Source organism: Pezoporus flaviventris, unplaced genomic scaffold, assembly GCF_033815535.1.
Source record: "Pezoporus flaviventris isolate CSIRO_AGI_PZ_B2104156 unplaced genomic scaffold, CSIRO_AGI_Pfla_v1 ptg000031l, whole genome shotgun sequence".
Taxonomy (NCBI): Eukaryota; Metazoa; Chordata; class Aves; order Psittaciformes; family Psittacidae; genus Pezoporus; species Pezoporus flaviventris.
In genome coordinates, this window is record NW_026892579.1 from 69167501 (window position 1) to 69445614 (window position 278114).

General features: G+C 47.1%; 3 protein-coding genes across 10 annotated transcripts; all 3 read left to right on the forward strand.

Annotated features, from left to right (window-relative positions):
- The first annotated feature begins 1214 nt into the window (after positions 1–1214).
- On the forward strand, positions 1215–169094 carry SLC24A3 (solute carrier family 24 member 3). Of its 5 annotated transcripts, none has more exons than XM_061461777.1 (17): positions 1215–1309; positions 31388–31525; positions 99318–99394; positions 109354–109428; positions 113540–113624; positions 115597–115700; positions 134460–134534; positions 138763–138788; positions 140393–140446; positions 142839–142984; positions 145612–145772; positions 146259–146535; positions 148089–148255; positions 150205–150319; positions 151241–151353; positions 164934–164999; positions 166392–169094. In XM_061461777.1, the coding sequence occupies exons 4-17, from the start codon at positions 109363–109365 to the stop codon at positions 166539–166541; spliced, it is 1605 nt and encodes a 534-aa protein (XP_061317761.1). In that variant the 5' UTR covers positions 1215–1309; positions 31388–31525; positions 99318–99394; positions 109354–109362; the 3' UTR covers positions 166542–169094. The 5 variants fall into 5 exon arrangements, with proteins under 5 accessions (XP_061317761.1, XP_061317762.1, XP_061317758.1 ...); XM_061461778.1 differs by having other exon boundaries at positions 142839–142972; XM_061461774.1 differs by lacking the exon at positions 1215–1309 and adding an exon at positions 23108–23332.
- Positions 169095–188897: 19803 nt separating this feature from the next.
- RIN2 (Ras and Rab interactor 2) lies at positions 188898–270088 on the forward strand. 4 transcript variants are annotated; one of them, XM_061461771.1, is made up of 12 exons: positions 188898–188919; positions 219110–219202; positions 232908–233002; positions 240202–240391; positions 241916–242027; positions 244401–244473; positions 247942–248033; positions 250353–251480; positions 260545–260850; positions 262931–263062; positions 264984–265147; positions 268226–270088. In XM_061461771.1, the coding sequence occupies exons 2-12, from the start codon at positions 219146–219148 to the stop codon at positions 268541–268543; spliced, it is 2667 nt and encodes an 888-aa protein (XP_061317755.1). In that variant the 5' UTR covers positions 188898–188919; positions 219110–219145; the 3' UTR covers positions 268544–270088. The 4 variants fall into 4 exon arrangements, with proteins under 4 accessions (XP_061317755.1, XP_061317754.1, XP_061317756.1 ...); XM_061461770.1 differs by lacking the exon at positions 188898–188919 and adding an exon at positions 189552–189732; XM_061461772.1 differs by lacking the exon at positions 188898–188919 and adding an exon at positions 189825–189885.
- Positions 270089–270997: 909 nt separating this feature from the next.
- NAA20 (N-alpha-acetyltransferase 20, NatB catalytic subunit) lies at positions 270998–274905 on the forward strand. Its single transcript, XM_061461798.1, is given in 6 exon segments — positions 270998–271315; positions 271500–271590; positions 273215–273267; positions 273269–273351; positions 274352–274444; positions 274446–274905. Coding segments are annotated over 6 exon segments (777 nt in total). The 3' UTR covers positions 274585–274905.
- The last annotated feature ends 3209 nt before the right edge of the window (positions 274906–278114 follow it).

Here is a 278114-nt window from a genome sequence, read left to right on the forward strand (position 1 = left end):
ATGGATCGATGGGTGGGTGGATGGATGGATCGATGGGTGGGTGGATGGATGGATGGATGGATGGGTGGATGGATGGATGGGTGGGTGGATGGATGGATGCATGGATGGGTGGATGGATCGATGGGTGGGTGGATGGATGGATTTGATGGGTGGATGGACGGATGGATCGATGGGTGGATGGATGCATGGATGGGTGGATGGATGCATGGATGGGTGGATGGATGGATTTGATGGGTGGATGGATGGATGGATCGATGGGTGGATGGATGCATGGATGGGTGGATGGATGCATGGATGGGTGGATGGATGGATGGATGGATCGATGGGTGGGTGGATGGATGGATGGATGGATGGATCGATGGGTGGATGGATGGATGGATCGATGGGTGGATGGATGGATGGATGGGTGGGTGGATGGATGGATGGATCGATGGATGGATGCATGGATGGGTGGATGGATCGATGGGTGGGTGGATGGATGGATTCAATGGGTGGATGGACGGATGGATCGATGGGTGGATGGATGCATGGATGGGTAGATGGATCGATGGGTGGGTGGATGGATGGATTCGATGGGTGGATGGACAGATGGATCGATGGGTGGGTGGATGGATGGATGGGTGGATGGATGGATCGATGGGTGGGTGGATGGATGGATCGATGGGTGGGTGGATGGATGGATGGATGGATGGGTGGATGGATGGATGGGTGGGTGGATGGATGGATCGATGGGTGGGTGGGTCAGCGATGCCCGCGGCCGCAGGAGGTCATGTGCAGGCCGCGCCTGCACCACTGTCCGGGGGGGCTGCACGTGGGAGGGCTCCGTGCGGCGGCAGCTCGGGAGGTGCCGCCTCCTCGGGGGCTGCCGCCGGATTGGGCAGGGGCAACCCCGGGAGCGGCGGCTCAGGCTCCCGCCGCGGGGCTGTGCGGAGAAGGAGGGAGGGGGCCGCCGGCGGCCGAAACGTGCCCGCCGGCCGCGGCCCACCCCCTCCCCCGTCCGTCCCCTCCGCCCCGCTCCCTCCCTCCTCCCCCGGCCCGGCCCGCCCCGCCCGCCCGCGCAGGGGCGGTGGGCCGGCGGCCGGCGCGCAGGCGGCGGGGGGCGGGTAGGGGCGGCGCTGCGGGCCCCGGCTGGGCTCGGCTCGGCGCGGCTCGGGTCGGGTCGGTGCGGTGCGGAGGAGCGGAGGGAGCGTGGCCGCGATGGGCGCCTCGGCGGCGGCGCGGCGGCGGCGCGGGGCGCGGCGGCGGGGGCAGCTGTGCGCGCTGGCCGCACTGGCCCTGCTCCTGGCCGGCTGCGCGGCCGGGCGCGGCGGTGAGTCTGCGCCGGGGGCCGCTGCGAGGGGCGGCGGGGCGGGCGCGGGGCCGCGGCGGGCGGGTCACCTGCGCTGAGGTGAGCCGGGACCGGGGCCGCCTCCACGCCCCGCTCTGGGGGTACGGGCCGGAGCCGGCGCGGGGGACGCCGGTGGGGACGGTGGCCCCCGAGAGAGGAGAGAAACTTTGCGGAGCGCGGTGCCCCGGGGCCAGCGGAGCCGAGCGGGATCCCCGGGCCAGGGTCTCGGGGGGTTGCCCGCGATGCAGCCTCCCGGTCCGTGCCCGCGGCTGCCGGTACCGCGGGGCGGGGGCCGTCACGCTGCCGCTGCGGGGGGTGCCGGGGCCGTTTGAATGGGCTCCCGGTGCCGGTCTGGGAGGAAGAGGTGCTCTGTGAGAGTGGCCGCGGAGCGTCCCTGCCCCGTGTGGCCCCGGCTGCACGGAGGGTGAGAGCGGGAGGGCTGAGCTCTGCACTGCGAGTGTGGGAGTGGAAGCAGGGTTTAGGCAAGGCTTATTTTCCTTTCAGTGAAGGGGAGCGTTCCCCTCCGTGACTTCAATTTGCTTTTTAAATAAACAGACGTGTCTGAAGGGTTTGCGGTGTCCAGCATGGTGTGAGGAATGCTCTGATGTTTAGGAAAGAGCACAAACGCCAGCTAGGACTTGAGCGTAGTTTTCTCTTGTGTTGTATAGCAGCGTTTGGATGGAGCTTCGAGATTTGGGACTTTAGTGCCCTTAAATTGATCGTATTATTATTTTTCTTTAAATACATGTATTGTAAAAGCTGTGCTTTTATTCCCTGAATGTGGTGGTTGCTTCTGGGAAGTAAGGCCGGGGAAGACACATGAGCATCACTGTAAGTAAACAGGGGTGTATGTGTGTATTTAAGTATGTTTAAGCCTGCCCACACGGTATATGTGGCTGTGTGACACTAACACCAGCCCTTACTTCCATAACTTCAAAGGCTGTTGGTGGGAAGGTGCTTCCTCTGGGCCCGCTGCCTCTAGTGCCGGTGGGGTCAGACCCAGACTCTCTTCCCGTTTCCCGTTGGTGGGAAGCAGAGCTATTGCCAGCCCATTCGCCACCAGAGCAGGCTGGCTTCTTGGTGCTTGCCTTCGCCATGTGAGAAACTGTAGGTTACAGAGCAAATCAAGTTTCAGACCTGTATTAAACAGTGCTCAGCTCGCTCTGAGGGGTAGTGTGGATCTCCATCCCGTGTTTTGCTCTCCTGCAGCATGGTTTTCCCGCTGGTGCGGAGAGAGCTGAGTGAAGGCGGCACAGGCAGTGGCGGTCGGTGCGCAGGTGGATTTGGCTGTGTTTTGCTCCGGTTGCGCAGCCTCTCCTTGGGGCTCTCACCGTTCTGCTTTGTTTTGGGGGAGTGTCTCACACTGCACTGTCTCACACTAGCTTTGAATTTATCCAGGAGATGAGTAATAGCATCTGGGGTGACAGACATGGCACCCTGTGTATCGGCTGCCACATGGAGTGGGAGCGGCCATGGGAAGAAGGGATTTACAGGTGGGAATTTTCCACAGCACCCGTTGCGCCCGCTGCCTCTCCGTGGGACCTCAGTGGGTGGGCTTTCCTGGGAACCCCACTTACAGCCTGATGGCTTTGCAGTTTGTGTTCCTGTTGTGATTGGAGAGGAGGTGGATGTGTTTCAGTTTAGTGATTGGAATATTTCTCCCATGTAAAAGTGTGTGGTTTAAGGTCAAACACGAGTTATTGAATAGCCTGTAGTGCGTTGGTATCAAGTGGCATCTCCTTCCCGCTGCCTGGTGGAGGCAGCAGCTTTACCTCATGCTTCCCAGGCAGTTTTGGCTGCAAGAGGGGGTGGTATCCAGAGCATACATAGTGTACATGGCTGGTGCACAGCTCACTCGCATCTTTGATGCCGGAGTCTGGTGGTGACATGAAGCTTGGGATCAGTGGAGATGTGGGGGCAATTGTTGCTCCTGCAAAGCCCTTGCATGGAAGTGCCGGTGCAGTGCAGCAGCCCCAGGCTTCAATCATGGTTTTAGATGATAAGTTCTTACTTTTAATGCTGCTGTTTTTCTTAGTCCCCTTTCCTGCAGCCACTGCCTCTGCCACAGCCTGGAGCCAGAGGAGCATGACTTTTCCAGGTGTGGGTGACCTCTGTTTGCAGAGGGCTGTGAGGTGCCAAAGCCTCATTCAGAAAGCATACATGCTTGCATCTACCCAAAAGAAATAGGCTAGAGCTCTTGCTGAAGAAGAAGGTAACAATAGGATTTTAGATGATAAACCAGCTGCAGTGGGTGACTCTGTGGATAGGGCATAAAACATGTGTTCCTGTTCTGGTGGCTGCCGCTGCTTCTCTGGATGACTTAATGGCTCCATGTCTCTTTGACTGGGTCTCTGAAAGAAGCCATCCTTCTCAAGTCACCTGGAGATCTCTTGATGCTAAATGATGTGTAATAACAAAGTGTTATATTACAATGTTTATATAAAGGTCATTCCAAAGATCTTTATATTCCACAATGCTCAGGCTTTCAGAAATAGATGCAGTGCTAATTAAGAAGAAACCCAAGTTCACAAAGTTAATCTGTATAGCTGGAGTGCCTCTTTCTCTCTTCCAGGCAGTGTAAGTCCAAGGTTATGCCCTGACATCCTGGAAGTGACGCTGGCAAATAAGAGGTGTTGCTGAGATCAGATGCAGGCCTGCAGACCCAAAATACAGCTGCCAGCCACTGGACTGCCATATTCTTCTTGGTCTGCTGAAGTGGGCTGGAGATCAAGGAAAGTTATAGAAACATGAACTTGAATGGTGTGGGTCGCTTCCAAAACTCTCCCTGAGTCTGCCACTCTTGCAGAAGGAGCCAGATAAAGCATGAAGCTCTCCCGCCATCAGTCTAACTCAAATTCTGTTGTGAAGAGAGGGAGGAGTGGGGGAGAGAGACTTCATTATATGAGACCATCTTTCAATTGTGACGATGCAGGCTTTTCAGGGGAGGCCTCTGAGTCAGGCCTTTTACCAGTTTGCTGTCACAGAGAGCAGGGATAGCAGTCAGTGGGATTTTTCTTTTCCTCCTTCTGTGTGCCAGTGGCGCACATCTTTTGGCAAGATGGTAAGGAAAAGCTGGGTCTGATTCTGCAGCCCTTACTCATGGGAATGGGCATGTCCAAGGAAATGGAGTTGACTGCGTGATTCAAGCGTGGAAGATTTGGGTTGCTTTTAAGTCTTGTTTTAACTTGACGGGACAGAAGTACTCAGAATGGTGGAGCAGGGCCTGCCAGGGGCACTGTGACTGCATCTGAGGTTTACTCCAAATCCAAAGCTTGGACTGTTTTTAAAAGGCTGATAGTTGCCTGGTCCTTCCTGTGGGCTGAGAGCATCCATGTGTGCCCAATGTGCTGGGCTGCACCCCCAGAGTGTGAGCAGCAGGTCTGGGGTGTCCAGCAGTCCAGACTGACTCCTGCAGTCCTGTATCCAGCTCTGGGGCAGCAGCACAAGAGGGACTTGGAGCTGTTGGAGCGAGGCCAGAGGAGGCCACAGAGATGCTGCGAGGGCTGGAGCAGCTCTGCTCTGGAGCCAGGCTGAGAGAGCTGGGCTGGGGCAGCCTGGAGAAGAGAAGGCTCCTGAAGGGGAGACCTGAGAGCAGCTCCAGTGCCTGAAGGGGCTGCAGGAAAGCTGGAGAGGGGCTTGGGACAAGGGATGGAGGGACAGGCCAAGGGGAATGGCTTGAACCTGCCCGAGGGGAGACTGAGATGAGCTCTTAGGCAGAAGCTCTTCCCTGTGAGGGTGCTGAGGCGCTGGCACAGGGTGCCCAGAGAAGCTGTGGCTGCCCCATCCCTGGCAGTGTTCAAGGGCAGGTTGGACACAGGGGCTTGGAGCAAGCTGCTCCAGTGGAAGGTGTCCCTGCCCGTGGGAGCAGGGGTTGGAGCTGGAGGAGCTTTAAGGTCCCTTCAACCCAAACTACTCTGGGATTCTATGATTCATGTCATGATAACACGTGTACGGAAAGCCCGTAAGCAATGCTGGATGACATGATAGGAGATGCAAAGATCCCAGCATGACTGCCTTCCACCCTATGCTGGCTGGAGGACCTCACAGGACTGGAATGAACTGTACAGGCTGTTTCCTCCTGCCCATTTTGTCACGGGCCCTTCCTCAAAGGGCTTTTCCTTACAGATCTCCTTACTGCCAAAATAGCATTGATGAACCTTGGTGTGACAGATGCTGGTCCTCTAGCTGGGAATTAAGTGAAAACTCCCTGATTTCGTTTGAATGTTTTGGTTTGTGCAAACCAAGAAACCCAAACTGAACTTCAGAGGTCATGCAATGAAAGCACAAAAGCAGTTGTTTTCCTCACCTCTTCAGTGAAGCGTAATCCTAGCTTCAGTGGGAGTAATCCTAGCCCAGATGTAATGCTGTAATCGTTGGACCCCTGGATGTGGGAATTTACCCTCATAAACTAGGGAGAGGCATCAGGCCAGAGCGTGGTATGTGACCTCTTTGGCAGGGAGCTTGTTTGGCCTTGCAGGAAATGACTTGTTCATTTATCTAGTACTTGTTCAAGGTCCTGCACTGACAGAGGCTGAGGTCTTCTGTTGAGCAGCCTGTGGCTTGGGGAGCGGCAGGGATGAGGCTTTGCAGCCCGGTGTGGAAGGAGCATGGGGGAACGTGCTTTAAGATGTGCTTCACTTTCAGCACATGCTCATGGTACTGACAGAGCAGGGTCTGTGCCCTGGCTGTGAATCTGTGCTTGCTGCAGGGTCTTCCTGAAGAGCTGCCTTAAGAATATCCACATCTCTGTACCTGAATTCAACCTCATTAAAGTATCATGGAAGCGCAGAGACATGTGCTGGGCTGGTCAGCTTGCCAGAGCTGGGTGCCCAAGGTAAACCCCAGCACAACACCTGAAACCACAGGGCCTTGGTCCTCAGGATGTGGATGCCAGATGCTTGGGAGTTCCAGATTCAGTGGGGCACGAAGGCAAATGTTGCTGGCCACCCTCACTTTTCATAACCGGAGCGAAGGCAACGCTGTGAGATGGTGGATAGCAGAAAAACCCAATAGTTGTTATTCTTTTAGTGCCTGCTAAGGGAAGGTAGGCTTGTGGTTGCACATCTGCCTCTGCTGATCCAGCCGTGAACGCTCAGTCTTGCCCTGGCCTCTGCATGTGGCTGCTCCTGCCCCCTTTGCCTCTTGCGTGGCCCTTAGCTGCGTCTTCTCAGTGAGCTGACCCAGCAGAAGACAGCCCAGGAGAAGTAAAGGAGGTTTTCTGCCAAATTAGCCAACTAAGATGACTTGGGGAGGGGTCTTAACAAGCCGTGGCTGAACAGAGAGCCCTTGGGTAGTGACCGTGCTCAGAATGGCACTGCCTGTGATAAGCTGGGCATGGCTCGTTGGTTTTGCCTGAGCCCTTTTTCAGTAGTTCCTTCCTGCTGCTAGTCTTAAATGGTCCTTCCCATTGAGAAGGCTGTCTGGTCACACCACCCGGGTTTGGCTATAGATTCTCAAAAGGAAAGGCTGGGTTGGGCCTGTCACACATTCACATGGCAGGTATGGCTGCAGCTTCCGGGGAGTGAGACACTGGAAGAAAACCTCTCCTGGGATGGGAGAGGATCATCCAGGGGATCAGCAGCCAGCCCTGGAGCTGACCCAGCTTCTAAGCATTAGCCTGCTCCAGGGCTTTTTCTCTCTGTTTTGTGTCTGTTGTTGTCTCTAAGTGGATGGTGATCCTTTGGTAGCTAGCAAAATAATTTCTTTTTCTTTTCCTTTCTCTTTTCTTCTGGTTTCTGTGCCTTTGGAGTGGTTTAAGTTACCTTTTGGAGCTTTTCTGTCCACAAGGAAGCACAGAAAATCTAGTTTTCATAGAGCCTTCCTAAGAGAAGACTTGAGGAAGAGAGCCACGTCTCATGCAACCTGTCATGGAAAACTTGGGTGTTTTGTTTTTTCTGATGAAAAGCACATGGAGCACAGAGCCGGAGGGATGCAGCTTGTTACTGCCATTGCTTGGAAGCCAGTGCAGCAGCTTCATGCAGTTTCTGCAGAAGGGCAGGTTTCTTCTGCAGGCACAGGGATCGAATGCTGCTCTGTGGCTGGAGCTGCACCTTGCTGTCACCAGGTCAGTCTGTAAGCATGGGATTTTGGCAAGCATGCGTGGGAATTTTCAGCAGCTTTGTTCTGCTCTAGGTTTTGCCCTTAGTATCTCCATGAGTCAGGTAAGACCAATGCCAAGAGCCACTGGGAACCTCATCCTGATGTTTTTCCGCTGCTGTGGCTTTATGGGAAGAAACAGTGGGTATGTCCAGGTGTGAGCAGGCTGTTTGTAAGTCCCACCACTTCAGTCATCATGTCCTGTAGACATGCTCTCAGAAGAGTAAATCTTTGTGGCTGGTCTGCAGCAGACCTGTGTTACTCACAGCATCAAAGGGGAATCCTGGGAAAATGGAAACCGTAAATGTGTGTAATTTGCAGCTCGTGAATGTGTTCCTGCCTGACCCTAAAGGGATGAAGATGTTTTACCTCTGCCTCCCCATGGAATCATTGCTGGACTGTCAGGCTCTCCTCCAGGTCTGATCAGCCTGTCCTTGTGTTATTTACTGCCAAGGGCATCCTGACTTGAAGCTTGCAGTTAGCTACTCAAAGCCCCTAAGGGGCAGTTCCATCTCCCTTTATCATGTCTACCAGCAAAGCTTCTGCTGTCTTTCCTAGTGTTGTCTTCCACAGAAGGTTAAATCTCCATAGCAGTCAGAAAAGTGCCGGTTCCACCAAGACTTAGATCCAATTTTGTCAGCTTGGAAATTGACAGCAACGGAGTTGCCTTGGTATGGAGATGGCCATGGGATGAACCCACTGTATCTGGGGGTTTGGTGGGTGTTGAGGCCTGCATCGCTTCAGTGGTGGAGCCAACTACATCAAAGGAGCATCTGTACCTCTGTAAGACATTAACTACATGCAGTCAACGTGTTTGTACTGTATCATGTCTGGATTTCAGCTAAACAGAGATTAAATCACAAACTGGTACAGTCTCTAGATGCTAAGCTTTTCTTTGGGAGCAGCCTGAGAAAACTCTGGAAATGAGGGAATTTCTCATTTCCAGTGTGTTTTGTTGTTGGTGGGTAAAGAAGGACAAGGAAGGAAAGGAAGCAGGATGGGATATAGCATTCAGCAGCAAGGGCTGATGAGTAGAAGCACACAATAACTGGAGACAACTTCAGGCTGGGTGAAAAGCTGAAACTTGATGTGGACTGAAGATGTTCAAGCTGGATCTTTTTGGCAGTATCCCTGAAGGAGCACTGCACCAAGGGCTCCAGGGAGGAGTCCTAGGTCTTGTTCTTCTCAAAAAGGGGGGTAGTGAAGAGGAGTCCAGATGTGGTGTCCAGGGGGAAGGCTGCGTGGGACAGTACTTGCTGGGACTGTGTTTGCCTTTTATGGGCTTTTTTGGTGAGCAGGGATTGCTGAAGAGGTAGGATTAATGTCATCTGCCTGAAAGCCGTGCCTGTGGGAAGCAGATGGTCCCCAGGTCCTGCCTGGGACCTGGAAGCTGCCTGCAGGCCCAGAGGAGAGCGTGCGTGTCTCCTGTCATACCTCCTGTTCCACACTGTCCTCTGTCTGTTGGCAGGCCAGGTCAGGGATGCTGTGGGAGGCCAGGGATACACCTTTCATGAGGGAGAATAGGGAGTGCCAGGGTGGGTTTGGAGGCAGGATCTCGTTGCTTGGCAGCATTCCTGTGCTGAGGTGTGAGTGAGCAGCTGTGCGGGGGAGCTCTGCTTCACAGCCTGGTCTGACCCTCCTGCACCTCCAGTAGTGTGTGTGGTACTTGGGCCAGCAGCTGTGTTTGTGTGTCCATAGGCACCTAGGCTATGCTCCAGGGGCGAGTGCTGAACGTGCAGTGTGTGAAGTGCTGCGCTTGGTTCAGGTGGGCTCGTGTGTGTACACGGTTAACCAGCTCCTTCCCAGCTCGAGCATTCCTCGGTGCACAGCCTCTTCAGAGGAAATGAGGTGAGTGAGCACGTCCTCAAATTGTGAAGTAGGGAAACTGAGATACGAGAGGAGCGTGTGGGACTCTGCTGGCACAGGGATGGTGGAGACCAGATGGAGTGTAGATCTGCAGACGGATTTATGCATCAATCATAGCGTTCTGACATGTCCTTGCAGATCAGCCCCGGGAAGTCTCTTGTGGCCCTGCAGTGGCTGAGGGATAAAAGGCAGGGCGTTGTGTGTGAGCACTGTGTATCTCATCTGTTGCAGTGGTGGAAGAGGAGAAAGACGTGTTTGGGTAGTGCTGAGCGTGCTCTTCTAAGGAAAACTTGGGTATGCCAAGGCTCATCCTTGGTATTTGCTCCTGCAGCAGGCATCACTTATCAAACAGGAGCTGCAAGCAAATAATAGCTCGATTAGGAATGAGCCTGCTAAAGTCCAGGGAAAGAATCTTTTTACTATGCAAGCCAAAACCATGCTAACTGAACTGCAAACAACTGAAGGGTCTGCTATAATTCTCACTGAGAGAGAGACTCAGCTGTTTTTATTCCCTAAGATGGCCAGAACATCCTGTAACATAAAGCAGGAGGAGAAACGAGCCTTACATGGACTCGTTTCTCCTCTTGAGGGGATCTGCCCTCCAATTCTCAGTGCACCTCGTCGTGATAGTTGATTTGTGTTTTGTTGCCAGCTCACAGGGAGAACAGAACAGAAACAGACTCTTTCAGATGAACATTGCACGCTCTGATGCAGCACAATAGTTCATTTTAGGGGAAACAGGCACATAAGCCTTGTCAGTTGATGTTACACACAATAGCGTGTACTAAAAGGCTCATAGCATTTGATCTGCATTGTTAAAAACAAGTAGGTACGTACGATGTGCAACTCCACAGGGTGGTGGCAAGTAGGAAAGAACTGTTAAATGCCTTGCTTTCATGCTCAGTAAGTGCCATGCTGTACAGGAGCTGGTGAGGATTCTGGCCATGATCTTGTATACTTGAGGTGTACTTTCTGCTCCCTCCTCTGCAGCAAGGTACTGTGGAGCTGCCGCAGGGCTCAGGACAGAGGATGCTGTAGAACCCTGTGGACAAGTGTTGTAAACTGTGCAGCAAGAGGCGATCTTGTCAGTGGGGTGGTGTAAAGTCCTCTTGAGGGTGTAGGCTGCTGGGCAGCGGTGTGGACCAGTCCCTTGGCATCACCACTGTACAGTGCCACAGTTAAGATCTTTTGGCAGAGCACAGGTTTTGTATTTCAGGTTTAGGTGAGCACAGACCATCCTGCCACAGTATGGAGTGTACTGGCTGGTGCTGGAGTTCTCATGAGCTCCATTGTGAAAACTGAGCTAAAAAGACCCTTGTCCGAGGAAGCTTCCCTCCAACCCAGTGGACTGTCGCATACAGCTTGCTTGTTCATGAGACGCTGCTTCAACAGATTACATCAGTTATGCCCATGTCAGGGTGTTCCTTGCTGGGGACTCCTCAGAGAGCAGTGTGTTGGAGGAGAGGGAGGAGGAGAAGGGGCGATACTTAAAAAAAACCCTTAAGTTAATTTTACTGCTGACAAAGTAAAATGAGTTATGAGTTTCACATTCTTTGGATTTATTCTTGCGCTGAATCAGAGGCGGCATCGAATCAGGCTTGATCAGAAGTGAAGTTTCCCGAGAGCGTAACTGGGTAATGTGGAAGCCTCTTGAGTCAAGCAGTGATCCAAGGAGGGGCGGCGGGAGGGCTGCCTTGGTGCTGCTGGCAGGCAGGCAGTGTGCTTCAGGGGGAGCGAATGGAGCTGGTGCACCTCAGGAGCTGGTGTCCCATGGACTGGCCGGTGTCACCTTCCTGCTGGGGCTGGCTGTGCACGCAGGGCTCTAAGAGGGCTTTCTGGAGAGGTGCTTCCCGGGTGAGTTATCCTGGGAATGAGCGGCTGCCTGCGTCACCAGTGACCTGCCCCCAGTGCACCTTTCCTGCATGGCCTCCTGGTCTCCTTCCCCTTGGACTTCCAGGGCTTTGGTCATATAGAGCCCACGGAGCAGCCGGTGTCAGAGGAGGCCAGGGAGGAGCCACGAGGCTCCGCGTGTCCTGAGGGACAGGAGCTGTGGCTGCATGGCGGCACGAAGGCGCCGGGTTGTGGTGGGGAGGGCGGCTAGAGGTGGATGAGGACCTGCTGTGGCGGTGGTGAGCAGGGCCAGGGGTGGCCAGGGCAGGCCTGAGGGTGTCCTGGTGGGTGTCCCGTGGAGGTGAATCAGCCTTAATGTGGAAACTGCCTCGGTGCTGCTGCACAACAGTCTGTCACAGGCGAGGGGGTTTCTTGCTAGGATAGATCTTGATGAAGGAATTGGTCTTTTTTTCACCTTTATTTAGATCCCATCTACAGGGGATCAACCTGAAGGGGCTGCAGGAAACCTGGAGAGGGGCTTTGGACAAGGGCATGCAGGGACAGGCCAAGGGGAATGGCTTGAACCTGCCCGAGGGGAGACTGAGCTGAGCTCTTAGGCAGAAGCTCTTCCCTGTGAGGGTGCTGAGGCGCTGGCACAGGGTGCCCAGAGAAGCTGTGGCTGCCCCATCCCTGGCAGTGTTCAAGGGCAGGTTGGACACAGGGGCTTGGAGCAAGCTGCTCCAGTGGAAGGTGTCCCTGCCCGTGGCAGGGGTTGGAGCTGGAGGAGCTTTAAGGTCCCTTCAACACAAACCAGGCTGGGGTTCTGGGATAGTTCCCCAGTGTTAGGAGCTTCCTGCGATGAACAGCACAAGACCTGGTTGCTGCTGAGCCCTCCTGAAGCCCCTGTCCTTCCTGCAGGGGGTTATCAGGTGTCCGGCCTCGCCGTGTGGTGAAGGAGCACTGCTGGAGATCAGAGAAATGTGAGAAGATTATGGAAAGATAATGAAACAGAAGAGGAGAAGGATGAAAAAAGCATCAGTTGCCACCCATGACTGTGTGCTAAAGTTAAGATGTCCAGGGATTTTGCACCAGCTAATGCATAACAGCCTGTAAACTGGAGCAGTGGTATCGGTGCCTTTGTTTTCACAGCCTCCATCATAGGGCTGTTTTGTAAAAAGGAGCACAGGATTTTTGTTCCGTTTTGGTGGAAAGCCCGTGTTTTCCAGGGGAAGCACGAGTTACCTGTCCCTGGCACGCACCTGACAGAGCTCCTGGTGAGCGGGCGGCGTGCCGGCACCGGAGGCTGAGGAGCCGAGCGCTGGAGTCTCCAGGTGTTTGGGTTGGCTGTGGTGGCCCAGGGCCAGCCGGCACCAGCTGGGGATTGGACAGAACAGCTTGTCCAAGGTCACCGCAGGCGCCACGAGCAGAGCAGGGACTTAAACCCGGGTCTGCGGAGTCTGTCCGGGTAAATAAAGAATGTGTGGTGCTGCGTGGAGGGTCCTGCTCTTCTTACAGCCTCACAGTGTCAGCCAAGCGCTTGTTCGGGTGGGCTGTGGAGTACCACCCTTTTGTGCCAGGGTCTGTGGTTAAAACAGAAACAGGTTTTTGGTGCCATAGTGTTGCTGATTCCCTTAAAATGCCTCGGGAAATTCTAGTTTGGAATTTTACTGGACTGGTGCCCTCCCTGCCAGTGAGTGAGGGGCTGAGCTGAGCTGCACCGTGCTCATTTCGCAGGAGGAAGGCTGAGGTGCTGGTACCTGTTTGGGCTTGCATCTGCCTTTATGTCTGCCCTTTTCAGCAGGTAGGGAAACATTCCCCAGTGGAAGGAGTGAGCGTGTAGTGAGTGCTTGGGATGGGGAGTGCCTTCACATCCTCTGCTTGTAGGGACAGGCTGCCTTGTCAGTGAGCTGCAAAGGAGTCTACGCAGTTCAGTCAAGGCTTAGTACAGACCTTCCCCTTCAGCATGTTTCAGAAGGTTCATATCCTAATGTCACCCCGACCCTCCATTTAAGGGCTAGTGTAAATCCAGTGATAGTGTTCTCTGTTGTTTTTGAGAATGACAAATGTCCTCTTCTTTGAGTCCTTGCTGGTTTGGGGGATTTTTGTTAAATTCTTTTCAGGAATGGGCATGACGAGTTGTTTCTTCTCTGCTCTCTGTGTTTCTGAATATTGACATGGCATCATAGACCACTGTCCTCCTTGTTCCTGTTTTCCCTTTCCTGCTTGTTCGGGCAGAAGGGGAAAGATCAGGACTGACAGGGCTCTTCAGCTGTAGTTATTCCTTAAGGTCAGGCTTTCATCGATGGTTTAGAATCATAGAATAGTTTGGGTTGGAAGGGACTTTCAAAGCTCATCTAGTTCAACCCTTTGCAATGAGCAGGGACATCTCCAACTAGATCAGGTTTCTCAGAACCACATGTAGCTTAATGTTTCCAGGGATGGGGCATCCACCACCTCTGTGGGCATCCTGTTCCAGTGTTTCACCATGCTTATAGAATCGTAGAATAGTCAGGGTTGGAAAGGACCTTAAGATCATTCATTTCCAACCCCCCTGTCGTAGGCAGGGACACCTCACACTAAACCATCTCACCCAAGATTCTGTCCAACCTGGCCTTGAACACTGCCAGGGATGGAGCATTCACAACCTCCCTGGGCAACCCATTCCAGTGCCTCAGCACCCTCACAGGAAAGAATTTCCTCCTTATATCCAATCTAAACTTCCCCCGTTTAAGTTTGAACCCGTTACCCCTTGTCCTATCACTACAGTCTCTAATGAAGAGTCCCTCCCCAGCATCCCCATAGCCCCCCATCAGATACTGGAAGGCTGCTATGAGGTCTCCACGCAGCTTTTCTTCTCCAGGCTGAACAGCCTCACCTTTCTCAGCCTATCTTCACACAGGAGGTGCTCCAGCCCCTGATCATCCTCGTGGCCTCCTCTGGACTTGTTCCAACAGTTCCATGTCCTTTTTATGTTGAGGACACCAGAACTGCACACAATGCTCCAGGTGAGGTCTCACAAGAGCAGAGCAGAGGGGCAGGATCACCTCCATGACCTGCTGGTCGTGCTCCTTTTGATGCAGCCCAGGATACGGTTGCTTTCTGGGCTGCAAGCGCACACTGAAGCCGGCTCATGTTCATTTTCTCATCAACCAACACTCCCAAGTCCTTCTCTGCAGGGCTGCTCTGAATCTCTTCTCTGCCCAACCTGTAGCTGTGCCTGGGATTGCTCCCCCCCAGGTGTAGGACCTTGCACTTGGCATGGTTAAACTCCATGAGGTTGGCATCAGCCCACCTCACAAGCGTGTTGAAGTCCCTCTGGGTGGCATTCCTTCCCTCCAGGGTATCAACTGAACCACACAGCTTGGTGTCATTGGCAAACTTGCTGAGGGCGCACTCAATCCCACTGTCCATGGCAGCGACAAAGATGTTGATACACATTGTCATAAAAGATTTCCTCCTTATAACTAGACTAAATCTCCCCCCTTTTAGTTTAAACCCATTGCCCCTTGTCCTGTTGCAATAGGATGCTGTGTGTGTTTGCAGCACACCTCTGCCACTGCACCCTTTCCCTCTCCCCCCTTGCTCAGAGGCTCCCTATGGGGAGCAGTTAAATCGGGTCCATGCTCTCCAGCCCCTTACAGCAGCTGACTTGGGGCACCTTCTGAGCCCCTGAGTCAGAACAGAGCCTGTTTCCTGCTCAGGCACTGCATCCTTGGGGCATTAGGGAAGTGTTCTGTTGAGCTGTGTGCCTTGGTTCAAGAGCTGACCCATGTGCTCAGCTGTGTTTGACCAGGTGACAAACTCCTGTGTAGTGTGCGAGCTCCTGGTGTGGATGCTGAGCATACAGGTTAGTTCTGGTGAGGCAGTGAAGTTGCACAGAATGTGACTATTAATGGTGATTGTAATTTTGTTCCTGTACATTAGCAGGGCTCTTCCTAGAAGAGCTGAGATTGTGTTTCCAAAATCATGGACTGTGTTTCCTCCACAAGCTGAAATGTGGGAATTTCCGAGCTGCTTCCTTCTTGTGTCTGGAGATTCTTTTATTTTTCCTTTCCCCCTTTCCTCAACCCCCCTGCAACCCTTGAAAGGTTTCTTCCGTAGCCTCACATTGGTATGGATGTGGAGGGAGAGCAGGAGGGGCCGCGTTAGATGCCGGGGCTGCCAGCAGCCATCCCCAAGGCTGCAGAGCCGGGCTCTTGCTGGGGGAGCCCCACAGCTCATTGCTTCAGTCACTCTGGTGGTACAAAGCAGCATCAAACAAGCAGGAAGGCAGCTGTGCTCTCCCTGCCCCGTTCCATGGGTGCTACAGTGCATGTGCCCTCCTCAGGGCAGCTGGGGCTCGCACCCATCCGCTAAGGCGAGCTCGGGCTGCGCAGCCCCATCTGCGCCCAGTAATGGACTGGGGCGCTGAGCTGGAGGGGAGGAGCGGGGCAGGCTGAGGCAGCTCGGGGGTGACACCTGTTGACTGGGAAGATGCTGTGGCAGCGGTCCGCGGGGCAGGAAAAGCGAGGTGTTCTGCGGGGTGACCTTGGCTCCTACCGCAGCGTGAGCCAGAATAGGGGAGGCAGTGTCTGGTGCTGCGGTTGCGTTAGAGGAGCCTGGCGTGGGAGGGGAGCTGCAGTAGGACACATCTTACTTTTTCCAGACAGACAAACGTGGCAATTCTACTGTGGCAGTTTAAAATGTGCCTCCAGTTGTGGGATTCCCAGGGCTGGTGGGCTTTGTCCTGTTTGTCCTCATTACCAGGTTTAGTTCTAGGTGTGTTTACTGGCTTCTAATAAATATAAGAAAGAGGTGTCCTGGGGCTTCCATACATATTTGTCTGTAATTAAGGTAGGATTAATTGCTCAAAATTGTTTTTGAGGGCCTGTTATGAGATCAGCAGATAGGAGCATGGGATAAAGTGCATAATGAATACATTGTGTTATAAATAATGGACACAGACAGTGCAAAGGCATCCGTGAAAGGTAATAGCTCTTTCAATATTTAATTAAGCAGGTTCCGTGGGGAAAAGACTCGATGCCACTAAGGTAATTTTCAGCCTGGCTTAGTGACGCATGGATCAGTCAGAATGAGGGCAGAAGCCTGCACACAGCTGGGACTCTTGGTAGGCACAGTTCGTGGTAATCACAGGGATGTTTTGTTGGCTGGAGAGCTAGTGAGGAGGGATGATGTTGAGGGTTGATAAAGAGGATAGCACCTGGAAGATTGGCTGGAACTAGTGCTTTGCTTCTTTCCTTGAGCTGGAGCTGCTGGTCTAGCAGCATATGAGCCTTGTGCTTCTGCCTGCTTTGTAGAAGAAGCAGGTTTCCCATGAGGAGGATGATGGATGGTTCTCTCCTGCTCTTACAGCCTATTTGCCTGTGGCTAGCTGGTTGTGGCAGCCCCAGACCAGCTGGCTAGTGGCAGAGAACAAGGTTGAGTGAAGGAGGTAAGACCTCTAAGAGGCTGTATGAGTTGTGAGCCTTCATAGCCTCTTGAGCTCCTTGTGGTGGTTCCTTCTGTGGCTCTTGCTACCCAGTGTTAATGTGAGCCTCACACAGGAATGAGGGGGATGTGTTAGTGCAGGTAGGTCAGATTTGTAGGGAAAATGGCGCAGCATCAGTTACGAGGCCAACAGCTGCCATCAGCATAGAGTCACAGAGTCACAGACTGGTTTGGGTTGGAAGGGACCTCAAAGCTCCTCCAGCTCCAACCCCTGCCACGGGCAGGGACCCCTTCCACTAGAGCAGCTTGCTCCAAGCCCCTGTGTCCAACCTGGCCTTGAACACTGCCAGGGATGGGGCAGCCACAGCTTCTCTGGGCACCCTGTGCCAGTGCCTCAGCACCCTCACAGGGAAGAGCTTCTGCCTAAGAGCTCAGCTCAGTCTCCCCTCTGGCAGTTCTTGTCTGTGATGGAACTTGAGTCTCACGGGTTTTCTGAATGGAAAAAGGACAAGTATTGCCCATCTGCAAGGCCTAACTTCCCACCCATGTCCCCAGCTGCTCATTTGTCATTTCCCATCTCCATGCTCTCATTTCATTATGTTTTATGCCCCATTCTCACAGCAGCTCCACTGCAATTTCACCCGTGCCAGTGTAGTATATGGCTAAATGAGATGCTTTAGTGCAAGGTGGGGAGATGTGGGAAGGTTGCAAAACCCAGGCTGCCCTCTGGCATGTCTCCTAAGTCTTTTGGTGAGGTTCCCTGCTTTGTATTTCCCTGTTGGCTGTCAGGGAGCTTTCCTGAATTTCATAGCACATGAAGGGTGCTTTTAGGGCAGCAAAATCCAGCTTCAGCGTTGTGCAGTGGAGTTGAATACCAGAGCAGATGTATCCTCTGGGGCCGAGACCTTGTCTCTATGCTGCGAAGTGCCTGTGTATGTTTCCAGAACTATGGAACCAGTAAATAATAACCATTAAACAAATATCAGTTACAGATTTATGTAGTGTTGTTGCATGGAAACACAAGAGGAAAAGAGTTGTAGGGCAAAGGGAAGGGGGAAATAGTCTTTTTAACTTGAAAACCATGTTTGTATTGAAACTGGACACAAAAAAAAGCTCCCTTTTCCCTCTTGCTTGTTTATTTTTTTGCAAGATTCATTTCTTGTCCTTTATCTTTGTGGAGAAGAGCATAAAAAAACCCCTCCTCTGTTCTTTTGTGGTAGCCCCCCCATGATCAGAGTGTTCTGGTGTTCAGGCACCAGACTGGGAGCCAGGGCTTGTAACAGTCTCTTTTTCTCCTTCCTTTCTTTCTTTCTTTCTTGAAAGGGGTGGCTTATTTTTAGTGCTTTCAAGACCCAGCTCGCTGGAGGGCCACAGCAGGCCTGTTCCATCCACCAGCCATGGGAGCGTCATGTTCACTGAGGGAGCAGGATCTGCTCGTGCTCCTCCTGCCTTTCTCTGCTCTGTTTCTGTTTGTTCCGTCTCTTTTGGCAGCCCCAGGACTGCATCCTTCAGGAGTCAGCTCCAGGCTTTCCGCAGAGCTGGAGGAGCAATGGGGAGCCCCCTGCCTAGGCTGCTTCCCTCCGGTACCTCCCCGGAGATGCTGCTTTGGGATGCAGGGTCCTCTCTGCTGGGGCTCCCCTCCAGACACAGACATAGCCCTTGGCTTGCAGGGTGGGCTCACTGCCGAGTGCGCAGCAGAGCTGCAAGGGTGACATTTCTTGTAGACTGTAGGGCTCTGTAAAGGATTTGTAAAGATTTCCTGGAGAATTTTCCTGGTGAAAAGTCATGGTTTCTTTTCTCTTTTTGAGGGGTGGGGGAGGAAGAGCTGCTCTGCTTCTTTTCCCAGCATGTCTCTATGGTATTTTGAGACTACGTTTAATTCTGCAGAATTATATTCAGCTACAAGTGCAAAAGAGGACAAACTAAACCAAAATAAAATACTTTATTCCAGGTCGACTAAAACATTTACTCTGACTCCAACCATCCTTCTTCCCGCTGTGTCAGCTCCAAGTTACGAGAGAAATATGTAACTGGGAGGGAAGGGGCAGTGCCAAAACAAAAATACTCCCATCAAACCAGGTATTTGCCTCTGTCACGTGGGTTTGGAAACAGCTCATTTCTCACTGCTCTTTCAAAGGTAAGTATCTCCATCAGAGAGTTGTGCTACTGCAGCGCATCACCCAAGCCTTCCAAGAGCCAGGGGGCTGTCTGGTGACAATGAGGATCTCAATTACTGCTTTTTCAGCCACGTGAAGTCTTGTTTTCCAGGTTGAAGCAGCCACAGGATCTCGGAACTGTGTAGAAATGTTCTGATTTAAGCGCAGCTGGCAGCCCAGAGCCACGCAGCCGCTTGCTCACTCCTCCCCCCTTCTTCCCCCAGCTCCCGGAGGGATGGGGAGGAGAATCGAAAGAATGTAACTCCCACGGGTTGAGACAGGAACAGTTCAGTAACTAAGGTATAACATAAACCACTGCTGCTACCACCAATAATAACAATAACGATAAGGGAAATAACCAGGGGAGATAATACAACCGCTCACCACCTGCTGACCGATACCCAGCCTGACCGAGCAGTGATCTAACCCTTCCGGGTAACTGCCCGCAGTTTATATACTGGGCATGACGTGCTGTGGTATGGAATTGGTTTGGGTTGCTGAGGGAAGCTGTGAATGCTCCATCCCTGGCAGTGTTCAAGGCCAGGTTGCACAGAGCCTTGGGTGACCTGGCTTAGTGTGAGGTGTCCCTGGCCATGGCAGGGGGGTTGGAACTGGATGATCTTAAGGTCCTTTCCAACCCTGACTGTTCTGTGATTCTGTGAATACCTCTTTGGTCAGTTTGGGTCAGGTGTCCTGTGTCTGCTTCCTCCCAGCTTCCCCTCCTCCCTGGCAGAGCATGAGACTTACAAAGTCCTTGGTCAGAGTAAACATTACTGAGCAGCAGCTAAAACCATCGGTGTTATCAGCTGCTGTTCCCAGGCTGAAAGTCAAAACCACAGCACTGCACCAGCTACTAAGAAGGAGAAAAATGACTGCTACTGCTGAAGCCAGGACAAGAAAGTAGCACTGTTACTGATGGGAAATCAGCTTTAGGTTATTCTTGGTTCAGAGTTGATAATTTTTTCCTTGCTGTCTGCCATGAGAAAAGATGTGTGAGTTTGATGCAGCAGCCTGGGCTGATCAGGGCAGCAACCCATAGCCCACTCTTACTGCTGCAATTCTTGCCCTTTTTGCCTTCCCTTTCCCCTTCCCTCCCCTCTGAAGTCAGAGGGACCTTTCCTGTTGACTTCACTGCTCCATCCGAAGCCCATGTTCTGGACAGTGGCTCAGGGAGATTTTTGACCAGCATTTTGGATAGCTGGCAGCTGGGAGGGTTGGTGAATTGAGTTGAGGAGGTTGCTGACAGCAGAAAAGGGAGCTCAGAGAGAGTTTCGGTGAGATGCAGAACAGGGAAAGAGCAGGGAACTTTGGAGTTCTGAATCCACTTTGGGATTGCCCAGCCGCCATGGCAGGGAGCGTGGCTGGAAGGAGCTTGGGTCAGGGAGACGAGCTGCCCTGAGGACACACTAGGGAGGGGTATTTATTGCCCATCTTCTTTTTGTGCCTCTGAAAACTTCCAGTTTATTAGGGAAGAGAAAAAAAGCGCTGACATCTGCTGCAGGGCAGTGCAAAGGAAGCTGCATTGTTATGTCCCTGAAATTCACCTCTGTAGCAGCCACAGATGCAATGGGAGACAAACCCAGACTTAGCTGGGCAGTATTAGGAGATTGTCCCATTCCTGGAATATCACAGGGCAGAAGAAGCGGGCACCAGCTCTGTCAGGAGAGGTGCATGGTGCAGGGCACAGTGGAAATTGTACCTGGCAGGCAGCAGAGAAGACATTGACAGCATCCGGACCTTCCATTTGTAACTGGTGACATGTTACTGGTGTGAGAGGGCCAGTGGAGAGACCCCTGAGAAACTGGGGTAGGGAATCAGGTTAAAAATACCGAGTGCTGTTATGTAGATCAGTGGGAAACCATCACCTTGAGTATCGTGTGTGTTGTAAGCAGGGGAATAGGGGAATGACCAAGGAAAAACGAGGAAAATTCCTAGAGGCATGTGAAGATTATAAGAAGAAAAGTACTGTTTAGTTTAGAGCTGGATCCCAGGAGGCATGTTAGGGAGATCTAAAAATGGTATTTTTACCAGGTGCTAAGCAGTTTCTTTGCACTTCTGTGTAGAGCATGAAGTGAATGCACAGCGTAATGGTCAAGCTGAGAGGAACAATTAAGAAAACATGAATTTCTGCACAACCGGGTAGTGAACAGTCCGGGAAGCTGGCAGCAATCACATCTCCAGTGACGAGTTTTGGCATAAGACAGCTGACCGGAAATCTTATCTTCACTTAACAAACCTAACCCCAGCACTGTTCATGATGGTGGAGAAGCGTACACAGAAATCCATGGCTCCCATGGAGTCTGAGCATTAGAGATGAGTTACACCTTCTGCCGGGTCTGAGGTGGAGGTGTTTTACTGACCTGGAGAGCTAGCAGACCTGAAGAGCTAGCTTTTGAGTGATCAGGTGGTTCCTAACCCCCCCTCTTGTTTATCTGTAAATAAAAGCCTCTATCAAAATGCCTGTTCTGTAAGAATATAGGACGTCACAGAGCTCATAAATTTAGAGAAATCAATGTTCTTCCATGCTTTCATGTTCTTGAAAGAGACTGTTTCATCTCATTCCTGCTCTGCTTTCCTGGAGGAAAAAATGCTGTTGCTTTTGGCTTTACCCCTACCCTTTGGGAAGGTAAAATGGGATGCATGCCATCTGTGTAAAGTTACTTAAAATCTGTTTTGGGAAGACTTCTGGGGTTTTGAAGCGAGTGAAAGAGGTGAAGCGTGCTCCTGGTTAAGGCATCTTCCCAGTGCCTGGCTGAGCTGCTGATACTCAGCACCCTTGGTAACGGGGTGTGTGATCACTGTGGTGTGGTCCAGGGTTGGCACAGAGATGAAGTGCTGCAGCACATTGTTCCCTCACCCCTTAAGGCCCTTCTTGCGCAGTGAGCCCAAGTCCTCACTGTTCTGCAGCAGGAGTGAGGCTACTGCTGCTTAGGGGAGAAAAAGGGAAGCACTCTGTTGGCATTTAGCTGCTGTGCACGAGGGATGCCCTAAGTACCTTAAACAGAAAAATTCAGTTTGCATCATGCAGCGTCTAGATTTCAGCCTGTCCTCCCCATTAGGGCACTGCTGTGGTGTGTTTAGTTACTGCATCTGCCTCCTGCTAAGAATCATACAAACATGTAGGGAGAAGCAGGTCTTGTGCAGAGCTGAGACAGATGGAGAGTGAAATCCGTGACAGAGACATGGAGCATGTGGTTGAGGTCACAGTGAGTTTGTGGCAGAGTGGGGATTAAACTTCCATCTCTTAAGTCATTACCTCATGTTCTGGCTGCAGGCTGCGGTTTGTGTGTGGCTTATCTTTGACTTGTGCAGCCAGGAGTGGAGTTTTCAAAGTGTTTATGTTCTGGGCCCCCCACTCCAAGAGAGGAGACATTGAGGTCCTGGAGCAGGGCCTGAGAAGGGCAACGGAGCTGGTGCAGGGCCTGGAGCGCAAGTGTGATGGGGAAGGGCTGAGGGACCTGGGGGGTTCAGTCTGGGGAAGAGAAGGCTCAGGGGGGACCTGATGGCTCCCTACAGCTGCCTGACAGGAGGATGGAGCCAGGAGGGGCTGGGCTCTGCTCCCAAGGAACAAGGGATGGGACAAGAGGAAACGGCCTCAAGCTGCACCAGGGCAGGTTTAGATGGAGCTGAGGAACAATTCCTGCCCCAGAGGGTGCTCAGGCATTGGAACAGGCTGCCCAGGGCAGGGCTGCAGTCACCGTCCCTGCAAGTGTTCACACCGCGTGGAGACGAGGCCTCAGTGCCATGGGTTAGTGGTGGCCTTGGCAGTGCTGGGGTAAGGGTTGGACTGGATGAGCTTAAAGGGCTTTTTCATCCTGGTGGATTCTGTGATTCTGTGATCTCTTGCAAAGATGCTTTTCCATCCCCCAAGCTTTGCTGCACAAAGTGCCGCAGGTGATGAAGGTCAGAGCTGTGGGTGCTGCCCAGCAACCCCAAATGCAAAGGTTCATGCGGTGCCCATGGATGCCAGCGCTGCAAGGGGTACTCTGGGCAGGGGGAATGGCTTGAACCTGCCCAAACAGGGGAGACTGAGATGAGCTCTTAGGCAGAAGCTCTTCCCTGTGAGGGTACTGAGGCGCTGGCACAGGGTGCCCAGAGAAGCTGTGGCTGCCCCATCCCTGGCAGTGTTCAAGGCCAGGTTGGACACAGGGGCTTGGAGCAAGCTGCTCCAGTGGAAGGGGTCCCTGCCCGTGGCAGGGACTGGAGCTGGAGGAGTTTTCAGGTCCCTTCCAACCCAAACCACTGTGATTCTAGGAAAGCTCTTCCTGACCTTAAAGTTTTCTTTGCCTTCAGGCTGGGAGCAGGGGAAGACTGAAGCAGAACACGTGGGAATGGCACTTTCAGGTGGTTGGTAGCTTTTCAGAGTTAAAATAACCCCCAAATCACCTGTTTTGCTGCTCTCCATGTGGTGCTGTTGTTGACCTGCAGAGCGTGCTCTGCCAGGGCTGAGTTTGCAGTGCTGCTCCCAGGTGTTGCTCATGAGGGCTCGTGATGACCGGGAGGGGCAGAAGCTTCTTGAGGTCCTTGGTGGGCTTCTGTGCTCTTTGCTGGGGAGAGCTGGTGACTGTCTGTCTGTCTGGAGGTGTGTGGTACCCATGTCGGGCTCGGTGGGAGCACTGGAACTGAGAAGGTGAGTGCATGGGAGCACAGAGGCTGCGTTGTTCCAGAGGTGTACCTGGTCTTTCGCCTTGCTCCTCTGAGAGTGCCTGTGAGGGAAGAGGGGTACAGAGGCAGTGCTTTCAGAGAATCACTGATTTGGAAGGGACCTTAAAGCTCATCCAGTTCCAGCCCCCTGCCATAGGCAGGGACACCTTCCACTGCACAGGGTTGGAACTGGATGAGCTTTAAGGTCCCTTTCAGTCCAAGCCATTCTGTGATTTGCAGAAGTGGCGAGGAGGGGAGGTCTGTGAGCAGGGGATGAGGTGCTGCTCAGCAGCAGGGAATGCACCGGGATGTCCTGGTGCTCTGGTGCCTTGAGCAATGCTGCAGTTAGTTCAGGTGAGTCACGCTCACCATTAAGACACTCCTGCAGTGCCTGCTTACACCGGGACCCTGAGGTCTCCTCTGTCATTCCCGTTTGCAGGCTGCAGGTCTTCCTTAGCTGTGCCTTTGCCTTGTGAGCGGCTCTCGGCGCTGGCAGCTCTCGGAGGCAGGGCTGGCGCTGTGCAGTGAAAGGTGTGCTCCCTGGTTCTGGAGCACATCCCGTGATGCTGCTCTCAGACATCCTGTGTTCTTCCCAAGCAAGCTGTGCGTCTGCCCTGCGCCTACAGCTCCTGCTCTGTGCCTAGTTAGGTTTGGAGGCCTTTGGTGCAGGGACCATCTCCTGTTTGTTAAGTGCCTGGCTCTGGCCTCTGTGCCCTACTCATGTTATACAAGTATTAACAGCAGTGGTGGGTCTTCTTCCCAGCCCTTCGGCAGGTTGGCATATGTGGAAATAACAGCTTTGAAATCAGCTGTGAAGAACAGGCTGCTCTTCAAAGCCGGGTGCTGGGTTGCTGGGTTTTTTGTTTGATTTTTTTTAATTCCCCCCCCCTGAGGATGCTCTATTTATGGTCTTTGCTGCTGATGATTTTGAAAGGAAAGCATCTCCCAAACCACTCTACAAAGAAAGATAATCAGTTATGAACTGCTTATGCAGTCCTGAGCTCAGATTGTGCTGTGACAACCTGCAGGAGATGTGATAAACCCGTGAGCAGGGCCTGCCTGGGCACTTACTTGCAGGGCAGGGGTGAGAAGGGCAACTTGAGCAATGCTGTGGTGAATTCAGCTGAGTCCTGCTCTGCGGAGAGGATTCCCCTGGTCTGTCTCGAGGTAACCACACTGCTGCTCCCCCCCTGCTGCTCTCTTAACAGGGTGACTGTGCTTGGCTCTTCCAGCTTTTTTCTTCTCCAGAAATACTTCCCTTTTGTATACAGTGGAGGAGAGTTTCAGGGAGAGGCAGATGATTCAGTGAGCTCAAAGGGGAGTGTGTAAAACTGGCCTCCAGAACTGCTACCATCAGAACAATGGATAGAAGGGACAGACGAGAGGAAGGAGGGCAGGCGTGTTCCAGGAGAGCTGTGCTGGCTTTGGTGTTGGCCAGCAGGATCCAGCAGTCTGCATGGAAAGTCCTTCGCTGTCCGTGAGAGCCGAGGGCTCGGCCAGCTCTGCGCAGTCCCTGGCAGCCGTGCATCGTGCTTGTGGGAGGCCATGGTGATAGATCTGGCCCTTTGGCTGGCTCTGTCAGCTCTGCACTGCTCCAGCTTGCTGCTCACCAGCACATGGCATCTTCACTGCTCCTCAGCATTATGGGGCCACATCCTCCACTGCTGTAAATCAGTTCCTGCACCAGAGCTCAAGGAGTTATCCCAGTTTCCCCCAGCTGAGCATCATGCCAGTGTAGTTTTTAGTGCCCTCCCCATTAATTTAAACTTGTCCAATGACTCGGCCCCATCCTGGATGAGAAGGGCTGCAATACACTCGTGTCACAGTACCACCATACACCAGCCCGATGCAGGAGAGCTTTCCATGACCTTTCCTTAGCAAACCTCGAGACCCTGATTCACACACTTGTCTTCCTCTTAATGTTTTGCTGTTGTTGCTATTTTCCACTAATTACGGGGTAATGGATGGTTTTGGAGACGTTAATGAAATGACCTTATTGCTTCATGGCCAGGCCCATGGCAAGGGGTGTGGAACTAGAGGATCTTAAGGTCCTTTCCAACCCAAACCATTCTATGATTCTATGAAATGACCTGATTTCAGTGATGGGGACATGGGGGGTATTTGGTTTTTAATCAGCAGCCTGGAGAGAAAGATGCTGCTAAGTTTCTCTCCCTCACATGGGGGGATACACTTGGAGGAGAGGCTGTGTGTATGCATTACATGCTCAGCCTCATGATTAGTGTGAGCTTGCTGTATTGCTTGTTGTATTGCTTGGATAGTGCAGCATGTAGGGCAGGGGCTGCTTGTGTGTGGTGTCATGCATTGTGGTGTCTCCTCTGGTCTACAGCCACTCAGTGCTGCTGGACCAGAAGTAAGGACCAGTCCGAACATGCAGTTGTGCTCCTTTATAGCACAATAAAAAGATTTAAAAGGGTCTTCATCTGTGTAGCTCTGTTAAGGAAACCTGTGTGGGAAATAGTCTTTGATGGGAAGCCATGTGGCTGAGGGCAAGGCAGGTAAAATCACAGAGTGGTTTGGGTTGAAGGGACCTTAAAGCTCCTCCAGCTCCAACCCCTGCCACGGGCAGGGACCCCTTCCACTGGAGCAGCTTGCTCCAAGCCCCTGTGTCCAACCTGGCCTTGAACACTGCCAGGGATGGGGCAGCCACAGCTTCTCTGGGCACCCTGTGCCAGGGCCTCAGCACCCTCACAGGGAAGAGCTTCAATCTGCCCTCTGTCAGCTTATCTCACCTAACTTCTGTCACATCTTACGGAGGTGAATTGGGGTGGTTTTGTTGCATTCAGCTATCAAAGTCATGCCGGACCCTGAGCTCTGCACCAGGTTTCTTTGTCTCCTGTTAGAAACTGGATGTCTGCTCTGAGGCCCTGCCGTGTTTTGGGCTTGTTGGGATTCCTGTGCCTTGATGCTGGAAATAAATATGCTTGTCTGCAATTGGTGTGCTGTCGGGGCGCACAGGGGTGTCGTGTCCCATCATAAAGCAGGAATCTTCATGCTGAGAAGTGCCGATAGGATGTGTTGAGCTGTGCTTCTGCAGGGCTGGAAGTCGTAAACTCCAGACAGAGCCTTCTGGAATAGCGTAAGGAGCTCTTGAGCTCAGCCTGGGGATCTGAGTCGCACGCAGTGTGCAGAAGTCCTGAGCAGCGCGGTCAGTTCTTCGTTCCACTCGGCTTCGTTTTCATGAGTGTGAGCAGAAGAGCTCAGCTCTCTCTGGAGAGCCTGTTCCCAGCAGGCTGCCGGGCAGGAGCACACCACTGATGTGCTCCCTGTCACCTTCAGAGGCACAGCCCGTGGAAGCGCACCGCCTGCATTGCCTTGTTGCACTGTGAGCTGCAGTGCGGTCACGGCGACAGGGAAAAATGACTCGTGTGCTCATTGTCCGTGGGAACGTCTCTGGGAAGAGGCACAAATAAGCTCTCCGTAACCTGGGTTCTCAGTGTGTAATGCAAAACTGGTGCTGGGTAACTGGAGTTGTGGAAAGTACCTTGTGGTGATGTTTAGTGCTTGAAAAGCATAATTCATCCGCTTTGAAATATGCCATGCTCCAGAACTGTGGAAAAACTGTCTATTGTAGCAAAGTTTTTAAAGATGTCATGGTATTACTTTATTTTAACGCCAGCAGCTAAGACATTAATAAGAAAAATGTCCAATTTGTCCGCTGGCCTGAACCAAACGACAGTGTAGCTAATGCAAGATGTTCAATAGTCTTTGCCTCTGCTGAGAAAATGACAGAAATGTCTTTGCCGTGCTTCCCATTAAAAATCGTCCAGTTCTGAATTAACTGCAAGAAGAAAGAAAGCCATTTGCTTTCTTCTTGCAACCTTTCCTATTTCTCTGTGGAAAGAAGAGTTTTGCTCATTCCTTGCTGTTCTTGTAGCCTCTCTGCAGGATATTGGAATTTTGCTCTACATTTTTCTGGCTGTGATTTTAGTGTATATTGAAATCAAGGGATGGGGCCCTCATTTAGTGACATCAGGGCCTAGGCCCTGCAGCCTTTGGCAGCTGATGTGGAGCTTCAAGTCAGCGTAAGCTCTGCCTTGGAACAGGTGAATGAAGGGTTGCACAGTCAGAACTGAGGAGCCAAAAGCACATGTTGCAAAAAATCTGTTCTCAAAGAGAACTTGTGCTCTTGGCATCTGCCTTTTTGAAGCTGGCCCGAGGAGGTGATTGTGTAATATTTGTAGGTCAGAGTATACTTGTGTGTTTTCCACATGAGAGCCTGAGGTGCTGATGCTCCTGCTGTGGTTTTGTGGCAGCCCAAGGAGGGCCCTCACCAGTGCAGGTGGGAATCACAGAATGGTTTGGGTTGGAAAGGACCTCAAGGTTCATCCATCTCCATCCCCCTGCCATGGGCAGGGACACCTTCCACTAGAGCAGCTTGCTCCAAGTCCCGTCCAGCCTGGTCTTGAGCACTGCCAGGAACGGGGCAGCCACAGCTTCCTTGGGCACTGCTGGCATGGGAAGGTGCTGTGGAAGCTGGGTCTGGCCATGGTGTTGGGGTCATGCTGTCGTCCCGGTCGTGGTGGGGTGCTATGGCCGAGGTGATGTCGCTGGTGCTGCAGCACTCCTTGGTGGTGGTGATTCTGCCTTGTGCCAGCAGCTGAAGCAGGGAGAGATGCTGCCAGCTCAGAAGGGTGGTGCCTGCTGCACCCACCAGATGGTGAGGTCTGTGCTGTATGCACGTGTGAAGGGTTAAACCACAGCTGGCACCAGTTCCTCTGTCACTGAATCTGTCAGCACACAGATCCAGGTTCCTGGGAGGGTGATGGGTGTGCAGGCTATGCCCCGGGGCCAGGCTTTGAGCTGCCTGTGGCCCCCTGGTACTCGTCATAAAGTGTCCTTGTTAGCAAGGTTAGGATCTTGATGTGTCCCTGTTTTCACAGGGAAATCCTTGGAAGGTCAGACCTTTGCAAAAGCATCTCCCTGTTTTTGTAACTTCTGTTTTCTATAGCTCTGTCAAGCCAAGTGTGTTTCAGAGAGGAGATACCAAAGGCAGGATTTGGGGGTCAGCAGATTGCGAGTCCTGCTGTGGAACAACCAACCCTGCTTGAACCTGGAAGTACCAGAGGAGAGCTTTTAACGGTGCAAGTCAGAGCCACATCCCAACAAGTTCACCCATGGACCAGCTCTGCTGCTATTTACGCTGATTTGTGTGAATGCCGAGTGTAGCCTTTATAAACATTTTTAATGCCAAATTAAGCTTTTCCCCTTCCAAAGTCACCTCAGATGACTTTCTTCTTCTTTACCTCTCGCTTGGAGAGGTTTGCCCTCTGGGAGGGAGAGGTGTTATTGGTTGGGGCAGCAGGAGGGTCTGTGCAGAACCTATGGGTGCTGTAGCCCTTGCAGGTTCTCCTCCTGCCTTCTCTCTGTGCCGTGGTGCAGCAGTGGTGCTTGGGGACGGATCTCTGCTTTGGAAAGGGCTCGTGTGAGGAGCTGAACTGCTCAGCTCGGGTTACCGGCGTGTTTATTATTATGGGAGATGCCTGATGTTGCACTATTACACGTGCTCCTCCTGAGAAAGTGCTGTTTGTGTATGTTTAGCTTGCAGTGTAAGCTCTTGCCCCTGCTCACAGACTAAACAAACAGCATTCTCTAAAGTTTGTAAAGCGTCACAAGTGCAAAGTCCTTGAAGCTTCAAATACCCCTGCTTAGTTTACTGAGTTAAACACTTCTTGCTTAGAAAAGAGGGGTGCTTGAGGCTGCTGGTGCAGCTGTGGATGTTCCTCAGACAGGCACACACCTGCCTGCCTTGGGAGCATTGGAGCATTGCTGTGCTTGCCGTGGGATGCAAGTTTCCAGGCATTGCCTCTCCACTGGTGGAGCGACAGGAGAGCTGCCACGGGCAAGACAAAGAGGTCTCAGGCTGGGCACCTCTCTCAATGGAATCTGTCAGAAAATGTAACAAAAGGGTTTGGAGCTGCAAAGAGCCTTTTCCTTTATCCGAGACATTGCCTCTAGAGCTGAATTTTCCACTGCTCTTTGCTTGTGATCCGTCTCCAAAGTGCTGGTCAAAATGGGGAATAGCTCAGATTTCAAGGTGGTTTTGAAGCTTCAGGCATTGGGTGCAGACTCCAGCTTCCATGGACCCCTGGTGCTGTGAATGAATTCCCTGCATGGAGTAGAGCCGGCTGTTTCCCATTGTCCCAAGGTTCCGTAGATGTTGGACAGACAATTGCATGTTCTCAGTGGACAGGACAGCCAGGCCCTGCCACAACACAGGAGACAGTCCATGGGCAGTACCGGTGATAGGCACGTGAAGAGTAGCTTCAGTAGCAAAGCGCTTGTGAGAAAGCCCATGTTCTGCTTGGTGGAAAGATGGATGGGTATATGGAAGTCTCTCTCAAGTGCTGTTTGTTATTGGGTGTGCTCAAGGTCTCTGCTGTGAGATAGCTGATTTGGGCTGCGTGCCTGCCTCAGGCGGATGCAGGAGAAGGTTTTTTTTTCCTCCTTGGATCTCAACCTACATAGGATGCAGAGGACTGACACATGAGCACACGCATCCAGCTTGTGAGGCAGACATGGCATATCCAAGGCTGACCAGCCTTGTGCCAAGAACATCATGCAAACGAGCCAGCTGCTTTTGTTGACATTGCTAAAATAGTTTCACTTCACAGCACCAAGGCAAAGCTGAAGTGGGGAGTAAAGCAAAGAGCCAGGAGTGATGAGGCAAAGTGGTGCGTTACCTTTTGTGGGGTTACTTGCTGTGTGCTTGTACCTGAAACCAGCCTGGGCACTGAGCCTGGGTCGTGAAGCAGCTCCGGTGTGATGGTGTGATGTGCTGAGCTGCTGCTGAGCGCGGGTGGTTGGTGTGGTGTGGTGTGTCTTCACATTTGTCTTGTACAAACTGGGTTTGGTGCCCAGCGAGTTGACTTCCTGGTGTGTTTCTTGCCCAGCTATCGCTGCCTGCACTCGCTTCTCAATATTCACTTTTAAGTTCCTTGTGCCTTCTCAGCAGCCAAGTCCTGGTGCTAGCCGCTTTCATCCTTCACTGGAGCCCAAGATGTGCTGTGTCAGGCTCCTTATTTGGCTGCTCTTTGCTCCATCCTTGCCTTCCAGATGGTGGTTCTTGTTTCACTGGGTTGATGGCCTGGGAATAGAGTTTTGGGGGTGTTCTCGGTATTCTTGATCAACCGTGTGTAGCCCTGAAGCTTCAATAGTGTACAGCTGGTTTGCAGCCAGGTCTGGGGCTTGCTGGCAAAGAAACCGGTGAGCAAAAGTCACATGGCTGGTGTTGGGAAGCCGAGAGGTCAGTCAGTGTGCAGACACGCTTGTTAGGAGGACAGGGCATGGTGAAGAGCACTTAACCCCCTGGGTCTGAAACGGCTGACTCCTGGTTTATCCCTTTTCAGTGTTATATGAAGTACTTGCCCCTGAGGTTTACAGATGTTTCTTAATGGTTGGGAGCAGGGGGAGCTCCTGCAGTGACTTGGAGGCACTCTCTGACCTCGTTGGGTTTGCGTTGGGTGGGGATAATGGTGTGGTTGGGCTTAGGAAGAGCCATTTTGAGAGTGCCAAACGTTTGTGTCCAGCGCTGTGTTTCTGAGGCCTCCTTCAGCAGCAGGTTCGATTGCAAGCCTAAACAGAAACGGCTTAAATGTTGTATAAGCCTGTGCAAAATTCAGCAGCATTTTGCAGATGCTTAAGAGCAGGGCAGTGCTACACAAGTGCTAAGTTGAGGTGGTTTTGCTGTGTGTGGTGGTTTGTAGGGTTTTTGTTTTGTTCTGTTTTATTTTGGGTTTTATCCAAAACAACAGTGATTCTCCATTGTTAAACTGACTGAAGCTTACAACTTCTTGTGAAACCCCAGATGATCTTCTAGTATGAAACTGTGAAGTTGTGGTAGAATGAACCTGACTCCTAATGTTTCTGGGGCTAACTGGGATGTGGAGCTAATGGCAGCGTGCCTTTCCAGAGGGATTAGAAACAGTGCTGGTTTTAACCCAAGGGATATGGGGTTTGAAATGCAAATGTTTTGGCTGCCTTCCCTGTGCAGTCTCATGTATCTACTGCTCTTTCACTTTAGGTTATGATGCTCTGAGCTCTTCTGTGGAAAGTAAAGACAAATGGAGCGGGAGACAGCTACTGCAAACGAATGAGGAGAACACGACTGATGTCCCAGAGGAAGGAGGGCAGCCGTATGTCAGAAATTGCACTGAACCAGGTAGGAATGAAAGTTGCTTCTGGCTCCTCGGTCTTACAGTTGACTTTCTCAGCTCCAGGTGTCTGTGTTGGCATCACCTTTACTGCCACAAACCTGTACTTACTAATTTTTAAGTCAGTAAACACGGATGTTGTTTCGTGCATGCATTGTATGGGTACTGCAAATTCCCTGAGCAGCCAGGGCTCAGAGGAGGACTTGCTGTCAGCTGGAATACAGGACAATGTTTAATACATACTAATAGCCAAGTGCTGAGATCATAAGCAGCATGTCTTCTGTGGTTCTTGCATAAACACTGTGTGTGGTTCTAGCAGTGGGATTTGCATAGTGACGATGTCTGTTAGTAGAATTATTACCTGAGAAATCAGTAGGTAGTCACATATTTAGTGCAAGTACCTCCATCAGCAGTGGGCCCAAAGAAACCCTGTCTTCTGTAGCTTGAGTTTGGGTTGATCTGCTGATGAGAAATAGGGCTTAGTTTGAAATGTGGCTTTTTCTTCAGGGAGGCACCTTAGCAGGGTCCTCTTCATCTCCTTGCCTCCTTGTCCTGGGTTTGGCTTAAACCACGACACTCCTGTTTTCATGAAACTCGTGTCCCAGTTCCTCAGGGATCTGCCTGCAGCTGGGGTTAAGGCACACTGGTATTTAACTGCAGGAGAGGAGCTGATGTGCTTTTGAACTTGCCTTCCCTGAGCCATGTGGGGTTCTTTGTCAATGTTTTGTACTTGTTCTGAAAGAGCCCCCTCTGTTTAGAGGGGTGTTTCCTGTCCCTTAGTTAAACGGAAAAATCACTGCCAATCCTGTTCAAAAAACTTTCTGTGGATGATGGAACAAAAGAGTAAGATAGGGAGTCTTCAGTTTGCATCCAGTCAATTGCATTATTTTTATTTCTACCCAAATAGATGTCATCTTAATAGATCACTATTAAAAGAGAAATCTTTATAAGGACTTCTCAGTCCTTTCTTTTCAAAGCAGAGCTCGGATGTTATTTCCTCACAGTTCAGGGAGGGAAGGGAAAGGTGTTCCTCTGCTCTTCAGGACTTATGTAGGTTACGTGTCCCAAGAGAAATTGCAACAAATACAGCTCTTGCTATGCTTCTCTGCCTATAATTTTTCCTCCAGTATAATCCTTAATAACAGTTCTGGACAGATGGATGATTATAATCTTTTTAGAGACAAAAAAAACAGTACAGAAATTCTTCTTATTCCATTTTTCTTTTGTTTGCATATCTCACATATAGCGCAGATCCAGTCTTACAGTCTCACGTCAGCATCTATAGTAATCTTGGTACATCAACACCTGCTATCTCACCATCCTCATCAGCTCTTTCTGCTGCGTTCCCCAAATGAAGTGGCCTATAGGAAACGTTTGGGATTTTACCTGTGGTGTGGGGGAGTGTTTTTCTCCCCCTTTTCCAGAAGAGAAAATGGTAATTACTGAGCACGTTGTGTAGTGTTCGGGAGAGAAGAAGCAAGAACACATTGGTGAATTTCTGTTTGTAACCTGAATTGTTACATTATTACAGCAGAATACATTCTGGAACAGCAAACTGACTGAAAGTACTGTAGCAAAGAAAACAAAAGCAGCAAAGTTCAGGTCCCATGTGTTGTTTTGTGGGTTTCCTTTTGGACTGTCAGTCATTAACGCTGCAATGGGTGGCAGGCAGAAATGTTTGAGTTGTCTTGGTTGGAAGGGCCGTGGGGTGCTGTCTGTGGAAGCTACCTGTTGACTTCAGTGAATTGCATGTCATTGCAGAACATTTCAGTCCTGCTTTTCAGCAAGTGAAATGAGTAAAAGAGCTGGTAGAAGCAATGCTGTAAATAGCCTTGCCACGTTGTCTTGTTCTGAAGGGGGTTGTGCTGTATATGGTAACTGCATGAGAAAGCAAAGTGAGTTTTGCTTTAGGAAGAGTTTCAGAATTTCCCATTTTCGCTGCAGCTCAGAATGGTGCCAGGTTTCTGAATCCAGCACAAAATGCATCGTGAGCCCATACAGCTTCATCCTGCTGCTCTCTTTCCTAATGCTAAGAGTGAAACAGCCATTCAGGAGATGAAATATGATGGTGATGGAGCTGAGGTCAGTCTAAGCTAACACAAGGTTAACCACTGCCACAGCAGGTTATAATCATGGTCTTTTTTGTCTTGGAGGGGACCTTAAAACTCATGCAGTTCCAACCCCCTGCCATGGGCAGGGACACCTTTCCCTAGAGCAGGTTAGGATGAGGAGACCTTTGGCATGGCTCCTAGCAGCAGCTTTTGTGTTTAGAAGCGTAGAAAGGAGTAGTGTGGTTCAAATCGGTGTATGGCTCTGACACTAATGATAGTTGCTGTTGATCAGAGCTGGTGGAGAGGTTGATCCACAGGCTTTCAGGGCAGCGCAGTCTTTCCATGGCCAGGTTAGTGCTGGATGAGGCCCCTGAATGGTGTTCAGCTCTGCAGTGCCTGTTGAAAGAGGCCTGAATGAGTGCAGCAGTGGAGAGGCACAAGAGCTCCCCAGGCATGTCTGCGTTTGCCTTCTCCAAGTGCTGGCCTGTACAGTGCTGCTCAGGGAAATTGGGTCAGTTTGGCTAAAATTGTGATGTTGCTGAGCACAGCCCGCCTGTGGTGTGTCACACAGCCCTCGGGTGCCTGTTGTTACTTGGGAATCAGCAGAGCTTAAACCTCCTCAGCATCCCCACAGGACGTGCACTCATGTGCATTTGACCTTCAGGTGCTTCTCCTCCCCTTTGATGAGTATTGGTAGGAAAATGCTGCCTGAAAAGATGGGGTAATTTTCCTGCTTAGTTCCAAAATTAAGTTGCATAAACACCTGCAGCTCAGCAAAAATGAGTGTTTAAGAAAGCAGTTTCACCTCCCCTCTTGGGGAGGAAATGAAATGCATCATTTTGAAGTGTTCTGTGGGGTTTTGCAGCCCTTGGCTTTTGCTGTCTGTTGGCAGTAAACATGTTTTTACATGCTAAAGGGAAGATGCTTTTTCTGTAAATGCACGTGGATTGTCAGGAAGCCTGGCATCTCATTTCTGAACTGCTGGGTTTGGTTTCTAATGGTTTAGCCAGTGGGCTGTCTAGTGGCATGTAATCATCAGAACTACTCCAAATGGCTTTGCCTGCTTTTCCTCTGAAACATACATTGTAGAAATAATCAGAGAGGTAAAATGGACTGAATGCAGCCTGAAGATTATTTTGGTTTTTTGTTGTTGTTTTGGTTTTTTTTTTATTCTTTTTTTAGTTTTCCACTCTGATACTGTTGCTGTTGGAGTTGACAGTATGGTCCTCTGGAGCAGGTGCCTTCAAAGCACTCTGCTCACTGTGTGCTGCGTAGCCCCAGTTCACTGACCCCTGGGGAGTTTGAGCTCTGCAGCAGGGCTCTGGGAAATGAATCTGGCAAGGCTCAGTCTGGAGGATGGCTGCTCCTGTCTTGGGATAGCAAATAAGAGGGGACTATGTTTGCTTTCAGAAAGCTGTTGAACTTGACTGGTGCAGTGATGATGTGGTAACCTTTCTGCTCGCACCCTTGCCCTCTCAGTGCTGATGGAGTTGGTGTTGTACATCTGGCTTGGTTAAGGTCCAGCTCTGAGTGCCTGGCTCCAGAAGCAGTTACAACCTGTTGCTCGGCTATGGATGATGTGGGCAGGAAAGAGCACTCCCCAAACAGGGATGTAGCAAGGCATGGCAAATGGATTAGATGAAATCCCAGCCTCAAAGGACCCCTGTCTTTGCAAGTGTACTAGATGCTGTGGGATCTGAGTACCTGCCAGAGTGCTTTGAAACATCAGTTTAAGCCTCACTGCTCTGTGCCCTGTTAGCAGAAAGACGCTGAGGAATACTCATTGTGTGCTCTGCCCCGCCCCTGTGGCTGTATTTGGTTGTGTTGAGCACTTGTGGATGCAGAATGACAAAGAGCCCCCTCTCTTTTCCAAAGAGCCTCTGGGTTCTCTCCTCTGTTGCCTTGTTTTCCAGCCCTGTGCTCATATCTACTTGTTATTTGGGTGTTGAGGGTGGTGGAGACTTCTCCATGTCCGTAGGTAACACAGACTTCTTGCCTCTTGGCCTTTGTACCTGGAGGTAAGGTGCCAGGCTTGGACTCTTTTCTAATCATCCTTCTGCTTGTTGCCTCTGTAAGATACAAGGAGTGATATCTTTACAAACCTGGGTTTTGCTTTAGTGGGGTGCAGGTAGGATCCCGTTTCTTTGGGATGGGAAATAGGGAGACACAGAAGACAAAATTCCTCTGGAATTTCCCTGGAAAGATGCTGGAGGTAGCTGCTGGCAGAGTGAGCAAGACTGCTCCTGCTCCAGTGCTGCCGAGGTCAGGAAGGCCTTCTTCACCAGCAGATTACAGTATGCTCTGTGAAGAGTGATTCCTCCTCCCTTCTTTTTTACCTCCTGGCTGAACCAAAATGCAGTTAACCCCCCCAAAGCCAAAATCCAACAGAACACTCACTTTCCCTCAAGCACAATTAATTTTTCTAAGCAAGATGAAAACGGATAACTTGTTTCTGTTTGGGCAGTCACAAACCCTTGCTCCCACTTGTTGAAACACTGCAGAAGCCAACTGCTGTGAGTTTAGTGACAAACTGTGCTCACGGAATATCATAGGGATGTTCTTCCCTCCCTCTGCTGTGACAGCTTTGTGAATTTGGCAGGAATTTGTTCAAGCTGCTGCTCCCACACTCTGCTCCTGTCTGTTGGTTGCTGCCTTCCATTCTCCACACTACAAGGGGAGACTGGGCTGGGCTCAGGGTGTGATTCCTGTGGAACGAGGGCTGAGAAGGCTCCTGCCCACCATCATCCACTTTTGTTGTGTTTGCCCCCCTTGGTGCTTTGCAGACAAGGTTGTCGCTTGTCCCAGGAGTCCTGTTCCTGGGCCTTGGGGTCGGCAGCGTGTTCTCCTGTGGTAACAGTGCAACCATGAGGTCTGGTGCTCTGCGAGCAGGGGTTGGTCGCAGCGATGCATTGTCGCTCTGGGAGGCTGCTGTGCCCCTCCTCCTGCCAAGCAGTGCAGAAGGGCTTCATCAGCTCCAAACCTAAAGCATTCAAAAAGCTTGATGTTGGGTTGGAAGCTCAGAAATAAAACCAAACTCCGTGCCTGCTGCTTCTAGGTTTGTGTGCTGGCACAGAGATGGGTTATCTTTTTGTGCCATCAGGAAGGAGAGATGTCCTGCTGCCTGGAGCAGGGGCTGAAGTGGTGATGCTGTCACCTGCCCCGAGGGCTGGGCTAGGGGACAAACGCCAGCGCTGGCCAAGCTCCTTGGCTGACATCAGCTTTGGAACTAAGCGTTGTCTTTGTGCAGGCTGCGTGTCCCTGCGGCGGGTATCGGCTGTGGGGAGCCCATGGGGCAGCTGCTGGCTGGGACAGAGCTCTTCCCAGCTGAGCCTGCCTGCTCTGTTGGTGGAAGCATTGGGAATGGTTTTCCTGTTCACACGTGTTGGCCGTGGGCTGCGCACAAAGGCAGCAAGCGCAGGCAGTTAGAGCGCTGGGCTGGAGAGCGTGTGCCCGGCTCCCCTCTCCTTAGCTCTGTGGGTGGTTGGTTGGGTTTTGGCAGCTGGAGCATGTTTCTGGAGCCAAGTTCAGACCCAGGTGCAACTGGGGCAGCAGAGACATGCACACACCGTGTCCCTGCTATTTACACCCCATGTCCAAGGTAGGACAGGTCTTGTTGGACACGGGGGAGAGTGTGACTTGATTTTGATGACAGATGCTCTGATCAGCCTGTGCCTGAGCAGTTGACCTGTCAAGAGCTGCAAGGGATACATAAAAATAACTTGAGCTGCTGGAAACTGCTCTGCTGCTTGGTTATTCATGCAGTGGGTTTCTTGGAGGGTATTTCCCACGTCTCTGACCCTTGGAATGGTTTCTCAGGCACCAGGAACTCTCTGTACCTGTTGGAGCAATGTCTCCTCTCTCTGCTCTCTGTACACGTCGGAACAATGTCTCTGCTCTCGATGCTCTCTGTACACGTTGGAGCAATGTCTCTGCTCTTGGTGCTCTCTGCACACATTGGAGCAATGTCTCTCGCTCTCGATGCTCTCTGTACATGTCAGAACAATGTCTCTTCTCTCGATGCTCTCTGCACACGTTGGAGCAATGTCTCTGCTCTTGGTGCTCTCTGCACACGTTGGAGCAATGTCTCTGCTCTCGATGCTCTCTGCACACGTTGGAGCAATGTCTCTGCTCTTGGTGCTCTCTGCACACGTTGGAGCAATGTCTCTGCTCTCGATGCTCTCTGCACACGTTGGAGCAATATCTCTGCTCTCGATGCTCTCTGCACACGTTGGAGCAATATCTCTGCTCTCGATGCTGTCTGCACACATTGGAGCAATGTCTCTGCTCTTTGTGCTGTCTGCACACATTGGAGCAATGTCTCTGCTCTTGGTGCTCTCTGCACACGTTGGAGCAATATCTCTGCTCTCGATGCTCTCTGCACACGTTGGAGCAATGTCTCTGCTCTCGATGCTCTCTGCACACGTTGGAGCAATGTCTCTGCTCTTGGTGCTCTCTGCACCCATTGGAGCAATGTCTCTGCTCTTGGTGCTCTCTGCACACGTTGGAGCAATGTCTCTGCTCTTGGTGCTCTCTGCACACGTTGGAGCAATGTCTCTGCTCTCGATGCTCTCTGCACACGTTGGAGCAATATCTCTGCTCTCGATGCTCTCTGCACACGTTGGAGCAATATCTCTGCTCTCGATGCTCTCTGCACACATTGGAGCAATGTCTCTGCTCTTTGTGCTGTCTGCACACATTGGAGCAATGTCTCTGCTCTTGGTGCTCTCTGCACACGTTGGAGCAATATCTCTGCTCTCGATGCTCTCTGCACACGTTGGAGCAATGTCTCTGCTCTCGATGCTCTCTGCACACGTTGGAGCAATGTCTCTGCTCTTGGTGCTCTCTGCACCCATTGGAGCAATGTCTCTGCTCTTGGTGCTCTCTGCACACGTTGGAGCAATGTCTCTGCTCTTGGTGCTCTCTGCACACATTGGAGCAATGTCTCTTGCTCTCGATGCTCTCTGTACACGTCAGAACAATGTCTCTGCTCTCGATGCACTTAGAGGTTTTCTTTTTTTTTAATTTATTTTTTTCTTGCAATGAAATAGAATGAGAATTGATTTTCCTGCCTGGAGAAAGGTTTAATCCGGCTGGTGTCAGTGCCAGGGTCATTGTGCCACCAAATGGGTGCCACTGGTGAGAACTTCAGTGACCAGCAGATCCTTGGACATAGCAGGGAAGGATTATGCCAAGAAATGTTTTTAACAGGGAGAAGCCATTTACCATTGCAGAAGCTGGCCAGGGGAGTGGAAAATCCAGCATCTCTTTCCCATTCAGAACAAGGAGGGTGTCTTTCTCAATAACACTGTGTCACGTGGAGGACGCTAGCAGGCAGAAAAAGAACAAATAAAGGAGGATAAGAAAGGATGACTCTTCCTGCCTTTGCCAAGGAACGTCCTCAAAAGCAATTTGTCTTATTTCAGCTTCTAGGACTAAGGTGATGTTTTAATGAGGTGTGGTGGTGGTTTAACAGAGTGGACATCAGGTCATGGAGGGAATCCTGCCCCTCTGCTGCCTTTTGAGGAGACCCCTTCCCCTGCAGCCCTGATCCAGCTCTGGGGCAGCAGCACAAGAGAGATGTGGGGCTGTTGGAGCGAGTTCAGAGGAGGCCATGGAGCTGCTGTGAGGGCTGGAGCAGCTCTGCTCTGGAGCCAGGCTGAGAGAGCTGGGCTGGGGCAGCCTGGAGAAGAGAAGGCTCCTGAAGGGGAGACCTGAGAGCAGCTCCAGTGCCTGAAGGGGCTGCAGGAAAGCTGGAGAGGGGCTTGGGACAAGGGATGGAGGGACAGGCCAAGGAGAATGGCTTGAACCTGCCCGAGGGGAGACTGAGCTGAGCTCTTAGGCAGAAGCTCTTCCCTGTGAGGGTGCTGAGGCACTGGCACAGGGTGCCCAGAGAAGCTGTGGCTGCCCCATCCCTGGCAGTGTTCAAGGCCAGGTTGGACACAGGGGCTTGGAGCAAGCTGCTCTAGTGGAAGGGGTCCCTGCCCGTGGGAGCAGGGGTTGGAGCTGGAGGAGCTTTGAGGTCCCTTCCAACCCAAACCAGGCTGGGGTTCTGTGACACCAGCTGGGTGATGTTGGTTGGTAAGTGGCAAGCAGGAGCCCTGGGAAGCTGGATGTTCTCACACGTTGTGCCGATGCAGCGATGTGCATGAGTGGGCTGAGAGCTGCGGTCTTGCCCTTCCTGCCTCTGCGAGGAGCTGCATGCTGCAGTGCAGTAGTGGAATGATCACCCACAGGAGCCTCACAGTGCCCCTGGCGTCTGGGCGGCTGTGCACACGTGTACACATGTGCACACATGGTGCTCCTTGGCTGCAGTGTCAGAACATCAGCCCCAGGCTCATTGGCATTGCAGAGCTCCTTGCTTTGGGCTTGCTTTGTGACTTGGACTTGCTGCTGTATTTGTAGCCATGCTTGGCTGCTCTGGTGGTGACGCTGAGCGAGGCACGTGGTTGAGTCAGCCTCGGTGCTGGCTTGTGGCTGTGCCATGGGTTTGCTGGGGTTTGCTTTTGGGCTGTGTCTGTGGGGGTGCTGGATTGTAGGGCCTCTTTGGAAGGAGAGGCGGTCACAGGTACTTTCTTGTGAGGCTTTAGTCATCTGAGGCGGCAGCAGCCCAAGCATCACTCAGTGACACTGGTGTGTAGGTGAGCATGCGATGGGACTGTACCTTGAATGTTAAAGGGGAAGGTTGGAGCAATTGCCTTTTTCTGGGTATTTGAAGTCTCTGAACTGATCTCCAAATCGTGCAGTTCCCTGGAAAATGGAGCTCCCTGTGCACATGCAGGAGGCCAATAGCATTCTTTTTGCTGAAATTTTGCCAATATTCCCATGTGGTTATGTGTGTGACTTCAGGAGCTGAAGATCATAGAATTATAGAATGGTTTGGGTTAGAAAGGACCTTAAGATCATCCGGTTCCACACCCCTGCCATGGGCAGGAATGCCTCACACTAAACCGTGTCACCAAGGCTCTGTCCAGCCTGCCCTTGAACACTGTCAGGGATGGGGCAGCCACAGCTTCTCTGGGCACCCTGTGCCAGTGCCTCAGCACCCTCACAAGGAAGAGCTTCTGCCTTATCTCCAACCTGAACTTGCCCTGTTTCAGTTTGAACCCATCACCCCTTGTCCTATCACTACAGTCCCTGACGAAGAGTCCCTCTCCAGCATCCTTATAGCCCCCTTTAGGCACTAGAAGCTGCTCTGAGGTCTCCACACAGCTTCTCTTCTCCAGGCTGAACAGCCCCAATGTTCTCAGCCAGTCTTTGCATGGAGAAAAGTAATGCAAGCTCTGTGATTAAAATCAAGTGGTGGCAGTGCTCTTTCCCAGTTCATCCTCACTGTGTTCTCCTGCATTGATGAAACAAAAGAATTGGAGAAGAGAGGAGAGCCGAGTTGAAAAACACCAAAGTAAAACCCAGATCCCAAACCCAGCATCACTTCTATGGTCTGTAGGCAGAGGAAGGGTGGTCAGCTCCTGTGAGCCCATAGTGCCCTCGTCAGAAAGCTCCTGTTTGGTTTTGCAGAATACATCATTGCATGGGTATCAAACCACTGTAATTAAACTACTGCTTACTCAAATAAAAAAGAAACTCATTAGATCCATTGGCTCCTGGGTTATGAGTACTCGGCCTCCAGCCCTTGGCATCGCAACGTGGTCAAGATGTGCACTGGTAGTCTGCAAAATCTCACCTACTGGGACTCATTTACTTAACTGGTGATACTTGTGACTAGTGTGTTCCCATTGTAATTGTTTCTGTTGGAAATCACTGTTGTCATATGCTGCTATGCAGTAGAAGCATTGCAGAGTGTTTATGGAAGATTCGTATGTCATGCTGGGTGTTCAGTGAAGTACACCAAGGGATAATTGAGTGTTGCTACCCAAGAAGAATGTTAATAGTCTTGAGAAATAATGACAAGACAAAAAAGTAATAATCCTGTAGAGAACAAGGAGCAGATCTTACCCTGCACACCTGCTGCCATCAAAGACACAGGAGGACAGCACTGGAGAGCCAGTCAGAAGCACAACCCAGTTTGCATGGTAGCTCTTCCTAGCATCCCATTTATCTAGCCGGTGTTCTGCTGTAGGCTGCTAATGAGCTTTACTGACAAAACCTGAACCAGGGAGTGCTGGACCAGCCAGGGGAATTTAGCAGTAACACTGGTGGGAGCACACAGGTGCAGTACCCTCATAGTTCAGGTTCACATCTGATACCTTGAATCATAGAATAGAATCATAGAATAGTTAGGGTTGGAAAGGACCTCATCCAGTTCCAACCCCCCTGCCATGGGCAGGGACACCTCACGCTAAACCATCTCACCTAAGGCTTCGTCCAACCTGGCCTTGAACACTGCCAGGGATGGAGCATTCACAACCTCCCTGGGCAACCCATTCCAGTGCCTCAGCACCCTCACAGGAAAGAATTTCCTCCTTATATCCAATCTAAACTTCCCCTGTTTAAGTTTTAACCCATTACCCCTTGTCCTGTCACTACAGTAGAAGAGATTGTTTAGTGCAGATCATTTCTTACTGCTTCAACCCTTTGTTCCTCTTTTCATCCCTGTCCCTCCAGCTCCACAGCCAAGTGCATTTGCCAAAACCCAAACCTTAGCCTCTTGTCTCTCAGTGTTTTATAACATTAGGCTGCTTAGTTATTTAGTGTTTGAAGTACTATGGGAGGGCTTTAGGAGAGAGGTACTCAGCTGTGGACCATGCAAGATAGGCATAGATAGGGCTATGGCTTCTGATCTCTTCTCTCTTTCTAGCCTTTATTAGGCTGTAATGAAGTGACCCACCTCCAAGCTGCTAGTAGCCATTTAATGACCTGTCCTCTAGGGATGGCTGATCTGGCAGCCTTTGGCTGGTGCTAACTGTTGTCTACATGTGAAATACTGACTCTGGTGCTACTGCCCGTGGTGAGAAAGCTTTGCCTTATACATGCTTATACTAAAGATCTATGAGACTGGCAACTTGAGCATGGCAGTGCAGGCGCTGGGCTGCATCCCTGCTGGGAGGGGAGGGATGCACAGCCGCAGCGGGAGGATCCGGGCATGGAGGAGGGGATGTGTCACTGAGCACACATGGTGGTTCTGCATGGAGAGCGATGGCAGGAGGGCACCATGCTGGCATGCTCTTTCCTCTGCTGAAGGGACATGGAGCCCATGGAGCTGTGCCTGCAGGAGCAGCTTCTCATCCCTCTGAAAGATCAAAACACCCTCGTGGCCATCCTTGGAGTGAAGCCTCTGGTGCCAGAGGACCTGCACACTGAAGCGTGCTGCCTGTGGGTATCCTGGTCATGGACTGCTCTGGAATGTGCTGAGAGCTTGGAATTGGTTTTGCTGTTTTATGGACTTGCCAAACACGTATAAAATAGACATGGAGAGCGCTTACCTGATGTAAAGCTGCTTTCTTTTATCCCCGTCTTAAGTTCTTTTCAGAAACAGTGATCAGTCTGGATAAAACGCAGGTTTCGAGCTGTGAGCTTGTGGGGTTCCAGTCTTATTTGATGGCATGGCCACAGTAAAAATAAATGTAGTTTTAAGAAGAAAGGAAAAATGAGGTAGAGCACAGCCCTTTTGCATTGGAACTCAAATATTCCCTGAACCAGTTGATGGATCATGTTTGCACACATACTTCATGGAGGACAAACAATTTTTCAGCTACATCATCTCTCAAGAAGCTGCCTACTTTATCTCTGGAAAAAGTGCAGGTAGAAAATATCAGCATTCTTCAGCACAAAGAAGGGGAAAATACTTTCCTAAGTACATCATCAACCAGTAACTGCATTTACTGTAGCAAGAATTCATGCTGAGAGTAATGGCAGCGGATGGAGGGCCCTTGTGTCCCTTTATTTTTTCTCCTCTGAGGTAACTTTAAAATGCCCAGAAATTTTCTCAGTTTTGGTTTCTTGGTTGTGTTTTTTTTGTTGTTTGTTTGGTAGGTTGTAGGTGTTTTGTTCTTTCCACCTAGAGAAGTGAGACTTGAACTGCCTTGAACTAGCAAGCTTGGGCTGCTCCCTTGGTTATGTTGTGTTGTGGAAAAGGCGGAGGAGAGGTTTATGCCACTGAAGAGGAACAATTGCTTCTAAATACTTGCATTTAAAAGTTGTTAAGAAGCAACACAGGACTTGAGACATGAATAGATAACTTTCTGAATGGGGTTTTACTTCTGACACCTGAGGATGCCAGGCAGATGGAGTGCATCGCATCGCACTAGTAGTTTGAGAAGTTTTCTGTGAAGCCCAGGAGCTGAATCTCTGAGGAGGTGGACAAGTTGTTGAGTCAGACTTTGTTCTTTGGAAGGGAATGCTGAGTATGGGAAGCAGGACTGTTGTAGCTTTTTGGGTTGGCAGCTGGGAAGAACCACTGTGGGCCTCCGGTGACACAGGTCCATGCCAGTGGTGGCCTCTTGTCCTGCCCGTATGCCGCAGGCTCCCTTGGTCCTCTGTGCCGTGGTGGCAGAATGGCACAGCTCATGCTGGCCAGCAGCATGGGCCATGGTTGGGCTGTGCTGATGAAGAGCACACTCTAAGGAGTTAGTACCAGGTAAAACCTGTAAATGTCAAGTGATTGTGTTCCTATGTTCTGGACTGTCTGAGGGTGCTGAGGCGCTGGCACAGGGTGCCCAGAGAAGCTGTGGCTGCCCCATCCCTGGCAGTGTTCAAGGGCAGGTTGGACGCAGGGGCTTGGAGCAAGCTGCTCCAGTAGAAGGGGTCCCTGCCTGTGGGAGCAGGGGTTGGAGCTGGAGGAGCTTTAAGGTCCCTTCAGCCCAAACTGGGATTCGGTGATCTTCCTGATCAAATCAGTGACTGATGCTTACTTGGCAGATGTGAGCTGCTCAACACAGTGTGGCCTCAGGACATTACTGAGGTACAAATAACGGCTCACAGCTGTAGTAAAAGTAAATGTGTACCAGATGTAGATGTTCTAGATGGCCAGATACCAGCATCATTGAGTTTTTTACACACCTGAATTACTATTCTGTCATGGTAAACTCAAATTGTTCACTTAAGCATTTACAAAGATATTGCTCTGTTTTTGTGAAATGTCACAATTCTCCCCAGCATCCTTTTCCCACCAAGGCTCTATTCTGTGAACAGGCTTCCTGCAGGGTTTTGTTGTGCTGCTCATTTTCCCCAGTGAGTGACACTGGCTTTTAAACTGTTTTGGAGCTCAGAACAGATGGAAGCTCTCCCAGGGCTGCAGAAGCCTGCAAGCCATGGCTGTGCTGGAGCACGAGCATGGAGCTGGGGACTGGGTGTCTGAATCTCTTCTGTTTCCTGACAGTATGAAGAGATCAAGTTGTCCACCCGGGGGCAGACTCTGGGCAGCTCTTTAGGTGGTGTAGGTGTGATAGGCTCTGCTGGCTTACATCAAGTGATGGTTTAGCCCTTGATGACACAAAGTGTTCAACATCCATTTGTGCAGGTAGGACAGTCCTTTGTGCGGAACTGGAGCAAGGAGGGTTTTCTGTGGGACCACAACCAGTATGCTGTGCCACTGCATTGTTTCCTCCTTCCTAAAGCAGGGGTGGGATGTGGCAGCAGCATCTGCAGCTCCAGCCCTTGGTGATGCCTTTGGGCTTTGCTGGTGTGGCGGTTTTGTGTGTATCCAGCCAATCCTGCTTTGTGTGTCACGAGCCCAAAGCACCGAGGGGAGGTGGCTGGGCCTCGGTGCTCTTTGGCATCTTGCAGGTGTATTTTGCTCCTAGTCTGGCTTTCAGTGGTCTGCTTAAGCTGTGTACCTTCCAGCAGCTCACAGAATCACAGAGTCAGTAAAGGTTGGAAAAGACCTTTAAGCTCATCCGGTCCAACTGTTCCCCAGCACTGCCGAGGCACTGCCCATGGCACAGAGAGCCTTGTGTGTGAATGCTTCCAGGGACGGTGATTCCACCGCTTACTCCAGCCTATTGCGAAGTTCCTTCAGTTTGGATCCCTGTGGCGGTTCGGGATGATGTGTGACTTGCAGGACTGTGCTGGCTTTCACTTTCACCCTTGTCGAAACAAACTTGTAGCTGTGCAGTACCCTAAAACCAGGCCAGATGTCGAGGCAGAGGCAGACATTGCCGGTGCGAGGTTAGAGGCCGAAGCGTAAGATCGGTTTCCAACATCACCTGCTGTCAGTGCAGCCTGCGGTGGTGTGGCCATCCTGACATTGCCTCTAGGGAACCCTGCACTGATCGGGGTGGCTTTAAAAATGAAAGGAAAATGTTTGGTTGTTAAAAAACAAGTTTTGCAGTTGCGATCCCAAGGGATTTGGGAATGGGGTCATTGGTTTGTGCCTGTAACATCCACCGTCCCTGGGACGGGCGAGGGGCTTCCTCTTCCCATTAAAAATGTTACATATGGTTATGTATCTTGAATTACGATCTTCAGGTGATATTGGTTTGTCAATGGTTTAAGCCCTGTAATTCTGGTTCAGGTAATACAGGGTTAGACACTCCAGCTCCAGCAAACCTCCCAGAGTCTGCTTTGATGTTTCCTGTTCCAGTGACTTGGTTTTGTTCAAAGTTTCTGATTAAAGCACATGGAGGAAGGTTTCTTTTCTAACCAGACTAATGGGTCATGGGGTTTTGCTTGGAGTCCAGAGAAGAAAGGAAGTTGATAGGGACAGGGTGAAAAAGGGCTGTTGGAGAAGCGTTTGATGGTTTATAAACCATGGAAAAGGGAAGTCTGGGATTGAAACGGAAATTGAGTGCTAGCTGTAGGAGGTTCTCTAGCTCAGGTGATTTTGTGAGGGCTTATGCTATTTTAAAGGGTGACTTCAGCGAGCATGTGTTGAAATAGAAAATGCTTTAAAGGATTCTCAGGTTTTGTAAGGTTCTGCATAGCTTGGAGAATTATCCATTGGATTTGGAGGGTGTTGGCTGTGGGAGGCACTGCTTTTTACTTGTGCTTTAAACTTGAGAATAGAAAACCTCAGTGGTCTATGATGCAGGCTGTGCTGTGGCTGCAGTTAACATCTCCTGGGCCAGGCTCTGCGTTTACCTCCACTGTGCCCCTTCCCTGTGCCTGCAGCACACCTGTGTTACACCTGCGGGCGAATGGACACCTTCCCCATCCCTGGCAGTGTTCAAGGCCAGGTTGGACACAGGGCCTTGGAGCAAGCTGCTCTAGTGGAAGGGGTCCCTGCCCGTGACAGGGGTTGGAGATGAGTGAGCTTTAAGGTCCCTTCAACCCAAACCAGGCTGGGGTATGATATGATTAAAGACTTGTCAGTGCTGAGTGGGCTCTTGTTTAATGCACAACCACTGCCAAGGTGCAGGAGGTGGTGTTGGAGGGGCTGCTCTTTTGCATGGCCAACACAGCCAGGCTTCCATGAAAGGGACCTTGCTGTCAGGTGCCAAGCCCAGGCTGGCGGTGGGCAGGCGCAGGAGCAGTTCTCCTGCCATGACCCCTTCTGCTACTCCAGGCCTTTCAAGGAGCCTTCACAGCATGAGTTTGGTTTATTTTAAAGCCTCTTTGTGCTGCCAGAAGGGTAGAAGGAATAAGCCTGATAATGAAGGAAATCGGGCAAATGGTTGTAGGCACGCGCTTTATGGTTTGGTGTGTCTGTGGTACTTTGCAGGTTGAAGATGGATGTGGAAACAGGGGCCTCAAGCCTTGATTTAAATTTCAGTGCCTTCAGGGGTGAAAGCTGATGTAACTCCAAGATCTGTCCCAGGACAAGTCTTTATATTAGAGTTTAAGTTTGTTATTTTTGAGCTAATACTGTTAAAGAAGAAAAATAACATCTGGCCCTGTGTTACAAATGGGATTTTTGTTGCTTGTTTTTCAGCTCTTGCCAGTAGTAAGAATTTAAAAATCAAAGGTCCAGATTTTCCACTGATGTAAATTATTTCTGGCTCCATTGACTTAACTGAGCTTACACTAGTTTTAAATGACCAAGGATCTCATACAACATCCTGAGTCAAGATTTAATGCAGTCAGGATGGAGTCTTTATCATCTGTCATTTGCATTTTAAGTAGTGCTTAATTGTATAGCTTTTATACACAGACACGTGCATAAACTCACTTATGCACAGAGTAATGGATTTATATATTAATGCTGAAGCAGTTTAATTGAGTGCGCAGCAGTGGGTAAAATAAAAGTATTTAATGAAAGTGGATTTCTTTTTTTCCATGGACTGCATAAAGAATTTTCCAGATTAGATATTGGTTACCCACATGTGCGAGCTCCTCGTGATTTCCTTGCTGTCCCCATTAGGAGGTGGAAGGGGGGTTATTTATCATCCCTGGCAGTGTTCAAGGCCAGGTTGGACACAGGGGCTTGAAGAAAGCTGCTCCAGTGGAAGGTGTCCCTGCCCGTGGGAGGCATTGGAGCTGGAGGAGCTTTAAGGTGCCTTCAACCCAAACCAGGTTGGGATTCTGTGGTTTTCTTTCTTGGCTCTCTGGCAGAAGGGTGCGTGGCTCTTGTGCTGCCTGGTGCTGGTGGGGGATGAGCAGAGGGTAAGGAAGAGAGCTCCCACTTTGGTCCAGGCTTTCCAGAAAGATTCGCATTCAGGATGGGATCAAGATCTTTTGTGCTAGCTGTGATAAAACCACTCAGGAAGAGAAATCCCCTGTGCAGCTCTCCCTGCATCCATAGTGGCTAAAGGGAGTGGCTGGAGTTTTGGCTGCAGTTTGCAGCATGGGAAGCCTCTCTGTGTTTCATGCTTGCTCAGCCAAAATTCAGGGGAAGTTTTCAGATTTTTATTTTTTTTTTTATTTCTATCCCAAATTTCCATACTTTAGGAGATTGTCAAATACCCTAGAATTTCAGGGTACCGTCTAAAGGCCAAAGATACTGGTACTTCTGTGACAAGAGCAGCACTTCTGAAGTTACCTGTGCAGCAGTGGTTGTGCATCCTGCTGGAGGAAAGAAATGCTTCAGAAACACTTACACACATATACATGTGAATCGCTGAATCCCAGCCTGGTTTGGGATGAAGGGACCTCAAAGCTCCTCCAGCTCCAACCCCTGCCACAGGCAGGGACCCCTTCCACTGGAGCAGCTTGCTCCAAGCCCCTGTGTCCAACCTGGCCTTGAACACTGCCAGGGATGGGGCAGCCACGGCTTCTCTGGGCACCCTGTGCCAGCGCCTCAGCGCCCTCACAGGGAAGAGCTTCTGCCTAAGAGCTCAGCTCAGTCTCCCTTCGGGCAGGTTAAAGCCATTCCTGTCCCTACAGGCCCTTGTCCAAAGCCCCTCTCCAGGTTTTTTTGAGGTCTTCTTTAGGTGTTGGAAGACCCTGACCCTTTATCTGTATGCATAAAAACAGAGATGGGATTAAAAAAGAGCAGTCGTGACCAGTATAACCTGTGTATCCCAGGATAATTCTGAGCCTGCATCCTGATAAATACAAAACCCAGGCTCCTGGTGATGGACAGGCAGGTGCTGACTGGCTGAAGGACAACTTCTTATTACCACTCATTAATAGGCTGACTGGAGAGTTAGCTTCTCTGCTGATGACTGACTTCCAGGGGACCTGAGCACTGTGATGCTCTGTCCTTCCACAGCTGGGCAAGCTCACCGTGTCCTGGCTAAGTGACATTATGTGCTCAAGTCTCTTGTTAATTACCCACCACACCAGCTTCATCTCCTCAAGGGCTGTTATTAGTCAAGAGCAGAGATGCTGTCTTCCCACCACTTAATGGATGGGAGAAGAAAAGGAAAGGAGGAGGTGATAATTGTGTTAAAACAGGGATAATTACTGCTATAGAATTCCCATAGAAAACAAAGCAGCCATTCATTATTCATCCTCACAGCTCAAGTGTGCATGGGCAGAGGGGATTCAGGGCTTCCCTTGGGCTGGGCTGTAGTGGGTCAGGCACTGGAGTCTGCGCTGAGTCCCTTTGGCGAATGGAGGATGCTGTCCTGGGCTCTGTCAGGGCAGATGCCACCAGACCTGCTGCTCCATCATAGCCAGCCTGTATGTGAGCCGTGTGCCTTGTGGGACCCCGCCTGTGTTCCTGACAAACCACTGCGTCAGCACCTCTGAAGAGGGCTCTGTGCTAGGCAGAAGGTCTGTCTGACGCTGTCGTCTGGCTCCATCTCTGTTTAGTGCCATAGGGGAAAATGGTTGGGGGGCGAAATGCCAGGATAGTTTGAGATGTATTTCCCGCTGGGATTTGGGTCGATGGGCTGAGTGCTGTTCCCCTGGCGTACAGGCGTACCCTGTAATTTGCAGTGTGAGAAGTCAGGGGCTGGTTTCTCTGTATGAAGTAGCTCATCGTGCTTTATGTTCTCTGGGAATTTGAGCGTTTTCTGAGCCCTGTGTGAGCCTTTGGCACCTGCAGCCTTGTATGACCAGAGCTCTGCTCCTGACCTGTGCCTGTTGTAAGGATGTCTCTCTGGCAGGGGGATAAGGAAGGAAATAAACCCAGGTTTGCTGTGTGGAGGCATCAGCTCGCAGAGCTGGTCTCACACAGGATGCAGGGGTGTCCTCTAGGGCAGTGGGTTGCTGTGAGGACCCTGGATGAGGCTGGATGTAGGAATGCAGCAGCTTTCCAGTAGCCAAAGTAACCATCAGAGGTGTGGTGGTAACTGCCCTTGACCAACAGGCGTGGAAATGAGTGTGGCTTCAAGGCCAGGCAGTGAACTAACCCGCAGTAATTCAGGTGAACCGGGCAGATGTGAGTAACACCCTGTAGTGCCTGGGGGGATGCCCAGATGCCTGTATTGCCAGGGGCATTTCTGGCACACCGTGGGGTGCCTCCACCGCAGGCACTCGGGTCCAGATCGACGGACACCCATGGATCAATGTCCATGACTGGGGGTGTCCTTTCTTGTTGCCTCTTTCACAGGTCTGTTGAACTGTTCTTGAAACTGCCCTTGTGTGGCTCAGCAGCGCCTGCTCTGCAGGCAAGGCTCTTGGTGCTCATCTTCCCCCATTCAGAGGGGATGAGAGGGCTGGGTTTGTCTCTGCTCCTCCCTAAAGCAAGGTCTGGACGGATGCGTCCCCAGCAGCACTGGGGTCTGCAAACACCCCTCAAAGGTGGGGGGTGGGCAAGGGGTCAGCAACGCTCAGAAGCGCCGTGGGCAAGGGAGTGCAAATAAACAAGTGCCACTGCATAAGCTTTGTCTTAAAGTGAGATTGTGGAAAACCTGCGGACTCTGAGGCTCTGTGGGTAGTGCTGAGCCTGTCCCCTGTCCCCTTCCTCTGTGCCCACGGTTACAGGTTTAACCAGGATGCAGGAGCTGACAAATGCTTGGACTGGGCAATGGAAAGTTCCACTGAGCCACACTGCTCAAATGCTGGGGGAAGCTGCAGTAGGGAGATGGAGCCTCCATGCTTGAGTTAATAGGATGTTATGTTCTGCTTGCACTTAGGTTTCTCCTCTGGATGTGTCTTTCTCCACTCCCTTTTTCTTTTTCCTAAAAAAATTCCAAGTGGAGCTGTTGTTAGAAGCCAGCACATCTCCTGCTCTGCCTCCACTGCATCCATGCAGAAAGCATTGGGATCAAACCACTCTGCTGGAAGACTTTTGGAGGTATTGAACTTAGCTTTGGCATCGGATGAATGAGCGGGTTAGCACGCAGGAGGGTGAGAAGAGGGCCCAGAAACCCACCACTGAGTTATGTGTCTGTTGTTGCTAATCACCTCTGCTGCCAACTACCCTTGAACCTCTTGGGGATTGCTGAAGGGGACCTCGGTGCGCAGCCACCATGCATCCGTCATCCTGAGCGCATGTGCACGCAGTGTGAGGGCATGAGCCTTGAAGAGTAAGCTCAACTGCTTTGCCCAGTGCCAGTAAAGATGGGATTGATGTTTCCCTGGGAAATTTTTCCATGTAGGAAATTCCCTGCTCTTTAGAGTATAAATCAGGATCAGATAGCCTTTTAGGGCAGCGTGCTGTCATTCAGTGTTTCCCACCCTATTTTGGTGTTGCAAACCTTTGACTTATTCCCAGTGGAGATGCAGACTTGCCTGCAGTAAATTCAACCAGAAGACGGGCATTGCTTTCACTGCCTTTCCCAGCCCCACTGAAGCAGGACGTGGCCCCCCAGGCCCTCCCCAGCCAGCAGGTGACAAATTGCTGGGTGCCCAAGCACTACCAGTGAGGCCCTGGTGCAAGCTTTGCCCCAGGGTGTTCCCTCTGTGCACCCTGCCTATGAACCCAGTGCAAATAGGGTGCTGCAAACCTCGCTGGAGCTCGGTCAAGCAGAGGTGTGATAGGGTTAACACAAAGTCTGTTGCTTCATTTCAGAGATATATTTTCAAGCAGATCAGACTTAATTTACTGTCTTATTTTTCTACGCCCACAAGAGTAGTGGAAGAAACACATTCTTGGTTAGTTTTATCTGTAAAACTGAGAAATGTATGCACTGTTAAAATCATGTTGCTGTGATGAGATGTACAGAAAACTAAAATAAATAAGAGGTTTGTGCTTGTGCTTTGAAGGTAATAGGCTGTATTCCTTGTCAGGTTTTTACTCTCCATTGATTACTATGTAGGTGCTGTAAACTGTAGAAGAGGGAGGTTATACAATATGCAGTACTGTGGCATGTATATCCCTTTGGAAGAGATGGGCTGTGGGAGGCTCAGGGGTGGTTTAGGTTTATGTTGGCTGTCTGACGAGCTTTACTGCACAGCAGCGGTGTCTGGGGTGCTCTGGTAGGTAGAAGTGAGGTTGACTGAGATTCAGGGCAAACAGGAGCCAACTGTAGGCTAGAGGCTGCTTCCAGCACAGTGACTGACCTGCAGAGCCCTGGATGTGGTTCTCAGTGTAGGTGCATCCTTATTTCTTGATGTGTTAACCAGCAGGCACAGCGCGGCAGCTCTCCTCATCTAAGTCAGGATGTGACACAGGCAAGCAGCAGCGCATCAGGATGTTGTGTAAATGTCTGTAAACTGTTCCGTAGGGGTGAAAGTGATTCCAGAAAAGTGGAAATTCCTCCCTCAGTTGCCTGATCAGTTGCTTCTTTGTGTAATATCGTTTTGTTATCAAATTTACTTGAATTTTAAACAAAAAAGTCTGGTGCCTGCATAGGCACCTGATGGCTTGGTGTGCTCTTCTACTTTGGTGCTGAGCAGAGGGCTTGGAGAGGGCTCTGCTGCAGCTCGGACACTGGTGTGCTTCCATGTGAAGGTGCCTGTGTGCAGCTACTCCAGGTACAGCATAGCCACTTGCCAGCCACGGAGGCTGGATGTCTGCTTGGTAGCAGGGGAGCAAGGCCTGAGCTCTGATAGAACCCCAGCCTGGTTTGGGTTGGAAGGGACCTCAAAGCTCCTCCAGCTCCAACCCCTGCCACAGGCAGGGACCCCTTCCACTGGAGCAGCTTGCTCCAAGCCCCTGTGTCCAACCTGGCCTTGAACACTGCCAGGGATGGGGCAGCCACAGCTTCTCTGGGCACCCTGTGCCAGCGCCTCAGCACCCTCACAGGGAAGAGCTTCTGCCTAAGAGCTCAGCTCAGTCTCCCCTCGGGCAGGTTCAAGCCATTCCCCTTGGCCTGTCCCTCCATCCCTTGTCCCAAGCCCCTCTCCAGCTTTCCTGCAGCCCCTTCAGATACTTCAGAGCCGCTCATCTGCAGATTCTCCCACGTGCAGGCTGGTGGGTGCCTGCAGAAAAAGCTGTGGTGCCTGAACTCCTCTCAGGGATTGCCAAAGCAGGCACTGGGCAGGCTGTGAGTTCCTGAAGCTGGAGATGAGGACAGCTCCACCATGCTTTTTGGATGGAAGTACTTGGCTTCCAGCACTGGCTGCCGCTAGCAACTTTGGAGACCATTAAATCCTGAAGCAATTAAATGGATCAGCAAAGTGGGATTATTTTTTTTTTTTTCTTTTGTGAGATATTTGCCAGCTGTTGTTTATGGAAAAAAGCATCCAAATGCTGTCTATGAGAACTGGTTTTAGGTTTCTTTGTGTTTGGGGCTGATTTATACATTATGCATTAGCATGGGACAGCAAAATATTTATTTACCAGCATGAATATTTAGAGGAAGAATGACTGGGAAGCAGTGAGAAGTGTAGATGGTTTAGCCAGAGATCCAGCAGGACCTTACCGGTGTTAAACATGGTTCAACAATTAAATTGTTGACACAGGGAATGACACAATAAAATGGCTTTAAAAATCTCTTCAGCTGGATTTTCAGGACTAGCACCAGTTGGGTAATTCCCCTGTTTTGCTGGAGGAACTGGTTTCATAGAGCCCAGAGAAAGAAGGGGCAGATGCTGAGTGGTTCGTAACGGGGTCGGCTGTGTTTGGAAGAAGCTAAGCAGGGGTGGGTTTTTCTTTGGGTAAGTTTGTTGTATGATGTTTTTGAGGTAGTTCTTTTACAAAGCACTGTTCTGAGAATTCCGCGCTGCTTTGTGCCATTCCCTTTTCTTTTTGCTTGCAATGAAAGAATTTTGATTAGAGCTCTCGGCAAGCAGCATGTCCTTGTTTTGTACGAGGCATGTCACAGGAATAATGCTGCTATAGAAGGAGGCCCCAGACTCGGAGAAGTTAATTATATTGCTTGCTGATTGCAAAGAATTACCACCAAATGATAGTTTATGAGCACTGGGCTATCTTGGGAACAAACTCCCTGAGTGGGCTGGAGCACTGCAGAAATAAACAGTGCAGGGAAAACAAGTCCTGGTTCAGAGCATCAGTGTCGGAACACTGCTGTGAGTGAGGAGCCGGGGCGCCATGGGGATGGGCTGCACCCACACCGCAGCATGTGCTGGGGGGAGCTCCTTGGGATGGGGCTCAGCCGTGCCCAGACCCCATTCCCTGTGCGACAGCTCTTGTGTGGCTGCTCATGGGAGCTCTCCTGATGCTGTCATCTGAGCCCTGAGGAGAAGGACTTGAGGTGTTGGGTGAGAAGAAGCTCCCCATGACCCGGCTTCAGTGAGCGCTTGAGCCCAGAACCCCCCCATGTGCTGGGCTGCACTCCCAGAGCGTGAGCAGCAGCTCAGGGTGGGGATCCTGCCCCTCTGCTGTGCTCTGCCCCCCCCCCCCCCCCCCCCCCCCCCGCAGTCCTGATCCAGCTCTGGGGCAGCAGCACAAGAGGGATGTGGAGCTGTTGGAGTGAGCTGGAGTTCCTCGTGCTCCCAAGGCCACGTTTGCATCCTGCATTAATGTTCACAAAGCTTCATGGGTTTTTCAACAATGGTGTTTCTCCACGGATGCCCCAAAAAACCACAACAAACAAAACCAGAACCTCAGACTTGGCTGGAAATAAAAATGCATTTGAATGAAATGAGCTACCAGCCACCAAACCCAGCTGTTGAACCCACACAACAGTTTTCATCATGACATGGATTAAATAGAGGAGTTGCAAACCTTCCTAAACAGAACTGCTGTGAAATGAGGGCTGACCTTTAGCAGCTGCAGAATAACGCAACATCCCATTTGCTGGGAATGCTGCAGGAATGCATACAGGAAATAGTGATAAATAACGGATCGGAGAGGTGCAGGTTTTTGAAGGTGATGTAGCTCTGCTAGAGCACAAACACCGAAACGGTGCTCCAGGTGGCCAGGCTGATATATTTAGGGAGGGGAGGAGGTGAAAGCAAAGGAGCCACACGTGCCCCTTGTCCTGCTCTCACACTGAATAATGATAAAAATACATGCAGACCTGTCCTTGATCTAGCAGAGGACATAGAACCATCATAGAATCTTATAATCAGTAAGGTTGAATGAGACCTTTAATATCATCAAGTCCAACAGTTGCCTCAGGACTGCCATGTCCACCCCAACCCATGTCACTAAGGGCCTTGCCTACGTGGAAGAGAAAGCAAAGCCAAACCACTGTGGGCTTTTTGCCCCAGTGGGGAATGGACAGTGGTTTGCAGTTCTTTTTGGAGGCCTCAGGGGAATTGTGTCTGTTTGGAAGGAAGCACATGGTCACAAGCCTGCAATCCAGAAGGATTCATGATTGTTTCTCCAGAGAGTGCTACTCGACCCACACCATGTCCTCAAATAGTAATGTTTTGGTAATGTTTGGGGGGTAATTAAGCTGGAACATGTGTACAGCTGTTAAAATCCTGAATGCCAAAAAAGGGAAGCTGTGCTAAGCTCAAATACATGGACTCATCACTTAATCTGAATAGATGTTACCATTGTACTTGGAGTTTGTTGCATTGTGCTATAGACTTTTGGCAGGGCTTTCATGGGAGATGAGGAAACAGCAGTCTGTGCAGTAAGATGGTTCCTTCAAGCCTTTTTGAGACTGTTCTCTTAGTTTTACCAAAGTGTATGTGATGCATTCTTCAAAAATCCATTCTGGGCTCTCCAGCCTCCCAGTGGAAACTGCTCTGGAGGGTAAATGCCATGTGGGACAAAGGCCAGATCTGCACATCTCCCTGTAAAGGGTGATTAACCTCTTGTCAAACTGCTGTGGGTCAGCTTGTACCCCCAGTGCTGGTGTATTGTACTGGGATGTTGCTCTTGTGGTCAAGCTGTGGCAGGAGAAGACAGCAGCTGAGCTGGGCAGCCGCTGTCAGGATGTCCCTGTTGGTGCTTGCATGACTGCTACTGCCGAACCCAGGACACCCTGGTCAGCACACCCAGGGCTTTTGACAGTGATGGAGAAGAAATGCCTCTGGAATGCTGGGGCAGATAAAGGCATCAGTGTGGCTGTCAGGGCCACTGGGCAGCGTCCCCAGGCTGGGACACCCCAACCTGTCTCATCATCCCCTAGTCCTGTTCAGTGCCCTTTCTGGGGCTGCCTGGTCACCCCCATTTCTGTCTGTTTTTTCCTGTCTAGTAGGAGCCATTCTCACCCCCACAGCAGGAGCGTTCACAGTCAGGGGTCAAACAACAGAGTGTGGTTAATTGCAAAGTCATTGGTGCATTGGGTGGCCGCGGGTGCCTCTTCACCGGGGTGGTGCGAAGAGCAAGGCTCAGTCACCCCAGTCCCCATCTGTTCAGCAGGGCTGTGGCAAGAGTTGTGCCAGGGTGCTGGAGATCTGCCTCTGAGAGCCAGGGGCAGAGCTGCAGGTTAAAGCCTGTAGGGAAGGAATCAGCTCATCTACTTCCCTAGTCTGTGTTCAAGAGAGAAAAGTAGTTGTGGCCATTGGTGCTTCAGTGGCTGTAGTTTGTGTGATCTCTGTAATGCCACGATAGATGGGGTGGTCCTTGAAATCGGGGCTGAGGTAAATGCTCCCACTGTCTCCTTACTTTTAAAAAGGGATCCCAAGCACAGAATCATTTCATGTCTCTGAGCACACAAAATCGGTTTATAGCCCTTACGTAAGGGGGCCATAAATGCCCTTGATAGAGAGGATGATTAAACCACAGAGCCCTGTAATAGGGGAATTTCTCCATTTCTGTGAGGGAAACAAAACCACCAGGGCATTTCCTTTGCTTGGGTTTCAATTAACCCGAAGTTTAATTTGGTTGCATTCATTTTAGTTCATCTATGAGGTGAGAGTGAATCGGGGTGGAGATACATCAGGAAATTAAGCTTTACTCCTTAGAAAAACATGCAAAGCCTTTTGCAGCTGCTGTTACACAGGAATTACCAGGTTGGTTAAGAGGAGGGAGGGAGGGAAAGAGATTTTTAAAGCCCATAGATTTGTTCTTTGTATTTGCTCTGAGGTTTTGGAAGCATTTTCAAGCTCTTTTCTGTACCTGTGAGGATTCAGGAATCCCAGAATCCCAGCCTGGTTTGGGTTGGAAGGGACCTTAAAGCTCCTCCAGCGCCAACCCCTGCCACGGGCATGGACCCCTTCCACTAGAGCAGCTTGCTCCAAGCCCCTGTGTCCAGCCTGGCCTTGAGCACTGCCAGGGATGTTGCTTCCCTGGGCAATGCTTTTTGCTTGTTTGGTTGGTTTGTGGTTGTGTTGTTTTAACTCCCCTGTGATGAATGTGGGGTTCCTGTGGGATTCCAGTTCGCTGGGGGAGGTCTCCTGGGTGCTAATGGTCCTTATTCCCAACGTGTAGGGCAGGGTGGGGAGCGCTGGGAGCTGCAGGGCACCTGGAGCCCTTGGCCATCTCCTCCCAGTTCTCCCAGGTACCGGTGTTGGTGGGTACCGGGCTGCAGCGCCACAGGGATGTGGTGGTGGTAGAAGTGGTTTCCATGGTAACCGGGCAGCAGTGTGATGTCATCAGCACTGTCACATTTAAGCTTTCCAAGGCTTTTTGGATTTGGGGATTACATAACGTGCGGCAAGGCTGGGCTGGGCTGGGCTGGGCTGGGCTCTGAGCAGGGCAGAGCTGCAGATGGGTTGGATTTGAGCACAACCAATAAACCCAACAGTGCAAACCCACAAATACACCCCCTGCGTGACCCAGGGGTGGCCGGCCTCCTCGGCAGCAGTGCACGCGGTGCTGGTTGCACTGGTGGTTGCTGCAGATGCAGTGGTGGTTGCACTGGCGGTTGCCACAGCAGATGCCATGGCGGTTGCAGCAGGAAATGCAGCTGTGGTTGCACTGGTGGCTGCTGCAGCAGATGCAGTGGTGGTTGCAGCAGCAGATGCCGTAGAAGTTGCAGCAGTTGTAGTGGTGGTTGCAGCAGCTGTTGCCATGGTGGTTGCAGCAGTTGCAGTGGCGGTTGCTGTGGTGGTTGCAGCAGTGGACTCTCCATGGCAGACCCGCTCCTGGTGCCAGCTTCTGGCCGGTTGTCATCTCCCTGCTGCCAGGCACCACTCGGGCTGCTGCTGGGGATGCAGGGACCGCACAGGGGTTGCCGGTGAGAGTCAAGGCAAGGGAGCACATCCTTTGGAGAAAAGGGGTTTGGACAAGCTTGCTGTCCCTGAGGTGGTGAAGATTTGCTATGGAGATCCTTTGAGGTCAGAACACCAGTTCGGCCCTAATTCAGCCGTGCTGGGGATCAGAAACTTGGATTTATGAGTTCACTTGTGTAGGTTTGTACACAGGCATTGCCTGTAGGGCCACGAGACTGATCAGGGCTGGAGCACCTCCAATACAAAGACAGGCTGAGAACATCGGGGCTGTTCAGCCTGGAGAAGAAAAGCTGTGTGGAGACCTCAGAGCAGCTTCGAGTGCCTGAAGGGGGCTACAAGGATGCTGGAGGGGGACTCTTCATCAGGGACTGTAGCAATAGGACAAGGGCCAGTGGGTTCAAACTGAAACAGGAGCGGTTTAGGTCAATATAGGAAGAAATCCTTTCCTGTGATAGTGATGGGGCTGGTCAGCTTGGACAGGATCTGCAGTACGGAGCCTTGCACAAACTGGAGCCGTGCCGGGCTGTGGGGAGCTGCTGAGCTCTGGGGATTGCTCAGCTGGCCCCACAAACCGTGGGAATGTGAGCATCCTTCATAGCTCTCCTGCAAAGAGTTCCATGAACTCACCCTGCTGCCTGCAGGTGCTCTGCAGAGGTTTCTGCACAGCTTTGGGTTGAAGCCTTCCAACAAAGGAAATGTTTCAACAAGAAGAAAAAGCATGAGGTTTGATGTGGTTCCTTTTTGTTCTGATCAGCATCTGTGCCAGCATCCTTAAAGCAAGAGCCCTGAAGGCTGGTACCCAGCTGTGTCTCCTAACGACTTCTGGAACTGAGTGTTCCTGTGTGATTGACTCTTAATTTTTACATTTATCCTGCTGTGCAAGGCACACAGTAGAGTTCAGTGTTTCCTGGTATTTTCCCAGCTTCAATTTGGTTTACTCCTAAGTCTGTTTTGGGAGTCAGTAAAGTGAAAGACATGAGTTAAAAAGTTACTAGCAACAATGTGAGTGTTTTTGGTTTTGTTAAGAAGTTCTTACCTATTCCTGTTTCTGATCAAGCAAAGTAATGAGTCTACAGAAAACTCCTGCCTTATCAATAGTTGTGTGGCCAGGGTGAGGATGCGCTGTCAGTCTGCCCTGTCAGCAGTGGCGTGGCTGATGTGTGCAGTGGTGAGGGGAAAGGCAGGAAGAAGGAGCATTTTCTCCTTGCATCTCACCAAAGATCTGGCCTAGAGGACACTTAAATGTTCAGGGTTTGACCAAGGCTTCGGTGCATGCCCAAGGTTTTGAATTGCTGTCCAAGTCAGAGTGAGAATTTAATGCTTTTGAGGGGAGAGTTGGTGCAGTCGCCTGCTTGCTTTTCAGCCTTGTGTTGCCTTCTGTTACTGATCTGAATACTGTAAGAACCCTTTCTAGCGCGGCTGTCAGAGGGGAAAAGGAGGTGTTCATCCCACCTCTGTCTTCTGGTACAGAAGTGCTTCAGTGTGTGTGACTGCGCACTCCCAGTGCCCTGCCCCTCCTCTCTGCAGACCTCTCCTCTAGTACCTGCTTGGTTGGCACTTACTTCCTTACCCAGTTCTTGCATGAGCAGTCCTATGGTTTGTGTCATCTCAGGGTCTTCCCCAGCACTGACGTGGATTTGCTAAAGCAAGACCTGAAACTTCAGCATCATGAAAAATAGGCCACTTTTCAGGTTCTCCTGCTCGCTCAGCACCAAGGGAACTGTGGTGCCCAACCAGGACTCTAGAAGCCTAATGTTAGGTACCATTTTTAACCATCTGTGTTAAGCTGTGGGCACCCCCGGGTACTCAGCACCACACGTGAAAAGGAGATGTCTTTTTCCCATCCACGTGGAGCAATGGCACCATGTCCAGGCGTGCAGTGATGGTGGCTCTGCTGTCCTGAGAGGTACCAGGTGAAGGCAGGGCAGTGGTTTCACATGTGGTTGGGGGTTCTGGGTGGTGGAGACCTCACTTCTTTCAGAATGAGGAGTTTTGTCCTTCTTATGTTACTTCTCCCACCAGGCTTTCCTGTGGCCCGTACTTCCATGCAAGTCCCTCTGCCCCGGCAGCGGCTGGGAGAGCATGGGGAACATCCGATTTGGATGACAGCTGGCTGCTGAGCCAAGGGGGTTTTATGCTCGGGGCAAAGAAAGAATCTTCATCTTGTTTCTAGCTTTCTGCAGTACTTCCTCAGTCATCATTTGTATTCACTGTTCTGCCAAATCTGTTTTCATAGAGAGAATCATAGAACGGTTAGGGTTGGAAAGGACCTTAAGATACACGTGTACTTAAACATGGTGGTTTTCTATTAAATGCAATTTTTTTTTTTTTTCTGGGACATTGAGGATAAGGGAGATTTTGAAATACTGCAATAACAACTCATGAGGTGATAATCCCTATAGGTAATGCAGAGAAGGTCTTGAAAGATGCTGGATTTGGTTTTAAACACAGAATAAAAGTTCCAGAGTTGGGGTTCATGATTCAGCATTCTTCATGTTAAAGATTTACAGCAACGAATGTCAAGTTAGTGCTGGGTTTCTCTGGCACAAAAGATTGCCTGGGTCTGAAACAGTGACTTATCTTGCAGTCTGACTGAGGGGAGGTGCAGCTTGAGAATGAGGGGAAAAACTGAAATCCAGTCTAAGCCAGAACGTCAGATCCTTGCAGTGGCTGGAAGGTTTTCCTGGGGAGAATACCCGGCTGACAGTGCTCTGGGTGCACGGCTAAAGGCTTCCTGGGGGAAAAGGCAGCAAAATCCAGCCGCAGCCACAATGCAGCCCACATCCTACCTGTGCCTGGCTGCCTGGGAGCTCACTGCTAATGTGTGCTTTTCTGTAAGCAACTTCTAACAGTCTGCTGGCAGTCGGCGCTGCCCCACTCCCGATGGGAGGCATGGCCTTTACCAGCAGAAAGCAAACAGCACGCATCTCTCCTTCCTGCAGTCTGCAGATACGTGTGTGCTTGTACTTCTGCAGCCACGCTCTGGAATCACACGGATAGTGACCGAGACGGTTGTGCCATTTCCTGACCGTGCCTAAGGACAATCAGAGAATCCCGGACTGGTTTGGGTTGGAAGGAACCTTAAAGCTCATCTAGTTGCAAGCCCCTGCCATGGGAGGGACAACTTCCACTAGAGCAGGTGCTTATGCTGGGTGGTTGTTTCCTGCCCACACCCTGGTTCTGATTTCCCTCTTCTCTTGGTTTTCTGTGTGGTGTGTGCTGGACTGTGGCTGTCCAGCAAAACCCGTCACTAAATGTGAAGCCCTGCAGGGATGTCCCTCTTCCTGCAGTGAGAGCTTGGCCAAGCTTCTTGCCTTGCAGATGGGTCCTAGGAGTAAACTGAACACTGCTATTCACTTAACTGGAGCATTTTTGTCTGTGCAAAACGAGCTGGGTATCTCCTTTGCATTTCAAATGTGAGTCAGAAGTGAGCTGAGTGGGATGGACCCTGATGGTTGCTTCTCCCGTTAACATTGATTAATGTGCCATGTCCTCCCACTGACTTCCCGTGATGGACAGGCAGGCTGTCAGCATACCTTGGCTTCCCCCGTCTTCACCAGGGAGGGAAGGGCCTAGAGGTGTGAGGCTGTTGATCTCCGGATGTGTTGTGCCGCGTGCTTCTCCTCCTCCCCATACTGCAGAACCCTGTGGGAAGCCTCTCTGAGCACTCTTGGGATGCAGCTCTTGCTGCCCGCAGCTCTCAGCCCAGCCTGCAGAGCCCTCGTGCTGTCCTTTGCACCCCAGGTCCTCCTCTGTGCCCGGCGCGGCACGTCTGTCCCATCTCTTGCATTGCCATGGGCTGTCCCTGCAGATCTGAGAAAACCTATTCAGAGGCTGTTCTGGGCTGGTCCCTCTGTGTCCTGGGCTGTCGTGTTTGTTGGTGCTTGAACTGTGATTTGTTACGGTGTTACCTTCTGAAGGATAATCATAAACAGCTTGGTTTAAAGAGAATCGTTACCAGAATGATTGGGGTAGTAAGTGCAATAGCATTTGTCCCTTGTCAAAGAGGAATGAAGGGTAGCGTTGCAGTTCTGGGGGTTTATGGAGTGTTACCTGAGGGAAGGCAGCTTTTAAGCAGTAATTTTATTTGGTTTTTCCTTTATTTTTTTTTTTTTAATCAAAGCACAACACAGTTATTTGTGTCAGCACTCAGGGTCTCCTTTGCTTGGTTTCAGGGCTGCTGGGGATGGAGGACTTAGTTGAAAGTCATTTCTTCTGCTGCAGAGAAGCTGGAGTAGAAGGTGGACATGAGCCATGTTTGCAGACCTAGGCCTGAAGCAAAGAACCTCTCTGCAATCTCTGCTGGGGACTGATGGCAAATACCTGCTCATCCTGCCAGGATGGAGCGGGCTGGTGCCACAGTGTTTTGTGGTGTTTCTCCATCAAGCTGCCCTGAGCTTCAGTGGGTGGGTGATGCCAGAAATCTGTGCTTCGGTTGTGCTTCACTTAAAGCTTTTATCTGATCTCTCTTATTCAGGTACTCTGTCTGCTTGTCTTTACTGACGTCAGCAACAGTTTTTCACTCCTGACAGGAACGTGAGGAGGAGTAACTTGGGAAAGAGCCAGATGGATTTTATTGGAGCCTGGACATCCTCAGTAATGCTGTCTGGACTCTGGTGAAATCCCAATCCTCTCAATTTTGTTAGTGATGGAGCAGAGAGAAGAGCACTTGACTTTGAGACATGGTCTGAGCTAGTTCTTCTGGCACGCAGACATCGGTCTTCATTTTACATGGAAGCTGAATGTGTTAGATAGCCAAATAGGAGCAAATGCCCAATGCTCAGTGTTGGCTTTTGGGTCAGTGTCCATGTCACCAAGCTGCGGGTGGTTCCGTAGGGCAATTCAGCTTCTCCGTCCTCTTTCCACTGAATGGAGAGCAGGGTCACCAGGAAATGAATGCCATTGGATAAAATGTAGCTTGAGGTCTTAAGGGCTTATGAAGGAGGTGGCTTTTTACAGGAGGGGGAAAGGAGGAGAGGGCAAAGGCAGAGGAATCACAGTTGAGCAGCCATGGGTAGGTCCCGGTGCCATGACCTCGGAGCTGGCATTCATCCGTGGGCACCGGCCACATGTGCGGTCGGAGCGGCTCCAGCGGGACAGCAGGGCTGGTGTCCCATCTGTTGTCCAGAAAGCAGGGTGAGGGCTGGCAGGCGGCTCCTCGGAATGCACCGGGTGCTTCTGCCTTGCTCTTCCTGAGCTGAGGCTGGGGCTGTGCCCACCGCAGTGCCCATGGTGAGGGGAGCGGGTGAGGGAGCGTGTCCCGGCCAGGCCGGCTGCCTGCTGTCACCGGGGGCGGGTGCACTCAGCGTGTGTTTATGCCATTTCTGAGCCGTGGGGTAAAGCAGGAAAGGAGCGGGTGAATCCTGCTGGCAGGCTCTGCGCTGCCCAGCCGCGTGGCCCTGGTGGTTCAGCCTCCTGCAGAAGCAGGCGGCCTGGGAGCTCTTTCCTGAAGGAGTTCATCAGCCGTTGAGTCTCGGCAGCGCTCTTTTCTCCCGCGTTTTGGAGGGGCTCTTGCTCAGAAGTCGGAATGCGCGCGCTGGGAGGTGTCACAGGCTCGGAGGGCTGGGCTGTTGTAAGAACAGGCACAACAGCCTTCGCTCTAGGTGAGATTCAAAGCGCAGCTTCTGCGTGGAGGGGGCAGGCTCTGGAGCTGTGTCACATGAAGCATTTCCAGCAGAGATCAGAAAGTGCTCCAGCCCACGGCTCCTGTGAGGCCTCGTTAAGAGTGCTCTCCGCGGTGCTGTCATCGCACTCACAAAGAGCAACAGACTGGAGCAGGTAAATGGGAAAATGCTGGGATCCTCAGGGGATTGTGAAGGCTCAAAACAAGAAAACAACAGCTGGGTCTGGTTTGGTTCAGTTGAGCAAAACAAGGGCTATTTTTAAATACATGGGTATTAAATATATATTATATATATTATTATATTTACAACCTAAAGTAGCGGACAGTGGTGGTACAAGGACCACTGAATATAGATTGGCAATGAATAAATACAGTCTGGAAAGCAGGAATTTCTAGCCATGAGATGAGCATTCTGGGAGAACATCCCAGAAAGATTTGCGAGGGAACCAGACCAGTCCTAAACTGGGAGCAGTGAGGTGCCAGCTCAAACCCATCGATGTGCAGGAAGCATCTGCAGGACTGGCCTCATGCAGTATTAAGGGATGGTGTTTGTGTAGGTGCGTGGAGACTAGAGCACCGGTGTGTAACAGCCTGCACGGACGCATGTCTTTAAGAGTCCTTCCCTCAAAAGCTGAGGAGTCTCAAAGACCTCATGGATCTTCTGTCATGTTTTGTATCTGAGCTGCATGGCATTGCTGGGGCAGCCAGAGAGAGCGGTGGGATCTTGGTACTCGGGTGGGAACATGTTTCTCTTCTGTTTAGTGAAGTACCGTGAGGCAACAAAGATGAGTGCAAATGTGTAGGCTGGTCACTTCATCGACTGCTTGTGCTTCACCTCCAAGAAAAAACATTCCTGTTGCTTGCAGTTCAGGGCCAATGTGCTCACCCAGGTGTGGAATAACAGCTTGTAAATCATTATCTGATCAGTATCTTGCCATTAAACTTCCAGTGCCGATAGTTCATGCACTGTGTTCTCCTGACGTATTTCTGTTGAGCATGTTGTATTGGGTTTGGAGTAAATCTGAGGGTAAACAGTAAAAGCTGAAAACAACTGCCAAAGATGGAGGTGAAACATAAACTCTGTGACTGGTGTTGGAAATAGGATCTTTGGTCTGGCTGCCATCTCTGGGAAGGGCAGGCGTGTTTGAGGAGTGCCTTGTGCTGAAACCAAGGGCTGTTGACCATTGCCATCTCTGGGTGCCATCTTAAAAGGTGTGTGCAGAATCCAGCCTTTTTGGTTGCTGCCCCAGGGAGCAAGAGCTGCAGGTTAAGCACCTCAGGCTGTAAAGCCACAGGTCTCCAGCTCTTCCCACTGCATGGTGTTCTCCTGACCTGTCCTACTGCCTCATGAGCACAGACGTCTCCTTTTCTTTCAGGATTAGGACATGAGTCGCAGCAATGGAGTTGACTATGAAGTCTGTGCCATGTTCATCAGTAGTATATTTAGGAGATTTAGAAAACTTCTGCAGTGGGCCAGACCAAAGATTTACTTTGCCTGCTGTCCCAGCTCCTGCACAACCAATAGCCCTTCAGTGGCTGCATCCACGCTGTGGTGTTTAATAGGCGCTGACAGGATCTGTCTTTCACGAATTAGCCTAATCTGCTCTTTAAATGAATTCAAACTTTTTGGTCTCCACAGTCTACTGAAGTTAAACAACAGCATAATCAGTGTTAACAAACTATAAAATGCTGGCTAGCAGGGAGCTTGGGTGGCTTTGTGTGTCACATAGGGCACATTAGCTATAGCTGAAATCGGTGAGCAGAGCATGGATTTTATGGCTTATCATCCCAGCTCTGCCACCATCCCGCTGGGGAAAACTGGGAGAAGAACCCTTTTGCACAACTGTTTTGTTTGCTAAGAAAATACAAGTTGATCTTGCTGTCTGTGCAGGGCCCAGCACAGTGGGTGAAGCCTTGGGATCCTTTCCTGAGGAATGGTCATGGTGACCATGCTGGTTTTCTGTCCTTGTGGACCATGGCCTGTTCTGAAGACACGAAGGTCTACCCTTCAAAATGCAAAGCCTTAAGTGAGCAGCTGTGGCCAGTGCCGAGAGAGTCGAGGGCTGTTAGCAAACAGCTGTAATGGCTGGGAGCTGAAAGAAGGCAGATTGGCACCGCAGTGTATGCGGTCCCGTGGCCGGTGAGCACAGGCATGACACTGTGATATAGAGCTATTGCACATTGGGTAGGAAAGTAGCAGAGACAGGATCTAGGAGTGCTTTTGTATTCCTGGTGTTTTTCTTGTTTTTAAGAGCTGTTGCTTTTTTGCTTTGAGTGACAGAATCTTTGCAAAGAGTTTGGGGATTTCCTCCATGGCCTGGTGTCAGGGAGCTCGTAGAATGTCAGTGTGTGTATCACCTCGTTAGACAGCTTGACAAGCAGTGAAGTGTTGCTTAAAGGCAAATCTCGATGTCAGGGAGTTTGGTTGGGTTTTTCTCCTGTGTCAAATAGATCTGTTGTTAGAGAAGCCTCAGCCAGAGCTCTGCTCACCAAGGTCCCTGATGCAGGAATGGCTAAAACTTCATGGATCCCTTGAAAGTGTTTCCAGTCCCAGTTTAAATGAACTCATTGTGTTTCAGCTTGGCAGCAGCAGAAGGAATGATGGAGAAGAGGGAAAAATCTCAGAGTTAAAAGAGATTTCAAAAGCACCTTAGGAAATGTTCCCAAACAACCACAAACCCTCCCTGGGGATCCTGTCCACATATTAGAGAGCTCCAAGTGCATATATAGAGCAGTTCAGAAAGGAAAGCTTGGCCACTGGAGCTGTAGGGTGGAAAGCCAGCAGCTGTGGTGGGGTGCCAGGAGGTCTCATCCAGCGCAGGCAGAGCCGCGGCTGTGCTGGGCTGACCCAGTCATGAGTCAGGAAGCCTTTCAGGAAACTAATAGGAAAATTCATTAGGGCAGTAATACTTTCCCCATGCATCTCACAGAGGGTTTCTGCTTTACAGATTAATGCTTTCCCTGTGGCTGCTACAAGAATATTCTGCTTTCCTGATCAGTCCAGGCTTGCTATGGGAAAACAGTGTTTTCATGGCCTGGGACGCAGTGTCGTGATGTACTTTGGAAAGAACGCTGGCGTGTGATCCGTGCTGGTGCAAGTTGGCCTTGCTCCATCGCAGCCACCAAAGCAACCTGCACAGTGGGCCAGGAGAAGCAGGTCTGGCATGATAAGGGACAAGAGAAAACATGCTACCCTGCACAAGCAGTGGGGGAGTCGCCTGGTGGCAACTGACGTGGAAGGTGGAGAGATGGACATTCGGAGGGAAGGGCCTGTGCTTTGTGCCATGCTTGGCAGTGTTGGGTTTTATCTCTGAAGGCGAATGGGGTTAGAATGTGACTAAAGCAGCCACGGCTGTCTCGGTGTTGACAGCTCCTTTGGTGGAACTGTAGAGCACCTTCAAAGAGGAAGACCTTGTGAGGAGGCTGGAGTTACAGACACTGTGGAGTCAGTAGTGTTTGAAACACGTGCATTCTTCACTCTAGAGTGGGCTGGCCTTTAATTCGGTGCGGTTTCTGTTCACATCTGTGCTGGTGCTGCAGCTTGCCTTCGCTCCAGCATGCCCAAGAGACCCGCCAGGATGAGCTCCTTGCACCAGGATATGTTCCTGCTCTGGTTTGTTTAAAACATGGCAGGGAGCTTTTTTCAGTGCAGTTAACACGTTCAGCTGGACGTGACTGTCAGCATTTAGAGGGGGCCAAACTTTGCTCTTAGTCTTGACACTAAATTACTGTATTGACAGCAAGCCAAGGTACTGGTCCTGGATTTCCATCGAAGTAACGTGGGACTGGAATGGGGATGTGTCCTCCTTCCTTCAACTGTGTGACTTGGATTCCTTGTCCCAGGTCATGCCAGACCCATACAGAGCTCTGGAGCAGTGATGTTCCCAGCTTGTGCAGTCACCCTGGAGACCAGCCTTGTTTTACCACTCCCCCAACATCCTCATTGCTGTGCCTGGCCCGAGGGAGGGCCCATTCCCAGCTGCTTGGTGCCCTCTTTGTGCTCTCCAGCAGAATCATGAATTACTTTTTTGCTAGATCTTTTCAAAAGCAGGTTGTGTGCTGAGCAGACACTGTGGTGTCAGGACACCGGTGGTGACCTCTGCCAGGGAGGGAATACTGGGAATGGTATCCTGGTCATGGGTGGCTGCATGATGCGTGTTGGGGACTTCAGGCATATTGAATGCTCCCTGTTCGCTGGGAGCTGCTCCCCAGCCCTGTGGGACTTCAGGTCTCCTTTGCCCCGAGCCCCTCCATGGACTCCAGGTCTCATGAGGGTTCCTGGGGTGCCTGGTGCGCCAGACGGCCTGGGTGACTGTGGGAGCAGAGGAGGAGATGGAGGGCAGCCCGGATGGGCTGGTGTGAGCTGCTCAGCTCTGAGGAGCAGAGAGCAGCATCCACAGCCTGTGTGGGGCCTGCTCCAACCCCCCCTGCAGCCAGAGGTAAAACGTGCTTTGGTTTCGGTCAGCTCTGGCCAAGACAAATGACAGGAGAGAATTCAGAGGCAGAGCACTGAATAAATTCAAGGCTCTCAGAGTGGGGAGGGAGGCGTTTAACAAAATAATTTCATTTTCCATGGCGGCAGTGTGGTTTGAGGTTTTGAGGGGTTTTATTGGGGTTTGGGAGGCATGGGGTGGTTTCTGGTGTGACGCTGAGCCCGGTCAAACATGACAAGGTATTTTTGTCCCTGCCCATGGCAGGGGTTGGAACTGGATAACCTTTAAGGTCCCCTCCAGCCCAAACCAATCTGGGATTCTGTGATTTGCTGCCCCTGCGTGCTGCTGGGAGCCAGTGTTTGTGGGCTCCTCATAGCAGCTCAGCAGGCATAACAGGGTATTTGTTTAGTCTTCCCTCAGGTGACTAATGGTTAATTAGCAAATGTTAATTGGGAACTGCAGGCTGAGAGAGGAGTGTTTGTGTAGATGTCGTGGTAAACCCAAGGGAACGGGAAGTCTGGAAACTGTATTTCCAAACCCGCTGTTCCTGCTGCTCTGGTATCTGGTGAGTTACTTGACCTCTCTGCTCCTCGCTGTACTACTCAGTAAAGTGAGAATGATGATGCCCGTTTCATGGGGGTGCTGTGGGGATTAGCCAATCCTTTGCAATCCTTTAGGGAAATCTCAGTGGAAAGGAGCCTTAGAAGCGGAAGAAATTAGTATTTGTGATCCAAACACTTTGTACCATCTCGGGCAGTTCCGATCTCATGTCCTGGCTGGGATTGCTGCGTGCCCCAGTGCACGGCACATCAGTCATTTGGGAATAGGTTTGTTTTGTGGAAGAATGTGGAGGGGCACTGATCCTGGGTAACGCTGCAGCTCCAGGGATGCTCCTCTCAGGGCTTCCTTCGCTCAGACGCCCCCAGGTCTGATGCAGTTGTGTGAGCCCAGGTCTCCTTGCTCTGCTGTACGTCCGGTAGAGACGTGCCGTTCACTCTGCTCGCTGCCGGTACACGGTGGGTTTCTGTTCTGTTGTGTTATTTATGTGACTTTTCTTCCCATGCTTAAATTCATCCTCCGGCTCTGTGATGGGGGCAAGTTATGTACAGCAGTCAATGCTCCTTTCCAGGAAGTATCAGTGATGGTCCTTTTGTCCTTTTCTGTTGTCCCGCCATCACAGTAACATCGTTACTGAGGGCATACTCAATATACTGAAAGTCAAGGATGAAGGCAGGGCTCAACCCTTGCTCCTGTGGCCCAGTACGGTTTCCTACACTAAGGATGGAGTTGCTGGATCTAAAGAAATTGGGTTTCTTACTGCCAAGCACGTTTCTGCTCTAGCGGAAGGTGTCCCTGTCCGTGGCAGGGGTTGGGACTGGATGAGCTTTAAGGTCCCTCCAACCCAAACCAGTCTGAGGTTCTGTGATTTTGAACTTTCTTCTTCTTCAATAACAACATCTGTTCTTCTGGGTGCAGTTAATGGCCCACACTTGGCCTTAGCCGAGTCATAGGCCTTTCTTCAGGTGCAGTAAAGTGTTCCGTATAGTGCCAGCCAGTCACTGACCTTGCTGCCCAGGCTGGTGGGTGACTGGTGACACATGGCACCTGAAAGGTGTGACCTGAAGGGTGCCCAGGATTGGGAGATCAGGAGATGAAGTGCCTTGGCGCGAGGGCAGGGCGATGCATGGCCTCCTCCGGCCATGCTGTGTGCTGAAAGAAGATGTTGCGGTTTGGGACCAAGGAATGCTCGTCTTTTCCTGCTCAGGCGCTGTTCCTCCTTCAGGAAGGGATGGGGGGGTCTATCCAGGTATGGCTGGGGACAGGCAGAGGCAGGGCAGGACCACAGAGCTGGCAGCTCCTCTGTCAAGGACTGCTTTCCTCTCCTGTTTGCTGCTGATAACTGCAAATGCAGATCCATAAGGCAGATACTGTATCTGGCCATATTTATCTTGTTCCGCAGAACAGCCGGCAGGATTTCCTGGGTGAAGACCTGTGACTTTCGGTCTTGTTAATATTCAGCTGCTCTTTGGTGATATTTTGCTTTGTTGAGTCCTGCCTTGGAAATATTGCTGATCTTCCTGGCAGAGTCCGGAGCGGGAGCACTGTAAATCTCTGGTATTAGTGACTGACAATAGCTTTTCAATATTTTACTTCCTGACCAGGCCATAAGAAACTCTTTTACTGCAGCTGATTAGTAGACATTGGTTGGGCACGCATCCCGTGGAAATTGTGGACAAGCAGCAAACATTTGGTGTTAAAATAGACAGCACGTGTATAGCTTCTAGTAGGGTACATTAAGCGTGATTTAGGGTTGTTGTTGATGTTTGTGCGCTGGTAAGGGTATTCCTGCTCTGAAGATGGAATTCCTGATGTTGTGCTGTTTGGTTTTTTTTCTCCAGAAGCTCTTCCTGGAGGAATCCAGAGAGAAGGTGTGAGAGCTTCCATGTGCATTGAAAAACGTGGTCTTGGGTCACCAGAGTAAAGCTTCCCTGCAGATTTTGTCCCTAGCTCACTGCAATAATTAGTTATTTAACAGTCCCTTCTGTAGGTAGTTCTGCATTCGTCCTGGATTATAGCAGCACAAATCCAGTTCACGGTCTCCTCGCTGAGGTTTCCATATTGTGTTTGCCATAAAGAATCCCTCCTTGAAGCAGTGTGGCTGCTGGCAGCAGGAGACACAGAGATGCCAATTTTAATCAGCGCTTTTCATTGCAAATGCAGTTTTCAGTTTATTTGGGATGAGGAGAATTTCTCACCACATGGACTTGCCAGAGGCAGCCCTTAGGAGGGGGGACAGGTCACGGGTGTTTCTGCAGCGGTCCCATACACCATGAACACCTGCAGTGCCTCTGGGGCTGCAGCACAGGGGAGGTGGGAGCCAGGGGAAGGTGATATGGTTTAAATTTCATTTCCTGCCCAGGTTCAGGAAGGATGAGGCTTGTGATGCCCAGAGCACAGCAGGGACACCGTACAACAGACTTCCAGTACCTAAGGGGGCCAGCAAGGAACCTGGAGAGGGGCTTGGGACAAGGGCCTGTAGGGACAGTCCAAGGGGAATGGCTTGAACCTGCCAGAGGGGAGACTGAGATGAGCTCTTAGGCAGAAGCTCTTCCCTGTGAGGGTGCTGAGGCGCTGGCACAGGGTGCCCAGAGAAGCTGTGGCTGCCCCATCCCTGGCAGTGTTCAAGGCCAGGTTGGACACAGGGGCTTGGAGCAAGCTGCTCCAGTGGAAGGGGTCCCTGCCTGTGGCAGGGGTTGGAGCTGGAGGAGCTTTAAAGGTCCCTTCAACCCAACCCAGTCTGGGGTTCTCATTATGGTGTACAGAAACCAGGCTTCCCCTCCCAGCCTATCTCAGCACTGAGATTACACAGACTTCAGTTGAACAGATCCCCCCTCCCAGATGCAGACTCCTGTCTGCAGAAACACAGGAGTGAACCATGCTCTAGTTCATGCAGAGCAATAGGATTAGTTTGCTAGAGCCCTTCTCATCAACTCTGTTCTCAGCCCTATTACCCTGTAATGTTTGTTTCCTTCTGACTGATGTGAAATGATAACCAGGTTGCGTTTTAAATGTGTTGTGTGTCCAGGTTTTGTGCTGTTAGCTGTAAGGGAAAGAGATGCCTTAACTTTCAACCTGCAGGGATCTGACAGAATTAGAAATGGCTCAGAGCTTGCAGGAGGAGGCATTGGAAGATGCTCATGCACGCACTAATTCCAGCCCAGCCTGACTTTGCGCAGGCACCTCGCTCTCTTTACAGCAGGGAAGAGCTGCCACTCGTCATTCACTGCCTCCTCTCCTGCTTGCATCTCCGCTGCTCCCTGCGCGCCCAGTGGCTGGCTGGACACAGCGTGTTCGTTAGCTCACTGCCTTCTTAAGCCATGTTTCTGAGGCACGGCACGAGGCTCTGCCAGGCAGTGTGATGGCATCTTCTCGGTTCCTCTTAAGCATCCCCGTGCCTCACCTGCACGACACTGAACTCTGTTGCCACCCTGTTGTGCTTTGGGAAATCTGGTTTAGCTTCAGGATGCTGACAGCAGCGCTGTGTGTCAGATGTTGTAGATGATGTGTTCCTTCCTTCACCAACAGATCTGTCTGAGCTGGGGCCTGTTTGGTTGCTGCTCCATTCTCATCTTTGGTAACACAGCTGTGCTTGGTGTATTTTGTCCACTGCTTTCTTTGGCAGGGGAGAAAGGGGCACCCTGTCACCTCAGGGTGAGGCTCAAGGAAGAGCCTTGGATCTGAAGCTGTGCATAGGATTGCAAAGCTTACTGCTGTGAGTCATCTAAGCTACTTGTGCCTAGAGGGGTATGGCAGTGCTGCTGTGTGTGCCCACGGGAGGTGTTCAGGGCTGTGTTGCTGAAGCCAATTCCAGTCTCACTGTGGACTCTGGCAAGAGCAGAGCTGGTCCCAGGACTGAGCACCTCCTGTGGGCACCCTGTGCTGGCCCAGCCTCGCTTGCCGCCCCTGCAGGCGTTGCTTCTGGGGTGTGCTGGCTGGTGAGCGAAGTGAGGCTGGCTCCTGGCCACCAGCAGGTCAGTGACAGGAATCTGCTCCAAGCTCCTGAGAAACTCTCTTGCGTTTCAGTAATGCTTTTCCTTTGAAGCCAACCAGGCATTTTGGAGGCTCCTGCCATAAACCAGTTGTTGGCGTGCACAGGAGCGCCTTGCCTGGCTGTGAGTGATCCCCTTTTCCCCGACCATCACGCTTTTCCTCACTGTTTCGTGCCCATTTCCTGGAGATGTCGGTGACAGCTGAGCGCTCAGCACCTTGCCCCGTGAGCCTTGGCAGTGTTTAGTGTTGTGTTGTGCCTTCTGTCCTTTACTGACACCTGGAGTTCCACTGCCAGCAGGACTTGCACATCTCCCAAAGTCCTCCCTGCCTGAATGGCAGCCGCAGGGAAGGCTGCCTTGCCTACCCTGTTCCCGGAGGGGAGGTGATCACTGGTGAGGCACACACAGTGACGGGCAGGCTCCTAATCTCCTCCAGCTCCCTGCCTTGGCTTTGACTGGCAGCCCAGCAGAAGCAGATGCTGTGCTTGGGCTCCTGCGCTGCTAGAATAGAATCATAGAATAGTTTGGGTCGGAAGGACACCTGGAAACGCACCGTCAGAGACTGCCTTGGGGTAGATGGTGTGTCTTAGGGTGAAATGGGAATGTTTGTGCAGGAGAGGGTGGGAGGCCCTTTGTAAGGCTGTTTGCAGATTATTCACAGCAAAGTGTAGCAGTTATGCAAAGGTTATGCCACCAAGGGGTACGTGGTATTTAGCTATGTGATTGCCACTGAAATCCATTCCCTTCTAGCTAAACCTCCCTGAAGCATTCTGGAAGTGCCTAGCACTTTTTCCCTGAGTGTCACATGGAGGCATATGGGTCAGGGGAGGAAATCAGCCTGTGCAGTCACCTCTTTGGTACCAGTATCATTCTGGGCTGAGGAAAACCTCTTTCTCACATGCTGAATCACCAGGAACAACTCAGAGTCTGGTTTGTTTGCTGCAGCCATTTACAGTGTATTACCTTTAAATACCCACTGGCATCTAAGGCCTGTCCTCATAGAATCATCACAGAATCCCTGGTTGATCCAACCCAAAGACTGGTTTGGGTTGGAAGGGACCCTAAAGCTCATCCAGTTCCAACCCCTGCCACGGGCCTTCCACTAGAGCAGCTTGCTCCAAGCCCCTGTGTCCAACCTGGCCTTGAACACTGCCAGGGATGGGGCAGCCACCACTTCTCTGGGCACTCTGTTATGTCCCACTTTGGGCTGCCTCAGCCATTTATCCTCCCTGAGCCCTTGCAAACCAGCATGCTTCAAGGCCTCTCGCTCAGCACCCTTAGTGATACAGCCCGATAAAAGGGAGGGAGATGCTTAGCATCCTTCTTTGCTTTGCTTAAAATGTGTTTTATTTCTGTATAGCCATTGAAACGAAAAGCCACATGTTATGCAAGTGGATTTTTACTGTATTAATGGTTTCAGAAGCCCTAGTCCATTCCTTACTACAGCATGTGCATACATTATGAAGAAATGGAGTTGCACTCGTGGGGCTCAGTGAATTTGCAATATGAAATTCTTGCTGTTTAAACACCTGCATTTTTACCATGAGTCAAGAAGGTCTCAAGGCTCCATTCAGGATGCGAGCTCTTGTCGGTTCATGCATCCCTCCACCAGCTCAGCCCTGCCCAGCAGCAGGCAGGGTCTGTACGAAATGTGTATTTCATGTCTTGTTTCTTCAGGGCTGCAGCCCTTCAAACTAAAGCTTTCCTTGGGGCTGGGAAGGCAGGCAGGAGAAAGGACAAGGCGATGAGGTGTGATGTTTCATGTTAAAGTGGAAGGTATTAAATGAGGCTTTGGCAGGAAAACATCTCTGATGCTGTTGTATCCCGAGCTGTAGCTGTAAGTAATGCCAGCACCACCCTCACAAGTGGACCTTTTGGTGACAGAGGATTCTGCTGTAGAACACAGAGCAAGGAGGGTTGCACAAGTTGAGATCAGTTGGAAGCCCCTTTACAGATTGCTGCATTGTGCCAAGGTCCCTTCCTACCAGCTGGCTTTTCCTTCCTCAGGTGGTGCTAACCCTAAAACCAAGAGCACCCTTCTTCCTCTAATGGCACCTCTGAGCAGCTCCCCCTCGCTCCAGACAGCTGCTCCCTCTCCCTCGGGAAGTGCTGGGGATAACTGTGATGGGCCCATGTCACTGGTGCTGATAGAGCCGTGGTGGACCAAGCACTGGTGCTGCCTTTCTCTGTGCTCAGGGAAAGGGAACCTGGAGGAGACAGATGAGTTCTTTGAACTCATGTGCCGTAGTTCTCATTTGCTGCACCATGAACATGGCCTCTTGCAGAGTGATGAAGCTGTAAGCATATCCTCTGAAACTGATTGGAAGCCTAGTTGGCTGTTGTAAGGTATAATCCCACTTTAAAGACACTCTTATTTGTAAAGATAATCTTATTTTAAGACTCCTGAGTTTACCACAGCAAAGCTTCCATTTAGGGAGGAGGGGGAGGAAAAGAATATAATTGGGATAAAATAAATTAAAAAAAGAAAAAGGAGCCTAGTAGCTTTGTAAAACAGATGGTCCTTTCTCTAGCCACATGTAAAGCAGAGTCCTGCCCATGTGGGGATTTACATGTAATTATAGCTGCCCTTGTAGCTTCCTCTTTTTTCCTTTCCTTTCCTTTTTTATTTTGTCTAAGGAAGGAGGAAGCACATGGTGTGTGCACCACTGCCACTCTTGGGCATTAAAGGCCTGAAGGCCTCACAGCGCACAGAATGTCCCTTCAGGAGCCTTCTCTTCTCCAGGCTGCCCCAGCCCAGCTCTCTCAGCCTGGCTCCAGAGCAGAGCTGCTCCAGCCCTCGCAGCATCTCCATGGCCTCCTCTGCTCTCGCTCCAACAGCTCCACATCCCTCTTGTGCTGCTGCCCCAGAGCTGGATCTGCGGGTGTCTTTCTTTGTTTCTTTTTTCTGTCTTTCTTTCTTTATTTTGGGGTGTCTTTCTGCAGGGGGGTCTTTCTTTCCCTCCTCCTCTTGCTGACTGTGAATCACAGTGGAGGTCTTTCCCTGCTAAGATGTGCAGCCTTTCTTAGACGTGGGGCTTGCAGGGTAGGTGATGGAGGAACTTTTCAAATCCCTGTCTCCAGTTTCACAATCTCAAGTAGGGTTTCGTTGCTGGAAATGAAATTTGAATTACATGGGAGGGGGCACAGAGTTATTGGGCCAGGGCTCTTCTGCACAGCCTCCTTACATCTGTGCCAAGGGACTCATTTATACCAGCTGAGATTCTGCCCTGTGGCTATATCTTGTCTGGAAGGAAGTAGATGCCTGGGGGAATAATGCCCCAAATAAAATACTTCTGTGAATAAGATTATGCCTTTGCTGTCACCAGTTCTGAAAAGGTTTTTCTTGGATGCTTCAAAATACATAGAAGGGGAAAAGATAAAACATTTTAAATAATGTCTGTCAATGACAGCCATAGCTGCAGAACATAAAGCTTCTTAGTAATGTTACAACAATGTTGGTTTGGATTGATATTAAAGATGTGAGCTGCAAAGGATGTAAACATTAAAGGAAAGGGAAGCTGATGCTGAGGGAATGATTATGAGCATGAAAGGAGTTTTCCTCTGTTCCTTTTTCAAACTTGGAAACCTGCAGGAAATCGTGGTTGGCTTTTCCCAGTTTGCTGGGATGGGCTTTGGGAGGCTGAAGCCTGTTCTACCGACGTGATGTCCAGCTCCAGCAAAATGCCTCCGCTGGTGTTTTCCAGGGCAGTTTTGGAGTCTCAGTCCTTGCAGAGATCCAGACCCTCGCTAGACCCAGCCCTGGGCAGCCTGCTTGTGAGACACTGCTTGAGCAGGCGTTGGACTGGTGGGACCAGTCTTGATATAGTAATGCCTTCTCAGGACGGTGGCTTTAGAATAGCAGCTGGTGCCAAACCATTCTTCCCCTCACAATTTCTTCTTTTGCTACAGTAGGGCAATCATGAGTTTTCCTGAATTACACAGATTTCCACAACTTTAAGGCCAGATGGGACCCAGGGGATGTGACCCTACATCATTTTAGTCAAAGCTTCCTGACTTTTGTCCCAAAGGCTTAGTGACAGATACAAGCACATGTACACTTGCAGGGTGTCAGCTGGGGTTAGGTTACCTTCAGAATCCCTTTGGGAATAAAAAACTATCAGGGATCCACTGAAATCAAACCATCCAACCTTTGTGTCCAGTTTTGTCTTGATGCATGAGGGAAGTGAAGGGATTACTTCTTCCTTTCTGCTGCTTCTCTCTGCCATCCCAGCAGAATGCTTCTTCCATGTCAGTGTAGAAGGTATACAAAAGTTTCTGTGTATAAAAGATGTTAAAAATTTAAAACATGACGAAGAGGAACAGTTCTTTCACCTCTCCTATGTGAAAGTGAGACTTCATTCTGATTAAACACTTAAGTCATTGCAATAGGACGCTGCAAGTGGGGGGTAAAAGGAGCTGCCTTTGCTAATGAAGGCCATGGGGCTGTAGCAGCGCTGGTGATGCATCATTACCTGCTGATCTGTCACTGTGCAATTAGCAGGGTGATGCTGCATGTTCACAGTGGCTTCTGCCAAGGAGAAGCTGGAACTCTGCAGCAGTCTTTGCTGTCCTGCAGCATGGCTTTGCTCTGTGTCCTGGGTTCAGCAGTAGCAGTCATTTTTCTCCTTCTTGGTAGCTGGTGCAGTGCTGTGTTTTGACTTTCAGCTCGGGAACAGAGCTGATAACAAGGATGTTTTGGTTTGGCCAAGGACTTTGTGAGCCTCATGCTCTGCCAGGGAGGAGGGGAAGCCAGGAGGAAGCAGAGACAGGACACCTGACCCAAACTGACCAAAGAGCTATTCCATACCACAGCACGTCATGCCCAGGATGTAACTGGGAGTTAGCCGGAAGGGCTGGGGGGACTGCAGGGTTGGAGGAGGTATCGGTCGGAGCTTGGTCGGGCTTGGGGGGCGAGTTATCGGTCAGCGGGTGGTGAGGTGTTGTATTCTGTTCCCTTGTAATTTCCTTTATCATTATTATCATTGGTGGTAGCAGTAGTGATTTGTGTTATACCTTAGTTACTAAACTGTTCTTATCTCAACCCGTGGGAGTTGCATTCTTTTGATTCTCCTCTCCGTCCCTCCGAGAGCAGGGGGAGGGCAAGAAAGGGGGGGAAGTGAGCGAACGAGTTACCTGATTGGGTTTAAACCACGACACTCTGCCCAGTGGTCGGTCAGTTGGAGGAAGGTGTATCTGTCCTAAGTGTGGTCTGGGACAGCGGTAGTGAAGAGGAGCATCAAAGCACCACCCCGTCTCCAGGGAGCAGTACCTGGACCTTCTTAGCATCCTTGCATGGACGTGCTCCGCAAAGCTGGCATCACCATCATCATTTGTGAGCTAATAAGCATGAGGCATCCAGATGGCAGAAATAATGTGTGTATTGTAGCAGAGCCTAATGCTAACTCTAAGTGATAATGCAACGTTCCTTGGGTATCAGTAGCAATGTTCTGTTCTAAAATGGTAATAGAGTGCGCATTTGCTTATTAGGAATGAATGTCAAGCCATTCACCATCATGGAAATATCCTGTTTCCATGACTTTGATAAATAGCTGCTGAAGCTCATGAATTTTTAATAGTAGTCCTATATTTAGGGGCTTTCAGTTTCTGAGAGAGATAAAAGGCTCTTCGGAGATGGAGTTCTGGAAGCGCCTTGTCTTCTGCAAGTGCTGATACCTATTTAAAGCCAGTGTTGTCTTTCTGATGTATGACTATTATGCTGACATTGATTGATATGATTTTTATGCAGGAGATTAGGCTCTAAGCCTGCCTGTCACCGTAAAGCAAACCATGTAACTGCAGAGGAACCTGCTGTGTACTTTGCTTCATCTGTGTGTGATGCTTGTTCACTTTTCCCCAGTAATCATAGTGTAAACCCAACTGCACTGATTCTCCTCTTCTCATGAGGCTCTCCTCCTTCAGACAAATAAATATGCGTAGTATTGTGTATGTGTGGGGGGATGTCTGTACATATGTGTGCATGTAGGTCAGTACATGTCTGTACATAAAAACGTGTGTGTAGCCTCTGTAAGACCTTTTGATAGTGCACATAGGTGGCACTCAGTTTACGTTTCGGTGCCAGGCAGGAAAGCGATGTGCACACCAGCAGCCAGGCCGCGCAGTGTGAGGTGAACACGCTCACGCCAGCACTGTCATCTCTCCTGCCAGCCAGCGGGATTGCTCCTCCAGCTCCATGTAGTTCATCAGGGAATAAGTGCAGTTCACCAGCAGTAAAACCACAGGGACTTTAAGCATCTTTTTTGTGCAGAAACCAGTAAGAACAAAAATCGAAAAGCAAAACTGGAATCCCTAAGTGGAGCTCCAGAGGAGAGGGCAGCCCACAGCCCACCATGAGCCAGCTCTGCTGCACGTTGGTGCATAGTCATTGGTCCTCATCCTGCTGGTGCTACTGGGTGCTCACAGCAAAGCTTCTGAATGGATTTCCTAAGGATTTGGACCCTACGGCTCTTATTTTCCAGCTGAATCCCCTGAACAGCACTGAGCTCCTCCATCAGGGGTGCTCTTTTGGAAAAAATGGGAGCAAGCTGGAAGGATGGCACTATATAGGTAATGGGAGAGGAGACAAAAATCTCTTGAACTTCTCCCTGTGAAATTCAGAAGCTGAGATGCGGGGAACAAGAAGCATGCACTCTGTCTGGGCTGTGCTGGGAAGCCAGAGGTTCAGTTCCACTGCTCCCAGCCCTCAGCATTCGGTTTCAGAGGGGCGTTGTGACAGCCTTTCTGCTTGAGTCAGTTTGTAGCAGATCACTGAGTCAATTAGAGATCCTCATTTAGTGCTAATTGCCAGGGTGCCCTCGATTTAGACAGGGCCGTGGTGGTTTCCATCAGTGGAGGATCCAGCTTGCTGCATCCAGTTCTTTTTACGGTCATCTCCAGTTTTCAGCTGGCTCAGAGTATGGTTTGCAATTGCTGGAGCATCTGAATGTTTTTGTGCTGTAACCCATGACAACGAGCAAGCGATCATGCTCATGTGGTGAGTAGTGTTGATGGGGTGAGCCTCCAGGTTGGGTGCCATGACCTTCCCTTGGTCAGGAGGTGCTGGGAGGACCATGGACACTATGTCCACCTGGCTGGGCAGAGGTGGGTTCTGTGTCAGGATCAGACTGAAATGTCAGTCTGTGGCCCTGAAAGGAGTCTGGTTCAATCTGATCACCAGAAGCAGTGGAAGGGCTCAGTTGGGAGGTCTGGGCATTTACTTCATCTCCACAAATGGGAGCCCTGACTAGTTTTAGAAAGTAAGTGATTTATCAAGTTTCTTGGGACAGCACATGTATCAGTCTTCTCTGAAATGGTCACTGGCAAGTGCATGATTAATGCATATAGCACTAAGAAAAATAGCAAAATCTCAGCCTGAAGTAAGGAAAGAACTAGTGACAGGGTAATTAGCCAGCTGAGAAGCCTCCCAATTGGGCCTGGACATGATGAACTTCATGGTGCAGTAGCTGAAGGATTGGATTAAATAACCCCCAAACCATTAGTAGGTAACACTGAAGAACATGTGCAGGCAGCGGGAAGCACTGAGGGTCCTGGGCATACATTTGGAGGAGCAGACTGGTGTTCAGAAATCCTGATAAACTGAAAAAGGGTCTGGAGAAGATGTGACAATGTTCAAAGGGCACAAGTAAGTGCACTGTGCTGTGGGACACCCCCCCAGAGCGCAGAATGGGGGCTGCCCTGCCTCGCCGACCCAGCTGCTCTCTTCTAGGCTGGTCTGCTGGTAGGAAGGACAGACCACGTGGCCTCATTGTCCAGAATTAATCTCCAAATAATGTAAAACGCTGATTGCATCAAAGTAAGAAAATAGTTAATGGGATGTCTAATGTAAAATAACAAGGAGATTGCGATAGCTTTACGTATTTAGAAATTTGAGGGAGCTTACAGAGTATTATGGTTGCTCCACAGATGAGACTGGGCAGCCTAAATGTTGGATTCATTTGCAGGCAGCAAATCCCTGCAGTGATGCTGTGTGAGCAGCAGGACTGGGGCTGGGGATCTGGAGCAGAGCCTGTGCCCAGGGATGGGGCGGTAGGGCTGGACCCTCCAGATCACCCTGTAGTTACAGCAGCTCCTCACACAGTGTTTTGCCCCAGCTCCCAGCCAGAATAACAGTCCCCCTTGGCCTAGGTCTGTGCTTTGGCCAGGCTTCACTTGGCATCCTCCCCTTGCAGGATCTCACCATCCCCTCACGTTCCCCACCACAGGTACAGGCACCCTCTGTCCTTTTGCTTGCCAAAAGCATTGCCAGCTCCTTACCTGGCAGTACTGGCTTTGGCTGACCCAAGGTGGAGCTGCCTGCTCGGGAGAGGAGAGAGTAAACAAGTGACAAGATAAGAAACATTTCAAAGTCGGCCAGAAACAGTTTTGCTGTAGGGTGTTGCTGACCCCATCCCCTACTCAGGTGCAAAAGAAGGAGGTCAAGGCTGAGACTTCAACACTCAGGGTTTCTTCTAAAGAAGTCCGAACCAGTAGCAAGGAAAGAGTTGAGAACATTTTAATTTCATCCTCGCTTTCTGCCTTTCCTGGTTAAGCAGGAGAGTGTCAGCTTTTGGTGAAGGGTGCGAAAATAAATAGGTAAAGCTGAAGCCTTCGTTCTTGGGAGGTGAAATGACAAATACCAGGGCTCTTTGTTCACTGAAATGCTCAGAGACTAAAGTCTGAACTCCTGCAAACGTTATGGTGCTGCTCTGAAGTGGTACAGATCCCTTGTGCCCATCTCCAGGTGAATTCTCGAGGAGTGAGAAGGTGGGAGGCTGAAGAGCCTGTCTACAAATACCATCCCTCATCCGTGAGGATCTGAATCTGTGGTCTGGTGCTGAGCAGGCAAGTGAGACAGCTCTTCAGTCCATCGCTTCTGCTGTTGACTGGAAGCTGATGACTTCTTGAAAGAGGGGTGAGAAGTAAATCCCAGATGGTCAGCACAGCAGGGGTGAGGTTCATCACTCATACGATGTGGTGCCTTGTGCAGGAAGCATGGGTAATCCTGCCGCGCCAAACAGAGCCAGGGAGCGAGGTTTTGGCTGTGTCATACTCTAAAACATTGGCTTAAACTGGATGTTTTTCCATCGTGCAACCTATTATTGAGCATTATGCCCACTAGCACAGCAGACTGGAAGCACCGAGTGCTTGGGAATTGCTCGTGCACATGCAGACCAGTTGTGCATAAACTGGGATCATTTTACTAAAAGCACTGGAAGCCGCTGTGTGACCCCTTCAAAACATATTCAAAAACACTCTGAGGAAGGGAGCCTTTGTGAAGGTAACTGGACTGATGGCCTTTTAAAAACCACTTTGGGACTGAGCTGGGATTCGTACTTCAGCTAAGCCGAGGGATTGCAGAACTGTGTTACACCAGAAGCAGAATCAGGGGGGTGGTGGTGGTTAGGAAGGACGCCTTGTACTTTGTGCATCTCAGAGCGTAAACCTGAAGTTGTTCCTCTCGGGAGAAGGGGAGGCCTGGGGCAGGGGAGCTGGGGCAGATGTAGCATCCTTCCTTGAGTGTGGGAATATCCAGCAGTCCCAATTGCAGGCTTGAAATGTGGAGAAAGGAAATACTAACCAGGGGCTCCTGAAGGCAGAATCAATACCAAAATAAGCAGTGTTGCTTTTGATGCAAACTAACGTCCCTTTGGCTTCCTCTGCGATTGCTGCCTGTGGAAAGAATAGGCTATTTGAGGCTGATTCTAATAAAAAGTGATTTTTGCTGTTTCATGGGACATAGAGTCACAGAGTGGTTTGTGTTGAAGGGACCTTAAAGCTCACCCAGCTCCAACCCCTGCCACGGGCAGGGACCCCTTCCACTGGAGCAGCTTGCTCCAAGCCCCTGTGTCCAACCTGGCCTTGAACACTGCCAGGGATGGGGCAGCCACAGCTTCTCTGGGCACCCTGTGCCAGCGCCTCAGCACCCTCACAGGATGCTTCTGCCTAAGAGCTCAGCTCAGTCTCCCCTCGGGCAGGTTCAAGCCATTCCCCTTGGCCTGTTCCTACAGGCCCTTGTGGAAGGATGGAGTTGGCATTGTGAGCTGCTGCCCTCCCTCGATAAGGCTCCTCCATCCCTCAACCCGGTGCTGGGGTTTGGATCTCTGCTAGCAACAGTGGTCAGGGTGTTCATGTAGGGATTCTGCTCCACAAGCTGCCACGGCTGTGGGAGAGCCAGGAGGCTGCATTCAGCAAGGGGCTGGTTTGGGGCTCAGAGGAGCTGAGCAGAGGTGTGTGTCTTATCTCTCGCTGCCTTGTGTGGGCAGGTCCCTTGGCAGGGCTCCTGAGTCTCTTGGCAGGTTTCAGAGGTGATCTCTTGTGATGCGCTGCCTGCTTTTCGTGCATCCAGGCCCCAGGAGCCGGCTGGCGCTGGGCATTTGGAAGTCACCAGGAGATGGTTTTGAGCTCATCCCACAGGGGGCGGAAGCTGCAGCCGCCCATGGTGGCGCTGGTGCTGTCCTCACTTGTTTGGCAAAAAGCTGTTCCGTCTGCCTGGTGCCTCAGCTCTGTGCCCAAGCTTCTGCTTGTTCTGTCTCCAGCAGCTCCTGTGTGGATCCATGCTCAGGCAGAGCAGGGCTGCTGGCATTGGGCATGGTAGTGAGTGCGCTGGAGCACGCAAGACAGAGGTGTACTGCATCTGTCCTGCACCCTCATGTGGCTCCTGCTTAGCTGGTGGATTGAAGCGTCAAAACAAGCAGGTAAGGGGAGAGGAAAGCCCTAGTGTCTAACAACATGATCAGCTATGCCTGCCGGTAGCCTGAGCTCTGTGTGGCCACTGCATGAGCAGCATCCTGTGCCTGGAAAAGGTAGTGTCTGGTTTGGAAGAGCGTCTGCAGCAGAAGACATTCCCAGAGCACGTGTTTAAGCTACAACTTTGACATGTTTTGATCCACGTCCCAGAAGCATGTGGTTTTTTGTTTGCAGGACGTTTCTTGGTTTGCACTGATCCAGGTTCCCAGCCATTCCTAAAACAGGAATAAGCATACTGGGGGAATTTGCTCTTCTTCGTTAAACTCATGTCATCCCTCAATCTAGAACTTGGGATCTTGAGAGATTAAAAAACCCTCTCCCTTTTCTCCCCAAGATAAAAAGAGATGTGACAGCAGCATCTGTTCCTTTCCAGGTGGCTTCATAAAACTGCTTCTTGAGAAAAAATGCCTTTTTTTTGTTAACGTGTCCATCAATATGAGCATAATGTAAGTATTTGTTCCCCAAAATAAAGCTATAGAGACTGTATTCTGTTCCCAATCAGAAGTAGTCCAGAAAATCCAGAATTGCTTGTAATTAAGCCAGTAAATTATTAGGAATTTCTGGCAGTTCATGTGAGGACAGGAGCTAGCCAGAGATTTGTTCTTTTCTTGCTGTGGTTTTGCTAAGAACCTTCCTCATGCCAGTTATTTCTATCCAGGATGTGTGGCTGATGATGGATAACTTTGCACAAGTCTTGCATTTGTCAAGGGAAGCATCTTGATCAGAGGCCAGCTGTGCTTAGGTCTGTAGAACTTTTACCTGTGGGCAGTTCTGCTAATGTCTCCGTGCATTTCCTTCTAGAAGCAGTAATTGCTGCTGGTGAAGGAGTATGGGGGGGGGCACAGACAGAAAAGTAAAACCTGCAGCGTGTTCCAAAGAAATGCAGAAATACCAAAGCTGAGATCCTGGAAGACAGTTGCCAGAATCTTGCTGTGACAGAAGTAAGTCTTCTACCGAACAAAAGAAAAGAAAACCTTCTCTTCAAAGGTCATTTGTTGTTGTTATTTGACTTAAACTCTCTCTGAACCATATGCTGTTGCATATTATTTATTAGTTCTGATTTCTTCCCCGTTTGTGTTTAGATATGTTTGCTTATTGTCCTTGGATCTCAGCTGCACCTCTGACCTTGCAAGCTATTCATCTGCATTGAGGCCAAGGCAGAACCTTTTTGATTTCACAAGGGCTCTGCTTATATGTAGAGGTTTGTTCCTTCAAGGCTTTGCTTTCTGCAGCTGGGAAAACATCTGTTTCAGGGAAACCTCTTCTGGGTCTGAGTCTTGTTTTGTGTGTGTACGCTTGGCATAACAGAACAGGCACATAATGGCGCAGGGCTCGAGCCTGGAGGCATGGTGCAATACTACACGCAGCCAGGAAAGGGGGGAATGACAGAATATGGGGTGCTCAGGTTTGAGCCCTTCACAGGTGCCACATTTCAAAGGAAATGCCCTTTGCAATTTCTGTGCAACTCTGAACACCTTAAATGCTGAACAGGTGAAAATCAGATGTGTATGGAATTACAAGCAGCTATGCCATTAGGTGTACCAACAAAGCTATGTATGTTTTAGACGTGTGTGTTTTACAGGTAGATAGAACATCACTACAGTCTAAAAGCATGAGACTGGCCAGAGCTTTTTGTCCTAGAATTGGTGCTACTGGACAGAAATGGGGCTTCCCAGGAGATGTACTGAGGCTGTTTGCATAGGTGGGTGGATGAGAAAGCTTTCTATGCCTGGTGTTTTCAATCAGTGATGTCTCAGGAGTGCTTCCTCCAGAATAGGAAGGAGCAATGTTTGTTCTCACTTCCCATGCAAATGAGCTGCCAGTGTTGAATTCCCCATGGTGCCTGTGGTTCATCATCTCATATTCCCATTCCTCTGTATTCTCCCTCCCTTTCTTTTCTCCAGCCCATACATAACTTACCATGTTTGACAAAAAATGCAGAGCTCTCACAAATCGTACCATGAAATCTCTCCCTGTCATCCATGTCTGCTTTGTCTGGCTCATCCTGCTGTGTAAACAGGTACACGGCAAGGCTCAGCAGCCTCAGTCGTGCTGCTTCTATGGTCTCTGACAGAGGAGCTGATAACAGCTATCTGTAATTGAAACCTGCTTTGACTCGGCTGTTAGACTGTCCTATTTGTAGGGGAAGCTGAAGATCAGTGAGAGGAAAAATACCCATCTGGCATGGCATAAGGTGATAACCCACACTCCGTTTACCCTGCCAGCTGTGGTTAACCACAGCCCCTGAGCCCTGAAGCCTGTCCAGTTCTGGGCCCTTCACTCCAAGAGAGACATTGAGGTGCTGGAGCGGGGCCAGAGAATGGCAGTGGAGCTGGTGCAGGACCTGGAGCACAAGTGTGATGGGGAAGGGCTGAGGGACCTGGGGGGTTCAGTGTGGGGAAGAGAAGGCTCAGGGGCTCCCTACAACTGCCTGAGAGGAGGATGGAGCCAGGAGGGGCTGGGCTCTCCTCCCAAGGAACAAGGGATGGGACAAGAGGAAACGGCCTCAAGCTGCCCCAGGGCAGGTTTAGATGGAGCTGAGGAACAATTCCTGCCCCAGAGGGTGCTCAGGCATTGGAACAGGCTGCCCAGGGCAGGGCTGCAGTCACCGTCCCTGCAAGTGTTCACACCGTGTGGAGAAGAGGCCTCAGTGCCATGGGTTAGTGGTGGCCTTGGCAGTGCTGGCAGTGGTTGGACTGGGTGAGCTTGAAGGGCTTTTCCAACCTGGTGGATTCTGTGACTCCGTGAGCTGTGGCCTCTGAAGGATGTGCCCTTGGAGAGCAGCAGCAGACCCTGCGGGGGGTGAGAATGGAGGGACCTGTGGAGGCAGAGTCCTTTTGTGTTCCTGGTGGTTCCAGTACATAAATCCCTGACCGAACGCTTACTGATTTAGGTATTGGGGAGAGCGATTTTAGACTGATTCGACCACTGGAGAGGGTTCTGTTGTTACGGAGAGCAGAAAAAAGCAGTGGCCTACAGGGCTGAGGATATGGGGTCCTGCGGGCTCACTTGGGGAGGTCTCTTCAGGGGAAGGGAGGCCAGGAATAAGACCCTTGAGTTGGATGGCAAGGCTCCTGCTGTGTGGTGTGTGCCTGGACCAGAGGAGGGTCTGCTTCCCATAGGGAGCTCTGTGTTTTCAGCTGGTGAAGTGGGCAAAGGCTCGTAGGGGTGTCATGGGGAGCACTGGGGCCGTTCCCTCTCCCTGGATTTTGTGCCTTCGGTATGAAGCGTTTTGTGACAGCGGGCAGAAACTGGTGCTGGTGCTGCACGGGGCCAGGCTGGGTGCTGTGTCTGAGCAGGCAGGGACCTCCTGCAGTGATGGGATCCCTGTGCTGGCCAGGATCCCCGGGCCTGCTGCCTGGAGAGCGGGATCCGCTCCGTCCGACACAGCCGCTGGGCTTGTGTTGTGGCGAGCAGCCCAGCAGCTGCCCGCTGCACGGGGGCACAGCATCTCCCAGCCCTGCGGACTGAGGCTGACGTTACCATAGGCTGTATGCCCTGGCAGGACCCCACAGCACTCCCCTCATGCCATATTTATCTGAAGCGGTGCTTTCCGATAAGACAGCATAGCAAATCACCCAGAATGCTTTCAGAGGAGAAGTTCACGGGGTGAGTGGTCTGTGACGGGATGTTCCTGTGTGGTTGGCGTCTGGTTTGAACTCCTCAGGTGGGACTTGGAGTCTTTCTGCAGCTCCTGAGTGCTGCTGCCACCATAACGTGTCCCCTCATGGGCAAGGGCTGCACCTTCCCGGAGGGGCCCCGCGGGGTTCAAGTGGAAATGTTTGCTGATTGCAGACCAAAGCCCTCTGCTCACGTGTTCACATCTCTGGCTGTGGCTGCTCTGTTTCATGGCACGCTCCAGCAGCTCTTCCTTTGTTCCACAAAGCCTAGTTTCCCAAGGCTGCTGGTAATAAAGGGGGCATCAGGGTGGGCATGCAGCACCAGTGTCCAGGGCTGGCCTCTGAGATGGGACCCCCGCTGAGACCCCTGGGACCATGCAGTGCATCTGGAGTCAGGGCAGCTCCATCCCACTCCTGCAGTTTTCCATGTAGGAATCCCCCCACCTGGCCGTGTGAAGCAGCGTCACCTCACCCTGCTTCCCCCTCCAGGAAACCTTGGATGACTGGTCAGAGCTGACCCTGTGAAGCCGTTGCAAGGTCTGGGGCCGTGCCATCGGCCGTGCAGGGGATGCTGCAGGGTTTGGAGCAGCTCTGCCCCACGCTGGCTTGGCTGCTGTGTTCCAGCAGTTAAATGGTGATGTGGGTAACACACCAGCAAAATGATTTATTATCGATACATTAGCATAGATTGGCTCTCTTGAATTTTAGATCATGCCACTGTAATGCAAATACCATTTTAATAATTTTAATTTTGCAGAAAGTAAAGCATTTATATATATTTAAAAAAAAAGTCCTCCACCCTCCTGTCAGAGGGTTTGACCCATCCTGATTGCTTTTGAAGCCAACTAAAGATTTTCACAGTCCCTTGCTCTCCTGCTCTGTGTTTTAAAGCTGTTCCTGTGGAGTTTGACTGCAGGGACTGGTGTGCTGCAGAGCATGGGGCTGCCCATGTCCGAGCTGGTCTCTGGGCAGTGGTAGCTGTGAAGCTGAATGTGCCCAGAAGCTCCTGAGCCCCCTCATCTCCCCATGTCTGCGAGCTCGCCCTGGCGGGTCCCTGCTCTGTGAGAGGGACAGGCTTCGGACACAGAGCAGTTCCTCTCTGGTATATTTGGTAGGGCCCGCAGTGCTGTCAGAGTTGATACCGTTCAGGAGATGCTGTTGGAGAGTGAGGGAATTGGGCTAGACAGGGTGCAGGCAGGTGGTGAATGTAACGTTACTGCTCAATGTGAAACAGTCACAAATCTCAAGCTTGAGTTTAAAACAATGAATTTGAGGTTGGGAGCAGGAAGGTAACTAATTGTTTTAAGGCATATTTTTATTTCCCTGTGTAAAAGGCTGTTGGCATCGATTCAGAAAAGGATGTCTCAGGTCACATCTAATATCTTTCTCTCATAGATGGCAATAGTAGAAGTCAAAGAAACCTGTTGGCCTTTGATAAGGTCCTGCAGGGACAGGCCAAAGGGAATGGCTTGAACCTGCCAGAACAGGGGAGACTGAGATGAGCTCTTAGGCAGAAGCTCTTCCCTGTGAGGGTGCTGAGGTGCTGGCACAGGGTGCCCAGAGAAGCTGTGGCTGCCCCATCCCTGGCAGTGTTCAAGGGCAGGTTGGACACAGGGGCTTGGAGCAAGCTGCTCTAGTGGAAGGGGTCCCTGCCTGTGGCAGGGGTTGGAGCTGGAGGAGCTGTAAGTTCCCTTCCAACACAAATCAGGCTGTGACTGTGTTATGATTCTGTTGAGCAAACACGTGGGGTCACTTCCTGGTGTTCTTTCTCCAGCTGCAGCTGTTTGTGCTCTGGGACTTCCTGAGCCACAGGACCAATCTTTATGTTGCTAGCCTTTGAGGGACTTTTCTTCCACTTGCTTGCTTTATGAAGCTTTGGAAAATTCGGATCTGCAGCACTCTCTGATGCTGAGCGCCCACACGCTGTGTGAAAGGTGCCCATGGCCCTGGACCTGCTTCCCATAGCCCCTCTCAAGCTGTTGGACCCTTTTCTCCTCCTCTTTGCCACTCAGTGTCTGAGGACCCCTACTCCAACGCTTCTTTTTGAGGTCTGTTCCAGAAGTCCGTGTCTGATGACCTGTCCGTCCTCCTGGCTGCTCCCTTTGCTGCTCTGTGCACGTTCGCAGCTGTGTACCTCCCAAGATGGGAGGACCAGCACCACAGAAGCTACAGCAAGGAGTGCGCCTGTGCAGTGGCAGAACGACATTCCCTCGAGTTCTCTGTTCCCGTTGTGGTTGTTGCTAATGATGTGTTTGCTTCCCTGTTGTGAGCTGGCACGCTCCGAGCACCTCAAGCCAGGCACGGGAACAAACATTCTGTCATCTGGGCTCAGACAAGAGCTGGCACCCAGCTGCTTGGAACAGCCACACGTCCCTGTGTTTTTCCAGCTGCAGGAGTGTAGTTGTCCCTGGGACTTTTAATGACAGCTGAAGTAGCATTTATATTTTGAGTAGCAGCAGTCCCTAAATGTTAGAGTTGTGTATCAAAATCCTGGTTTCTAATCCAGCCCACTCATGTCATGGGCTCCTGTCCTGTGATGGGACCTTTCAGCCCACTTTTTTGGAAACAAGGGCAAAACAGGGCCCAAACAGGGGCCACTGAGCAGAGTAAATATCCCGGAAAGCTGTATACAGATACAGGCTGTGCCTCTCCCTCTGGGTATTGGATGCTTTGGGATTGCAGTGCCTGGTGCCGATGTGACTTACCTCTGGCTGTGAAATAATCCTGGGGACGACCTGAGAAAATGAGCTGAGTTTTTAAACTTCTGACAGTTTAATTTGCTGGTAATTCATTGCCGAGGCTGAGCATCCTCACTTCTTCCTTCCATGAAAGTGGTGGCAGATTTCCCAAGGGTTTTCTTGTCCCTACAGTAGGTACACTGCTAGCAATGTAAAGACTTAAAAAATGAGTGTATGTTGCAGCTCTGAGAACTATTGATCCAGTACAGTGTCATTTTGTTGGGTTTTTTTAAAGGATCCGTTTGGAAAGGTGGAAACATTAAATAGGAGAGGGGAAGGAGTGGCAGGGAAAGAGATTTTGAAAGGGTAGCACTCCCTGCTGCTGTCCAGAAGAATGGTACAGCAGCATCTTCTCTGCACATCTGTCCTTGGCACAGTGCACGAACTGCCTGGAGTAGCTTGACAGTGCAGAACAGGGGCAAATTCGTCTTGCGCCAGCAAATCCTCTGAGTAGAGTGGTAACGCAGATCATTCCGTAAGTCAGCTAAAACTAAGGCTGAGCAGGGTTCCAGTTTTAATGAATTGCACACTGATTGAGAATAAAGAGACAAGAATTTATTCCAACTCACTGTATTATGACTGAAATAACTTTTCCCTGTTGAGCACAGATACAGATTCTTCTCCAGATAAGGCACGCAGAGCGTACACTGTGGTGCCGTGTGGATGCTCCCGTGGGAGCCAGCAGCAACAGCTCCACGGCTGCTGTGGGCTGCAGGCAATGCCGTACACCTCGTGCTTGGAAAGGGTGGGCTCCCCTGTCTGTACAGCAGCGATGCTTAGGCTGGAGCTGAGGAACAATTCCTTCCCCAGAGGGTGCTCAGGCATTGGAACAGGCTGCCCAGGGCAGAGCTGCAGTCACCGTCTGCAAGGGTTCACAGCCCGTGGAGACGAGGCCTCAGTGCCATGGGTTAGTGGTGGCCTTGGCAGTGCTGGGAACGGTTGGACTGGATGAGCTTAAAGGGCTTTTCCAACTGGTTGATTCTATGATTCCTGTCTGAACACCTGAGGTCTTGCTGTCAGGTCCTTGGCTAATGCAAAAGAGCACAACTTTTCACACCTATTGTGATTTCCTCCTTTATTTAGCCTCCTTTACATCCATACTTTGCTGATAGTCATTCAGTTCCTGTTACTTCCAAATTCTAATAATATTCACTAATAATTTTACAAGTTGCCAATACAAGATTGAGCTGCACCCAAAACCCCTTACATTGTGTGGAGCTGCACAAACATACCTCGCATCAACTGAAAATTCAGACCGAGTTGTGTCCATCTGAAGGCTGGAATTCCCAGGCCTGCAGTAGGAGCTCTGTCAGTACAGGATGCTGCAGTGCTGATGCAGGGGAACAGCTCTGGTCTTAGCAGCTGGCATTGTACCTCATACCCACACAAGGAATATCTGTGGAGGTGCTGAGTGCATGTGAAGATCCTGCCTTTCTGCAGTTTGCAGACCAAATACCTACAATGTCTGCAGGAGGAGAGTGGATCACTTGGGCAGAAAACTTTTGTTCTTTGAGCTCAGGTTCATTGAGAGGGCGGTGGTTTTTTTCCTGCTGCGATTCAAACTAAGCCTGGCAGAATATGCCCCTGTTTTCTGTACAAAAGCTGTGGACTCTTTTAAGCAAAATAATTGTATGAGCTTTTATACTAGCTAAATAGGGCAGCTGTTGTTGGAGTGGTGTTCTAGCAGCACCCTTTATTTCTTCTTAGAAAGGAGCTCCTGTGTTTTGCAAAGCTCTCCTCTTATCTGCACTCATCTGCACCTGATGCATCCAATAAAAATGCAGCAGATTTCAAATCTGCATACGCTATTTTCTAATTGCACAGATTCAAGTGTAAGCCACCACAAGCATTTGTGTTCAGACGGTGTCGCAGAGGAGGCAGTGCTGGGCAGAGCAAGCCTCAGACACCTGAGATGTTTCTCTAATCTGAAGGTGCATTTCATCACAGAGCGGGGGTGGGAACCTGAACTTGAGGGGGATTCAGCATTTCTGCTTTGCACAGAGTGGATGGAAGGATTCCCCACCTCTGCCAGCAGTGACAAGCTTGTTCAGGTTTTATACTGTGGGGGTTTTCCTGTATGCTTTTAATTATAGAATCACAGGCTTGGTTGGGTTGAAAGAGACCTTAAAGCTCCTCCAGCTCCAACCCCTGCCACGGGCGGGGACACCTTCCACTAGAGCAGCTTGCTCCAAGCCCCTGTGTCCAACCTGGCCTTGGTTTATCACATGTTCAAGGCTGTTGCTGGTGTTACTTCATTACACATTCATCTTAAAGTCTGTAGTGCTCCAGTAGCTCCCACTAGTTTGTTAGGACTTGTTATAAAGTTTACCAGATGGTAGGAATGCAACTCACAGTACTGACCTGAGTCTTCTGCGTGCTCAAAAGACCATTACGTACAAAAGAGCGTTTTCCCCCTCAGGCACAGTGCCTGAGTAGATCTGTTGCTTGCATTAGTTACAAAATTAGTTACGAAATTAAGACGTAGGTACCTTTTGCTCAGTTATTGATTCACAGACAGCAAAGCTGTAAGAGTGAGCTGGGCTGGTTTTCCATGTAATCATCTATGGAATTGCTAATTAAATTCCAATTGATGGCGCTTTATTAATAATAATGATGTGAAAGCCAGGAAGAACATAGTTTGAGGTCTTTCCAACTCAAGGCGGAATGTGCAGAACTGACCATTAGGAGAAATCCATTATTTTAGTTGTTACTGAGCAATTCAAATCTGGAGTTACTAGAAGCACCTGGAATACCAGAACATCATCTTCATGCTTGCTTTTTAGTGTATAACCAAAAGCCATTCCTGCAGCCTAATTGGCAGACCGGCTAAAGCCGGTGCTTTATAATTCAATCAACATCCAGAACAGTAATAAAGCATTTGAGTAAATGGAAGTGAATTGTCTTTAAATGACTTGCAACACCATATTTGCAATAAGAGTTACCCATCTGTATTCATGGTCTTTTCAACTGTTCTGCTGATTACTTGACTTAGGAAAGAAATGCTAATCTGTAAGCCGCGAGGAGAAGCAGACAGGCCAACCCAATATGGGTGATAAGCAACTTCTACTTTATTTGTGACGCAGTTCACACATATATAGGAGTGGTATTCAGCCACTCCTTCTTGGCATAACAGTATTGGTTAGCCCCCACAGCTTCCTCCACATTCTCCTCCCAGGTCCGGTCTCCGGCCACCTGTGGGGGCCACCCCCTGCCTTGCTTGCACAGTCCTCCAGAACTCTATGGTTCTGCTCTTAGAGTCATTCTGCAACAATTCCCCCCTTTTTCTTTGTGCAAGCAAGGCATTATGGGTTATTCTGTTCACCTGTTTTATCACACAACTATAAACAAGTCTGATAGCTACGATGATTAATCTAACAATGATACATAAGTGCAATACTTCAAACAACAGTGTTTGACTCAACCTGTAATGCCCCGTGAAGACAACCATCTAGTTATTAGGATATTGCTCATTTACTATTGCTGGGTAAGCTGAGCCAGGGTTCTCAGCTGTGCGTGCATCGAATTAGCATAATCAGAGAGACTCATACAACACATTCCATCAAACTCTTCACATCCATGTCCCTGTTCCAACAACAAAAGGTTCTGCAGTGTTGCATGTCTCACAGAGTCAACATTAAAACAAATCAGAAATTGCCTTCGATGTAGAATTGTCTGCTTAGCAACTCAGCAACCCAGTCTGCTTAGTTGAGCCAAGGCCCTGGCTGAAGCACTTACAGTGATTTGGCATATTATGATTGGATACATGTTTTGAAGACCCTTAGTGACTAACATATAATTGGTTAAACACAGGTGTGAGAACTCAACCTTGAAAGCTTGCCAACAGTCCACAGTTCTCATTAACGTGGTGAATTCCAGCCTCTTATCTTGCTTGCTTAAGCTTCTTCAGGCCTCTCATGGCCTTGCTGTATCTTTCAGGACTATTCAAAGTTTATGTACCAATTATGCATTCTCCTGTGAGAACACTGTCTCCACATCTCCCCCCTTTTGTTTTATCCAGTAACAAGTTGCTACTACAGCAAGGCACACACAAATTTACATTAGCAGAGTAACTATTACAGGGTGCAGCAGCATGTTGAAGATGCTGATGGCAGTGAAGGACTAGCCAAAGAAATTTCTTACCAGTGGAATTCTCCCCCCCCTCTTAATTTGTTCCATCACCTGCTTTATAACACTACCATTGTATTAAAATTTTTCTAGCTTTTGCCTTAGCATTTTCTAGCAGCTACTGCAAATTTCCATACTCTAACATCTCTTTTACAAGTGACAAATCTATACAATACAAGGTGCAGTTTCTTATTAGCAACTAGCTAGTAAATACAGGTGGTTTTATACACAAAATCACAACCTCTAATATAGCTACTTTACAAGCACACATATTCAGGATGTTACTTTTCAGTTGTCCCCAAGTGATGTTTTGCAGTTATTTGTTCTTTCTCTTCCTCTATCTCATTCTGCTTGGGGTAATCACGGTCAGCTCCTGTAGCTGAGGCATCAGGTTTATCCATTCGTCTGTCCAGCTCATGGCAGGGCTTCACAAACTTTGCAGACAGTCGCCATGGACCTGTAGGCAGGAGGACACAAATATACCCCCTCCCCCAGGTTATCAGTTCTTGAGAAGTAGACAGGTTAAAGTTAAATGTAACATCATTACTCTCTCTCTCCCCCCTTTTTTTTTTTTTTTTTTAGTCCCTGCAAAAGCCATCATTTCTCCCCCTACAGTCCCATGTACAGAACGTGGCAGAAGGACCCTGTGGAGACTAACAGCAAACCAGCTCCGAGAAGCATCATTGCAGTGCGAGGTGGCAGTCTCAACCTTAGCGGGCATCCCCGCAGAGGCTCTGCCTCCCCCACATCGCATGAGGCTTGGGCTTTTATACTGACCAAAATGCACACTCATTCCGACACAGGTGGCCAGCCTGTGCTGGAAGAAGTGGCCAGCAGTATCTACAGAGGTCTCCAAGGGTTGATAGAAACCTGGACATACTTATTTTTACCAACTTCTAATACACGAGTATCACAGAGAAACTGTATGGGCTCCCCCTGTCAATTGCAAGAAAAAATCATAACATATACAGCTTGAGTATAAGAGGATTTTAACGCATACGTGGTCACCGTTTGTCAGGCCTCCTTGACTATTTTGAGATCAAGAGCTTCCCACTCTTTAGCCCCCTGCTGTGTAGTAAACACAGGATATGCAAAGATGCCCATTGCAGAAAATTCCCCAATAATGATCACATCTTTGGTTACCCATTGTTACAACTGAGCGTCTCCAGGGCCAGTAAGTCTGAGCAGACCGACCCGGGAGACAAAGAGTCAGGGTCTGGAAGCAGAGGATACAAATCTGGCTCGGATTCAGGGGATTCGGGGGCTGATCCTGCGCCGAACTCGGGGTCTCCGTTGCTCGCAGCTGTGTCTGTCTTACCAGGTGTATCTCGTTCGGTATGTGGCCATCTGCAGACCTGGCTCCTCCGTGACTGAGTTAAAAATTTTTTCACTCTAGGGCGTAGTGGGTTGGAGAGGCTCGCGGTTCCTTTAAATCTCCCGCTCGCGCATGATCCCTATTTTCTACTGCGTGCTTCACAGTGGCGCCGCAATCGGTCCGGCGCCGAGGCACCGCCTTTTTTCTTTCGGATTTCTCGACATTTATCATGCATATACCTTCTAATATACTTTCTCTGTCCTTTTCAAAGTCCCTGCTTTCGGAACTGGGGTGGTGGGGGAGCAGGGGGTTACACCTCCTCCGCGGCACCTTCTGATGGAGGGGGAGAAAAGGAAGGGGGGGGGGGTGGGAAACCCTGTGCTCCCGCGAGCTGGGGGGGGGGGACACGAGTTGTAATCTTCCCCCGGTTTCAACCGACCGGGGACGTCTGTTCCTAGTTTCTCCGTTGCTACCGCGGCAGTTTTCTTTTCTGCCTTGTATCTTTTTATACAGTTCATTACTTCCCTCCGTGGTTTACCGAGTTTCTTTGCCTTTTTATAATCATTAAGCACTGAGTCAAATAGTTCATCACCAAACTTTCGCCACTCACTCTCCTCAAATATTGTATTAGGATCTGCAAAAAAAATCTCTTAGCCTTCCCTAGCCACTAGACCTGCTAGCTGCTTTAGAGTCTCAGGCGCAATTCCCCGCTTTTATAAAAAGCACTGTAAAAAGTTCAGGGCTCAGTTCCCCGCTTTTATAAGAAGCACTGTAATAAGTCCAGGGCTACCTCTCGGTCCATTTTCATGGCCAGCCTTTTCCGGATCGTCTTCTTCTGGGTCGTCCTGTAACCTCGGTCTCCGGATCGGCCTCCCGACGCAGCAGTGTCTGGTTCGCCCCAGCGGCGGATTCTTTCGGTTAGTCCAAGCACCCGGGTCCATCACGCCACCGCAGCAGCATTGCCCGCGCTTCCCGGCCGCTGCCGCCGGCGCCGCTCACTCGCCGTTCCGGGTCCCCGCTAGTCGGGGCCCTGTATCCCGGGTCCCCGTCGACCGGGGCCCTGTATCCGGGTCCCCGTTAAACCGGGGCCCTGTATTCCGGGTCCCCGTTAAACCGGGGCCCTGTATTCCGGGTCCCCGTTAAACCGGGGCCCTGTATTCCGGGTCCCCGTCGGCCGGGGCCCTGTATCCGGGTCCCTGCTAGTCGGGGCCCTGTATCCTGGGTCCCCGTTGGCCGGGGCCCTGTATCCGGGTCCCCGCTAGTCGGGGCCCTGTAATCCGAGTCCCCGTCGACCGGGGCCCTGTAATCCGGGTCCCCGCTAGTCGGGGCCCTGTAATCCGGGTCCCCAGCGACCAGGGCCCTGTAGTCCGCGTCCCTGTTCGGGCGCCATTTGTAAGCGGCAAGGAGAAGGAGACAGGCCAACCCAATATGGGTGATAAGCAACTTCTACTTTATTTGTGACGCAGTTCACACATATATAGGAGTGGTATTCAGCCACTCCTTCTTGGCATAACAGTATTGGTTAGCCCCCACAGCTTCCTCCACATTCTCCTCCCAGGTCCGGTCTCCGGCCACCTGTGGGGGCCACCCCCTGCCTTGCTTGCACAGTCCTCCAGAACTCTATGGTTCTGCTCTTAGAGTCATTCTGCAGCACTAATCTAAGAAAAATATGATGCTCTTCATGAAAACACATTGAGCAAACTGAATTGCTGAGTTGTTTTCTGGGTTGGTGCAGTGGCCATCATCTGTCCCACATTAGTGTGTCATTTCTAAGGCTTTATGACTCTCTTGGTCTTAAATGATCATGATCTTGCATGGTGAAGCAAAGGTGGAGTGCAAACCTCTTGGTGTGTAAACTCATTGCTCTGGAGCTAGTGCTTTTCTCTGCTGTAAGGAAGAAGGGAGCAGGAGCATGAATGTTTGAGCAACCAGCAGGTCATGGCTCTGCTTCTGTCACCTCTTGCTGCAGATGTCAAAATGTCCCTCTCTTCTCTCCTGATTGTTTAGAAAACTGCCCAAGCGGCCACCTAGCCCAGCATCCTGCTTCTGGAAATGGCTGGTAAGGGATGCTTAGGGAGAAGTGTAAGCTACAGAGCCTGTAATGGTCAGTTCTCCTACCCATGCCCACCCTTGCTGACTGCTGACCACAGGATTTACAAAAAACGCAGTTTGCATTTAGATTGCCGTACTTAATATCTCTGACAGACGAGCCATGGAGGATCTCCTTTTGGGCCTTTCCTGCGTTGCTGCCTGCCACAGCATCCCTGGGGAATGAAATCCAGCCTTTTATAATGTGCTGTGCAGTAGAAGTACTTCTTGTTAGCAAAACCTGCCACCTTGTAATTGCAGATGGTGGAAGGAATTGCAGGGGGTTACCATCTTTAGTGTGTCACCTTCTGACCATCTTTAGTGCGTCACCTTCTGACCATCTTTAGTGCGTCACCTTCTGACCATCTTTAGTGCTTCACCTTCTGACCACATAGAATGCCTTCTGTTGTTCCTTGCATGAGCTGGGCTGCAGCAAGGTGTTGCAGAGCCCTGAGGAGACCATGATCGTGAGATCAGTGAGGTCAGAGATGGGATTTGCTTTTCTACTTTCCCTACCAGTGAGCAGCTTTCCTGAGAGAAACGGCATCTAGTTTGGGTTGCTGGTTTTTTCCTTGCTCTATCATATCATTATTTGACATAGTTATGTTTTGCATGAAGTTTCTTCATAATTCGCTTCTACCAACAGATGCTCTTTCTGAAGCTGATTAGACCATAGACTCTGCCTGTGTCCCACAGCCTCACTGCAGAGTAAAGGTGTTTATCCTTCATCCTGAGCGATAATGACTTTGCCTTTGAGTTTGCTGCAGGTAAAAAGCTGCTGTTGGGGACATGGAACAGGCTGTGCCGAGGGACTCCTCGGGCGCCGTCCTTGAGTTGATGTGGGCAGAAGCTGTGGAGCTCTGGCTGAAGCCGTTTCACACAGACCTGCTGACAGGCCTTGGGGAAGGTGGAATTGTTACCCCTTCCCATGGCACATGTCATGCACCTTCACAGGAAACTTGCTTCAGACACACATCGCCCTCTTGAACCGCTGATGTCAGGAGGACTTCAGCTGGCCTTTACACGTAGGGTTCCAGCTTGTGGGGCTTTGTATTAACACTAACCCTTCCCAATGGAAATCTTTGCAACAACAAAGAGTTGCACCCTTGGGGTTCTTAGTATTTGATGTCTTTGTCAGAACCTTCTTTGCATCACTGGTGCCATACATCAGATGTCTTGTTCATGTTGAGGATGCCTCTGAGGCGGCAGAGAAAAGTCTGGAGGCAGAGAAAGGATTTGTTTTGATCTGGAATTTCCAAACCTGGCCCTGAGCTGGGTTGCGTCCCCTCCACCTGCTGCTGTCTGCCACAGCTGGTGGCCCTCGGGGTGTTTTCTGTACAGGGGAGTCTCGTACCTTGATGCTGTCACAAGTTCAGTGAGAGACACCAGGCAGGGTGAGGAACAAACCCGGCTGAGAGGTGGTTTGCCGCAAGTGCCTGCTGTTAGGAAGGGCGCTTGAGGGAAGTTGTTGTCCGTCTGGACATGGGTACATGTGGTCTGTGCCCTTCTCATGGGCAGGTGGTACTGCCAGCTCAAGGGGTGGCTTGAGCCTGTCCATTTTGGGTACAAAATTGTAAGTCAGAAATGAGTGACCCATCACCACCTACTCTGTACAAGCTGTTTCCTTGAATGTTTTCAGGAGAGAGCAATGCTGTGCTCTTGGGATTTACCTGCCTTCCCCAAAGCATTTGGGTACATAATATTGTGGTTGCTGCAAAAGCAAATTAACTTTTGGGAAAAGGCTGTAGTTGCCAGAGGACAAATTAAGCAGAACTAATAGGGAAACAAAACAGAGCTTTTGCTGTGGTATTCACAGGGCTACTGCTCAGTAGAAGCTCAGGCAATTTTTCATGGTGTTACTTAACAGCATGCGCGGTGCTTTTGAGTAGCTGATTCAACATCTGAGCTTTCCCTTTCCCCCCGCTTTTGCAGCTCTCCATGAATTCCCCAATGACATCTTCACAAACGAGGACAGGAGACACGGAGCTGTGGTCCTGCACGTCCTTTGTGTAAGTTCTGTGCCTTTGCATTTCTTCTCATGTCGGTGTGGCCAGGGCTCACTGCGCTCACTGCAGGCTGGTGCCACTCCTGCCCACGGGGGATTCTGCTCTCAGTTGTGGTTGAGAGCGAGTTTCAGTAGCTACACTGACTATAACATACCTCAGTTTTAGATAAACCCCTTTTGAAAGCTCTGGTGCAGCCTGTGAGCACAACACATGCTATCAAGTGAATAAATTCCTGTGTGTTACTTCAGCCAGACCAGCTTTGCTGAGGCTGGCAGCCAGCTGAGGTCCCCTGCCTTCCACAACCCCAAGCACAAGGGTGCTGCAGGGTTGGAAGGCTGAGGGAGGACATTCATGTAATTGCCTTAAAAAATAAGTCTTATCCCCAGAAATTTTCCCCAGAAATCCATGTGGCAACCCTTATGACACAGCTGTAGAAGAAAGAAATTATCATAGAATCACAGAATTGGGTTGGAAGGGACGTTAAAGCTCCTCCAGCTCCAACCCCCTGCCACGGGCAGGGACATCTTCCACTTGAGCAGGTTGCTCCAAGCCCCTGTGTCCAGCCTGGCCTTGAACATTGCCAGGGATGGGGAATGAGAGAATGTACTCTGTTTAGAAAGATTATTCACTGGACTGATTTAAAAACATAACAATAATTTGGGTCTCCAGAATCCCCCAAAGTGGTGAGATTGCTAAAGTGAGTTTTTCTTCCTGAATATGCGAAAGATCGTAACAGTTAATATGTGTCCTCGATCCTCTTGAGAATTCTGGAAGACATCAGGCAGGCAAAGGATTTGCCTCAAAGTTCAGAAATGTGCCAAGAAGACTTTAATAGCTGCTGTTTTAAAGACCTTACTAATATCAGAAATCTGTGCAATTTTGGACTTGGAGTTTTGTGGTTTCTGCCCCAAACAAGTCAGTGTAAGTGGTGCGCTTGGGCAAGAACAAAATTAAAGACACTCAAGATAAATGTACTTAAATAACCTTTGGTCTGTCAGTCCACAGACACTTGGCCAGTGTTAGTGGACCTTGTGTTCAGCAGCTGCAGTACTCTTGCAGCAGGAAGCACTGTCTCTCCAAATCCATTCGTTGACCTTTGTTAGGCAGATGAAGACAGTTCTTTATTAACATTGTCTTCATTGAAGAACTGCCAAGTTGATGCCTGGGAGGGGGAAGAGGCTTTCTTACGCAGGCAGGAAAATACCTGCTTCTATTGAATGTTTAAAAGCATTTAATAACTTTCAGTCAGCTTAAATGAGCAGTTACCATTAGCAGTGTGCAATGATTCATGGTTTAAGTATAAATGAGATGGTATTGCATGTTGCATTGCTAGTGCTCTGTGTTATGATTTTATTTTGGCTAAACCGCTGCAACAGTTTGTTGAGTAACATCGCAGTTGACTGTGTCTGGCAAGCTGAAGACTCCCAAGTTTCCATGGGAGCATTGAGTGTGGAGATGTTTTGGAAAGGGAGCACTGGGCCCAAGCTGGATCTTTCAGCACTCAGAAGAGTATTCCCCAAAATTCATCTAGACCCTTACTCTCTCCGGGAGCGTCGTGCAGCAGCGCATCACCCAGAGCCTCTCTGCAGGTGGAGAGACCTTCAGAGATCTGAGCAGGGGATCACACCTGCCTTGACGTGCATCTCGTCTGGTGCCTGTTTGCATCCCGAGTGCTGATCGCTTCTTTTCCTGCCTGTCAGTGCTCTCTGCCTCCAGCAGCTTTTGTGTTTCAGCAGCAAAAGGTCGCTGTTGGTCATCGGTTAGCTTGAGAAGCTCTGTGAACTGCTCTTCATCCCTACAGAAAGTGTGTGACCATCATGTAATCTTGACGAATGCTGGTAGCCTGTTCGCACCTGTGCAACTGTACCGCAGCTAATACGAAGAAGTGTCAGGAGAGTTAAGGATGGAATTAACTGTGCGCAGTTAAATACATCTCTCTGCTTGAAAAGCAGCTAGCAGGCCCCTGTGCAGCCACTCCAGGCAAAAGAGGGTGATTATAGCAGCACGTTGCTACCTTGTAATCACACGTTTCTTACATTTTAATGCAAAAATCGTTTTAAAAATGTCTTGACTTAGAGGGATAAGTTTACAATGAGACCATTAGAAATGAGCTGCTAAAATCCCTCTTAAGCTCTGCGTGATCCACACCTCTGAATGTGTTTTTTCAGGGTATTTAAAAGAGACAAGACCTGGGCAGTCATTTTTTATTAGTAGCAACTAATATTCTCATGCAGTTGCCTACATAAAATAGGATTTGGGTTATTTTCCAGTCTACTTTAAAGTAGATTGGGCTTCTTAATTGCTCTCAAGGTAGCTTCTACAGGCTTTCTTTCAGTTCTGAATAAGCTGAGGATACTTTTGACATATCTCAAAATGGGGTTTGGAGGACTGAAGCTTCAAGATGAAATGTCTTCTTAAGAGTAAAAAGAAAAATCTGGTTTTAGTGAGAACTAGATGTAAGCATCTGCTGTCCCAGCAGAAACCTACCTCTGATTTCTTCCCCTCTAGGGAGCAGCAAGATGGACTCCTTGGTCCATCGGTGCTCCGCCATTTTCCATGGCAGTTTTATTGATCAAGAATCTTTACTGACCGTGCTCCAGTCCCCAAGGTGCAGGACCCATCTGGATTCACCCTTTCCAGCACTGTGGCACTTGGGGACAACCCCTCGGCTGTTGGAAGCTGTCACAAGGTGCACAGGTCCAAGGCTGCCGGCATCAGCTGAGAAGTTTCCCAGTCTCTCTGTCCTGAGCTGTCAGCTCTCTGAATCCCAAGGAAAGCTCCCCCAAGCATCACTATCTGTGGCCCTGGTACAGCCCCTTGGCTGGAGTGGGTACCAGAAGCAGCAATGACAAATCCTTTGCCTTTGCTGTAGCAAACTGTAACCCATTGTCAAAGAAAACCCAGATACTTGGAGAAAACAGACAACAGTCATCGTTTAGCAACCTGCCTCTTTAGCCTGGCTTGAAAGCAGTTGTCACTGGGGTGATAAACCTCTAGTTGTGTTTTTTACCTTCCAGCAATGCAGTTACCAAACGTGTGATCGAATCAGAGCACACAGATGCACTTTGGGGGGAGGATACAGGCATTCGCCTGCTGCATTGTCTGCAGCAACATTTATTCTTGGGTTTGAAGAAGCTGGATTGTAAAAGGGGCTTTGTAGTGGCAGGGAGAACAATGGGGTAATGATTAGCAGGTCATCATCGTGCTTCTCTTGTTTATTGACCTCCTCTTCAACTGTGTTTATTCATTTCAGTAAAAACTGGTTCTTTCTCCTCTCCCCCTTTGCCTATACTCCTGTGTTTATTTCTGATAGGGGGCAAATGCTATAAACTGGGGCCTTGGAGATATGCAGTAGATGACCTCTCAGGGGATTCCCAAGGCATCTTCTTATTGTTTAATAAAGTGAAAACACAAGGACCCCAGCAGATCCCATGGTGGAGCAGTGCAGAATTGCTTAACATCATGTGATGCTTCATGAAAATAAGAGTAAATCCCTAAACACTTCAAAATCTAGGAAAAACTGGGCAGAAGCAGTTTAGTAATAGTTTTAGGTTTGAGCTGAAAATAGTTCAGTTTAAAGGAAAAGCTGACTGGTAAAACATATGATAGGTTTGGAGCCGCAGCGTTTCATTTCCCCCTGGATACTTCTTTGGAGCTAATCAACTGATTACTTCACGGCTGTTAATCGTTTCTGTGTCCTCTCTGCGATGAGGGCATGCTGCTGTGGGCAGTAACAGCCCACCAGCCTGCTGGTTTGGGATGTTCAGGTTGGAGGGAGCCTGGGTCTGGGGTTTGAGAGTCTGGTGCTGTTCATTGCTGAGGGCTCCAGAGTACAGCCTGTGACCCGGCAGCTCCCACCCCCCGAGAGCTTCCCTTTGCAGCTTGATGTTGTTCAGAGCACGGTTGTCCTGGGGTTCTCATCCCCACTTCACGGCTCCCAGCAGATGTGTTCCTGGCACCTGTGCAGACCCCCAGCCCTGCCGTGCCCACGGGCACTGGAAGATGGGCTCCGTCACCTCCACGAGGCACGGGAGGGCAATTGCTCTGCTGAGTGATCTGTAAGGTTTTTGCTGACATCAGAGGAAGGAGGGTTTGGGAATCCTGTGTGTCTCCCTGGGAGAGCCTGGTGGATGGGCAGGCCTTCCTCCCTGCCCCGTCACTGCTCTGTTATCCCAGTCCTTGACAGTACAGCGTTGGTTCCTATTTTCCCAGCTTTCTTCAGGCAAAACCACAGTGTGGTGTCCAGGACGCGGCTGAGGTCAAGCTCCTCCCTGGGCAGAGCTAGGCAGCGCATACGGAGCAGGGTGAAGGAGCAGGGTCTGTATGTTGCGATCCCTCTCTCAGCGATCCCTCATGCGCCTCATTTGCCATCACCCTGTGTAGCCATGGGAACAGGATGCTCCAGAGGAGCACCTGCCTCCCTTGTGCGAGCCCCTCGGGAAATGCAGGTTGTTCTGGATGCATCTTGCCTTTGTTACTGCACCAAGTCACGGACCAGCCACATCTCATTTCTGCTGCACAGAGCTGTCTCATTAGGGTGATGCTTTTCCAGTGTTTGCTTTAGTGATGCTGCGCCGTACAGACAGCTTGCTACTGAGCGCATAGCCTGCTGCTCCCCGTGTATTTGGACTCTGTGGGTTCCTTATTGGGTTGTTCGGGGTTTTTTATTTCTTTTCTGTAATGGAGGTGTAGGTGTTTTTGTAATGCAGTTGGAAAGCCCCATGCGTGGTTACAGTGGTGTTGGTGTCGCCCCTTGGCTTGTGTGCCTCTGTGGTGAGAGCAGCCAGGAATGGTCACCTCTTCCTTTCCCAGCTCTCTTGGGAAGAAGGCAAGGCTGTGGCAATTGCTGGCTCCTGCAAGCTTTCTTGTGAAAAGCTTCTTGCTTTCGCTCAGTAAAGCAAGTTTTAATCTGAGGATGAAGATTGGCACAGGAAACTCAAAGAACCACTGGACAAACACGAAAAATTACCATTTATGTTCTGTGCAACAGAACATGTATTTTGACTGAGATACTTAATCCTTTCATGCAGAGATTACAGTTACTTCTCTGATGCTTGTTAGAACCATAATTTTAAAATCAATCCTAATGTAATACTTAATCTGGGATTTGTAATCCTTTTGTTCATGGCCATTATATAATTTTTTAATGTCTTTCTGGGGAAAAAGAGTGTATTTTCAGTGGGTTGCCTCTAAAGAAATCTATACCTTCACTTCGAGCCAAACACAACTAAATGATTCTGGGGCTGTGACTTGTGGTTTGTGTTTGGTCCACGGCGTTGCCCCCTGTTGTGGTTACACACATCCCCAGCTCTGCCCGTAGCACACCCGCATTCCCCAGCTGTTGCCTGCATCCTCGGTGGGTGTTTCATGTGTGCTGCTGAAATGTGCTAAACCTGCTGTTCCTGTGGTCCTGCGAGGACAGACCGGCGTGTGCCAAAGGAGGAGAAGCAGGACTCTGCTGGATTCTCACATTAACTTAGTTGGAAGCAGGTACCACCTAGTCAGAATGTTGGACCCATGCTGTGCCCATTCTCAACATCTGACATACACAAGAGACCTGCTTGCCCTGATCATAGAATCATAGAACAGCTTGGGTTGGAAGGGACGCTGGCTGTCTTCTTTCTTTCCACATAAACCAGCCTGCACTGGGCTTCAACTTTGCAAGTCTGACTTGACATAAAACTGCCTTTCCTGGTTGTGGTCCTGCTGGCCCAGACTCTAAACTTCATCTGGTTTTGTTTGTTTTAAATGAAGGAAGCCCCACCAAAAACCCCCAAACAATATTCAAGGAAGTAACAGTTATTGTCCTCAGGTGTTCGCTTGCCAGGGGAGTTGCCAGTGTTCTAGCTTGTGAACCAAGCTGGTTTCTGGCCAGATACTCCTTAGATTTTGACACTTTATATGGTATTGCACTCAAGCCAGTTAAATAAAACTGGGGGAGACTCATGGCCCAAACCAGATTTGTGGCAACAATGAGGTCATTGAAAATAAATGTCCAGCACATAAGTCAGCTCATAAGCACATAAGTCCAGCCTGCTCTGTTCTGCCAGCCTGGTGTTAACACTTGCTGAAGTGGCCCACCGTGATCTTGCTGCCTGCAGCAGGCTTTGGCTCAGCACCTTCAGCAGATGCAGCAGTGTGTCCTTCCCCGCTGCCTCCAGGAGGGTTAGAGACAGTGTGACAGCAGCCTCTTCACATTCGCTTTTCCACTCCTTACTCCTTCCAGTCCCCTTCGGCCTTTTCTCTCAAACATGATCTTGGGAGGACAAAAGAAAATTCCCTTGTCACCTTTTTGGGCTGTGGTGGTGCCCTGTAAAAATCAGAAGAGAGAAGCAGCTTTAGTTGCTGCCTGTGGGTGCCGGGACCTGGATGTGCCTTGCCATTCTTGTTTTTCGTGGAGACAGTGCAGACCCACCCCTCATATATTTGGATGATCATGTAAAAGCTCTCAGAAGGATTTTCCTAAGCTAAAACTGATGGACGGGATGTCCACCCAGACTGGGGATGTTTCTGGTGAGTGCTGCATGTGGTGCAGAAACTGTGTGATCTGAGAAAACAGGGAGAGCACAGAGGAGACAAAGACCGTGCCCGTGTCACGAGTGGAAGCAGGTGCTGAAGTGACCTGGTTTGGCTTCTGAGCATGTGCTTTTTTTGGGTGGTTGTCTCCTCGCCACCCTCATCGGGCCTTGCCACGCTTCAGGAGGGCTCGTCTGCCACAACAGCAGCAGATTGCAGGAAGCCCAAGCAGCCGTATGATGCCCTGTGCTCTGTGACTGTAGATTATGTCTAATGTAGAAGATGCACTTGATGTATTGGGATGATGATGCACAGATTAGTGTTCTTGAAAGGCATTACTGTGTATTTGGGGAGGGAAAATGATGGCATAACCCACTGCAGATTAATAGGATTAGCAGATCAAAAAATCCAGGCTGAAGTTGGGCACCCACTATCCACTGTATTCAGTGGGATTTGGCCACATAACTCTCTGGTGTTGTTTCTGATCCTTCCTCCTGCGATGAACTATGTCTGTGAGCCATTTGCTTCCTTTGTCTCGGTTCGTACAGTTACTGTTGGTACCACGTCAGCAGGTAGTGCTGCCTTTACAAGATCAAGGTCTTTGCTGCACCCAGCAGAGCTGTAGACCTGGAATTGTGCTGACGTTTGTGATCCTCTGTGCCATTTTGCAATGTAAGAGTTTCATAAAGTGTAAATTATATTTATTCATGTTTATGAGTAGTGATAGAGGAGCACAAAAAGTGTCCTAAGTGGCAAGCTAGCGCCAAGTCTTCAAGATGGTGTCACAATCGTCTATTGTGATAAATTCCTATCTCTAATCCTGAAAAAGAATATGCTTGAATGATTTTTGAGCTTGAAAAGCTTTCACACCTGAGATTGTCACAGAAATCACTGCCTTCTGTGAGTCTGGGAGACTTGGGGGATGTAAACTTGTTGCTGAAAGTTACAGCAAGAACAGGACCCCAGAGGTCATTTTAATTGCTGCTTTCCTGCCAGGAAAAAAATACTCTTGGTCTCCTCCCATCAGCTGAGCTTCATCGGTAAACCACAGAGACAAGCAACACAGGAAACTGCTGCTGATGGGGCAGTAACTGTGCTTCAGTAGGATCATGGCACTGATTTTCTACAAATATTGGCCACTTCATAGAGTCATAGAATCGTTAGGGTTGGAAAGGACCTTAAGATCATCCAGTTCCAACCCCCTGCCGTGCCAGGGACACCTTACGCTAAATCATATCACCCAAGGCCTCGTCCAACCTGGCCTTGAACACTGCCAGGGATGGAGTATTCACAACCTCCCTGGGCAACCCATTCCAGTGCCTCAGCACCCTCACAGGAAAGAATTTCCTCCTTATATCCAACCTAAGCTTCGCCTGTTTAAGTTTTAACCCATTACCCCTTGTCCTATCACTACAGTCTCTAATGAAGAGTCCCTCTCCAGCATCCCCATAGCCCCCCTTCAGATACTGGAAGGCTGCTGTGAGGTCTCCACGCAGCTTCTCTTCTCCAGGCTGAACAGCCCCAACTTCCTCAGCCTGTCTTCATACGGGAGGTGCTCCAGCCCCTGATCATCCTCGTGGCCTCCTCTGGACTTGTTCCAACAGTTCCATGTCCTTTTTATGTTGAGGACACCAGAACTGCACACAATGCTCCAGGTGAGGTCTCACAAGAGCAGAGCAGAGGGGCAGGATCACCTCCATGACCTGCTGGTCGTGCTCCTTTTGATGCAGCCCAGGATATGGTTGCTTTCTGGGCTGCGAGCGCACACTGAAGCCGGCTCATGTTCATTTTCTCATCGACCAGCACCCCCAAGTCCTTCTCCGTAGGCCTGCTCTAGTTCCCAGGGCTTCACTCTAGTTACTAACTTGAGCTGCACTACTTGTAAAAACAGTTCTGTAGTGGTACATGGCACATGTTACATTGATCTTTAAAGTAGTTTTGTCTCACTTTGAGAGTGGAAAGATGAATAACGTAACACCTGTGAGTGACACTGTGAAAACGAAAGGGGTTGATGCATGCTTTCCTGCTGAATGACTTCTTCCTTGGGCTGTTTGCCTTCAGGCACAGTACAGGTAACTCTACAGGTGAGGAGCTCTATCTTTAAAACAAACAAACAACTAAATAGACACAACCAAAGCACTGCAAACCTAGCAAAATATTATGGAGATGCATGTTTCCAGAGCAAGGTGGTTTACATGATCCATGCACCATGGGCAGCCTTCCAGAGCCACTCTTTTTGGACAAGGCTGGCTTGTGCTCAGCTGCCACAGCCCAGTATTACAGGTTGATGTCCTGAGCCTCACCTCTCTTTGCATGCCCCAGACTTAGGGATCTCTCCTCTGCATGCATGCATGCTTTCACAAGTATGTAGCAATGAGTAAACTGTTGCTGATCCTGCTGGGATTTGGACCCAAGGTGGTAACATAGGCTCTCTGTGGCAGCTTTTTGGCAGCACATTCAGACAGGCTGTTTTCTAGTTCTTATGGGGAAGCCAGCTCTAGTAGGTACTGCATACCTGACGCTGGGGAGTGATGCAAGGGATTATATGTCTACACCAGTAAACTAGAGCGGGCAGGGACACGGGCACCAGCCTGGCTATGATGTGAGCTCTGTCAGGGAGCTGACTTGCTTTTCCCCTGTGCCAATGAGCGTTTTCCTATCTGGTGTCAGGGCGTGCATCAAGGCAGGGGATAGAGATTCTTCCCCCTGGACAGTGTGGACCAGTCCCTAGGAAAGACAAGAGTTCAGCTGCATGGATGTAAGCCATGCTGTGCCGTTTGCCTGTTGGGACAGACATCAGGCCTTAGCATCTTCTGTTTGAAAATACGGAAGTGCCTTTCTGTTTAATAATACAGAAATACAGATTAAATGTTTCTTGAATGAAATGGAAGAGTTGATTCGCCAAGTGTCCTTTCAAGTCTTGTGTCCCCCTTGGCTTTCAGTCGTTTGGAAGTTGTTCCTGTGTGGTGCTTAGCAAGAGTTATCACTGGGATCCCAGATGACATGGCAGGGCACTTCAGCTGCAGAAAACAAGCTCCTTTCCCCTTTTTCAAAGCTGTAGCTTTTCAAAAACTACTCCTCCTCGAGGGTTTGGATTTTCACATAATGCAGTCATAAAACAACCCTTGTTCTGTGCAACAGGGGGAAAAGGGAGGCAAAAATATTTAAGTGTGGCTTAGCAATATCCAGAGAATTAAAACAAAAAAAGAATTCCTTATGATGATGGTGATAAAATGTTGGCAGCTTTTGATAGCTTGCAGGAACTTTTGGATAAATACTTCATGATATTCCTATTAAATCCCAGAGTCCCCCATGGATTCTTCTTGCAAGGCCATTTTATTGTTCTGTTAAAGCATGCACCACCACAAGGCAGGAGGAGTTGTGGTGCTGCAGTCCGCTTCTGCTTCACAACCTCCACACTCAAGGTTTTCTCTTCTCTTTTGCAGGCCGTGTATATGTTTTATGCTTTGGCAATAGTCTGCGATGATTTCTTTGTCCCTTCGTTGGAAAAGATTTGCGAGGTAAGTATTAGAAGATCGTAGCAGTTACTTAACCTGAGGGAGCAGCTCTTGTCAAGAGCCTCAGAACGTGATGATGGTGTATTTACTGTTGTCCTAGTGCATTCCCCAGTTCTTGTTTAGTTGCTCAGCACATTGTGTGTGCGCTGGCTCAGCTTCATGTTCTTGCTCACAGGAGATGGGCTAGGAGTCTGCTGGTGGGTAAACTCAGCTGAGACTCTCTCTCAAAAGGTAGCAGTGGCTCTGAAATAGTAATTCCAGTATCTGCATCATAGCACTGCTTTAAAATGGGAGCGATTTGTAACATAGTGAGAAACACGTTCTTTGGAGCAGCGATTCCCAGGCTGAGCCCCATGTGGTGGGCTCCCAGAAGTGCTACCTACAGCTTGGGAGCTTGTCCTGTGCCCTGTGGCTTGCTGCTGGTGTGCTCCTGCCTCTCCAGCTGAGAAACCCTGCCCCTGAGGTCGGATCCAGGCAGCGGAGACTGTGAGAGAGCTGGGTTGTCATTTGTGCATCATGTGGGGAACAGCACTTTGGTTCAGTTACAGCTTTGAGCATGTCACAGTTCTCCTGGGATTTGAGAGATGACAACCTTTTATTTCTTGACTTCTGCATGGAAATACTGATCCACGGGGTGTTTCTAAGTTTCATGTACCATTAACTTGGAACTTAGAGACTCCCAAGGGTCAGACTGGGAAAGCAAAAAATGCACAGAAGAGTTTACAAGTGTTGGTATTTAAAACCAAACCAAAAACACACCCAGGAAGGGGGAGATGCCAGGCTCTCAGCTGGCTGCCTGAGAGCTGAGTCCTGCCCTCATGTGGGTCCTGGCCCTGTGGAACTGGGGGGATACATCAGTCAAGAGGGACATGGAGCTGTTGGAGCAAGTGCAGAGGAGGCCACGAGGATGAGCAGGGGCTGGAGCACCTCCTGTATGGAGACAGGCTGAGAACATTGGGGCTGTTCAGCCTGGAGAAGAGAAGGCTGCGTGGAGACCTCAGAGGAGCTTCCAGTGTCTGAAGGGGGCTATAGGAATGCTGGAGAGGGACTCTTCATCAAGGTTCAAACTTAAACAGGGGAAGTTCAGGTTGGATTTAGGAAGAAATTCTTTACACTCAAACTGGGAGCAGATGGGTCTGTGGAGCATTGGCTCCTGTTACAGCTCTGTCTTGGGCTCTCTGAGTGACCTTAGGGTCCTATATCCAACCTGAACTTCCCCTGTTTAAATTTGAACTCATCGCCCCTTGTCCTGTCACTAAGGTCCCTGATGTAAAAGAGAAAACTTAGCAATAGAAGAACAGTTGAGCATACTTGTATTAAGAAGTTCCTGTCAAGAAGCAAGATACTGTGTCATTAGAGATTATCAGTATGGGTCATATAAATGGATCAGAATTTTACTGTTGATGTTGCTCCTTGATTCTCTCAAGAAAGAGGTTTTTCTCAGCCCCTAGGTGACCATTTGGGGCATTTGAGTCCCTTTATCTATGTATTTTAAGCATAATTAAGCATTTTTGTAATTACATGATGCAAAAGAAATACACATTCCTATTTCCTGCTCCAACTCCATGTGATTTTATCAGTCCCGAATGGCTTGCCTTTCTTTTCATGGTTTTTCATGGTTTGTCCTTGGTGTTAGCACTCAAGAGTGCACAGGAAAAGGCTCAGGTCACTTCACAAAGGCCTCTGCAGCCATTGGGCGTATGAACTCTTGCCTGATTTTCTAGCGAAGGGAAGGTTTTATCACTGCCCGATAGCCACAGATGCTACCATCTGAGTCCTCCTCCGTCACCTGATAAGGCCTGGGATGTTTTCAGGGGTGTTCACTTGTTTGTTCACTCACAAAAAATAGTGGAGAGGGAGGGAGAGGGGAGAGAGCCCTTTGCAGGAATCACATCCAGGAGGTTGTACTGGCTATGGCAGTACCTATGATCGCAGCTTACCTTGCCATCAACCGTAGATGGTAGTGACTTGCTGCACACCTAAGATCTACCACCAACAATCCCACCACCACCAGTCATATCCAGCACAAAAGAAACTGGACCTCTTGCCTGAAGGCTTTTGTGCTCTTGGAGATCAACGAACAGCAGTTCTACAGTGGATCGTAGTTTAGATGCACTAACTCAAAACTAAACACCCTTTTTCTGGCTTAGCTTCTCCTAGTTTGGAAAGTGGTTCTTGAGTTGAACCAACAAGGCATTTGCACTCCCAGGTGTGTGTACTGAGATGAGGATTTCCTCCAGAACACTTGCTATGGTAGACAGTCACACTCTGCCTTAGTTCAGATGTGCTTACATGAATTCCTGATTTTCAGTTATTTTCTAAGCTAACTTGTACTTTCCTGTGCCCAGCCACTCTCTGTTATTGGTGTAGCAGAGTGTTTACATGCCACAGATAACGTCATACATCAATTGGAAACATTTCTCTTCAAATAGCAGAGACGATATCTGCCTCCCGCATAGCGTGCCGCATTTCCTTCTCTACTGTATTAACTTAATCATCATCTGCATTGCAGTAAATTATCTAGGACCTGTCCTCGAGAGAACCTACTATAGGTTTAAATTAACCCATCCCCACAGGTAGTCATAGAATCACAGAATAATTTCGGTTGGAAGGGACCTAAAAGCTCATCCAGTTCCAACCCCCCTGCAGTGAGCAAGGACACCATCAACTAGATCAGATTGCCCAGAACCACATCCAGCCTGGCCTGGGATGTGTCCAGGGATGGCGCATCAGCTGGTTTCCTTGGCTGATGGTCTTGTCTTTCAGAAGACACCATCGAGTTGCAGACCAGCTGTTGTAGGATGATTGTGTCTACGTTTCCATAGAGAATCCTGCAGAAGAAACTGGCTGGGGATCTACTTGTCGTCCTGACTTCTACAGTAGCTTTAATTCTATATAAAATCATTTTCCATAAAATGATTTCCATTTAATCAAGTTCCACAAACTTTTATAGTAGTGCACCGATGCTGTGGTCTCCTGCTTGAAAAGCACTCCTGCTGAGGGCACCTCTTTTCCTTTTCCCTTGTTCCCATAACAAGGGAAAAAGGAAAATGCAGGTTTTCTGATATACATGTACAGTCAGTGGATAGAGTTACATTCTCTTACGGGCCTAGAACATCCTTTAGGGGATTTTCAGTCCAGATAAGGTTGGTGGGAAGATTTCTGCAATCTTGTCTCTGTGCAAATGTGCTTTGGTAACGATAAAAGTTGCACCAGTACGGAGGGAGGAGGGAGGGGGGAGGCTTCCTCCATCCTGCCAGGCTTGGAGTGCTGCCTGGAGCAGTTTTGGTAGGGAAACCTCCCACCACCCTGAGCTGCCTTCCCTCGCTCATACCACAGCAGCCACACACGTGTGAGCAAGACAGCTCTGTGTAGTAACAGCTCAGCACTTTATGGCTGTGTGGTGGGGGATGGCTTTTTATAGCTACTCATTAAACTGTGGAAGGTGCCAGCAAAGCATGTGGGCTGTAACAGCCTCGATGTGTTTGCTGAGCAGTGGCTTGTGCAGATGGAGCAGTGGGAATGCAGAAAACATAAAGGAAGTAATTAACCAAGTAAATCTTTGGAAACAGTGTGTGCCGATGACGATTTCATAGAGTAGTGGGTCTTTTCCCTTCCAGAACCCCCTGGTTTATATAGCCCCTGGGCACTTCGAGGGGAAGGCTGTAGAAGGTAAGCATCCTTAATGGCCATCCAAGTGTAAAGGGGTGGGGAGACGTTAAATGTCGAGGGCTGAAATGATACCAGGGAACGCAGCTGGGGGTGTACCAAGCCTGAGCTCCAGCCCTAATCTTTAGGGCCAAATAAATGAAACAAGGTGTGTATGGTGGGGTCGTGGAGGAGACAAAGGGCCGTGACTGGTGAAACTGCCTGGCTGTTGTCCAGAGTTGTTGCTCTTTCTGTCCTCTGTAAAGGGTATCACTGCCACAACCTGCCCTCTCTACCAGGAGGTGCTCACTTAAGTAGCCAATTCCTGTGATGACTTTTTCCCTTTACTTAAACTCTGTTAATGTAAAGCTTTGCACCCGGGCAGTTTCCCACTCTTTATGTTTCTAGTTGAATTCCTGCAGCCTCCCAGTGTTGTGATGAATGTCTCTGATGTGTTTTTCTGCAGCGCTTGCATCTTAGCGAAGATGTGGCTGGGGCAACTTTTATGGCCGCAGGAAGCTCTGCTCCTGAGTTGTTTACATCTGTCATAGGTAACTAAATGCTGCTGCTTCTTGAAACCTCCACATCTCCGTGCCTGGTTTTGGGGAGTTGAAATGAGATTGCTGAGTGCCTGTACTATTAATTTATAATCCCTGGACCTTCCCTCGTGGGCACACATAGGATTAGTTGCGGGGAATCCTCACTAGATGAAGTGGCTCTGAAAAGGTGACATTATCCCACAGCAGGGCTGCCTTGGAAATGGTTTGATGTGACTGTCAAACCAGGGCCAGCAGGGAGGTTATTGTAACTGTCTGTTAATGTCCCCTCTGTAGCACAACCCACCTGCACGTACAGCCTTGTCCCCTCCTGTCCCTTGTCCTGTGTTATCTGCCACACCATCCCAGGGCATAGCATGAAAGGATGCACTGCCAGCCTCCTGGGCTGGCACCCAGGTGAACTCCTTGTGTTCTCTCATCTCCACTCTGGTTGGTCTTCTAACACTGCTTCCCTCTTGGAAACCCAGAGTGGGGAGGAGGAGAGGGTTTGGGATGCTTTCTCACAGCAACAAGTTAATCAGAGCATCACACTACCAAAGCAGCTGTCTGCTTATGGGAAGTGTTATGGGATTCAGCAGTCCTAAAGTGTGTGAAACCTGGGAAACTCCTGTGGTCCTTCAACAGCCCTGAGCTACAAGGGGCTGCAGTCATCTGTTACGAAGTGATGCTCTATGTATGTATTTATATATGCTACCTGGTGTAAGGGAAGAGTGTTCTTGCAATTTTACTCACCGACATACCTGTTGGCAGGTGATCATCAAAGCAGCAATTGGGAGATTAAGGCAGGCACTGCATCACTGAGGAGAATTACTCAGATAGTTTCTCTAGAAGATAATTCTAGTTCAGTCACAGCTATCAGATGCAGAGCACAAATTAATTCTCACAAAGCTGCATACTCTGCAGAGAGGTCTGATTACACGCAAAGCCTTAAGAGGTAGGAATTTAAACTGGATCAAGTTGGGCTTGTATTCCAGTTAAGGATAGTGCGATTGCAAAGTGAAAATAGAGCCAGCTTCCATCAGACAGCTTAGAGAAGTCTTAATGGTCTGATCATTATCTGGCTGTGCAATCCACCAGATACTGTGGAGTGTCCCCTGGCGAGTGACTGCTTCTGTGGAAGATGTTTCTGAGAAAGGATAAAGTGGAAAAAAATATCTAAACTATGCTGGCACCTTAAAGGCAAGTGGTGAGTTCAGGCAGCCTGACAGACAGTGGGAGATGGAGTGTTATTTTTAGGCTGACTTCTTAAGGAAAGAATTTTGTGCAGCACCATGATGCGTCTGTCGGTATCCCCCACCGTTAACCTCATTGGCCAATTTTAACCAAATTTGACAGAACAGTTCTGAAAGGAGCTTGAAACACAGCACCATAACTCATCCTGAGGGGCAACATTCAACGTGTAAGTAGCTAGTGGCCAGGCATCTCTAAATCAGCTCCAGCTCAAACTTCTGCTTGCCTATTGAAGCCAGGGGGGATGGACAGCAGAATACCACTGAGGGAGTGTTGTATGGGAGATAGCTTCCTGCAGATTTGTGTCCGACCAGCTGCTCCCACGGAGCTTACTGTATCACAGTATCACAGTATGCTAGAGATTGGAAGGGACCTCGAAAGATCATCTAGTCCAATCCCCCTGCCGGAGCAGGAACACCTAGATAATGTCTTCTGTGATCTGTGCTTTCGTAATGTGGGATCACAAGACCAGGAGGTTGGTGACTTGGACATGTCTAAGGTATTTGGTTTCCATTAGACAATCTGTCCAGGTCCCCTCAGAAAGCAAGTTCTGGCACCTTTATTCACCCTAGTACCTTTCTCTGCAAGCTGCCCTGTTCAACATGAGAACAAGCGGCAGAACTGGTATGTGCCTTTAGAATCGTTAATGGGGTGTGAGGGCTGCAATTTTCTGTGCAAATTTTATGGAAAACTGCTCTTCCCCATTCACGCAGTTTGCCTTGAACTTGTTTTTCAGGTGTTTTTATCACGAAAGGAGACGTAGGCGTTGGAACCATCGTAGGCTCGGCTGTGTTCAACATTCTCTGTATTATTGGCGTGTGTGGGCTTTTTGCAGGACAGGTAAGAGCATTTAACAATTCCTGACAGCTCTTGCTTCATCCCGTGCCTCGGATGTACTGTGAATCAGCTGCCTGCTTCACAACCTTGCCACACATTTCTCCGGCTTTGTTCTTTTTAATAGGCCCTACACTATTCCTCTTGCGTTTTCCAAATGAAAAGCAGAACAGCAAATGTCAGCTCAGGCATTTTGAGCTACCCAAGATGTGTGGGTGGTCAAAGGAATAAAAGTTGGTTATTTAACCCCTCCTGTTGGTAGCTATTGAAGAACGTATTGTGACATTTGTATCTGGTTCTTCTAGACCAGAGGAGCCAGGAAATGTCTGTGCCTCTGGCTGGTTAAAGTGAACTTCAGTGAGCCATGCAGGATGCCTCTGGAAGAAAAATGACGCTTCTGGAGCATCACTACAATACTGCCTTTGTGCACGATCATTTCAGATACACGTGCTGAGCTGACACAGTGTTGTTGGTGACTGGCGTGAGTTATGAAGTTGGATGAGAAAGATGTGGTTTATCTCATGAATTATATCCAGAATCACAGAATGCTTTACTTGGGAAGGGACCTCTGGAGGTCTCTGATCCAAAGCCCTCACCACCCTGACCCCCCAGCTCAAAGCAGGGCTGATTTCAGAGTTGGATCAGGTTGCTCAGGGCCTCATCCAGTCAGGTTTTGAATACTTCCAAGGATGCCAAAACTTTTTTCCTTACTAGCAGTAAAGCTATCTGTTCTTAGTATAATTTCTGACTGTTTTCCAGAGTGTCAAACTGCTTATGACAACACAAGCTATTCATCTGAAATTAAAGTAATTAAGCTGTGAGAACTAAGCTGCTGTCTGAATTGTAGACGTGATTGACTGTGTAATTAAATATCTGAATCTGCATTCACCTTAGCACTTGCCAACATGCCCAGTATTCCTACAGTCTGACAGGATGTTCTTTGAAATGTTATTGTGCAGACTTACCTGTAACAAGGAGAAGCAGGATAACATCATGGATAAAGGGCAGCAGGATAATTAGCTCTGGAAGGACTTAAGAGAAGGGGCCTGTATAATCTGGTCAGTATGAGAAAGCATGCAGAGATTGGGCTTTCCTGGGAAAGTTCATAGTCCAATTTGATTTGCAAGAGCAATGGGCTCTGTCAGGATGAAGGTAGGTGAACATTCTCACTATGAGGAAGCTTCAGGAAAAGCCCCCAGCGTACTCTTTAACCACCTAAGCTCCCTTGATTTCTGTGGGAACGTGCAGCTGAAAGCTACACAGGCTCAATGTGCTAGTGGTTCTACTGTAACTCTTACTATGAAAGCCCGGTTGATCCAGGCCAATTTTTAATCACTCAGCTTTCTCAGGGCATGAAGCTGTGTTCCCCAGAGGTGTTCTCCTGTAATGAGTAGGACATTTTGCTGAGGTTGCTTTTTTCAAGCAAATGAAGATGATTAACTGTTTAGCACCATGGCAGAGAAGCTGATTCTTGATTTTCACTCCCTCCAGTATTGATTGCATGCTTCAGACCTGCTAAAAATGTAGCTACAAATCACAGCTTTCAGTGGAAAAGGCTTGCAAAGGTTTAGGGGTTGATGGAGAATGTCAGTCTTCTGGAGGGACCATTTACAGGTGGGAGATGTTTGTTCCTGAGGAGTACAACACAGCTGAGATGCTCTTGTAAATGCCTTCAGCCTTCCAGGTGTGGTAGCTTTCAGAAGTTCAAAGTGGGATTGACTGCTGTAAGTCATCCTAAGCTTGATCTGTGAGTCTGTTGAGCCAAGAACTGAGATTTCAATTGACTTGTCCCAGTTTTGTTTTCCCTGACTCTGCTGGTGATTTGCATGTGGTTCTGTCAAGTCACTCAATGTCTATTCACTGAAGTTTAACCCACAGAGAGTGAATGAAAGCTGGAATGATTGACATGACTGTATGGAATCATCATTTAAATGAGCAAGTAAGAAACCTAAATTTAATTAATTCCAATATTCTAGATAAAGCTTCATTTTGGTTTGTGCTTTTCATTTTTTCCCTCTCTAAATCCTTCACCAAAAAGTCATTCACTTCTACTGATGTGATTCCTCTTCTTGTTTTGTGTTAGCATTAATAGGAATTTGGTTTTATTGTCAATAATATCTCTATAGATGCACTAACATAGGTGCTAAATTTAGTTGGTGTTTGGATACCGGTTCTGCTGGGGCCCTGGCCCTCAGGTTGGAGTTGCCCTGTACTGGGACAGGTGAGCCTGGAGGCAGCCCATCGGTCCAAGGCGCTGGCTCTGCTGCTGCTCTGAGCAGAGTTTTCTGTGGTTTTCTCTTTTGATCTCAGACCTGCAGGGTCAGCAGCTGGGTTTCAGATAAGACCAGTGAGTCAACGAGCAGGGGTTTACAGCCAAGCTTTGCTGTCTTGTGAGGTTCTGCCAAGGCTGCTCAGGACACAGACCTGTTTTCTGCCATGGAAAGCAAGGTTCAGGCATCTCGGTTTGAGGCTGGAAGGCTTTTGGGTTTGTCAGGTGGGAGAAAAGAGGCAGAGAATTAAGCCCATGCCTGTGGCAGTTTAAACCCAATGATGCTCATGTGGAATTTGTGTTCATCAGAACCTGTCGCTAAAAGTGTGGCTGTCAGGAGGTGGCTGCTGCAGATTGCCAGGCTGGACAGGGAGGGTTGGTGCCCTGCTCCCCCTCTGTCTGCTTGTCACACAGGAGGCCTCTGGAAGGGAGGGACAATTTGCAGATGATCACAGCACCCATTTCCACAGGGGGATTTGCAGACGGGGTGCAGGTATTCTCACCCTTGCTTCCCTGTAACATGTGCAGCAGCAGCAGCAGTTTCTGGCAGGAGTGTTCATGTGTGGATGAGGGCAGTCTGCAGCCACAGCTGTGGCCACGTGCTGGGATCCCACCGGCCGGCCAGTTCCCTTTTGGATGCCGGGTTGCTTGGAGGTACCGGCAGTCCGGGAGGTGGGTGGGAGCAGCGCTCAGTAAACCATAACCCTGTGCCAGGGCTGCTCCATTCCCTCCTGGGGTGCTCAGCTCAGACACGGGGGAGGAAATGTCCCTGTGTCAGGGGATTCTGGGGCACTGTGGGGTGCTTGGGAGTGCTGTATTGCTGCTGGGCTGGGAAGCCCACCACTCAGACCCACAGAGCTCTTCTGCAGCCTTGCCACAAGCGTTCTTTATTGTTGCAGAACTGTTCAGTGTCATGAAAAAGCTTTTTTGTTGGAGTTTTCTTTGTTTGGTTGGTTGTTTTTGTTGGGGTTTTGACTGGGGAAGAGGTTGCATTGCAGACCACTGACCAGCTCTGTCCAGTACAAGTTTTATTTTTAAATCAGGCTGTAGTATGTGTGTGCTGTGTTGCATGTGCTGTTCTTTGGCTTAAGAAAATACTGGATTTGGCTACATGCACACAAACCCACAGCCCCCAAAAGCTGGATTGCATTTGTTTGAACACCAACTCAAACTGATTATTTTTCTAAGCCTTTAATGGCTCTTTTGTGCACACTTCTCAGAATAAATCAGAATAGACATCCCGTTGCTGGAACTGGGGAAGGAAAGTGTGATGCCCACACCTCTTTATGACACTACACAGCTAAAAACTGCACTGAAAGAGCGTTATTAAGGTTGAAAGTCAAACGCTGAAAAGTTAGAAAATAACAGAATTAAGGTTCCTTGTGCAACCTAAATTTGCCCCCCTGGTGTGTTCACATTATTATAGAGTCTTTAATTACAGGCTCCCATGCTGGTTTCCCCACAGGGTCCCTGCCACCCTCAGAGCACAGAATGGACTTGGCTCACTTAATGAGCAGCTTTCATTATTTAGTTTCTCTTCATTGTTCAGTGTGTGTCCTTCTGCCTTATTTACCCAGCTCTGATCACACCCTCTTCCAGAGGCAGAGTTATTAATTTCCTCTTGAACTTGTGCCGATCTCTATTGTATCTGAGCAGTTGATGAACAATTAATTAATTTCCCCCAAACCTCAGTGAGATGAAAGGATGTTTTAAAGATGGGGAAACAAAGCGCAGAGATTAAATACAAAAGAATAACTCGTCGTTTTAGAGGCCAATTAGAGCTGGCACGGGCCTGTTTTTCCCCTGAATGCATCGTGTCCTGTGGCATGCTTTTTGTTCAGAGGGCAGCTGCCTCTGGCTCCAGCTGCTGCTCCTGCTGCTCCAGCTCAGCACCGCACAAGGTTTTTCATGCTGGGCTGACTTTGGTTTAAGTGGCCACCTCAGTGTCCGTGCAGCCCAGCCCTCCTTGGGGGCATTCAGCTGCTTTATCCAGACGAGCCCTTCTTCTTCTTAGGTCCCAGCTCATGTTCCACCTTCTGCAAGGGGACACACAAAACGCCTCTGTCATAATGAGCCCTGGCTTCATCCCTGGGACCACTCTTCACTTGAATTAAGCAAGCGACTTAACTACTTCATCTCCTAGCATTTAGTGCTTGCTTTTGCTAGTGTGATGATGTTCCTTCTAAGCACTCAGATGTTCCTGGTTTCTTTCCATTTGATCTATACCCCAGACCTCCCTCATCCGTCCCCCATTTCTTGTGACTAGAGAGAAAAGCTTTCTCTGGACAGATTTTCTCACCAGATCATGAATCCACCCCATAGCTGTCTCTCAAGCATCCAGCTTTCCACCAGTCTAGATCCCATATTTCCACCAGAGGTCTAGACCCTTTCTCCTCTCCCCACCCCTCTGCTCTGTGGCTCCTTGACCCAGCTCTCTCCTAGCTAACTTCATCCATGGCAGAGAGGCACCTTTGGTGGTACAAGATCTTGCTCTAGAGTCAGGGCAGTCGCATTTCCTGCTGCTGTTGTCTCCGACAGCTGCAGACTTGGTGTGCCCCACGGGCAGTGGTGCTGGCGATGCATCTGCCCATACTCTCCCCTTGGCTGGAGGACCTCCCCACCCCTGCTTCGTAATCCCAGCAGAAACACAGCCATTGCAGGAGGTTTCCTTGTGGACACGTCTCTGAAGCTGCTCAAAGGCCTGCCTCACAGCTCCCATACCGAGAATGGCAAGTGTGAAGGGAAGTTCTCCTTGCCCCACACACACATCAGGTCTCAGGCGATGCTGCAACTCGATGCGACACACTCCTGTGCTGCTTGTCACCTCTGCCTTTGGAGTGGGAGGTTTTCTGTCCTCTGGTTGTGCTGGAAATGGGTGTCAGGAGCCCTGGGGGTCTGAGCTGCACTGCCTGCGGGCTCCCACGTGGGGTTTGCTGATCCACAGCTGAGCCCTGCCTGTCTTTGCCCTGGCTCATGTAGGAAGATGCTGCAGGGAGCTGGCACTGTGAGAAGGGGGAAAGTGCTTAGTGCTGAGCAGTCAGCCTGAAGTAGCTCAGGAGCAAGCTGGCAGAAGCTCTCGATCAAGGCAGTAATTAGAAAAGCTTTCACTTCATTTATGTATGTATTTAATTTTGAAAGTTTAAGGAATTCATCACCTTGGTTGCCCCAGTCCTGCAAGTTGCAGCCAAACTCATTTATGCAGACAGAGCTGCTCGCAGGATGGGTGTCTGAAAGCCACACAACTTGTTCATACCATCTGCTGTTAAGCCTCACTTTTTGGGTTTTCAAATCTCCGTGGTAGTGTTGTAATGCTCCTGAAGAGCTGGTCTCATACTAAAAAAAATAACTGATGCAGATGAAAATCAGCTTCAGTGCATCGTTGTGCTCCTTCTTCCTTTGTGGCCCAGCCAGAAAAGAACAAAGTTGGGCTGGAAACTGGATTGGTTTGGATGTCAGCAGACTGGAGAGATTAACCATGTGACTGTCGTGCGCCAGCCCAGAGCTGAAGCTGTGTGTTACAAACTCTGGGGAAGGATTAACAAATGCAAGCAAGCAAAATTGATTTAAACAACCATAAGACATTCTGTTAGTGTTAAGCATTATAACCCCCTTGTGTCCCTTTGTTGTTAAACAGTGCTGAAAATTGGAAGAAGTTTCAGATCCAGTGTAAGTCAGAAGCACCTCTACCCATCAGACCCTTACAAGCTGGTGGGGTTCTTACTGATTTCAAAACCAAGGTGGTTCTAGATTATGTAAAAACTCTGTGCCATGACATGTTACTGCAAAGTAGAAATGTGTGCTTCAGTAGCCTGAAAGAGACTTGATTTTCAATCCAGTCGGTGCTGATGACGCTTTGGGAGTTGCCAGTGGGGATTCTGGGCTGGAAGGACCTTTTAGTCTTTTGTCTTTCTGTCTTTTCTCACTGATGTGAGCAATGAAACCTCCTGAGGTCTTGATCCTTGGCACAGGAGGAGCAGTGTTCTCAAAGTGACGGTCGATGCAGGCTGCCTGCGTTTCTGATGATCAAACCGCCTGTGAAGGCTGGATTTTCTAAACTAGCCCAGGTCTCTTTATCTTAAACTGGGTCTCTGGAAACTGAAGAACTCAGCCTCTGATGGGTTGGGAAATCTCTGACCAAGGCATATTTAGAGAGATGCATAACATTTACCATTCTGAACGGCTGGGTGCAGCCAGCTTGGTTGTGGCACTGAGCCTTAGCATCCTCCTTTCTTCTTGCATCTTGTTGTAGTATTCTGCTGATGTCTTATGGGCACACACACCAAGGAAGATTTGCCTTATTTTATCCAGGCAGTAGGTGCAATTTTTAAGGCACAGATAGTTTTAGTATGGAAATATGCAACGAATGGTCCTGATTTCCCAAATGCTGATGTAGAGCGGGTGGGATGTGTGTTTCATCACTTGTCCATAGGCCTGTGACACTAATGCATGTCCTCTCAATTGTACAGCTAAGTCCTATAACCCAAACATTGTTTATTTAGCTGCTGTGTCTGCTCTGCTTTCTACTGGCAAAGAGAGGATATGAGAAAGGAAGAGAATGTTGCAAGAGATGAAATGGTAGCAGATGCAGCCCTTCAAACCTAAGTTCAGTAGCACTTTCTGGGGCTGCATGCTTGATAGCAGGGATGGGATACAGGCGTGGGGTCTGCAGTCTGTGTTCTGATGGATTGTGTCAGCCTTTTTCCATGACACTGAAACAACAGCGCGTGGGGAGCTCGACCTTAGCCCAGGGTCCCCTCCAAGCCCCAGTCGCTCTGTCCTGGCTTCTCTCACTCTTGTGTTTGTGCTTCAGTTTCTCCCCTCCTTCCACTGCCCTCTCATCGTCCTTGGCAGCGAGGATGTGCGATTCTCGGAAGCAGTCAGCGCTTGCTTAATTCAGCTCTCGTTCAAGCCAGCACAAGCAGAGTTTGTTCAGTTCTGGAAATTCCCCCGTCCAGACTCTCCTCTTTTTTGCAGCTCTGCCGCTCTCTCCTGCATGCCATCCAGTCCTCCTCTGTCCTCAGCCAGCACTAAACTCTGCAGCCTTTTGCCATGGTGCAGAAGAGAGTGATGGATGAGGTTAGTGACAAGTGCTTAAGTGGAAGCAGCATAACCATGAGTTGCAAGTCACTGGCATTAAACAGTGGTTTTTAATCTGCACAGCTTAACTTGCTAGTTCCCATTTGACTGCTGTTTTCCAGTTGAGTTCTACTTTTCCCATTTCACCTTTCCCCAGAACAAGCCAGCCTGCTCAGGGTGGAGCAGGGGACCATGGATGCAGAATTATGCCCCAGATGTTCTTGGTTTTTTTAGAGGCTATTCCAGTTATTTCTTCTGTCAGAGGGTCTCATGAGTGGCCAGGCATCATTTCTTAATACACTGGAGTGAAAAAGGACTACACTGACCATCTGAACTGCCTCATGCTCCAGTGGTATTCTTTTACCTGAGGAAATAAGCTAAATTGAGAAGGCTCTCCTGTGCCGGAGTCATGGTAAACCCTTGTGTAAGCTTGAGAATCCCTCTCAAAATCATCAGCTGGTGTGCACTGAGTTTTATCTCAGTGTGAAAATATACCTGAGAGTTTTATAGGAGCTGCAGTTCCATTTCCTCAGGTGAGGAAACAGAACAGAGATTTAATAACCAGGTAGAACATTGTTTATTGAAGAGACTGGGACATTTGTAATCTATTTTTACTCTAGTTCTGTCATACAGATACCCTGCTTGTATCTTAATCTTTTAAGGCCTAATTTCACTGACAGCTTGGACTGGACTCATGACCGACCTTCGGCTTCATGATTGGTTTCATGGCTTTTTTCTTTCCTTCTCTTGGATTGTTGAGTTTGGGGAAGGGAGAGCTGGGGTTTTTGTTCATGGGTCTGTGGCCATCGGTGGAAAACAGGTAAAACTGCAGCGAAGTAGTTTAAGGAGAACTTAATGTGAAGTGCTGGGGCTGTGTGCTGCTCTCATAGACTGTGGTACAATGGGGTTTTGTGCTGGCAACATGTTTCAGTGACTGCAGGCCTGCTCTTTCACTGGTAGAAGGAAAAGCAAGAAAGGGACACAGTAATAAGCCAGACAAGGATCCCGCACTGAGACTTCCACTGAAGACAGAATTTGTCCAGAAGTCACCGCTGTGGTTCGGATGGGAGCATAGAACCTCTGGCACAGCCACGTGCACGTGAAACCCGGGTGTTGGAAGAGCAGCGGGTGGGTGCTTCCCGCTGTCCCACAGGAAGTCAGGCAGGAAGAAAGCAGCATAGACTGCAGAGAGGGCAGAAAGCTGTCGTGGAGTTTCAGGACAGAGAAGCACCAGTTAATATAGAGGTGCTGGCCAAGGGGCTTCTGAGAGGCTGCAGCCTGTCTGTATGCCAGTATAAAGGCCTTGCACACCCCCGGGATTAGGCGGATGCTCCCTGCTGCAGGAGCAGTGAGTAGAGCTGCAGCCTCGGCTCCCTTCCCTGCTGCTGCTTGGGCAGGCAGCTGAATGGGCTCCTCTGCCTCTTGTATCCTTCTCTGTGTTTTATCAGAGCTATCGAGGAGGATGTTCACCCACTGTAAAAGCAGCAGAGTGCTCCTTTTCCCTGGGGTTTTCCTGCTGGAATGTTTGTCACTGGCAGACAGCAGAGCAACTCTGAGTGACACCACAAGTTAGATTCCTTTCCAGCTGCCCCTTTAACACAAATGTTACCTTTGGAATTGAGGACTTGTGGATTTATAGCAAATTTGTACCCAGTGTGTGAGCAGACATGGTTTGTGTTAACCAGAAAACATTAAAAAGTGACTTTGTCCTGTTCTCTGTGAGTGTCATGTCTTGCCTCCATGATGCTGCTACATAGCAGCATCCTGTGTGTGGTGAATAAGCTCTGTCAGACGTACCTGTTACACCATAAACCTTTTGGTCTCCTTTTGGAGAGGTCTGATGAGCTCTGCAAGCCTTTTGTCTTGTGGTTTGTGGTGCCAGGCACCTGGCATCTGCATCTAAGTCAAACCAGAAAGGTCAGTGGGACAGGACGTACTGATGAGGTTTTTTACCTATAAGGTCCTTGTTGCTGTTGTGGTAGCACCTGCAGCCTCTGTCATGAATTAGGACTCCACAGTACTGTGTGTTATGCAAATACAGAGCCAGAACACAGAGCTCTTGAGCCTGACAGCTTCTGACCAGAGGGTATGGTGAGAGACAGCAGGAGGGACCGAGCGGGCAGAGGGGGAGGCATGAGGACACCGTGATGGGGCAGCGATGTGGACACAGCAAGCCGCATCAGCCTTAACACATGGTGGGTGATTTAAGGGCTGTGCGGGCACAGAGAGGGCTTGGCACTGGTAAAGTGTTTACAGGAAGCTCCTCTCGGGTCGAGGGACAACAGACGGTACTCACGGAAGACTCTTCTTCAGGAAGATGCGATGGGGACTGGTGTGATGGACAGATCAGGTGCCAGGATTGCTGTCTGGATGGGGAATGATCCAGGACTGCTCTGGCCATCACAGACGTTGCTGTGGTGGTTTTATATTAGCATTTCGAAACCTTCACAGAGTTACATTCAGTGGTAGGATACAAACGGGAGAGGCAACCAAAGCTGGAAATGGATTCTTGTCAGCATCAAAATAAGTCTAGTTCCTAATCACCGTTAAACACCATTACTGTTTGAAGTCAGGTTTTCTCTCTCACAGTTCACACACAGATCAACACTATGGACTTACCATTGGTAGGATTATTTCTTAAATAGTTTGTAGTGCAAAAGCAAGAGAAATCACAAAATCCATTTTTATGTCTGGCACGGCCAGTCTGAGGAAACTGGGAAATGTTCACCCTGTGTATACCTTCCTGTACCACTGTCCTTGAATCCTGCTGTGAGTCCTGCCTGGAATTGCAGGCAATGTCTGCAAATGCAGGTCTTTGGGGTCCTGCTGCCTTGGCTCTGCGGGAATCTGAAAAAGACATGCTGATCTGAATAACTCATGGGCAATTATGAGTGCCAGTTGAGCAGGGAAATATTTTTGGCTTTGTCCTGAGGTCTGGAGAATGTCCACTGCTTCCATTCTGAGAATGTCACAGAGACAGATTGCTGCCACAGTAATGAAAATATCAAGAGCTGCTTAAAAAAAGCAAATATTCTTGGGGAAATAATGAGAATAAATTGAGCTGGTCCACAATGTACGAGCTGGGAGCTGGAGCAGCGGCTGAACCCTGGAGAGGATGGCTCGCCAGTGGTAAAATTAGGGGGCTGGTAATTGGAAGGAAGCTTTCCTCTCAGTGAGTCCATTAGATCAGAGCTGCTTAGCAATTACTGGCTTAGAGAGAAATGGATTTTAAGGCCTGGATTTCTTTGAGCCCAACCTGTGTTTGTGTTTTATGTTTTGCTGAACTTGTCGGGAAGGCGTTCAGTGTTGGTCAGAGCCCCGAGCAAGCCTGGTGTCTTTGCCAGGAGGTACTTGGGAAAGGTTGTGCTCAGGGCACTGAGCTGGATGCTGGCAGTGTCCTGGGACACTGGGACAGCCATGACCCTGGCGAGCAGGGAGCCCGCACCGCATGCTGGGTCAGCACCGCGGGGTGCAGGAGGGAGCGCTGCCGTCTGCTCCGGGTGGTTCAGTCCAGGACATCCTGCTGTGCTCTGTCCCGCACAGGAGGCTGTCGCTGACGCTGGCTGCCGGATGGTTTTCCAGGCAGGAGCCCGTCTCCAGTCTCAGCTGTTGCAGCGTGGTTGGGGATGGTGGCAGGGAGCGTGGGACCAGGCGCTCCCGCTGTGCTGTCGTGGGACAGCGCCTTGTGCCTTGGCAGCAGCCTCGCCTGGCCTGCCCCTTGCACTGGGGCTGCCCCAGCCCCAGCAGGAGCTTTCCCTTCCCTGCAGCTCCTGGGCCTCTGCAGCTCTCTGGGCCCAGCTCCTCGCAGAACGGGCAGAGGGGTTTGGGCTTTACTCCCAGTGATGGTTCTGCTCCCGCCACGGACCGGGCAGGAAAGCAGGAATAAGCATGGCTGACTCTCGGGTCCATGGCTGGGTCTGGCAGACAATCGCTGCGGGAGCAGCAGGGCCAGGGGAGGACACCCTGTGATCTCTGCTGTATTTGATTTGCAGCTAATGATTATTAGCTTCTGATTGACCGATTTGCTCATTGCAGGTAGGATTTAATAGTGCATAAAACAAGGGAAGTGTTGTGAAAATGAGCTTGTGGGTCCTGATGGTCAGGCAGTTGCTCTCTTTGCAGAAACTGCTGGGAGATGGCAGCAATTATCTCAGGAAATTCCTTTGTGCCTTATAGCTTCATTGCAGTCGCTATAGGACTGATATGCTGAGCAGTGAGAGAAAGTGCATGCAGAATATTAAACGCAGAGTTGCTATTTCCCACCTTCTGTTTGGTTATGACATTTCAAAACAGCACAAGGGCTGCAGGTGCTGAGTCACAGACACCCCCTTTAGCTCTCCCTTTGCAGTTTTTTGGCTGATTCTGTGTCTGAATTACGGAGAGGGTTGAAGTGCCACCAGAGGCTCACCACCCTCTAAGCCATACCAAGTCCTCGGTATGGGATTTCTAGCCCATGCCTCTTAGCTCAGGCAGAACCCTATGTTTTGCTGTGGGAATGATGCTGGTGAAAATGAGGCCAAGGTCAACCACCAGCTCTAGGGCTGGACCAATTCACAAAGGCTCAGGGACTTGCCTGCCGTAGCCTGACATATGGGGGCATCGCCTTGACCGCACATGTACCCATGCACAGACACACGCAGGGCCTGAGGAGCGGGACCAGGAGTGAGCCAGGCCGTATCATGACACCATCTCTGTGGTGGGCAGCAGCCGGAATGGTTGGTGCTGGTCTCTGTAACGACGAAGGGCTTTGAGGAACTGCCCCAGAGCTTTGCTCACATTCCAAAAAAAGCTCCATGATTTTTAAGTGCCACAATCTGTAGGAAGTGTAAGAATCCCTTTGCGTCTCTAATTCACACACATATCTCTCTAACTGCAGTGACCTTTCAGATTTGCATGAACCTGTATTCAGCCGAAGAAGGGGCAGCGGAACCTGTTAAATTGTACCAGAGCATGGTGAGGTGGGTTTTCTTCTGATTCCTGCCCAGCACTGACACAGATGACAAGCTGCTCAATTCAATAACTGGAATTTTGCAAGTGAAGCCCAGTTCTATAACATAAATAGATATATTTATGTTATATATAATATAAACATAGAAGGATCTGTCCTTGTAGGCAGGGTTTGCTGTATCTGATCAAGTAATTTCCCTCTCTCCCGTGTACCTGGTGGAGAAAATGTCTTGGTCATTTCGTGGGAAATATTTTGATTTTCTGCTTGGCCTGACTGAGCAGCTGTGACGGGAGGATGAGTTGGTTGGATTTGCGTAGGATCATTAAGATCCCATAATGATGTTTATTGCTGAGATAGCTGCCATTTATATTCATGCAAAGCAAGTAAATTAAAGCTCAGATGATATCACTGTTATTACTAATGACAGCAAAGCCCATCAGTAAGTGGAGATTTCGCAGTGGACTGTAGGTAATTCTCTTCCTGAATCTCTGGGCCTGCCAAAGCAGAGGTAGGCTGTGTGAGCCCAGTAGGCTCTCTTCAAAGGAATGCAGATTGGGTTGTTACTGGTGCCATGTTTGGACAGAGGAGGACTGGGAGCCACACAATACAAAGCGGCATCACTACCACATTCTGGGACTGTGTTGCATCCAAATGGGTGAACAGCAAAATACGTGTGTGCTATGAAGCTTCTCCCTCCCTAGATCTCTTCAGGTGTGGCTCAGATACTTCAGCTGATCAGCTCTGCTGTGACCAGTCTCTCTTCAGTGAGTTGAAGCAGTGTTGGGTTTGGGTGGTGGGAGGTAAAACCAGGGCTTTGCTGGGGACTGAATTCTGCAATCCAGGAGGAAGTGAAGTGCTGCTGAGTTTCATTTTCCCACCCTCTTCAGGATGAGATCTGGTACCTGAGGTAGAGCCCTTTTTATTGTTTTTATCATTCCAAATGCATAAGACATGTATTAGCTACAAACTACTGCCAGCCTGATTGCCCTGAGAACCTATCCCCAGGCTCCACCTGAGTTCACTACTTACTGTACCACTGGAAAGCAGTTACTTACCTTACTTTGACATGAGATCCTATTGTATTGTCGCAGGGCTAATGTGGAATAGTGCTTAACAGTAATGTCAGGACAACAGCGCCTTCTGGAGGGGACCCCACCGGGCTTGAAGAGCCATCCCTGGGCTCTGAGGGTCACTCCTGCGAACCGAGAGTGACGTGTGAGGAGGTTCCCAATGCGTGTCTTGCTGCAGCTGACGGGAGAGGCTGATACAACACAGGGCTGGCTGGCTGTGAGGTTACAGGGTGCCTGCAAGGTATCACAGTGAGCAAGAGTTTTGTCAGTCAGCACAGAGGAGCATTCAAAAACCAGATCCCAGCCTCTGTTAAGGTGGTGTAAGAGCTTCCCTAGCTGCGTCTGCATCAGAGAAGGGCAGTGTGAAGACTGACCCAGATCCTCTGCTTCTGGATGCCTTTTGACAAGCCCTTAATGAGAACTTGAATGTATGGAATGAAGACCTGAGGGAGCAGTATCTGCTGTGAAAGCACCCAGCTGCCTGCCTGCTCCTCTTGTCCCCAGCCTAGCAGAGCCTGGCAGTGGTACCTGTTCCCTTGGTTTCTTGTCTCTGAGGAGCAGGAAAGACAGCAGCAGGGAAAAGGATCTTGTGTTTCCTGCCCGCTCTCTCAACCTGTCATTCACCATTGCCAGGTAAGGCTGGCTCAGTTTGCATTCATCTTTCAGGTTGTAGCCAACCATTAAAAGATGCTTCTCCAGAAAAGAGCTTTTTGGCATCAGCACAGCCTCATTCAAACTGTGTGGAGTAAGATTCCAGACTGGTGATTAATTTGGAAACACTCTTGGACCCTAGAGCTGCACAGAAGGCCCACCCAAAATAGTGACCATGGTCAGTCACTAAGGAACACTTGGTTGTGGTGCAGTGCTGTAGGAGATATGTCTGTGTTAAAACTCTAATGAATTAGAGAAGTTCTATCATTTCCCTCTAAAACTCATGAGATACGGTCATCTTTGTCCAAAACCACGTTCTGCTGAATGGCAGCCTCTCTGTAAAGATCTAACATCAGTGAATCAAACTGCTCACGAGGAGCCAGCACTGCACATCAGCTGGGTGGGAGATGCATCAGCTGTGAGGCACTAAGCGGTGGGTTCACTGTCAGTACATTTCTGTTGATCTCCATAGACTCTTAAGGCTAATCACCACAGGGATTGACCTTAATCCTTTGACACCCTTGCCCAAGCATTCCCGTCTCTCCACATTAACAAATTAAGTTATTAGCTCTTAATACCTGAAAATCCAGACCTCTGTGCCAGAGGGTAACAGAGAAACAAGATTAGGAAGACTGCTTCCAAAGCCTAGCATTTCCTGGCAGCATTCATAGCTGATCACAACAGGCCATGAGAGGAGGAAAAGCTCTGGAGCAATTCAGAGTGAGAAAGATCCCTGAAGAACCTGGATGTACTTAGGCAATGTTCAGAATGTTTCCTCTGGAAAGTTGAACAGAGAAAATATCCAGCAGTCCATATCCTGTGGACTGCCCCATGCCTTTGCTAGCAGCAGCAGCACAAACATCTTTATGAGGGCAGCAGCAGCAGCCATGTTCTGCTTCACATGCTTCATCTGAGGCCCATCACCATAATGGGGAGAGCAGGTGAGTATTAGGCTTTAAAACAGCCAGCTCCATGGCCTCTGTCATGAGGCCATGACAGAGGCTTCATGACAGCAGAAGAGTTTCCACACTGCTAAGGAAGATGAAGCATTTGGAAGAGCGGAAGAGAGAAGGGTCAATTTTATAGAGGATAAATGGTGAAACCCTAGGATCGGGCATGGGTATATTGCCACTGAGCTAATTTGGGTACCAAGAGCTGCAGGTGCCAGTGTCTGATTTTCAGTGATTTTCTCCCTGGTGGCTTACCAGCATGTGTGTGTTAGGTGGAGGAGACTGTGTGTGCTGCATGGGGCTGCTGCTGCAGGAGTTGAGAACCACAGGAATCAAGCTGAAACTGATAAAATCTTGATTTCTCTGCTCTCCAGCCCTTTAGAAAGGGAAATAAGCATTCTGAGTAGTAAATGTTCTACATAAGAGTTTGCAGGGCAAAAGTTTACTGATGAGAAACCAAATGTCTAATACGGGTTGTTTTACCCATACGAATGATGCTGTGGCACGCAGATGAGCATGCACTGTGGGTCCTCATCTGTGTTGGACTTGTTGGGGGTTGATGTCATGTAAACCTGGATTAAAGAGCTCTTCCTTTCAGCTCTGGGGAAAGCTGGGTTCGGTCCCTACTGTATTAGTCAGGAGAGGGCTGAAGGCACTTGGTGAGAGTTTGTATTTCAGGTACTTTCTTTGAACAGAAGAAACGTGTAACCTGACAGTCAGTGGTTTTACAGCTGCCTCCTTATGCCTGGCTCCGAAAGGACCAGCTCTTCTGGATCGCAGTGTTGCTGATTTAAAACTCAAATTTGGTCATGTTTTTACCCAGGCTGATTGCATCCCTGATTTCCTTTCTGCCTTAGTCTGCTAAAACGTAATTGAAGTGGTTTCCAGTGCATTAAGATTTTTGTGGAGTCCTTGGTTGCTGCAAAACTATATGTCACAACTTAGGCACTGAAGGTCTTACTAGTCATAACCAGGCTGCACGGTTCTTGTCAGCAGGCTGAAAGTACTGCCATTGCCCTCCGTGCTGATTGCTGCTTTTACCCTTGGTGCGCAGTTACCTTTTGTGCACAGCTTTCCTGTATCAGATTGTTCTTCCCAGTGATCAAATGATTCAAAGACTTCCATTCAGCGACTCGAATCCTAAGAAGGGCCGAGATTTAATTGCCCCATAGTTACTGTGTCGGGGAGACCTACTAGGGCTGTGAAATGTGAGCAGCCTGTACAAGTCCTAGGCACAACCATGTTCCCTGCAATCCCATCTGAAATCAGAATCAGAATCCTTGTGATTCCCACAGCATCTTGGTCTGTGACACTTGTGCATGAGGTTCCTGCTAAATAGATGCGTTTAAGCATCTGGATCTCTTGTGTGTTCATTCAGGTGTCTGAGGAAAATTCCCTTCAAAATCACTGTAGAATATCAGAGAGCAGGAGAGATACTGGTTTGACTCACAGTAACTAGGACATCTTGCTTTCAGAGGTATTCTGTGCTGCATGGTGACACCCCTTATACTCAGGAGAGAGTTTGTTAGGTAGAATAGCAGCAGTTGCCTGTTCATATGGGGTTTGTTATTTGTTTCATAAATGTAATTTTTATTATGCAGAACTCAAGTTTACAGCTATAAAATCCCTGCCAGCATCCATGCTGTGCACATGACCTTAAGCTGCATCATAAAAGCTACGTAAGAGTGGAATAATTTTATAATTTTATAAACTCTCTTACAAATCAATCAAAATGAAGGGCCCAGTATGTATAAGATGTGAAATTTAATTAAGGATCTCTGAATAGAATTATGAACCCAAATCTGGGTTTCTGCATTTGGAAGTTTCTTTCATAAAGCATCTCTATTCATCTGTCCCTACATGCACTGAATGTATTGTCAGTTGGTATGTATCTAATCTGACGCAAGGACTTTAAAGGCCTGTTTTTCTATTTTAGATAGGAGCTTTTTACATGTGAATGGTTGCATAAAGAGCCTTTACACTGGGCATAAATAGCATCCACTTTAAAAAGCCATAGTTTGAAAAAGCTGCAGAGACCTAAGTATAATGGTCAGTATGTTTTTACAGTGTTTGTTTTGCCAGCAGTTCTGAAAAAAAAACACAGTATTGTAAGACGTAATATGCAGAGAAATCCACAAAATTAGTTTTTAAATAGGACCTTTCTTTAGCTATCATAGAAATGAAAATCAGATTACTGTTTGTTTGTCTGGATTCATGCACGAGCATGGCTGGAAGATGTGGTCAGAAAATTCACATATACCTTCAGGGGCCAGATCCAAATGAGTGTAAATGGGCCACCTACCTCCCTGCGGTTTACACCTGTGAAGGATGTGACCCACAGGGTTTGAAATGCACTCTGGAAATGGGAGATAAACATTTGAGGGGAAGCTTCCACTCGGGGGACTTCCTAGGGCTGCAAAAAACCACAATCATACTGAAGATGTTACCACCGCGTTCCTGCTCTTCATCTGCCCTTTTGCATACCACTGATGAAGTTGAAGGCTGGCTTCCTCACTGGTGTTTCTTTTCTCTGAGAGCTGAATTGCAGGCACATTCAGCCTACAGCAGGGATTCCTCCTCGTTTCTGTGGCTGTTGTGGTTTAAGCCCAGCCAGTAACTCAGGATCACAGAGCTGCTCGCTTACTCCCTGCTTTTGTCCCCCCCAGCTTTGGAAGGTGTCAAGTGAGCTGCACAGCAGTCCCATCTTATCTTCAGTTGCATGTAAATACCTGGGGCTTGTTCTTAATGCTTTGCTAGAGTGTTAACTTGAGTATTTGTCCCAGAGCCTGTGCAAATGCACACAAAACCGTAGTGATACCTGTCAGTGCAGTGGGTGAAGCCATGGCTTTGCTGACGTTCTGGTAATACTTAGAGTGTTGGGGATCTGGCTGCTCTGTGCTGTCAGACTGTTTTGCAGTGCAGCTTCTGTTGCTTAAGTAATCCTCTCCTGAATGAGTCAGCATGGGTCAAGTTGACATTTTTAGCAAGGACAAGCCCATCATCCAGCATTCTAAGTATCTTGGAAACCCAGCGCATGGATGCCAGTAGCTGGACTTGGGGTGGACATAGGCATGTGGTGGTAAGGCAGTGATGGGGAGGACCCTGCCTGCTGGGTCACTGCATACCTTGCACTCATGCTCAATGTTTGGGTTGGTTGGGGATAATTAATACAAGAAGCAGATGGGAGCTGACAGGGCTGTTATCTCCTGTGACCGTTACCCACAGGATGCTTGTTGCTGAGTGTCAGCGCTGGCCCAGAACGGGCCTGTGGGTGAGCTGAGCCCTTCCCACTGCCTAGGCAGCAGCAGCTCCCCCAGCCTCCTCTGTGGCAGGTCACCCTGTGCCTGCCTCTGACCAGACCTGTGGCCAGCTCAGCCTGCAGGGACTGCTGCTGCAGGCTCTGTGTGTGTATGGGGGGGGCATTTCAGGGGGAAAAGGACGTCAGGTAGCTGAGCTCCTGGGAGACTCCTCTGTCATCCCTGAATACTTGGGGCTCAATTCCCGCTTCCATGGTTTTGACAGCACTGGTGTGATTTAGCGTGTTGGCAGCTTTGCAGTGGAAGCCACCTGCTGCCCATGACCTTGCACCTCTTACCCCTTGGACTAGGCCATCCCCCCCTCTCCTTGCTGCCCGTTGTTCAAGCCGGTGCGTTTCCGGGCTTGGGGCTGCTCTTCGTGTCCTAGCACGTGTGCGGGCAGCTTACGCGGGATGACACAACAGCGTTGCTTGGGCACACGCTGCCAGCGTGGCGGCCGCGGCTGAGGGCCTGGCTGACACCCTCTCTTTGCCTCTTTTCTCAGGTCGTTGCGCTGTCGTCGTGGAGTCTCTTGAGAGATTCAATCTACTACACACTGTCTGTCGTTGCACTCATTGTGGTAAGTTTCTCAAAGTTATTCTTCTGTGGGAGCCCCCGTGCCTATTGCCACCCGTAAAGGGAACCTGCTAAGAAATGGATCTTGTAACTAAGATCCTAGCCCCAGGACTCATGGAAAAATGTACTCGTGATGTTGACTTCTGTATGTCAGCAGGAAGGGAGCTTTAGGGTCAGGAGACAAACGCTTGCATTTCTGAAGTTTGCACTACTTTCATTAGTCACCGTTTCAACAATGTGTTTTATTTTGCCTTCATCCTGCACGGGCCTGTATGCCATACCTGCTCTGTAGGTGCAAAGGCCTCTAGCTGTCTCAAACAAAGGGTTTGTCTCAACACGTTTATATCTTTATTCCCTTTACTGCAAGATGAACCTTTTTGCATCCGATAAAAAATAACTTTTCTGTGTGCCCTCATACCAACAAGTGTTGCTGAACAGCAAACTTGGGCACACCCACACACCATAATAAACTGCATTGCACAGGTTAAAGACATCTGGCAGGCGTTCTCCTAGTTTGCTCCGCAGGCAGCACAGATGTGGGCAGCTGCCTGGCAGCCCTCTGGGGTTTAGGTCAGGCGTTCCATTTATTGCTTGGTGGCAGACAAGGTGAAGACCTGTTGGCTGTCACTGGGTCTTACATTCTTTAAGCAAGGCAGGTTTTTTCCAGGGCCGGTTCCTCCTCATGGTTGTCAGCTGCTTCAGGATGTTGAGAACCATTCCCAGTTGTTCTCTTCTGTTGGGAGTGTACCCTAAGTCTCAGGTTGGCTTCTCTCCAGATGTTCCCCCACTCTTCTGCTCTTATCAGCTGTGAGGTTCAAGGTCCTTCATGCAGCCAGGGCAGCAGGACTGTGCAACTCCAGGGTTTACTGGAGGCTTGAAGGTGTTGCCAGAACTCCTGTGTTAGAGCACTGATGGGCAGCTGATGTGGCTTGGGAGATGTGGAGTGCATCCCACGTCTCTTCAGCCTTACTCCACAGCAGTCATTGCAAATGACTTCCAAATACCTGCTAGAGAAAAAACAGAGAAAGGCTGGAGCAAGGGAAAGCATGTAAAATGGTTAAAAGTGTAGCTTCCAGCTGATTTACCAACCCTTTTATATGCAATATTGCTCTTCATTTGATAGAAAATGAGGATTTCTCCTTTCAAATAAGGCTTCAGTTTAAGAAGTTTCTCCTCCCCATCACTCACCGGAGGACCCCTGACTTCAGGATCTTTCCTGTCCTTTTAAGGCAGAATCAAATTTAGGTGGCAGCGCATTGTTATTCAAATACTGACTCTCCAGTCCCTGGTGGCTCAGCCTGGAGACAAGCCACCGGCTCCATGTACTGTGTTGCACAACCTGCATCTGTTCCTGCTTTGTTAGGTTTCTGTGCGCCTTAAATTTTAGAAGGTGCTTAAATGCTTTGCCATCTAGGGATGTTTTGCCATATCAGGGCACTGAGACTTCTCTGCAGCTTGAATACAATCATTTCTTGAGGAATGATGCTGCTTGTAGAAGGTTGCTCTCACACTACTTTAAACAGCAGTTTGTGTTGCTGCAGTGTAGAGTGCACTCCACTGGCGTCTTTCCTAATCATAAATACACCTACGGGGAAATAAATACATTCCAGCCAATGTTGAGATTCAGGAACTTTAAAAAGCTTGATATTCCGCTGGGTCAATCACTGTGACTTTGTCACCTTCTGTTTCCCCTGGCAAAGGAATTGCAGGGCTGTAGTAATAAATAGCAGAGCAGTACAAATTCACCAGGCTGTTTGATAAGAATGAGTGAACTCTAAATCACAGAGATGAGAAGTGGCTCAGCTGCACCCTCCACGCTTACCTCACCTTCATTCAGCCCTCTGATATTTTATTTTAACTTTAAAACAATATTGCAGTGCTGCCTTGCCTTGCTGTAGGGCTTGGAGGGCTGCTACTCCTTCTTTCCCTCGAAAGGAAAATGATGCTTATGTATCCTAACATGAAGGGACGTGGTCAGAGTCATTAGGGACAAAAGTGTGATGGATGCTATTTATGGTTACAAAGGTCAACACACACGCTTTCGTGTCCCATCACACCGGCAGAGTGTAACCCAAAACAGGCCTTGTCAGATTAGATCAGACTGACTGGGAGCTGTAACTTACAGTATTTTGTGGTCATGTTTTCTTCCAGTGATCATAGAATCACAGAACAGTCAGGGTTGGAAAGGACCTTAAGATCATCCAGTTCCAACCCCACTGCCATAGGCAGGGACACCTCCCACTAAACCATGTCACCCAAGGCTCCATCCAACCTGGCCTTGAGCACCACCAGGGATGGAGCATTCACAGCTTCCTTGAGCAACCCATTCCAGTGCCTCAGCACCCTCACAGGAAAGAATTTCCTCCTTATATCCAATCTAAACTTCCCCTGTTTAAGTTTTAACCCGTTACCCCATGTCCTATCACTACAGGCCCTCATGAAGAGTCCCTCCCCAGCATCCTTGTAGCCCCCTTCAGATACTGGAAGGCTGCTGTGAGGTCTCCATGCAGCTTCTCTTCTCCAGGCAGTCCTTGATCATCCTCGTGGCCTCCTCTGGACTTGTTCCAACAGTTCCATGTCCTTTTTATGTTGAGGACACCAGAACTGCACACAGTGCCCCCCGTGAGGTCTCACGAGAGCAGAGCAGAGGGGCAGGATCACCTCCTTTGATCAATGTAACGATTGCTTGGTGCTGGCTGCCATGTAGAAGTTGCTACTTGCAGGCTACAGAGCTGAAGGGACGTGTTTCACCGTGCTTTCAGAGGCTCACTCCCTTTCATAGAATCATAGAATCCCAAGACAGGGGAATGGCTTGAACCTGCCTGAGGGGAGACTGAGCTGAGCTCTTAGGCAGAAGCTCTTCCCTGTGAGGGTGCTGAGGCGCTGGCACAGGGTGCCCAGAGAAGCTGTGGCTGCCCCATCCCTGGCAGTGTTCAAGGCCAGGTTGGACACAGGGGCTTGGAGCAAGCTGCTCTAGTGGAAGGGGTCCCTGCCCGTGGCAGGGGTTGGAGCAGGAGGAGCTTTGAGGTCCCTTCAACCGGAACGATTCCGTGATTCTGTTCCGTGATTCTCTGACCGTCTGAAGGGGAAGGAGGCGTGGGGGGAGAGGGGTGCTGCCGGAAGGGGGGTGGCAGCCCCCCTGCTCCCAGCATGGCCGGTGATGGTGATGGTGATGGTGATGGTGATGGAGGGCGGGCTGAGAAGAGACCAGCTGTGGAGCACTGCGGCCACCTGCCGGTCACATCCCAACATCTGGTTCTGGAGCCCCCGGGAGCCAGGCGCGGTGGGGCAGCCCCCTCACCGCGCTGCGCTGGCAGGGCTGTACAGTCCACAGTGTGGGTCCAGCGGTCAGTCAGTGTGCGTGAGGAGTGTGGGTCCAGCGGTCAGTCAGTGTGAGTGAGGAGTGTGGGGCAGGGGTCAGTCAGTGTGAGTGAGGAGTGTGGGGCAGGGGTCAGTCAGTGTGAGTGAGGAGTGTGGGGCAGGGGTCAGTCAGTGTGAGTGAGGAGTGTGGGGCAGGGGTCAGTCAGTGTGAGTGAGGGGTGTGGGGCAGGGGTCAGTCAGTGTGAGTGAGGGGTGTGGGGCAGGGGTCAGTCAGTGTGCGTGAGGAGTGTGGGGCAGGGGTCAGTCAGTGTGAGTGAGGAGTGTGGGGCAGGGGTCAGTCAGTGTGAGTGAGGGGTGTGGGGCAGGGGTCAGTCAGTGTGCGTGAGGAGTGTGGGGCAGGGGTCAGTCAGTGTGAGTGAGGGGTGTGGGGCAGGGGTCAGTCAGTGTGAGTGAGGGGTGTGGGGCAGGGGTCAGTCAGTGTCAGGAAGAGCCGTGCGGGGCCGTTTGAGGCAGGGATGTGTCAGAGCAGCTCTGGAGCCGCTGGTACGTTTGTGTGCTGAGTGCCCGGTCACCACCGGGAGCAGGTCTGGGAAGGAGCCCGTGTCAGTGAGACCAGCCCGTGGGTCAGAGGTGCCGTCCTTCCCTCACTCACTTCTGCATCCCTGCTGCAGTAGCCCCAGATCCACAGGGACCTCCTGGGGTTTGGGAGGGAGAACCTGCCTGCCTTTGGTGGGTGAGAGGAGCTAAGGGCTGGGCAGGAGGGCTGTACCAAACTAGACCAGAGCATGATCCCATTGCCCTGAGCCCTTGGTTGCTCTGCCTGCTCTGTCCCCTGCTCGGGTGATGAAGGGCTGGTAAATCAGCTGTGATTTTGTATATAACATGCCTGTTCTTAAACCTTTTCTCCACAGTTTATTTATGACGAAAAGGTTTCCTGGTAAGTGAATCCCTTTTCTTGTCTTATTTCTGGTTGTGCCACAAAACCCTGCAGTAAGGAGGGCTCAGGGTTAACCCTGCAATAAGGAGGGGGAAGCTGAAAAGCTCTGCAGGGTGATTCAGGGAGCAGTTTCCTGCTGCATGAGAAACCTCAGCACAGGATGGGCCAGAATGATTCATTTTCTGAGCCAGAGAGGAAAGCCTGGGTGCACGTCACTCAGGATTCCCGGTGCAGTGGCGGCAGTTGGTGCCCTCTGCCCTCAGCCCAGGAATGCAGAGGCGGAGGCTGATGCTTAGGCGCAGTGTGCCATGGATGTCAGGCACCTGGGAATATACAGAGCTGCCCGAGCAGTCAGTGAATGTGTTCCAGGAGTTGGATTTTTAATAATAACTCCAAAGGCAATATTAATGAGCAAATGACCAGTTTAAATAAAGAAATGCATATATGTTAATATCCCCATGAATGTGCTTAAATGTTCTGCAGTAGGTATGGTAGGCTTGGAGGGCTTCAAACACTTTCAGAAGTGTGCTTCCGGTTGTTTTGCTTTCATGGTTTTGTTTGCAGCACCTCTAAGGGCTTGTACAGTAACAGTGGCAGCTTTGATTCCACTCTTGGCCAGTATAACTTAGATTGCAAGCACTAGAGGGAGTCAGGCTTTTGGGGTTGCGTGTTTTCTTAAACGTGGTCTCGCCAGGGATTGTTTCCTTTCAGAGGAGCGTTTCTGAAGCAGAGTTTTGCAACTGCCTGTTTTCCTTTGCTTTGTTTTTGTTTCTTAACTAAAACTGACTTGAGGTCCAATTGTAGTTGACTGTGCCCTTCAACTAAAACACATCAATGTGAAAGCTGAAAGTTTAGTGCAATGTCTCAAAATCCTTAAAGAGAAAATGGCCCATGAGTTTTAGTATATAGCAGTCTGATAGCGGATGATTTCCACCAGGACTAGCAGTTAGCCCTAAGGAACTGTACAGAATACAGCATTTTGATCAATGAAAAAGATTACCTAGAAACAAGTTCTAAAAGTCATACTGTATTTTTTTTTCATATACATTTCATTAGTTTGACACAGAAACAGTGGAGGAAAACCCACCAGTATCTAATCAGCAGCTTAAACTGCTGCCTGCTGCGTTCTCAGTGGGTACACAGCAGCAGTAGTGAAAGAGCAGCCAGCACTTGTTCACTTTGTCTCAGCATGAGCAGTGTGCTTAAGCATGCCCCAAAAACCCGACAACCTGCTTTACACCAATGCAGGCAGGGCAGGATGACTTCTCCCCTCTTCTGCCACAGCGCCCACAGGTATTGCCCTTACAGAAATGTTTGTGTTCCTGAGGTGTGTGATTTGTTCACTGAACTTCTGGGTTGGGTCACTTGTTCTTAGCTGACAGGTTAACTTGGCCAAGTAAAACTGGAGCAGAAGTCAAGAAGACAAAGGAGGCGTCACACAGGTGTGTGTGAGCTATCTCCTTATACATCCCCTTTTCTAGTGGTGTGTTAAGACAGCCCCAGAGGGTCAAGCCTTGGTGTGACAGATGGGGGAATGGGTGAACTTGGGCAGCTGAGTGATGTGCCCTGCGCTGATGTGTTTTCTGTGTCGCTCTTGTTTGCAGGTGGGAGTCCTTAGTCTTGGTGCTGATGTATATCATCTACATCGTTATCATGAAGTAAGTCAGATGCACCCTCCGCTTGTTTAGGTTGTGAGGCTCCATGCTCCAGAGCTTTTCCAAAGGTTCCAGAGGTAATTAAAGAGAGCCGCAGGCTTTGGGCAGGACATTCATTGGCTCACGCAGCTTGCACACCAGCAGCACCTCCAATAGCAGAGGTTAAAGCACTTTGCCCTGCCATGTAGTTATCTCTAATTTGTCCTGGTGAGGAAGGAAGGGGCTGTTTGTCCCCATAGTACAGCTCCAAGGATTGGGCATCTGAAGGCCTACACCAGTGCATGCAGCTCTGGCAACAGACAGGAGCTGGAAGCTACTGTACAGCAGGAAAACTATGACATAGTTGGGCACTGGTCAGTGACCTGCTATATCTGTTAAACACACACAAGTCTATGGGGCTAGGTGGGATTCACCCAGGGGTGCTGAGGGAGCTGGTGGAAGTGCTCCCCAAGCCAGTTCCCGTCATTTATCAGCAATGCTTCAGGCAGAGCGACTGGAAAGCTGCTTGTGGAAAAGGACCTGGGGTGGTAGTCAACGGGCAGCTGAACATGAGCAGCTTGTTCCCAGGCAGCCAAGAAGCCCCCAGCATCCTAGCCTGTATCAGCCCCAGTGCGGCAGCAGGGCCAGGGCAGTGTTCGTCCCCATGTGCTGGGCACTGGTGAGGCTGCACCTCAAATCCTGTGTTCAGTTCTGGGACACTGAGGTACTGGAGCAGGGCCAGAGATGGGCAATGGAGCTGGTGCAGGGCCTGGAGCACAAGTATGATGGGGAATGGCTGTGGGACCTGGGGGGTTCAGTCTGGAGAAGAGAAGGCTCAGAGGGAGCTCTATCACTCTCTACAATGGCCTGAAAGTACCTGTAGTGAGGTGGGGTCAGTCTCTTCTTCCAAGTAATAAGTGTTAGGACAAAAGGAAATGGCCTCAAGGTGTGGGAGGGGAGGTTTAGACTGGAGATTAGAAACAACTTCTTCAAAAAAAGGGTGATCAAGTATTGGAACAGGCTGCCCAGGGCAGTGCTGGAGCCACTGTCTCTGGACATATTTAAAAGACATGTAGATGTGACACTCAGGAACATGGTTTAGTGGTGGCCTTGGCAGTGCAGGGTTAAGGGTCAGACTCGATGATCTTAAAGGTCTTTTCCTCCCCAAACGATACTGTGCTTTGCGGCTCTTGCCTGTGTGAGCCGACCAAAGCTAATGCAGCAAGCCTGTGGCAGAGCAGGGAACCGAATCCACCTCTGGGTGCCCGCAAAGCAGCCGCTTCTGATTTTGCTTTAACATGCCTCCTCAGAAATAAAACCATGGGGGATTCCAGTCTACTCTTTATGGGTGCAGACCACCACACAATTTGTTCTTGCTTTCGGGGAGACCCACAGTAAAACTGCAGCACAATCAGCATTGGTTTTCTGAGCATCTGACCTGTGTAACTTCTTTCACACAAATCCATGCTAGCAAAGTTAATCTGCTCTGCTGTTAGGTTCCCCACCTCCTGCCTTGGTTTTAAAAGCCAGTGGAAAGGAAGCCCAAATTTAAACTGGAACATTCAACAAAACCTACCGTCTGCCAAGCACACCAGTGGCCTTGTCTCAACAAGTCAGAGTTCAGATTTGTTTTGAAATGATGAATAAAGTAAATATTGTGAGAGCAATTCTCAGTAAGAACAGCAAAACACCCAGGCTGGGTTGAAGGGAACACGAGGCAGAATTCATCTCACTTCTTGTAACTAGAAACTTTTTCTTTAACCTGGAGGGTAGCTTCACCCTTGCAACAATGAATGGATGAGCAAACCAGTTGTAATGTCTGAATCAAGAATGGATTCTTTTTCTGAAAGCAATGCTGTAGTGTGAGCAGATGTTTCAGACCTGTTTGGGCATAGCTAGGATGGCTGTTGGCCTGTCGTCCAGGTGTTCACAGTGGTCTACCATTGCCTTTGAGTGTCGTGGTGAGATCATGGCTCATGTTCCTGTCAGCTGCTGGCTACTTGAAATCCAATAAGAAATTTTAATTTTTTTCACCCCAAAGTGGAAGCAGACCTTAGCACGTGTCATGTTCCTGTGGTGGATCACAGGTAAAACAACGCTCGAGCTCAGTGTGATTGTGTGATTAAAAACAAAAATGTGGATGATGACAAGTAATCCTTATTTGCTATACAGAATGTTAATTACACATAGCACATAAGCATGCATGCCATTCCAGATTCCTGTCTTGTATTTTTCATAGCCTTCTGGGTGTGGAGAAATTGCATCATAGCCGTATTGTGGCTGGATTCCGAACCAAAGGGATTTTCTTCCCTTCCATAGCTGAATCACACTGTATATAAGCCTAGGAAAGGAAGGTTGTCAAGAAATGCACACAGAAGCAGCAAAGGTCTATATGGAGTTTGTTTCATTTGTACAGGTACAACTCAACCATACATCACTGCTTTGAAAGGAAGACAAAGAACTCGGCAAATATGGTGAATGGTTTAGCAAATAACACAGAAATGGATGATAACAGCAACTGCGATGCCACAGTGGTGTTACTAAAGAAAGGTAACTGTTCCAGTAAGTCACCCTGCTCGCTTGCATCATTCTCAAATGTTTACACGTTCGTCTGCTAGTCACGGGCTGTGGGCTGCTGCTGTCTTTCCAGCCATGGAACAGGCAGGGTCCTTCTGTAATGCCCCCGCCAGATGGCCATGGCTCCTGTGCCTGGGGGTGCAGTGTGGTCACCCAGTGACCACATCCTGGAAGCAGCTCAGGCCTCCTCTGGGTGATTCCTAGCACTGGAGAAGTGCCTGGCTGAAAGGACTCCTCCAGCTTCAAGCCTGACTTGCCTAGGGTCTGCTTCTTTAGATCCTTATAGCCATGCCATTGTGAGTCTTCTTGTGAGCACTGTTATTCTGCACTGAAGATGCCCATTTACCCCTAGTGCCTCAGTTAATTTAGCTCCATTTGAAAGCAACATAAACTGAGCAGGGAAAAACACCCTGCTTATACTGGTGTACACATTCCCCCCGGGCAAAGGCAGGGTGAAAACTGTGATGGTCAAGGTGGTGTGCTCTTACTGCACGTGCCGTTTTAAATGTTCACAGCTTTTCCATGATCTTTAATGTGGGTTTCACTTTGGCTGAAATTTGCTTCCATTTGCCTTCAGTCACAATTGTGTATGAAAATGATGTACAGATTATATTTCTTCAGCTTAAAGAAAACAGCATCCCCCACTCTGTACTCGGCAGCAGTAGCTCAGTGTGTGCGTTTGCAAGCATGTATAAACTGTGCTTACAGAGGATAATTATTTTATCTGTGCAACAGTCAACAAGCATGTAACTGCTTGGGATTTACATGTTCCTATGCTCGGGAATAACATCACCCCACCCAGACACTGGTTTACCCTGAGAAGGAGCTCTGGCTTGTCCAAAGCGGTCCTGGTCGCTGGCTGCAGATGGGCTGCCCTTTTTGTTTTGCTGGACTGAAAAAAAAACGAACCCTAAACAAACACAGGCCTCTCTTCCTGCGAAGAGTGAGTGAAAGACAGTTTGAACGCACTAAGCAACCAAACATGAAATGTAGAGAGGTTTATTTACTGATGTCAAACCCTTTGAGTCTACCAGAGGCCAGCTGTCGTGTTACTACCCTGTTGCCGAGGAAAGGCTTTGGTGAGTGCTGCGCGCTCTGATCTGGGGAAGCTGCTTTTATGCGAACTACAGCTCTCTGTAGCCTGGGGCTCTGAATAGCAAAACTGTGCTGACCAGATGACTTCACACTGTACCAGTAAAGCGAGGCTGGTAAAACTCCATAAGCATGAACTCAGGCCAGGTTTACCCACTGGCCTCTGGGTTATGCACAAACGAGGCGGCTCTGACTGGGGTTTGGTGTGAATCTCCCCAGGATCTCTCTGTGTGACGCTGCTCAGCTGCTGGTGACTTTCGGTTTTGGACATCTGCAGTTGCTCAAACTGGCTGAGGAAGGAAGATGAAGGAATTGCTTCATTTTCCTGCAGTTTGTTCCTGTATTTCCTTGGCAGTGGGCCACCGGAGGTCTGGCCAGGCACATGGCACCGCTGTGCTCACAGCTGGTATATGGGGTCACAGCAGCACCCATTGCAGCAGGTTGCTGAGGCTTTCATATGCTACCATTTTCCTGAGGCCTTTTCTGAAAAGAGGACCAAAAAGGATCAGCCGGTGGGATTTCTGTGTTTGGGGCAGGTCCTTCAGGGGCTGTGCAGAAAATTTCAGCGTGGAAAGGGTCACAAGAAAAAGCTGTCTGGCTGGTTTGATTTTTTTTTTTTTTTTTTTAATAGGAGTGACCGCACTTATCTATCTCAATCCATGAACCTTCTCTGTCAGGAAAAACAAGTGACACTAAGGCCTAGGAGATACTCTTCTGTAAGAGTAACAGTGATGGTAGTAAATAGTAATGCCATGAAACAGTTGCCAGTGTTCAGCACTGATTTTCATAAACCGAAGCAGAGATGAGTCAGGGAAGACCTCTGGTCTCCCTGCTGCCAAGTCACAGTCCTGGCCCAGAGTTCACAGTCAGAGGCAGCATCCATGCACAGACAGGATGCACACTGGCACTGTGCCCCAGTTGGAGCTCAGTCCAGGTAGTGTGCCCTGCCTCCTTGTGTCTTTGCTCCTGCACGATGGGTCACACTCCAGGGACTGCCACATGCACTTGCTGCCAGGTTTGATGGCACTTTCCAGCCACGAGCTGCAAGCCCAGGATGCAGGAACCTGCTTTTCATTTGCATTAGTACCTCCCAGGGACAATTTCCTCACCCCTGTGTACAGTTAATGGTGGGTGAGGCCAGTATCCTCACGGGAGTGCAGACTGTAACAGTGGAATTAATGCAGCTTTTCCTAGCACCATTTCTACCTTGGTGGAGTAGCTGCTTGGAAGTGGCAATCTGCCTAACACAGGCCTGTAATGAGCTGTGCAGAGCAGATTTAATTTTCTGTAATGGGCATGAGTGGAGACACCGTATCGGTGATTGGTCTAAGAACAGAAATGTAGACCACGTAAAGGCAGAAATTGAGGACAGGGGAGACATAATTTGAATGGTAGTAGCTAAAGGAATGGTTTTTACAAAGGACCTGTGGAACCCACAGGTTTATTCTTCTGAGAGCCATGTAGGGCAGAGGGAGACTGCTAGAAGACCACCTCAAGTTCTCTTTGTTCCTTGGCTGCAGGAAACTTCCACCGTAAAGCGTCAGTGATCATGGTGGATGAGCTGCTGTCTGCCTACCCACACCAGCTTTCCTTTTCTGAGGCTGGGCTCCGGATCATGATAACCAGCCACTTCCCTCCCAAAACACGTCTCTCCATGGCCAGCCGCATGTTGATCAATGAGGTATGTCTTTTATCTCCCCCCTTCTCCTTCTGAATTTGCTTTTTCCCGTAGCAGTGTTTAGGTCAAAATGGAACTCTGGTGTTTATTCTGGATCCCTGATAGCATTTTCCCAGTTTTTATCCTTCTGACACTGACTTTACTAGATCACCCCTTGCTTTCTGTCCACATGCAGATTGTAACAGAGACCCAGAGACCGTTGCAAGTTATTACACAGTTATGTTATCTGTGGCTGTTGCTCACAGGAGGTGCCCCCTTCGTTGATCTGGCATTAATACCGCTTGCACTTATTTAATAATATGGTACTCTACTGAGTCTGCACTTAGTCTGCCCCTGGTCTTAGAGTATTCCTGAAGTCAATTCTACAGCCACTGGCCCTTCTCCTATAAAAGTTGCAGATGTGAGATTTATCTGGTCATCTGCAAGCAACCTGTGCTTTAAATGTAAACAAATATGTTTTTCAGCAAGAATTTGTGCCTGTGTTTACAGAGACAAAGGCTGATCAACAGCAGGACATACACCAATGGCGAGTCAGAGGTAGCAATCAAAATACCAATCAAGCATGTGGTCGAGAATGGAACAGGTCCTAGCAACTCCGGCGAGCGGGGCGTGAATGGCACACGGCGGGATGAAGACATGGCTGAGGCTGGGAATGAGACCGAGAATGAGAATGAGGATAACGACAACAACGAAAACGATGAGGAAGAGGAAGAAGATGATGATGATGATGACCATGAAGGGCCATACACACCTTTTGACCTACCCAGTAAGAAGCTTCTGTGTTTGTGTTGTTCCAGAAAGCAAAACTTGATTTGGGTGTGCCAGAAAGCATCATGGATATGTGTTGAGGCAGAAGTCTCAGAGAGCTCCCATCAGCCTGCACCTCACAGTGTAGTTCCTGGTCACAGGTAAAAGATGAGAGGAACTGGGAAGCAGCAGGAACTTCTCAGGATGCAGACTGCTGGGCTTGGATACACCTTTGCTGCAGCTCATGCATTGCCCTGGCACTGCTGTTGCAGTCTGAGGGGAGAGGCAATTTCCATGGGTTGGTTCCTGCCCCAAAACCTGGGTCACCCTCTGGAGAGAACAGTCTTCTCTGCTGACTGCGGAGGAAGCTGAGGATGGTGGGGCCACCTGCAAGGTGCTTGAATGCAGGTCAGATGCATCTGCATTTGGGCCATCACTGGGAAATGAGGAGTGATCTTACCTCAGTGGTAAGGTACAGTGCTAATGGAGACAGGGCAGTGGTGGTGCTGGTGTGGAGCAGAGACAGAAGAAGGTACTGAGTGCCTCTGCTTCCTGCTGTTAACTAAGCATGGCCAATGTCTTCTCGCTCTTTCTGGAGAGCTTAGAAAGTCCAACCAGCTTCATGACTTGTGGCTAACCACATGTGCTTCAGGTTGCTGAGCACTGCGCCAGCAGGATGGACATCTCCTTTTGCCAAGTTCCTCTTATCCTATCAGGGCTCTAGTCCCAGGATGATTATAATGTATCCCTGTCCTACCTTGAACTCACAGTCGCCAGAGCTGGCAAGATCTGCCATGTTGCAGAATACTGTAGGGACTGGTCGTGCCCTTTACAGGTGAGATAGTTTTTGGGACCTCCAGATCTCCTCACTCAAACAGCATACCTGTAGTTTGAGTAAGGAAAAAAACTGCGACTTGAAGACAGTAATCGTGGAAATATGAGGAACCATGACACTGGATTCATAGTATGGGAAAGGTTGGCATGGGCCTCTGAAGATCTCTGTTTCAAACCCTTGCTCAGAGCAGGTTGCCAAAGGCTGTGTCCAGTTGAGTTTTGGTTATCTGTAAGGGTGTAGATCCCAGAGTCTTTTTGGGTACCTGTTCCAGTTTTTGACCACCCTCATGATAGGAAAAAAAAGAGAATGCGCAAGTTAAAGTAACATCTATTCTGAATTCCTCTTATTGCAGGCTGAGTCAATTGGCTCTTAAAATTTCCTTGTGCATTTCTGTGATGGGCCTGGCTCCATCTTAGGTGGTTGAAGATGGGTCAGTTCTCTTTCTAGAATCTATTTTTATGTGGTACCTGTAAGAGCTTGACCCAGGGAGGGTAGATGTGCCCTTGACCCATTGCTGTGAGGGAGGCACTTCACACTCCTTCCTTGTGCCCCTCTCTGTCCTCTCATCTCTGCCATCACACCGTGATTTTCCAAACAAGCAATGTCTTGTCTTGTCATTCGGATGGCAGTTCAGCTGAAGTGTCCCTGGCATCTTGCTTGCTAACGTTAACAACGTAATTACATTCTGGACTAAAACAGACTAGCATTGTGACTGTTTCCCTTTTTATGTTTTACAGCTGGCAAGATGGAAATCTTGAAGTGGCTTTTCACATGGCCATTGAGTTTTGTCCTGTACTTCACAGTGCCCAACTGCAACAAACCCCACTTGGAAAAATGGTTCATGGTTACCTTTGCTTCTTCTACACTCTGGATTGCAGCTTTCTCATACATGATGGTGTGGATGGTATGTACCAACTAAAGCAGAAACCACAGCCTGGAAAAGGCAACAGAAGGTGGTTTTGTCAGCTCTCGTGGTTTAATCCAGCCACTAACTCAGAACCAGGCAGCCACTTGCTCGCTCCCCCTGCTTCTTCCGCCCCTCGCTCCCTGAGGGATGGGGAGGAGAATCGAAAGAATGTAGCTCCCATGGGCTGAGATAAGAGCAGTCCAGTAACTAAGGTATAACACAAACCACTACTGCTACCACCAATAATGATAATGATAAGGGAAATAACAAGGGCAGAGAACCCACTGACCCGATACCCAGCCCGACCTGAGCAGCGATCTAGCCCTGCCGGGTAACTGCCCCCAGTTTATGTACTGGGCATGATGTGCTGTGGTATGGAATACCCCTTTATCTAGTTTGGGTCAGGTGTCCTGTCTCTGCTTCCTCCCGGCTTCCTCTCTTCCCTGGCAGAGCATGAGACTGAGAAAGTCCTTGGTCAGAGTAAACATTACTGAGCAGCAACTAAAAACATCAGTGTTACTAGCATTGTTCCCAGGCTGAAAGTCAAAAACACAGCACTGCACCAGCTACTATGAAGGAGCAAAATGACTGCTACTGCTGAACGAGGACATCAGCTTAGAGAAATGTGTAGAAAGTTCTACATAGCTGAATTTTTAGATGAGAAACCTTAAGTCTGCTTCAGTTTCTATTGGACCAGTCCACTCACAGAGAAGAAAATTAGAGGCCAGTAGCCATAACCCTTGAATTTTATTCAGGGCTGGAATTTCATGCAGATTCTTTAAGATGGGAAAATATTACACTTGCACCAGTTTAACACCTCCTTCTTGTACAGGGCAGTGTACAGGCCCTGATGCAACTAAACCTGGCCTCAATAACTCTTCATTTTCTTGGAGCAAGCAAGCTTGAAAGACAGAGTAGTAAATGATAACACTGAACTCAAACAAAACACAAGTTTTGAACAAAAGCATCACAATCAGCCAAATTCTTGCACAACTACTCTAGTCAACAGGAACTGAATTCTACCTCACTATCCTGAAGGTGGAAGGGGATAAATAAAAGTGAACACAAGGAAATCCAAACATATTTGGCCTCTTCACAGGGGAGTTCATGCACTGGCTGGATCACTGAGCCTTTTAGCTTGGCTCAGGCCTCCTTACATGATATATGTAGGTGAAAAGTGTAAGTTGTCCTCATTAGGATTACAGTAGTACTGCAGCATGGATTGTGTTTCTTTTAGAGCAGTCTCTTAAGCAGAATTGGACAACGATGGGGCATTGGCATCAGGAGAGAGTATAGCAAGGAAAGCCTGGTTTTGTGCTGCTGCACTTGTGATGGAGTGCACAATTCATGATCTGTCTCTGCATGGGATCCAAAAAGCATAGAGATACCTCACTAAAGCCCTGGCCACTGCTTTCCTGCTAGGAAGGCAAAGGCAGTGAAAAAATCTTCACTGCCTTCAAAGTTCATTCTTGTACTAAATGCACAAATAAATGCCAGGCTTTTCTCTGCAAACTAATCAAAGCAGTTACAGAAGAGGTGTTTCTGTTTTGTTTTCAATAATACTTGTTACCCTGAGCAGGAAATGGGAAGTTACTTCTGCTTTTCATCTGTGAGGATGAGGTATTTTTCAAGAAAAAAACTACCCCAGCTTTCCATAGCTGAAATACCAGAGCCCACAGGGTCACTGTGCTGCTTCTAACATATGGTTCACGTTTCTTGGAATGTGCTGCAGAGAGCTGAGAAAAGCAATTAAGTGTGGCTAATAGAAAATGGGCATCCAAATTTAAAAATATTAATCATTTTGAAGGGCGCCAATTCATCATAGACTGCATGGCAAAGGAAAGAGGAAATTAAATGTATGTCCTCTCTCCCACTAGGAATTGGGCCAAGCTGGTCTCTAACTTTAGTTCTTGTAAACAGCTTGACAGCGTATTTCCTCTCCTTAGGTGACAATCATTGGATACACACTGGGAATTCCAGATGTGATCATGGGTATCACTTTCTTGGCAGCTGGAACCAGTGTGCCAGACTGTATGGCAAGCCTTATCGTAGCAAGGCAAGGTAGGTTCATCACAGAGATGTCATACTGTTATGGAAGTGTTTCCTTGTGCCCTCTTCCTCTTTAAGTTGCACAGATATCTCCTGAACATGATAACATACAGAGCCCTTTTCTGACACAGAAATTTAAAACAAGAACAACAAAGGAAATGTTCAGCTGTTGAAAAGCAACTAACAGGTTCTTAATGATAGTTAACTATTAATGGTAGTATGTTGATACTTAATGATAGTGTGGAACAAGTTCTAGTACAATTGTCAACTTCAGGCCTTCCCCAGAAGTCACAATGTGTTTCTTCATTTAAATACAGTCCATACAGAATTGTTTAGAATATGGCATAAGGGTCATTCAGGTCACTTTCCAGCTTTTCTTCACGGTCATAAGGACTGGAAGATACTACTGGTTTTAAGGAAAGTTCCTCCAGTCCCAGTGACTCCAGCACCAGATGTTTTAACAGAAATAGAAAGTTGTCAGTTCTGCTTTGGGGAACAAAAACAATGGCTCTTCCTCGGAATAACCATCTACGTAATAGACTACCCGAAAACCTAATCTGATCAGTCCAATGTAGAAACTCGTGTGCCATGGTTACATCAAAGCATCAAGAGCCACACTGAGCATGGCACCAGAGTGTTGGCAGGTCACAACTGGCACAGCCAGTTGCCAGGGTCCCCACAGCAGCAGAGAATTAGCTGAAGGAAGTTCTCAGATGGTCTAGAAGGTGGATCCAGCCCCTTGAACCCCACTGGACTTGTATGATGGGGAGGGCAAAGGCGAAAGGGAGGAGGTGGGGTGAGGGTGATCTCCCTTGACTCTTCGCCTTAATCTGTGGAAATTGTCTCAATTAGCTCAGGTGAATGTATTTCTGTTTAAAAGCTGAAAGACTTTTCTGGGGCCTGTCTGACTGAGCGTGGTTTCCATTCCTGCAGGTATGGGGGATATGGCTGTGTCCAACTCCATCGGAAGCAATGTGTTTGATATTTTAATTGGCCTAGGTCTCCCGTGGGCTTTGCAGACCCTAGCAGTGAATTACGGATCATACGTAAGTCCTACATTTGTTCACATGATTTTTTTATTTCTTATTTATTTATTTATAAAACAGACCCGGGGGGGGAGGGGGGGGGTCAAAAATTCTGTGGACTGGATTTGAAGAAACAAATAGTTTGCTCTTTTATGATTTGACAAGCAATTGTCAGTGGACATTACCCATCCTTTGGAGGACAAAGTACTTCCATTTCTTCCTTAAATAAGCTAACTCACTAAAGTATACTGTGTTTTTATGCACTTGAATATATTCCAAATAAGAAGAATGATCATGTTTCTAATAAGCCAGAGAGGATAAACACAGAGGTGGAAACTAAAGGACAGAGCAGATCTGCAAGGCATTGGGTAAGAAAAATTCTAGCATTACTAAACTGGAAGGTGAAGGAAGCTGTTAAATAGCTGGAAATTTCAGAGCATAACCAACATCAGGAAACAGTGCAGAGCTTTCCTGTTTGAGAAAAAACACCCAACACCACTGAAACTATCTTTTACTTCTCAGATGATAAGAGCCCCACCCCAAAAGCTACAAGCTCCCTTCAGAGGAGGAAGAGCAGGAGATGCCATGAAGTCCTATAGGGAAGTCACTGTTGCTGTTGCTGTTAGCTGGACACCACTCAGACAGCCCTGTAGACAGAGGAAAAATCTTGACTGCTATCACTGAGTCAGTGTAAAGTTAAAAGACTGGAGAATGACAGAATTGGTGAGGTTGGCAAGTACCTCCAGAGATCGTGTAGTTCCCAAACCTGCTCAAAGCAGGGTAAGCTAGAGCAGGATGCTTAGGACCACGTTCAGTTGGGTATTGAATACCTCCAAGGATGGAGGCTACATAACTGATAAGATCCCCCTGAATCTTCTGTGGGCTGAGTAGTCCCAGTTCGTGCAGCCTCCCTTTGTATGTCAGATGCTGCAGTCACTTCAATCATCCTTGTGGGCCTTCACTGGACTCGCTCTAGGAAGTCTGTGTCTTCCTTCTATTGAAGATCCCAGAACTGGAACAAGCACTCAAGATGAGTCTCACCAGAGAAAAATCACCTCTCTACCTGCTGGAAACGCTTCTCCTAATGTAGCCCAGGATGCTGTTGGTGCTCCATGCCACAAGGGTGCATTGCGGACTTCAGCTTGGTGTCTCACCAGGATCAGCAGGTCTGTTCTCTGCCAAACTGCTTTTCAGCTGGTCAGCCCCAGTATTTCCTGGCTGTGCATTTTTCCAGCAAGTCCAAGTCCCTCCGAACGTCAGCACAACCCTCTGATACAACCAGACTCTTATTTTGTGATGTGCATTCTCCAAAACCCCAGAACACCTAAGAAAGCTTGTGTTTCTTTCTTACTAGTTGATGGAGGCATTGCTGTTATCTCATTGATCACCTCTGTGGGGATCTGATGATGCCCGTCTTCGTATTTTATTCCCCAAAACTGGATCTCCTGTGCAGGCCCTTTAACCTTTCTTTGTTTTATGGCAAAACCAGCCTTTGTAAGGATTTGGATTGTTTTCTTCCCTTTCTCAAAAACTTCTTTGCCCCACACAATAATGCCATCAATGTATTGCAGGTGTTCTGGAGCTTGCCCCTGTTCCAGTGCAGTCTGGATCAGTCCGTGACAGATGGTAGGGCTGCGTTTCCACCCTGGGACAGTCGATTCCAAGTGTACTGGATGCCCCTCCAAGTAAAAGCGAACTGTAGCCTGCACTCTGCTGCTAGAGAGATTGAGCAAAATGCGCTGGCAGTATCAGTTGTGGCATACCACTTGGCTGCTTTTGACTCCAGTTTGTAATGAAGCTGTAGCATGTCCGGTACAGCAGCACTCAGTGGTGGTGTGACTTCATTCAGGCCAAGACAGATAGTCTGTTTCACACAGGCCATATGGGTGAGCAGGTCCTGCTGATCACTTCTTGGCTCTCCAATCTACGGATCAGCTCATGGATGGGAATCAGGGAGTCTTGGTTGGTGCGATGTTGCCGCCGGCGCACTGTTGTGATCATGATTGGCACTTGCTGTTCTTCGACCTTCAGCAACCCCATAACAGAAGGATCCTCTGAGAGACCAGGCAAGGCAGACAGCTGCTTAACTTCCTCCGTCTCCAAGGAAGTTCTGCCAAAAGCCCATTAGTAGCCTTTGGGTCTTTGAAGTACCCTCTCCTGAGATACTCTGTGCAAAGGATGCATGGAGCCCCTAGGCCAGTCACAATGGGGAGCTTCTCCCAGTCCTTCCCAGTCCGGCTGATTTCAGCCTCCAGTGCAGGCAGATGTTGGGATCCCCCTATCACTCCAGAAATAGAAATGGGTTCTCCCCTTTGATGACATCAGGGTACACTGTGCACCAGTATCTAATAGAGCCTTCTACTCCTATGGGACTGATGTACCAGCCCATCTGATCCACACAGTCAGGTGAACTGGTTATTCCTCTCCATCGCCTGGCTGGAGGCAGGGCCCCTCTAATAGTGATCATAATATTCTTCATTTACTTCTTGTACAAAGGGATTAGAATTGCTTTTCATAGGAGTCAGAGTAAAATTGGTTCTTTCGCTCCATCTGGGAAACTGCCCACCAGAGGCTGGAGCAGCAACGTGCCAGAAATGGAGAAGAGGATCTGCTCCCTTTCCCCTTGTTGGCCCTGGGCTGTGGTGTACACGTGCGTGGGGCAGTGTGGTGTGCTGTGATTGTGCCCATTCTGAACTTTCTCAGGCACATGCGGTAAAGTGGCTTCACACATTAACCAGCCAAGCAGCTGCTCCCAACCAGAAGATTTATGGGGTTTCATTCTGAATGTGAAAAGCAGTCTCACTGCTAATGGTGCTTTCAGCTGCTATAGCACTCTTTGTAGGAGGAGCTTCTGTTTGAGCCTTCCTTAAACTCCCTGTAGGCAGAGCCCATTTTACAGATGGTGTGTTTTCATTTGAACTAAGCAGAGACACAGCCTGCAAGCTTGTGGCTGGTTGCAAGACATCAATGTATTGAAAGTGAGGTCCCCGTTAGCGCGTAGTTCTCTCATATGTGCGGCAGCAACCACAGGAAGCCCCATGCAGAATCAGGACATCTTGTTTAAACAAGTTTAGTCTGTGAGGTCGTGCCTGAGGGGGAAAAATACAGCTTGTGATCTAGTAGATAAGACAGGAAAAGAGCAAGAGAGGACTTGTCAAGGAGAAACTAATGGAGTTGCTAAAGGTCACACAATAGGTAAGTGGCAGAACTGGAAATAACCTATGAATCTTGAGACACGTCCTGGTGCTGCGTTCCTAATCATAATCATTTTGATTAAGTGCCTCTCCCACTTCAGACTGCCCCTTTCCCAGGCCCATTGTTGATGGATGTTTCAGCTTTAGTTTACTGCAAGAAAGTAAGGGAAAGCCATCTTTTGCTTCTCAGGCTTCACCTTGGTAGCATCTGTCACCTGTTTTCAAGAAGGAAGTTCCCCTTCTTCTGTTTTCCTACTCTAAATGAAACATTTTCCTGCAGATGCAGGTATCCTGCAAGTGGAGGCTGCAGGGCAGTCACAGTCCCAGCCTGAAAATGATGTGATGCAGGAAGCTGGCACGCCAGGCAGTTCTTTGCAAAAATCCCTGTATGGGGTTTCCAGTTCTGGTTTCCTTCACCCTGCCTCCCTGTGTTATCTGTTACCATAAGCCAGTGTCTCAGTGTGATCATCAGTGGGCAATACTGGATTTTTATTCTCTTCCATCCAGTGCTGACTGTCAGTCCAAACCAAGACAGAGAATGAACCATCTGATGTTTCTCCAGGAAAATGTTAGTGTTGGTGCAAGGAAGAAAAGATCCTCCTCTGCCCTCAGCCTTTGACTTCAACTCAGTTCAGTCCCATAGTTCTTGGTTTGGGCCAGGCCACTGACACTTTTCCCATTGAAAGGCAGATCCAGTCACTATCAAGCAGCTTTCAGATCAGATCCCTCCTTTTTCTACAATGTCTAGCCTCTAACCCAACTATATGTTTGTTATTTTAATAGTCAGTGTTGTTTCTGGACACCCAGTGTCAAGGCACTAACTCTGCCTTCCTCTGTGTTTCCTCCTGGAGCTTCCGTTACCACTACTCAGAGGTCACTTGGACATCCTCCTGCTGCAGCTCTGACCTTCTGTTATCAGCCACAGCTAATGTAGCATGCCAGCAGGACTTTCGGAGAAAAAGCAGCATCCCTCTGGACCTTTGAAAGAGTCTGCTTTCTCATCTCTTCCAGCTCTGAGTCCTGGACATGTTGCTGACTGTCTAATCCTGCAAGCATCCTTCCCCAGTGGCTCTGGCAAATCCAGAGTGGAAGGACATTTGCTCTGTGGCTTCCATCCAATTGCTTCCCTCTGGAATAATTTATTTTATTTTATTTTTGGATGACAAGCTGTAAACCAGTCATCAGCCAGGAGTGGTTTAGAGAAGAGGAATTTATAGCCTAAGGATAAAGTTCATTTGTTCACATCAGCATTTGGGAATATAGTCATATGTTTATCCATCACTCCTCTGCCTGGTAACTTCAGCCAGTTGCAGCAAAATTTAGAATCATAGAATCATAAAGTCATAGAATAGTTAGAGTTGGAAAGAACTTTCATATCATCCAGTTCCAACCTTCCTGGACACCTCACACTAAACCATGTCACCCAAGGCTCTGTCCAACCTGGCCTTGAGCACCACCAGGGATGGAGCATTCACAGCTTCCTTGGGCAACCCATTCCAGTGCCTCGCTACCCTTACTGTAAAGAACTGCTGCCTTATATCTAACTTGAACTTCCCCTGTTTCAGTTTGAATCCATCACCTCTTGTCCTGTCACTACAGTCCCTAATGTAGAGTCCCTCTGCAGCATCCTTGTAGCCCCCTTCAGATACTGGAAGGCTCCTCTGAGGTCTCCACGCAGCCTTCTCTTCTCCAGGCTGAACAGCCCCAACTTTCTCAGCCTGTCTTCATACGGGAGGTGCTCCAGCAGTAAGGTAGAAGTCTTAGAGATATTGCATTCCTTTCACACAAACCAGCAGCTGGAAGGAGGAGTAACCCCCAGTGTGAGTCTTGTTAGACATCAGAGAATCCAGAGGGAAGCAGACACTTCAGAAACAGATACTGAGACAGCAAGCATCGCTGCTTTGCTGATCCCTCACCAGTTTGCTATTCACTGTTTTAATTCCAAGGCAGTATGATGAATCTCATGACATTAGAACAAAGCATGCCTTCATGTCCTCACAGCCAACATCTGTGTGTGTATTCCCTGCCTATTCTGTACCTCAAATCCTCTGAGGGAGGAGGGAGGTTAGGTTCAATGGATCTGCCACTCATAGGGGCAAACATTAAGGCTGAGGATAGCAGCAGGGTGCTGACTGAGTGTCTGCAGGGGTCTCTGCTTCTCACAGCATTACTCTTCACTTTTGTAGATGTTATTCCTCCTCTTGCTCTGGGGAGCCACTCTTTTCTGGCTGTCACATTAACATCTGCAACCTGATGTGCTGGTATCACTGCAGCAGCAGTATGCAGCTTGTCAGCTGTTAATGGATTCATTTATTGGCTGATCCCCAAAAACTATGGATGGGCATAGTAGCAGGTGCATGCTGAAGCTAGGAACTAGTCCCTCCAACTTCCCGGAGTAGTTTGCATGTATTGAGTGCATTCGCTCCCTGGTTTCATGGTGCGGATACTGGGATGATTATACTGTAGTAGATAGAGGAGAAGTGTCTACAGCAAAAGTGCTTGGTGCCTTGCTAACAATGCAGGAGTACTCTCCAACCATAACCCTTGCATTTATTGCTTAACACTTTGAGTGTCCATGTGCAACACTCCATGTTGCATGTTCCAGGGCATGTACCCTCTGCAACATGACTTGTGTGATACAGAGCAAAAAAGAATGTTTTCTTAGGAGTCTCAAAAAGGTCCAAGAAGAAAACATGCAGGAATGCAGCCCATACGTGATGCTCCAGGTGTTGAGACAGCTGTCTTGTGCAAGACCTGGGGAATGCAGGATTTACACTGAATTTCCATTCCAAGGTAGGGACACTGCAGGAAAAAGATCCCCGGACAGAGGACTTGCAGCATGTTCAGCCAAGGGACTGGAAAAATAACAGTCTTTTTGATATTCCTGAATGAAGTAATTTCACTTATTTTTGGAAGGCAGACTCAGGGACTGTGAGAATGAAGACCGTAGGCCCACTGTAGGAGAGGATTTGATTCAAGACCATCTTAAGAACCTGAATGTACATAAGTCCATGGGACCTGATGAAATCCATCTGTGGGTCCTGAAGGAGCTGGCGAATGAAGTTGCTAAGCCACTGTCCATCATATTTGAGAAATCATGGCAGTCAGGTGAAGTTCCCAACAACTGGAAAAAGGGAAATATAACCCCCATTTTCAAGAAGGGGAAAATGGATGACCAGGGAATTACAGAGCAGTCAGTCTCACCTCTGTGCCTGGCAAAATCTTGGAGCAGATTCTCCTGGCAGGCATGCTAAGGCACATGAAAATCAACAAGGTGCTTGGTGACAGCCAGCATGGCTTCACTAAGGGGAAATCCTGTCTGACCAATTTGGTGGCCTTCTATGATGGGGCTACAGAACTGATGGACAGGGGTAGAACAGTTGATGTCATCTACCTGGACTTGTGCAAAGCGTTCGACACTGTCCCACACAACATCCTTGTCTCTACATTGGAGAGACATCAATTTGATGGATGGACCACTCGGTGGATAAAGAACTGGCTGGATGGCCGCACGCAAAGTGTTGTTGTCAATGGCTCAATGTCCGGCTGGAGACCAGTAACGAGTGGTGTCCCTCAGGGATCGGTGTTGGGACCGGTCTTGTTCAACATCTTTGTCACTGACATGGACAGTGGGATTGAGTGCGCCCTCAGCAAGTGTGCCCATGACACCGAGCTGTGTGGTTCGGTTGATACCCTGGAGGGAAGGAATGCCATCCAGAGGGACCTCGACACGCTTGTGAGGTGGGCTGATGCCAACCTCATGGAGTTTAACCATGCCAAGTGCAAGGTCCTACACCTGGGGGGGAGCAATCCCAGGCACAGCTACAGGTTGGGCAGAAAAGAGATTCAGAGCAGCCCTGCAGAGAAGGACTTGGGGGTGTTGGTTGATGAGAAAATGAACATGAGCCGGCTTCAGTGTGCGCTCACAGCCCAGAAAGCAACCGTATCCTGGGCTGCATCCAAAGCAGCGTGACCAGCAGGGCGAAGGAGGTGATCCTGCTCCTCTACTCTGCTCTTGTGAGACCTCACCTGGAGCATTGTGTGCAGTTCTGGTGTCCTCAACATAAAAAGGACATGGAACTGTTGAAACAAGTCCAGAGGAAGCCACAAGGATGATCAGGGGCTGGAGCACCTCCTTATGGAGACAGGCTGAGGAAGTTGGGGCTGTTCAGCCTGGAGAAGAGAAGCTGTGTGGAGACCTCAGAGCAGCTTCCCGTATCTGAAGGGGGGCTATAGTGATGCTGGGGAGGGACTCTTCATTAGGGACTATAGTGACAGGACAAGGGGTAATGGGATAAAACTTAAACAGGGGAAGTTTAGATTGGATGTAAGGAGGAAATTCTTTCCTGTGAGGGTGCTGAGGCACTGGAATGGGTTGCCCAGGGAGGTTGTGAATGCTCCATCCCTGGCAGTGTTCAAGACCAGGTTGGACAGAGCCTTGGATGGCATGGTTAAGTGTGAGGTGTCCCTGCCCATGGCAGGGGGGTTGGAACTTGATGATCTTAAGGTCCATTCCAACCCTGACTATTCTGTGATTCTATAATTCTATATTTAGACCCTGGAGCAAAACCAGTTTGGGTTCTGGCAATAGCTCCTTATTTTCCCTTCAGCAACTGCTAGAAAAGAGCTAATAAATGGAATCACTTTTATTTAGTTTCCATTGGTTTTCCTCTGCTCTTCAGCTTCGGCCTCAGTCTTGTATTGCCTAAAGGAGCTGCATAGGAGTAGCTGGAGCTGGTGGCAGCTTTGCATTTGCTGCACAAGAAGCAGGGAGTTGCCTCAATTCAAATTAAGACAGAGCAGGCTTTGAACTTCCAAACCTTTCATGTGTGACTCGTCAAAACACAGTGTTCTGGCTTGTTTCAGCCACTAGATACAAGCCAAACCTCAAAGGGGAGTTTGGGAATGTTGATTTTTCCTCCTTGCAGTATGAGGGAATGCTTCGTCTGCAGACGGTTTTCTCCTGGGAAAGAATCATTTCCTATTCTTAAGCAAACAGAGAATGAGTTTTTCCTTCTGTCAGTAAGGAGATTCCTGATAAGGCCCTTTTTCTGCTCTTTGCTAAAAACTGAAATTATCTCCTCCCTTACTAGTAGCTTTGAATGTTTTGCCATCTCTTTTTCCCTGGGCTTGCACATTGTCACATACCCTGAGGAAGCCTATTGCCCCTTGCAGGAGATGCCAGTTGACTGATGCAGTAGTCAAATGTAGAAACAGAAAGGATCCTTCAGGTTAGTCCAAGAAACATTTACAGGAGGAGGTATCTGGGCAACACGCTTAAACAGGAATTGTATCTACAATGAGGGAGATTTCTTACTGCTATAAGCCAGCTTGCTCCAGGGCTGTCTTAAATAGCCTGGAGAACCTGGGTATGGTGCCTGAACGTATGCCATTCTCCAGATGTGTAAAAGTCGAGTGGGCTCAGACTCACTGCATGTGCCAGAAAAGCAGTGCATGAGACACAGCTGGACTGGCTGCGCACACCATCCAGAGCAGTTCCGTGCATAAGCAGCAAGCCAAGTTAAGTGGACTATTTATGTGCACATAGAGTAAGTCCACAGCATGTCCACTGCATCTGGAATTACACCCCACACCCATCCATGGAATCTATCTCCCAGCTGTTCCAGAGCAAATCTGATCTGGGGACAGGCTTACATGAATGCTGGTTCTGTTGGTTTTCATTTGCTTCTCGCTGGTTTATAGCCCTTCTCACCTGTGGTTTTGGTCCTCTTCTGTACCTCTTCTGCCTGCTGCATGGCACAGCAGGGTGCTGCCATGCGTGCCTCACCTCCTGAGCCACACTGGAAACGTCTGGAATTCTGCTCAGCTTTTATAGTGCTTTGAACTCACCAAGGTTTTTTAGCCAAGGAGTTGCACTTTTTCTTCCAGAAAGTCCAGCTGTGATACATATCCAGCTCAGCCAAATGAGCTTCCTGACAGAGTGCATTCCACAAGTAACATTTGCTCACCCTTTGCTATGTACATGGTGAGGTTTTAAGCCTGCTGCCCTGTGGCAGAGTGAGGTATTAGGCAATGACCCTAATAAATGTCCCAGTTGTTTGCAGAGCAGAAAGCACTGGGAACTGACAACTGCATTAGAAAACATCTTCCCCCACCCTGGAAATCCTGTCTTTCGATGGGAATAGTCAAGTTTCATAAAAGAAAGTTCTTGTTATTTTGGTTCATTACTAGTTAATTGCTTTACTCAACAGTGGGGGCTAGGCTAGATCCCTAGGCAGGCACAGTGCAAGTTAAGCCTGAGTTGAGAACTGTTAACCTGGGGTGAAACTCCAGTGTTTTAATGCAATACTACTGCAAAGGCAAATCAGTGCTCAGGCTGCTGAAAGTGGCGTTGCCACATTTTCTTTGCCCATGTGGGATTGGTGTTATAAATAATTAGTGTACGCTTTCTAGTTTTGAGTAATCCTCAATAGCAACTTTTGTTCCCCTGAATGACCTCCAAAGAGGAACCTTGCAGATAGTCCAAAGCAGGCAGCCCCAAACATCTCTCTTTGGAAGCACTGTCCTCAGCAAATTTGACACAGAGGCCTTTGGAATAGTCTTCATTCGAAATGCCAGTTTTATGGAGGCTAAGGGTGTAACTGAGAAGCAGCGTCTGCATTTTAGATTGAATTCAGACGTTTTCCATGCTAAAATAATTCCAGCTGCTTCATTTGCTTCTTTTTCCTGTAGATTCCTTTCCGATTGATGTATTTTATGCTGACAGTTTTTACAGATGCTGGCACTGGTCAAACAGAATTTCTGACCAAAATCCAGACAGGAATTTTTGTAAACTAGCGTCTGCCTTTCCTGCCAGCTGCTGCTCATACGGGGTAGCAGAGAAGGTGCCTTTCAATTTGTATTTTAGTCACACAGAGTTAGGTTGGGAGCTTTGTTTGCATTTTAGAATAACTAAAATGGAAATCTAGCTTCATACTAGGCCATGTTGCCCAGGGCTCTGTCCAAACTGGCCTTGAACACTGCCAGGGATGGGGCATTCTTTGGACAACTTGTGCCAGTGCCTCAGCACCCTCACAGTAAAGATCTTTTTCCTTACATCTGACCTGAATTTCCCCTGCTTTATCTTATCCTGGCTTCTTAGTGTAACAGGAAATGCACTGTGGGGTATCAAAGAAAAAGGTTTCCTGGGTCAGAACCTGAGTTGTCTGTCATCCCAAGAGCAGCTCTTATTTCAGCAAAACTTTGAGGTTTGCTCAGGACTGATAACAGAAGCTACAGTGGCCTTAGAGGCATCTTCTGCAAAACCACATTCCCTCCTGTCCACAGCTTCCAACCTGCAGTTTACGTTGACGGTGGGATCATTACATTTTTCACCTTCACATGCAGACAGCCCCAGAATTGGCCTTCAAACTCTGAAGCAGTCCAAATCCTCCTTTTTTTTTTTTTTTTTTTTTACAATCTGGTGAGAATATTGTACTTTACATGTAATGGCCATCAGTCCTGCTCTACCTACCTACACTTACAGCTTACAGTTACTGTCTTAAAGAAATCCTGTAATACCTTTAAGAATGAATGATCATTATGGCTGGAGCCTTTTTTATGATGGCAAAAATTAGTAAAGAAGGAAAATCAGCAAATCTCAGGGGGCAACATATTGGTGGGAGGATTGTGAGTACAGATGCTATAACAGTTCTAGGGTGTAGTAGCTGTGCAAGACCTCTTCATGTTTGCTCCAGTTTATTGGAAGTACAGGAATACATTGACATGCTGAATCTTGAGCATGTACAGCAGAGAAGAGAAATCCTTCCAGGATTGTCTTTTTGCAGCGTGCTTGACCTTGTCCCCAACATGAATTTGCATGGAGGATCCTGGGTGTATGGAGTTCATTGCACGCTCAGGTTTGCAAAATGTCAAAACCAATAACCCTTTCCTTGACTGTGGAAGTCAGACTCTCCCCGCAGTTGGTCTTGGGGAGTGAAGCTACATCATTACTCTGGACTTGGGATCATTTGGGTGAGATGTTTTCCCTGACTCTGTGATACAAGTGCCTCAGCACTCTTGCAGTCGTGTAGTGCTTGTCACCGAATGAGCAATAATCACTTCTTGTGCAAATGGGCTTCTTTATAGTCTAAACAGAAGGATGCAGCACTGAAAAGTGGCCAGTGATACACATTCTCTGTTGATGGTTGATGTCCTGGGTTCAGCAGTAGCAGTCATTTTGTCACCTTCTTAGTAGCTGGTGCAGTGCTGTGGTTTTGAATTTGGGCCTGGAAACAGTGCTGATAACACCGGTGTTTTCAGTTACTGCTCAAATGTTTACCCTGACCAAGGACTTTGTGAGCCTCATGCTCTGCCAGGGAGGAGGGGAAGCTGGCAGGAAGCAGAGACAGGACACCTGACCCAAACTGACCAAAGAGGTATTCCATACCACAGCACGTCATGCCCAGGGTGTAACTGGGAGTTACCTGGAAGGGCACTCGCTGCTCGGTCGGGCTTGGTCAGCGGGTGGTATTGTGTTCTCTTCCCTTGTTATTTCCCTTATCATTATTGTTATTGGTGGTAGCAGCAGTGGTTTGTGTTATACCTTAGTTACTGGACTGCTCTTATCTCAGCCCGTGGGAGTTACATTCCTTCCATTCTCTTCCCCGTCCCTCCGGGAGCGGGGCGGGGGGTGGGGGGGGAGTGGACTGCGTGGTTAACTTGACGACAGGGTTTAAACCACAACAGTTGAGAAAATAATATGGTAGCACAGAGGTTTAGTTTTGAATTGTTTATTTGACTAAAACAGTTCAAAACCCAAGAGATAAATCCAGCTATTAAAAAAAAAATGTTATTTGGGGTGGACGAGCTTTTATTATGGGAACCATTTTCTTGTCTGCAGATCATTTGCAGGAATGGACTGATGCTTTTGCTTTTCCTAGTAGACAAACGTAGACCAAGCTGAGCAATTAAGAACTGGATACCAGCCCATCTAAGGAAGTTCACTGTACTTAGTTTTGCTGTTTGACCTCAGCAGCAGAGTAGTGTGACTGAAAATATACCTGCACTACAGGGAATCAAAGTCTACTGGACAAACAATAGCAATGTCCTTTTCTAAAGCATCCTTGAAAAATACTTGTACATAATTTCTTGCTAAGATTGATCTCTGCCAGAAAAGTTGAGTAGTCATTTTACTTTAAATAGCAATTGATTTTACTGACTGTTAGTTGAAACTCAACTTTACGTAGGGTTTCATTGTACAGAAGGTATAGGGAAGAATACAGTAAGCGGTGTTACCTTATGGTAGCCTTAAGATAATAATTGATATTAAGTGGTCTAAATATTTACAGTTCAGTCACTCATGGCACCCACCCTGCAGCTTCCAGCTGCCCTCATGTTTTCCTGGAGAAGATGACCTTCACTAGGAGGAAGTATCCCTCACACAGTAGCCCCTGCATAAATGCCTTGAGAGATTCCATCTGAGTGCTCTCTCTACGATACCAGAGGTGATACTGCCTGAGAAGATAGTACAAAAATACCCAAAGGGGCAGTGATTGAGCTCCTCAAGAGAAGAACGGAAAACTGGAGAAAAGCACAATCCTAGCTGAGGAACAGGATTGGAGAGGTGCTTTACTCACTGTAGTCTTCCTATGTGGCTCTAGGTTTATATTGCATAAAATAATGCTTTGAAATATATTTAGGATGCAGGTGAGTGCCTTTGGTTAGACTGTAAAGCCTCTAAAAGTAGCAGTTAAATAGCTCCACAGCTTTGAACGTGTATTTTGGTTCTCCACTGGCACAGTGGCTGCAGTTGCGGCTCTGCCATGGAGATGACTCCATCAGAGCCTGTGGTGTGTCTGGTACTTTAGTGATGGTATCTCTACACAGCCCTGCAGGCAATAAAATGACTTTTTGCCCTATTTGCCTCCATGCTAAATTACATTCAGCCTGTGCTAGTGTGCCATGCTGCACTGATAGCGATGGTCTGCAGCAGCTGAGGTGCAGGCTGTGAGAATACTGACTTGTTTTCTTCACTGAGATGAGTAAGAGTAGGGAAGAAATTACATGTTTGTGTGTGTCCTTGTTTATTTTCACCCGCGATGAAGCAGTAATTGATGACTGAATGCAAAAATTCCTTTGCCTTGTTTATTCTTTCAGGATTCACATGGGAGTTAAGTGCCAAAAAGAAAATTCCATGATATAACAGTATAAGAAATGACAAAGCCTGTGTGAGGTGAAACAGTTTGAGATGCTGTCAGCTCCTAAGGATGCTATTCTATCAATACTGTCTTTGACAATAGGGAGCATGCAAAATAATCTGTGATGTAATGGGTCTGAATTGGTGCTTAGATCTTGCAAGCCAGTGTTCAGCAACTCAGCAGTTTAGGATTTTACTGAATTATGAGCAGAGAGAAATACTGTTGCTTCTAATTGTGACATGGTTTTATAAACTTCCTTCTTTTACAGATTCGGTTAAACAGCAGAGGACTTATCTATTCTGTCGGTCTCCTGCTGGCATCTGTTTTTGTCACAGTATGTATATAGTCTTTTGTTCTTCTTTTCCAAAGAGTGATTTTTACAGACTTTCTTCATCTGTTCTTTTCTCACTTCCAGCTGTAATAGTGGTTGCAAGGACTGTTGTTGAGGGGTAGGAATGGTCATTCCTCTTGTAAACTTCCCAAGACTTTGATCTGGCACTTTGCAGAAGCTATCTCTGTCACAGGATGCCTCTCATATTTGTGTATTTTTCATGGGAGGATCCATTAGTTATTTCTCATGCTAAAGTTGGACCAGATCCCTTGATGTATTGCAAGACCCATTCTCCTGTTGGACAGGTAGACAGAATGCTGTACAGTTTGCTTCGGCTTTCTGTAAGAACCTCCTGAACTGCAACATCAACCAGAACAAATAGTGCCTAGGCATGACAGTGTTTCTCTTGAAATCCATGCCTCATGTTTCCTGACCTGCCCATGTCCAGCACAGCAGATTAGAAATTATAAGGAGAAGAGAATTTCTGTGACATCTTCCAATTCTTGAGACCAGCTGCTGCAGGGAGTCACAGAATCATAGAATCACAGAATAGGTGGGTTGGAAAGGACCTTAAGATCATCCAGCTCCAACCCCCCTGCCATGGGCAGGGACAACTCACACTAGACAGTGTCACCCAAGGCTCTGTCCAGCCTGGCCTTGGACACTGCCAGGGATGGAGCATTCACAGCTTCCCTGGGCAACCCATTCCAGTGCCTCACCATCCTAATAGTAAAGAACTTCTTCCTTATATCCAATCTAAACTTCCCCTGCTTAAGTTTTAACCCATTGCCCCTTGTCCTGTCACTATAGTCCTTAATGAAGAGTCCCTCCCCAGCATCCCTATAGCCCCCCTTCAGATACTGGAAGCTGCTATGAGGTCTCCACACAGCCTTCTCTTGTCTTCCTGGGGTCCTCCTGGGCATTGCACACCAACACAGTTCCCACGTACACAAGACTTTAATTTTTCAGGAGGTTTGTGTGAGAGCAAACTAAGCAAAGCTGAGCACAGCCTTAGACTCTGTGGCTCCAGATTGAGATGCAGAGGGGCATATAAAGCGTTTTGAGTGAAGAAAAGGGGATCTGGCCTTTGAAAACTTTTCTGAATTAAATGGGATTGTTCTTGTCAAAATTAAATTCATTGCAGAAACTTAAGGCCCTTGAGCCAGGGCTCAAAGCGATCTAAGTCAGTGGGGCTTCAATGACTGTGAGGGGGCTACTCTGATTTACTTCACCTGTGGTCTTCAGCTCACTTGCTGCAGTACTTGCATTGTGATTGCCTCCAGGTGACCATGATCAGTATGGGTGCAGTCACCTTTGTGTTCCTGTAATTGAGATGGGGATTTACCTCTGTTCAAAATGTTCCTGCTGTGGTGGCTTACTCTGTGTTTATTGTAGGTTTTTGGAGTCCACATGAACAAATGGAAACTGGATAAGAAGCTAGGGTGTGTGTGCCTTTCCCTTTATGGCATCTTCCTGTGTTTCTCCATCATGACAGAATTCAATGTTTTCACTTTTGTGAACTTGCCCATGTGCAGAGATCACTAATGTAGGTGGCAGACTGTTGGGAGGAACTTCCTTCTTACCTGTGCAATACAAACCACGGCTGGCATCTCCTGAACGCGGTGCACCTCCAAGTCGTGACGTATATCCTGCTCACTGTTCATAGGACCTGTGGCCCCATCTAGGTCTGCCCTGTCCCTGACTCCCCACAACCTGGACAAATCCTGCATCGATGTGAAGATTATTTTTTTCAATATTCATGTGATTTCCTAGCTCAGTTTTTGAACAGTGTGACTGGGATGAACTGGCTGCTAACTGGCGTCAAGCCAGGCAAAACTGGTCTGCTACAATTACTTCTTTTTAAGTTATTTGTTGGAAGACTAATCTAATTTATGACTTAAGACTACTGCTGTAATGCAGAAGAGGTACATTCTACAGGGGCTGATTTTCAAGGAGAATCATGGGATTATTTTTTTTTTATTCATTTGTTTTTTGTCTTATTCCTTTTTTTTTAACTGTGTTCTGGGGTTTCGAGGGGTGGGAAGGGTGTTCTTTCGGGTTTGTTTTTTAATTGCCAGAGATCAAGGTCTTCTCTTGCATCTTCTCCTTCTGTGTGCTGGGCCTCCTGTAATGATCCAAAGGTCACAGGGCAGTGTAATATGGGAATACAATTCAAGGTACTCAGCATATGAATGGATTTACCGCATTTTAAAAGAAGATTGTCAAGGCAACAGACAATGACTTTTGACCATAAATAATGAAACTTGTACAGGTATGATGAGGAATGCAAAGTAAACATGGATTCAGAGGGTAAACACTGCTACTATTTTATTACCAACATTGGAGTTTTATTGCTAGGGTGTTCATGGTATTTCCAAGCAATAGTTCAATTGCCAGCCCTGGAGGGCTACTGATGAAATGTCCTGGTTTTTAATGGTCTGCACATGGAAATGGAAGGTCAAAACTTTCTCTGCTCCATCAGATTTCTTGTTTTGGGGGGATTCAATAGTTCATGTCTTACTTGTTCTGAGAAGGAGATAAGTAAATGTCGGAACTTTTCTGAGTTACAGACACTGGTTTCTTTAAAAGGAAAGAGGCATATTTTGCACAGATATAGTTACTGAAGTCATAATTTGCCGTTCTTTAAAGAATACACTGGACCTGGCCAGATATTTGTCTTCTTAAGCAGTTGAACTTACCTGGTAACAAATCAAGTGGATTCATCGCCCCTCCTTTGGGAGGGAGGAAGACACAGAGAGACATGGCACTTTTTCAAATGTGGAATATCTTCAATGCAGACTGGCTCACAGATCTTAAGTTATTGTGAAAGTTTAGCTATTCATTGTTCCAATATCCCTGCTAGATTTTGTATAATTCTGTATTAATATGCAGGCAGATTCCACCCCATGAGAAACACTATCACATCTTCATTTGTATTGATACTGTGGATTCTTGCCAGTGCTGGCTCTTGTATTTACTTTAAGCACTGATCACTTCTGATTCATTTGGTATGTTTTTTTCTTCTTGTATATGTCCTACTATGAAATGTATTAAGATACTACCAGCTAGGTGAATGTTTTTGTCTATGGTACAAATATTGGTAGTAAAGGTACAGAAAACCCTATGTAAAAAAAAAAAAAAAGGAAGCTAAAAAAACCCTAACCAACAACTTGCACCAAACCCTAACCTACAGCAGGGAAGAAACCTCCAACTGAAAAAAAAAAGGCAAAGAGAACCCCATTCACAGACAGAAAGCCAAGTTTTATTTCATTTGCACTTTTGGAAGTGACTTTTACAGTTTGATTTTGTTTGGGCAAAGTGCTGTAAATGGAAATATTTACCCCCTGTGGTTTCCATTCAGCTCAGCACCCAATGCTCGTTCTTTGTGACACTAAGCCTGTGGAGGTTCTAGCCCCTGTTGCACTGCATGTGTCGAGGAAATCTGGTGGGAAAAGCTGAGTGCTGCCGGCCTCGGTGCTCAAAGTGTGCTCATGATCTCTGGCAGGGAGCAGTACGGGCCAGGGACAGGCAGTGGAGAGTCAAGGACATGCCTGCATCACCATTTTTCTTTCTGGAAAACAGTTGTGTTCCTACTTGTTGAGCTCTGCAGCCTGTGGTTCGAGCAGCCTTGTCGTCACTGTGCCCGCTGAAATCCTCTTGCATTAGGAAGCCCGCTGTACTTTTCCTGTTGTTTTTTATTGTTGCTGTTGAATTTTTTTGTTGTTGTCAATGAGATTAATAATAACCACTAAAATGCCTAAAATACATCCTTAAATCAAACAATGTTAGCAACGATGTGGCACATCCCTAAAGGCCACACCCCTCCCCACACAGCTATACCCCTGTAGCAAGATGCAGTTGCTCCTAAGCAGAGTGTTTCCTTGGGGGGCAGATTTGGGGAAGAAAAACAAAAAAGAGAGAAGTTTCACATCAGGGCCTATTGTTACTTCTATTTTTAATATTTATACTGCTGCTCCAATGGAGCCAGTTGGATCTATTTCTACGAAATAGCCATTACCTATCCCATGGCACAAACTGCATGAGTATTTTTTAGGAACTTTTCCTATCGGTGTGCATTAAATACTGTAGTGTATCATAGCTTTGCATTGTGTGTAAAACCTGAAATACCTGGTTTTGACACTTGTGTGTTGTGCAAGAATGTACTGCAAGTTGTTTCTAAGCAGAAGCAAAAGGTACATTGAATTGTCGTTATTGTGCCATATATGAATTGATAAGCACTTCCTATAGTGACAGTTCTAGTGAGGTGTGCTTACGATTTACAGCCAAATCTCAGACCTGGTTTGGAAGAGGATAGACCAGGTGAATGTGTGCATTCTTGTTTTTTTTTTTCTCCAAAAGACAGCGCCTGTCAAGTTTTTAGCATAATGAAAGCCTGTGGAAGCGTCCACAAAGCAAAAACACTTGAGCAATTTTTAGCATCCTTCCTGTGTGACATCTCCAAAACTCTCGTAGACAGCTACATTCAAATGTGGTGCAGGTCAAAAGCTTTGCTCCAGAGAGGACGGGGTCTGAGGGGTTCTCTCCTCCCGACATCGGATCCCGGTCCCTGCAGGCTGTGCACAGGGCAGCCGGCACCTGCCTTCCGTTCCCTGCCAGCGGCTCTGCAGTGCCCGTTGCTGCCCAGTGATGGGGTCACCGCTGCGGCGCGGCAGCCCGGGGGGAGGCTGCTCCCCTCTGCCCTGCTCGGAGCCGTGGGGCAGGAGGGGCTGTGCCGGGGCTGGCGGAAGGGGAGGTGAGGCACAGCCGGGCTGGAGAGGAGCGGGGATTGGGGCCGGGGGAAGCCGCGCTGGGTTGTGTTCTTTGGACGTGACTGGGATTCCTGTGCGCTGCTGTTACTCTGAGAGCGAGGGGCACCTTCGCGTCTGAGGCTGCGCTCCGCCTTGGGCCGGTTAACTCTTCCAGTTTCCATGCCCAGCTGTTTCGGACAATTCTTGATGATTCCTTCAAAGGCAGATGGAAGGGCCTCTTCCTCAGTGCAGAGCAGCACACCGCAGCACTGACTTTGACCTGATTTCTAGATGTGAGCCTTTGCTGGTTTCAGCTCTGCTCGAGGTGTGGATGGCCTCCCTTTGACAGCAGTTCAAAGGCAGAATGGTGGGATGCAATATGATGAGGACTTAAGCGTGCTGTAAAAGCTGCTTATGTCCCTACCCAAGGTGAATTTTCTACTTGCTTTTTTCTAATTTTTGTCTTTTTTTTTTTTTTTCCTTTTTTGTTTTTTGATGTACCACTTTCTGGTAGATTGTTTCTGCGATAGGAGCACCAACCTGAAACATGTGCATGGGAGGGCCTGCCACTAGTATCATTTGGGTTTTTTTTTTTCCTGTGGTGCTACCTGGCTGCTTTGTTTTCTGCTTTCTGCCCTCAGCTGTGTCATTGAAATCAACTGAATGCCATGCTTTAGATTTGTGATGTTAGTGCCTGAGAAAACAGATGCTCATTCTTAACATTCAGAGATGCACGACTGGGTTTTTCATGACAAAACACATTAGGTAAAACAGCAATCTAGTTTCAGAAAAACAAGTTCAGTGCAGATGGGGCAACCTGAGGGTAACCTTTAATAGCCTGCTGTCAGAACAGGAGTTTTTCTATGCCTTTTCCAAGTAACAGTATTTGTGAGATAAAATGCAGATTGAATATTGTTGAATAACTTTTTAGAAAACCACGACTTTCTGCTGATTGGCCAATGTTTCTTGGGGGAGCCTTAATCCTTTCAAATAAAGCTCACAGAGATGCAGTAGTGAAAGGTTTATCCATTTCAAAGTTAGGCCACTGAGGCTTTAAACTTGTTTAAATAGATCAGTCAATCTCAGTGGACCATGCTTAGCTGGATTTAAATCCTCCTTATATTCATGAAGCTCCACTTGATCAGCAGCCACTGTAAGTTAGTCTAAATAGACTTAAATCCGGGTAAGAATGTCTCTATGAGGTTTGTCCAACTTGAGCGAGACCAGTTTAAAGCCATGCTTTTAAGGAAAGTGGTGAAAGTTTGAATATTTGGAAGACTTCATTCACTTCAAAATTAATGAGGTGCAGAGTTTGAATATGCCAAGTGGGTGAAGCAACAACAGTGCTTAAAGGAAGAGAGTTCTCAGTATTTCACTGACTTGAGTGAAAGTTGACCTCTGTTGAAACCAGTGGCAAAACCCCAGTGACTGCTTTGTAGGGTCAGTGTACGTGTTTGCAGTGTTAAGCCCTGGAAAGGGCTGTTGCACTTTGTTTTTTAAAGATGAATGAGCTTTTTGTTTTCTTACCTGAAGAGGTAAATGAAGAACTATTAATACAGCTTGGCACCTTTAAGGGAATTTACATGGGTATCCTGTTAGCACTTGGTAGCCTCAAATCTGAAGCATATTTCTTATATGTATATACTTCTACCCAAACTGCTCTGACTTGTTCGGCTGAATCTCCAGAACCAGTCTCAGGTGTGGGCAAATCCATGTCTTCTGGAAAAGTTTTCTTTATTCTTGGGAAAGCAATGAGGGAGGAAATGGCAGCTTATGTCATTGTGCACCAGGGGATATAATTTGGCTGAAAATCTATTCTTCACCACCCTGAAACAGCCTAGGCCAAGTTATCCAAGTTTGGTCAGAAGCGTCTGATTTCAGGAAAGCATCTAGAAAAGCACAGTTTGTTTAAAGCAACCAATTTTGTAATAAATTTATATAGTTAAAATGACTTTATCATGGTATGTTGTAGGTAGTTTTTTATTTTACTTTTTGTAATAGCCTTGTAGAACAAGTTTTAAACCTTCCACACCAAAACAACCTGGCAGAAATCTTGTCAATATGATCCTTGTCTGCCAGGTAGGATTTGAATGGTGCTAAAAGTCAACATGATAACTTCACAGCAACAGCTTAACATAACCTTTTTATTGCGAGTTGAGGCAAAACATAATGTTGTATGCCTGAACCTATGAGGAAGGACAGTTGGAGCTGATTGCAGATCAGAGCATTTCCATTGGCATGCCTGGCATGGAAAGCAAGGAGCTTGGATTCCCAGAGGAGTAACCCCTGTTGCTGGATATCTCATGCTGTAATGATAGAAAGGGGTTGCAGGTGCATACACCTGCCTGCTAGCTTGGAATGATACTTTCTCCTTTTCCATAACAGAAACACAGATTTCCCTTAGAACTGAGCCTTACCTTAATTCTGGTCAGTATTGTCTACCGATAGGCATTGGAGCAGGGGAGGGCCCTAAAGCTCATCCAGTTCCAGCTTCTTACCGTGGGCAGGGACACCTTCCTCTAGAGCAGCTTGCTCCAAACGCCTGTGTCCAGCCTGGCCTTGAACACTGCCACGGATGGGGCAGCCACAAGTGCTCTGTTCACTTCATGCATGTAGAGATGGGCGTTTGGCTCTGGAAGGAGTTAACTGTAGAAATGTTTGGTGGATAGAGAGGCCTGTAACATTACGCAAATTTTAGTAATCATAGAGGTGCGTAACTCTGCCATTAGGAATGAAAAAACGGAGACCTCGGCACTTGTGCAGTGAGATCTATATGCAGCTGGTGGGGTCATTTCAGTAAAGCAGTCCCCAGGGTAGCAAACCACCACATCTCTGAGGGAGACCGGTTGTAGTAATTCCTGTCAAGAAGTGATGCCATCAGCGTACAGGTACACGGTTACCTTAGTCATAGAACCAAAAACTGGTTTGGGCTGGCTCCTAAGCTGCGAGTCCAGAAAGCACCAGAGCCCTTGCCTAACTTGAAGCACATCCCTTGTCTTGTAGAGGTCCATCTGTTGGAAGCTGGGCACGTGCTGAAGTGTTCTGCAGAGAAATTTGGTTTAGGGAATCCAGCTCTTTGGCATCAGGAGGGTTTATTTAAGTGCCCAGTAAAGCAGCCTGTGCACTTTAGGAGTGAGGGCTCTCTCATGGAGCAACTGAGGCAAAATGCTCTCCTGGCAGGGGCAGGATCCTCTGTGGTCAGTGAGCAGATTACTCTGACCAGAGCCTGTAATGGGCATGCCTTGGGTTCATATCCAGAAAGTGACTTCTGGAAGACTTTATACAAGTTTTATAACCTGTTTGCTAGGAGTCAGCTGCTGAGGTTTCTACTCTTGATGCTATTTAGGAAAGCAGATTTTTGCCTTGCAGGGGTCTATCGCTTGCCTTTATGCCCCTCTAGAAGACAGGAGCGCATGTTAGTAGCTCCCCTGTACAAATGGGACCTGATGCTGAGCCTCCTCAAATTAAAAGCAAGGGGGTTTTAACTGAGCTAGAAGGGGTTTGGCTCAAGCCCAAGCTTGGGGCAGTTGCCAATGGGGTTGTACCCTGCATGGAGGTGTCCAGCAGTCAGCGCACAGCGCACACCAGCACAGGCGCCTGTCTCGCCTTGCGCTCTCAACGTCTCCTGCTGGGTAGGGAGCAGAGTGCCTCTGCCTGCCCTGTGCAGGTCAGTTCCTTTGCTGTGTGCTCTTGCCATCGCGGAGCGTGCGCAGGGCTTGGGTGGGCCCTTTTGAATTTGAGGCTGCAGTTTGCAATTGGCGGAGGTGGGAAAAGAATTTTGCATTGCAAACCATGGGGTAAGATACCAGAGCAGGAGTTCTCTCCCACGTCCCAGCTTCATGCAACTGTATCTGTAGGCATGCAGGTGGTGAAGTATGAAGGATGGCATCCAGGACCCTCTGATGCTCTCCAGCCAGCACTTTAAGTTGAAAGCTATGTTACAAAAATAAGCTTTTACATCCTGACTTTGAGTCCTGGTGCAACTTGTGTGTAAATAGGATGAATCACTCTTGGCAGGACTCTGGTATTGAAAGACATTTTGCAGGACCTGGTCCTGTACTGGCATCCGTGTCACTTTTTAACTTTGTTGAGGACAGCCATCATTGAGAAAGGGTTAGTTTTCTATAGGATGGCTAAGCAGGTTGCCACACCACGGCTGCAGAAACTGAACACAGTCCCTAGAAGAAGGCACATCTCCTTTACTGGCTGTTACAGCCTTAGAACTGCATCTCGTTCTGGTGCTGTCTGCCTTTAGATGCCCCAAGCCATTGAAATAACCAGTCATCACACACTGCATGGGAAGATTTTTCATAGGGTGGCTTTTAAAAGACTCTTCAGAAGGAAATTTGCACGTATGAGGATACTTTATAAATAGTGGCCTCAAAATTAATGAAGTGGGTGCAACCCAGCTCAGTTCTGGTTAGGCAAAGACACTCATTATACAATAAACATTATTGATCTGATTAAGTGATTATAGGTCTGGCCTGGGCCTTTTGCACTTTCTGAAGCCAGGCGGTTCGATACTGGTTTTATGAAGGCATTCTGTCAGAAGTTCATGTCAGTCATTGGCAGACTTTTTTGCCTTATTTTTTTAAAATGAATATAGATTTATGTTCAAGCAACATATATATATATGTATGCACACATACTTACCAGTGTGTCCACTGTTATTAAAATGAAGCCCTGTAGTTACCAGCTGCCATCTGTGTAGGAATAAGACCCTATCATGGCAACTGCTAAGAATCTAAGTGTATCAGTACTTAAAATAGTCTTAGACACACTCATTTCTAAATGCAAGAGATGGTTACTAGCTTTTATTTGTTTCCACATTGTGTTAGCAGGGTATTCTGAGTGGTGCATGGCAGTTGCATATCTATAATACAGCAAGTCACAAGCCTAAGCAGCTTATCTTTGTACGTTCAGGACTACTTCCAATTGTGATTATTGTCATTGGAAATGCCAGTTGCGTTTCCTGAACATAAAGACAGCTTTGAATAAAAAAAAAAAGGCCCATGCAAGACATTGAGGGGGTGGGGAGATTCTGCACTGAAGTATTTATACGGCTTATTTATTTATCATGCATGAAGAGCTGAGCCTCTGGTTTTCCCCATGCTGGCAAAAGATTTAGGAACCTGATTTCAGTCCCCATCTAAAGCTAATGCCAGGTTTTCCTGAATCAGGGAGCAAGCAGACAAAGCCATTAAAAGCATCCCACCGCCCTTCTGGGTGGCCACAAAAAGTACGAAGGCCTTCTTGGATGCTTCTTATATTAGCGGAGAAGCTGAGGAATGCTGAGAGACCTGAAGACGCTTCTGCAATGCTCACCTCTTGATCTGTAAGAGTAGAAATACATAAATAGCAAATACTCATTGCAACAGAATTTATTAATATCACTGTCACGAGATACCGTTTGCAGTAATTAAGATTCATGTTTCACAAGATACCAACAAGTGGTTTGGGGGATTTGTAGGGTTTTTTATTTTTTAGTAATCTTTTAGTAAGGAAGCAATCTGCCTGGTTTTACCCATCTCCCTTTAACAGTAAATGACTGGTTAAATGTGAAGATCTCTCTTTCAAACAGATGTCACGCACTAGGAAATGCTTGGGTGAAGCTGACACTGTCCCGGCTTTATGACAGGGAGGTTCCCCTTTACAGCAGGCAGGATCTCCACCTTGAAATCTTGCAGTAAAAATGATGCAACCACTCACATATGTGGTACTTCCCTATTTCCACTGCATTGGTTTGGTTTGGGGTAGGTCAGCAGATCTCCATTGTAGACTGTATCACATCGTTGCTATCAGTGTGAATTACAATAGGGCTTGTTGGGAAATGCAGAAGCAGTGATGGAATCATTTTACAGACATTGTTTTGGGGGCAGGAAACGGCAAGCCTGTGTTTCATCGGATCTTAAAGCTGGGGGACTTTTCAGATTAGAAAAGAAAAAATTGGAAGGTAAAGGCTGATTGCAGGGAGTATTGCATCAGTCTTTCATAAAGGTTCCTGTAATGTTCAAGACTTGCATAAAGTGAGGTCCCATGTTCTGTCGAGCCCAGAGCTGAGCAGTTGTTCATCCCGCATTCTCGGCAGCAGTGCTTCTCTTCAATAACTCACTGGAGCCAACACACGTTTCTGCATGTCGGGGCTGTATCGTGAAATTGCACAATGCTTGGGTCAGATGAGCAAGCACAGAACTTGAACTACAGCAGGTTCTTGAAAGAAGCCAAAGCAAAATGTTTGTGGAATAACTTCGTTCTTAGGGTTTTATTTTTTTAATGGATGACAGAAGCAAAGGACACAAAGCGTGATTCTGTAATTTAATTGTCCAGCACCTGTGGAGAGCAAGTTCACCTGAGTTTACCAGCATCACAGAAAGCTGGTTAGTGTGTAATTGGGATACTGCAACTTTTGCAGGGGTTGCATTTACACAGAGGTTTGCTTGAATGCTCTTTATCTTTACAACTTACACCCTTGTAATGAAAGGTATTTGTTGCTGGTGAGAAATACTGCATTCCTTTATCAGGAAGAGGGGGATAGAGATGCCAAAACTGATATCTCCACACCATTCTTATCCTAGCTTCACAAGTATGCATCTTACCTGTTACAGAAACGGTGGTGTAAATGGGTAGCAGCAGTTTGTGTACCTGGGGGATGAGCTGGTACACAGTTACCTTTGCCATGCCTTGAAGATTTGGGACCAAGTTTTACTGAATGTTCTAGATTGACTTCACTGACTTGTCCTGGTAAAGCTGAGAATCATTACTAGGTCCTTAATGCAGGCAGCATCTGTAAGAAATGACTAAAGGGATGATAGATTTTGTTTGTCCTCACATTGAATGTTTGTTTTCCAGCCTGAAACCAAGGTAGAAAGGTGTTTGTCTGGCTTTTGGGGATCAGTGGGGGGAGTGGGGCAGGAGGCAGCATTGTCTGCAGCCTGAAACCCCTTGGTGAGGTTTGGCCATGGCTCAGCCAGTGGAGATGTGTAGCAGGGCAGGACTGGTGCTTCTCTCCAGCCCATGGTTCATCTCGTCACAGACACGGGTGTATGGCAGGCGACCCCGTGGGGTGAAGTTCACTTCTGCTACAACCCCAGCAAAGCCTGGCAATGGGAATCCGTGCACTGGTAAACTGGGATTTCACTAAGGCAAACAGGTCAACACACAGACCTGTTCCTCCTCAGGTATGTTGCGCAAGTTCCCTCTACCTTCTCTTCCTCCTCTGGCTCATCCAGTATGTTCTGGGCCAGGCTTTCATTAGCTCCCGTTTATTAACTAAAACCATGGCTGGATTCTCAGCAGTGCTGGGCCCCTGCTCACCACCGAAGGGCAGTGGGTGCTGCTGGGTGCTGCTGGGTGCTGCTGGGTGCTGCTGGGTGCTGCTGGGTGCTGGCTCTCCGAAGAAACTTCCCTTTGCTTTCTTTTCCTTGCAAGGGCTTTGCCCACCAGTGCCCTGTGATTGAGGTGAGTTTGCACCCCCTACTATGGCTTGTTCTAAAACAGACTGTGAGGGAACCGCACAGATTTCCTTCCATTGTGTGTGTGGTGGGTTTTCTACTTCATGGCACAGTCACAGCATCAAAGCTGCAGGAAGCACAGCAATAAAAGTGACTGGTACAAGCACCTTCTATTTGATTTGGGATCAAATGATGCTGTCTTGGTTCCTCTTCACCGAGTGGGACGATCCTGTGATGCTTCTAACCATAAGGAAAAAAATGCAGGTGGAACTGAGGGCAAATGCACATGTAATGTATGTTCATTTACAGCCAGACAGAAAACAAAATAATCAGTGGTTTCTAGTAATGCAATTCTACTCAAAATCACTTTTAAAGTCAGCTTAGAAGTGTTAAAATGGTGGAGCCACAGACAAAACATTTGTTACCTTTTGAAATGAGTTGCAATGGTTTTGTCATACTTGTACAAGTATTATAAGGTCATTCTTTATGTTTGTTTTACAACTTGTTGTAGAATAGTCTTCTATGCATAGCTGTTCCACTTGCCTGTGTAAGTTACAGATTTAACAGAAATGAAAGCATGCGTTTTTCTCTGTTTGCCGGTAACCTATGAAATTAGAAACTTGTATTTCTGTGTTTTTAATGTGTTATACTATAAACAAAATTCACAGCACTATTGTCTATGGAATATCAAAAAGTTTTATTAGAATGAATTACTTTAAATGTTTTGTCATTTGATTTAATAATGTGTCAGACATCTACACTAAAACAATATAATGTTTATCAATAAAAGTATCCTCTCTTTGTACTAACTTAACACTTCAAGGTGTGCTTGGACACAGGAGTCGAGCACCCCTGTGGGTCACAATCCCTGTGATTTATTCAGTTTTGGCATAGTTCTGAAGGTACTTTGAACCGCTCATTTGACCTGGGCATCGAATTAGGGAGTGAAGGAAAAAGAAAAGAGGGTTTGTACTTTTTTTTCCCCTCTGCCCCTTTTCATGTGCCTTTGCAGTAAAGGTGTGTGCACCACAGTAATTGGCGCAGGAGTGGGCTGGCTCCTCTGACCTGGTTGTGTTGGAGTCCACACAGAAACACTGAGGGAATTTTATCTGCTCTTACATGAGGAGTCAAATTCTGCTCTGTTACAACAATCCAGATCTGAAACCACTGTGCTGAAGTTACTCTCTTCCAGAACAGGGTAGTGGGAGTTGATTGTCAGTCTCCCAGCTGGAAGGATTCTGTGCCTGTGACCATTCATCACTGACTCCTATGGTTATGAGATCCAGTCCTCCCTCTGAAGTTATTCCTGGAATAACATTTTTAGTCATGCTTGGAATAATAATGAGGAGGAGGTGCTATTGTAACAGTTCTGATGTAGCCAGTTTCCATTACAGAAAGCTGTGGAAAACCTGTGGAAAGGGCTTGTTAAAAGGCGTATTTCTGGAGTAGCGGAATACTTGTGCTGCTTTTATGCTCTGCACCAGCCTAGCAGAGACTGCAACTTCCCTACTAAATCTGAGCCTGCCTTGGTGATAGGACTCATCGCATTAAAAGGTTGGGACGCTTCAGCTCACCTCCCCTCCCATTATGCTTTCTCTGAAAGAAGGGTTTGAGATCCTTGAATGAAAAGGTCTGTAATTGGGACTGGGTGCTTTGCCTAAAATACCTTTGCTTTTCTCTTTGTAACAGCCGCTGCCAAAATGGCATCTTTCTTCTGATGGGCCCACCATGTCCACAGGAAGCAGTGGTATGTCTTAGGCTGCAGAGGTTATTTATTTACACATCCGCTGCTATTTCCAGATGCAGAAGAGCCATGCGGTGCAGAAAAGGCGCACACGCTGGTCCCATGGCTCCGTCCCAGACTGCAGAGAATGAGGTGCAGCCTTTGATGTTGGTACAAAAGGTGTCTTTCATCAGTGCAAGCCCAGCAGTTGTCTTGAAAATATTTTCCCTCGTTACTCTTGTTTGCATTCCAGCCCTGCGTGCTGGCAGCCCAAAAGGTGTGCTGGAACCCCTGCGGATGCGGCGGTCCTGGAGAGACTTCCCCATGCCTCGTTCTCTGGTTCAAAGATAATCTTGCTCTTTGTCACAACTTGGAGCTGTTCCAGTTGGCTGTTGGACCCTGATGATACTCTCACTCCCTACCCCCTGCCAGGGTGAATTGCCAGATACGCATCTTTTTTGATTCAGCCTCATGATTGCTTACCTCACTTTAGAAAAATTCTGTGTAATTTGCAGCCTGGAAAGTTAGAAACTGGTTTTCAGAGGTCGAGGAGTAGGTGAATTTCAAGCTGCTTTCACTAAAGTTAGGAAAATCAGAGCATTGAGGCAAGCCGTCACGGCTTTGGCTGGAGGAGTTGTTGAAGAATATGCATTTCATGTTCATGTGTGCACTTCTGCGTTTTTAGAAGCTGTTGTTGTGTTGTCTTTGCCGTTACTCCTCAGCCCTCACAAACCGTGCCAAGCAGAGACACGAAAGTTTCTTCAGAACAAAAAATGAAACATCAGGGCAGAAGTACAAAGTGATGAAAAGAAAACTCACCCTCCTCCAGCCTGGCCCTCTTTAGTCATCATAAAGATGCAAAACTAGGCACAAATCCTGTTTATTTTCCCTTTGCCAGTCACTTCTGACTTGCTTTACAGAGGCCCAACTTGTGTCTTTGCCACCCCAAAAGCTATTTGCTTTGAAATATCATTTCCAGAGATGAGAGATCTTTTCTCTGCAAGTTGCAGTTAACACTCTCCCTCCAGACTGGGCTCAATTGGTTTTCACCTGTTTATTGGCATCCTGATTGTGCTGCTTGAACAAAGCTGCATCTGCCCCTGATCTCAGCATAAGGACTTCTGATGGGTAACTCTGAAGCCTTCAGTCGCCCCAAAATCGTGTTTGAAGAGGACTGGTTGAGGAATGTCTCTGCTGATGAGGGAAATGTCTTTTCTTCCTTGTTTTAATCTTTGGAATAACATCTGAGAAACAAAAACAAAAAATACCTTGCGCCCCCCCCGGGTGTAGGTGTTACGGCTGATCTTTCCTTCCCTTGATACCACAAGACAATTTCACTGTATGTACATCAACAATAAATACCCCAACCCTACCAGACTAATTTTCCTTCCTAAATGTCATTCTTAAAGCTAAGGGAAATCTGGCGCCATGCCCCACTCCCAAAGACTACCTCTACCTGCTGCAGCACAGCTGAGGGTCCAGCTGCACCGCTGGCCACGTCAGCACTATGGGACTGCATCTGAGGAACAAGGACTGCCATCTCATGCCTGAGGAATTCAAGCGCTTGCTTTCCTTTCTGTTAATCAGTGACAAAAGGGAGAGCTTGGTGGCGAGCCTCCCACCCAAGATGGTTTTTAGCCTCTTGATGCCACATCCTCCCAGGTCACAGGCAACAAAAGCATCACATGCTTGCAGAGCAGGACATGCCACTACTGCTTAGCATCCCAAAAGATGTGCAATACCCTTTCTTTGTGAAGAGCCATGGACAGGGCTACCTTTTAAGAGAAGAAATGGGGTTATGCATCCCAGAAAGACTCCCAGTATCCCAGCCTGGTTTGGGTTGGAAGGGACCTCAAAGCTCCTCCAGCTCCAGCCCCTGCCACGGGCAGGGACACCTTCCACTAGAGCAGCTTGCTCCAAGCCCCTGTGTCCAACCTGGCCTTGAACACTGCCAGGGATGGGGCAGCCACAGCTTCTCTGGGCACCCTGTGCCAGCGCCTCAGCACCCTCACAGGGAAGAGCTTCTGCCTAAGAGCTCAGCTCAGTCTCCCCTCGGGCAGGTTCAAGCCATTCCCCTTGGCCTGTCCCTCCATCCCTTGTCCCAAGCCCCTCTCCAGCTTTCCTGCAGCCCCTTCAGGCACTGGAGCTGCTCTCAGGTCTCCCTTTAAGGAGAGAGGAGGACTCCCTTCTCTTCTCCAGGCTGCCCCAGCCCAGCTCTCTCAGCCTGGCTCCAGAGCAGAGCTGCTCCAGCCCTCGCAGCATCTCCATGGCCTCCTCTGGCCTCGCTCCAACAGCTCCACGTCCCTCTTGTGCTGCTGCCCCAGAGCTGGATCAGGACTGCAGGGGGGTCTCCCCAGAGCACAGCAGAGGGGCAGGATCCCCTCCCTGAGCTGCTGCTCACGCTCTGGGGGTGCAGCCCAGCACACGGGGGGGGGGTCTGAGCTCAAGTGAGACCAAGGCATTTCCATGCAACTGTCACAACCCTGAAGGCTTAGAGTCTCCCAGTTGAAGTGGGCTGTGGGTAGTGAGCCTTCTCACCTTGCAGGGGATGCCCAGACACGGTAACCACACTTGAGAGAACCAGTGCTTGATGGTTAGGGTTTTCAGTGCCAAAATCCTTTATTAGGTTTTATTCTTTATGAGGCCTTCAGGCTGCTGGTGGGCTGCACAGCTCCAAGTTTCTAATCCTTGGTGCTGTGAGGTGGATGCACACCAGTACTCCCAAGCACATTGTGCTTCCTTGGAAGCTGAAGCAGAGGCAACATATGGCTGTGTCTCTCTCTGAAAGGGAATCAGGCAGACATAGGACTTGGGACAAACGCCGGGTATGCTGATTTGGTGTGTACTTTTCCTCCCTGCTGCAATGGTAATCAGCCCTCTTAGCACAGCTGAGCATCTGCCCACTTCCCCTCCAGCTGCTTTAAGTGGGCTGGCGTTAGCATTTGGAGAGAAAGAAGCACATCTTCAACCTTGGACTGTCAGGAACAAGCAGCGCTCTGTGCTGGTGTGAGCCTGCTTCACAGCGCCAAGCAAATGGTTGGAGACGAGTAGCAAGAATAAACAAAACCAGTTCAATACCGCAGCCTGGAGGGAGCAGGTGCGATGAAACCACTTCAAACCAGAGCAGTTGCTTACTGCAACTCGCACAAGAAGATGTTACAAGTGAGCCTTTAAAGAATGAATGGGAGGGGGGAAGACTGGCATCATTAACATATCAGCTGCAGTGGTACAGAACAGCGACGTTAAAAAGAGAACTCTGCTGTTATCTTTGTGTGTGAACTTAAATCAATACTTGGCCTGCCTAAAATTCTTTTCTGCTGACTGCAGGGAGAGCTTGGATTCCAGAAGTGTATTCTGTAATGTTGCAGAGCAATGCCATCTAGGGCATACAGACCTACAAATACCAACAGGAATGCTATCCATCCTTAGTGACAGAGCTTGCTGGATTGAATGTTAGTAACTGGTTCATCACATATTCATTAGGCCTGGTGGGGTTTGCTCGTTTTCAGTATCTGCTTCCAGTTTTCCAGAGCATGCTTCATGTCAGATATTAATGGATAGTTTTGTTCCAGTTGAGACTGGAAGACAGTGAGTTTCTGAATATACCTTATTTCCTCTGTAAATCCACTTGATAGCTTTCATCTGTGCAGCATATCAGGGATTATGAATTGTCTCTCTAATCTTCAACTACTCAAGGACTCCACCATGGCTGTGATTAGAGCAGCAATTCCCTTAGCAGATTAAACTATTAAACCTCACAGGCCAGATCTTGGCATCCTTATTCAGAAAGCTACTTACTCTGTTACTGAGATCTTCCTGTTCAACCCAAGCTTCCTGCAGAATATGGCTCTGCGTTAACTGAAAAGGTCTCCAGGACCTGGTCCAGTTGCAGCTGTGTCCTTACTTCTGGCTGTTCCAGCTCTCTCCAGGCTGAGGACTAAGTGCCAAATACAAGTATGTAGCCACCTCCTGGGTTCCATGGAGGTCTGTGGCAATAACTGTTTATGAACCTGGACTCACAAGTACAACATTTTCTGTACAATCTTGTCCTCTCGATTCTTACCATTCGACTTTGTAGTGCTTGGCCTTTCCAATGAATGGTAACAATATTTTGTGGTGCTTAGGCCAATGTTGTTCAGCTCTGTAATGGGTTTTCTTGTTCTATGGACACAGATTTGCTCTCCACTGGAGAACAGCAATGGCTTTAGCTCTCAAATTAATCTCAGGAGATCCTTCAAACTGCAAAGCTGCACATCAGCTTCTGGACCAGCCAGCTTCTGCCCAGTTCTGTAAGATTTATGCTTGGAGCTGATTGTTCTCAGGTTATTTGCCTTGTATGACTTCACTGCTTTTACAAGCAGCTCCAAACTAAAGGCAAAATACTTGAAAGCACATTGGGAAATGTTAATGCTTCCACTAATAAAAACAAGAGCTTTTAATATAGATACAGGCCTTTTTTTTCCCCTCCTCTTGAATAATGGCAGTCTTGTTGCTATCCCAACAAAGGGAGGGCCTGATTCTCCTTCAGGTTTGTAGTCATCTCCTTTGGCTGCCAAGAGATAATAAAGCAAATGCCTCCTGCTGCCTTAGAATGGCACTGCCTGTGGACACAAAAATGCACATACACTCAAGTGAAGCAGTGGAAGGCTGGGGAAGCAATGGGCAGATGTTACCAGGATTAATTAAGAAGTAGAAATTACATTAGTAATTAGATTTTTGTTGGGTGTAATTAAATGGTGCACTGTTAAAACACAATGCTGAAATGACAAATAACTAGTTGATCACGGTTCTCCCTAGGGATCTGTTTCCCCGTAAACTGCTATGGTGTATGTCACTTCTCATTGTAGCTGCAGATTTGAAGCATAATTTACTTTATTTGGCAAACAATCCTATGGCCAGGCTACAAACACTTTTCTCCCCTTTCTTCTTCTTCAGTAGTACTGTAAACATGACAGGATGACTCACAATCGTTACTTTCCTGCAAGTTGAGACAGTTGGAAGAGAAAGACTGGAAATGCCAGGCTGTGTGTTTTGGAAGACGATGAAAGCATGTTCTCATCTGCCTGTATCACACTCACCATCATGAAGGCAGAGACTAGTGACTCAGTAGCTGGTACTTCCAAGTGCTTTAAAACTGATGTCCAAGCTTGAATAAACTCAGGTTGCTGTGCTTCACTGGTGGATCTGAGACAATCAGATCAGTCAATTCAGAATTCAGGTGGAGTGAGGAAGAATTACCCAAATACAGGTACTATTCCCCTTCCCTCCTCCCCACACAGTATCACATAAAATAGATCATGTGTTTAGTGGTGGGATTAGAGTATGGCTCTGATTCTTCACAAGTTCCTGAGGATTACTCACAGCTAGTGTCTGGCAGTCATCATCTCTCTGGACAGAGCTCTCATCACCATTCTCGTGTCACGTTGGTTCAGGCTGTAGAGAAAGGAATAGGTTTTGGCACATATGCAGCTGGAATGAGCTTTCATTGGCAGCTGGAGGCTCATTATTGCTCCTCGCTCCCCAGTCTAATGAGGTTGCTGGTAAGGAGATGGAATTAGATGCTACGGCCCTTGCATTTTCCTGATATGGTGCTCGGAAAGGGCAGGACGTGCATAGTGCCCCTGGGTTGCTCTGGCCTGCACTCCTCAGGGAGTTTCTGAGCAACTCGGGGTTCTGGTCCACGTGCTCTTTGAGAGCTGGGATGTCAGAGTGAGCTCACTTCCCTGAACCGGTATTATCTGAATACTGTTTTCAAAAGAATACTTCAAATGAGAGAGAAGGTAAAAAAATAAATGCTACTGAGCTAGCAATGCAGTTATGCAGAATTTCCACTTATTTGTTTCCTGGCTGTCAGGAAGACATATAAAGAATAGCCGCTGTTGGTTCTCTCATCAGAATGCCACCATGGAAATCTGTCCTGATGTGGGGTGTGTTGAAAAGCTGTTGGCCAGATCCCCCTTCATGGAACAAGACTGAGAGAGCTGAACTTAACAATCACAGCACCGTGAAATAATAAAAGAGTGATTTCTTCCCATAGCTGCAGTGATTCACGACCATAAACAGCTTCACTCCTGTCCTTTGCTACCAGCAGTACGGGGGGGGGGGGGGGGAGCAGCAAAAAGAGAGTGGCTCTGCAATGAGTCTAGGAAATAGGAACGGGGATTCTCCTTCCATATCAAAGAGGCCATATGAAGCAGTAGAAGTGACCTGGGGCTTTTTAAATAACATTTGTCAAGCATGCTATTTATCACATTTGTGTAGCCTTTAGTTCAATAAATACAGGAATGCTGTATACTTGAATAAAAGCATGCTAATGCCCTGCAGTAAATGCGATGACCTGTAAAAGAGTTACTTGTTCCCAATCATGCAGGCAGAGCTGGGAAGGGAACCAAAATCTCTTGAAAATCAGGTTAATCCACAAGACATCACCTCTTTCAAAAACATTCTCCAATATAATGTCACACTTGCCAATGAGTGCAGGTAGGTAGGAAAGAAACGTGCCATGGGTGAATATGTTTGGGCTTATCTGAGTACCAAGTCATGTTTTTACTTAGTAAGAACTTTATCAAAATCTGGTAATGAGGACTCACAGCAAGGTGCAGTACTGGCCAGCTATTGTATTGCCTCAGAAGGGAGAACTGACAGGTAAGGCATAAGTTCCACTTTTGAGGCTATTTCTTTGCCTGATACCAGTGTCTGTGGCCATGGAAGTGGCAAGAGGCAGCCATTAGCCAGAAGTCAAAGGGTTTAACTTCCAGCCTTCTCAAAACCCGCCCACAGGGATTAAGTCACGTATCTTTGACTGCTCCATTTGTTCAAAAAGTGTCTCTGTCTGTGTGACAATTGCAGCAGTGCCAGACAACAACAAGATTAACAACTTTCACTTGCAGGATGTCAGCATCTCATCTTACCAGTTTTGGGACCCAGCAAATTAGTGGTCAGCTCAGAAGGATGAGGTTCTGAATGACTTCTTTGCCTCAGTCTTCACTGGGAAATGCTCTGACCACACCACCCAAGTCTTGGAAGGCAGATGCAGGGACTGTGAGAAGGAAGACCCTAGGCCCACTGTAGGAAGGCATCTGGTTCAAGACCATCTTAAGAACCTGAATGTACGTAAGTCCATGGGACCTGATGAAATCCATCTGTGGGTCCTGAAAGGAGATGGCAAATGAAGATGCTAAGCCACTGTCCATCATATTTGAGAAATCATGGCAGTCAGGTGAAGTTCCCAACAACTGGAAAAAGGGAAATATAACCCCCATTTTCAAGAAGGGGAAAATGAATGACCCAGGGAATTACAGAGCAGTCAGTCTCACCTCTGTGCCTGGCAAAATCTTGGAGCAGATTCTCCTGGCAGGCATGCTAAGGCACATGAAAATCAACAAGGTGCTTGGTGACAGCCAGCATGGCTTCACTAAGGGGAAATCCTGCCTGACCAATTTGGTGGCCTTCTATGATGGGGCCACAGAACTGATGGACAGGGGTAGAACAGTTGATGGCATCTACCTGGACTTGTGCAAAGCGTTCGACACTGTCCCACACAACATCCTTGTCTCTACATTGGAGAGACATCAATTTGATGGATGGACCACTCGGTGGATAAAGAACTGGCTGGATGGCCGCACACAAAGAGTTGTGGTCAATGGCTCAATGTCCGGCTGGAGACCAGTAACGAGTGGCGTCCCTCAGGGTCGGTGTTGGGACCGGTCTTGTCCAACATCTTTGTGCACCAGCTCTGCCTTTCGTCAGTGGTGAGATGGAGCTCCCAGTTGCTTGGTACTTCTCTTGGCAATCTCCTTTCACTCTGCTTTTGAGGTTCATGGTGTCTGTCTTGTGGCTTTTGCCTGTGTGAAGTGTTGGAGTGTGTGGCTGACAGGCTCAGGATAGCTGTCTACCTCAGCATTAATGAATCTGGAACATAGAAATGCTCTCTGTGACACTGAAATTTAGATGATGATGGAATATCCTCTGGATCTGGAAAATGAAGAGGGTGGAACAAGGAGAGATTCTGCCTCACCATACACAACAGGTCATGTCAGAGCCCAGAACAACTCGGGATTTCAATACCAGCCTCGCTACAGCTTGCAGAAAAACTAGTTGGCTCAGTTCTATGGGATTTGTTCACTTGTTGGTTTGTTTGTAGGGCTTTTTTCTTTCCAGGTGTGTAGGTATGTATGTGTTTGCTCTCTGGATGAAAAAAATCGTTAGGAAAATTAAATAAAACAATGAGGTCTGTTTTAGGCAGTTTTTGCTGTGTCTCCTTAAGGCAGTTTGATTCTCATCTCCCTCCTCCATTATAAAACATGCCTGAGTGCCAAAGTTGTTTTGCAAATCAGAACAAGAAATTTGACTTGGAGCCCAAAACGCATTACGCACATACTGCCAAAGGGTAAGATTTTGAGTGTACTTCAGTAATCGCTGTCGTGCTACAGGCTGAAACACACGTTGTGTTTTAAGGTGAGAATAGATCACTCTGAAATCATTGGTGAATGTGGCCAGGCTCTGGAGGGCTGGGGAGGATGCACCTCCATGGCTGGGAGGTTGCACAGGTTTTCCTGTGGTGCAGCAGCAGCATGTTCAGCACACAAGAGACAGATGCCAGCGACTCATCTGCCTTTCATGTAAAGTGCTGCAGTTTCTCTTCTCCCTCCTGCAGAGCTCACAGCAATGTAGCAGGCTTCAAGGGTAGGAGCCAGTGGAAGAGGAAAATCTCTTGGTGCAGGAATCGCAGGTACCATGAGAGAAACTAGCAGAAGGAATTAATAATTGCTGCTCCCTGCTGCAGTTGCCAGGGTGTGACAACAGATAAGCAAGTCTGTTTCCCATCCCCTCAGCAACTACTCAAGACACTGGAGATCCCAGTAACGCTGTTTTCCTTTGTACTTGTAACAGAAATAACAAACAGGAGTTCTGATTTTTAGAGCTAAAGGACATACTGCCCAGGCCAAGTCTAAACCAAATCACATGGGAAAGCCACCCTCACCTCGCCGGGGTGTGTAATACAGCAATGCAGCATCTTGGGGAAGGCCAAGTGCCATTTCTTGTCTGGACTAGTTGAGTCCTCTGCGGCATCCCACCAATGCTTAATGCCTTCTGCCTACACGTGGGTCTCTGCCGCACACCCATATGATGACAAATATAGCCCAGCCATTCAGGGCTGGGAAAACCCTCCTTTTTTGCAGGCTTACTGTGTGTATAGAAAATCATGCCTAGCCCATGCTCACAGCTGGATTGAGGGAGGGTCTCAATCAGGGATAAATAAACACAAACTAGGAAATTTCACCCAGTCCCTCAGGTATGTGGAGGGCTGTGTGCAGCAAAGTGATTTTTTCCAGTAAGTTTTCTCCAGCACTTAGAGACCAGTTCTGCTCCAGTTCAGCAGGGCTGGCTGTGTTCTAACCTGCCTCTCATATACTGTCTCTTGTTTGCTGCTTTTCCTCTGTGGCTGGCAGTACTTTGCTAACTGCTCCCACATGCTTTTTTGGGGGGTCAGTGGTGCCTCCTCCCTCTCTGTAAGGGTACCCCTGTGCTCTGACAGCTATGCCAAGCCAGGCACTGCAAAACAGGACTTCAGTGCAATCTGCTAGGCTACCTGAATAAACACTAGCAGTTTCCAGAGGTACCAGGACTGGAAAGCCAGCCATGGTATCTCTCGCGATAAATGCTTGTAAATGCTGAAGATCTGACAGGAAAGGTTCCGGTGGCCCTTGAGCCAGCTTGCAGAACTCGCCACTGGTTTCGCACCAGGCAAGCAGGATTTACTGCAGCCGCCTCCATCTCACCGCCGAAGTTTCACATCTCTGTCCAAAGACACCTAGAGGTTAAACGAAAGCTGCAGCAGCAGAAACTGCTCAGATGCATTAAGCGGTTGCATCCATGAGCCAATCAGGTCTCTTATGCGTGAAGATTAATAGCCGCTTTCACAGAAGCCATGAATTGATGTAAATGTCACCACCTTGTAAATAAGACAGCATTGCTTTGCCCTGCTTCCTCAAAGCCAGGTAGGCATCCACCTTTCATTTTAATGGTCTGAATTTTGGACTCGGTATGTGCCCTTTAAGTAGATTTTTCCACCCCTGTGTGCCTTTGAATATGTTCCTAATCATGCTTTGCTGCCTTCAGTGTGGTTGCGAGCATTCCTAACGGGTACTCTATTTATGGAGAAAGCAGCTGCCAGACTGGAAGGAGAAGCCTGCTCTCCTGTATTTTAGTTATAGAAATAACCTGCACTGAACTCAGTCTAATGAACTTGCGATGCAATGAGCGCTGGGATCCTGGAGTGAGCCGCGGAACCAGCGCATCCCCACGGCACGAGCGCTGCAGTTCATCTTCTCCAGGGTCAGCTGAAGTCAGTGACGGGCGCATCGGCACAGGGGTGCGCGACGAGAACTGCGCTTCCCCGCGGCTGCGGCCGGAGCTCCGCGGGCACAGCTGGGCCGTGCGTGGGGAGGCGGCAGAATCGCTCCGCGCCCCGCGCGGTTTTCGGCCCGGTTGTTGAGAGGCGCGGCAGCGCCCGGGCTCCGGGAGCGCCTCTGAGCCCCCCCCGGCTCTGCGGCCCTCGGTCTCCCCGGCAGAGCTCCCGATACTCCGGTGCTACGCGGCCCCGGCACTGACCGCGCCTCCAGCCCTGCCGTGCGGCTGCAGGGGGCGGGCCGGGCGCGGGGCGCAGGCGCCTGGCCCCAGGAGGGACCCGGCTCCGGGGTGACGGCAGGGGCGGCCCGAGCCGAGCGGCGGGCACAAAGCGGCGGCCGCTTCCCGCGCCTCGGCCCGGCGCGGCTCCCCGCAGCGCTGCCGCTGCTGCCCGGCGGCGAGAGGTAAGGGGCGGGTGGGGCTCGGCGGCCGGGTGGAGGGGCCCGCGGCGGCTGCTTGAAACCGCTGCCCCACGGGAGCGAGCGGAGCGGGGGACACGAGGGCCGCGAAGGGGCGCGGTGCTGGGAAGCGTCGCTCTCCGCCCCGGCGGGAGGCAGGTGAGGAGCCGGGCTGCAGCCGGTCCCTCTTCCTCATCCCTTCCTTCCCCCTCTGGGCTGCCTCTGCCGCGGCCAAGGCCAGGGCGGGCCGGGCCCCGTCTCCCTGCGGTAGGTCCCAGGGAATGTGGTCCAGGGCCTGCACACACCGGGCTGCTGCTCCCTACTCGGTGCCAGGCCTCAGCACTGGGGCTCGGGGCCACCGCCCGCCCCGCCGTGCCCTGCCCGGGCACCCCGCTGCCTGCCGGGGGACCCTCATCGACTGCTTCCAGCTGCGCCGGCCATCCCGCCCCCCTCCTGCTGCTGTCATCTGTGTGAGTAAGTCGTACAGCCTTGGAAGAGAAAGCTTAGTGCATGTTTGCAGTTCGGTGCGAGCCCCGTTTAGGGCCTGCAGTCAGTACGCCGTACACACTGTCAACAGTAGTTGAGCAAGGCTGAATGAAGTGTTCTCAGTGTGGGCATCTGCATTGCTTTTCTGACTGGATTAGGGCTTCCCAGGGCCCAAAAGATGGGGATACAACATATCTTTTGTCAGTTCCTCTTGTTAAATATTTTCTTTTAAATATTATGATAAAAGTTTATTTTCAGTCACACAGGTCCAATTTGATAAATGCAGAAAAGCAGAAGGTGTACTTTCATCTGTTAGCTTGATTCCTTTGTTGTATTATTTTTCTAAGCTACTTAGCTCTCATTTCTTGTATTTGCTTATTTTCTAAAGTCTTACTCTAGTGCCTTTATAAGTAAGGGATAGCTTTATGTGCCTTTGCCAGCTCAGCTGTGTTGAGGATTGCATAAAACATGATTTCCACCTGGTATTTCTTTGTTCAAAAGCTCCGGGTGGGGGGGGAGGGAACAGGACAGTGCTTGCAAGAATGCCCTTTCTCTGTTAGAATATAGCTTGTTTGGAACAGCCGAGGGACCTGACAAGTGACTGGACTAACTGTGTTTGACTGGAGTTACTGCATTTGCAGAAGTGCACTATTGGCCAGGTGCAGGCTGTAAGGCTGATGAGACAGTGCTCAGAAAAGCAAATACTTGGAGCTTTAGACTGTGCCATTCCACAGGAATTCTGTCTTCAACTCAGCTATGTCTGCACTGACTCTCTGAGTAACTCTGTTTTGCTGGGATAAAATATGTTGGTATAGCTGTTGAACCAAGCTCTTGCCTTTCCACAGGTCACATCTATGTTACATTTTATTGGTTTTAGATCTATTTAGCTTTTCAATATTTGATTAATAGGTTACTTGGGACCCAAATAATTAATTGAGCAGGAAGACTGATAAATAGAGTTGTCAGTCACATAGCTACACAAGAAAATTGTGCTGTGATTCTGAAAACATTTATGTGGAACAGTCCCCTGTATTTTATCATATGTGATCCTAGGGTGCATTTAGTTTCATTAAGAGGATTTGTATTCAATCTCCTGCCTCATTCTTTGTGTTAATTAAAAACATTAGATAAGAAGTAATTGCCAAGAATATCAGCAATATTGACTCTTCTGAAAATGGTGATGGAAGAGCTGCATGGAACAAGATTCCAGTATGTTGTTTGGAATACACTCACCAAGTGGGTTTTGAGGCTGACTTTTCCTCTTCAAGGGATTTCTGTAGGTTTCAGTCTGTTTATATTTGCTTAACTTGTAAATATTTGGATTTTTGTGTTTGGTTTTGCCCCTCAGCAGATTTGGGATCCCACAGCACTGTTGTAAATGGGCTACCAGGTTAAAGTTTCCCTGGTAGGTAAGTCTGTTGAGGCTGGGTTGTACAGTAGCTGTAATGCAGGTTTCTTCTCCAGCTAAGCCTTTAAAAGGACAGCTAGCATAAATATTATTCTGTGCTGAGAAGCTGATCCTGTTAAGCTTCAGGATTTTCAGGCTGCTTGAAAAATTTCTGGTGGATTGAGAAACTTTTGTGCTGAATAAGGTGCGAACTCGGGAAAGCATCATCTGCTATTCAGAGCAGAGGTGACCCAACTGTGGTGTTTATTTGGGTTTTATTTATTTCAGAAGTTCAGATTCAGTTGTCAAGGGCTCTGTGGCCCATGAGTGGTATGAGTGTGTGCTCCTGGCACAAGCTGGATAAGGTGTGTCAAGGGGCTCTTGTGGCTGACTTTGGTGGATTCTCTATCACCCTTTTGCACTCCCAGCCAACTTGGTGTCGCTTGCTCCAGCTCTGAGGCCCTACAGGGAGGTGTGTCATGGTCTCCGTGTGAAAATACTCTGCTGGCCCCCTCCCTAGAGGCTGGGAGGTTGAAGCATACAATGTGTGATCGACTGTGTTGAGGTCTGTGGCTAATAGAACCAGGAACATTGGCTCCTGTTGCTCCCAAGTATATCTAATGTAGAAGATAACAAGCTCTTTTACTTAAGGCTCAGAGGCGTTTTTGGATTGTTTCTAAAGATAGATCAAATGTAGTTACTAAGGCACTGAACAAACAGTAGGGTGACTAAATATTTCACTGCTACTAGAATAATGCAGCTGTCACATTGTAGTGATAAGTAACTCATTCATCTCCCATCAGCAGGAGGAAGTTGAGAGGGTACTACATGAAGTAGATATGGTCTTAGTCCTTTTCTTAACATGTTACCAGACCACTCTCACAGCTTTTTAGCCCTGTAGCATCACTGAGGGGCTCTGGATCAGGAGCTGAAAGGGGCTCAACAGCAAAATTGTGGTCTCTCCTTCCAGAAGTAGCGACTCCAAACACGGGCTGGAGCAACGTACAGAAAGCTAGTTCTGTGGTCATGTGTATTGTAGGCTCCATGGTTGTGCAGAACTTGCCTGTGGCTCTAAATACTTACCATAGTGTACAGATCTTGAAAATAAGAGGTTTACATACCTCTAATCTGTAATTGGAGATTTATCACGATGTGTCTCAGAAAAACCTTTAAAATTCCTTCCTTAAGAGTTGCTTGGGAAGAATGCAAAGCAGAGTCAAGTGTTGCTAGTTAAACCATTTTTTTTTGTTGTTCCAGTCACTTATCATTCAATTGGTACGTTCAGTGTGTACTGGGAGAGGGGACGGAAGTGTAACTAAATATTTGGCACCCTGCGTTAAATTGAGTCACTGTGTAAAAAAAAAAATAAAAAAAAGGCAAGCACAGGAGTGATATAGTGTAGTAGGAATTGGAGAGATATGAGGCTCCAATTTCCAATATATACCTTAATTTAGAACACTGAAAATTATTCCTGACTCAAGAAAATCTGCAGCAAGACTCTTAGATGCAGTACAGTTATCCCATGTCTTCTTATGGAACATATTATGAGAGCTGGAAAGGATATCACATCCACTTCTTGGCATTTGTGGTGCTTATGACCTAGAGTAGGATCACTTACAATCATCAGCTTTATCTGATGTTTCACCACCTACAGTTACCCAGTCCTAAGGCAGTCTGGCCTACCATACTTGTTCAGGAGTCTGAGTGTTTGCAGTTTGAATGGGACCAAGGAGAAAAGGGCTGGAAGGGATGTAGAATTTTCTTAGTCTCTTGACTGCTCTGAGATGCAAAGTGGTTTGTTTGTGGAAGGGTGGCTGCTACCACTTTGCATTCTTGGCTGTAGACTGAAGTGCTTACGTTGTCCTTATCCCACTTTTGGTCTGGACCCTGTGTGATACTGACCTGGAAGGGGAGGTGTTCTGTAACCCAGCCTCTTTTGGTTTAGAGAGTGTCTTTTAGACAGATCAAGACAAACATGTGCAGTCTTTCTTCTGCCTTTTTGTTCCACAACACTGCCATAGAAATGAAAGGTGATGAAGGACTTGCCAGGCATCATAGAATCATAGAATAGTTAGGGTTGGAAAGGACCTCAAGATCATCAAGTTCCAACCCCCCTGCCATGGGCAGGGACACCTCACACTAAACCATATCACCCAAGGCTCTGTCCAACCTGGTCTTGAACACTGCCAGGGATGGAGCATTCACAACCTCCCTGGGCAACCCATTCCAGTGCCTCACCACCCTAACAGGAAAGAATTTCCTCCTTATATCCAATCTAAACTTCCCCTGTTTAAGTTTTAACCCATTACCCCTTGTCCTGTCACTACAAGTCCCTAATGAAGAGTCCCTCCCCAGCATCCCTATAGCCCCCCTTCAGACACTGGAAGCTGCTATGAGGTCTCCACACAGCCTTCTCTTCTCCAGGCTGAACAGCCCCAACCTTCTCAGCCTGTCTCAGCCCATGGCCGCCTCTACACTGGACCTCCTGTCCTGAAAAGCATCTGCTCTCCCAGCAGATGATGAGGTTGCCAAGATGGAGATGAAGGTTTGTGCAGTGTAGAAGCACAAGTCCTTTCCTCAGGCACTGCACTGCTGGGCCCAGTCATGGCAGCCCATGTGAAAAGCATGTGTAAAGCACGTGCTGCTGCTCTGTGAGCTCTGCATGTGGAGCCCACCCTGTGAAAGCAGAGTGACAGGAAGGTGTTTGTGCAGCACAGGCCATTTGGCAAGATGTCACCTCATGGTGGACCTAGTTCTCCTCTCTTTGACAGTAAGTTTTATACTAACTCTCTTAACTTCAAGGGAGTTGCTCCAGAATTCACGCAAATTTTGAATGAGGCCCAAGGGCTTGGTTTTTGTCCTTGTGACTTTTTCTTGACTTCTGTAGTTTTTACAAGCCTATGTCTGTAAAGTCCATGCTTAACTCTTCTAAATAAAATAAAACATTTTGCAGGATGGATAAACCTGTATCTGTCCATTTTGGGTTGTAGGATTTTTTTTTCCTCGCGTATATATTGAAAGCTTGCAGAAAGATTTAAATATGTTCTTGAAGAAAAGTGACTGACATTTATTGTCTTGTAATTGCAAGACTGATAGTATATGCATTTGTTGTGTGCTTAGGAGAAGTTGGAATATACATATACTTTTTTTTTATCTGCTATTCAATCTAAGTTAGTTTGATTTGCATTTATCTGAGAATAGTCTTCTGTCTACTGCAATGCTTTGAAAAGAAGCTGGCTGATAAAGCAGGTGTGTATTTTTTGTGATTTTATTTTTCTGCCTTGAGATCAGCAGAGAGAAATTGCTTACACATAAAGGAAAAGAAATTGTGGAGCTGTCATCGCATTCTCTTAGACTCATTCTGGGGTTGGTTTTGCAATGCTATAAACAACTCGGTTGAAAACTACTCCACATTAATACCATACTGCGCTCTTCAAAGCTGATAGGATTCTGCTGACAGTGTGAGTATGAGAAGTGTGTGAAGATGTCGCCATGGTAGAGTGAAAGTAGCAAAAGGAAGTTAGTCCTACTAGTTCTCTGGCAGGAATAGCAGTATTTTGTGATATGTAATCATCATATATGATTTGGAATTAGTGAACCCATTTGTGTGGCTGTTGCATGAAAAGGCTATTAATGATGCTGCACCATGGAGGGATCTGGTCTGTGCGGGTGATGTATAACAATAGGGTTGGTTGAGGCATAGGAATTGCATTTTTCCTCCCAATCTTGGAACAGGGTTTCCAAGATAGCCTTATAAATGAAAGGTCTTGGAAGGTGTCTTACATGTGACTTGTCTCTGAAGAGTAAAAGCCCTGCTGTACACAGAAGCTGGTGTCATCTTCTGGAATTCTGAAAAGCCTGGAGGCACTGAATCATTTTGTATGTTATTTAGAAACTAAGGGACAAATCCTTAGCTGCAAATGACATGCTCTATTACAACAAATGGAGCAGTGCAAATTGTCTCTGGTGAGGGATGATAACAGTCCTCTCCTCAAACCCATGTATACAGCCTTAGAGGTAGAAACAGCTTTATTGAGGGGCTTCTCTCAGAAAAAAAACAAACAAAACCAAAGCAAAACGAAAACAAACCCTTCCAAAAATAACCCCCAAATTAACTGTTCCTCACTCCACTGGCTCCAGAATGTGAATGTAAACTGGGCAAATGCCCAGGACTAAACACAGTGCTCTAAACATGGTCTCATAAGTGGCTTGTAAAGGAAAAGAAAAAAAAAAACAAACAACAAAACCCCAAACTTTTTTGACTTTTAAAAGGTTTTCTTTCCTTTTTTTTTTTTCCCCCCAAAATGATGTTTTTGGTTTCTGCGTTATATTTGCTGAATAGAAATCCGTGTTTTCCAGTAATTAACTCCAGGGCTTTTTCACCCTGATTTTGTTGAAACATATTCCCAACATGAAAATAACCCGAAGTCTTACGGGATTTTCTTTCACACATGCTGTGTGTTACATTTGCTGGCACTCCGTTTTTTAACTTGCCTCTGGATCCATAGCCTTGTCTTCCCCTTAATCCTTTGCTCAATAATTTCTCTTAATATAGGATGCTTTTTGAACATGTGCCAAAGCATATATTTAAATACATTGAGAATGAATGTGTGGAAAGCAATGGAAATATTTGCTTGACTGAACTGGTTGTGTTCCTCACTCAGCTTAATGGTTCAGATGAAGATTCAGAGCCGTGGACCATGTGAGGATGGCAGGAGGCAAGTATGAGTGAGTGATCAGAGCAGCACGTTGAGTTAGTGTGTGGAGAAATGCTGTTTACTGTAGAAGAGTATCCTCTCTTGTCTTCCTGCCCTGGAGATGCCCATTCAGGTGCTTAAAGCAAAAGCCAAAAGTTTGGCCATGGGGTGGTTTCTCCTGCGTGGAGAAATGGGCAGAATTGCCAGCTGTTGTTTTCCAGCTCAGACTGGGCTGATGTGGCAAGGTGCTGCCTTTTACTTGGTCTTCATGCTAATTCTGTGAGTGAACTTTGTGATAACTTTAACTTAGGAAGGAAGTGAGGCCCAGACTGCTTCCATTTAGGATCTGCTTGTGTGGGAAACTGCTCAACACTTTTTGCAAAAAAGTTAAGTTTTTTTAACTTTCTTTCTTTTTTTTTTTTTCTCCCTGTTTAATGCACCCACAAAACCAAGCCATAACCTTCACAACAATAAGCACGCATTCTTTTGCCAGGTGCAGCCTTGCAATGCTTTAAGATGCATAACTTGCTGAGACTGTAACTGAGGAAAACAGATACTGGCAACTAGGAGATGTGAATTGTCATAATAAGCTATTTTAGCTACAGCTGGGGATTTAAAAAAATCGTAATTTATTCACTGTGTTCACAGTAGTTAATGCAAGATGAAAAGTCGTAATTTGAACACTTTGAATAGTTTGGGAGAGAAAGCCAGGGTTCTGGCACGGTGTTTGCCAAGGGCTATACCTGTTTGGTTTGCCTGTCTGGAACCGTCAGGGTACCCTGGATCATTTAAATTGTCTGCCCATGTGCCACAGTATAACCCCAACTTTGTACATAGGTTTTACTAGCATCTGTCTGGAGACAGCTGTTTAAAATGCTGGTAGTTTTGGAAGTTAAAGTTCAGTTTTAGGAAGTGCAAGTCAAGAATATGAATTGTAGCCCTGTGACTTTTGCTGCTGGTAGTGTGAACTTAAATGCTAGCTGCAATAAAGCTCATATCCTGAAGTGTTCTTCTGAATGTGTGTAGACCTGAGAACTGCTGCTGAGGTCTTCATAAACTGCTTTTAAATATCCAGAATTTTAGAAAATGATCTTTGAGCTGTGAGTAAACTTTTCCACTGGTTAAGTGTATTGGACTTGGGAAACTGCAGAGTCAATTAGGAATGTGGGAGTCTAATAGCCCCGAGCCATGTCCCAGAAAGGTGCCATCCCTGCATGCCCTGCCATGTGAGAAATAGACTGTGGCTCCACTTAATTTTGATACACTCCACTTATTTTGATACACTCCACTTATTTTGATACAATAAGAACAATGAGCAAAAGCTATGGCGCAGCAGTGATGTTTGAGTCTCACCACCATGTCCCGAGGACTTACGCAGAAAGCCCCAGTTCAAACTTGTATCAGTGATCTTCATTTTATGCATTGCTTGGAATTTTTGGCTTATTTAATTGGACTGAAAATGAGGGTCCACCATCGAGTGAACAGCTTCCCTTTGGTTAATTCAAATTTTCTGTTTAGTGGTGCCATAAGAATTCTTAAGTCGTGTGTGTTGCATGGATGAAAGCACAGCTCATCATTTTGTCTTCACTAGAAAGATATTCTCAGTGTTTGCTTTACAGCATGTCTCTTAAAATATTTAATTTTATTTCAATTTTTTTTCTAGAAGATATGATCTGCCAAGATAAATATTTATTATAGTGTGGATTCATTTTTTGATGTCTATATGAAAATCATTATTTCATCTGCTGGTATTTCATGAATGACTGGGCATATGTTAGCTATCACTTCTAGTGTATTTCCCATGTAGGTTAACAGCAGCTCTGGAAGCCAGCGGAGTGTTTTAGCTCTATCTTGTATGCTTTGTTCCTTGCTAACGACAGTATACTTGCGTGTGCACTCCCTTTTGGCAGACACGCCGAGCATCTCCCTTTACTGCTGGTAGTCTTCTATTTGCCAGGCCCTAGTCTAGACTTGAGAACCATTGCGTTCACTACTCCACAGTGAGCTAGAGGCATTTTTGCTTTAATTTAGTATCACAGCCATGTCAAAGCTTAATCTTCTATTTAAGGTTTGTTTCAGGCCAAGCAATATCTAATATTATGTCAATTTCACTGGTGCTCCCTGTGTTGCTTTATAATGTTCTGTGTTTTGCTTAGCAATTAAAGCTGGTTTACATGCTTTTACATTAAAAACTGACAGTAGGTGATAGTTGTCTTTCAGTAGTTACTAATGATTTAATAATGACTAGAATATTATTAGTTCTAATGCTGACCATCTAATGATCCTGGCAGGCTTTTGGTTATACCACTAAAGTGTGAAATGTAAAACTAAAGAAAAGTCTTGGGCCTTGGGATGAGCTGAGTAGTAAGTTTAACTAAGGATACCTGGATGGAGACACTAACTTGGAAGCAGTGAATTGAAGAAAGTAATCTTACTATCAACACATTGTTTCATACCACCTGTTCCTTCACAAACAAAGCTAAGAGAGTTGGGGCTGTTCAGCCTGGACAAGAAAGGCTGCGTAGTGATGTCATAGCAGCCTTCCAGTGTCTGATGGGGGCCTACAGGGATGCTGGGGAGGGACTCTTCATCATGGACTGTAGTGACAGGACAAGGGGTGATGGGTTCAAATTAAACCAGGGGAAGTTCAGGTTAGATATAAAGAAAAAGTTCTTTACTGTGAGAATGCTGAGGTGCTGGCACAAGGTGCCCAGAGAAATGGTAAATGTTCTGTCCCTCGTAGTGTTCAAAGGCAAGTTGGACAGAGCCTTTGGCAACATGGGCTAGTGTGACATATCCCTGCCCATGGCACGGGGGTTGGGACTAGATGATCTTAAGATCCCTTCCAAACATAACTATTCTGTGTTTCTATGTTTATCGCTGTAGTTAAAACTCCTGCTAGTAGGCGGTGCATAATTTATTATGGGAAGACTCCTTGGGTTTTTGCTTTATTGGTCTTTATACTTCCCACACGCAGGTGGACGTTTTGTTCCCCGCAAAGCTCTTGTTTGTAAGGATGTTTCCCTTCCTGGCAAGGATGGGCTTGTAACACTGGTTACAAGTGTTTCCTCTGTGTTGAGGGGGAGCGTGCCCTTTGGGCCCAGCAGAATGGGAAGAAAGCCTTCATTTTGCTAGCGGAAATCTTCATTTGGAACACTTTACTGGAATCTGATGCATTAAAGGGACAACAAATTAGGAAAGGTAGATCATTGGTTCAGCTCATGCTCTGTAATCTTTCCATTCAGCAAGAGGTTTATATATGTATGATTTTAGCTATGAATGGTTCTTCAGTTTTTTCCTGTGCTTTTCCTAATTGACACACTTTGTTAGATGACCATTAATGCAGCATAGGCCAACAGGTCACGTTTAACTCTTGACGCTACAGTAAAGGTCCTGACAAAAATAAACCACCAAGTCTAGCAGCTTACAGGTTGTATACACTATCCCTGACATCTGTAAAGCCCTATTTAGTTTGGATGTACAATCTCCAACGAAAGGTAGGTCATGTAAAGTTTTGGCAAAGTTCATGATACATGATGCCTGTAGGATGACTGAGCATTTTATGGAATCCCTTGCTTTTATTCATCCACTGTCCAGAAGCTAGCATAGAAAGCTGGTTGTCAGTTGAAACCTTTTGTCTCAAGCTTGTCAGCTTTTAACTGAAGGCAATATGTTATTTCCTAGCTGCTTAAACCCATTTCTAGTCTAGTATCTACATATCTAGGTGTGAAACGTGCAAGTGCAAGGAGGGTATGTTTCTGTATGAATTCCTGCATTTGAGGAGAATGGGGAGAGGTGCTCTTTGGTGGCAAGCTGCTAAGAAGCATGGAGCTGTTTGAAAGAGCTTGTGGGCTTGGAATGTGTTTCTGATCAAGAGATTCACAAGCAAAAGTCATTGAAATTCGCTGAGCATGCAGGCTTTAGACAAGTAGCTATTGCAGCTGCATTTGCAGTGCTGGCATGGGGCAGTCAGTGTCTGATGCTGTACAAGGAAGCAACAGTAGAAAGCTTACAGTAAGATGTCACTGTCAGGATGGCCAAAGTGTGGAAGGAGAAATGGAATCACAAGAGTGAAAAGTGGTTTAGATGTTTTAGAACTGAGTTATAGTCTGGGTCTCTTTCCACTATGCATTGCCAAACAATAGATTGCCTGGACAAGAGAGAAACCACTGCAGTTATATTCTGCAGAATATAACTTTTATCTGAAGGGGAATTAGAAAGAAATGGGTTCTAGCCCTTCAAGCTAAGAGTAAATGTTGGAAACATGACCTGGATGCAGTCAGACTGGCAGCTGACAGTAGCTGCTGCTGTTACACTTTGGGCTTTAAAGGCAAGAGAAAGAGCTTTGCTCCTTTTTGAACCCTGTAATGGCATTAGGAAACTCAGCTGATTGTAACAGCCCCTCTGGGCTGGTAAAGGAGCGGGTAGGAAGAGTGGACCAGCAGTGCCTCTAAGCTTATGCTTTCCTGGTTGTCAGGGGGTTCTCAGCATCAAATGTCAGTTCATTCCTTGGGGGGTAGGGGATGTTGGCCTCATCAGGGGTTTCTGGACAGCTCCAGTTGCCCTTTGTGCAGGCCCTGGGAAACATAATGGACTTTGCTTGATTTCTGTCTTCAGGAGGAAGCCAGTACCAGCTCTTTGCTGGGCATTGTTCATGTTCACCTGCTGCAGTAGGGGTTGGGCTAGGACTTTGCAAGTAGGAGGAAATACAGTGGTCCTGCCCAGATGAAGTCATGGCCACCAACTATGAAAGAAAGGTGATTATTTCCCCTGTGATTTGCCTTCTGGGGCTATGGTTTTGGAAGGAAGGCAGAATGCGAAAGAATAGCGAGTTTTAAGGGTGGATTGAGTTCCCCTAGCTTAGTCACAGCAAGTCAAGTTACTTACTTGAGATTTGTGACTCCCCAGAGATTTGTGCAGGGGAAGCATCATGGCTGAGGTACAGAAGAAGAGAGAAATGAACTTGATGGTGTTTATTTTAAGAATGGTTGATAAACTTTGTTTTTTTTTTTCATGTTGCTGAATTTATACAAAGCAGCTGTATAAAGATAACTGGCACCAGCTGTAGAAGCAATAAAATAATGCTGTTAAGTCTTGAAACTGTGGTATGTAACCACAAGAACTATTTTCACCATTGGCAGCTTTCTCTTTATTATCTCCAAAAAGAGAATGATGGGATTTGTTAAACAATTTAATTTTTCATTTGTAAAAGGACCAAGTAAACCTGTATCCCAGTATCCCTAGTCCTCGCTCCCCATACACAATGCTAACCAATGTTTTTTGCTAGCAGTCATGGTAATCTTCTGATACCAGTGTGTCAACAAGAATTAAACTAGAAAAGACCTTGACATCTGACTGCTGCCTCACTCTTTCGGTTTGATTGCATTTGATTCAGATGAGAAAGAAAAAAACAAATGACACTAGTGGACTGTTTATCTGATCTATGTACGTAATGTAACCCCTGATACAGTAAACGTGGAGTCACCAATGTGTTTTAATTCAGAATGGTCTGCTGTTGTCAGTACTTTGACCCAGTTTCACTATTTCAACAAATGAGGCTTGCTGTCTTTTGAAATGCTTATTTTGAAACACTTTGTCCCAGGAGAGAGGAGAGAGAAAACAAACTGTTTATACAAGTAAACTAATAGTGGAGAATCAAAACACCCACACTTGTTCTTCAGGAGTTCCCCTGCTAGTAGTTTCTACGAACTCATAAATACAGTGAGGAAAGAGAAACTTCTAGTAGTAATCAGATGGCTTTCTATGTGTCTGCTGATGCTGCCAAAGAAGCAAAGTTTGGCATTGATGTTTCCTGTAGCACTGGGGGGTCAAAAATAGGAGGGAAAACTGTTCATCCCCAAATCTAGGGGTGGGGAGGACCTTCTTTCTTCCTTGTCTGAATGAAGATAGCCTAGAAGAGGCTTTAAGCCTTTCTCTTTACTGTAAGAGCCAGTTGCTGGCATAGCATCAATACCTCCTTCTTTATTTATGGAAGTGTATATGTCCTGGTATTTTGAGGGACTTGAGGAAAGCAGCAGATAGGTGAGTTATTGGGGTGATGATCTTGGACCAACTTAAATATAAATGTGATGTTGGAAGAAGGGGGGGGGGGGAGAGAAGACTGCTCAAGCTCATGTAAAATGCCAAATCTTGTAGATGTTGCGTAATACAATGTACATCTGTCCTTTCAGGATCCTTATTCAGAAAGCTAGGGAGAAAGGTGTAGAAAAGGAGAAGAGCTTTAGCAGGAAGTAAAAAACAGTGGAAACTAAAATGTGAAGACAATTGGAGTGGTGGATGGAAAACTTCCAGATAGAGGGAAGAAAGCTGACAAAGTCATGGGGTTTCACCCTGGAGGGTCAGCTGCAAGGGTAAGGGCAAGTTGCATGTACAGCCTGGGGTAGGGGAGACTTGTGTTGGTCAGGATAAACAGGGTGCGAGAACTAGTGATGGACAACCTGATGGAAAACGGGAAGTGGTCTGGGAAAGAAGCAGTAATCTTTGAGTTGTTGATGAATTGCAAATCAGCAGTGACAGAAAGATGATGGATGTACCAGAGATGGTTATCAGAGGGAAAAGTTACAGGGAGAGGTCAGAGGGAGCAATTGTCATCTGAAGGAGAATCAAAAAGAGCGGCATAGGACAGGAAGGGTGACCTGTGTTTACATGACTTCGAAGTTACACAGATTGAAACCTAAATTAAGCTTGCTTGAGGCTAACTTTGTCAGTCGCATGGCCTGTATATAAAAAACAGGAAGAGGGGTGGAATTAACTGGGGACAGATACTTCAGCAGCCTTCAGCTCTGAGTTTCCTGGGTTTCACTGGTATGTGTCATAACCTTTTTGTTTCCACAATTTTTTTTTTCCCCATAAAGAAACAGGTTGGAAGAAGAAAATATCAAAAGTGTTTATCAGAATAGTATGTCATGTTTGGCTTTCTCATAGATTTGGTGAAAGTAGATTTATAAACTAAATTGTAGATGCTGAATATTTGAGGATCTGAAACCCCCTTGTCCCTCAAAAAGAAAACATCTCCCAAATTAATTTGCCCAGCTCCTGAAATAAGCAGTATTGTATGAAAAACCACAATCAAATTAATATTTCAGAGCATAGTTGATCAAAGTCGTGGGTGAATTTTCTCATAAAACAATCACTCTCTAACCAGTCTTATAGTCTTGATCCTTATGGGAAATGTACAGGTGTTTCATATGATTTTGAGGATTTAAGCTTCCTAATTTTTCCAAATAGGTTAGATAGGGGGAATATCTTGTATTATGGTGTCTGTAGTTGTTGTTCTGAAGAGCTGTTAGATTGCCCTATTTATGCCTCTGCCCTGCCCCCAACCAGATCCTTGAACAGGCAAGAAATAAAGACTGCTCAAATGAAGCTTGTTTTTCCCTGGGATCGTGTGTGTGGTGTTTGTTGTTTTTTCTTCTTTTTAATGCCTAGTGACATTATGAAATAAGTCAAGGCATTTCATCTCCTGGGATATGTATATGGCATGGCTGAAAGGACAGTAAGAACACTGTGCTTTGGAGTTTATCCTGCTTGCTGTGTTGGCACACTTGTACGACAGTGAACTGACTCACAGACATGGCTCAGTCTGTTTTTTCCGCTCTGTATAGTCAAATTGTGCTTCAGGAACAAATTACACATTCTGAGCTTGATGGCAGCCTTTTAATATAGGTTAGCAGCACTGTGTTGTACTAATGCAGAAGGTGAGTCTCTAGTGGATTATCTCAGTTCACACCAGTGTGTCTCTAAAGCCAAAACAATGATGCAAGCTTTCTACATGGAGTAGCTTGTCAATTCATTGCTAATGGATCCTCTCTAGGTCAGGTCAGTGAGAAGCGGTATAGGTGTGTTTTGCTCTCTGATATATTTACTTGGGAGGTCTGTGTGGAGAGCAATGAGTTTGGTTTGATTAAGTGAAAGATTTTGTGGTGTTTTCTGTGCACAAAGCAAAACAAATAGATCAAGACATAAACACTGTTCTTTTAAAGTTCTCTAGTGAAAATATTTTCTTCATTGAGAAACAAATATTTTGCTTGATATTGTATGTAAAGTTTGCTGGTTTTGTATGCTGATTCTAACAAGGGTTGGAAAGGGCTTCCAGATGTTAGTCCAGCCCTCTTCCCAGTCAGATCAGGGTGCTGGGGACCATGACCCACTGAGTTTTTGGTATCTCCAAAAGTGGAGACACCTCAGCCTCTCTGGCTCCCTGACCCACTGCTTGAACATACTTGTGGTGAAAGTCTTTTTCTCTTATGTTGAGTTGAAAGCTCCTGTGCTACACTTTGACTTGTCTCTTGTCCTTCTATTACTGTGCTTCTGAGAAGAGCTTGGTTCTGTTCTCTACCCTTTCCCATTAGGGAGTTGTAGACAGCTTGAAGATCTCTCCTAGCAGAAAGCATTGGAGAGCAAAGGAAATCTCACTGAAATGAGCCAAGGGGTGTAACATTCTTTGTGGTTTGGGGGTTGTCTGTATGTGTCTCTGGAAGTGAGTTTTCTTCTCACACACTTTTGATACTCATTCTTCTTTTATGTGGTCTCTTTCTGGTTTTTTTGTGGTATGTCCCAATCCTGATTACACCTTTCTTTCCTGTGTATACGCACTGACAACAGTAAAGCACTATCATGTGTCACCCCCATCATTACAGTATGTGAAACTCTGTCAGTGCTAAGTGGCTTAGTCCTTGAAAAACTGCAGAGAAGGGGGTGAGGTAGGGCAGTACTGTTCCCAATTTTCATGGGAAACAAAGAAAAATTGTACATCAAAGTTCTCACCCAATTTGGGATCGGTTTCTTAAATCTTGAGAGTGCATTAACCACTGGGATGTGTTGTCTTAGTGGAACTGTAGATGTGGTCAAAGGCAGCACATGCACTTCCTGAAATCACAAAACCATCTTTCTCTTCTAAAGATGACTCTAGATTTGTCTCATTTTAGATGCACATGTAATCTGAAGTGTGATTCAAATGCTCTCTTTGCTGTTGGACTAATTCTTTTAGAAGTGGCTGGAGGATAAGGTAGCAGCAGGATTTGTGAAGCAAGCCAACCCGGGCTGCTGGCAGTGTGAGCCTTGGCACTAGCCAGTGCTGCAGAATGAGGTGGCAGCTTTCTCCACTGCTGCAAGCAGTGAATCACAGAATTATAGAATAGTTAGCGTTGAAAGGACCTTGAGATCATCCAGTGCCAAACCCCCTGCCATGGGCAGGGATATCTCACACTAGACCATGTGACCCAAGACTCCAACCTGGCCTCGAACACTGTTAGGGATGGAGCATTCACAACTTCCCTGGGCAACCCATTCCAGTGCCTCACCACCCTCACAGGAAAGAACTTTTTCTTTATATCTAACCTGAACTTCCCCTAGTTTAATTTGAACCCGTCACCCCTTGTCCAGTCACTACAGTCCTTGATGAAGAGTCCCTCCCCAGCATCCCTGTAGGCCCCCATCAGATACTGGAAGGCTGCTATGAGGTCTCCACGCAGCCTTCTCTTCTCCAGGCTGAACAGCCCCAACTTCCTCAGCCTGTCTCCATACAGGAGGTGCTCCAGCCCCTGATCATCCTCGTGGCCTCCTCTGGACTTGTTCCAACAGTTCCATGTCCTTTTTATGTTGAGGACACCAGAACTGCACACAATGCTCCAGGTGAGGTCTCACGAGAGCAGAGCAGAGGGGCAGGATCACCTCCTTTGACCTGCTGGTCACGCTCCTTTTGATGCAGCCCAGGATACGGTTGCTTTCTGGGCTGCGAGCACACGCTGAAGCCGGCTCATGTTCATTTTCTCATCGACCAACACCCCCAAGTTCCTCTCCTTGGGCTGCTCTGAATCTCTTCTCTGCCCAACCTGTAGCTGTGCCTGGGATTGCTCCGACCCAGGTGTAGGACCTTGCGCTTGGTTTGGCTGTCACTCTTGCCCTGATGCTACTTTTTGTATTGTTAAGGTAACTTAACCTGCTGGCTAATATGTAATCATGTAAGTGAGAACTCTGAGGACAGTAATGTTGAGCATAGGCTTGCACAGCTGTAATATCCTGTGGGTTGTGTGTTGTGGGGGATGTGTTACTGTGCAGCTCCCCAGTACTGTGAACATAGTGTTTGGTATAGAGCCCAAGTTTATATAGTCTACAAAATTATCATTTAATAAATATGCTGATAGCTTGAGTAAACAGAAAAAAAAGGGTGAAATTGTTCCTAACTAGTGCTAAAGGTTAAACTGAGAAGTGGCCCAGGTGGTTACATGTCTTAACAGTTTTTACCAAGTCAAATATTAAGCCCTTATCACAAATTCAGCTGAAATAAGGTTACTGTATATTTAACTGTCTTAACTCATTACACTTGGAGGAAGAGCAGCTTGTGTACTGAAGAGTAGCAGCTACTGTCCCTAGGAGCTATCTGAAAAGCAAGGTGTCAAGCGTAGTATGTTTCTGATGACCTGATTCTATAGCTAATAGGTAAAACATTAGATCAGTGGGGGTCCAAGAGCACAATTCACATACTTCTTTTGAATGTGTCACATGGAAGAGGAGCCCAAGGTCAACACCGGAATAAGAAAATGCTGTTTGTTCCCTCGTGAATCATTGCCTTGACATCTCATGCTGTGCTGAAGTTGAGGTACACAGCAAATGAAACTTTTGGCATTTGTATTCAACAGTCCTAGGGTGAACAGTGAAAGCTTTTAAGTAGTGCTCAAAATAACAGACATGCTCAGTGACTTATGGGTTTCTCACAGTCTCTTCTTGCATCCTATTCAGTGAGCTTTATACTGAACCTCATTCCAATACTTGTGGACATCAGTGGAAATCTTTGTTGTTTTTATGAAACAGGATGTAGATGCGTAGGCTCTGTCTACCTTGTGAACAATGCTATTAACAACAGAGGTGAACAAAGGATAATCTTTGCAAAACATTTCGTAGGGAATAACGAAACAGTTGCTTGCAGTTATAAAATATTTATTTTCTTATTGGGTGGGACCTGTTAAGCAGATCGGTGGTGCAACAAGCACAACTAGAAAGTGCTATTGTGTTGTAATTGAAAGAAGCTGTGTTTTGTCACTGTTCAGTGGTGTACAAACTGTTTAATATTAATTTTTTAAACAGTGAAGAGCCTAAAAGATATTGTTATCTATTAATTGAAAATAAAAAAACCTGAAAAAACAACACAGCTTTTGCAGTTCTCTTAGGGTCACTTTCCTATCTTGTAATCCATGATCCATGGCTAATTTTTACTTATAAGGTCGTACAAACAGCTTTTAGTTCTGTGTCGTCATGTTTCCCCCTCCTCTCTTCCTCCAACCCCCCCTTTTGTGTGCTCCTTTGGGTAAAAATAATCCTTTCTAATTAATTAAATGAAGAATTTTTTAAAAGCAATTTGGTTTGCCCTATCTCTGAAAAGGGAATTGCTTTTACTGGAAATGGCCTGAAACAGCTCAGTATTCTTGAAAACACTGAGCAAAATGAGCAAGAGCTCTGATGAAAGAAATGCTTTGCCGTACTGAAGAAATGCTTTGAAATAGGAGTTGAACATGTTTTCAAATGGAGAATTTAGCCATCTGATGTTTGTAAACCAGTTTAGACCTGATCATGAGAGCTAGAAATGCAATCTTTACTGTTTATGCTAACCTAAGTAGTGATATAGGACAGTACACAGAGTGTGGTGCCTGTTTCACTGCCTCTGGTACCATATACTGAAAGTACATATTAGCACTTGATGGACCTGAGAGGAGGTGCAAGTGCAGAATGCTATAAATAGTGTGCTTGACTGTGCAGAGATTTTGTGCTTCTCTTATCAGACTAAGAACCAGATAAAATTAATTCCTGGCTGTTGCTTGTAAGTTTCTGAGATACTACAGCAGCATATGGGGAGTTTGACATCAAAATGTTATTTTGTTTAGATCATTTTAAACATAAGTTATGTCCAATGTTAGAGGAGTGGGCTGGAGGTTTTCTTTTTCTTGAGGCAGGTGAACATGGTAACATTTCAGGTATATATGTTGCAAGGTTTCAGGTTGCCCAGTGAATTTGAGGCACCAGGAATCCATTTTGGTCTAAAACCAGTTATTGTAAGCATGGACCATCAGTCACATCATCCTGGCATTTATGTGTGGCTGGCCTGGCTTCAAATTCTTCTGAGTTTGAAAACGTTTGATATGTACCTGTTACTCTTTCTAAAGAGCACCTTTGTGGTTTAATGGAAGAACTGGAAAGGCTAACTTCAGCTAGGACAGCTTCTGTTCCTGTGCTCTCCCCATAGCCAGGGAGCATAGAGGCAGGTTTAGAGGACCTGTGTCAAGTGTGCGTGTCCTCCCTTTCTGAAATAAAGTCCTTGTTATTGTCTACTGATGCAATATAAAACTCTGCAAAGAAGAAGTAGGGCATGCGTGGGATTAATCCACCACAGGAAAGAGCCACGGACTGTGGCAAATAAGCAGTAAACTACAAGGCACCATATTTGTTACTGAATTTATTATTGTTTCAATCATGCATACCTCAGCCATTAGGCAAAGATACCTTGTATACAAGAACCCTTTTGCTGTAATATGGATGTAAGTTCAAGTTACATTTTCTCTATTACAGTGTTGCAGGATTTCTTTTCCTCTAGATTACAGATTCACAGAATGATCATAATGGAGAATAGTGATTATGAAATAGTCTGAGAACAAACAACTGCCACACAGTAGGTTTAAGAATGTTGGTGTACAGTTTGGCAAGTCATTAAAACTGTAGGTAAAGACATCCCTTTCCTTCCATCAGGCTGCTCACTTTAGCAGGAAAACCTTATTTATACTTATTCCCCTGCCTTATGCAGTTTTGCAGATCTGCAGACATTGCATGTGCATTTAATAAACAATGGCCTATACTTCAGGTGCTGATTCTTGAAAGCATGCTGCGGTGAACTGACCTAGCTTTCAGTAGTCAGTGTGCCTTTGGTTTTGGTTTGGGTGTGCTGTTTTATTATAGTGTATATCAGTAACTAAGTACAAAAGAGTAAACTGTAGAAAAAGATGCTGTGCAAGGTGCAGCTGTCTAATACCAGAAAATGGTATCTAATCACTTTAATCAAGGGAATGTTTGAGTAGCTAGAAGCGTTCAAGCTCACTGAACCAGTAGCTGGTCAGGTGTCTGCTTCCCCCTTGTTGCATGGAGGAACATTCTGGCAGGGTTGTCAGAGCTTTGCTTGGTGCTGCTGTCTGGCAGAAGGGAGAAGTTCTGATGTGAACACTGAAACCCTTATTCTTCTCTGGGATTAATGATACAGGAGAGAGGGGCTTTCTCCAGGTAACTAACAGCCTGCTGGGCTTAACTGTGGATTGTCAGGTGCATCTCCATCTGAATGCAGGTGCTGTAACCCATCCCTTGACTTACTGCTTCCATATGAATTTCAAAGCTTCTCCAGACCTTGAAGTTATATTGTAATTCAAGCGATTACCTTTACTTTCTTCTTCCAGGAACTGCAGCTTGGTGTTAAATGTTTTTTAGGAGGTTTAAAAATGTATTTCTGGATATTTTCACTTTATTATTCCCTGGTTTTGGCAGGAATAACAAATGGAAATTTTAAATACTGGAAGAAATTCTACTGTTGTGAAATATCCAGGCCAGGGAATTTGGGAAGAATATGGACCTTCTGAAAGAGTATCCAAATTGAAGCCAATCTCACAAATATACTTTTCTGACATGTCTAGAGGCAAAATGACATGAATGCATCAACATACAATCATTCTCTTATAGGAGATGTGGTAGTATCCTTTACAATTAAATGCTATGCCAAAGCAAAGTACTTGGGGTTTTTATTCCTTTTCAGTAATGTGGAAAGTATGCCGTGGGAGCAAGCAGGAAGAGGTTGTTTAGTGGAAGAGAGGAAGAGGAAACTGTTTTGAAGGGGTGCAGAGACACAGCATAATCTTGTTGGTAACGTGCCATGTTCATCAAAGCTTAAGGATTGGATTTTTTTAGGCATTCAGTGTCTCCCTAACCGTAAGCTCTTTTTGGAAAAAGTGATACAATGTCTGTTCATGGCAGTGGGAGCAGAGTCAAGCCAACTCTTGCATGCTTTTCAGATGGGATTTTTCAGATGCTTTAATTTCTACATTTGACTTCAGCATAGATAAAAAGTGGCTGGACAGCTGTGAGAGAGCCAGCAGATCTATCCAAAAGCTAATGGTACTTAAAATCTCTCCTGAGAGTGCCATGCTGAAACAAGCTCAAATTAATTCCTGTTCATCTTTTAGTCTCTTAAAAGGCTGCCAGTGAATAGGAAGAAAGGGGAATAAATAAGCCTGTATGGAAAGGGTTGGTTGAGGCAGGAATGATGGTTAGGTGAAAGCAGATGTAGAAAGATCAATGTATAATTTAGCAGTGATGTTCCCACTGTAGATTGTCAGATAAATATATCAAACCATTCATGGACTGGGTCACAGCCTCTGAAGATCTGAGTTTGTCCAGGTAGCAGTTCCTTAAGTAGTTGCTGATATTTTATGGCTTAGCACTTAGTGAGGTGAAGGAGTCCTTGGGAAGATGGCTGTGATTTTAACAGCACTGTTAAACAGGATGAGGAGCATTGATGCTTCAGGATGCAAATACAGGTGTTGGAAATTATCAGCCAAAGAAACTGAAAGTGGCTGTTGCCTGCAATAAGCAAACAAGTGGACATTGTTGGGAGTTGAAAGGTAACTTTTGCATGATAACGTGATGATAATTTGCATGATAGTTTGATATCTAGGAGAATATCACTCTAAGTCAAAGCTATGAACAGGAAGAGGAGATAGTAGTTGCCAGCTGTTTATTTTGGGACAGAGGACTTACTAGGAAAAGAGCAGCCATACTGTGTCCAAGTGAGGGCCCATCAAGCCCACTATCCTCCTGGTCATGAGGAGGATATGAGGTTATAACCCTGCAAACTCTTCACTACACCTCCAGATGCTACACCTCTTTAGAGCATTATTCTGCCTCCAGATTCACAACTGCAGCACCCTGCACACTGATGTGAGACGATGCTGCATTGGGCCCTGGGTAGGTTCTGGCTTGTCTGCCCAGGAGTGGCTGCCTGCTCAAGCTGCCCTGGCTGCATGCATGTAGGGTAGGTCCCAGGGATAGGGATGCTGCATGGTGCAGGCCATGCTCTAGGGGCTGGATCTCCTGCCTGTCTGACTTGAAAAAGTGTCAGTAGGAAAGGGGTGAAAGGCAATGACTTTGTGCCTTAGTTCAGGGGAAGCCTCTGTTTTGCGAAGTCTCTGGATCCCTTGGGCAGATCTCAAGCCTCAGCCGTTCCTCTTACATCTACTGTTTTGCCATACTCTCTGTCTTCTTGGGGGCTGCTGGAGCCCAGAGCTGGGACATCCTCTGGGCAGCCCTCTGGCAGAGCAGGCTTCAGTGGAACTTGCCTCTTACCCTGTTGCAAGCCGTAGGGCAGTGACCCTGCAGGAGAAGAGAAGGCTGCTTGGAGACCTCAGAGCAGCCTTCCAGTATCTGAAAGGGGGCTATAGGGATGCTGGGGAGGGACTCTTCATTAGGGACTGTAGTGATAGGACAAGGGGTAACAGGTTAAAACTTAAACAGGGGAAGTTTAGATTGGATATAAGGAGGAAGTTCTTTACGGTGAGGGTGCTGAGGCACTGGAATGGGTTGCCCAGGGAGGTTGTGAATGCTCCATCCCTGGCAGTGTTCAAGGCCAGTTTGGATGGAGCCTTGGGTGCCATGGTTTAGTGTGAGGTGTCCCTGCCCATGGCAGGGGGGTTGGAACTTGATGATTTTATGGTCCTTTCCAACCCTAACTATTGTATGATTCTATACCGTCCCAGCCTCTAGTGGGTTTCTGCACAGGAGATGTCCAGAGCCATGTGTCACTGTAGTGATCCTCAATGATTGTTTGTCCTGTCCTCTCCCAACCCATGGAAATTCAGGTTGGATTAGCATTGAGTGCAGTGAGAGACAACGATTTTGGCTGAAAGATGGGACTATGACTTGGCTGCTTGTGTGTAACTCCTGTTTAATACTCGGGCTGCTTGAGTGACTGTCCTGGTACAGAGCTTGAACAAAACTGAGCAAGAAGGAAGGCAGTTGTACAGAGTGAGCTTCGTGCTCTGCCACGGCTGCTTGCTGCTGTACCGGCCCAAGAGGAACAAGTATTGCTGCTGGAAGACATAGTGCCTTGTGCTACCTGTGCCAGCAAACAAGGCTTGAGGATGGTGGTGCCTGATGTGACAAATGTAGCAACTGAAAAAGTGTAAAGTGGTGTGTCAGCAGTTGGATGTAACCAAACCTCATCTCATTCATCAGAATATTTGCACATTATTTAATTCTGCTGGTTGCCTTTAGCGACCTTGTGTCTTCCTTTCTTCTTTATGGGAAGAGTGGTAATTTCCTTGGAGGAATCAGTGAGAGGTGTGTAACTGGCAGTGCATTTCCAATTTTGCAAAAGGCATTAAGAGGCACACGGGGAGGGGGGGGGAACGGGGACGGGACAGTGAGCACCTGTGATCTTATCACTGGTTTTAAAAAGTCAGTGTTGCATCTTCCTGCTTCCCTTTTAGTTTTTGAAAAGAACATTGTTTCCTGAACAGGATTGCAGTCAGTCATGGCCCTTCTGCCTGTGTGGGTATTGAGTGGCTGCTTGTAAGGGTTGGGCTTTTTTTTTAACCTCATTTTAGGCAGAAACACTGTTTTTCCCTGACAGCATCCTGGTGGCAACCAGGCTTTCTTCAGGGGATTAAGCTCACACAAACCCATTATGTTCAGGTAGCAGAGATAAAAATAAAACCAATGCTTTAAGAAAAAGTAGGGTGTTCAGGGAATGTTTGTCATTTCCAAGCTTTTTAAAATGTTTAATTAAAATGGCAAAGCAGGGAAGTGTCTCCGTAAACAGTGGCTTGTCATTTCTGCCGTATGCATTATTTGTTTTCTACGAGTAATGTGCCCTTGCGTTACTGGAAATAAAAAAAAAAAGACTAAGACTGTAAACCCTTTCGGCAGCCAGAAGAATGATGAAAGTTAGAATCCTTTTTGCTTAATCCCCTTGCTTTTTGCTTGTGAATACAGCTGTGCTAACACAATGCAACATTTGAGTTGAGAGGTCTGCAAAGTCCTGGCACCGATGACAGTTTTCAGACTGAGGCTCTTATTTGATGGATTTTTCAAAGTGATATTGTGCTCAGTTGTATCCATGTCCCTGGAAGGAGGCTTCCAGTTAACTTCTCAGAGGAAATACTTTCAAAAGGAAAAGTTTAATTTTGCCAAGAATCAGATAAGGTCAGAGTAATTAGACAAACCAGAGCTTTGTAGATTAGAAATGAACGCAGTCCTCTCCATGGAGTAGTGCGCATGTGCTAGGAGAACAGGAAAATGAAATGCACAAGGAAGCTTCAATTTGCTGAAAGTCGGAGGTTCTATGTATATATCTTGGCATATTCTCAAGTGTAAGATTACATTTTAGAAGTATTTTTCTTCCCATTAAAAAAAGGAAGAAAATAAACTGTATTTATTCCTGTTTCTGGTTTCCCGTTTAATCCACTGGAAAATGAGTTCACTGGCTTAATTGTAAATATAGTTTTAAAAAATTACTATATATTTATAAATTGCTATTGTAATTTGATTGTAATGCAATGCTAATTCACCATAGGTTTTCAAGTACCTATGGTTTACTTAACTTCCATGCATTTCCATTATGAGACAGAAGGGATTGTATTTCAGCTCCTCTACTGGTACTGGCAAAGTGGGTGGCCTAAGGAAGGACTATGTTGATGGGTATCAATCAGCAGCATTAGTCTTCTGACATCAGCTGACCTTCCCTAGTTTATATTTAAAGTCTGGTGTGACATTTTTTCCTGTTCTGCCTTGACTACAGAACAGTAAACCCCTTTTGTTTGCCTAATTTCTGTAGGTGTCTGGGCACAGTGGTTGCATGGCCTTCACAGATTGAGAATGGAAGAGGACAGCCAGTTCCTCCAGTGGGTTAACTTAAAATACAGAAAAAGTGGGTTCCAGTCATTCTGTTGGTCAGCCAGCAAAACAAATGCTGCAGATATCTCTTCTTCCCTCAGTGATGGCATGAATGGAGTCTCTTCACTATATCCTTTGTCAGTATTTGTAAACAGAGACCTCTTTTCCTCAGTCAGATCTTGTTAGGTTGACCAAGAGATCAGAGATTGTAGTTAGGAACTGAGGAACAGAAAGCTGATGCAGTTGTATAGCCTCGGTTCCTTAGGAAACCAAGCAGAGGTGGAGTAAGAATGATGATGGCAGGGACTTTTTAAGTTCACCATATCACAGTGGCCCTTGCTTTCCAGCTCAGGGGAGAAACACAGACTGTCTCAACTTTGTTAAGACTTTTAGCTAAGGAAGATGGGATGGTTTGCCTTTTAAAAGCAAGATTGGAATGAGAGGATTAAAAGGAAGGATCCTGAGAAGTCCAGGAAGACTGTGATTGGCATTACTATAGTTAACTGTAGGAACATAAGATTGCAAGAGGAAGAAAATAGGAGCTGTTTTGACAAGAAGTCAGAAGTCTTGGTTACATCCAGACACCGGAGTGGTGCTCTGGCATTCCTGTGTAAATGAAAACCAAGAAAATGAAAACCAGAAGGGAATGGCAGAAAGAAGATGAAAAGCACCAGGATTTTTTTTTTTTTTTTTTTAACGTACAGCTTGCATGGGTGTCAGCATCCATGGAGTAGGACTGTGTTGCAGAGCAGGCAAATCATTCCTTCTCCCTGCCCTGTCTTGTCCTTCACACACACACACACAAGCTTTGTCCTGGATTAGAAGAGCTGTGGGAAGATAGCGCTGCTTGGAGCAGGGATTTGTGCTGCTGGGGAGGAGCCACCCAGCCATGGGAGTCTTGTACCTGCTGCCTTTTGTGAGCTGAGGGCTGTGGAGACTGTTCAGCAGGCAGAGCACGTGGCTGACTGCGCACATGGCTGGCAAAGGTCACCTGAATTATACACTGGGTTGGCTCCTGCAGCTTGGCGACATTTTCAGATGGGTTTCTGAGCAGTCACTCAGGCAACGTCTAAGCAAATCTATGTACACTCTCTGCCTCAGTCCTTCAAACACAGAGGAAGGGGAAAATCCTCATCTCTGATACGTACAGAAGATGACGGGCTTTACTGTCTTTCTCCACCCAGCTTTCCAGTCGAAGAAGGGAGATTTTTCCCTTCTGACAACCTTGTACTGTCCAAAGTCAGCAAAGACAACTTCAGAGCAGTGGGATTTCAGTTCTGGATCTGAATAAGCATCAGATGTGGACAGCTGTGTAGAGAAATGGAGCCTTCTTGACAGCAGGTTCATTTCTCTGCAGCCGTTTCCATGCATTAAGTGGAGATACCTCTGAACTTTGGGGTGGGAGGCGAGTAGTAGCCTACCCTTACTTCTAGTGTGGCACTCGACCCTCATCACCTATTTTACCAGCAGGTCCTCATGTCTATTTTTGTATTGGGTGGCCTAAAAAAATAAGGCATATGCTTCAATAAAAGCCACAACAACAGTGTTTATGTTACCCTCAGTCAGTTTGAAGTCGCACTGTAGCGAGAAGAGGTGGCATGGATTGATTCACATGTAGAGAGCTGAGAAGAACAAGGATTTGAGCTCATCTGAGGCTCAGAGTTATGGTCATACAGTTAGTAATATTACATAAATAGTAACAATAATAGCAGCTATGGAAAAGTTTAGAGCTTCAGAGCCTCTTACAGGCAAAATAAGCAGTGATCTTGTTTGAGGCTTTCTTCTGGCTTGGCAACATACTGCTCTTTGGAGGGCAAACTGTGTTTGTATGTTTGCGTTCTTCTGTAGTGTGGAAGTTTATAAACTTCCATTTGAAATAAGAGGAAGGTTAAAATCTTGGCATATTCTTATTTTGGTAATAGGGTTGCATGCAGACATCCTTGTAGTTAAATTAAAAAAACTCCAAACTACTAAAGCCCCATTAGATTTGCTGTGAAGGGGTGGCTGATTGCAAATGGAATGATTAGTGGCTGAGATTAGAGATGCACATACAACTGCTCATAAACTCCTAATGTGACTCATTGAAAATCTCTGGGTTTTTCTTCCTGTTGAATTGAACTTGGTGTTGTCATTAGAGGATAGCATCAATTTGGAAAGTTCAATTTTTATTCTAACTCCTTTTTTGATTTCTTGGGTCTCCCCCCATCTCAAGTCTTTAAGGTGCAAATTCCCCTTTTCAGAATTCATTGAAAGAAAACATTTTTATTTTATAATTAAAAGGCTCTTATATGGCAACCTTTAGATTGTTTAGAATAGCCAATATCAAATACTGAAAGTCTTTAAAGTGTCTGATTTTTCTCTGCTGGGCAGAGAAGAGATTCAGAGCAGCCTTGTGGAGAAGGACTTGGGGGCGATGGTTGATGAGAAACTGAACAGAAACTGGGTTCAGTGTGCGCTCGCAGCCCAGAAAGCAACCGTATCCTGGGCTGCATCAAAAGGAGTGTGACCAGCAGGGCGAAGGAGGTGATCCTGCCCCTCTGCTCTGCTCTTGTGAGACCTCACCTGGAGCATTGTGTGCAGTTCTGGTGTCCTGAACATAAAAAGGACATGGAACTGTTGGAACAAGTCCAGACACTGGAGCACCTCCTGTATGAAGATAGGCTAAGAAACTTGGGGCTGTTCAGCCTGGAGAAAAGAAGCTGCGTGGAGACCTCAGAGCACTTCCAGTATCTGAAGGGGGCTACAAGGATGCTGGGGAGTGACTCTTTGTCAGGGCCTGTAGTGATAGGACAAGGAGTGATGGGTTCAAACTGAAACAGGGAATGTTCAGGTTAGATCTAAAGAAGCTCTTTACTGTGAGGGTGCTGAGGCACTGGAATGGGTTGCCCAGGGAAGTTGTGAATGCCCCATCCCTGACAGTGTTCAGGGCCAGGTTAGACGGAGTCCTGGGTGACATGGTGTGAGGTGTTCCTGCCCATGGCAGGGGGGGTTGGAACTAGATGATCTTAAGGTCCTTTCCAACCCTGATTATTCTATATTTCTGTGATGTTCCCCAAGTGGAACAGCTGTTCTGTACCCTTGTGCATGTGACAAATGAGGACACAGAGCTAAGGAAGAAACCCACCTGGGAATCCCCTTACTTCACTGGACTTCATTCTCTTACTGGTGTAATCAAGTTATTTAGGCAGACTTTAAGCAATATGGATTAGAATGCTTTAGAGCTTCATCAGGAATGCATTGCTTTAAATATGCTGATTTACAAAGATAGTTTAATTATTTCCCCCCTGCCTTCCCCCACCCCCTGCGCTGGTTTTGGTCTTCTCTTGGTCATCCTCTAGTGTCTGGCTTTCACAAGAATGCAGAATTCAGGATTTTTCTTGCAACCCATGAAGTCTGCAAACTCTGCCTGGAAAATGAGCTGGCTCCTGAGCTTCCTGCCTGGCTGCTCTTTAACCAGAGTCTAAGTGGAAAAATGTGAACCTTTTGTTGTGGGACCTGTGAAAACAGCGTGAACAATTTAAAGGTTCCTGCTACTTGTTAAAACCAACATTAAAAAACGTTTCTTTTCTCCTGCTGCTTCCTCTCACTGTTTTCCAGTGCTTGTGCTTGCTAGGTCTTTTCATTTAACCTTTTTTTCTTTTAAGCTCCTCTTTCCTCCTTGGTCCTATTTACCTTTGTTGATGCCTTCTTATAAGGCATTGGAAGGAAGGAGAACTATGTGTGTATGTGTGTGCCAGGAGGGGAGTGTGTCAAATGTACTTTTTTAACTGTCAGCATTATCTGTCCCAGCTGCATTGTTTTCCTCAAGCTCCATCTGCAGCCAGGCCATTAAACTTGTTTTTCACTGCTGCTCGCTGCCATTTATATTTTATTTTCTGCTTGTATCAAATCAAAAGCTGTATCTCTAAGTCTGTATAGTTTTGCACCTGCAATATTTGCCTTTTAGGTAACTGAAACTTCCAACTTAACTACCTGCTATTGTGTCAGTAAAGGTGTGAGCAAGGAGAAGAGTTAGGTTATTTAAATGCAATTATAAGCTCACTGTTAAAAATCCTAGAAGGATGTTTTAGCCATAGAATTTGGCTCCTGTTTAGTTCAGAAGTTTGTTCCCGAATTACTTGTGTGAATTAGTTGTGACCATAGAGGATCTCTGCTATCAGCTGAACATCACCCCCATAATATTTCTCCTCATGAGCATATGTTCTTGGTATGCGTCAGTAGGTTCATCTGGGTGTTAAACTGTTCAGTTTACCTGATAATGGAAAATACAGCTTCTCCCTAACTGGAACTTCAAATGTCATTTTTGGAGGGGGGTTTTCATTGGTTGGTGTTGAGGTTTGGTTTCATTTCAGTGTTCTGTTTGTGTGGGTTTGCTGGGGTTTGACTGTTTGAGATCTTTTTTGTAATAATATTTTATTTTACCTTCATGGTAATGTGCTTTCTCCTTTGTGGGTGACTTTTATTCCCCCTCCCTCCCCCCCGTCAGCCCCTGTAACATTGTAGTGTTTGAGAGCAAATTGTAGTGACATCCAACATTTTGTTGTGTTTGTAATGCAGGCTGAGGTCAAACAAACAAAGCAATCATTATGTTTTAGCATTCTTTTTTTAATGAGTACATTAAATCTACTCACAGCTACAGGATCAGCTGTGGAGAGAAGGAAGAAACATGAAACTTGAAGTAGCACTGTCTTTTTGAAGCGATTTATGAACTAATAGTAGACTAAAGGGATATGTAAGGACTGTGGTAGGAAAAAATGGTACCGTGTTGTTGTCAGAAAGGGTTTTGGCAGAAGACTTGTTGTGACTGTTTCTGTGGCTTAGAGGAATTTCCTACAGACTGGACTAACCATAAAAAAAATGTCTCTACTTTTAGGAGTTCAAGACATATGGTGGAGTCTTCCTGGTGAAGATGTCATCTTTAAGAATGAAAGCCCATTGTCTGGACAAAAGAGGAAGTTTCTTTAAGGTAAATGGGATATTTATGCAGAGCATAAAATGCATAGGTTTGTGTGAAATGAGTGCTGCAGAATGTGCCATACAGTCTGTGATAAGTAGCAAGACTTTTTGGTAAAATGGGAAGCACTTATTTGAGCATCTCTTTTTAACAGGTGGCATTTGTGGCTAGATTATCACCCAGTTACTTCATGTGTATATTGTTTTCCTGTATACCGAATAGAATATTTAGTGTAAAACAGCTTGTGGCTTTCTTTGCTGCTAATGCTGCAAACATAAGCTTTGTTATGCACATGCATTGCAGCGCTCATAAACTGGATGTGTGTTACTTAAAGTTGCAGTACAGGTTTAGAATTTCCACTATTGGGATTGAAAATTGGTTTCATCTCCTTGCCTATTTTAAGAAAAACTGGTGGGGCTCCTTGTTTGTGTGTAATCTGAACATGCATAAAATACTATCTTTGTATTCTCAATGCCTGTTTCGGTCCATTTTGTGTTTTGGTGGTTTTGGTTTGTCTGTAGGTTTTAGTTCCTTGGCTTTTTTAAAGTCTAACTGTATCTTGGTTAAAACCAACAAGAAGCTGGTGCTTAACTGTAGTCAAACACTCAAAAACCCAGCAAGGCAGATGTCTGTGTCTTTGGGTGTCTACATACTTTAAAGGGCTCTCATGATTCTTCCCCTAAGGTACCAGCCCAGTTTCTTGGATGATACAGGCACTGAAATATAGTAGTTCTGTTCTGGCATGGATGTACTCATAGAGAAAAACCAGAAATAATTCCATGTAGTGTTTCTGTGTTCTGGGGCAGTTTTGAGATGTCATGTAGCTTACAGCACACTTAACGCAGCACATTTCAGTGAGAAATACATTTCAGGTGTGAGCCTTCTGTTTTCCCCCAGCTCCTTTCCATCATGGAGTACAGCTGATGCATGGCAATATACTGAAGGGGCTGGGAAGGCAGGATGCAACATGTGCTTTCCTGGGAAAACTTATGCCCCTGAGAAACACCCAGGGAGTACAGGCAGAGGCCTCTCCAGACTTGAGGTGGTGCTCAGAGGTGTAGGGAGATAGAACCCTTAGTTGAAGCACCTTCAGGTACTCCCTGGAACTCTTTAGAAATGCATTTTTCCCTGGTCATGAACATTCAATTTTAGTCCTGCTAACCTCATCACAGCTGGAAGGTGGAACCTGGAGAACCTCATCAGAAAGTACATAGTTCAGATTGACTGCCTGCAGTCATTGGGTTTTGTGTGTCTTCTGTGACCATTCTCGCTTCTGCATAGTTATAAATCACTTCCATCTCTGGGAACTTCTGTCAAGGATTGAACTTCATGGCTTAATTTTGCTTTTTCCCAGTATTTCCTGCAGGGTTAACTTACAGGATCTGCTCCAGATTTGCTCAGTTGTAGCAGCTTGGCTCAGGCATGAACACTGCAAAATAAACATGGGTCATTGTGTTCTCTGTTCAGCCTCCTGCTCTGTGTGAGGTTTGTTAAGGGTTTGGAGGATCAGTCACAGGACTTTCAGGACTGCAGTAAGCTTACTGGTTTCTAGGGGAAAGTGGAAACATGTTTTATATGACAGAGAAAGACTTTATGCAGTAATGCTGGAGAACCGTCGTGTTTCAGGTTGGCATGGCAAAAAGCAGAGGTGCAGTAGAGGTTATCAGTATGGTTTTCAAGATGACTGAATCCCATTAACTGTTTTATTTCTATGCAGTAGGGGAGTTCTGGAGGCAGTGCTAAAGTTAATTGTGGAGAAGACTGTAGTTAACATTTTCTTCCAGAAAAAAAATGGTTAGTTGAAGTGAAATATAGTTAATAAAGCCTTCATGTGCACTGTGTGAGTACAGCCGTGAGCACCATATGCTTCTAGAGAGCAGGACAGGGAGAACAGTCTCCAGGCAGTGCCATGGTATTGTAAGTATGCTGACCTATCAAGCTGTGGTGTTCTACCACTGGCCAGGAGGGTATGTGTATTTTTCTGATGCAAGAAAGAGAGTAAACTGTCACATAGACGGGCTTGGAATTGAGGCTAAATATACAGTGTTGAACTTTTCTGTTCTGCGTTGGAATTTTGCTGTTTATATAGTGACAGGGTCACAGGGCTGTCTTGTTAGGCACGGATTTGCTCTGAGGAGCAATCAAAATTTATTGGTGCTTCTGAGCACTGAATTAACTTGCCTTGATTGCTTCCCATAGAGTATTCATCACCTGCTGTAACTTCTTCCAGTGAAAGATGCTAATAACTGCTGCCATCACAGCTTATATTAAGACAAAGCATTCTGTTTTCTTTTCCTAGTACTGCCACAAATGTGATTGACCAGCCAAAGCTCTACGTAGTGGCAAGCAGCTGCCACCTTACTGACCATTCCTAGGTCCTGCCTCCTCTGCTGCTCCTAGTGCACTGTATTCTCCTCACTGGTTCTGTGCCACACATTTCAGCTGTTGCTGTTTCCATTCCCTCTGTTTGTCCTGGGACAGAAATGCTGTTCTTTTGCTGGCTGAATCTTACCCTTATGCTCTGGAAGGATGCAGGGAGGGGTGGGGAGTGGTGGAGGGCTGTGTGTTCCAGAGGGGAGAAATACACTCAAAGGGGAACCAAGCACATGGTGGCTAGTGCCTTTAGCACACGGAGAGTAATAATGGCCACTGGTGCTGCGTGCAGGACCAGTTTCTGTGTTAGCAGCTTCATTCTGATGACTGGAAAAAGGGAAATATAACCCCCATTTTCAAGAAGGGGGAAATGAATGACCCGGGGAATTACAGAGCAGTCAGTCTCACCTCTGTGCCTGGCAAAATCTTGGAGCAGATTCTCCTGGCAGGCATGCTAAGGCGCATGAAAATCAACAAGGTGCTTGGTGACAGCCAGCATGGCTTCACTAAGGGGAAATCCTGCCTGACCAATTTGCTGGCCTTCTATGATGGGGCTACAGAACTGATGGACAGGGGTAGAACAGTTGATGTCATCTACCTGGACTTGTGCAAAGCGTTCGACACTGTCCCACACGACATCCTTGGCTCCAAATTGGAGAGATCAATTTGATGGATGGACCACTCGGTGGATAAAGAACTGGCTGGATGGCCACACACAGAGTTGTGGTCAATGGCTCAATGTCTGGCTGGAGACCAGTAACGAGTGGCGTGCCTCAGGGATCGGTGTTGGGACCGGTCTTGTTTAACATCTTCGTCGCTGCCATGGACAGTGGGATTGAGTGCGCCCTCAGCAAGTTTGCTGATGACACCAAGCTGTGTGGTTCGGTTGATACCCTGGAGGGAAGGAATGCCATCCAGAGGGACCTCGACACGCTTGTGAGGTGGGCTGATGCCAACCTCATGGAGTTTAACCATGCCAAGTGCAAGGTCCTACACCTGGGTGGGAGCAATCCCAGGCACAGCTACAGGTTGGGCAGAGAAGAGATTGAGAGCAGCCCTGCAGAGAAGGACTTGGAGGTGTTGGTTGATGAGAAAATGAACATGAGCCGGCTTCAGTGTGTGCTTGCAGCCCAGAAAGCCAACCATATCCTGGGCTGCATCAAAAGGAGCGTGACCAGCAGGTCAAAGGAGGTGATCCTGCCCCTCTGCTCTGCTCTTGTGAGACCTCACCTGGAGCATTGTGTGCAGTTCTGGTGTCCTCAACATAAAAAGGACATGGAACTGTTGGAACAAGTCCAGAGGAGGCCACGAGGATGATCAGGGGACTGGAGCACCTCCTGTATGGAGACAGGCTGAGAAAGTCAGGGCTGTTGAGCCTGGAGAAGAGAAGCTGCGTGGAGACCTCATAGCAGCCTTCCAGTATCTGAAGGGGGCTATGAGGATGCTGGGGAGGGACTCTTCATTAGGGACTGTAGTGATAGGACATGGGGTAACGGGTTAAAACTTGGGGGAAGTTTAGATTGGATGTAAGGAGGAAATTCTTTCCTGTAAGGGTGGTGAGGCACTGGAATGGGTTGCCCAGGGAAGTTGTGAATGCTCCATCCCTGGCAGTGTTCAAGGCCGGGCTGGACAGAGCCTTGGGTGAGATGGTTTAGTGTGAGGCGTACCTGCCCATGGCAGGGGGGTTGGAACTGGATGATCTTAAGGTCCTTTCCAACCCTAACTATTCTCTGATTCTGTAGTACTGTTATAGTGACACACAAGCACATTGAAGGGTTTGCTTTATGTGTTGCATGTTTTTTTTGTCTTAAGGCAGTCTTACCAGGGCAATCTTTAGGATACAAATGATCCACAGTGTGTTTTCCTCTTTGGCTTGCCTAGAGCTTCATGTGGTGAGCAATAAACAGGGTGTTCTGGTGGCAGGAGCTGCTACTCAGTTTTCTTATATCTCATAAGCACAAACATTAACCCTATTTGATGCCACTCCAAAGCCGTAGAGGAAGAATGGTCATATTTCCAGACTGTGGTAAGAAACTGTCTCAGTTCATAGAATCATAGAATAGTTAGGGTTGGACAAATATGAGGAGTATTTTTAGGTTATCACTTCCCCTGTGCTAAATGGTGTCAGTGGGAGGACTGTAAGCGAGTGCCAGTGTCAGATTCTGAAGCCTTGGTATCTCCTTGTGTGAGTAGTTCTATGTGGAAAATAGATGCTGGAATAATTATTTTGTGTGCCTGCTGTTTATGGTGTCATGGTTGCAGTTACCTGGAATGATTAGGAATGCAGTATACCTGAGCAATTTCGAGACACCAGACTTGGAAAGCCACAAGAAACACTGTGAATTAAGAAACTAAGGTTGTCCTAAATTTTCCTAAGGACAGCCTGGCAGGGGAATAGTCTGAAGAACAGTGGGAATAAAATATGCCTTGAAGCTATGTTTTCAGGCCTCTCACAATCCCTGAGAAGCTGCACTGTTGGACCACTGTTCTGAAACTACAGCGTCAGACTGGAGACTGGAGGCAGCCTGTGTATCCAGTGTGTGTGTGTGCACACTTTGTATACAGTGAAATTGCCTTCTCTTCCTTTTCCTCCCCCCACGTTTATAAAATTGTGGCAGCAGTTACGTTTGCTACTGCTGGATGGGTGAGCAAAGAAAACTCTTGGTGCATCAGATGTTCTCATTTTAACTTATTTGAATTTGCCAGGTCTGTCTGTGTTTTGGAGATGTAGTGCTTAAAATTACAGCCTTTTACCCGTGCTGACCTGTACTTCAGTATGCCCATCCAGATGGACAGACTGTAGTGTACTTCTGCATGTTGCTCTCATGTTGTTCTTGTTACTTTACAGTTACCCCAGAAACCTTTAGCATATTGGTATGCAGTTTCACAGGACACTTAAGTCCTCATAAAGAGTATCTTACCATTCCCAGCAATGTTTACGAGAAAATTCATTGACAAATAACAGTGGGAAACTCAAACTTTTCCTTCTGGCTCTTAAATAGCTCCCATTGCTGAAGCTGGGGCTTCCATCCAGCTCTTTTTGTTTGTTTGTTTGGTTGGTTTTTTTTTTCTTTTTCATGTTCATTCTTTTGACTGTTGGTACACCCGGAAAACAGGATTCTCCCAATTTGATGAAGAGCAAAGGTCTGCAGTTTTATGGCTGAATTCTCTTCATACCTTGCAATTGATGAAGGCTCAAAGTTAGCAAGTACTGAAAGAATTAAGCGAAGATGGAGTTAGGCTAGGGCAATTCTGGAACTGAATAGCTTGCCAGTGGTTACAGAGGGAGTCTGTGGTATAGCAAGGAACTGAATATATGTCTCTGACAAATGTGCTTTTTACTGAACCATCCTCATTGTCATCCAAATGTTCCAGTCTTTACTGAACTGGCATCAGAGGTTTTACACCACTAATGCTCTCCTGTCCCAAAATCAAACATCAGGCAAAGCTTTGTTGCTTACTGAAGAATAAGACAGTATTGTTAGTGGTCTTGAGAATCCATAGCTCACTGTGCAGAATAACCAGAAATTGCAGCCATGTATCAAAATATTTGATTGTGTTCAATCCAGCAAGAAGTCCAGAAATAGCATTCCCAGTTTAGCTAATCTCTGGCACTTGGCTATCTCATTGCACAGGGTGCTCTTTTGAGGGTTGCTATGCTCTGCTTATCAAGACACAACGGAAAAGATGTGATTCTAGAGACCTGCATCCTCTTTGGTAAGAATGAAAGATGCGATGCTGATAGGAAGGGGGGTGGGAAGTGCTGAGGCTCATTTGTCCAGTCTGATACTAATCCTTGCTCTCCTCAGCCTGTGTTCCCTTGCCAGATTGGAAGCCCTGATCTTACCTTTTCCTCTTTATCAGTTGTAAATCTCAGGGCTTGGAAACATCCTGCATGAAAGATGGCGGTTTTGGTAATTCTCTGTACAAGCCTGTTTACATTTCAGCACAAAACCCAGGAAGTTGGCTGCCATGCAGTGATGGATGGGTGATTTTTCTAAAAATGTCCTGAAATGGACAACAAATCAAAGCCACCCGTCTTCCTCTTGGGACTAGGGAACTTTATTACTTGGATGAGCAAGACCATGGCTCTGCTGGCCTTCTGAGGGAAACACGGGTCTGTGTCTGGTCCTGGGCATGTACTTTGATGCACAGCAGTGATGCATGTATAGACAGAGCATATATGACAATCAAATATATGTATTCTGGGGAGAGAGCACTGGTGAGCTGAGTTATGTTTGGTCTCTGTGTAGGAATGATGCTGTCACCCCTGCCAGCTACTGAAAGCTGTGATCAATCTTATTGAACAAATAACCAGTTGACAATAAGCATAGCGTTAAACATTATGAAAGAAAACATTGTGGTTCAAGATTTTGCATTTCATTATTTCCTTCATGGATTTTAGGAATGTAAACAGTATATGAGTATTTGTGGCAATCTAATGTTTAGGATGGGTTTGGCTATGGAATACTGTACTGAGCTGGTATGTGAATTCATGCAGAGTCATAATTATTACTTGGGTTTACAGTGGTTGTATTGTACTTTCTTTTTAACTTGCAAAACAGTGCTTTATCAGAAGTAAACTCCAAAGGAAAAACATTAACACAAAAATGTCAGTTTGTTATGTTATATAAGGTCTCCCTTTACTTTCAGGGTTTTTTCTAATATTAAATAGTACATCACCTGAGAAGGTGTCATACTTGCAAACATTTATTTTCACGTAAACGTCTTATTTCTGTAGCATAGCATGGTAATAACTGTTTCAATGGTCCTATATCATCTGTGGCCAATTTTTTCAATTTTTTTTTTTAAGCCTTGAGGTTTGTGTATGTTTTTTTACAGTAACAGAAGCCTCTGACAAATATATCCATCCACTTCAGCTGCATTTTCCTTTGGAAACTGCTTCTTATGTTCTTGATTTCAACTGGTCAATGGGTGAGGTTTCCCCATTATTTCCAGCAAAGTAGGCATCCCACTCTGAATAGGTGGCAGCCTTCTGCTGCTGCTTGTTTCCTCAGGGTTAGATCTAATAACAGTACGCACCGAGGATCCTTCCTGCATTTTGTAGAGACATATTACTAACAGCTTATCTTGTGTAACGCTAATGATGCGTCACATACAGTGCTTGTTGACCAGAAATATCTTGCTCCTAAATACTTCAGAAATTGTCAAAATCATGAGTACATGTTATGTTATTTGATAGTAAATGATTTGTCAGGTGCTGTTGTAACAATGTTTGTCAGTTAATTGCAAGAATACCCAAATGGTGCAACTCCAAAAGACTGTTTGTTTTTGGCGTTTTTTTTTTTTAAATCAGGAGAAGAGTAACTTCTTCTTTTTTTTTTTTTTAACATAAAAAAGAATTTGGGGAAAATGAGTTTCATTTGCAGAAAGTATTGACAGTTTATTTAAAAAAATGAGATTTTAATTCCTAAAGATCAGTGTTTTGGTTCAGGTGTAGTACCTGCTGTCACGGTGGGTGGGGAGCGTGCTCTGTTCTATAGACTTGGTAGGTCATGGGGGTTATGTAGTATACCCAAGAAATGTAGCCGGTAGGAGCGAATGTGAGCGTAAGACCACTTGAAACATTTGAAATGTGCCATTTTGTTTCATTTCTCTTTAGCATTTTTTCTAAACACAGAAAAAAATCCTCTTAGGAAAGACAGCTTTGCGCAAGTTCTCTTCAAGGCAGACATACGAATTAAAAAGCATTAAGATTTCAGTGTTTTCAATATAAAGCTGTTCTGCATCACTTGCCTTATGCTGTTCTGATTTAAAGCGTTTATAAGTAAAAATGCATATTTAAATAATTTTTTTCCCCAAGAACTTTAATTTTGTGCAAGCAAGTAGCTTTCCCAGACAAAGATGTAAAGGGCAGTTGTGTTAAAGAGGCCAAACATGGCAGCTATACAAAAATGACTACAAATAAGTTAAAAAAAAAAATAGGGTATTGGAAAGCATCAGAAGACGCGCTGCCATGTTTTAGCCTTTAGGTATAAGTGAACAAGAGGCCAGGTTGGATGAAGCCTTGGGTGAGATGTTAAGGTGGTGTCTGAAAGCCCCGGATGCTTTTGTGGAGAGCTCCTATTCTATACTTTTCAGAGAAAAATGCTAGAAAACTCTTTTGTTGTGCAAACTGTTGGCCTGTGAGCCACTTAATCATAGAATCATAGAATAGTTAGGGTTGGAAAGGACCTTAAGATCATCAAGTTCCAACCCCCCTGCCATGGGCAGGGAGGCCTCACATTAAACCGTGTCACCCAAGGCTTTGTCCAGCCTGGCCTTGAACACTGCCAGGGATGGAGCATTCACAACCTCCCTGGGCAACCCATTACAGTGCCTCAGCACCCTCACAGGAAAGAATTTCCTCCTTATATCCAATCCAAACTTCCCCTGTTTAAGTTTTAACCCGTTACCCCTTGTCCTATCACTCCAGTCCCTAATGAAGAGTCCCTCCCCAGCATCCCTATAGCCCCCCTTCAGATACTGGAAGGCTGCTATGAAGTCCCCAAGCAGCCTTCTCCAGGCTGAACAGCCCCAACTTCCTCAGCCTGTCTTCATACAGGAGGTGCTCCAGCCCCTGATCATCCTCATGGCCTCCTCTGGACTTGTTCCAACAGTTCCATGTCCTTTTTATGTTGAGGACACCAGAACTGCACACAATGCTCCAGGTGAGGTCTCACAAGAGCAGAGCAGAGGGGCAGGATCACCTCCTTCGCCCTGCTGGTCAAGCTCCTTTTGATGCAGCCCAGGATACGGTTGCTTTCTGGGCTGCAAGCACACACTGAAGCCGTCTCATGTTCATTTTCTCATCAATCATCAGCCCCAAGTTCCTCTCCTTGGGCTGCTCTCAATCTCTTCTCTGCCCAACCTGTAGCTGTGCCTGGGATTGCTCCCACCCAGGTGTAGGACCTTGCACTTGGCATGGTTAAACTCCATGAGGTTGGCATCAGCCCACCTCACAAGCATGTTGAGGTCCCTCTGGATGGCATTCCTTCCCTCCAGGGTATCAACCGAACCACACAGCTTGGTGTCATCAGCAAACTTGCTGAGGGCGCACTCAATCCCACTGTCCATGTCAGCGACGAAGATGTTAAACAAGATCGGTCCCAACACCGATCCCTGATGTGTCCCATCTCTGTAGATGTGTCAGAGAGTGGTCCTTTATGGGTGCAATTGATCTTGCAGGTGCAAAGACTGAGGTGATCCTGCCCATGAAGAGGAGCTTATTCATCCTGTTGCTGTAGCTGGTCCATGAGGAACAGCAGCTGAGCTTTCATGCAGTTGCCAGTGTGGGAAATCTTGTAGGGAAAGAAGCCCAGGTTGTGATGTTGGCAACTTAGGATTCAAAAGCAGCTGCTAATGTGACAGAGGGTTGCCCCCATTTCTGCCATTACCTCTTTCGGTCTGAAGCAGAAGCATATCATTCCCATGCTGCTTCTTGCAATACCTGGTGCCTGCATGCCTCCAGCCAGCTGCTAGTCTCCCCTTGCAATCTTTACAGCTTCTGCCAGTTGTTGTGCACAAATCCTGCTGCTGTAGCCAAGCAGAAGTGGCATAATCTCTTTTGGTGATTTAACAATAATCATTTGAAAATAAATAGGTGGTCAATTCCAGCTGAGATTGACTGTCTTTGAGATGCTTGTGTCAGTGGCCTTAGGTTTTACCATGCCCCAGTGGAAGGATGCAATGCAATGGAAAGGAGCTGAGGGTGGGGGTGATTGTTCTGGACCCTTTGTGATCCCCTCCATCAGACCCTGCAGCAGGGTATCAGATAGGGTGACCAGTCCATGTAGCACTGGAGTAGGTTTTGGCTAATGCAGTGAAAAGGCTGCTCTGCTGACCTTATTCAATATTGCAGGTTACAGAGCTCATAGCTACACTAGGCCTGTTTCATTAGCAATTACATCTCTGAATAGTTTAATAACATATTAAGCTTCAGATAGTGATTTCTGTCAGAAGTTCATATTTTAAACTCTCAAATATAGTTGCAGATCACTGAATCGGTTGCCATCTATAATGAGACTCAAGGTGCTGACTCACATTGTGTGCTGGTAGCTGACTCGTGGTGACTTCCTCCTGTCACCTTGCTCCAGGCGAGCCAAGACCAGAAGCCCTAATGTATTTACAGCTGGCTAAATTGCCCATATTTGTGACTACTTAGTGCTTGAAAAATTTCACACTCTCATAGTGAATATGAAGCATCTTTAGGGAATGCTGCAATTTAAAACCGAAAACTGAGCCTTGCTTCATTTATTAGGAACGATAATTTTTTTGGCCATTACTGCAGGATGAAGCACATAAGGCAGTTCTGCTCATGACATGGCTTGTTCATGACTCCACAGACCGTGTTAGAGCCTTTGTAGCTATCTGGTAGGAAAAGAAAAAAGGCTGTAATCTGGTCATGATTCAGCTCTCAGTTGTGTTCAGGTGCAACTTTGGAAAGGTTTTAACAGCAGCAGAGAGTTGCTGCAGGAAGAAAAGACTGCATGCTACCTTACTGCAGTAGGTGGGAGGTTAGGAGGTCTGAAAATACTAGAAACTGCACAACAGACAGCAGAGAATGAATTCCACTTTACTCATTCAGCTGCTGGGGAGACTGGGAGGATTTCATGTAAGAAACCTACTGCTTGGAGGCTAATATGGAAGGTGGAAACCTGGTGCCCAGTGTGGCTGGGAAGGGGATATTGCCTCCAGTCCTTTTTAATCTGAAAGTTCAATTTCCTGGCACTGAAGTAAATTAAGATTTGCAAGTCTCGTGTTTGCATACTTGCAAAAGGGACCAAGTTCAAACATGTCACTTCTGAATGGACGATGGAAAATACAGGGCAGGAAAGTGGTGAGGTGTATGCCAGGATATGTAGGTAAAGGTGAAGGATAAGGGAATAAAAAAAGGCAACCAGAAGACTGTGCTGAGCAGTTAAGAGCTGTTTTAAGGAACTAAAATGAACAGCTTCAGCAGCACCGTAAGGAATAAGAAGGCTACAAGAGCTGTAGAGGCATAATAAGACTTGCATCAGTGATGTTCCTTTTATTAAACCTGTATAGCTGCATTTGACTACTTCATTGCACTTAGCAAAACCAATAATGAATGAGAAATTTAGCAGGTACTTATAACTGAATATTTTTACTGTAACTGTCAGCCCCGAAGCATGTTTCCTGCTGCTGAGTAGATGGCTGGAAGACATGAATGGCTTGAATTCCAGCAACATCCTGGTCAGATTGCAGAGTTTTGGGTGGCTGATCCAATTACTGACTAGTTTGGGGTGCCTAAACTGAGACATAGGTTCTCTGTTGGCACAAAGAGCCCAAATCCCTGGGCTGTTTCTGGAGTGGCTGAGCAAAAGGGCATGATTTCATATTGGAGATGGGATATAGTGACTCGCTGAAACGGGCAGACATACTCCCAGCCTGGGGATTTCCTCTGTTTCCTGGCATCTGTTCTGGAGCTTGTCTGCACCCCTCAGAAATTAGGTTCAGGTCATTAAGCCAGCAGGAAACTAACCAAAATACGAAGTGGAAAAGTCTTCCAACCTTTTAGCAAGCTGCACCAGTTAACAGAGCTAGAGGAACAGCCAAGCCAGCCTGAGGGAATAGGTGGCACCTCCCTGCCTGGGGGCAGCGCATCATTGCATGAAACTTCCCCTCCATCAGGTCAGTGAGAATTGCAGCTGTATTGTTTCAAAGGATTATGAGAATGAATGTATTGAGGATGCTGCTGCTAAGGTGGTAGAGGCTTTAAAAGACAAAAACCAATGCAGTGTGATCTGCAGAATGTCATGTCCTGGCTAGAGCACTCTTTGAGCACCCAGGTCAAATCTTCCCTCTGAGGTGATGCTGCTGCCCATTGCCACTACCAGAGGCATGTGGTGATGTGATGGCTTTCTGGTGAGGCTCATTTAACAGCAGTGGCAAGTATATATTTCACCATGTAAAGCCGGTGTGGAGGGTGCATTCATCCCTTATACAAAAGGAGGAATGAGTTTACCTGTTCCTAGCAGGACACTTGGTGGCTCTTTCTTTGAGATGCTGTTTCATGGGGGTGCTGGGTGCTGTGGTGAGGTCCAAGGCTGCTCCTTCAGGGCAGCACAGTTTCCTCCTGCTGCTCTTGGTCATGGTCAGGAAGGCATTGCTCACATCTTCCTGCGGTGACTCAGGATGTTTGAATATCAGCAGGTGGAAGCTCTTTGTAGACTAGAAGCCCAGGGTATGGATGTAATTTTTCACTTAATGGACTTGGCCTGTTATAAGCAGACACTGAAACTCTTGAATTGATCAGAATAGTGCTGCACAGCAAAGGAGGCTATGAATTCCTGAGATAGAGGAAAACTTTCAATAAATAGCAAAATAGGAAAGTATTGTCTGTAGTACTTCGAAAACACTGCTGTACTGAGCTACCTAGCAGTAATAGGATCCAGGGTTATGTCTTGTGAATGACTATGAAGACTGTTCTAACTTTGGCTGGAAAGCTGGTTTTACTTCATCTGCCAGGAATTGTGTGTGTTTACTCTGAGGTGCAGGGGTGGTGGTAGGGGAGACAGCATCACTGCAAACCTTCTCATAAGGTTTTACTACAGGCAGGAGAGGGGACACTGCCAGGGCTTATAAACTGCCATGGTGTGGTGTGTCAAGCAAACTTGATGCAATTGCTGCAAAGAATGTCCTAGACAGGATGCTTTGCCAACTTCATAGTTGGTTTCTGCTCAACAAAACATTTCCCAGACACTGGGCTAGGAAATCCTATGTTCCTTGGGTTAGAGCCCTAGTGCTAATCTCACCCACTTCAAAAATGAGGTCCTACACTTGTCCAAAATGGGGACTGAGTTCCACCTGAGCTGAAGTGTTACAGGGCAGCAACTCTTTTAATTAGAGTTGTTCTGCTCAAGTGCAGTCTGAGTCCTAATGTGAAAAGCAGCCACTCTTTCCTTCTTTCTTTGTTAGTTTTCATCCTCTACAATGTCATAATGCTGGCTTAGCATCCCTTCTGAAATAACTCTTGCAGATGGAACTCTTCTAATTGTACTTGTTGAGGAAACAAATCCTGAAAATGATCAAATCATTTACTTCTTTTAGGCTGTTGTATATGTTGAGGCTGCAGATTTAATATATTTAAATCAAGAAGCTAGCTGGAAGGTTTTGTACTGGCAGAAAATGAGAATTATTCTTCCTCCAAGAGTGATTATAAGTGGCCTCAACCATTACTTTTTCTTTGGAAGGGGAAGTCCAAATAGGATGCAGTTTAAAAAAGAAAAGGTTTGTAATCTCTGGTGACTACGCTTGCCCGGGCTGCTTTTCCACGCCTCTTCCACTCACTTGACGTCATACTATTTTTGTCCCTTTCTAGCTCATTGACACAATTGCCTCAGAAATCGGAGAACTGAAACAGGAGATGGTACAGACAGATCTCACAGTGGAAGATGAATCAGCTGATTTGCAAAGGTGATTAAAATATTTTTGGTTTGTTTTTTTCCTTTCATAGTTCCTGGAGCTGTACCGTAACAGGAATGTCTTCATTGTGTTCTCTTCTTGGGTGGCTTATGTCCTAGCACTTTTCATCCTAACAACATAAGGGGTGTAGGTATTCTTGCTCTTGCTTCAAGGAATTTGCCCTTCTGCAGGAGGAGCACCCAGAGATTCAGTTGTTCTCTGTATCTGCCTTAGTATCTTCTAAAAGCAACTGAACTTCACTTCTACTTCCTTGTTACAGACCTTGGATACTGATGAATGTCTAAAGCAGGAAACTACTAATGTTATTCCCATTGTCTATAGCAATGAGCTTTGCTTTCATGCTGTAAAGGCTAAAAATGTCCATTGCTCTGTGAAGATTCATCATACAATAACACGGTTTATGTTCTCAGGATGGGAAATAAAATATTGACTAATATGAGCTAATGCTGATGTGGATTATGTGTATTTAAGTTCATTTATGTGTAACTTGCACATAAAAAAATTAAGTAGATGGGGGCATTTCCTTAACCTTATAATGATTTGAGATACATATTACAGAGCAGATCAGTTCTGGCTTTTCAAAACAGGTCATGCTGCATAAGAGTGGACTGTGGAAATTTTTAGTCTTAAACTTGCACCTTTAAATGGGCATAGTGGGACCCCAGCATTTTGCCTCTGCTGTGGCTGTTGTGCTTGATGGGCAGTGTCTGTTAAATTGACATCTGGGGGATATTTAGTATTCTTAATCATTGTGTTAACAAGAGAACATATTTTTTTAATTATTGTTGAAATACGTGCTGCAAGAGGAAAGCAACTGATGCAGGTTGGACGAGGCCTTGGGTGACATGGTTTAGTGTGAGGTGTCCCTGCCCATTGGCAGGGGGGTTGGAACTTGATGATCTTAAGGTCCTTTCCAAACCTAACTATTCTGTGATTCTATGATTCTAGGTATTCTGTTACATCTGACCTGCACAGTCTGGGCAGCTCTGGAGCTGGTAGGCTTTGTTCTTCAAGAGTTAATGAAGTGGGAAATTGCTATTTAGAATTACATCTGTGGGTTTATGGTTGTTTTTTCTTTCTGTGCTAAAACTTACTACACTATGTATTTAAATTATTTAAATAAAACATCGGGCTGCACCTTTGTTGCCCAAGTGGTAAAGAACATAAGACAGTAGTTAATTTTAAGTCCTTGACTGTGCTCCTGGTTACACATTATTCCAGTTTTAAAGCTTATGAAAGTTCTTTTACAGGGCTGGGAAGGACACTTTCTCCATTTCAGGGGATTCATCTAATTAATTTCAATGATCATCAGTTAATTTTCAGTTAAGGAAAGGCTTTTTGTGTCTTTGAATATACCAAATGCAGGAAAGACTAAGATCTACTGGTTTCAAAATCTTGGGGGAACACTTAGCTGGAAACAGTCTATTAACTCCCTCCACTCCCTTTACAAATCCAAGAAATATTTTTATTGATTTTTTTTTTTAACGGTTTGTTTGTTTGTTTTTAACTATGTTAATTTCAAGTGCAAAATATATTTTGATTAAAATATGTAAGTAAAGCTGACATAAAGTGAATTATGCAATTTCCACAACTAACTGAATTAAATCTCATATTAATAGCCATCCAGTTAAGAGATACACATTCTTTTGTCACTTTTAAGATTATAAATGTAAAATATGAAATCTGAATAAATGAATTGGGGTCAATTTTTTTTTGTGACTACATAATTCTGAACTGTGTGCTTCTGTGTAAGGAAGAAATTGTATCAAAGTTTCTATAAATTATGTAATTAGTGGTGCACTGATATATTTTGCTTATCTAGAACTACAAAGCAAGGTTACAGTAACTGCAGCTAAGGTTTTACAGAGTTATTTTCATTAGACTCCTCACAAGGATGTGTTTACTGTCACAGCTTTATTTCTTTGTAGTTAATTTAAAACCTTGTGTTTGATGTAGGTTGTTTTTATTATTGTGTGTTCTGCTTTGCAGAAGTCGGCATCTTGATGTGACATTTGGATTTGCATCTAGAGAAATTGGAGCTAAGAGGACTGTATATTTTCCTTGCACGTTTTTCACCTTAGGATATATCCTCATGCTTCCAGAACAGCTGTAGAAAGGCAGTGGTTGCAAGAGCTCCCAACTGTATTCAGAAAAATAAGTACATGAAATCACATGAATGCAGCTTTAGTTTTTGATTTTCTTTCTTTTTTTTTTTTTTTTTTGGTGGGGGGGGGGGGGTTGGTTTTGGTGATTTGTTTTTTAGGGAGAAGAGGGTTGTGGTTATCTGGTGACTGTCAGATTTATACTCCTCATTTATATATTTTGGATTGTCTCCACTTTTTTGCATCTATGGCCTAAGTAATATTGAGAATGCTTCAAGTAACTGTGCCTGCAATTTGGCTTCTAAGCATATAAAGCCAGGCAAAAAAGAGGCTTGTAAAATTGTTTTTAAAGTGGGATGCTCACGCCATCAGTTTCAATATCCCATGGTGTTTAATACTTGGACTTTTTCCCAGCACAGACACACATCTCAGTTGTGCAAATGGGAAGTGCTGTGAGAAAAGGGCATAAATGGGATAAATTTCTGACCCACGCTGTACCAGTGAGAGACCTTTGAAAAGTAACTAGAGATCTGCATGCAGCAGCAGCCCAGGCCAATGTAGGATAGGGGAGCGCACGTGACATGGTTGGTGGCATCCAGATGGTCTCTTAGGAGGTACTTGGTCTCCCTTGAGGGCTCCAGGACTCCTGTGTATCTGTTGTCTTTGTGAATGATAGTGGAGGGAATACGCTTGTTGATGTTCTCTTTGCCCTTGTGACTGGGAAAGGAACAAGAGGAATATTCCTCACTGCTGAGTACCAGTGGAGTGGGAAAGCAGTGAATCTGGACACAGAACTGTGTTTTGCAAGCCTTTGCCACCGTGGTAGAGTTGGCAGCAAGGCTTGCTAAGTTGCGTCTCTGCTGCCATGGGCAAAGAGCAGACCTCCCCTCACTTTCTTACTCCCTGCTAGGTAACATCAAGGTATGCAAGGACCCTAAAACCAGAGGCAAAAAATCAAGTGAGGAAGTGTGGACACATGCAAGTTCAAGTTAGTCCTTATTTTCATTACAGTATCCGACCTGGTCTCTCACTGTCACCCGTCGCCTCGTGGCTGAGAGCATCTGGGATGATAGGCTAAATCCAGGGTTGCTCTTTCATTTGGGCTGATAACCAGCCTTCGTAGGAGTGGACTGTATTGCTTAATGGTTCCTGCAACTCCTCTCATGCCCTCAGAAGGGTGGGCAAGTTCCTCCACAGAGGGTTGTGTGTGTTTGTAACCCCTATAGCAGCTGGCTTAGTTCAACCCAGCAAACCCATGGAACTGTATCTGTCATCCTGACAGGATACGCGTGCAAGCTGGATGCACCTTCACTGTGTCTGTAATCCCAGAGAGAGAAAAGTCCATTTCTGAGGCCAGTGTCTGTCAGTGCAGGAGGCTGGAGAAGTTGATGGTAGCTGCAGGGAGCAGATAGACTCAGTGTCCCAAGTCACACAAAAAATTGGGAGAAATGTCAGAAGTTCATGTTTTGCAATGTTACAGCAAGAGGCATAGGTAGGATTTGAGAGACCAAAAGGAAACTGCTGTAGGAGCAGGAGGGCAGGAGCATTTACTTCATAGATATGTGATTGAGGTGTAATGTTCCAGTCTTCTGGGTATGAGGGATAGGATCATTCTGGTTACAGGCTTCAACCCATTCCTTGTCTTTTTTACTGTGAGCCGAGTCTAATTGGGATGCAACACAGCATTGTTTATCTTGGCAGTTACCTCTGTTTACTTCCCACACGCAGGTTCTCTCAAATATAAGGAAATTCGCATGAATCATGTGTTTTCTTCAATTCATTGTGAGTTGTGTTGAAACTCCTCTCCCACTGGAGAGGAACCAGTGTAGCACCCCTGCATCGAAGTCGCCCATCTGTGGAGGCTGATTTGTGTTTTGATTTGGAGTTTATGTGACCCAGTTAGATTGTTTTTTTTTCTTGGGAATCATTTAAAAAGAAACAAAAAAAGAGAAAACAAACCCAAACCACACACACAAAGCCTCCCAACAACACACAAACCCCAGCAAACAAAAACCCCCAAACTAAAAGTAAAACCAGGAGAGGAATTGAGTTGTTGCATAATATGCAGCATATTTGATTAGCGGTTTAGTTACAGCAACTTATTATTCTGTACACGATTCTTACACGTTCTCATGTGATCACGGGGAATGTGAATGGTTCTTCTTTCCATGCTATTGTTTCCAGAGAAATTACACACACATCCCAGTCCCAAATAATTTTACAGTCTAAGACATGACAGGTTTCAAGCGCTCCTGTGTGTCAGGGCTTGACTGTGTGGCTAGTGCCCGAATCATTAATGAAAATAGTTTAAGAATAAACAACAGACTTAGGCTGTGATGCTCAGGGGTGCTAGACCATTGCAAATGGTCTTCCTGTAATTACCACCTGGACCTTAGCAAGTGGCTTCTGATAGGTTGTGTATGGTTTGCCAGACATGGTTTTGCCAAGCTATGTTCTTGCCAGAGGTCACCAGATCTGTTTTTTTTTTTTTTCTCTCTGCCTCTTCCTTTATTATTTGGATAGGAACTATTTTTTTTCAGTGTCATTTGTTCCTAGTTCACCTTCCTGTGCATTGCAGTCGACATACAAGTACTGCTCTAGCTGCAGTGCACTGGGGTCATTTAAATGAGTAGAATTTAGGAGAGGCAGAAAGTCTCTTCATGATCAGGTACTCATCATCTTTGCTTATATCTGGAGGGGTTAGAAGCAGCTTCAACAAGGAGGTGCCTGTGTATGTAGGTCAGTAAGGTTCTTCCCCAGGTCTCGGCAAGTGGGAGGGATTGTGTAAAAGTACCTGGAGCTTTCAAACACCCAACAGCTCCTTATTCATATGAGTCTTACAATTTATAATGGTTTGGGTGTGTTCGACAGCACTAAGCCAGCCGGACCGAAGAGGAACACTGTGACCCTACGTACACATGCAAACTCTTACTTGCTTTAGGTTGTTCTGTGGTAGCAAGCTGTGCCAGGCCTTACAGCTGATACCAGTCGTGCATCTTCTTTTGCATATAATGTAACTTTCTTTTGTAGGCAAAATTTTTTTCCTTTTCAGCCACTTTCCCTCTGCAATGTGTTTAGTTTCCACCGCTAGACCAAGGAGTGGAAATAAGTTACGTATAGTTAAACCTGCAGCCAGTGTCCATGCATAACTTTCACTTTGCTAAATGGCTCTGAAGGTGAGTGGAAAGTTTCTGAGCAATATTTACTGGAGATACAGTTCATGATTACACTTTTGTGATTCATGATTTGACTTTTGTGGAGATTGGTACATTACAACATTAGGTTCTGTTGAAACTCTAATTAGAAGGGGAACCAGGATTTGTACTGTGGCAGTTTGAGCCCAGTCATAACTGACATTGTAAACACTACTTCCCTTCTGCACACAGCATGTTTCTGTGTTATTTTAGGCCGCTTGGAGACTATTGACAGTTGCTAACAGCTTTTAATGCTTAGGGAGGAAAGATCATCTGCATTTTAGATGCCTTGCAAATCTAAAAGGCAATACATCACAAATAAGCAAAAAGAGAAAGAGGAGAAAAAGGAAGGGAGCAGCACACAGACAATCTGGTAGTGATAACTGATCCAGGTAATGAAAGATTTGAATGATTGTGCCTATTCTGACCTGATCATGCAGTGAAAGTTCTCTACCTCATTTACTTTCCTCTCTAGGCCTGTGTCTAAAGATGCCTTAAGCTGCTGACCAAAGCTATAGAAAGGCAGTTTGGTTGTCTGGGCTTTAGGTTGATTGGTTGGTGGGGTTTGGTTGGTTTTTTGGTTTGGATTGTTCTTCTGGGTTGTTCATGTGTGTGTGTTTGTAAGTATTCAGTGTTTCTGTGCTTGTGAAGTTTCTACCCACTTGCCTGGGATAAAATAGCAGGCATAATGAAGATGGTAAATGGTGTTAATGATGCTTATTGCCTGTCCAGAACAAGCAGTTCAGAGGAGCTGCAAGACAGTTTGGAGTGGGGAAATACAGCTGTGTTGCCTGCTGCTGCTCAGAGCCTGTTTTCTACCAGAAAAGCTCTGTAGGGAGAATTCAGCTGCTAAACCTGACATCTCTGAGAGTCAGGTCTTGAGCTTGCAGGATGGTTCTTATCTATGCTCAAATATTGCCACCAGGAAGCTGTTACCAGAGTAACTCTTCTTCCAGTACCAGAAGTTACTAGAGAAAGAATCACAGGATGTACTTCTAGCTCAAAAAGGAGGAATTTGAACCTGCAACACATGTGCAATCATGTTGGGTGTTCTGTATTATATAAATGATGGTGAAGTTTTGCATAACAAAGGGAGTACCCAAACTATTCAGTTTATTTGTATTTTTAATTCATAACAAGTATCTTTAGCCTCCAAGAACTGGACTTCATTACTGAATTGAGCAGTAACTTTAGCTGCCTATAGGGATGCTGGAGAGGGACTCTTCATTAGAGACTGTAGTGACAGGACAAGGGGTAACGGGTTAAAACTTAAACAGGGGAAGTTTAGGTTGGATATAAGAAGGAAATTCTTTCCTGTTAGGGTGGTGAGGCACTGGAATAGGTTGCCCAGGGAGGTTGTGAATGCTCTATCCCTGGCAGTGTTCAAGACCAGGTTGGACGAGGCCCTGGGTGATATGATTTAGCATAAGGTGTCCCTGCCCATGGCAGAGGGGTTGGAACTAAATGATCTTAAGGTCCTTTCCAACCCTAACTATTCTATGATTCTAAATAAATTTTAACCTTACATTAGTTTGCCACATCCACACTTAGCTTAGCCTTTATTCCTCACATAGAAGTCAATTCAGAGCCAAAGGAATTAAGAGCAGTAATAAAGAATCTTTAGCAGAGGGAGGCAAATATGTATATGCAGCTGTGAAGATGACAGGGCTGGTGGAGCTAGCTAGCTGTTAAACTGAGGACAAGTGAAAGAAAAATCTTATGGATATGAGAATTCTTGTGTATACCAATTATATGAATTCTCAGTAGGAGAAATATCAGTACAGAGTGTAGCAATGCCATAAGGTTTGCGCTGACTCTGTTTGACTGAGAGTTTATAGAAGGTTAGCATATCTGATCCTTTTTTTTGCTGTTGTTGTTTCTCCTCTCCCCACAGTCTAATAAAGAACATGGATAATGTCTCTGAGAAAAATGATGTAAAAAGCTGCCCCCGGGACTCCGGATATGACAGCCTATCCAACAAGCTAAGCATATTGGACAAGCTCCTCCATACTCACCCTGTGTGGCTGCAGCTTGGCCTGAATGATGCTGAAGCTGTGGAAATTCTGCAGGCCCAACCTCCTGGGGTAAGCAATTTATTTGGTGCAAGTGTTAAAAACCAACCAACCAGGAAACCAAACAAACTAACCAACCAACATCACACCCCCATTTCTTCTGTGCTTTGGACAATCCAAGTGAAGACTTCTTTGACAGCTGGACCATTTGCTTGGGGTGTTACACTGGGAGACTAGTTTGGGGTCCTCTGGAGCTGAGAACTAGACTGCTGAAACTAAAGCTCTAGAGCTGGTCTGTGTTAACCAGGGTTCTATGTAACAGATGTATTTCCCCCATAACAAGAAAGCAATAGATAAATGGCAAATGACAGCATTTTATCCTACGCTGGTGTCTGCATGAAAGTTGCTATGATGGAAATCGGGCCCTCTCTGCTTGGATGAGGCTGATGGCATGATGCCAAGTGCAAGGTCCTGTACCTGGGTCAGAGCAGTCCCAGGCACAGCTACAGGTTGGGCAGAGAAGAGATTCAGAGCAGCCCTGCAGAGAAGGACTTTGGGGTGTTGGTCGATGAGAAAATGAACATGAGCCGGCTTCAGTGTGCGCTCGCAGCCCAGAAAGCAACCGTATCCTGGGCTGCATCAAAAGGAGCGTGACCAGCAGGGCGAAGGAGGTGATCCTGCCCCTCTGCTCTGCTCTTGTGAGACCTCACCTGGAGCATTGTGTGCAGTTCTGGTGTCCTGAACATAAAAAGGACATGGAACTGTTGGAACAAGTCCAGAGAAGGGCCACGAGGATGATCAGGGGACTGGAGCACCTCCCGTGTGAAGATAGGCTGAGGAAGTTGGGGCTGTTCAGCCTGGAGAAGAGAAGGCTGTGTGGAGACCTCATAGCAGCCTTCCAGTATCTGAAGGGGGCCTATAAGGATGCTGGGGAGGGACTGTTCATTGGGGACTGTAGTGACAGGACAAGGGGTAACGGGTTAAAACTTAAAACAGGGGAAGTTTAGATTGGATATAAGGCAGAAACTCTTTACTGTAAGGGTGGTGAGGCACTGGAATGGGTTGCCCAGGGAAGTTGTGAATGCTCCATCCCTGGCAGTGTTCAAGGCCAGGTTGGACAAAGCCTTGGGTGACATGGTTTAGTGTGAGGTGTCCCTGCCCATGGCAGGGGGGTTGGAACTGGATGATCTTAAGGTTCTTTCCAACTCCAACTATTCTATGATTCTATGATTCTAATGCAGAAGGATTGCATGAATGGGCTGGTGGGACACAGGGGCACTCGACCATCAGTCTCTTCCAGACTTTGCAGTTTGACTCAAGGCTTGGGGTTTGCTGTGTGTTAAACTGGAGAGCTCAGAGAAGGGCATAATGGACTTGGTGTCACGTGTCTGTGTCATACCAAGGTGAGATGTTTTCCTAAATGTTCTGCTGCCATTTTACACCAAGCTGTTGGATGGTTACTGATACAGTAATGACTGAGTAATATTCTGAGAGTCAAAGATCATTAAGTTGCTCTGGCTCCTTTTGTCTGTAATCTGTCTCTATTAAGGCATCTGTGATGAAGGTAAAACTGTCTTTTTGCTCACTCCACAACAGATATTTCTGGTTAGGAAATCTGCAAGATTGCAGAAGAAAGTCATCTCTCTGCGTCTGTCCAGTGACTGTGGGCCTTGCCTAAAAGAATTTGCAATAAAAGAAAGCACATACAGTAAGTTGAGTTACAGACTTTTCAGGTGTTTGTCACGCTGTATGAGCTGGGACATCCCGCATTGGTGAAACCCACAGCAGAAAGTACCCAAAGTAATGCAAATAGTGAAGAGACTGCCTACAGTGCTCTCTGAGTAGGGCTCTGTAAGTGGGAAGATAAACAGAAATGCGTAAGTCTGTGCTAGACAGAAATGGAATATTTTTTATGGATGTTGCTGAATCCAGGATTCATTGATTATAGGCAGTTATCTTCTGTAGATTTTTGATTATCTTCTGGAGAAATGCAGTCTATAATTCTGTGTGCTGTCAATGAAATGTCCTTACATTTCCTTGTATTCAGGGGACTGTTCTTGGATATATTTCTGGCCTGAGCGCTCTCTTGACTATGAATTTGAATTTTGGGTTTGGGGTGGTTTTGGGGGGGGTTTATTATACATAATAAATAGATGGATTACACTTTCAGAACTGTTTCTGATGTGAGATGAATATTTTTTCTTTTATAATTCCAAGTATATTTGTTCCCTCTTTGGAATAAAATGAGCAAACAGAGATAATTTTAGTTGAGTTTTTCCTTTTTACCTCTCCTTTCCCAGCCCCCCAGGAACAAAAAGTTAATTCTGTGTGTCTGGTTTTGGTTCCAGTTACAAACAAGGCATAGGAAAGAGAACAGAAAGCTATAAATGACAGTTGATCTAAGTGTGCTTTAAGGCTGTGTTTGTAGGCTTTACATACTGATGAATTCCATCTCTTCCGTCTAGAAAATAAAATAGTAAAATCTTCTTTCATGAATGAAATTTTACCACAAGGGGGAAGTATGTACTGGTGGTTTTACTCACCAGCCGTAGCTGAGATTTTAGTTACAGTCTGGGATCTGAACATTCATTTTCTCTTGGCCCACCCCCCAGACCACCTGCATGCTTATTGTCTGTATTGTTGGTGTCTCTCTTAAAGAAATCCCTTTTTCTGGGCACATAAATGACTAGGTCGACCTGTCCTTTAGTGTAAAGGTTGGAGAAAAGATCAGTACCTGACTTAAGTTTTCCCCTGGTTCATATGCAGACTCTACAGTCAGTATCACTGGAAGCTTGGCATAGGCGAGCTGGCCTTACAGCATAGAGTACTGACAGTTACGCCTTTGCTGTTCACCAAGTGGCATTGGTGAGGTAACCAAAACTGCTGTGTAGCTTCTGGCATTCCGCACTAAGTCTGGGGCTCTGCCTTGTTTGAGCCCAGATGTCTGAAGTGTCTGCTGCAGTGGAAATACTCTCCTTGGAGATGAATTTAAAAAGCAGCAACAGTGTGAGCCACACCAGTGGGAGATTCGCCCCATCATCTGTCTCTTCTCTAACACGAGATTAGGCTGAAGCAATCGCAGGCTTCACGTTCCCCCACATTCATGTATGTCAGGAACCTGTCTCATGCTACTGTTACATTCCTTATATGCTCTTCCTTCTGTTCTGGTCTCAGTCATGTCCAGAGGTGAAAGTTCTAGAGCGTTTCAGTCTAGGAGCTGCTTCTGCTTGATCTTTGTAGTCACTGGGTGAGACTTGCTACTGAAATTAAAGAGAGCTTAGAGTAAGTGAGGTGGGAATCACTTCTGTGCCATTTGTGCTGTGAACAAGTATTCATATCAGCAGGAAACAATACTATGGAGTGGGAAAAAAAATGAAAGGCATTGCTCCTGTCTTCCGTCTTCCTTGTGCAAGGTGATGGCACAAAGCAGAATTGTCAGAGTGGTTTTTAAAGAGTTCTCAGGTTAAATGGTTTTCCTGAAGTGAATGAAAATTTATCATCTCCCATTAGATGCTAATACATCTGGGGAGAAGACTAGTGGGTAGAATGGAATGCAAGAGGAGGAAATAAGAGATTTTATATTAGGTATATTAGTACACTGGGCAAAAAAAGCCTCAGTTATTAATTCATAAAATCCCAGAGTGGTTTGGGTTGGAAAAGACCTTAAAGCTCATCCAGTTCCAGCCCCCTGCTATGGGCAGGGACACCTTCCACTAGAGCAAGTTGCTCAAGGCCCTGAATTTATTGACTATTTGTCTATTAGCAAATTACTGATTTATTGTCTATTAGCAAACCATTGTGCAATTGTCATCACACTTGATCTGTTTCTCAGGAATTGGACCACATATTTGGAATACAAAAGCAAACCCACTACCAATATTATCAGTATATTCTTTAAAATGCCTTTAGCAGAGAAAGGTATTCTTCCACAAAATTGTTTTCTCTTAGCCAGACAGAAATGAGTGTGATGGTGCAAACTTACTAATTTTATGGTAAAATCTGAGATGTATTTTAATAAGCTTTTTCTAAAAGATGCTTGATATAGGTGTGTAATTCTTCCCTCTTGTGACTTTTTTCACAGCGTTTTCCTTGGAGGGGTCTGGAATAAGTTTTGCTGATTTATTCAGGCTGATTGCTTTCTACTGTATTAGCAGGTAAGATGGTCTCATGTTCTGAGGCACATGAGCTAAGCTCTCTTGAAAACAAAACAAAAAAACCCAACCAACCAACAAAAGAGCAAGTCTCTGTCTTACTGATTATTGGAAGGCTGGTGTTGTGTTACCCACCATGTTACTGTGAGGTGTCGCCCCAAGCTGGACTTCAGCTGATGTCTTGTAATGCTTTAACTGCTCTGTAACTATCATGCAATGTCCATTTCTTGCAATTTCTAGTAAAAAGCTTTTTGGACCTTAGTGGGAAAATGTCAGGTCACACTGTAGAATATGATGACTGAGATGCGAATTCAGATTGTGAACAACAGAAATGGTCTCATCAGTTTTCCAGTTTGTGACTGTCCAGCTGTTTTCCAGGAAGTATGCAGAGAAAAAATAGCTGGTGTTTAAGCTGATTTCAGTTTGCCTTTAGTTTTCCAATGAAAACTTCCAGATGACGGTAACTTTCAGAGCAGCTCTGCAGAGAAGGACTTGGTTGTGTTGGACGATGAGAAAATGAACATGAGACGGCTTCAGTGTGTGCTCACAGCCCAGAAAGCAACCGTATCCTGGGCTGCATCAAAAGGAGCGTGACCAGCAGGGCGAAGGAGGTGATCCTGCCCCTCTACTCTGCTCTTGTGAGACCTCACCTGGAGCATTGTGTGCAGTTCTGGTGTCCTCAACATAAAAAGGACATGGAACTGTTGGAACAAGTCCAGAGGAGACCACAAGGATGATCAGGGGACTGGAGCACCTCCTGTATGGAGACAGGCTGAGGAAGTTGGGGCTGTTCAGCCTGGAGAAGAGAAGGCTGCGTGGAGACTTCATAGCAGTCTTCCAGTATCTGAAGGGGGGCTATAGGGATGCTGGGGATGGACTGTTCATTGGGGACTGTAGTGACAGGACAAGGGATAATGGGTTAAAACTTAAACGGGACGTTTAGGTTGGATATAAGGAAGAAATTCTTTCCTGTGAGGGTGGTGAGGCACTGGAATGGGTTGCCCAGGGAGGTTGTGAATGCTCCATCCCTGGTGGTGTTCAAGACCAGGTTGTACAGAGCCTTGGGTGGCATGGTTTAGTGTGAGGTGTCCCTGCCCATGGCAGGGGATTGGAACTGGATGATCTTAAGGTCCTTTCCAACCCTAACTATTCTGTGATTCTGTGATGCCCAAGCCTTACATTCATCCACAGGCAGGACATGAACAGATGCAGAGTGCACATCTGTACGTTTTCTGAAGGATGGGGCGAGAGACGACTTTGGTTGTCTCAGTCCTGTCCCTGCAATAAGGTTGCCAATTAGATCTGACAGTGGTGATTTCTTGTATGGGAAACACTCACTGGGGATGTGCTTAGGTTGCTGTGCTTACTGCGTTTGTTTATGGTGGACAAGCATCTAGACCCCCTTTGTTAGTGGTCTTCATTTTGCTGAGCTGTACATGCACGTGATGAAAGCAGCATTTCTACCACATAAGTAATTGGTCATCAGTTGGATGAGAAATGGGCTGAAACTGCATTTAAAAGCAGTGTAATGATGAGAGATTCCTTATCTTGTCACCCTTTTAGTTCTGTGCACTAGCCAGGCTCTGGTAAATTCCTCTTAAGTGCCTACAGGCAGCATGCAGCAAATGTAGATTTCTTTGCATTAGTTTGTTCTTTTTCTTTCACTGAAGGCTCCAACTTGCTTTACGTTTGCTAAAATGTAAAGCACAGTAGCTTGTTGCCTTACACGTGAGTCTCTCCATTCAAAGTGGCTTTAACTTTCTTAATGGTATTTCAGTCAGCCAAGTGTGAATTCAGTGTCCTGATACAGCCAGGCCTCCCATTCAGGAAGCACACACAAAACTGTTCATCTGTGTATTGTTCTGTTCCTTTTCTTGTAGTTGTTTGGAAAGGGAAAAAGAGTGGCCATCACAACTTAGTTTTCCTAATGCATCATTGTAAATACGACTTTAGCTGCAAACCTATCCACAGATACCACTAATAAATACAACTTCAGCTGCAAATCCCTCCAGAGACTTCAGTAAATGAGGCTTATTCTTTGACTGTGGGTATGCTTCCCAAAGCAAATGCTTATTTCCCCATTCAGTGGAGAAGCATCCTAAATGTTTCCATTTGCTTAATGTTTATTAACTGGCACCATCTACCCAGCATCCTTGTCCTCTTCAGGCAGCAGTCTGGGATTGTTGGGAGTGCAACAGGAAAATGTAGGGCTTCTTTAGGGAAGCAGATAGGTAGCTGTTGTGAGAGAGTACCATTTGGGTACACCACAGCAAAACCAAGAGGATTTCCTAAACCCAGAGGGAATTTCTTGCAGTAGGTACCCAGTCAGTCTGTATGAGGAGTCAAGGGTTACCTGTCTTTCTATTATGTCCATGATGATGCGCTAGACTCTAGATTACCTGTGGTATGGCATTGAACATGTCTTTCCAAATACTTTTTAGCTAATGCATCAGTATCATGCATGTGCTTCATTTGAATTTGAATGGTATTCTGAGATCCTGTTTTTTCAACATGTTGGCATACACCATAAAGGATATTTGTGATAAAAACTTACCGTCTGTGCTATAACAGATGGTTGGCTTGTTCACAGCCTAAAAAACCCATAATAATTTCTGCTGACACCAGTTGTTTGTAGGTTTCCCATGCTCCATTTGTTGTCATTTACCCTTAATTACATAGGTACTTCTACTAGAGATTTTGCGGTTTAGCATGCACTGTTGTTTGAGAGTGTATCAGTACCAACTGGGCAGGCAAGAGGTATAGTAGCTGATAGCAGTACTTGAACAATGTACATATAATTAGTATTTTTGTCCCTTAAAATCTGTCTAAAAGCTTTTTTACATTGGATTTAGCACGTTTTTCATTCATTCATCCATCTCCCCTTGTAAACATCCATTGAACTTTTAGTGTGCAGTGAAGAGAAACCACATATGAGAACAAATGACAGATTTCCTTAAATGAAGCATGTTTTCAGCCTAGGACACAGTAGCACCAAGACATCCTGACTTAGAAATGTTTAGGGAAGCTGCCCAAGTACTCATTTAAATTTTTATTCTGATAACTGGAATTCAACTCTGAGGGCAATCAACAGTATATTCAGAGAATAAGAAGTTTCACTGAAGGAGTAAGGGCAGATAACACTTTTGCATCTCACTGGTATGCTTGGTAAAAGACCAGGTGTATAAGCTTCTTCTGTAGTGGAGGACAATATTGGATGGCTCTGTGGAAATGAGCCTAAAGAGATTCCTGGAGACTTGGGACTTGACTGTCATTTACATTTCAAATGTAAAGGAGCCCTGCGGTTGGTAATGTTTTCACTGTGTGCTGTGTGTTTTAAGGCCCTTGCTACCTGCCACAGCTCAAAAAGAAAATATGAATCAGAGCTCAGCCACTGCCAGTGTTGAAAACAAGTGCTTGTGAAACTATGGATGTTATTGTCAAAGCCATAATTGTTTTTCTCTTTGACAACAGGGATGTCCTTCCATTCACCCTGAAGTTGCCTCATGCTATTGCTGCAGCAAAGACAGAAGCTGAACTTGAAGAGATTGCTCAGCTTGGACTGAGTAAGTAGATCTCTGCATAGATGTCATTCCTTGTGGCAGTGCTGTAAGCTTGAAGAAATAGTCTGTATCAGTAAGTAGTTCATATTGGTCAGCTACAAGCTTCTCTTATTGGGAAGCCAGATCTTGTACTTGCCAAATGGTGACCTTAGTGGTCTTTTTTCCTTCTGTGCCTTCTGTGATATTTTTGTTGTTGCCCTTTCCTTCCTTTCTCCTCTCCTCCCTGGGCAACCCTTGGGCAAAGCAAGTCTTACAATCCCTAGTCGGAGATCTGATGTAGCTTCTCCTCTGAGAGCAAATGTTTGCTGCAGGCTTACATCAAGCATAGCTTGATGATTTGCTGGAATTGCCAGGAGAGTGTAGGAACCGAGGTTCACCGTTAAAACCTCGGTTCACATTGACATGTGATCTTAGACTGGTGATTTTTGAGATGGGAGGTTCAATGTAGTAGCATATTCATAAAAGGAGGAGTGTGTACATAAAAGGAGTACATTGGTTTGGTGACGCTTTTAAAATAACAAAAGAAAATGCAAGGACGTGTCCTTGCATCACTTGACTGCTACAACCACATACAGGCTCATTGTAAAACATACCTTGAGCTGGCAGAAGATGCAAGGCCTGGTGGGATTGGAAACACGGGCTCCACCCAGATGAATCCTTGAGCAACTCTGCAAAGTGCTGAATGACCGCACTTCCTTTTGCAGGGAGGGAGGGTTGACTGTCAGCAGACTTTGTCCCAGCAGATTTTTGAATCGTCTTAGATATAGAAACAGAACCTTATTAGATCAGAGTGGCAGAACTGTTGGTGGGACTTTGCAGCAGTCATACACAGGGAAGTACTACACTGCTTTATATTTTGCTTTGCTGGAGTAGCAATGCAGTTGAGGGATTTGCTTTAGAGAGGAGGCAAATTACTTCTGCACTGCTTTTCTGCAAGTTTAGCTGATTACATGAAAGTACAGATTTTCATGGGAATAGAGGCAATCATGGAACTGTGGATGAGGTGAATGGTTGGGGAGAAAGAAAAATATGATCAGGATACAGTAAGATCTGATTGGGAAGACGGTCTCCCAGTGAAAGCTGGAAGCCTTAAAGTACCATTAAGTGAGTTTCTCTATAGGAGATCATAACGGTGATGTTGAGTGAGCTCTTCAGACTATCTGCACTGTCTTTGTCCTTGGTACCCAGGAGCACCATGGCCTATTTGCTGCAGGGTTAGTCTTGCTCTTGAACAGCCTCTCTGTACATTGTGTGTTTTGTTTAAGCTAATATGTCTGAAAGCTGAGGAGGAGACTGATGATTCCGTGTCTGTGTGGTAGATAATTATCCCAAATACACCAACTGTATGTGAGATTAAGATCACAGTTTCTGTGAGATTTTGATGAAATTTTAGATGTTCATGTGCAAAGGAGCACACCAGGAAGTCAGCCCTTCAATCCTGCAGACCCAGGAGATGCGTAAAAACTCCCAAGGGCCTTCCTGTAAGTGTGAGCTTTCCTTAAGCAACATATAGGCACAAAACAACCTGGTTTGAACATGAAGAGTTGGAGCTCCTGTCTGAACTCTCTTACACTGTATGCTCAGAGGGAGAGCTGCACAAGGGAGGTCAACAGCATGTGGGCCCAGCAAACTACATCAGAAAGAACATTGCCAACCTGTGATGTTTCATGTGATGAACATAAGATTCCCTCTCTGACTTGTGTTTTACCTGCAGCGGTGCTTGCATGACGCATGTTTTCAACAGCCCATGTGCCAGGCACACTCGCCCGTCTGCTGAGGGATTTGCAGGCAGGATGTAAAGTCATGGAGCTGGAAAAAAACAGCAGCATTGCATGACTATGTAAAGAAATATGTATTTGCCTACATAAGTTCTCTGGCAGTGGCCTATCACCATGGGCCATTTCCTGTTTTCTGCCCAGTAGGCAAGACACAGCTGTTGGGCATGAATCCTGTTGTAGAGTGCTTGGCATTCATGCATTCAGTTTCAAGTTGGTGAGAATTACTGTGTTACAGTCTCCATTCCTTTCTTTGAATTCTCAACTTATTTTTAAACTTAGTTGAGTGGGTCGATTTGAAGCTATGCATTGGTCATGATATTTATAGATGAGTGAGAACAGCCCCAGGAGGGCAGCATGCAGTTATGCCTGGTGGGGCTTTGAGAGGTTCACTTGGAATTAATTCCCCCCCCCCCCCCCCCCCCCCCCCCTTGAATCAATAAAAGCGTGTCAGAATGTCTGGAGATGGGTGATGTTGAGCTGAATGGTCTGAAAGCCATCTGCATGCTGGTTTGCATTCTTACGTTAATGCAATGATGATTTTCAGAATTTTGGAGCTCCCTGGCTAACAGCAACCCCCTGGATCCTACACCTCCCTGCAGGCCTGTGCCTTTGGACAGTGCTTGTAAAGGCTCGCGTCAGCTCTGCCTTATAAATGGAGTGCATTCTATACGAACCCGAACGCCTTCAGAGCTGGAGTGCAGCCAGACCAACGGAGCACTGTGTTTCATTAATCCCCTCTTCTTAAAAGTGCACAGCCAGGATGTCAGTGGAAGTCTGAAGAGGCAGAGCCCAAGAACTCAAGACGTGAATGGCACCGTGAGGCCTCGCTCTCCCCCACCCCGGCCGCCACCTCCTTCTATTAATAGCATCCTCACGAGTCCGCAGCTTTCCAGGACTATAAAGCAGGCAAGCATGCCAGAAACGGTCAACCATAAGAAAGAGAGAGGCTTGGATTTACTGCAGAGTAAACCAACCCCTATTCCACCGCCTCGGCTGAAGAAGCAGGCTGTCTGCTCAGAGGTAGGCAGCTCAAAGTCTGCAGCAGTGATTCAGCCTGGCTGCGGCTCAGTGCCTGTGCCTGAAGCTGCTGGCATCTCAGGTGAAACCCTGCCTGAGCTGGCTCCAGCAGCTGCCCCGAAGACAGTAGCTACCAGCTCTGAGTCACACATCCCATGGAATGGAGGCAGGCAGAGGCTGAGCGACATGAGCATTTCCACCTCGTCGTCTGACTCGCTGGACTTTGATCGGAGCATGCCGCTGTTCGGCTATGATGGGGACACAAACAGCAGCCTGGAGGATTTTGAGGGGGAAAGTGATCAAGAGAGCATGGCACCCCCGCTGAAGCCCAAGAAAAAAAGAAACAGTTCGTTTGTTCTCCCCAAGATTGTGAAATCTCAGCTACGGAAAGTCAGTGGAGTTTTCAGTTCCTTCATGACCCCTGAAAAGAGGATGATTAAGAAAATTGCGGAGATGTCCCAGGACAAACGCACTTACTTTGGATGCCTGGTGCAGGACTATGTCAGCTTTCTGCAGGAAAACAAGGAGTGCCATGTTTCAAGCACCGATATGCTGCAAACAATTCGTCAGTTCATGACCCAAGTCAAGAACTATTTGTCCCAAAGTTCCGAACTTGATCCCCCAATCGAATCGCTGATTCCAGAGGACCAAATAGGTAAGAAACACTATCATGTGTTTTAGGAGAAGGTGAAAATGTGTAATCTGTTTTTAGAATCATAGTCTTTGTGCCTGTTTTGAAAGGTGGGGTTGACTTTGCTAGCAGAGTTCAAGCCACGGAGTTTTGAGTCTTAAAATAAAACAACCCTCACACTCCCCTGCCCCCAAATCACCCCAGCAACTCAAAACTTTGCTACAAAAGTGCTTATAAAAAGTTATCTTTACGATACTTGCAGTGTGCACTTTTTACCTGTGATTATTTTTTTTATATATATATATATATTTTTTTTTTTAGCTGCTGTACCGTTTACAGAATCCTTTGTTTACTGGCACACATGTATTTTTTCCTGAATTGGGCTGAAATAGTTCTGGATCCTTGGACCAAAACTGTGCCAGTTTTAAGCGTGTGGATTAGCCACAGAACTAAGATTTGTTCAAAACCAGTGACAAGGAGCAGAGAGGCATTTCATAGCAACTTACTTTTGAAATAAATCTTATTCTTCAACCAGTCTCATTCGCTCCTAACAAAGCTGCACTGTCAGTACACTTGAAGCTAAATAGAAAGTTATAAGTTTAAAAAATCCACATGTGTGCAAGAGAAGGGGCTGCTAATAAGAGTTTTTCTGTATTCGTGTTCAAATATACATGTTTATAAATGGTTGATGCTGAGATACATGTTTGAATACATGTTTTAACAACAGAGAGACTTGTGTATCCACAAAAGTGAAATCATTGTTGCTGTATAAAATCTCACTCCCCCTCTATCTTGCTGAGTCTGAGCAGTATTTGTCAAAGAGCATATAAGCCACATTTAGGAGGTAAACATCCCTCAGGGCAGAATACTTTCCTTGTGAGCTCACTTCAGTCCTAACTTGCTTGTTTTTCTCCTGCATCCCAGCGTCCCTGCAATTGGCCCAGTGCAAAATTGGAAGATAGTTCTTGCTCTGGGACTAGAGGATGATTTTATGTTGAGAGTTCTGCTTGTCCTTGACAGGCAGAAGGAAATATTCTCATGTAACCTCAACTTCATTTACACAAAGTCAAACAAAAGCAGCAAGCACTGTTAAAGCAAATATAACGCTTGGGAGAGTGTCCTTGAAATGTACACTCTTTCAGAGCCTGTAATGTTCTTGCTACAATAATAAAGAATGTTATGGGGGTGTTAAGCTGGAAGAAAAAGCAGCAAATTGGGCAGTGGTGTAGATGATTTTTTGCCTGGATTTCTGCAGAGAATTGGATATTTGACAAAGAAATACAGATCTAATTTGCTTGTTATTTTGTTAAGCTTGGTTTGACTTCAGCTTTTCATTGCCAGGGTGTGGTTAAATCTGACTGTGGGTCTCTGAAGACTGGCAAAAATGCTGTTTGCTTTTAAATGTTTCAATAGTTTGGAATAGCATAAGGTATGAAATATAACTTAACTATGCTGGTTTTCTTTATTGACAGAAAATCTGCCTTTGGTCATGTGATTAAATGCAATTAATTTATAAAGTCGGATAGTTTAAACAAAGGAAGAACTTATTTTTGAATCATCTACTGCCTATGGCTTGAGCCTGCAAACAACCATAGTGGATCAGGAGCATCAGATGTTGCTGATCTAAGCAGATAACTATGTGACAGCAAGATTTAGTCATCTCTGTAGAGAACTTCTTATGATGTAGTCCTGCCTATTATCTGTGGTTTTGCTTGACTCTTTCAGTACATAATTGCAGCCCAAATTTTAACTCTGTGAGCACTCATTTATCCTCTCTTCTCAGTTTACACTTTCATGGTGCAGGTTTCTCAGTGTGTCAGTCGAGGGTTGGATGTGTGCTGCTGATGCTCCTTCTTCCTGTTCATCATGTACTTCCCATGGCAGTGGTGAGTCAGTGTCTGAGCCCAGAGGTTCTGATCAGGCCTGGTGACTGCAAGGTTAGAGCAGGCATCAGCTTCACCCTGCGACTCACACCCACTGCTGCCACTGGTGGGTCACGGAGGGAGCCTGTAGCACAAAGTGTTGGGGCCTCTCAGCTGCTCAGACCAGTCCTGTCCAGTGGAGAGGAGCTGGAACTGGTCCTTACCCCTTCTCCCATCCAGCAGAACTGCTGCTGCAACTGGTTGCCCATTCTGGGGGGGCCAGATTTCGCCTTACCCCCCACTATTGTCTCCTGAATTTCTGTACATGCTGCAGCAGCACCCTCCAAGGTTTAGTAAAACTCTTGGTGTTTGGGACTTTCTCCCATGTCTGTGCAATGATCGATGATCATGTAGCTTTTCATGTAGAACCTCGCAGACTCTTGCAACCAAAAGACTTCTGTGGAAGATCTTTTAAGTTTGCCAGACGGGGCATATTAAGTTGTTTAACTTCTGCCAAATCACTGGGAGAATGCATCAGTGTTTCTAATTATTCTTGACAGGTGTCTCCTACTCTTAGCACTGTAGGCTGTTAACCCTTTTTGAAACAATGGGATTCCCAGTGTTGGGACAGAGTCAAGACTAGGGCACATGGCTTTTTGTTGTTAAAGGGTGAAAGCAAAGTATTTTTTTACCCACACCTGAATATGTATCCACAGAATAAAGACCTGGACTAGTCAGAAGGACCCTCATAGTCCACAGCTGCTTGAATAGCTAATTTTCAGGAGCTTTTGTGTTTGTCTTCCTGGCTGTAAATAGAAGGGAGTCCAGTTGACTGTCATCATTCCATCAGGTGGGATCTAATACCTGAACAGCTTCAGTCTCAATGCCTGAATCTGCACATAGCCCAAGAAATTACAGGTCTAAGTAATTTGGCAATAAGGTGTTAACTGATGTGTGGGAAGGTGCCTAAACAATATTGCCTGTTATTTGCTTTGGTATTTCTAATCCATAATGGATTTTTAGATGTTGAATGTTAGAAGAGGTTTGGAGAGAATGTGTTTGCCCCTTATTGGCAGCACATGCCTTATGGTAGGGGCTCGGGTCTGTATGGAGGAGTTGTGGGCAGATGGAGCTGGAGGAGAGTAACTCATTCCCTGTGGGAGCCACTGAGCCAGCCGCTCTGCTCTGAGGGAGGCTTCGCTGATTAGCACTTTTGCCTTTGTATTGCTCTTGCTGAGAGGCAATGTTTTACTGTTGTTATTAGGAGATTTTATTATGTTAGCTTTAGGCCTGTTTCCCACTTACGAAGATAACTGCCAAAGTACTGGTGATGCCTTTCTCCTGTCTGTGATATCACATGCAGATTTGTATGTGGACTCTCTGCTTTATAATCCAAATTTTTAATGAAAATACTAAATAGACTAAAGCCCAGGGCTGACCTCCGTGACACCTCTTTTCAAATATCTGTCTTGTTTGACAGTCAAACACTGATAATTGGGTTTCCCAGTGCAGTATTTTATGCACCCACCTTATTTGTTATTATAAACAGTATTTCCCTTGTTTGCTTATGGGAAAGTTGCACTGAATAGGGTTATAAGTCTTTAAAAGGTTAAGATACAGCCTGCCCTCTGATCCCTTCTCTTAACTGATCCAGTTACCCTCTTAAAGCAATAAGAATGCTATGCCAGTATTTCTCCTTGAAAAACTCAATGTTGGCTGGTTTTTAGCACTGTGTTACTTTTTAGGTGCTTGTACATTTGTTTTGGTGTCCTGTCCCCCTATCCTGTTGTACATCCTAGTATCTTTTTGTGTTGAATTGAGGCTGACCAATGTGACCCTGAGCACTCTTCCTTTCAGTACGTAAGTGGGGGGATAGGGCAAATAAGAAGCGGTTGGTAAAAGCACTAAGCAGAAGCAGAGGTTTTGATTCTCCCTTTCCTGAGCATCCCTTTGATTTCCTTTGTGACTTATTCCCTGCTCCTTTAGTACTACTTCTTCAAGAGAAGACGTGTTTGCCACATAGGCGTAGCATGAGTTTTAATTAACCCACACATGATTAAAGCAAAGAAAACCTAGCACAGATATTTCTGTGCTTCATTTGTATGCTTTATTTAGCAAAAATGAAGGGAGGTTTACCCTAAGAGGCTTTTATTCCCTAGTTGCTTAGCTTCTGTTACTGCTGCCCATCCATCACCCACCTCAATCCACTGTTTTCAGGGTTGTGCGAATTATCAAAGAATGTGGGTTGTGTGAGGTTTTAACTTTTAAGTCTTGCTGCTTTGGAGGAGATGCCCTTCTCTGCATCATGTGCCACTGTAGACATCCACCCAGAATGGGACACTTGGCCATCCTGACATGAGCTATCTTAAAGTAGATTTATATCAGTCATGCCAATATATGAAAATGATAGATATTAGGAAAATCCAAAACAAAGGAAATGCAATGTAGTCAGGTGTCCTGCATGAATACACTGTGGTATTCCAAAACAGTGCCCAGGCAATCTTACTTGCACAGTACTGTGCCTTTTTATGATTGTTCCCAGGCTTGCTCAGTCTCTTTTTTACTGAGCCCTTCTTTTACTAATGAGTGGTTTGGCCATTGTAGATGAGAAAGTGAGTTTGTAAATCCAGGGATGGAATCTGAAAGGTAATCTCAGTGGTGCAACAGCAGTTGGTAACAGGTGAACTGTCAGCCTGGAGAAGGTGAGAGCGTGCCTGTGATTTCAGCCAGCGAGGGCTGTGAAGAGGCTGCATAAGGACACTGGCTATGACTCACGTGTCCTCTCTAGATGCAGACTTATGTGGTTAGCAGCAAAACAAAACAGCATGTCAGCACAGGATGCAGATGTGTTTCCACAAGTCACAACGAAACTAGCTGGCTGGCCTTTGCAATTCATTTATCAAAGCATTTCCAGTTCCCATTTTGAGGCTAGAGGCTAATTATAAAAATCATTTCAGGAACACTACATGGTGCTCAGCTGAAATGTTATTCAATTAAAAATAAATCTGAAGAGTGCCTGTTTGGGAGTATTAAGCACTTTGTGCATGCTGAATTAAACAGGAATTTTAGTTGCTGATTTGGATGTGGGAAGTGTACAGAGATGTTAGTGCTAAGGATCAGTCCTCAATTCACAACTTGGATGCTGATTTAACTGGGAGACCATCCTATGCTCTTTTTTTTTTTGGTGGCAAGTTAAGCAGTGAAATCTGCTGCTGGCTGGGAATTGTTTTGTGGACTCACATCTGGAAACACCTTCCTCTGAATGGCAGTAATAGCAGTTCAGAAGAAAGGGTAAATAATTGTATGATCTAATTCCAGACATGCTTATTGGTGTCTTGTGACACTGAATATTGGTCTAAGATCCAGATTGCAAGAAATGCTGTCCTTACAGGTTTTAATTATAGTATAAATATTTACACAGGTTTTATATTAATTAGGATACGTATGGGTGTTGTTACTGACAGTAAAAAAACAAAAGAAGTCCAGTCCTTATCAATCTTGCTCTGTTGCTGGCCTTGTCAGCTTACTAGAATCTGCAGTTTTTTTTGAGGCAGAACTCTGGTCCTTGTGTCTGTGCCAAGAATTCATAAGGGAGAAGAAAAGGTTTTGGTTTTGGTTTTTTGGTTGGTTGGTTTGGTTTGTTGTTTTTTTTCTTTTTTCTTAAACAGCAGCAAACAAACCCCCAAACGCTGTCATAGCTTCATATCTCAGTCACTTCCTTGTTTGCTGGGTAGTTTTGTGCAAACATGCTGCATTAAAATTACAGTGCTCTCAGTCTACCCTTACCAAGCCAAGGCAGTTTGTATCTCTTTGGAGTCAGGGCCAAATGTCATTTATTTCGCTTGTCTCTTGCTAGCTGTGATATAGTCGCTGAACAGTACTGAATGATGCTTTGAGAAATATCCCATCCTATTTTTATTTACCCGATCATGTTAACAGCACAGAAACTATTAAGAACAGCCTTCAGCTGTAAGTTCTTGGGCCCTGTGCACAGCTTTGAGCACAGCTGTATGAGTTACCTGCTCTCTTCCTCTGTGCTCCTTCAAATCTATTGAAGTTCCCAGAGAAAATGTGGAATGTGATCAAGTAAAATTTCAAGGCAATTTCCAGGCACTGCTTTTGGAGCCTATGATGAATTGCAAATATGAAAGAACTCCTCTCGCAGCCATAAAAATCCGTGTGATTCATCTGCATGAGAAACTGGGAGTGGCACTAACTTACCCTATGGTGTCACAGTTTAAGCCCAGCTCAGTCCCCCTCTTCTTCCCCCCTGCTCCCAGAGGGGTGGGGAGGAGAATGGAAAGAGTGTAAACCCCACGGGTTGAGATAAGAACAGTCCCGTAACTGAGGTATAATACAAAACCACTACTGCTACCACCAATAATGATAAGGGAAATAACAAGGGGAGAGAATATAAAACTAAAAGGAGAAAGGAAAAAACCCTCAACAAACAAAACAAGAAACACAAGTGATGCCCAGTACAATTGCTCACCACCTGCCAACCAGTACCCAGCCCTACCCGAGCAGCGAAGTGGCTGCAGATAACAATCCTGGCCCCAGCCAAGGACTGGGTGTCTGTGGAAGTATTTTCCCTCCCAGCAGCAGTCGGTTCCTGTAGCCTCTGGGGATGGACTGCTTCTGCAGCTCTTTCCATACTGATACTGCAGGCTCCAGCTGAACCAGCTCCATCCTGGAGCCTGTACGGGGTCAGTCATGGAAGCGTACTGAATATTCACATCTCCCATCCCAGGCTAGGTGCTCTGTCATCAGACCAGGGGCTCTGAGGATCCTCTCTCAATTTATTGAGCCTCCTGTGACCAAATGTGATGGTGACCCAACTTTATTGAAGCAAAGGACAGCTGACACTAGCTATTCATATGCAGAACTTCCAGTGGAAGCCTGTGGGAGTTAAAATTTCATGGGGATAGAGAGCTCTCTCACTTCATGTAATGTTTGGCAGCACCAAATGCTTTAATTTTGACTTCAATGAGAGCAGGCAGTTGAAATGCAAACTGCAGAGGTGTTTCATGGTTTTGTTATTTAAAAGACTGAACAGGCAGTAGAAATAAATGAAGTAGGCTGAATTGTTAAAAAAAAAAAGTGTCATCAGTGAGGCCAACCCCGAGCCAGGAAGTGCGTGTGCCTGCGAGCAATGCTGCAGGCTGCAATATCCATGGGGGAGATGCCTGCTGCCTTCTTAGTGGAAAAATATTTCCTCCCCATAGCTCTAGAGATGGCTTTGATGGTGGGGAGAGGCAGTTTCTGTCACTGCATAGAAGGGTGAAGCTTCTGCTTTCCTGACTGGGTCTGGAAGTGCTATCAGTGGCGACTGTCTGGCTCTAACATGTATCATAGGTAACGATCAGTTGTTTGAAATGTTGCCACTTACATTAACTAGCAGCTCTGGTGTGGTGGGAGGCTGGATCCAGCCTTCATGCTGTGTAACAGGCCATCAGGAATATGTGTCAGACTGGTTATGCTTCTGGTGGCCATAGGGAAATCCAGAAAATCAGAGAGCAAATGCTGCTCCTCACAGTCACTGTCTCCTTTCCAGCAGCTTTCTCCACTGTGAGAGAGCGCCCAAATGTGTTTAAAGCATCCTGGAATAAAGCAAACACAGCTTTTGCTGTTAAGAGTCTTGGGAGGGGGAATTAGCAAGAAGAGCTACAGAAGCCCCAGCACAATTGGGATAGAAGAGATGGGAACTCCCAATAGAGTTGGACATTTGGGAATTGCATGTCAGACAAACACAGAGTAAACACTACACATGAAACAAAGAGACCGTAAAAAGAGGAGTGTGTGAAGAGCTGGTTTGTATGGAAAAGAGGTGTGAAGACCCAAAAGGCAAAACAGCTGAACACAAAGATAAAATAAATGAAGGCATAAAGCAAAAGCAATGAAACTGAGGGGGGGGTGGGGTGGGGTGGGGTGGGTTGGGGGGGGGGTGTAAAGCAAAAGCCTTAGAAATAGTCTGCAATTAAAAAAGAAGAGGGGTGAAGAGAGAGAAGACAGGTACTGTGGTCAAAGGCAAATACATCAGAACAGGCAGCAAACCTGGAAAGGGCGTGAGGTTTGATGACACAGTAATGAGTTGCCACTAGTAGCAGGAATGTCTGGTGCTGGCTTGTATAAACACACGATGTAGCAGTGACCCAGTCTCTCTTCATCCTTCTCTTGGTCCCTGTGCTCTCTTAGTGCATCTGCCTGCGCTAGGCTATGGTCCTGTCCCACTATCCAGGTGTTAGTGCACTGGCCAGGCTGAGTGGTCCCCAGTTTCCTTTATGCGGGAGGCAGTTTGCTGTGGTACAAATAAGTGATGTCAGCTAATTATCAATGTAAGCTATATTGACACACGCACACTGAGTGGGAGAAGAAATTAACTTACAAAGTCAAGGTTTGCAGAGAAAACTTTTAGCAAAGACCTTTCTCTGTTGATGTGGTCCATACTTTGAAAATGGAGAATGACTGATAAAGAGAAACTTAAGTAGAACAAGAATAAATAAAAAAATAACCCTAAGTTAGTGCTTACTGTGCCACGTGCACACTATTGCCAAACAAAGAACCTCAAACCTGATGACAAAGCTGTATATAAGCTTGCGTAATGAAATCCGAAGCTGGACAAACACAGCTTGGTTTTCAGTTATAGTTTAAAGCCCATAATCTGTCTAACTTCATAAAGATCTTGATGAAACTGAGCCAAGTTTTGGGAGACCTTGGCTGAGTTATAGTTTCTGATGGAAACTATGCAAAAAGAATGGGCTTTCATGCCAAAGCAGACAAAGTTATGGTTTTAACTGTGTTTAAGTTTGGGAGTTAAAGTCTAAACTCAAAAGTAACATCGAACTCAAAGACTTCTGGGCAACAAAAGACAAAGTTAACTGGGGCTGCAGTGTGCCTTTTTTTTTTCCTGGGTGTTTTTTTTCTTGTTTGTTGTTTTTTGTTTGTTTGTTTTGTTTTGTTGGGGGGGGTGGGGGGGTGTGGTATTTTTGTGCCAGTCTGTGCTCTGTCTTTGTGGAGGCTTTTTGTATTTACCACATTGTCATAAATGAAAATTAAATACAGATTCTGTTCTGCCTTTTGTTTTCATCTTACCAAACATCTGGAAACTCAGCTTGTATAATAAACAGGCCATAGCAAGTAGGTTTTGCTCTACAGTGTCTCTTTTGGGAATGGTTATATTAGTACTGGCTCTGCTCTAGAGTACATCAGCTGTTTTCTCATTGCAGATGTTGTCCTGGAGAAGGCCATGCATAAGTGCATTCTGAAGCCATTGAAGAGCCATATTGAAGCAATGTTGAAAGAGTTTCATACAGCAGATGGTTCTTGGAAACAGCTAAAGGAAAACCTGCAGTTGGTGCGGCAGAGGAATCCTCAGGAACTGGGTGTGTTTGTTCCAACACCAGACTTTGTGGACATTGAAAAGATTAAAGTCAAGTTCATGACCATGCAGAAAATGTATTCACCTGAAAAAAAAGTCATGCTGCTGCTGCGAGTTTGCAAATTGATTTACACTGTTATGGAGAATAACTCAGGTATGATGCTTCTCGTGGTTCAAGTTCACCAATATTCCAAACCTGGGGTCGTCTTTTGGTGGAAGAAATCACCTGATTCTGCAGATATGTCTCCTTATCCTGGAGCTCTTGTGGCACCTCCGTGCCCTTTTGAGAGGGATTCTTTCTCTCTGCTTCTTTCCTGGCCTCTCTGATGCACCTGGCAGCACATTTTACAAATTCAGTGAGAAGAGGAGGTGTGAGGCAGTTTGAAAAAAAAAATAGTTTTGTTTAACTGTAGGCTTCTGAAGTTGGCTGTTGTCCTGTGAGCCTGGAATTTGACACCGGTACTAAATTAGTATTTTTCTGGAAATGTTAACAGAGCTAACATCCCATAGTTAGCCATAGTTATTCTGTAAGTTGTATGCAACATGAAAACTAAAAGGCTCTATGTTAATAGGTGAAGGAAAGCAGCCTCTGATCCAGTACTTTTGGCTTGCTGTGCCTCTGAATGTCTTCATTTGGACACCTTCTTTCCTGGTTTTGGAACAGAAATAATTTCTATGTAGCAAGCATCCAAACCTGACCTTGAAACCTATATAATGGAATGGAACTACAGACTAGTCGAGACCTGCTGAGTACTCAGTGGCACAATTAAAATGCTGTGCCACATGGCATGAATTCATAGGTGCAGCCCTGTTGCCTGACATCTGACCATACGCTGCTGTGGCAGGTCAGGAGCTGAGGTGAAGCAATGCTGGTGGTTATGGAAGGTGTGTTTCCCTTAAGCAAGTATAAGCTGCTTCAGGTGGTTGGCAGTTTTGTTCCTAAGTGGGCACTGGATTATGCAGCTGGGTCCAAGGCTGGTCAAGATGCCACCTTTCTTTTGAGATTGGAGATGAACGGTGAAAGCTTGTGGTTGAAGAACCCAGGGCTCTTTCGCAAGATTCAGGTCCAAGCACCTGCCCAGCTTGTTATTTCTGTGCAAAATCCTGTGGTTTAAAATGGATATAGGAATCCACATCATTTTACTTCATTGAGTAAGGTGATTCCAACATACAGAAGAAATGTGTTGCGAGGCTGCTGCCAGTTAACTGTTTCACTGCGGGGCTTGGGCTAAGATGTGGTAAATAGTTCTTAGGTTGTCTTGTTTTGTCATATGAAGTTTAGAAAACATGGCATTGACCCAGCAGCTGTTTAAGTGTCTGACAGCCAGATAGTAATATAATACCTGGAGGATATGCCTCACCTCCTTAGCTACTATAACTTTAGATATCAGCCCCTCAGTCATGTGGAGTTTCACCAAAGTTTAAGTTGGCTCCTGCTTTTCATGGTTTAAAGTGACCATCACACCAGTTACACAATGAACACAATTTGGACAGACCCAGAGATCCGGCCATGTATTTTCTAAACAGAAAGTTTAAATGCAGTAAAGGCGGTAGGAGTGAGACAGACCTAGGTACAGCACAGTCCCTATGTGCAGCTGTGTGCCACCATTGCTGATGGGGCTTCACTGGCTAGTTGTGAATTACATAAGGCTTTGCTCACTGGTGTTTCTAACTATGCTCTGTCACAGAAATGAGCTGAGTTTTCATGTCAAATGTAATAGGCTTTTATATTCAGGCTTTTCTGCTGGGATTCAGACCTAGAAACTGGTATATGTGGCTGGATCCTTCCAGAAAGTGGATGTCATCCCTGCATGTGTTAAAAAAAAAAAAAAAAGGCAAAAAAGCCTATTCATCACACTTCTTAGCCAGTGACAGAAGTGCAGGTGGAGGTCAAATCAGACAGGCATGGCAGCCGCAGCCTTGTATGAGCTCACCAGTTGAGCTGATGCCAAGGTGAGCCCAGTCTTTAAATTCCCTTGCATGCCACAAGGTGTGCTTCATCAGATTTGTGCTAGTTAGAAGTACAAGATGAAGCTGGTGTTAGAGTCCTGTCCGGTGAGTGTCAAATGATGTTCTCTTTTCTGCACATCAGTAACAGGAGGCTCTAGAGTAATACGTACTAGAATAAAACGTACTGGTCAATGAAGATGGCAAAGTAATACTTTCCTTTCAAACACTGAAAGAGGTAAAAGGTTATGGTTTCTCTGTCACTGTCTGTGTTCTCTTCAACCCAGGAAGGCTGTATGGAGCAGATGATTTCTTGCCTGTGTTGACATATGTACTAGCCCAGTGTGATATGCTGGAACTGGATACTGAAATTGAATATATGATGGAATTGCTGGATCCATCTCTGCTGCATGGAGAAGGTAATTGTTTATTTATATTTATTAGAATTGAGTGAAGGACTAGGGAAGGGGGAATTCTTCCTCATAGCACAGTTGCTGTTAACCTTGTTTGAGTAGAAATCCTTTCAAAGGGAGTCTAAAATAGAGGCATCATGACAGCAAGCAAACACATACACTGTGCAGGTGCCACACGTGGTTATCTTCTGTGCATGAAAATATCCTGAGAGTATTTATAGAGCCACAGCATGCAGTTAAACTGTGAGACAAGTAATGGGACTTGGTTTAAGTGCTTTGTAAAAATTTCTGGGGGAATTCTCTGCCCCTATGGGGAAAGTGCTTTTGAGAATATTGACCCCCTTAATGATTGCTTCTTCCCACTGTTTGCTTCTCACAAAGTATTTTTATGAGCCCTAGGAATATGTTTCCTAAGGCACTCTTGAACGATGGCTGAAGTCCACTAGAGGCCAGGAAATCTCCCTTCTTTCTGTTTTCAAGGTGGTGTTTTTAACAAAGAGGCATTCTGCAAGTTCTTGGTAGGCCTCAGAATCTACCAGTTTATGAGGAAGTATAAAGGTTCTTATGACCAAGCTCATCTGTGAGTTTAAGTATATGTGTATGTTTCCCATTCCTGCTATCTCTTGGCTTGCTGAAATTGCTGTATCCTTTTATGTGTTTGTATGCACGAGAGAACTGTGCCAGGACTCCTCCAATTTGGCACTAGTCTGTTCCCTGCTTTGTGTACAGAGCATCCTCTAGTGCATTGTTTGAGAATCTTAGGAAAATAGTTGAGATGGAAGCTGGAGATTATTAATGTGCTTGAAGGGCAGAAACATTTACTGGACTATTAAGTCATGTTGGTTTTAATGCAGCAAAAGAAGTCTTGTCTATTGGCTGGCCCTGTCTTTGGCACCAGCTGAACTATACTGTGCAGTAGAAATTGTTTAGTGGTTTGGGGTTGTGCAGATCAAATGTAATGTATTGTCCAGTGTGTCTCATGGGTCTTGCATGTATTTTATATATTGAACTTGTTGCAGAACTAAAGGCCCGGAAGATACCACCAGTAATACAGAAAATACTATTGTGAGCATAGAATCCATGAAGAGACTGTGCTGCCTCTTAATTGGACACTCCCACTCAAATAGTTTACTTTAAGAAGAGTGAGAGAAACAAATAACAGCATGTTTGTTGTTTCTCCTGGTTGTTGAGGACTATTACCTCCTGTTGAGACTCCTTTTCCTTTGTGACCTGCAGCTTCTTTTGTACATGGGTAACTCTGTTGTGACTTTAATTTGTTCTCCATCATATAATAAAGGTGAAGTATGGAGGACTGTACATGTCACCTCCTGAACTAGTTGGACATTATGGGGAACACTAAAAAGGTGACAGGCACAGTCTTCCTTTATTTTTTAAAAAAGGGACACTCTTTAGAATACTTCCAAGGTACAAATAATACATTATTGTTGCGTTATTTCTCCTAAAGGTGGTTGCTTTTAACTTCCTGAACAGCAGTAGATTGTCTTACCTTGTTTAATTTCATCCCCACTTGAAGCTTGGGAAGAAAACAAACTAGTGTTTGGAAGTTTTTTTCTTGAAGAAAACTCATGTTTCAACTTTGTAACAATAGTGGGGAGTAAGCAGTGACACCACTCATTTAAGTAACCAGCTATCCCAGCGCTAGTGGACTCAAGACACTATTGCACCACTTGATAATATGGAGCAGTCGCTGCATGTCTTAGCAGCTGAGAACATGCCATCCAGTATCTTGCAAGCCAGTGAGCTGGGATTTCTTACATATAAATGTTTTGGCAATAGAGCACAGGAACTTTGAGTAATGTATGTGTGGGGGTGTATAAAGAAATAGCTGTGCTTCTGACTGACCAGTCAGAACTAGCAGGGGTTTTGTGACCACTCTGAGAAGTTTTTCCCTTTCTGTCCTTCTCAGGAGGCTATTATTTGACAAGCGCTTATGGAGCACTTTCACTGATCAAGAACTTCCAGGAAGAACAAGCTGCCCAACTGCTAAGTTCAGAAGCCAGAGATACTCTCCGGCAATGGCACAAGAGGAGGACAACTAACAGGACGATACCTTCAGTTGATGATTTTCAGGTAGAGCTTAGGGCTGAATTAAAAACCAGGGAATGATTGTTTTGTTGGAAATCCCCATTTGAGAGGTATGAATCCTTTGGGGCTCCAAGTGGAGTGAAGCAGTACTGAGAATATGGCTGGCAAATTTTCTTAGGTTTTGAAGGCTTGGCACTTTATTATAATAGATCTTGATCATGAATGCCTGAAGAAAACACTAAATAATGAAGCTTTCCCACTCTCACTTCTATTTAAGTCATGCAGAGTGAGACAAACTGAATCATATGTTAGATTCAGCTTCTTTGTATGTATTACTGTTAAAAAAGAACAAATCCAGATTTCCAGTGGTGTAAATCAGCACAACTTCCTAGTAGCTAATGGTGGCATACAGCAGGTAATAGAGAGGAAAGGTGGGAGAAAAGCTTGCCTACAGTTTTAAAGTTTAAGCAAGGAGCAGAGTTCTATACAGTGCATGTCTTCATGTTTGTGTTTGTTTTTTTTTTTTTCCTCTCTTCCATTTCTTACTGCCCTTTCAGAGTAGGGCAATAACTTCAACTGAAGAATAACAAAACAGTTGGGATTGCTTCATCTCTTAAAACCAGGCCTGCATGTCTTTCATTAGTATGCTGTTGACTGTCTGTTCAGATGCACCAGCTTGTGGACCAAAGCAAGGAGGATGTTGGACTCGAGAAGGGTTTACTCTTTTGTGTTCAGTTGTTTACAGTTCATACCACAGGGCAAAGCTGACGGATGCTAATGACAACCATCAATTAGATATGATGTAGCTAAAAGCTTGAAAAATGAAGGTGTGGGGTCATCATCAGATTATGAAGCCTTTCAGCTGAGGCTTATTCTGCTTTATCAGTGTCCATGCAAGCAACTACAGCACAACACTGAACAGGAATGAGGTGGGAGAAGAAGCAGTCTTCTGCAGTTTGCCTCTCTTAGGAAGAGGAGAACTGATTATCAGAAATTCCAGACTATGGCCAGTGCACAAAGCTAGTCCATCTTACTGTGATCCATTTTATATTGTGCTTACAGGTAGTTAGGTGTCAGATTCAAGTAGCTTGAGTCTTTGCTCTTTCTAGCAAAACACTACACTTCTTCTGGCAAAACTCATCACCTTGTATTTCTGCTGGATAACTAAATGACAGAAGATTCTTTCAGCAGGATCTTGTATTCCATTTCATCTTCTCTTCCTCAGCAAATGAACTTCTGCCAAACTAACTCTGAACAACTGGATATGGGAAGATGCAGGGGGGCATGGGAAGAGCTGGCACCAAGTGTGTCCAGTGCTTCTCCTTCTTATGTCTCTTTAAAAGAGAGCCTTGAATCAGTAAGATCACACCACTTCCAGGTTATGCTTGGCACAAATTCAAGCATTTTGCTTACTGCTCAGGATGACAGTTTTCCATCTGCTTTCTCCACATACAGCAGTCCTGAAATGAAGCATGTGACACAACTTCAGCTCAACTTGTCTTCCCACTTTGCACCAGGATGTGATCACTGCATTTCTGTGATGCAGTCTCACAACCTTATCAGGTTTGGGGCCCTGGAAGGCCTTCATCCTCCCTCCCTCAAAAGGATGGAAAAGCAAAAAAACCCCATATTTTGATGATGATTAAATACAACTTTCTGACACTGCATAAGTTTGATACTTGGAATATGAGTAACAGGCATTTTTGCAAACTTCATCCACTCTTCGATGCAGTCTTGTCCATCTAAAAGCACATGCATTTTAAAACCAGGTCTTCTGTGTGCTAGCTACATTAGAAATTAAAATTGTAGTGTGATTTGTCTTGTCTAGGCTTGATTTTTTTCATAATTTCTTCACACAGAGTAACAAAAACATATTACTTCTGTCAGGTTCAGTCTCACTGGTATAAATGCTTTGGTGTTTGCCCACAGGCTATCAAAAAACCCCACAGAAACCAACTTTATTAAAGAGTAATCTTTGGAACTTAAGTCATATGAACACTCTTCTCAATCTTAGCTTTTAACAGCTTATTTTTAGGAAATGTGAATTTTTACCATTGTGATTTAGCATGCTTAATTTATTCAGCATACAAACACAGGTACCAGCTCAGTCAGTAAGCAGGTCTTTCTCACTGTCCTTTTTTCCACACCTTCTTTCATTTTACTGCTTTTTAATCTTTCATTGCAGTTAATCTCTTTTAAAGAAAAGCACGTGACAGAAGGATGCCTTGTTCATGTGTCCAAAAGGTGGTGTTTTTTTTTTTTGTTTTTCCAGTTGTTGCTTTTGATTTTACTTTTTAAATGATCTTTTAAAGGTACAACTGCATTTCCTTGTAGGGCATATTTAGAATTTGTCCATGTTATCAGTTGGGGTCATGTGTCAGTTCCAACAAAGAAAAAAGATCCAGCTTTTGCCTCAAGATCAGATGCATTTATCCTAATGTTGCAAAGTGAATTTTCTTTCTGCATTCCTCTGTGCCTTACTTCTAAAAAAGAAAATGCTGTGACATGAAACTCGGTTACATGAAGTTTAGACAGCAAATTGCCACTTGTTAACATGATGAAAATTTCCCATGAGAATGGATTACATTTTGCATGTTGCAGCATAAGAGTGCAGTTTATCATGCAGTAGCTTCTGGATCAAAACCCTTGTGTGCTGCTGACAGAGGATTTTTTTTCTTCTTCGTTCTCACTAACGTACTGTGTGAATCTTCTGTTCTGAAGCATTAACCAGCAGCAGCAGCCTCATGTCTTGGGTGTGCTGCCTCAGACATTTATTTCGATTGACAGTGGTTTGTTTCCTAGTAAGGCCAAACATCAAGTCACACTAAAAGCACGGGCCTGTTCCATGTGGCTTTAGGGTTGTGTCTGTTCATTCTTCATTGCAGGGTTAGAAGGTAAGCCAAGGAAAGGAGAGTGTCATCTTAGGAATTTCTCATATGCCCACTACAGACTGGTTTTACCACCAACCTCACAATTCACAAGGTGGCTATAATGCCCAGGACTCACTGAAGTGTGTTTCCCACCTAGAACACGGAGAGATTTCCTGTTTGTTGCTGACTTCTCAGCTTTCAGAAGATGGTTTGTTTTTTTTGAATTTGATGTCTGTTTTTTCTCATTCTACAGAACTACCTTCGTGTTGCGTTCCAGGAAGTTAACAGTGGCTGTACAGGAAAAACCTTGCTAGTAAGACCATACATCACTACTGAAGATGTATGTCAGCTTTGTGCTGAAAAGTTTAAAGTGGACAATCCAGAAGAATACAGCCTATTTCTTTTTGTTGACGACACCTGGCAGCAGCTGACAGAGGATACCTACCCTCAGAAAATTAAGGCAGAGTTGCACAGCCGTCCACAGCCCCAGGTCTTTCACTTTGTCTACAAGCGCATTAACTGTGATCCATATGGTGCCATTTTCCAAAACAGTGATGACTCAGCTTCTTAAAACCAGCAACTCATCATTTAATTTCTGTTCCTTGTTAACTGTTGAAAACATCTTTCTTGGCTGCCTTCCTTAGGACATAAAACATGTCTAAAACCATAAATGCCTAGTAAAACACACGCAGACACTTGCAGCATTGCTTACAAAACCCCATGTAAACCATGCATATGGCCAGTTATGCAGAATATTCCACCAGCGTGTTTCAGTAAACAGCCCGTGAAGTTGAATTTCTTGTACTGGACTCTTTTGAAACATCTTATACTGTGGCCCTTTGCAGGTCTTTTGCTGTAGTGTGCAAAAATCTATTTTCTTACACTCATCCTTTAGCCAAATGTCATTTTGATTTTAAATATATGTATGCTAGACAAGTATTTCAGTAAACTGGCTGGTATGATCTCAGTTTCACCAGCATGAGATTGACAAGACTGTCCGATGCAGGGCATCAGTTAACTCCTAATTACCTGGATGATTGCATCCTTTCCTAAGTTTTTAATTACAGAATCACCATGGTTTTATATATATATATATATATATCATAGAAATTTTATAGCAGTTGCAGGTAAACTGTCAGGGTTGGTTTTTGAAATATTTTTTTAACTATAAAGTATTCTATAATTATGCATGTGATTTTAACATTTTAATATACAAGAATAAATCTCTTGCTGGTTTTAGAGTATTGCATTAAAAGTCTTGTGGTTTCTCATCTTTTCCTGTAACAGGAGAGTTCTTACAAAACTCCTGTTATCTGTAAGAAGATTGTAACATTGGCACTGGCAATTTCAGTGCCTTTATCTGAATATGATGTATTGTTATCTGGACTATTGTTTATATGCATTGTTTTTAGACAGAACTGGGGTGTTGGAAGAGGAAATTGAAATAAAAGGTTATAGAGAAGGGGCAGAGAAAGAATGTAGAAAACATGATTTGTGATTAAAATGTGTTAGTCTGCTGGTTCAGGCTAAGTGAAGGAGGTTGGAACTTTTATGTAAGTAGTATTGTAGATTTGCAAATGGATGTGACAACACCTATCTCAGATACTGTTTATGTTAGCAGAGGATTAAATACATCATTAAGGTGAAGGACACCTCAACTGTTTCGTGTAGTCTGTCACCAAGATCAGAATGTTTCTTGGACTGAAGAATGTGTTGTAGCATTTCATGGTTCTAAGTTACTCAGTAGGTGAGATGTGAAAGTAAGTCCTACATATGCAAAGATAAAATGTGTGTTCTGCTCATGTTCTATAGAGCTTAGATTTATCTTGGATAAATCTACAGGTTTATCCAAGATAACCAATGCCATGGGTAATGCTGTGGACCCTCATCATGTCAATTAGGGCTACTCTTTAAAAAGACATGGGGTTCTCCCCAAGTCTGCTGCGAGCAGTGTAACACAAGGCAATGATTACAAAAATGTCACTAGCAGCATGTGTATTGTACATAGGGAGATGTGTAGCATTTTTGTGAGTTTGCCATGTATCTGAAACTCTTTCACACGTTTGTATATAATTTTGTAAATGGTGAGTTTTGCACATAATACATTGTAATACTGAATCCTCATTTGGGATGTTGTGTGCTGTGGTTTTTGGGGTGGGTTGGGGGGTGGGTTTTTTTTTTTTCCTTAAGAAATGGTTTGTACTTGAATATTTTGTGTATCAGTAGACTCTGCTGCTGCGTTTTTATGCTGCTTATCCCTCTTTAAATTCTCTGGAAAGGAAGGATGCAATAACATTAGTTAACATGCTTGACCTGAACAGTCAGTAGAAGCAAGCAGGTGTTTATCTTGACTGCCGAACCATTTCTTCTGAAGTTAAGACTCACAGTAAGTGCTACAGAAAATTTTGCTGCTTTCATATGATGGGAAGAACTCAAGCAGGGAGGCACAGTATTAAGAAACTCAGAATTAAGGCATGAAATGAAGGAAAAAGAGTGCAAAAAGGTAAAATGCCTGCGCAAACCACCTCAGCAGAATCCTCTTGTCTGTCTTGTGCAATTGATTCTTTTGAAAATTGGACTATTTTATTCACTGTGTTGTGCAAACACTTCTCATAATGCCAGGAACCACAACAGAAAAACTTCGTACGGAATCTGGACTTGTAAAAACAAGCTCTTTCATTGCCTCCAGTGCAAAATATTTGATGTTACAAAACACTGAAATGCACGAAAAAAACTTAACAGTGGAGGTGTTCTCTCTTTACTACTCCTTCTTTTTGAAGAGAACTGAATGGGCAAGGAAGTAAAGCTGGAGGCAATTAATCTCTAAATCTTGCTAATAAAATAAGCTTAATAGAAAAGTTAATACTTCATTAGGGGATTGTGAATTCACAGAAAGTACATGCTGCACAACCGTAAAATACCACCAGCAGCAGTTTAAATAAAATCCAGCTTCTCTCCTTTCTCCATGGTATTTTACATCTTTACGGCATCATCCCCCGGACCAGGCCGGAGTGAACACAAATAAATGGAGCCAGGTGCCGCTCTTGTAGCTCTGGCCAGGACCGCGCAGGGCGGGGCGTCAGGGAACGCGACCGGCGGCTGCAGCAGAGGCGGCTCCGCTTGCCTGAAACCGCTGCCGCCGAGCGCGGCCCCCACCCCCGAGGCGCCCCGAGCCTCCGCCTCGGGCTGCGCTTCTGCGGCTGCCGCGCCGGAAGAGGCCCTGGGCCGGCGGCAGCAGCATCGTGGCGGCGCTCGGGGCACTCAGCCGCGACCACCGCTTCCTCTTCAACAGGACGGGAGCCCCGGCCGCGCTCCGCCGCACCCGGCTGAGAGCCCCCGCCCGGTGCCCGCGCTCCGCCACGCTCGGCCGTGGCTTCCCTCATACTCTTCGGGAGCTCGGGGCGCCGGTCTGCGGGCGGGCCTGGCCGCGCCGCGGTGACCCTGCAGCAACCCGGACCCGCTGACAGAGGCCGAATCCTTCTCCGTGCTGGGTGGAGGCCGCAGCTGGCTCCTGAACGGAGGCTCAGTACGGGATCCCGTTCTACCTGCAGAACCTGGCGCACTGTCCCGGGTACTTCATTGTCGCCGAGGCGCCCGGCGAGGAGCTAACGGGTTACAGTGAGTGCGGGGTCCCGGCGCTGCCGTCTCGCTGTGCTGCATGTTGGGGGGTTATAACGCAGGAGCTTCTCCTACTCCTCACTGTTTCCAACAGGGAAGAGGACTGTCGCATAGCATCTATCTGTTTCATACCTTTCTTAGGGTATTAGGTGGGACTCACAGCATCAGTTTTTGGTTTGGTGTTGCTAGCCTGGCAAGGGCTCTTGGCTGTGGTGGCAGGTTATATACAGGTACAAGCATTTCTGTAACCGTAGAATCATAGAGTCATACAATAGTTAGGGTTGGAAAGAATCTTAAGATCATCCAGTTCCAATCTCCCTGCCATGGGCAGGGACACCTCCCACTAAACCATGTCACCCAAGGCTCTGTCCAACCTGGCCTTGAACACCACCGGGGATGGAGCATTTGCAACCTCCCTGGGCAACCCATTCCAGTGCCTCACCACCCTTACAGTAAAGAACTTCTTCCTTATATCCAGTCTAAACTTCCCCTGTTTAAGTTTTAACCCATCACCCTTTGTCCTGTCACTGCAGTCCCTAATGAAGAGTTCCTCCACAGCATCCCCGTAGCCCCCCTTCAGATACAGGAAGGCTGCTGTGAGGTCTCCATGCAGCCTTCTCCAGGCTGAACAGCCGCAGCTTTCTCAGCCTGTACTCCTGAGTCTGTGTGCTCAGCTCTGAACTCAGTCATCATAAGTAAAAATGCTGAGCTTGCGTTTGGCATTGTCCTGTAAGGGAAAGCTCTGGGACTGGGTGTCTTGTTGCTTATTTGCTGTAGAATATTTGTATTTTGCAGAAATCACTCTGCATGGAAACGTTGGTTTGTTTGATCCTTCCCCCCCTGCCTCCGGCCTCCCTTGAGAAGCAGAATAAAGGGTCTTTAAGGGAAATAAATTATTTAACACAGTAAAGCTTAAAGCATTTGCTGTACAGAAGGTTTCTCTGTACTTACCACATCAGTTGCTTATTGGCAGTGACTGATGTTTATAAGAGTACCATGTAGAAGTGTAGAAGCGTGAGTATTCATTAGTGAGCTAACACTGGTTTGGCTCTGTGTAGAAAGGAGAAGAAGCACAGAGAAACACTCAAAACACCCCCCACCCCACCCCTTGATTTTTTTCTTTAAACATTCTGTGTTTACAGGGCCTTGGCTTCTGTTACCAGGTTGGCAAAGCTTCCCAGGCTCTGCTCCTCCACGTTCACCAAAAGCCTCCAGCAGTTTCCAGGATGGTGACATAGTTTTGGCTTTCCAGCCCCCCATTCCTCCATTATTTTAGTTAGATCCTGGATTCTGCTCAGCTAAAGACTCACAAGAATTCCTTAAAATTTGCATTTGGCAGTCATGCCTGAAACAGGGATTTTCAGAATATTTGTGGCAGTTTTTTGCCTTTTTCTTTTTTTTTTTTTTTTTTACACTGTCAAGGAACAACTGTAACACTATAGCAAAATGACATTTGTAGTGGTGGCTGAAGCACCGAGTCATAACATAGACATCCCTGTGTGAGCCTTTACCACAGTCCTTCCAACATTTATTTATATGCTGGGGGGTGTTTTGCTAAAGGTGTAGAGAGTGTGGTGTATTGTTCTAAATATGCTGCTGTGCTGATTTCTGTCTGTGTTCACAGTAATGGGTAAAGCAGAAGGCTCTGTGGCTAGGGAAGAATGGCATGGACATGTTAACTGCTCTCTCTCTTGCACCAGAATTCCAACGGCTGGGTTTGGTTGCTAAATAGATGGAACTTCTGGAAGAAATTTCAGAAAAGTGAGTAGTATCCTTAAATTTATCTTTTAAAACTTAAAGATTAAAGTTATCTTTTAAACTAATCTTTCTACAGATGCCTGTTCATGGCTTAGGTATTGGATTTGCATGAAGCATGCCCAGAATTTTAAGTAATGTTCTAACTGACTGAAATTCCCTGTAGCTAGAGAAGATTTAAAAACATTGCTTTGTTCTGTAAGATTTCAGGGTTCTGTGAAATCTGACTTCCCAGGATGGGCAAGAATTAGCCTGTATTCCAACGGAGATACTGTGTAAAAGGCCCTTTTCTTCACAGAAAAGAGCTTCATGAAACATCAACTGCTTCATGTAGGGCCTCAAACACACTTGTTCAATAATCATGAGCTCCATGCAATTCCCACATGCAGTCTTGGAAAAATTCTGTAGGGCAACCAGTATCTTAGCTCACTGTCATGCGCTTGGGTGTTTGTACTTCCTGAAAGTTTAATTTAGCATCAGATGAACCCATGGGGGAATGTCCTCTCTTGTGCTGGTGGCACAGCCCAGTTGCAGTCAGTAGGATCGGAAAGGAGTACTACGTTCTGAAAAAAATTGCCTTGTTAGGAGAAGGGTTGTCTTCTGTTGGGCAGCTGCCGAGTTGTGACTGTTTCCATCACTCCCCCCGGCCATGCACTTGGAAGGAGGCAGTCCCTAAGTCAGTGTAATCTAAAATGTGGATTATTTTTTTTTAAATAATTTCTTATGGCTGTGAGGCCTGTGTGGGTGTTCAGCTTGCCCTGTTCTTTCAGGTCATAATTCTGAACCTGCAGTGGCTGTAAAGGAATGGTCAATGACAAAAATAAAATGAAATTTGTACTAGATTTGTCCCTTGCCAAAGGAGGGCATCTGTTATCACAGCGTGACATGTTGGATTAGTGTTCTGCATCAACGGACCTGCTCTTGATCTGATTACAAGTTATGGGTTATTATTTAGAAACATGTTCACTTGGTGCTGCTTACTGTGATTTTGAGATTTTTTTCACAGAAAGGATGGATTTTTCGTCACTCTCTTTGTGAGGGTATCAAACCAGGTTGCAGTAAATATGTATAAGCAACTAGGCTACAGTGTGTACCGAACAGTACTCTGCTAGCAGTGGAGAACCAGATGAAGATGCTTATGGTAAGTACTTGCTTATGGTAAGTACTGAAGCTGAATGGAAAGATTCTCATGTTGAGAGTTCCTGGGTTGGTTTGTATGATTTTATTTTATTTTTTTAATTCAAAACAAGTTTGGATAGGTGTTGGTGAATGGAATTTTGTAAACTTCTTTAGGTAGCTTCTCTGACTGAAGATTACATCAGTTATAAAACTTAATCTTGTAGTTTGCACTTCTTGTAGCACCTGTGGCAAAATACAGAACAAGAATAAACTAAAAGTACAAAGGCACTCATCTTGTATGTAAGATGAAAATAAAAATGCAGTTTCTAACCTGATTTTTCTTTCTGAGGAAAGCTTACACCCGGTGGCTGGGCTTTTTTGCTGCTGTTACTGAGGGAAGGTGTTGCAATGTTTTCCTCATTTCTTCCCACAAAAAGGACTTGAAACCCTGTTTTTCTCAGGAATTTTTGAGAATGGATTATAGAAAATATCATAGTCTAGAATATTTCATTATTTTCTAGAGACAAGTTGTATAACGTGTAGTATTTTCTTCCGATGTATCTGCTATTATGGTTCTTACATCTGATAGCAAAGATCTTGCCTGACGAAAAGCAGTCTTGGTAACAAGTGGTCCACTTGTCTTGCACATGCATGCTCTCCTTGCACTGTTGAACGTGCATCAATAAATCCCGCTGTTCCCTATTCCAGGAGGGCTCCAGCTCTCTCAGTCATTACTCTTAATGCAACATGAAGTCCGGGAGTGCTGCTTCTCCAGAACTGGGCAGTCACAGCTTTTTTGTAGCACAGTAACAGCAAATTACAGTGGTATTGACACGGTGCATCGAGCCAATGGCCGCTGTGGGGAGGGGGAGAGGGAGAGAAAATAGACCGGAAGCTAGGCGGGGCTAAGAGTGACTGACGGGCGCTCCAGCCAATGGACGCTGTGGGGGGGGGGGCGGTGGGAAAATAAACCAGCAGCTGGGCGGAGCTACGAGTGAGTGACGGGTGCTCCAGCCAATGGCCGCAGTGGGGAAAATAGACCGAAAGCTAGGCGGAGCTAAGCGTGATTGACGGGCACTCCAGCCAATGGCCGCAGTGGGGAAAATAGACCGAAAGCTAGGCGGAGCTAAAAGTGACTGACGGGGACTCCAGCCAATGGCCGCTGTGGGGGGGGGGGGGGGGGGGGGGGGGGGGGGGGGGCGGTGGGAAAATAGACCGACAGCTAGGTGGGGGTAAGAGTGACTGACGGGGACTCCAGCCAATGGCCGCTGTGGGGGGGGGGGGGGGGGGGGGGGGGGGGGGGGGGCGGTGGGAAAATAGACCGACAGCTAGGTGGGGGTAAGAGTGACTGACGGGGGCTCCAGGCAATGGCCGCTGTGGGGGGGCGGTGGGAAAAGAACCCGGATGCTAGGAGGGTCTAAAAGTGACTGACGGGCGCCCTAGCCAATGAGCGCTGTGGGGGGGCGGTGGAAAAATAAAGCGGAAGCTAGGCGGGTCTAAGAGTGACTGACGGGCGCTCTAGCCAATGGGCGCTGTGGGGGGGCGGTGGGAAAATAAAGCGGAAGCTAGGCGGGTCTAAGAGTGACTGACGGGCGCTCTAGCCAATGGGCGCTGTGGGGGGGCGGTGTGAAAAATACCCGAATGAAGGCGGGACTAAGAGTGACTGACGGGAGCCCTAGCCAATGAGCGCTGGGGGGGGGCGGTGGGAAAATAAAGCGGAAGCTAGGCGGGACTAAGAGTGACTGACGGGCGCTCTAGCCAATGGGCGCTGTGGGGGGGCGGCGGGAAAAATACCCGGATGAAGGCGGGACTAAGAGTGACTGACGGGCGCTCTAGCCAATGAGCGCTGTGGGGGGGTGGCGAGAAAAGAACCCGGATGAAGGCGGGACTAAGAGTGACTGACGGGTGCTATAGCCAATGAGTGCTGTGGGGGGGCGGTTTAAAAAGAACCCGGATGAAGGCGGGACTAAGAGTGACTGACGGGAACTCTAGCCAATGAGCGCTGTGGGGGGGCGGCGTGAAAAGAACCCGGATGAAGGCGGGACTAAGAGTGACTGACGGGCGCTCTAGCCAATGAGCGCTGTGGGGGGGGCTGCTTGAAAAGAACCCGGATGAAGGCGGGTCTAAGAGTGACTGACGGGTGCTCAAGCCAATGAGCGCTGTGGGGGGGGGCGGTTTAAAAAGAACCCGGATAAAGGCGGGACTAAGAGTGACTGACGTGAGCTCTAGCCAATGGGCGCTGTGGGGGGGCGGCGTGAAAAATACCCGGATGAAGGCGGGACTAAGAGTGACTGACGGGCGCTCTAGCCAATCAGCGCTGTGGGGGGCGGTTTAAAAAGAACCCGGATGAAGGCGGGACTAAGAGTGACTGACGGGCGCTCTAGCCAATGAGCGCTGTGGGGGGGCGGCGTGAAAAATACCCGGATGAAGGCGGGACTAAGAGTGACATCCGGGTTCTTTTCCCGCCGCCCCCCACTGCGCCCATTGGCTAGAGCGCCCGTCAGTCACTCTTAGACCCGCCTAGCTTCCGCTTTATTTTCCCACCGCCCCCCCGCTGCGCTCATTGGCTAGAGCGCCCGTCAGTCACTCTTAGTCCCGCCTTCATCCGGGTTCTTTTCCCGCCGCCCCCCCACAGAGCTCATTGGCTAGAGCGCCCGTCAGTCACACTTAGTCCCGCCTTCATCCGGGTATTTTTAAACCGCCCCCCCACAGCGCCCATTGGCTAGAGCGCCCGTCAGTCACTCTTAGTCCCGCCTTCATCCGGGTATTTTTCACGCCGCCCCCCCACAGCGCTCATTGGCTAGAGCGCCCGTCAGTCACTCTTAGACCCGCCTAGCTTCCGCTTTATTTTCCCACCGCCCCCCCACAGCTCTCATTGGCTAGAGCGCCCGTCAGTCACTCTTAGTCCCGCCTTCATCCGGGTATTTTTCAAGCCGCCCCCCCCACAGCGCCCATTGGCTAGAGCGCCCGTCAGTCACTCTTAGACCCGCCTTCATCCGGGTATTTTTCCCGCCGCCCCCCCACAGCGCTGATTGGCTAGAGCGCCCGTCAGTCATTCTTAGTCCCGCCTTCATCCGGGTATTTTTCAAGCCGCCCCCCCACAGCTCTCATTGGCTAGAGCGCCCGTCAGTCACTCTTAGTCCCGCCTTCATCCGGGTATTTTTCCCGCCGCCCCCCCACAGCGCTGATTGGCTAGAGCGCCCGTCAGTCACTCTTAGACCCGCCTAGCTTCCGCTTTATTTTCCCACCGCCCCCCCACAGCGCTGATTGGCTAGAGCGCCCGTCAGTCACGCTTAGTCCCGCCTTCATCCGGGTTCTTTTTAAACCGCCCCCCACAGCGCTCATTGGCTAGAGCGCCCGTCAGTCACTCTTAGTCCCGCCTTCATCCGGCTATTTTCCCGCCGCCCCCCACAGCGCTGATTGGCTAGAGCGCCCGTCAGTCACGCTTAAACCCGCCTAGCTTCCGCTTTATTTTCCCACCGCCCCCCACAGCGCTCATTGGCTAGAGCGCCCGTCAGTCACTCTTAGACCCGCCTAGCTTCCGCTTTATTTTCCCACCGCCCCCCCACAGCGCTCATTGGCTAGAGCGCCCGTCAGTCACTCTTAGACCCGCCTAGCTTCCGCTTTATTTTCCCACCGCCCCCCCACGA

What these genes read in the sequence shown, in the direction of transcription:
- SLC24A3 (XM_061461777.1), top strand. Translation starts at nt 109,363, where the DNA reads ATGTTTTATGCTTTGGCAATAGTCTGCGATGATTTCTTTGTCCCTTCG. An exon ending in ATCTACATCGTTATCATGAA is followed by an intron (nt 140,447 to 142,838) that starts GTAAGTCAGATG and finishes TCATTTGTACAG; the next exon opens with GTACAACTCAACCATACATC. An exon ending in CAGTGAATTACGGATCATAC is followed by an intron (nt 151,354 to 164,933) that starts GTAAGTCCTACA and finishes CTTCTTTTACAG; the next exon opens with ATTCGGTTAAACAGCAGAGG.
- RIN2 (XM_061461771.1), top strand. Translation starts at nt 219,146, where the DNA reads ATGTCATCTTTAAGAATGAAAGCCCATTGTCTGGACAAAAGAGGAAGT. An exon ending in AAAGAGGAAGTTTCTTTAAG is followed by an intron (nt 219,203 to 232,907) that starts GTAAATGGGATA and finishes GTCCCTTTCTAG; the next exon opens with CTCATTGACACAATTGCCTC. An exon ending in GAATCAGCTGATTTGCAAAG is followed by an intron (nt 233,003 to 240,201) that starts GTGATTAAAATA and finishes CTCTCCCCACAG; the next exon opens with TCTAATAAAGAACATGGATA.